The following is a 288,358-nucleotide window of genomic DNA, read 5'->3' on the forward strand; positions in this document are numbered from 1 at the left end:
ATAGGTTGGTTGCTCTAAAATAGGCACAATGGACTTCCTCATCCTTTGGATTTGAGTTGACCCCATGGTTTGCTTTGGCGGATTAGAAGCCCACAGAATGAATCCAAACAGAATTCTAGAAAGTGCTTGTATGTTTATTTTCACTTCTACTGTAGGCCTTTGGTAATTGCCCTTGGGTTTACCTGCGGGAGAAGCTAGATTTTTTCCGAGTTTTCTCAGCACAGGCCAGCAATGGTCAGCAGAAGAGCCCCAGTAATGTGGAGTGAACTCCAGATGCATGAGTGTGGTGAGCCCACGGCAGCTGAGCCCCAAGCTGATGTTCATCACTGTGTGTTCCAAGGTTGCTATGACTGTTATTACGTCACACTGAGGAGACAATGTGACTCACTGGGTTATGAATACAGAGTTGGAGGCTGTAGGAGAGAGCGCCCAGCACTTTCAGTCAGTGTAACGTAAGTTGTGGTCATGGTATCATGGTGTTTTACAGACTCTTGACATCTAGGTGGAGGCAAGGGGTCAACGGTTTGTCTTGATTGCTAACTTGATTGGATTAAAATGATTAGGAGATCAATAAAGCCCAGATCTGGGTGTATCTGTGATGGGGTGTCTAGAGATAATTTGATCAGGAGGGCTCTATCCACGGACAGATTCAAAATTGCCATAGACTACTGGAAGGTAGTGGGAACTGAAAGGTGGAGCCAGGGTAGAGGAAGTAGGTCAATTGACATGTGTCTTTGAAGGGCATGTCCTGCCTTGGCTTCTTGTCTGTCTGTTTGTCTGTCTGTCTGTCTGTCTGTCTGTCTGTCTGTCTGTCTCTATCTCTCTGCTTCTCTCTTCCACCATGTACACATGCTGCCATGATGTTCTGCCCAAAGTACTTGGGGCCAAGCAACCATAGAATAAACCCTCTGAAATCCTGAGGCAAGATACACCTTTCTTCTTTTAGGTCGTTGAAGTCAGGCCTTTTGTCACAAGGAGGGAAAATTTTACACAACAACATGCTTTGTCATAATAACAGTAATGAGAGGTTTAAAATGAATGTAATGAACCAGTGTACTGGCCATATTAATGAATAAATAGAAGGCTACCATTACATACAATAATCATTTATAACATCATGTAATATTTCTCTGCAGATGGGAAAGATGGGGAAAGATGAATCTCCAAGAACTGCAGTGACTCAACTTCAGGCCATTTAGTTGGTAAGTGGCAAATCTTTCACAGGTATATACTGACTTTATCTAACATGAAAAAAAAAAACAACCCCATAATATTTGCATATCTCCTTCTCTGTAAGCTATTGACATTTTAAAAAGTGAATGCACCAAGATTCTGGAAATCTGTCTTGATTTGCAGCTTGAAATGAGGGCAAAATAGAAGATTGCTCATTCATTCATTCATTCATTCAACAGATATTGAGAACCAGCCATACACCAGGCATGGTGTATGGCTTCCTTCCATACCCCTTCCACATGCTTGTTTTCTTTGCTGCCATTGCTTTTCTTCTCCATGCTGCTTTCATTCTTCTTTGAGAACGTGTGTGTGTGTGTGGGGGGGGGTGTATTGTGTGGAGGGTGTTAAAATCTCTGGCATGTGGAGTTGGGTCTTACCCTCAGGCTGATGCTGAAGGTATTAATTCATTTTGGATGGCAGCTGCTGTGGGCACACCTTGACACCCTAGTTTTGTTGTATGTTTGCAAGACTGCCTAATAGAGTGGTAGGAAGCATGCTGAGCAGCCTAAATGCTCCACTGCGACTTGCCCCATTCCCAAAGCTGCTTCTCATCCTCGCCCACTCATCCCTGCATTCCTTTGGTTACTGTTTCATTTGGTACATGCCAGGCTCTGTGTGACCACTCAAAACCCGTGGACAGGCTCCAATCATTCTGGTCTCTTTAGTAAAGATAGGAACACAATGCTATGCAGATTGTTATGGGTCAATCCTCTTCCAAATGCTGGCTATATACTAACTCATTCATGAGCTACGTGTGATTTCTCTTCTGACATACAAGGAAATTGAGGCACGGAAGGGGGTAGAATGGATGCAGGAATGGCGACAGAGCTGGAGTTGGAATTCTCACACCTGGATACAGAGTCTGTCCTGCACACAACCTTGTGAGATCCCCTCTTGGCTGCACCCGGGAGGGCCACGATCTCCTGTGAGCTGGGTGGGAATGCTGTGAGCTTGTGAAGAAGAGCAACTGCTGTGTAAGAAAACCATTCCACTTCGCAGCCTCCCTATCCCAGCGAAACTTGTGGCTTCACGCGTCAGTCCAGGCTCATGTTTCTTCTGATACTGGTCGAGAGCAGAGCCCCAGTTATTGCCCATCTTTGGACTAGACCAGGAGGAAGAAGAGCATTTAAAGGGATTTGTGTAAGCTTCGGTTTCCTCATCTATGCAATGGGAACAGGTGACACGAATGGGAACAGACTTCCACTGAGCACTTCGTGTGTGCAAGCTCTGTGCTAAACGCTTTGCCCCTTGAATGCCGCCATTCTTAAAGCAACAATGGAATTAGGCATGCTCAGAGGAGTTCAGTAACTTGTCCAAAGCGACCCAGCTATTAAGTCAGAGGCAGAGCCAAAGCAGCCTCCAAAGCATATAGAAAACCCTCATTCTATATGACGTCAGTGGTTCTCACACGGGCAAAACCACCCCTGGGACTCTTCCAGAAATTAGTGGGGGGACCCTTCTTATGCTGATGAGAAGGGTGTGGCGTTGAATGACTTACTTTGAGGGAATCAGGATTGCTAGCGGCTCAGCCACGTGTGTGGAAGTCTTGTTTTATCTCCCTCAAGTTCCCAGGATCTTGCTAGATATTCAGGTAGGTGAAAAAATAATCTTGTATCAGTGGAGCCTGATTATGGTAGCTTATTTTCTTAAAAACCTGAGGAGCCATTGGACACATGTTCCAGAAAATTCACATGGCCCCTGGTGATGCTGGCAAGGTCGCGAGCAGAGGGGCCACCTCCACAGAGCACCCTGGCTCAGCGCGCTCATATAGGTAGCTATTTCTTTTTTCCTCTTGAGGTGCCAACATCAGACCCCCTCTCTCTATCTTCTGGCATTTGCATGTGAAATTAATTTGTGAAAATTATGTATGTATGTAGGTTATGTGATCTCCAAATTTCATTTCAGCATACTAAAAGGCACATTACAATATGTTTGTTCCAAAAGGGTGGGTAGGATGCGTCGTTGCCTCCGATTCTTCCTTCTCTCCTTGATGGAATTTGGCACCAGCGTCCTTTGCCATGTGACTTTACAGCGCCTCTCAAGGGGGTAGACCTCACTTCCCAGGAGAATCCTTTTTCCTGGTCCATCCTCCCCAAATAGATAGGTCAGATCTTCCTTTTGCAGAGTCTTGAACAACCTCTGTTTCTCCTTTGCAGTCTCCATCGAAGTTGTCTTTGCTTCTTTGTGCCGTGACTGTGCTAATGCCTCTGATCAGCTAGCTCACCTGTGAACTCCAGCGGAGTTTACTGAGGTGCCTGCGTTGTTCATCTCTGTGTACCCAGTGACTCGCACCACTGCGAGCATCGGACAGATGCTCAAAGTCCATATATGAGGCACTGAACTTTCTGAGTTCATTTATGAGGCCTGTATTCCAGGTCTGTATTCCAGGACCTTGAACAGTGCTTGACACATAAGAGATACTTCGTAAGTGTTTACATAGTGGGTTATGATGGTTCATTTTATGTTTCAACTGTTCTGAACTACAGGCTGCCCAGATAGCTGATTAAACATTCATTCTGGATGTGTCAGGAAAAATGCTTCTGGAAGATATTAGCATTTGGAGGGCAATGATTCCCTGTTTCTGTTGCTTTTGAGCTTGGCCATGAGGCTTGCATAGTCAAAGGGATATGAACAGAATGGAAATGTACTGGTCTTCATCTTGTGCTCAAGAATCATCATGGGTTTCTATTGGTTCTCTTCTGCTCCTCCCGTTTGCTAGGAGGAAGTGGTGTCCTGGGAGGCTGCTGGCCTGAGGAGACTAGAGTGACGCTGGAGATAAACTCACAAGATCCCAGGACCATGGTCCATCACAGAATCAGTGCAGAAATTAGGAATTTATTTGGGATTGATACTGATGAATTTGTTTGGGATTGAAACAGACCGGTACAACAGAATATTGGATGCCATAGGATTGGTAGGCCCTGGGATTCTACTATTCCTCATAAGCAAAGCAATGGACCAATGTCTTGGCCTATGCACTGGGACAACTTTAAGAATAGTTCTTCCTATAGCATCATAGGATGGCCGGGTTATATGCAGACATTGTTTTAAAGAGAAGTGTGGCTCTTGGTTTTCAGATCCTTTGGTTCAAGGGTTCTGTGATTCCCACTGGCTCTTCTAACTACTAGGGTAGGTGCTGATGGTGTCCAAGGGTGTAAATTTATGACAGCCCTTCCCTAAAAGGGGCTTTGGCACCATGGAAACCATGAGCCCATTCAGCTTTGTGACTGTGGACTGTAATTACCAAGTTATTAACTGGAGTGTTAGATGAAAGATTGATAGTTCTTGCTCAATGTAATGTGTCCTTTAAATGCTAAATAATAAACTAAATGCAAGGAATAAATAAGTTCGATGGCTTATTTATGGGGGTAATTATGGGGATATTTTCAGCCCATAAACTAGGGCATCTGTAGACACCCCAGGCTATAGAGGAGAAAGAGCCCTGAATTAGAAATCAGGAGGCCTGAATTTTCTGCCACCTGCCAGCAGGTGACCTTGAACAGGGTATAGCACTGCTCCGAGCCCTAGTTTCTTCATTTGGAAAATTGGAGGTGAGGATAATAAAATATCCATCTCCGAGAGTAGTTGTGAGGAGTCAGAGACATGATTATATATGTGCTAGTGAGCACAGTGCCTCATATATAATAAGCAGTTTCAAAATGTCAACCATCATTAAACCATCATATTTGAAATAAGAGATTTGACCGGGTGAGTAGGAGATTCCTAACTTTACATTTTCAGTCCATAAGTGATTGATGTAATTTGCAGTCGACCATCAATGAATTCTTATGAAGTCTCCTTTCATGATCACTTTATACCTTTTTTGTTTTGGGGCCAGTACTCAGGGTCTGAGCACTAACTCTGAGATCTTTTTTTTTTTTCCCCTCCAGACTGGAGCTATATCACTTCATCCACATTTCTACTTTTGGCTTTTTTTTGGGGGGGGGGGTCCGGTCATGGGCCTGAACTCTGGGCGCTGTCCTTCAACTCTTCAGCTCAAGGCTAGTGCTCTACCACTTGAGCCATAGCACCACTTCTGGCTTTTTTTTTTTTTTCTGGTTATGTGGTGCTGAGGAATCGAACCAAGGGTCTCATGCATGCAAGGCAAGCACTCTACCACTGAGCCACCTTCCCAGCCCAAGATGTATTTGGCCTTTTTTTTTTGGTCGGTCGTGGGGCTTGAACTCTGGACTTGGGCGCTGTCCCTCAGCTCTTCAGCTCAAGGCAAGTGCTCTACCACTTGAGCCACAGTGCCACTTGGCTTTTTTTTTGGTGGTTAAGGGAGATAAGAATCTCATGGATTTTTCCTTCCATGGCTTTGAACCATGATCCTCAGATGTCAGCCTCCTGAATAGCTGGGATTCTAGGCATGAGCCACTGATACCTGGCCACATTCTGCTTTTAAATAAAGGACAAATGAAGAGAGGAAGGGTGGACAAATCCATTCATCATAGCTAATGCAGGTATGGATGTGAAAACAGAAGTAGGAAAATTGAGATGAGTGGAGTTGGGAGAGATGGGAGAAATCATAAAAGGGGCAACATGTTTTTGATGAAGACCCCTGGGCTCAACTTCATAAAGATTAATAATAATAATAATATGGAACTTGTTTCAGTACAGACAAACAGAGAAACAAACTAGGAACATTTTAGTGTAGTCTCCCAGTTTTTCTATTTCAACCCACATAATACAATCATGCTGATTGGCCACCTGCTTCCACGATCCCTCAGGATTCTCCTAACGCAGACTTTTGTTAATGGCCACAGACCAGGGCATTCTTCAGGAACGTTGTCTAAGTGGAAGAGTTATCTGTGGCAGCCCACTTATCCCATTCGGTTAAATTATACTTTTAGGCTTTCTGAATTCTTCATTTTAAATTGGTCTTAAGTGGGCCGGGGCTTGGCTTTAAGATTCCTTTCCACCTCCTCCTTCCTCCTTCGGCTGCCCTCAAGCTTTCTGTCAAGTAGTTAATGATGGTACCAGGAGCTTATTCAGTAGGGGTGCCTTCAGTTTAAAGGGTCTCCATGGTGAGCCGTTTTGTAAAAGGGAAGAATGTCATTCAAATCATCACCCTCTAATTTTTTCTGCTCTGCTGAGCTCTCCCCTCCCTCCCCACCCCCAACTAAATTTAGTTCTTTCTCTAAGTCCATCTAAAAGTAAAAAAAAAAAAAAAAAAAGTCAGTCCCCAGTAGCCTTCTTCAACCACTGTACTTGGGGCCACATAGCAATTTTTCTCTGAAAAAAGAACCACAAGATATACTTCTTCCTGCCCCTTCTGCCACCCATGATTGGGTTGGTTGATTCCCACTGGTAATATCTGAGATGAATTTAAGTCATTTGTACATATCCATTGAAAATTCAGATGCACACTTATTTTAATATGGACGAGAACCACAGCTTGGCATGGTGGTACATGACCATAATCCTAGCCCTGTGGAGAGGCTGAATGAAGGGAGAATCACAGCCAAACCGTCTCAGAACAAACAAAAAACCCAAAGCGGGGAAAACCCACCAAAATCATTCTGTCTGTCTGTCTATGTTTTTCCATCTTGTAAATGAAATGAGATTTAATGGGTATTGTTTGTTGGGGGCACAAAAATCTCTTGTGAAAACAGCCAGGCAAAAAAGGAAGAGGCGCCCTGAGAATGTGGTGGTTGGCAAATGCAGTGATTTCACATCTGCCCCTTGCTAAGTAACCCTGGATCAAAGTTGTGCCTCAAGCTGCCCTCATCCGCCTGGAGTTCTAAAATCCTCTTTTTGCCAAGCCTCTCTGCTTTCCTTTTCCCTCTCCTGTAACCCATCTTCACAGGGCCTCCAAAGTGATTAAAAACATATTCATACTAATAAGTGCAGATTTGAAGGGTTTGCCTCATTTGTACCTGTCAATGCTTTCCTATTGTTCTTAAGGTAAAAAAAATCAGAATCCCTGCCTGATTTCTGTGGTGCTAGTGATGGAGCTTCAGGCCTTGGGTGGGTTGTGTATGGCTGAGCAAGTGATCTAACACTGACATTTGGTTCTAACACAACGGTGGGGTAGGTGCTGACATCCTTACTTTATAGATGAGGAAGCTGAAGTTCAGACAGGCTAAGCGGCTGGTTCAAGATCACACAGCAAATAATAAGCAGAGGAAGAGCTCAAACTGCAGATCCTTCCTTGCTTCTAGGTTTCCATTTATTGTACATAAGCTGTCTCTCCAAATCGTTTCTCGGTGTATGTGACTACAAGATATTCTTTTCTCATACAAGTAGAAAAAACTAAGTAGGTCAATGGCTAGTGGTTGATTGGAAAGCTCAAAGGGGTATCATTAAAGAAGAGACTTTATTGACTCTGGGAAATGGAAAGTCCAGGAATAGGGCAGGTCTCAGGTATGGCTGGATCTAGGGGTTTAAATGGTATCATCATGATGCATTGTCTCCTTATTTCTGTCTCTTTTGTTTTGCCTCTTTTGATGTGAACACATCCACAGAAAAGAGTTTTTCCTTCATGGTCTTAATACAATTTCAGTGATTTCTAGGAATACATCTATTTAGGGCTATGCCCAACAGGAAAAGCAAGATACTCCTCAGCATTCAGACTAAGTTCCCATTGCATTCAGTGCATTGGGAAAGATTGGGTCACATGACTATCCCTGATTCATGTTCTGATTGTCTGGAGCCTGGGTCACACGTTCTGATCCTGGGTTGAGAATGGAGCCTCACCTATATAGCACATTAGCTGAGAGAGGATTGATATTATCTCCCAGAGGAAATTCAGGCTTCCTTGCCAGAGAAGTGACTGGATACAGGTTGGCTAAAACTACAGACATCCAGCACTTTGGATCTAGTAAAGGCCATGAAATTCCACATTAGTGTGGGAACGTTGAAGTCTTGTAGGAAAAAGAACTTGGTAGGAAAGAAGAGAAGTGTGTTTTTTACTCCTGCTCTTCCTCCTCCTTCACCTTCTCCTTCTTTCTTTTACTTATTCGCCTTCTTTTTTTTTTTTTTTCAGATAGGGTATTTTTATAGTGTCTAGTCAGATCTTGAATTCCTGGGCAATTGTACTGCCTAGCTTGGACTATAGGTATGTACCACCACACCTGGCTGCATTTTGTACATTTGGAAGATGGCCACATGGAATAATGATGAGTGACCACTTAAGGTGACTGATGATGCATAGAGGCCGTGCTCTGGGCTCTCAGTTATTTCTGGTTTCTTTGAATCCTCTGTGCTGGTCTGATCACATGTCTCTGTGTTCAGATCAAGTGCAGACAACTGTTTAGACCTAGGTGGACAGACGCTGGCAAGCCAATTTTTATCATATCCTTCTTCAATTTTTTTCTTTAAAATGAATGTTTATTGCTGCTTTTGAATTACAAAACTAAAGCATATAATACAACTAGGGAAGAATGCAAAAAATACATGGTAGGTACATAATAACTGTGAGAATTAAGCACTAAAATTACTCATAATTTTATAACCTAGAGGTAATCCCGTTAGCATTTCATTTTATATCCATTTTGGCTTTTTTTCTTTATACATGAATATATTGGTTGTAAATAATGCACATGCATATTCCCACATTATTAAAACAAAATTTGTGGTCTTATATATACGATTCTCTTCAGAATTTGTTTCCTACCTAACAATATCCCATAAGCTTTTCTCTGCTCATGAAGTACTTTTAGAAAACATTAGTTTTAATGACTTCCTAGCATTTGTTTGTAATGTTTATATGTAATATAATTAACATAACCAACGCCCTGTATCCAATGTACTGGTAGTTTGAGAATTTCCTATGTCATAAATAATTCTGAAACAAATATCCATAAAGAAATACATCTGTATTCATTTATTTCAAGCGTAATGCTAAAGCTCATAATATACATTGTGAATTTACCTTGGGGCTTTTACCTTAAAATGCTTATTTTTATTGCAAAGTATCTATACGTTTCTTTAAAGTATTAAGTAAATAGTGAGAGATCTCAGCCACTCCTCCTTAAGGTAATTTCTGTTAGCGATATTAACATATGCTTTCAGACTCTTTTCTATGTAAGTACATTGCTAAGTGTACATATACCCCCAACATACATATGGATTTAATTTCTTTCCCTCTCTCCCTCCTTCTAGCCCTCTCTCCTTTTCTCAATTTAGAAGATGCTCATATTTTATTTCTTTGAGGATTTTAAATATGATAACTCTATTACCTCATAGCACAAAATACTTTAATGTCTAGTGCTTTTGTGGTCTAGAGCTCTGAATATTATTATCACTTCAACTCTGATAGTTACTTTTTTTTAGCATAGTTTTAATTTAGCTATTCTGGGTTGGTTGTTTTTTTTTTTTTGAATTACAACCTGTCATATTTGTTATTTCCTCATTTGGAATTTGTTCATTAGGGACTTTTATATAACTATTATTCAGCTGCTGTTTTCTTAATTTCTTTGAGTCTCTCTCAGAATATTAGTTTATAGTGTTTCATTTCTCTCCCTTTTCTCTAGGGTTTCTCTGTCTGGCCTGCTTTCATTCTATGTAAATAATCTTTCTTCATTTGTATTTTTGAATGGGGTTTGACCGTGGTGGTGTTTTGTTACTTGTATTTAAACGGAGTGAGTTTTCCAGTCCTTTTCTTTCCCTCTTCTTCCCCTTGCAAAACCATGCTGATGGCCTGTGTCCGCAGTAGCGCTGGGTGGTTTGTCCCCTTCCACTCTTCTCTGAGGGTCTGTGGACTTATCTCACCACTTAGTTTGGTTGTGGATGTTTTTCTTTTCTGGTTTCTCTCTCGGTTTTGTAAGTTGCCTACAAAGTTTACACCATGATGCCCTAGTAACAAGATTCTGTCTCTGTTTTTAATTTTTAATTTTTGCTAGTCTTGAGGCTTGAACTCAGGGCCTGGGCACTGTCCCTTAGCTTCTTTTGCATAAGGCTAGCACTTGACCCAAAGCTGTACTCATGGTTTTTTTGGTAGTTAATTGGAGATAAGCGTCTCTTGTACTTTGCTGTCCTGGACTGGCTCTGAACTGTGATTCTCAGATCTTAGCCTCCTGGGTTGCTAGGATTACGGGAGTGAGACACTGGTGCCCAGCTGTCTGAGTCACAAAGTACATGCAGTATGCATACCCAGTTCCTGAGATGGGCTTGCTTTGAGTTGTTGAGATCAGGTCATTTGTCACAGCGATGAAAATCCAATGAACAAAACTAGGAATTCATTCCTCTGAGCCTACTCCTCTTGGCTATGTGTGGGAGAACACATTCCCCAACAAATACACATCACACAATCCTCATTCTGTCCCCTTCAATCCCTAACTCATCACCATAATCCAGAGATGTGGGATGCCCTAATGCCTGTCAATCAAGTTCTGTTGTTCTTTGAAATGTCCTTCTATGCGTTGGGGTATAAATTAATTTGTGATATAGCGATGTTGTCCCAATGACAAGGAAGAAAAATTGTCCTACTATCCTGCAGAGCTTTTAGCCATTCAATAAGTATTTGTCCAGTAGCTTCTTGTCCAGGATTACAGTCCTGTGGGTTTTTTTTTTTTTTTAATGGAAAGAAGCTAATCTGCTTTATTGTGTTAGACAAATGTTGGATGAGATCTGGGCACTGTCCTAGGATTACCACATTAGGAAACCTCTGGGGACTCAGTCAAGGTCACTGGCCTGCTTTCCTGTTGTACCAAGCTCACTAATTTGGATGGGAAGGAGAGATCAGTTTGCTTCAGCTGCTAGGGTTTCCTGGGAAGAGAAATCAACCCAGCAGTGGTCTACTCTCCTATGTGAGCAGGTAGAGAGCTTTGTAAAGGGACTTGTAGACATCGGGTCCAAAACTTACTGGCAGCTATGAATGAAAAGCAAGTTGGAGAAGAGGACAGTGGATTTTGATAACCCTCGGTTCACCTGAAGCCATTTCCCTCTGGAATAGAGAGCAGAACATCACATAGATACTCATACATTGATCTTTGTAGCAGCATTATTGGCAGCAGTCAGCAGATGGAAACAACCCAAATTCATCAGCAGATGGATAGATAAAGTCCAGCCATCAATGGAATACTATTCAGCTTTTAAAAGGAACTGAACTGTGATATGTGCTATAACTTCAAAGCTAGTGTGCCAAATGGAAGAAGCCAGTTGTAAGGGACAAACATGTACAAGATTCTACTTACATGAAGTGCCTAGACCAGGGAAATTTATAAAAACAGAAACTAGAATAAGTTAGGCACCAGTGGCTCACACCTGTCATTCTAGCTACTCAGGAGGCTGAGATCTGAGCATTATGGTTCAAAGCCAACAACCCAGGCAGAAAAGTCTGTTTTTTTGTTTTTTGTTTTTGTCAGTCATGGGTCTTGAACTCTGGGTCTAACTACTGCCCCTCAGCTCTTCAGCTCAAAGCTAGTGCTCTACCAGTTGAGCCACAGCACCACTTCAAGTTTTCTGGTGGTTTATTGGAGATAAGAGTTTCATCGCCTTTCCTGCCCAGGCTGGCTTTTTGAACCACAATCCTCAGGTGTCAGCCTCTGGAGTAGCTAGGATACAGGTATGAGCCACCAGAACCCTACAGGTCTTAGTTTTTTTGTTTTTGGTCGTGGGGCTTGAACTCTGGGCTTGGGCACTGTCCCTCAGCTCTTCAGCTCAAGGTGAGCGCTCTGCCTCTTGAGCTACAGCGCCACTTCCAGTTTTCTAGTGGTTTATTGGAGATAAGAGTCTCACAGACTTTCCTGCCTGGGCTGGCTTTGAACCATGATCCTCAGATCTCTGCCTCCTGAGTAGCTAGGATGACAGGTGTGAGCCACTGGCGCCCGGCTAAGTCTCAGTTTTTAAGATACATCAGTGTTGTAGATAAAACTAAGAAAGGTAAAGATAAAAAGCTTTTCCAAAGCAGGGTGCCAGAAGCTCACGCCTGTCATACTAGCTACTCCGGAGGCTGAAGATCTGAGGATTGTGGTGTAAAGCCAGCCGGGGCAGAAAACTCCTCGTGAGACTCTTATCTCCAATTAACCACCCACAAACTGGAAGTGGCGCTGTGGCTCAAGTAGTAGAACTCTAGCCTTGAGCAAAAAGAGGCTCAGGGACAACACCCAGCCTTGAGTTCAAATGCTGCAACTGACAAAACAAAGCAAAACAGAAAAACTAGAATAGAGACCACCAGGGGTGGAGTCTGAGAAGGAGAGGAGCCTGTTGGAGGGGATGAGAACATTCTGGGAATAGATGGTGGCAATGGGCGAGTATATAACGCCACTCACATGCTGGTGATGGTAAATTCCATGTTATGTGTCTTTTTAAAATCACAATAAAAAGGTATGTCTGGACCTAGCCACCCTATCACACCTTAGTGTTGTCCTCTAGAAAACTTAGTGTGGGATGAGCTAATTGAAGTAAGAGCCCGGTTGGCCTGTGGGCTGACTTTCCTTCAGTGAAAGTTCATGGCTCTGTCTAGGAGCTAGTCCCCAAAGGTGCCTTAGACCCTCCGTTTTCTCAGGAATGTCAGATTTACCATCAGCCAGCACCCACCCCATTGAGTTGTGGATATCCAACTGGATGCTTCCTTGTACTACTTCATGCCTTTGGGTAATTTGAATAAAATATACAGATGAGAGGAAGTTCCCGTAGGAATATATTGGTTCGTGTGCCTCTCACCGGTGGAAAATCTTGACTATAATTTCTAAGAGAACCGATTAGGCCACCAGAGGGCAATGCTTTACAAAGAGGGATGCCTTAGCATGGGAGGATGACAAAGAGATTGGGGAGATATTGTTTTAGGGTGCGGCTTGCCCTTAAATTGTTTGAATACATTTCACCTGCTCAGTCCTGAACACACAGTGAGTGTTTGCACATGCATGTTTTCAGGACACGAGGAGAAAGCTGGGGAGGAGAGGAAGTAACAGATCAGATGCTTCTGTGCCCTGTCTTTAATAAGGAAGAAGGACCCAGCTGGGACTTTCATGACTGGGTGTCTGTTTGAACTCGCTTGGACAGGAATCATTTTTCAAAGCCCTCTGAGTTGCCTTGTACGCTCTCTCCAGAATAGCAACCACATCAGCGGGAGCTTTTTGCAGGTCAGACCAACTCTGTTTTCCTGACAATAAGATTATCCTAGCTCGACTCAGGTACCGCTTAACCAAGTTAGGTGGAGAATAATTTAAAGCCGCAGCACTCTGGATTTGGAAATCCACCGAAGGAATGACAGGCTAATGGCTGATTTATGCTTTATTTGACTTAGAAGGATAAAAGGAAGAATAATTGAACACATGGGGTTTTTTTGGGGGGGGAAAAATTGGTGGGAAGGCCTCTTGGAGAAGATGGTTATATTTCCCTGAATCTCATAGTGTTACAGGCTCTGCTCTTATTACGTGGGCAGTATTTTTATATCTATTCTGATTACTGTTAACAGAAAATTTTATTGTATGAATATATTGCTCCATTCGAGGGCACTGGATATCATCCACCCATGGTCTGACAAACCTATCCATGGGGCTGGGAAGGTGGCTCAGTGGTAGAGCGCTCGCCTTGTATGCCTGAGGTCCTGGGTTCGATTCCTCAGCACCACATAAGCAAAAAGAAAAAAGCAGGAAGTGGCACTGTGGCTCAAGTGGTAGAGCGCTAGCCTTGAGCTGAAGAGCTGAGGGACAGTGCCCAGGCCCAGAGTTCAGGCCCCACGACCGGACCCCCCCCCAAAAAAAACCTATCCATATATTTATCCACCCACCCATTCATTCATTAGTGCTTTCTCACTCACCTATCCATCCACTTATTCATCTACATACCCATTCACATACCATCCATATATCCATCTATCATCTGTCCATCTACCAACCCACCAACTCACCCACCCATCTACCCGCCCATCTACCCACCAACCCTTATACCCATCTATCCATCCATTGACCCACCCCAGCTCCCATCCATCCACCATCTACCTATCAACCATCCATCCATCCATCCACCACCCATTTACCCACCAACCCTCATACCCATCCATCCATCCATTGACCCACCGAAGCACCCATTCATCCACCATCCATCTATCAACCATCATCGAACCATCTATCCACTCACCTGTTTATCAACCTACGTGTTCTACTTATCCTTATTCTGAAAATCTTTCCAATCCAGCAATTTACCTCCAGCTCAGTTTCTTTTCTACACATTTACAATAGTTTCCTTGCACCTAGATTTTTGCATCTCACATTTTTTTTTTTTTTGGTCTCTACCATGGCTGGAATGATCTTTCTACATGGCAGTGTCTTCATTTGAAATAATCACATGGTGGTAAATTTTGTTTCTCGGGATTATTGTAGATGGGGTCATTATTTATTTGGTTGGACACTACTTAGTGAGCTTTTGGTGGTTCACCATCGGCACGGGCATGCAGTAGTCATCAGCTAGGTGCCTGCCCTCGAGAAGTTTCCATTCTAGCAGGAGAGGCAGGCAATTACCTTACCAGCAAACACATGGTGGGTGTGATTTCAAGTAGTGATACATGCTGAGCAAGAGAAAATGCTGTGCATGAAGTACTTGTGTAATCAAGTGCTGTGGCTGGTACATGTAAGTGCTTAACTCACGGCAGGTGTGTTAGATCAGCAGTTATTAGTATTATCATGTAATTAGCCTCCCCTCAACCTTTCAACAATAATTACAAGCCTTGAGCATTTAGTGAGCACTTAATATGCCCCAGCCACTGTGTTAAGCATTATTATCTCTCCACAGCCCTGTGGGATGAATATGAGTATCTCCCTCATTTTAGGTGTGGACACAGAGGCATCTCTCATCATTTTCAAGGAAGTAGACTTTTGTGATCAGGACCTGCCTTGGGGCTCAGATCTTATGCCCATTTCCCTATCTCACTTTTAAGATTCATTCCAGGTAACACTACCTGCAGAACATTTTCCAGCCCTACGACACTCCCCATTCCTTCCCCACCAGAGACCCACCCCAGAGTGCCATCTACCACCTATCTGCTGCCCGGAACAGGATGCAGCTTTTTCTGAGAATGGGGCTCTGGCCTTCTTTCTCTGCAACCCCAAGAGCCAGCTCAATGCCAGGCGCCCAGAGTAGGTGTTCAATAAGGGAATGCCTGCAGATATTTGCTTTTAATTCATTTGACTCTGCAGGACAAAGGCTCTTTCTCTGGGAGCCTGTGTCAGTGAAAGAAAAATTTCCCTCTGGATTCTGTGGAAGAGGAATTCCAGGAAGAGATCCTAATTCTGACTTGCCCTGGGCTGTGTGGACCCAATTAATTAATCACTCTAACTCCGTGCTTCCGTGGAGGGTACAAATAGCTCAGAGTCCATTTCCAGTGCCTACCTCGGGCCTCCTCCTTTGTCTTCTCATGGATGGATACGACTTGGCTGTACCTCTAGGATTTCTGGAGACTAAGAAATAGCTGATGAGAGCCCCATAGGCAGAGTTTTGCTGTATGAGCTCAGGGCAACATAGATCCAAGGTCGAAAATGGCTCAGGAAGGAGTGTGGATGGGGCTAGAGCTGATGTTTGTACTTCTATTGGTACTGCATTATGATATAGATTATTTCATGTCCAGTGCTTGAACTGTTGAGTTTTTAAGGGCAATCAGATTTCCCCATCAGAGCACAATTTTCTTTTTAAATCGAGACATAATTCATGTGATAAATTTCACTCTTGTTAAACTTCCTATATGTAGGGTTGTGCAGCCACCATCAGTGTCTAGTTCCAGCACATTTCCATCACTCCCTAAAGAAACTCTGTACCTATTTTCAGTCACACCCAGTCTGCCCTCCATGAATGTCGACTTTGTATATCTAGATCTGTCTGGTGTGGATATTTCGTATGAATGGAATTCTTCAATGAGTAGGCTTTTGTTATTGTGTTGTTATATTGTTAGTATATTGTTGTTGTTGTTGTTGGTGGTGGTGGTGTGTGTGTGTGTGTGTGAGCTGAGTTTTTTCAAGGTTCAGTCTTGTGGTAGCCTGGATACTTAATTCCTTTTCATAGGATACAAGGCCATCATAAGGATATAGCCCACTTTTAAACCTGGGCATTAGCTTATCAATACTTAGTTATTGGGTTATTTCTAAAACCATTTCCCTTTGCTCTGTTTTTTGTGTGTGTGTGTGCTGGCTCTGGGGTTTGAACTCAGAGCCTGGGCACTGCCCCTGAGCTTTTTCCACTCAAAGCTGGAGCTCTATCGCTTGAGTCACAGCACCTTCACTTCTCAAAACTGTTTCCCTCCCTTCCCCCTTTTTTTGGTTGGTCATGAGATTTGAATTCTGGGCCTGGGCGCTGTCCCTGAGCTTTTCAGCTCAAGGCAAGTGCTCTACCACTTGAGCCACAGTGCCACTTCCAGTTTTCTGGTTAACTGGAGAGACAAGTCTCACAGGGACTTTCCTGCCCGGGCTGGCTTTGAACCTTGATCCTCAGATCTCAGCCTCTGAGTAGCTAGGATTATAGGTGTGAGCCACCAGTGCCCAGCAAAACTGTTTCCTTTTGAAAGATAAGGAATATGTGCCCAAATTAAATCTCTCCCAGGGATTATTTTTGCCTGAGCCTCACCTCTTGGCCAGGGATGCTGTGTGTTGGGATGGTGATATATGTGACGAGCATAGTGCCTGGAGCAGAGGCTGTCCTAGAAGCAGAGGTGGAATCTTTCAGTGAATGTGTATGATGGACGGTGCCCCCACATGCCAGTTTCTCTTCCAAGCCTTCATGGTGTTTTAAGATCGATAAGATATGGTTAAAGGAAGTGGAGATGTGGCTCAGGTGGTAGAGCTCCAGCCTTGAGCAAAAAAAGAAGCCAAATGAAAATGGAAGGCCCTGAGTTCAAGCCCCAGTAATGGCACAAAAATTTACCAAAATATTATTATTCTTTTGATCCATCTTGATGTGGCTACTAGGCACTTTGAAATTCCCACAGTGGCTCATATTATGTTTCTTGTTTAAGAAACTATATTTTCCCCCTCTCTCCCCACCAAAACATAGTAGGATCATGTTTTCTGAATATATTTCCATGCATGAAGTGTTTGATTTTACTATGATTTTACTCCTAGAAGCATTCTCTCTGCACCAGAGGGTAGGAAGAAGCTGGTTTGTTTAAGTCAGAATCATCATTTGATTAGTCCTCCACTGGCTGTAGTTCAAATAGCTGAGTTCCCCCTTCCAAAGGCCACTGCCATGCAGAGGCTGGAGCTGGGCACTGCCATCCTCCACTCCAGAAGGGCAGTTCTGAAACCCAGATGGTGGCCTCCAGAGGGACACCTCCAGGACAGATCTGCCTCCAGGAGGCGAATGGTTTTGGCTCCAAGAAAGAGAATTTATTCCAGAGGAAGCCAGAGAGAGTAGATTTTGTTCCAGAGAGAGGAGTGTTGCCTCAGGCGTTCTCAGGAAGAAAAAAAAAATATATGGAGAAGCTACAGATGGGGAATATTGGCCGGAACATGATGGTTCTCCTTCAATTAAAATATCAAATAGGGAAGTAATAGAAATAGGGCACTTAGTGGTGGGTTTGTGATAACACAAATCAAGCCGAGTACGCAGGAAGATCAAAGTCACATTATCACAGGTGGAAAAGAAATAGCCATGAATTTTCTCCCACTCCAAAAATCTTTTCCCTGCTCAGTCCTTTTCAAAAGTATTGACTTAATGTCTGACAGGTCTGGTGGCCACTTGTAGTTGCCATTAAAAGGAACTTTTAAAATAACTATACAAAGGCAGGTACTGTTTTCCTGTTTAGATCTCCTCATTTTTAGGTTTTGAATGTCAGGCCTCGAGGGCTGCCCAACTTCCTGTCAAATGGGAATAGATTCCCAGGTGACAAGGATCAAAGAGAGAAGCCTGGGAAAACACTTACCCTGCCCTGGAGAGGTTCAGTAGTAACTCAGTGGGCCTCAGCTTCCACAGAAAACTCAGTTCCAAGGAGTAGAAACCTCTTTGGTCTCTTGAAAGAAAAAGGACTTGTTGAATGGCAGTTGTGAAGTTTCCTAGGGCCTCAGGGCATCTTTGGATTAGATAGTGGTCAAGCAGCCATTCCTCCCCACCCCATGTCCCTCTGGGGTCACATTCTTCCCATGATCCTCTCTGCTTCCTCTCTGGTTAATTCCTACATTGCTTTAGATGGCTGGGGAGTTGACACCAGGCCCGATTCTGTGTGCTCAGGACTCTGCACTTCATGGTAGGAGTTGGATGTGGGGAAGTTAAAATCTTCATGGGAGGTAAAGTGCTTCATACTTTTTTTTTTTTTTTTTTTGTGGTCATAGGGCTTGAACTCTTGGCCTGGGCACTGTCCCTCTGCTCTTCAGCTCAAAGCTAACGCTCTACCACTTGAGCCACAGCGCCACCTCCGGTTTTCCGGTTTTATTGGAGTTGAGTCTCACAGACTTTCTTGCCTGGGCTGGCTTTGAACTGTGATCCTCAGATTTCAGCCTCCTGAGTGGCTAGGATCACAGGCATGAGCCACTGGCACCTGGCATGCTTCATATTTCTTACCAGCTTAAAAATTGCAGGCAGACTTAAGTCCTAGTTTTGATCACACAAGTCTTTGCCCCTGCAAGAGAAATGGGACATGGTATGACCTGCAGGAACAGACTTGTTAAGCATTCATTGTTTTTCGCTTCTTTTCCTAACAGTGTTGTAAGCTAACTTATCAGAGAAGCCATGTTTTGAAGGATGGAATCTTGGAGTCATTCTTATACAGCAGGCTGCAGACAGCCAATTGTTACAAAGACCTGCAGCCTGCAAACACTTAACACAGCAAGGAAACAGGCCAGAGAGGAAAGAAAGAACAAAAGCAACACCAACAAACTAGTTCAGCTCCAATGGAGAGCTGAACTGGGACCCCATGATGACTGAAGAGGAGCCAGGAGCCAGGACACAGGACAGGAACATGGAGACACATGTGGCATGGCATAATGGAGCCTGTGCAGGTCTGGGCCTCAATAGGGTCAGGGCAGGGGGCAGGCCCACAGGAAACTCGAGTCTCAGGCACTGGACTGACAGGTTCAGTAACCTATCAGCCAAGTGCCCACCCCTGCCTCCAGGGATCTGGCATGCCCATCATCTGGGGTAGGGGTTGTTTCCTTCCCCCAGCATAAAGACAAGATGCTAAACCCTACCATCCACCATGTGGCCAATATGGCGCTAGCCAGACCTGACCTCCCTACTTCAACAGAACTTGAGTTTTGTGTACCCATTCTCTCCACCCTCATCTTTAAGGGTAATTCTATTTTAGGGGTGAGGCAGATGGCTTCTGTCACAAGTAGATACAAGGAACCACTCTGCCATGGTAGCATGAAAATGGTGACAGAGGATATGGCGGCAGGAAAGTCTGTGGCTGTATTCCAGTAGCATGCTACAGTCATTGTGTTTCGGTCAGCCATAGGCAGCATGTGTGCATCTACTTATAAGGCCTGGATGTTACAAATGTTCATAGTCATGGAATTTCAAAACTAGTCCTTGTGGTTAAACAATGCAACAGTGGGCTCTGTTTGCCTTTTGGGGCTATAGTTTGCCAATCCTAATCAAAATTCATCAGAAGTCAGATTTCTTAATGCTCCTTAGCATTTTGGACAGTATGATTCTTTGAAAGTAACAACATCCTTTGGTCTACCTGTTAGAGGCCAAGTTATAAGAACCAAACATACTTCCAACATTGCAAACTGCATCAAGAAAGCACTTTCTAGATCACTGGTCCTGGAGTAAGTAGTCACATGACCCAAACCCTGTGTCCTTGTCCTCTTAGACTGAAATAAGAAAGGATTCTTTCTGGTTCTGCTGGCAGTCACATCAAGAGTCATGACAGCAATCAGCTGGTGAATAGATTCTGAACACACACAGTAGGTGGCAGAGTAGAGAGAGAAAGAAAAAGAGGGGAGACAATAAGACCTTGGTTTTCATTGTAAGTCTCAGACTCCAGAGCCTCTGAATCTACCGGACCCAAGCACTTCCTTTCTGTAGCTCCTTACTGGATGAGAGGACCCATTGCCTTGTTTCCGGTGGAGTTTCCTGGGGGCATTCAGGGAGGTGGTTGATCAAGACGCACAGACTGATGTTTTACACCCAGTGTGGCTGAGCGACAGAGGCTACAAGGGAGTCAGGGGCTGTGTTTGGGTGTAGATTCTCTTAGAATCCAGGTGAGGGTGGGAGATGCTGGCTGGTGTCCTAGAACCCTTACATTTCCTACACATGTGCTGTTGACTGGACCAAAGCCCTGTGAAGCCCCTTCCTGCTCCTTGGGCATCTCCTTCCTGCTGTGTGTCAGTGGGCGGGGAAAAAGGTCAGCCTTCTCCTCTTGGGGGAACTACCGTTGGGTTTTAAGCAGAAGTAAGGCACCACCAGATTGGCACAGAATGAGCCAGTGTGGCTGAGGAGTGGGCACAGGGCATGTGGGAGGTCCAGGACCACTCCAGGAAAGAGATGGGGGTGTCAGAGAGCTGCTGGGGTGGGGCTGGGGGAACGAGGAGGGAAGTAACTTGAAGAGCACTTTAAGAGTCAAATGAGATTTAGTGAGGGTCTGCATCTGGTGAAAGTGGCAACATTTTTCCGTTAAAAAAACTCTTCCTTATGCTAAATTAGATGCAGGTGTCCCTGAGACTTGGCAAGTGGGCCTGTGATTTTCCCATGCCCCCCCACTCCCACCCCCAGACTGCCACCCCATCCCCGATAAAGCTCTGTCATATGCTGACGCACTACCCACTCTTCATGGTACCTTCCAGGCTGCTGGGGCCAGCATAAAATAAAATCGCCCCTACTTCCTTCCTTGCCAGCTTGCCTTCTGCCTTGCCCAGCCTGCTGCGCCTAGCAAGGGTTGGCTCCAAGTGCCGGCGTTCTCCACCAGCGATATTGTCAAGGAATGTGAAGCAGTTGGGCCAGGGAGCAAGGGGCGGGGATGAGTGTTCCATTTGCCATCTGTGGCTCGAGCAAGAGCTGCACTGCTGAGAGCCAGACCATCTCTGCGGGATGCAGAGAAATCCATTTCCGCTGAGCTGGCGGTGGGGCAGTCATCCGTAGCTCATGTGGGCTTTCTTCCCATGGAGTCCCTGTCTAGTTTGACAGTAGTGTTGAGGGTGGTGGTGGTGGGGTAAGTCTTGAGATGATGGCTGATCGTAGGGGTCTCCATGTCCAGCTCTTCTACTGAGTCCCACTGGGCCCAGAATGCTGCCAATCTGGGGCCTACAGTTCTCAATCTGCTTCCTCCTTCACTTCTCTCCCTCTGCAGAACATGTATCATCGTGAATTAAATCACACTGGGAACCTCTTTCCACCATTGACATTTTTCGCCTGAGCTTAGATCCTAAGATCATCAGCATTAGAAGGACTCATTCACACGTATTTATGTCTGGAGAATTCCTCGTTTCAATCACCTTCTCTCTAGATCATGAACTCACATTCATGATCCAGGTTGGATCTATTCTATTCCTTGTGGAGGCTTTCCCTGCCTACGCCCTTCTATCATGTCCAGTGAGATGGTCCTGCACTATATTCTCAAAGTCCCTGTTGGAACCACATCACCTACTGGACCCAAGCTCCTTTTTTGCCTTTCCACCTGGGGGCATTGTTTTACCTAAAATCCAAGGGATGAGGGCTGGGAATATGGCCTAGTGGCAGAGTGCTTGCCTAGCATGCATGAAACCCTGGGTTTGATTCCTCAGTACCAGATAAACAGAAAAGGCTGGAAGTGACTCAAGTGGTAGAGTGATGGCCTTGTTCAAAAGAAGCTCAGGGACAGTGTCCAGGCCCTGAGTTCAAGCCCCAGGACTTGCAAGGGATGAATAGGAAGGAAAAGATGTGTTTTGTACCTTTTGTCCAGTGATTGCTGGTGGGATGTAGCTCCACTTGCTCCCTGAATACCTTAACAGTACACACATCCATCTTCTATCACCTCTATATCTTTTCCACTTCTGTGGTGATGTCTCTTCCTCCTCTTCTTCTTCCTCATTTTTTTGGAGGGAGCAAGTTCTTGCTGTATAACTCTTGATTCGCTTGCCTCTACCTACTGTGTGCTAGGATTACAGGAGTGCACCACAACGCCAACTTCTTCCATTTCTGTTTTTTTCTTTTGGGGGGTCTTGGGGTTTGAACTCAGGATCTTGTACTTGCTAGGTAGGGTCTCTACCAGTTGAACCACATCCTCAAATGCCTCCCCTTCTTAAATATCCCAGGTCTACTCATTCCCTCAGCCCAACAAAGTTCTGGCATGCCTGGCTTCACAGGGTTCTGTTTCCTTTTAAACTGTGATGATGGGGGCCTGAATATATCAGTCCACCAAACAAACTCATAAAGCCAATTAGTTATATTGATGAGCAGTGTTTATGGGTTTCTACAGATCAATTCATAAATATTATAAATTGAAACAATTTCTAGATAATGCCCTGTGACTAATGGCTCTGGTTGTAGTGGATTTTACCACTTTGTTGAGTACCTAATTGTCCCCAGCCTGAGTGCTTTCGTGACCTCCACAAACATAGTGGTGACTCACAGCTCAGCAGCCTCAAGGTCAAAGAGCCTGCATTTGTAGCTTCTGTATTGGGTGACAGGGACCCTGGGCTTTTAGTTTTGGCATTAACTAGTGCCCTAATAATTTTTATTTATTTTTGATAGTGAAGATCTGTCCCCACTGACTTAGGAAAATCATGTATTCTGACTTGCTGATCTTCCTGTGGGCTCAGAAGCTCATTCATTCATTCATTCATCCACTCATCCATCCATCCATCCATCTATCCACTCATTCATTCACTCACTCACTTATCCATCCATCCATTCAGTTATCCATTCATCCATTCATTTACTCATTCATTCCTTCATCCATTCACTCATCTATCCATCCATCCTCTCATTCATTCATTCATTTGATAAAGTTTTATGGTTTTGTGTGTGTGCAATACTATAATGGACTGTGGGAGAATAGTGATTTCCTGGTCAAGATAGGTTTGACTGTGTATAGTGATACTAATATATTACTTTGACATGCCAGACACTTAGCACAACAGTTATCTTCTTTCTCCCTCAGGTTGTGCATCCAGCTAGGGTTGACAGAGGGCGCTCTCCATGCAGTCATTTAGGGGATCCAGACTGATGGAACATTGTTTGTCATTGCCTTTGGGGAGGTTGGTAACTAGAGAGTTACCGTGCCCAGGAGTCACATGGATGAGCCTGTGATACAGAATTAGTCACATGACCCCAATTAACTGCCATCCTTAGAGAGCTTGGGTTGCAGTCTGCGTTGTAGGAAAAGTCAGGTATCAAACTAATTATTGCATAAATAATTACTCTATAAGTGGGATTACGGGAACAAAGAGAATTCAGGAGGCTGTAAAACAGGACACCCAAGGCCTTCTAGGTGGTCTCGAATGGTTTCCCTAGGGGGAAGTTTTATCAGAAAGAGACCCGAGGGATAATAGGAACGGATCAGGTACCAAGAGGGAATGAGGGACAGCTCATATGATTTTAGGCTATCAGAGAACTTGTGTTGTAGCTTGAGAAATGTGCAGAAATGATCATCATCCTCTTCATCTTCAACAGCAGCAGCAGTAGCAACAGTAGTGGTTGTTCTGGGTTGTTCCAGGTTGTGCTGCGTTCTTTCTCCCAGTGATTTCACATAAGGTTACCTTGTCACAGGTATAGAAGCACATTGCCCAGCAAATGTCTGGGCAGGACTTGAACTTGTATGTGCTCCTGAAGTTCATGCCCTTGACCACTAGGAGCTACTCTTGGAGTGACTGCTCAGCGCCGGCCTGGCTTAGGTCAGGGGCCCCTTGTTTTAGACCTCTGTCTTGCTAGTGAGCCACGGGCTCCTCTTGACCTCAGCGCATCTTTATTTAGAATGAGAACCTTTGGTGGATCAGAACTTTTCTGAAACTTTAGTGTGGTGCAGAATGTTGTTTAGAAAATGCAATCGATGTATAAAGCAGACAGAGGTGAGATTGCTCATCCCTTTTAGCAGTGCTTGGGGGCACTTTTGGGGAGAGTTTGGTAAGTGCTCAATAATCTATGGTACCAGTTGAGTTTGTGCTGGGACTTACCAGTGCTATGGCTGGCAGTGGCTGTTTGATGATAAGGAAGGACTTCTTCCATAATGCTTCCCCTTAGATGCTCATGTCTTAATTTCTCACACTTGGCCTTAAAAAATAAAAGGGACTTTGTTGATAAGATAAAGTTGTTGATTCTGAGCTGGGAAAATGATCTTGGATTAACTGGATGGGTCAAAGTAATCTCAAAGGTCCTTGGATAGGTCCAGGAGAGAGGGAGCAAGGAAGGGAAAGAATAAGAAGGAAAAGAAGCAAGGGTGGGGGATGGGGGAAGGAGGGGAGGGATATTTGAAGATAACTTCTGTTGGTTTTAAAGATGGAGAAAGAGGCCAGTGGACCAGGAATGTGGGCAGGTGAGAAAATAGATTCTTCCTAATACCTCCAGAAAGAACTGAATTCTGTGGATACCTGGGTTTGAATTCCAGATGACTGACTCACTTTAGACTCCTGATATCCAGAACTGAAATATAAGACATTTCTAGAGTTTTGTTTTTAAGCCTGTGAGTTGTGATTGTTAGGATGGCCTCCTCCATTTTGACTTAACAAAGCCCATCTTAGATCCTCAGCCCTTTCTGGAAGTCAGGTGGCCAGACCAGGCCTGGCCACAATTGTTAACTCCCAAAGACAAGCACCTTTGCTGTGTATGTGACTTGGTGTCCACCTGGTCCTCTGGCCTGGAGCTTTCAGTGATACTTTGTTCCATCAGGAAGGACCCTCTGAGACAAGAATCCACCCCACAGTGTGAATGGATGCTGTCCCCACTTAATGGCCAGCAGCAACAGCAGCATCTCACTGAGAGCCACTGTGAATCAGTGGTTACACTTCACTTTATCTCGTCTCCTTTGATACTTCCATAGTCCTATGGGTAGACACTGTCATAGCCGCTTAGTTAAAATTAGGGAATTGGTCTCTGAAGGGGAGGTCACCAGTTGAAGGTCACATAGACAGGAAGTGTGTGTGGAGGGAGGGTACTGAGGCATGTCCCAGTGTGTGTGTGTGAGGGGAAGAGAGGGAGAAAAAAGAGGGAGCAAAGAAAAGGGAAAGAGAAGAAGAGGGGGAGAGAAGAGAGGGTCTGCAAGGATGGAGAAGAGAAGAGGAAAAAAAAGGGATTTGTGGGTAAGTGGGATTATATAAAGGCAGGAGGTGTGGCCACAGGGGATGTGGAAGTGATCTCAGAGCCTGGGGAACCTCTCACTGTTCAAAGGAGGTGTGACTGGGACAGTTCAGGAAGTGACCTCAGCAGATGAGGAAGTGACCTCAGAACCTGGGGACCTTTGCTGACTCACAGTCAGGTGATCACTGGTTTCAGGCTGGTGATTTCTGATAAGACTAATGCTGTCTTTCATGAAGAAGAAGATGGGGGAGGAGTTGTTCTTCCAGGTAGACCTAACACTTCTGCAAGGTGATACTCCCATCTCTCCTTTCCTGGCACGGATAGGGCTTCTGTGTCCTTTATGGATGCACTGGTGTGTATAGAAGGAGAGTAGAATGCGGTGCCATCTGGGAGGCCTGTTCTTTGGAAGGTAGAGAGGAATATACCTCCCAGCTGCCCTTTCGGTTTCTTCTGGAACATTTACACTGTCAGTTCCATTTGCAGAATGCACAGGCCCGGCTGCTCAGGAAATGCAGTAAACAGATCTGTCCCGTGGGTGGAGGGACCTGCATGTGGATACTCTTGGGGTTCGGAAAAACCAGGAACTGAACGAAACTGTAATTAAAACAACCCCAAATCCCAATGCTACCCTACGGATTTCATATGTGTTTGGCTCATGTCTTGGTAGGTGGGTTCAACATCATTTTAAAAAAATTTAGTTGATTACAACTTCACAGATGCTCCTTTTGGAAATGTTGGGGAAAAATTAGAAGATGATCAAGGACAACAATTACCTTAAGCCCTAACATCCAGACCAAATTATCGTCAATGGTTTAGGATATCTCTTTATTCTATGACTCTTACCTTAGGGAGATTATTCAGATTCGAGTTCATTTTTTTGTTGTTGTTCTTTTATCTTTTTTTTCCACTGAACCTTATGTCATAGATATTTTCCAACGTCATTAAAATTAATTCTAAATCAGAGGTGGGAGCTGAAGTTGTGGATATCTGGGGTCAGCATATGTAGGCTCCTCCCTACCCCTTACTTAGGTGACTGCTAACCCAGTGGTCTGAATTCTTAGGATCCACTGAGGCTAGAACCTACCCCATACCACGGGTCTGCCCTCCAGGGACATTTGGTAATGTCCAGAGATAGATTGGGTTATGATAAACAGAAGTATCTGTTGCTGTCATCTTAAACTTCCTAGAGTACACAGGTCAGTCCCCCAACCCCTCCCAACAAAGAATCACAAATCCAAGGTGAATTGTGACTTCAGAGAAGCTCTGGCTTATTTGTTGAACGGTGATGACTCACCTGTAACCATCCTGGGTTTTAGTGTGTGCTCTGAGCAGCCCCGTTTTCGTGTGTTTTCTCCTCCCTGAGTTCCTACCTTCTCTTTCTCTTGACTAGCCTTCTCTCTGTACCTGCAACTCCCCATGGAGCTGCCAGCCCTCTTGGGATGATACTCTTGTTCATTCAAGAGGAGGGGTGGGTGGGAGAATATCTTAGTAGTTGCTCAAAAGGGGTTGGCTTCCTTGGCTCATGTTCCTCACCTTGGCCCAATCTCCTGTGACTCGGGATTGCTAGATTCAATATGGCTGCCTAGGCTCACCTTCCAAACTATGAATTCATTCTCAGATGATGGATATGGAAGTTGGGGGAGGAAGGAGAGGGTAAGGGGTTAAGAGAAGGCACCCGAAATATGTCTACAACTCCCTGCCCTTAAGAGATTCAGCAGGGTTAGGAGACCTCAGCAGGGGCCACAGGGGGCCCGCTATGGGCAGCGCAGGGCCCCCTAGCATCCTCTGGAGCCCCTGGGTCATTCTTCAGTCAGGATTTTAAGCTTGGAAGGAGCCTCAGTGATCCATCCCTCAGGACAGCCCCTTGGCTGTTGGGGAAACAAGTCCGAGTTAGGAACTGCTTGGTGGCCCATCTTGGAGTGGGCAGCAGGAGTCCTTGAATCTGAATTTACCCAGTCTCCTTCTTTATTCTGATGTTTTTTTTGATAGTTGTTTGCCTCTGAAGAAATCTCCCTGAGATCAGCTTCTACCTTTGGGGGATGGAGGAGGCCTCCAACTACTTTCCATCATATATTGTCAGTTGTGAGGCTTGAACTCAGTGCTTGGGCACTGTCCCTGAGTACTTCAGCTCAAAGGCTAGTGTTCTATCACTTTGAGCCACAGTGCCACTTCTGGGAGGGGGGGGTGTGGTTAACTAGAGATAAGAGGCTCATGGACGTTCCTGTGCCGGCTGACTTTGTACCGCCATCTCCAGATCTCAACCTCCTGAATAGATATCTAGGATTACAGGCATGAGCCACCAACACCCAGGCCTTGAACAATTGGATGTTATGGGTCTTATTCACATGGCTTTTTTCCTCTTTATTTTTTTTCTTCCCTTCCCTTTCCCTTCCCTTTCCCCCCTCTTTTCTCCTTCCCTCCCTCCCTCCTTTCTTCTATCCTTCCCTTTCTCCCTTCTTTCCAATGAGAGCAAACTATAAACTGTATACAGTAGTTTGTACACACTTTTTATTTAACAATACTTTAGAAAACATGCCAGTACATTAGAAACATGCCATTACGTGCCAATAAATATCTATAAGCATCATTTTTAATGACTGTACTTTCTGACATGCTAGATTATGATTTATATGACAAATCACTTGCAGGTGGAGGTTTTGGTGGTTCCCAGTCTTTGGCTATCATTTTAGAAGTGCTTTGAGGAGCATCTTTGCAGCTAATTCATCACCAGGATTCAGTTTTAGAAGACAAATGGTTGCTCCATACTTAGGCTTCCACCTAAACACGTCTCCTAAAATAACTACACTAAGCATGGTGACTTCATTACCTGCAGCCAGGAGATTCAGGGTTTTTGAGTGTAGCTGTTGGCCATTGCTTTGACCACAATGGCCTGCTGTGGTCTTATCTCAAACAGACATGGCCACAAGGGTCATACTCTGACTCCCATCATTACTCTGCCAGGTCTCTGCCAGGCTGGAGGGCAGGTGGATTGAAATTCTTTTTCAATAGACAGCAGCCCAAATCCAATTCTCAGCCTTGGACAATGAATCCCAGAGAGAGAGATGCAGGACCAAGGGAATGGCTTATTTACAGCTCATACTCCTCTCAGCCCCGAGTATATTTTGCAGTTGCCTTTTATCGTCCAGGCACACACCTGGACTCTCGTCCCAGTACTGTCTGAGCCATGAGCAGGAGGCCAGTGCACCGTACTTGATTTCTCTTGGCTTGAGAGGTTTCGTGGACTAGGTTGATTTTTGCGTTTGTTGACATAGGTTTGCTGCTGGGAGGAAAGCTAAAAGCCCATGAGAGGTGAACTGGGAACTTCTCTAGTCCTACTCATGGTAGCAGATTCTGTGTAGTAGTAAGCCTTGAGGTCAGATTTCAGAAGGATGGAGAGGTGCCAAAAGCAAGCAGAAGGGGAACTTCTCTTGTCTTCACGCTATAGATAGAACTAGGAGAGTTTCCACAGAGAGCTCCTCTGTTCCTCAATCAATCAATCATCAATCAGGTGATCAAGTAATTCAACGGCATATATTGGTTGAGTGCTGGTGTGCCACGCATTGCCTAAACACAGACAACACCCTGGTATACACACACATGAAGACTTTAAGGCAGACAACCTGCAGCCTCCCTTGGTTCATTATGTGGGTGGAAGGATGAAAGCAGAACTGGGCAGAGAGCAGGGTCATGAGCAAGGCTGTCTAAATGGAGGATTCTGAAAACCAGCAATCCTTTAGGGCGGTGCCAGTGGAGAATCTGGAGGAGAGAGGTTTTGTTAAACCCTCCAGGAGTGGTCGGCAACCTCAGCTGCTCTGTAGAATTGCCTGGGAGCTTCTAGATTCTGAGCTGGTTGGTCTGAGTTGGAATCCCAGCTAGTAAGTGCTGATTGGACACCATGAGAACCCCTGGAATCCTGGAGTGATGCCCTCGGCTGGGGATTTCCTGCCCAAGATCACACTTAGGTCAGATGCAGGGGGACTGGTCACCGTCCTGAGGCCTTCCCTACACTGTGCTTTTTGTTGACCTCATTCACTTATTCCACAGTGAACTTTGAGATAGATCACAGATGGAGAAACTGGGGCACGGGGAAGTCCTTGCCACCTCCATGAGGTGACAGGACCACCAAGGAATCCCCGCCCTGCACTTGGTCCCCATTTTATAGACAGGGGCTCAGGATTATCCACGACTTCCCCGTGGTCTGTGGCTTCCATCAGGCTGTGTGGGAAGATGAAAAATGTCCCCCAGTAGAGGTTTTGAGGTTCATCAGCTTTGACATGCTTTGGGTCATCAGCAGAACTCAGGCCTCCCAGCCTTTCCCCCTGCTGGAGCAGAGAGCCTGGCCTGGAGTCCTTTTTCTAGGAGGGCTGAGCCGCCTCTGGGTTAGAAAGGCCAAGGTGACTCCAATGTCCACTTAGAACATGGCCATCAGGACTAGCTCCCTCCAAGAACATAAGTTCAGGCACCGCTGGGCTCCAGACTGGCATCTTGCCCTCTGGAGGGATGTGGACAGGGCGGATCAGGCCATTGACATGTCATCTGAGGTGACCAGTCATCCGGGACTTGTTGATAGGCTTGTACGAACTGCGAGAGCTGATGTTCTTGGGATATGAAGGGAGAGAAATAAGGGATCCGAGTGGCCTTGGCTTCTCCACTCAAAGCAGCTTCATTTAAACACTTTTTTTTTTTTTTTTTAGAAGAGAGAGCATCTGGGTGCTTCAAGGTGAGGGGAAAAGAGGAGGTGCCAGGAGTTAGGGAATCCAGAGTGCTGGGATTATAGGTATGTACTACTTTGCTGGGCAAATGCCTGAAACTTTTTGAATGCTGACAGGATGCATCACGGGCTTGGAAAAATCCCACACCTGACCTCAGCATGACAGATTGCTGTCAAAACACAAGGCGCATGGACAGCAGTGCACAGAAATCCCCTTCCTCCTATACGTATAGGCTTTATCGAAACTTGGCACGTAGAGTTGGGTCCCATCCCTGAGCCATCTCACGGTGTCTGTGCAAATATTTCCAAATCTGAAACAAACAAACAAATCCCAACATCTGAAACACTTCTGGTCTCCGGCATTTTGAATAAGAGATGCTCAATTTGTATCAGTTACCTCCTCAGAACAAACCTTGAAAAGTCTCCACTTTACAGGTAGGAAAATCAAGGCCGAAGCAGTGAAACAGTTTGCCCAGGGACAGATCATCACCCTGTTTGGCTGCTTCCTGGAATCTGATGCTTGCAGGGGCTGAAGCCCACATGGGAATCCATGGCAGGTGACACACGTGTCCCAACCTGCCCCAGGCCCACTGTAGCTGCAGCTTGGTGGCAGTGTTGCTGGCTGGTGTCCTCTGTCTCTGGTGTCTGGCCCTCGGGCATCTGCTCAGCACACACTCCTGCTCCTTTTTTAACCTGGCTGATGTTTTCACAAGTTTCCATTTTTAGCCCGTTGGACTGGAACGCAGTGTTCAATGCGCTGTAAACCTCAATGTCAGTTTGATTATAGGAGAGGCGTGTGCGCGCCCCGCTCTCCCCTCTCTGTGTCTAATAATAGCTCTCTGGCTTCGCTCGCCCCTTTCCTTCCAAGGCCCTCCCAGTGCTCCCTGTGCAATGTCCCAGTTAAGCTCCCAGCGCCCCGGGGAGGCCTCTGGCTGGTGGCTGTTATGTGAAAGGGCTTCTGGAAGGATTCAGTTTTGTTAAACCAGGAGGGTTTATTATCCTGTCTGGTTTAGATGCGAAAGAAACTGAGTCACAGGAGTGTACCAAGATATGCTGAAGGGAGCTGGCATGTAACAAAAGCCCACTGTGTGCATCTTCTCTTACAAACCCTGGCTGGACTACCCAAGCATTGGACTCTCTCTCTCTCTCTCTCTCTCTCTCTCTCTCTCTCTCTCTCTGGAGAAGAAGAAAGACTCAGAGAAACGGAGTCACTTGCTTAAGGTCATGTAGCTTACAAGTGATTGACTATGAGTTTGACCCCAGATTTATTTTCAAGGCCTTTAATTTTCCTTTTGTGTCACTAAATAAGATTTTCTAGAAATAGAGACACAGTCAAATCTTAATGTTCTTGGCTCCCAGCCCAAGCCAGCCCCCTGTCTCTGTCTTTTAGGTTTTTACCTGAGGAATTACAGACTGGAAGTTTTATGTCTCATTCATTATGAGCAACTCTTAACCTCTAAAAATGCTGGAAAAAAAAAAGAAAAGAAAAGGAAAAAAGACTTGTATTGGGCGCCAGTGGCTCACACCTGTAATCCTAGCTACCCAGGAGGCTGAGATCTGAGGATCATGGTTTGAAGCCTGTCCTGGCAGGAAAGTCTGTGAGATTCTTATCTCCAATAGACTACTTAGAAAAAGCCAGAAGTGGCACTGTGGCTCAAGTGATAGAATGCTAGCCTTGAACACAAAGAGGTTCAGGGATAGCACGCAGGCCCTGAATGCAAGCCCCAGGACCACTAAAAAATGCACCCCCCCAAAAAAAAAACAGAAAGAAAAGAAAAGAAAACTGAACAACAATAACAACAAAAGCCCAATAAAGATGAGGAAGCCAAACAAATACTCATTTCTGGTGAAGTTCTGGCTTTAGCCTAGTGAGAAAAACTCTTTTCTAACAAAGTGGGTTGCTTAAAAGTTCCTGCTTCAGCCTAAAGGTGAAAGAAGAACTGTCTTTAGGATAAGGAAGGATTTCTGTCATGTAAGGTTTTTGTCTTATCTGTTTGTTCAAACATGGAATTAAGACACACCTGCCTCAGAAGACACACCTCAGCTTGCTTAAGAAATAGCAGATGGTATGGGTATGTGTTCAGATTGCTTGTGTACTGTTGATCTTATTTCAAAGTCTTCTAATGGTCACCTTCTGTGAATACAGCTGACTCTATTCAAACTGGCCAATCAGGAGCAGATTGTGAACCTGAGCTCAGCCAATCCAAGCAGAGTGGGTGGGGCCTGCTGTGTTGGGGATAAATAGGGAGCAGGCAGCCTGCATTGTATGTGTGTGCTTCCTTGCCCGATTTCTGGCTGATGGACCGCCCTTCTGCAGAAGTAAAAACTTGCCTTGCTGAGATAATTCTTTATTTTCCCAACTATCATTGCGATTCCAGCGGTTCTTGGGGAGTATGTTTATAACAGCTTGATCTCATGGGAGTGTGAACCATGCTTCAGGATGCATCCCACTTCTAGGCAGGGGAATTCTGCTGTGTGTGTGTGTGTGTGTGTGTGTGTGTGTGTGTGTGTGTGTGTGTGTGTGTGTGTGTGTGTGTGTGTGTGTGTGTGTGTGTGTATCCCTGGGGACTTTTTTTTGGGCTTCTAAATGAGGGGTGCAGCTCTAGTCTCAAGGCCAATGTTCTGAGGCCTCTCTCAGGGCAAAGTTTCAGTAGCAGAGCTCACACATGAGCAACAGCAGTGCATAGAAGTGTGAAGAGGGCCCCTGGCCATCTGGGAGAGGAGGAGATGCAGGAGGAATATGAGGTGGCAAGAAAGGTGGGGTGGGAAGGAATGGAAATCAGAGAAGAACTGAGCAGAGTTAGATGATCTAAGTCCCTTTCAGAATCATGAAGCAGAAACGCAAGCAAGGCATAGTCCCCAGCCTTCGCCATCCATCAGCCGTTCTGTCACTGTCGAGATCCATCATTGTGGTGCTTCTTACTGACCCTCTCAGTGATGTGCTGAGACTTCGCTGAGTGGAAACAAGCCAGGGCTGATTCAGCAAAGGGCACAGGCTGCAGGGAAGCCAGAAGCAGCTCAGCAGCCCTGCTAGATGGATGAGGTTGGCACGAGGCCATCAGTCCCTGGGAGCCCTGAGAACGTGCTCATGTCAGGGCTGACTCTCCCACAGCTGGGGGCTGAGAAGTGCTTTGGGGTCCCTTGGCCTCTAACTGCATCCTTCCTCCCCACCTCTCATTGCCAATGGCGTGTAGGCCTGCAAAGGACAGCTACCACCTTCCTATGTCAGTTTTCATCTGACTCTGCCTTCTGCAACTCATCTGGCATCTGAGTTTCTGCAGGGGTATTAGAGGGAGAGAGGATGGGAGGGAATGAGAATGAAAATGAGAACGTAGAAAATGCAGTAGATCTACTCCAGAGCTCCACCCTCGGGGTCATGGCCCTTTGCTCTGCTCATTATTTTGAGAGCAATGAGATGGGTCAGGCCAGGGATGACCAAATAAGAGCCCTTGATATGTGCCAGGCTCTGTGTGCTGAATGCTTCACAGACTCCATCTTGTATTGCACCCGATAGTCATTAGAGGTGGTATTTTAGGAACCCTTTGGTTACAAATAATAGAAACCCAAGCCAAGGTAGCTTCAGAGAGAAAAGATTTAGCAGCTCATAAAAGTGCAAGCCCAGAGAAACGAGTCACAGTGGCATCCAAGAGCTTAAATTGTGTCACTTATATCATCTTTTCACCTCCTTACTTTCTTCTGAGTTGGCTTCACTCTCCAGCAATATCTCTCTCTGTCCACCCTCCTTCTGTGATGGCTGCTATTCATAGGGTGCTGTACAGAGGTTAGAGAGCTTCTCTTTCCCAGTGGTCCATACTGGATGTTATGTTGACCTCTGAGCCAATCATTGAGGGCCGAGCAGGCACAGAACACTCTGACTGCCCAATCCCTGGCCATGGTTTGCATCCGGGGATGCATTTAACACCTTCTGAAACACACAATCTGAGAATGGAGAACAAAGGGAAAAAAATATATCCTTAGCAGGTCCTGTGAAGGAGAAATAAAACATGAGAGATCAGTTAGGGACCTGTATAATATTATTATTCATTACTTAGAGAAAAATAAAAACAGGGGTTCACATCGAGATAATAATTTTCACAAGGCCACAGATCAAGTAAGTGACAGGGTAGGATTGGAAATGGTCCAGTCTGGTTGCAGGGTTTGAGCTCTGAGCCTACCACCCCAGCTTGCTGCTTTGATGAAAGAATGTTCTGGAGTGATGGGGTTGTTTCTTAGATCACTAAGCAGTGATCCATTTATTGGATATAAGCCAATGATGGAGTGGAGAACTGAAGACATGAGATCTATTTCAGGACAGACCTTGGAGCTCTGGAGCTCAATGTCCTCAGCTCTATGTAGGCAGCACTTCTGTCTGTCTGTCCACTTCGCAAGGGTAGCTAACTGGATGTGAAGACCTCTCTACCTCTACTGTTCCTTCTGCTTGACATGGCTTTTCCATTTTCCTCCACTGAACAAGGCGTTCCTCCTCTGTGTTTTTACAGCACTACACATCTATTTTCCCTTGAGGGATTGCATTGATTTTAGCCATTCATTCTCTATTTCACTAGAGATTTTGAGTACTTACCAGGTGGTAGACATTGTATTGTGTAGTGTTGGATATGTCTGCTATCTGGCCATTACTAGATAGTGGGTGGATTTTCTTGAAGGTGAACAGTTGAATTGTCCTCCCCACCCAGTGGGGACGTGTTCAGTGAATCTTACCACTTTCAACCAGGGCACTAGGGTTGTAGCTCAGCTTTCGCAGGACAACTGAGAAAAACCACACTGGGTATTTGCAGAAAGTTTGTTAAAAACACCAAGAATGAGAGAGACAGAGTCACCAATGACAAACCACGCTTGAGCAGGAAAGGGTCTGACTTATAGGCTAGCTGTGGGCATTGGTGGCTTGGCTAGCTTTGGAACAGAATCCCTAGGATGTCTGGAGGGGCTCATGTTCTTTCCTTCCTCCACACATCCCTCAGCCAGGATCTAGGACTCTGTAAAATTGTCCTGACTCCAACAAGTGTAGATCTGGGACTTTCATCCACCTCCTGGGGACTGCGGGAAGATCATGTGAGTGAGACAGCATGCACTCTAGAGTCTTGACTCTTCCAATTCTGTATCAAGTGCTTCAGTCTCTCTGAGTCTCAGTTTCTTAATCTGCAATAAAGAGTTAACATGATCACGATGGTGATTTATTCAGTGTTTACTCGGGGCAGGATCCTATGCTCAACTCTTTACCTCTATGGAGTATGTACAGTCCATGGATTATATACAGTCATCAGCCTCATGTTATAGATGAGGCAACTGAGAAAAAGGTCAAATAACCACCCAGAGTCATATGCCTAAGCTCCTAATCACTAAGTTTCATTGCCCGAGTCAAAGCTAGAAAATGTAGTGGGCTTGTTATAGAAGCACACTTTATCTGGATTTGGTATCAGTGCTCTTCCTTTAATTAGGTATTAAAAATTACAATATATTGAAGTTGTAAAGGAGACCAATGTTTTACTTGCCCAACATTCATACCTCCCGGGCCACCCCCACCCCCACCCCCGTCCCGCCACCAGAGTTGTAAAGCCCCTGTTTTCTTCGGATGAACCACCAGTCCTTGGCATTCTGAATGAGTAAACCTCCTATTATCCCAGCCAGATAGAGGAGGGGAGAGAACATAATTCAGGTCTGACCAATTAGAGCACTCCATCCTTCCAGCTGCAGGGGCAGGAGGGATTCCTTGGGAAGTGAAGGTCAGATCCAAGCAGGGCCAATTCATGGGATACTGTAAGGAAGAAGGAACTGCTTTTGCCTGTGAGCCCGTAGAGTGCAAACTGTGGGTTGCTGGTATTATTTCTCACCACACGGGGGAAAGCCTATTCAAGAGTGGAGGGAGATCTATGCTAAGGACCACAAACCTAAGATGTGGAAAGGGACGGAACCTTGGTAGAGTGGATTGAGTTTCCATATCTAGCCACACCAGAAATTGGTTTTTGTGATGGTGATTTTTCTTTTCTCTTGTGTAAGTCAATAAATGCTTTCTTAATTCACTCAGTTCAGGCTGGGTTTTTCTGTCCTTTTTAATGAAATAGGAGGAAAGCATTCTTGGCAGAAGGAAGATCGAGGTGAAGAGACATGACAGATGAAGCAGGAAGTCCTGTCTGGTGTCACGCCCTAGAGGATCTGGTGATGGATGGCAGGGCTCCGGCTTCTGCTGTCAGTTGGGAACTTTCGTCCCATTCATTCACCTGCCCTTTCCTTCCGAGCACCTCCCCACAAATTGAAAATCACTCATGATAGTGAATGCGCCAGTTTTAGCAGCCAATCTTCTGCTAAGCCAAGAGGTAGACAATGGTCAGGCAGTTAAGGGATTGGGTTTGGGGCAGTCAATGGATTTGTTTAGGTTCTAGTCCCAGATCGAACATGAGATGTCTGTATGAATTATTCATACATTCACTCAGCTGACAGGCCAGATGTGGGTCTAGCCAAAGGAGATAATGTTATAAATAAATTGCACACAATTCCTTCCCTGTTGGGGACTTAAACTAAATGAATGAAAGATGGGTTTTGAAGACCCCTTTCCTGGGAACCCAGTGGCCCTAAGGAGGTTTTTAAGTGAGGACTTCAAGGAAATGTTACTACAAGCTAGCTCTGTAATGGTGGAAGCTGATCACCATGATTGTATGGAGTTGTGTGGAAGACAGGATCCATATTGCGTGAAATGGTGGATTTAGTTGAGAGATTTCCCATGAAAAATGCTGAATGTACTAACTTGTTGCTTATAGCTTTACTCGGCAAGATCAAAGATCCAGATAAATGAGTACTAAAAATAAAAGCTTTAATTTTAAGGAAAAAAAGTATAGAAGAAGCACAAAGGAACTAGAGCTGTCTAGGTTTATAGATGACACAAAGGTTTCTGAAATTCAAAAGGGCCTTAGGCTAAAGATGGAATCTGGGCCTGGATTAGGAGATCCTTCGTTGAGGCCTTGGAGAGATGAAGGTACCACTTGAACCGGCTAGAGATCCTTTGGGCTCTTAAGTGAATGTCTGTTAAGATCCATTCTTTTAAACACTAGAGCAAAAAGAAGAGGCACAAGGTATGGGAAGATTTATCTTGAAGATAATTACGCTGGGATTATATTCAATGGAGTGAACCCCAATGAGATGAAGAGGAAACTTGCAAAGTTTTAGAGATAATTATCCTAGTGGAAATGCTACCTCTTTAGATTAAATAGGACAGAGATAATACAAAGATGCACCAAGGGATGGATTTCCTGTAGTATAGGTAGGAAACAGCTAAAAAAAATGACCCAGCTGCCCAAACTGGTCATTTCCTATGGAAATTGGGATGATTTAGAAGGTGGAGAGCCAAGAGCTGTGGAGGACTAAGCCACTACTAAGTATTGACTTACATATGTGTGTGTGTGTGTGTGTGTGTGTGTGTGTGTGTGTGTGTGTGTGTGTGTGTGTGTGTGTGTCCACTTGGAACAGATAGTTTCAAACTCCCTATCTAGCCCAATCCATGATCCTCCTGTCTCAGCCTCCTGAGTTCTTGGATGATAGGTGTGTACCGCCATTGTATCTGGACCTGTGTGCGTGCGTGCGTGCGTGAGTGTGCACACGTGCTGTTACAAGGGCTTGAGTTCAGAGTTTTTGCTCTTGCTTGGCTTTTTCACTCAAGGCTGGTGCTCTACCACTTGAGCTATGCCCCTCTATTTCCAAATTTTTTGCTTGTTAATTGGAGGCAAGAGTCTTGCAGTTTTCTCTACCCAGATTGGCTTCCAATTATGATCCTCATCTCTCAGCCTCCTGAATAGCTAGGATTATAGGCATAAGTGTCTGGCTATATCAGGACCTTTGAACCTGATTTTTCTCCGTTTTTTGTTTTATTTTGTTTATTGATGTGGCATTTTGCCTTGGGTGCTGTCCCTGAGCCTCTCTGTGCTCAAGGCTAGTGCTCTATCACTTGAGCTACAGCACCACATCCAGTTTTTGAGTGGTCAATTGGAGATCAGAGTCTCATGGGGACTTTTCTGCCTGGTCTGGCTTTGATTGTGATCCTCAGATCTGTCTTCTGAGTAGCTAGGATTATAGGCATGAACCACCAATGCCCAGAAAGAGTTACACTTTTGCAAGTTACACTTGCAAAAAATAAAAATAAAAAGGGTCAAAGTTTGATTTAGAAACTTGAATTTTATTTAGGCAGCAGAAACTGGAGCTGAGCTGGTAGTTGTTCTAGCATCAAGAAAATGTTGAGGGTGCTTGGGAATGGGGTGAAGAATTGTTGTCTGCCACCAGTCGAAAAGTATACTACTCTGAAGACCATGTAGAGAGAGAGACCACTTAGAGAAGAAGAGATATCCTAAGAGCCCTTGCTATTCTAATCCTCAGTTGTCCAACGCTTTCCAGCCCAGCTTTTATTCCTGGACACAAGGGACAAACAAGTCTCTGTGTGATGAGCCCAGCCTGGCCCCAATGTCTCTGACAGCACCAGAGAGCCCAAGCTGAGGTTTCCTGCCTGAGTCCAGTCACCCACAAATGAAATTAGGAATGAAATCAATGAGCGCTATTGTTATTTCTAGCCACTGTTAGGGAGTGTTTTTGCTAGGTGGCAGCGGATAGCCAGAGCATGTTATCAAACACGTTGGTGCTGCAGTATTTCTTGAGAGAGGGCCCTATGATTGACTCCAGACCTTGCATTGGTGCCCCCGACATATATTCTGCAGGTTTCATTATTGGAGCTTTCTTAGTTGTGCCAGAAAATATCAAAACGAAGGCCCTACTCAGGCAATAATGGGTGATGTAGGGGTTAGGCAAGGAGTTAGGAAGCCTGATGGTGAAGAATGATAGCTTGGATGCTTATTCACACATATGCACACACACACACACACACACACACACACACACACAAACACACACACACACACACATTCTGGCCTTCTGGCATTCACAGTGGGACATGTGACACAGCAGGGGTTTGCTGACCCCTAAAACCCTGTAGAAAATGAAAAGCCACACTCTGCCCATAGCCAAAGCCAAAAAAATTTCTCCTGCCTGCTGTGTGGGAGGAGTTAATGATGTATAACCCAGGCTCCAGGAGTTAATGACTCGTATCCCTGTTTCCCAAGAACAACCACCCACCGTGTCCACAGACCCCAATCAGAGCTCGGGGCCACTCATTCTTGTCCACCCACTCTCCTGCCCTGAGAATATACTTTTCACTTTGCTTGCCATGAACAAATCTGCTCATTGTGTGGAGCTCTCTTCCTCCTGGGTTTGAATTCTCTTCCTGATGAGACCAAGGACTTTATAGCCCCAACCTGGTGACCTGAATCCCAAGAACTTTAGGACCCACAGTCCTGGTTTATATGTGGTCCTCATAAGATTTGCTCTCAGGCAGTGTTGAGGGGAAGAGGTGGTCTCTTCCAATCACGAGGAAATCCAACCAAGTTTGCCCATTTAGTCTTCATGCCGGTGAAATGACACCGACTCTGCGACCCGTGATGTGACACGGAATGGGTGACCTTAGCTTTCAGATGGGATGGTCATGTTTATCTGAGGTAGGGATGAGGTCCCCTCGCAGCAGCAGACCTGTGATAGACTGGGGTATAGGCAGGACTTCTGGAGCAGAGGCCTATCATGGCAGTGATGGCAGAAGGATGTGGATGCAGGCTAGCGAGTCAGGGATCAGGTGCTGAGGCGGGCCCAAGGAAAGGAAGTGCGGACCGGAGTGGAGAGAGGAGGCCTGAGGAAATAGCAATCCAGGATCCCAGGATGAGCAGTGCATGAGAAACACCTTGGTTACTCCAGTGGGGGGAAAAAATCAAACTAAACTTTGCATCTGGGACCGGGACTGCCCTAGCCAGGGAGAAAGGACTGTCAGTTTCGCTCAGGAAGCCTGCAAGATGAAGCCAGAAGCTGCCAGCAAGGGGAATGTTGTATCTTGGGCTGCGCATTCTCTGGGACGTGGCGTTTGAACATGTGATGACACTTGTCCCTTCTATCTCTGGATGAAGCCTCCTTCTCCTTGAGAAATGACCTTGTCCAGTCCAGAAAAAGCTGGGAGAGATGGAGGGGGTCACAACTACAGGAAAACAGCAGAGAGGGTCTGTGGTCTAAGAAATGGCCCCTCCTCCCAATTTGCAGCCGTAGAATACTTTAATCAAATAACATTTTTTAATTTTAATTTTTGGTGTGTTTATGTGTACGAATACTGGGCTTGAACTCAGTGCTTTGAGCACTTGCTTGGCTTTTTTTGTTGTTGTATGAGGCTGACACTCTACCACGTGAGCTATGCCTCAAGTTCTAGCTCGTTGCTAGCTAATTGGAAATGTGGGTCTTGCAGTTTTGTCCTCTACCCGGGCTGGCTTCAAACTGAGATCCTCCAATCTCAGCCTCCTTAAGCGCTAGTGGTGTGAACCACTAGTCCCTGGCTCAAATGACATTTTCCTACAGACTGCAGGAAAGCACTTTAAAGGGAGTCCTTACTACAGCAACCACTTTGGATAATAGGCCTGCGATACCTAGCACGCAAAAGAATCCTGGGTGCTTTCTATGCTGAGCAATTTGTAGAGAACTTCCTGTCAGTCTTGATGGTCAGATGAAGAATCTGGGTTTCTGATTAAAGTGTAGATTCTGATTAGCAGGTCTGGAATGGAGTCTGACTCCAGACTCTGACTGTCTAGCCAGTTCCTGCGGGACGTAATTGCCGGTCTTCCAATCACACTTTGAACACTAAGGTCCTGGAGGATTGTTTCCTAAGCTCTTTCTTTTAAATTTGGGCTGTGACTGCCAGAAAGATATATAGTGTATATTGCACTTATACACTTACCTATAACTGAAACAAGTATTTTACAAGGCAATAATTAACTGTATGACACACTAGAATATATTAGCTTCTGATTTTTTTTAACAGAATAAAAGCAGTGTGGACCACAAACCTACTAAGATGATTTAATTTTTGTTTAACCTGGTTCTCAATCCACACTTGAGACACAGAACCCTAGAGAGATTTTTCTGCATTGAAGACCTTGAGACATGAAGGCTCATGGATATATTGCTTGTAATAACAACACAGTTTGGAAAAAACCAAACCAATAATACCTACCTATGGGGAAAGGCATATCAATAGATCTGTAATCTATGTGCACAGTAAAACCACAGGGGTCAGCATATATCTCTAAAAACGTTGTGAAAAATACAAGCTGCTAAAGGATCTGTGTTATATACTACTTAGGAACGAGCAAAAGGATTCTGTATGTTACTTAGGAATCTATACATATGTAGCAAGCTCTTAAGGGAATGAGTAGCACCAAATTTAGGAGAGAATTTGCCTGTTGGGAGAGGGAATGAAATAGATAACAGATGGGAGGGTGTGGATTTGATTCTTCGTGTTTGTAAACTTCATTTCCCAAGGCGGGTGAAGAGTTCCTGGTGTTTGCTATATTAATCCCCAAACCTTTCTCACAGGCCCAAGGCATTTCATAAGAATTACATTAGAAAAAGAAATGAGCAAGAGAAAGAAGCAAAAGGATGTTCTCAGGTTGGAATGACTGGAGGGTCATGCGTTAATGGCTTCCTAGCACAGCCATAAGAGATGACGGGAAATGCGGTAGATGAGCCAATGGAAATGTGTCCTCCCCCAGTCCTGACACCCACGAGTAGGAGCTCAGGGGAGTCGGCCGGGCTCGTTTACTATGGAGGCTGTGAAGGCAGATTGGTCCATGCTTTTCCCCAAGCTTCTGGCAGGGGACCCTGGGATGGGGCCTTGTGTGTCTCCAGTACCTTCTCATTCTCACTAACAGGACAGCAGCCCCTGCGTTCAAATCCACTCTCAACTCCAGTGTGAGCTCACCTGGACGTCCTTAATTACACCTCCAGCGACTCCCATTTCCAAATACGTTTACAGTCACAAGTTTTGGTTGTCATGTCTTAAGCATACCTTGATTTTTTGGGGGGCGGGAGGAACCAAATTCAGGCCACCATACCGGTATTGCACCCTTCCCGTGCAACCCTGTCCCTCAACATTATGATCTGTTGTTCACGGAGGGGCTCCTCAACCCCAGTTGGATAATACGTTGTCATAGGGGATGTTCCCAGTCTGGAAGGGGGTTTGGTAATTTCCTTCCCCTCTGCCCATTAGATGCTCCCCTCCCCCCGCCTTCTTCACTAGCAGTATCACCAAAAATGTTTCCAGACATTGCCACGAATCTTCTGGGTAGGGTCTCCAGATCAAATCTAGGACTTCCATTTAAAGATGAATTTTAAGCAATGATTGTTTTTTTTTAGTGCATTGCCATAGGATATGCTTTTATTAAAAATGATATTGCATTGCTTCTATTGGTTATCTTTTTTGCTATTGTTTTTGTTTTCTGGCCAGATATGTCCACCCTACCTCTGGGACACAGAGAACCATTGGTTGGAACCATTGTTGCAAATTCACACTCACCAGGTACATGTTTTGTGTCTCCCCACCATGACAGAGCCTGCCCACAATTCATTGCATTTATGCCTTGCAAGAAACCTGAAGAATAGGTGCTATACTTATTGCCTGTGTCCAGTAAGTAGAGGGGAAAGTGGGAGGGTAGAAGAAGCACTGCTTGCTCAAGAAGAGACACTGCAGATCCTCCTGGGGTACAGAATCATTCTCCAAGCAGAGAGGCAGGTGGATTGAGGGCTGTGGTGGGAAGATGGTAGAGTCTGGGAGGCCTGGGTTGGAATATTGGTCTGGTCACTGGGTGGCTGTAGGGACAGCAATCTCTGACAATTACTGTGTATTTGGTGCACCCTGCATACAGAGTTATATGCTGTATTACCTCATCTAATTCTCAGACGATGCATTGAGGATGGGGGCACTTTACAAAGGAGGGTAAACTGAGGCTTGTGAGAATTTAAGGAATTTGCTCTCTGTGGCCAGATGGTTATCCAGGGGACCAAATCTCCCCCTCCCCACCGTTCCCATTTCACTCAAAGTTCTCAGGAATAACTGCTGGGTGGTAACATTCAGGGAGAGGGAGGAGCTGGCTGGAACAGATAGGGCTCTGTCTAAACTGTTCTAGAAACATCAAGTCATTCATTGCTGTAGCACACTGTGTTCTGTGGGCCTCTGAGATCTAATACCCAGTAAGGCTGGTTCCTGAGATTCTCCCATGCTTTGTTTCCTATGTATCAGATGCTATTATTCCATGTTAGCTCATACACACACAGGTATTGCTGAGACCCGGTCCTGCCTTAGCATCTACTAACCAAGCCTGGGAACCATAATAGGCCCTGTTGAGTGGACACATGAATGGATGCAGAGCTCAGAGGAATCCTGCTTTCCCAGCACACAAGTGAATGAATGCGTCTGCATCCTGATCAAACACAAGCTGCCCACAGTTGTCCGGCATCCTGTTCTGAGAGTCTTAACATGATCAGAGGTAGAAGAAGGATGCTTGGAAGGTCATCAGATCTTCTCTCTGTTTTTAAATCAATTCCTGCATAGGCACCTTTGGTGGTTCAGTGGTCTCCTTTGAGGGATGGGGAGGCTGGGGGGCGGGTCTAAGACAAGGACTAAGATATGGATTCAATCCAGTAACAATGTTTGCAGGGAATTCAGAGATGGCTAAGACAAAGTTCCCATCCTGAGAATTGTGCAGCTAGAGAGAGAGAAGAGGAGAGGAGAGGGAGGAGAGGAGAGAGAGAGAGAAGTTCAGTTCAGGGCAGAAAAACCGGAAGTGGAGATTTGAGATAGACTCACAGAAATTAAGTTTGGGGAAGGAAGAAAGAATGGAAGAGTAGATTTTTGGAGAGCTGTTATGGGAGTGGGCAACATGACCATGGCCTAGAGGCTAGGGATCTGAAAGACTGGGAGAAGAAGTTACTGCAGGGGGTGAAGATGAGGATGTTGGTCAGGAAGTCAGATGCCTTTAGGATCCAAGCAGGGATGAAGCTGCGACTGCATTAGTTAGGATGCTTTAGAGCAATGGTCGGAGAGTGGCTTATGATGTGGCCAGGGAATCCAATATTCACCCCCCTCTCTCCCCTTTATATGTCTACACTGCCATTCTAATGAATGAACTCAAAGCTCTGTTCTCATTGGATGGAAATATTTCCCAGGGGCTCCACCAGCCATCGCCTCTCTGATTCCATTGGTCAGCACTGTAGTCTTCAAGGAATGCTTAAGTAAAACCCTGGGGAGGAAGCAGGGCCTACTACAATTACTAAGGCCCATCAGCATTAGAATCCACAGCCAGGACCTGTTGCAACAATGAGAAGTACAAAATGTCATGTCAAAACCAGCTTTACAATGTCGGTGTGGGGGGGGGGAGGGGGGTATAATTGGGTGGGGGGAGGGGGGTAAAATTGGGTGGGGGGAGGGGGGAGGCGGGGAAGGGAAGTGAAGGGTAAACAAAGGAGGAGGCTGCAATGCTTGGTAAGAAATGTATGCATTATCCTGCCCATGTAATTGTAGCCCCCCTGTACAGTATGTTCTCAAATAAAATAAAATACAATTAAAAAAAAAAAAAAAAAAAAAAAAGAATCCACAGCCAGGGCTGAGGAAGGCACTTGGCTCACACCATGCTCAGGAGATGAAGCGTCGGTCTTGTGGATCAGACTTAGGAGGGCAGGGCAGTAATTCGGTCAGTCACCTTTGCCCACTATGGGGACCTGCAGCCTCTGTTTATTGGTCGTGGGGCTTGAACTCTGGGCCTGGGCACTGTCCCTGAAGTCTTCAGCTTAAGGTGAGCGCTCTATCACAGTACCACTTCTTTTCTGGTGGTTAATTGGAGGTAAAAGTATCACACGTTGTCCTGTCCAGGCTGACTTTGAACCAAGATCCTCAGATCTCAGCCTCCTGAGTATCTAGGAATACAGGTGTGAGCCACCAGTGCCCGGCAGCTATTTTTTTTTTGGGGGGGGGGGTCCGGTCGTGGGCCTGAACTCTGGGCCTGGGCGCTGTCCCTCAGCTCTTCAGCTCAAGGCTAGCGCTCTACCACTTGAGCCACAGCTCCACTTCTGGCTTTTTTTTTTCTGCTTATGTGGTGCTGAGGAATCGAACCCAGACCCTCATGCATGCAAGGCAAGCACTCTACCACTGAGCCACCTTCCCAGCCCCAGCTATTTTTTTGGTACACCTTTAATGAGTTTCTCTCTTTCTTCTTCCTCTCCCCCCATCCACCCATGTTTCTCTCTCCCTCTCTCTCTCTCTCTCTCTCTCTCTCTGAAAGTGTCTCAGATAATGACTTAATTTAAGTTTAACAAGCCAGTTACTACAGGTCAATTAAATGCCATTTTATGATTTAAAACCTATTTATTCAAATGAATAGCCATTAAAGGGCCTTCTTTCACACCTCTTTTTAGTCTAAAAATATTGCTGAAAATACATTGAAAATATACATTTAGAGCCCTATTTTGTACCCAATAATACTTAAACACTTTCAAGTTAAAATATATTTTTTCAACTCCTTGGTTATTTGCAAACTAATTCTTATGGAAGAATTAACATACAAAATCCTTGGAGAGGCAAAAAGCTCCCGCATATGTGAGTAGACAGATAAAGTTGACTGAGCAGTGAGCTCATGTTTGAATGCTATTGCATATTTTAAATAACAGTTTTATTGAGATATAATTCACATGCTATAAAATTTTCCCTTTAAAGTATGCATTTAGCTGGGGGGTTGGGGGGGAGGGAGGAAGGAAGGGCAGTGGATCACACCTATAATCCTAGCTAGTCATTAAGAGGCTGAGATCTGAAGATTGCTATTTGGTTTCACACACACACACACACACACACACACACACACACACACACACACACACACACACACACACACACACAGAGTATTCACTTACATGGTTTCAGTATATTCACAGACCTGTCGAGTGATCACCTTGGTCTACTTTCAGAACATTTCCTTTACTTCCTAATAGGAACCCCCTACCCATTAGTAGCCCATCCCAATTCTCTGCTCCTCACACGGACCACCAATCATCAATTGACTTTCTGTCTCTGTAAGTTGTCTATTCTGTGTGTTTTATGTCAGTGGAATCCTACAAGATGTGTACTTTGGAGACTGGCTCTATTTCCACTTGCCCTGTTTCCAAGGTTCATTCATCCTGCGGGATGGATCCATGCTGCATTCCTTTAGTTGACAGCATCATATCCCAGCATGGGGTGGTAGACGTGGTGACTGTCCACTCATCAACTGGTGAACGTGTGGATCATCAAAAAGAAATGCTGTGAAATTACCCAGTTTGTGACGTCAATCCCCTTCCGTGTGTCTGTGTTACCAATAGTAGGCGCCACTGTTCACTGAGCACTTACTGTGTACCAGGTGTTCAGATACTTTGTGTGTTCAGTTTATTTCCTGATCCCACTATGAGTGAGGTGTGGCTGTTGCCTTCATTATTCTTACAAGGAAATTGGGAAATGGATCAAGCAACCTATTCCAGGATAAATAAAGCTCTGCCAACCCCAGAAATCTGACAGATTGATAACAAAGCCCAAACAACCCATTTTTAAAAAGTATTAATGGGCCAAAAGTTTCAAAAGGCCATTCACAAATTGTATATGTGTGTGTTGGCTTCCTGCATTTATTTAGGTCTTGTATCAGTTAGGGTCCCTGAAGAGACAGAAACTGGTTCCATAATTTTGAACAGGGAAAATTTAATCATTTGTCAACTGGAACCAGGTGTGGTGGTGCATGCATACCTGTAATCCCAGCCATTCAGGAGGTGGAGGTAGCACAATCATGGTCTGTGGTGTGCCCTGGGCAAAAGTACCAATCTGAGTAATCAACTAAGGCTAAAAGAGAAGAACACATGGGTCAAGTAGAAGAGTGCCTTCCTTGTAAGTGGAAGTCCCTGAAATCGGAGGTTGCCAACTAATTGGGACAAAATATTTACCAGCAATATATCAGACAAGGGGTTAATATCCAGTATTTACAGGGAACTCAAGAAACTAATCCCTCCCAAACCTAACAAACCAATTACTAAATGGGCAAAGGAACTAAAGAGAGACTTCTCAGAAGAAGAGATAAAAATGGCAAAGAAACATATGAGGAAATGTTCACCATCCCTGGTTGTGAAGGAAATGCAAATAAAGACAACCCTGAGATACCACCTTACCCCAGTCAGAATGTCCCACATCCTCAAGTCAGCCAACGACAAATACTGGAGGGGATGTGGAGAAAGAGGAACCCTGTTACACTGCTGGTGGGAATGTACACTTATACAACCACTTTGGAAAGCAGTCTGGAGGGTCCTCAGAAAGCTAAATATTGACCTCCCTTATGACCCAGTCATACCACTTCTAGGCATCTATCCTGAACAACAGGAACCAGTATACAAGGATACATGCACCTCTGTGTTTATTGCAGCACTGTTCACAATAGCCAGGATATGGAAACAACCCAGATGTCCCACCATAGATGAATGGATCCAAAAATTGTGGTATCTATACACAATGGAATATTATGCAGCCATTAGAAATGACAAAATAATGGCATTTGCAGGGAAATGGATGGAGCTAGAAGAAATCATGTTGAGCGAGCTAAACCAAGAGCAAAGAGACAAATGGCATATAGTCTCACTGATAAGTGGATGTTAAATCCAAAATGTAAGGTGATACAACAAAATTAACAAGACTTAAGAAACAAAGGACCTCCACTCATCTGGTCGAATCACTACTAAATAACCCCGTGCTGCTGATCACATATATGGTATATATGTGCACACCAGAGGGAAACCAGGACGACGACACAGAACTAGAGGGAACCAGAGAAAAACATACAACAGTGGGACCCATCAGCTGCACTGGACATTGGCCAAAATGAACTAAGCAACTCAATGGCAGCGATGGGAGGCAGGGAATGAGTGGGAAAGAGGGAACAGTTGATGCTATGCAAAACAAAAGAAATGTACATATCACCCAATGTGGAATAACTGTATCGCCAAGCTCATAGAACTCATAAGTGTTATAGACCACGATAGACAATTTGCCCCGTGAAAGTTAGAATGTGTTTGTGGCTTTAAGCATCACTATCCCACAATGCTGTGAAATTTGGGAAATTATGTAACCACTTAATCACAATAAAGAATTTGAAAAAAAAAATCGGAGGTTGCTGGCCACAGCTGATGTGAGTATGCGTACAGAGTGTCTCTCCAGGGACTGGGCCACAGGGCTGGGAGCTAGAACTTCTGATCTGGTCAGTAAAAGGGGTGGTAGGGTACATTCTTAATCCACTAAAGCCCACAGAAAAAATTTTCCGTATATCACCATTGGGAGTGATTGTTTCTGTAGCTTCCCCTCACCAAAACGATTCCTCATCTGCTTGGACATATACATACATATATACAGACAGACAGACAGACAGACAGACAGACAGACAGACAATTTTCAAATTCCTTTCCTCATCTCTTGAGACAGTCCTATTCTCTTTTGTTCTTTATTCCACCCATGGGAGGGAATTGTACTGATTGCTTTTCAAATACGAACCTAACTTTGTACTCTTGGAACAAACCAAACTTGATCGTGACACCGAATAGTTATGTATTGCTGCTTTTAAATCAATATTTTTGCCTAAGCTTTTTTTTAAACATCTGCGTCCATGAGAGAGATTGATTTATAATTTTCTTTTCTTGTATCATTGCCAAGTTTTGCTATCTGTGTGTGTGTATTTGTGTGTGTCTGTCTTCAGTCTGTATGTGTGTGTGTATTGGGGTCATGCTGACTTAAAAAATTAATTGATAAGTTTCACTTTTTTTCTATTTCCTGTGAGGGGTTGGGTAAGGTCAGCATTATTTCTTTTTTAAATAGTTGGAAGAAGTTCACCAGTGAAGTTGTCTGGGGCCAGAGAGTTCTTTGTGGGAAAGTTAATTACATATTCAATTTTAAAAAATAGATGCAGAAGGGGGGACCAAGATGGCGACGGGGCAGTAGGGAAACGCCACAGCTCTCTCCAACCAAAAAGAGAGTTCGAGTTCCAACGCTTAATCTCCCCAAGAGACCGACAACAACAAAAAGACGAACACTCAGAGAAAAACCAGAGGCGGAGAATAACAAAAAAGAAAGAGGAAAAGAATTTCAAAACAGAAAAAAGCGAAGACCCCTCCCCCAACTTTTACTGGCCGCGCGGCAGCGCGCCAAGCCGCCGGCCAGCCGGCCCGGCGGGGGCTGTGGGAGCCCCAGAGAAACAGCAGAGACACAGGGGGCCACTTTCAGAACATCAGGTACTGGTTTGCAGAACAGCAGATCGCCAGGAACAGAGAAACCTACCAGCCGGGAGTCTCCACAAGGATCCCACCCCCACCCCTCACTCTCCACCCGAGCAGAGAGGCTCCATCCCGCCAAAGCCGCTCGGCATCAGCAGAGTGACAAAAGGACCTGCGGCAGACCACCCGGCCCGCCTGATCGCGATCGCAACGATCCAGCACTCTCCACCCGAGCAGAGAGGTTCCATCCCGCCAAAGCGGCTCAGCGCGACAAAGGGTCCTGTCTGCAGACCACCCGCCCGCCCGATCACAATCGCAACAACCCGGCGGGGTCACTTGGGCCCCAGAGGTACCGAGAAGAAGCTGCCTGAGCGTGGACACTCTTGACCCAACAGCTTCGACAGAGGCAGAGACAGAAAAGAATCACACAGAGCCACCACCGCCCAACCCAGCCCGGATTGCAACAACAACTGACGACCTACACCACACAGAAACAACCAGCTCCAGGGTGAGTACCCCACAGGGGAAGTGTATCCCTCAAGGGAGACCAGAGCTGGAGGGAATCCCCAGACCCTGACCTAGACTCCCTACCCCAGCACCCGGACCACAGGACCCACTAAAACTGGGAACTGTTTGAGAGCTCCCCCAGCCCGTGGAGCACACTCAGCTGGCCAGGCTAGAGCAAGAGCACCCCTGGAAGGGAGCTTAAATGCCCAAGCCAGGAACAGCGCCCCTGGGTCAAGACTACCAACAGTAGAAGAAATTTGAACTGTGTCCCCCAGGCTGTATAACCTAGGGGGTATACACATCAGCACAGGCCTAACAAGCGCGCTCCAGGCTGGGGCCGGAACCAAGCCCGGGGATCCGGCGCCTGAACAACACAACCAACTCCTCCCAATTGAAGTAAAAAGCTGAGCATACGCCTCAACAGAGGGGAGAAAACCAGGAAACAACACTCCCCCGGGAAGCACGCCTGTGACAACAAAAGACCTGGAGGCCCAGGACAAGAGAAGCCCAAACCCCACCAAAACTCCACCCATATACCCTAGACTGGGAATTGGGCAACACAGGCTGCCAGCACCTGATAGTAAGCAGGAGCTCAGACTGTTAAGGCGGCTCAGCAATAGAGTGATAGTCTTGGATGTATGAGGCCCTGCATCTGATTCCTCAGCATCACAAAAGCAAAAAGGGTCAGAAGTGGTGCTGTGGCTCAAACGGTAGGGTGCCAGCCTTGAGCTGAAAAAGCTGAGGGACAGCACCCAAACCTAGAGTTCAAGCCCACAACCAGCCCAAAACAAATAAACAAAAACACATCAGGAGCCCATAGCAGACTCCAGCATTTGGGAGAGTGCATCCAGAGCATCTGTTCTTCACAAGAGCACCCGTAGGAGCAAACACAAGCAGTCTAGGCTGCTCAACCCTTCCAAAGGCGGGAACTGTCAGCAATCTACAGCAGAGAGCTGAGAATCCTAAGTAAGTCAGAATAGCAGCTGGAAATAGGCTCCCAACAGAACCCAGATCAGGCACAGACTCTCTCTACCAATACAGAATCAGCAACCAAGCAAAGACAGACACACCAAAACAAAATTGAAGAGCAGTCTCCTGAACCTCCATGCGAAAATCACAGAGAAAAATCACAAGGTTTACTACCACCCAGGACAGCAAGCTCACCCCAAAAGCCAGCAGCCACACAGGGGAGAGCCCCAGTGGGAGCAAAGCAGGAATGGAAGACAAAGGCTACTTCCAAGGGTTGCTGGAGGCAATGACTCAAGAAATAAAGCGAGAAATTTATCAGAAATTGAAAGAGCACAAGGATGAACTATCCAAAGAGATACAGGGTATCAAACAAGAGATGCATGCAAAAATAGAAGCTGCACAAACCTCAATAAGAAGTGAGATAAACGCCAAATTAGAGGTAATGCATACCTCATTGAGAGGTGAGATCAGTACTCTGAGAACCAACATTGAATCCATAAAGGGATCCATTTCCTCCATGCAAACCACAATAGAAGCCACTGTCAACAGAGTGAATGAAATGGAAGGTCGAGTGTCAGATACAGAAGACAGAATACACCAACTGGACCAAAAAGTGACAGATATGGAAAAATTACTCAAATTAAACCAAAGGGATATTCAAGAGCAAGCAGATAATGCTAAAAAATTTAACCTTCGCATAATTGGAGTGGACGAAGGTGAGGAATTCCAGAGCAAGGGAATGCAACACCTATTTAACAAGATAATCAATGAAAATTTTCCCCACCTCAAAAACGACCATCTTAACTACATCACAAAAGCTTATCGAACACCCAACAAGCAAGACCCCAGGAGAAACACTTCTAGACACATTATAGTAAAAATGATAGATCTGAATAATAAGGAAACAATCCTGCATGCAGCAAAAATGAAGAAGGAGCTATACTACAATGGGAAAAAAATAAGAATTACTGCAGATCTCTCCACACAAACAATGAATGCAAGAAAAGCCTGGGAAAGCACCATACGAGCCCTGAGAGCCAATAACTGCCAACCCAGACTGATCTACCCGGCAAAGCTAGCATTCACATTTGATGGAGAACTGAAAACTTTTAATAGCAAAGAAAAACTAAATGAATTCATAAACATTAAGCCAGCATTACAAAGAATTCTAAGAGGGGGGACACAACCTGAAGAAAGCAGCCAGGAACTGGGGCCTGCCCCAAACAGGCATTACTCAAAGTCTAACTGAGCAAGCACAGGAGGAAAGGAAAAAAGAAAAACTTAGGAAAAAGGAATGGCAGGGACAACAATGCATCTCTCTATACTTTCTCTTAATATAAATGGGCTGAATTCGCCAATTAAAAGAAAACGAACTGAGGACTGGATAAGAAAACAAGACCCATCCATCTGTTGCCTTCAGGAGACCCACCTCTCAGCCAAACATACAAACAAACTCAGAGTGAAGGGGTGGAAAAGGATCTACCAATCAAACGCCCCCAGTAAGAAAGCAGGTGTAGCTATCCTGATATCTGACAAAATAAACTTTTCATTAAAATCAGTACAGAAAGACAAGGACGGACACTACATATTAATAAAGGGAACAATCCAAGAGGAGGATATAACCATCATCAACTTATATGCCCCAAATATTGGTGCACCCAGATATGTCAAACAAATGCTCTCAAACTTACAGAATAAAATAGATCCCAATACGATAATACTAGGAGACTTTAACACACCACTCTCACCAAAGGACAGGTCTACCAACCAGATGATTGGCAAAGAAGCTACCGAATTAAGAGAGGCCATACTGCAAGCGGAATTAACTGACATCTACCGAGTATTTCACCCTAAAACAACACAGTACACATTCTTCTCAGCAGCTCATGGAACTTTCTCCAAAATAGACCATATCATAGTTCATGCAAGGAACTTAAGCAAATACAAAGGGATCGACATAATCCCCTGTATCCTATCTGACCACAGTGGAATCAAGCTAGCTCTCAATAACAAAGCATACCGCAGAAATTTCTCCAATACATGGAAATTGAACAGCACACTCCTTAACAATGCCTGGATAACAGAAGAGATCAGAGAAGAAATAAAGCATTTCCTACAACTCAATGAAAATGAAAACACCTCACAAAGAAACTTGTGGGACACAGCAAAAGCAGTCCTGAGGGGCAAATTTATTGCCCTCAGTGCCCACATCAAGAGAATGGAGACAGACCAAGTAAATAATCTCACGTTGCAATTAAAACAGCTAGAAAAACAGGAAAAAATGGAACCTAAAGCTACTAGAAGAAGCCAGATAACCAAATTAAAAGCAGAGATTAACCAATTAGAAAATCAGAAAACCATAACCAAAATAAACCAAACAAAAAGCTGGTTCTTTGAAAAAATAAACAAAATTGATGGCCCATTGGCTAGATTAATTAAAAAAAGAAGAGAGGAAACCCATATTAATAGGATTAGGGATGCCACGGGAAACATCACCACACGTACCCAAGATATCCAAACAATTCTAACAGACTACTTTCAAAAGCTATACTCTCTAAAGGAAGAAAATCGGGCAGAAATGGATGCATTTTTAGAGAAATACAAGTTGCCCAAACTGAGCAAAGAAGAAGTTAACCAATTAAATAAGCCAATATCCTATAATGAGATACAGGAAGCTATCAAAAGTCTCCCAACAAAAAAAAGCCCAGGACCAGATGGATTCACAGCAGAATTCTATAAGACCTTTAAACAAGAACTAATACCCATACTCCTCAAGCTCTTCAGAGAAACAGAGAAGGAAGGAGCTATCCCAAACTCATTCTACGAAGCCAATATCACACTCATCCCCAAACCAGGCAAAGACCCAACCAAAAAGGAGAATTACAGGCCAATCTCCTTGATGAACACAGATGCAAAGATCCTTAACAAGATTCTAGCTAACAGAATCCAGAAACACATAAAAAAAATAATTCACTATGACCAGGTAGGCTTCATCCCAGAGACACAGGGATGGTTTAACATACGTAAGTCAATAAATGTAATCCAACATATCAACAGAGCCAAGGTCAAGAATCACATGATTATCGCTACAGATGCAGAAAAGGCCTCTGACAAAATTCAACATTCATTCATGCTAAAAGCTCTGGAGAAAATAGGAATAGAAGGAACATTTCTAAAAACAATAAAAGCCATTTATGACAGACCAATAGCCAATATTATACTTAATGGGGAAAAGCTACAACCAATTCTCCTAAAATCAGGAACAAGGCAAGGATGCCCACTGTCTCCACTCCTCTTCAATATAGTCCTAGAACCCTTAGCCAGGGCAATAAGGCAAGAAAAAGACATTAAAGGGATCCTCATAGGAAAAGAAGAAGTTAAACTATCCCTTTTTGCAGACGACATGATACTATACCTCCACGATCCCAAAAACTCCATCCCCAAACTCTTAGAAATCATAAATCACTTTGGCAAAATAGCAGGATACAAAATAAACCCACAAAAATCAGTTGCCTTCCTATACACTATGTACAGGAAGAGAGGGAAATAAAGGGAGCAACCCCATTCACAATAACCTCCCGAAAAATAAAATATTTAGGAATTAACCTAACCAAAGATGTAAAAGAACTATTTAATGAGAACTATAAAAAGTTAAAGAAAGAAATTGCAGAAGACACTAGGAAATGGAAAGACCTCCCATGCTCCTGGATAGGCCGACTTAATATAGTAAAGATGGTAATACTTCCAAAACTAATATACAAATTCAATGCAATTCCTATTAAAATCCCAATGACGTACATCACTGAAATACAGAAAACAGTCCAAAAATTCATATGGAACAACAAAAGACCTAGAATAGCCAAAACAATTCTAGGGGATAAAGACAATATGGGAGGGCTATCCATGCCGAACTTCAAACTCTACTACAGAGCTATAATAACAAAGACAGCATGGTACTGGCACAAAAACAGACCCGAAGACCAATGGAACAGAATAGAAGATCCAGAAATAAATCCACAGGCCTACAGCCAGCTAATATTCGACAAAGGAGCCAAAGACATACAATGGAAGAAACACAGCCTCTTCAACCGCTGGTGCTGGGAAAACTGGGCAGCCACATGCAGAAAACTAAAAGTGGACCCCAGCCTATCACCATGCACCAACATCAACTCAAAATGGATTAAAGACCTTAACATTAAACCTGAATCTCTGAAACTACTGCAGGACAGAGTAGGAGAGACACTTGAACTAATAGGCACAGGAAGGAACTTCCTGAACAGAGTCCCAGGGTCACAACAAATTGGAGAGAGACTCGACAAATGGGACTACCTTAAAATAAAAAGCTTCTGCACAGATAAAGCTATCGCAACCAAGCTAGAAAGACAACCAACTAATTGGGAAAAAATATTTACCAGCAATATATCAGACAAGGGGTTAACATCCTGTATATACAGAGAACTCAAGAAACTAATCCCTCCCAAACCCAACACACCAATTACTAAATGGGCAAGGGAACTAAAGAGGGACTTCTCAAATGAAGAAATAAAAATGGCAAAGAAACACATGAGGAAATGTTCATCATCCCTGGTGGTGAAGGAAATGCAAATAAAGACAACCCTGAGATACCACCTTACCCCAGTCAGAATGTCCCACATCCACAAATCAGCCAACGACAAATGCTGGAGGGGATGTGGAGAACGAGGAACGCTATTACACTGCTGGTGGGAATGTACACTCATACAACCACTTTGGAAAGCAGTCTGGAGGGTCCTTAGAAAGCTAAAGATTGACCTCCCTTACGACCCAGTCATACCACTTCTAGGCATCTACCCTGAACAACAGGAACCAATATACAAGGACACATGCACCTCCATGTTTATTGCAGCACTGTTCGCAATAGCTAGGATATGGAAACAACCTAGATGCCCCACCACAGATGAATGGATCCAAAAATTGTGGTATCTATACACAATGGAATATTATGCAGCCATTAGAAATGACAAAATAATGGCATTTGCAGGGAAATGGATGGAGCTAGAAGGAATCATGTTGAGCGAGGTAAGCCAAGAACGAAGAGACAAACAGTACATGGTCTCCCTGATAAGTGGATGATGAATCCAAAATGTTAGGTGATATGACAAAACTAACAGGACTTAAGAAACAAAGAACTCCCACTCATCTGGTTGAACCACTACTAAATATCCCCATGCTGCTGATCACATATATGGTATATAACATATGAGCACCGTTATATATTATAGACTGTGATAGACAATTTGCTCCAGGAAAGTTAGAATGAACTTGTGACTTTAAATGAGCATCATTATTCCACAATACTGTGAATTTCTGGAAATTAAGTAATCACTTAATCACGATCAAAAAAAAAAAAAAAAAAAAAAAAGAACCTTGGGGAAGGGAGGGAGGGAGGGGATGGTAGGGGGAAAACAATGGAGGGGGTAACAATGTTCAAGAGGAAGTGGAAGTGTACTCATTACCTCACTCATGTAACTGTAACCCTCTGTATAGTATCTCTACAATAAAAAAAATTTAAAAAAAAAAAAAAGATAAAAAATAGATGCAGAAGTATTCTGATGTTTTAGTTCCTCTTGTGATAACTTTGTAAAGTAGGCTTTTTGTTTGGATCTTGCCTAGCCTTTATTTATCAATTTTCAAAGAACCAATTTTGGGCTTTGTTGATTTTCTGTATTGTAAGTTTCCTTTCTTTTTTTATTTATTGATTTCTGCTTTTATCTCTATTATTTCCTTCCTCCTACTTTCTTTGATTTGTTCTTTTCCAACTGCTTGAGGTAGCTGTTTATACAATTGATTTTTACTCTTCTTTTCTAATTTATCTGTTGAAAGTGTAAATTTCTGTCTCACCAGAGATTTAGCTACATAGCACAGTTATTTTACATATCCTGATTTTATTATCATTCAGCTCAAAATAGTTCCTAATTTCCTTTGTGATTTCTTATCAATTTCCAAGCAGAAAATTTTCATCCAGTGCTTAGTTATCATTATTTATTTCCAACATAATTGCATTGTTATGAGAATATGTGTTCTGTTTAATAGGAGTCCTTTGAAATTTGTGTAAATTTGCTCTATGACTCAGGTTTGATTAATTAGGTTAATGTTCCATGTGCAATTGAAAAGTGGGTTTTTTTCCCTGTCTTACTGATCATTTTTTTAAAGAAAAAAATATGTGTCCAGTCTCTGTTAGATATCCTACCAGACTTTATTTCAGTGAGTTGTATGGTTTTATTTGTAGGTAGTAGGATTTATACATGGCTCTTTAACACACACACACACACACACACACACACACACACACACACACACACACACACACACACACACACACACACACACACACACACACACACACACACACACACACACACGGCTCTTTAAACACACACACACACACACACACACACACACACACACACACACACACACACACACACACACACACACACACACACACACACACCTTTCCAGCCTATTGTTTTTGGTTTATTTAGTTTAGAATAGATTTCTACTATCTGATAACATTTGTGAGTCAACATTGTGAGTGCTGTTTAGGGCCGGGCATTTTTCTATGTGTTTCTTTTCCTCCTTCTTTCAGTGGTGGTGTTTGAACTCACGGTTTTGTTCTTGCCAGGCAGACACTCCTAACCACTTGAGCCAAAGCCCCAGCCTTACTCCACCTTTTAATGAATTTATTGCCGTATATTTTTGTTCTTGACAGGGTCATCCTTTTATTGATTCCTCCTGTGTAACCGGGTTACAAGTACATGTCACTACACTCAACTTATTGGTTGAGATGAGGGTCTTGTGAACTTTTTGTTTGGAATACTCTCAAACCACCATCTTTCTGACTGTCGCCTCCTGAGTAGCTGATATTATGGGCATGAACCACTGTGCCCAGCCTTTCTACTTGTTTTTTAGTTGCTGAGTAAGGAAGGGCGTTAAAACAGTCAACTATTATGTTATGGATGTATTTTTCTTTGTAGTCAACTTCTTGGCTTACGTGTTTTTGAAAGGTTACTATTATGTGCATGCAAATATACAATGGTTTTATCTTCCTGGTAGATTAACTCTTTTACTGAAAGTTTTCTCAGCCTATCTATTAATCCGTCTTGCTTTCATATTTATGTGCTCTGATAATTCCCATCCCCAGAGTTAAAGAAATCCATCATACAACAGGGTGACTGTGGTTAATGGCAGTGGGTTAGGCACTTGCAGATGGCTGAGAGATTTTCAGTGTTTTACACACACACACACACACACACACACACACACACACACACACACAAAGATACAGATGTAAGGTTGTGAATACATGATGAATACATTAATTAACTCTATTTAGCATTCCAGAAAGCATACATATTCCAAGAAACCATGTCTATACGTCATTATATGCAGCATTTATTTGTCAATTATCTAAGAAGCAAGACTATTGGAGCCTTGTAATGAGAGGAGATGAAATGGAAGGGAGGAGCATGAATTATAGACATTAGGATTGTCTATTTTACCCTCTCATGTTACACTCTGTAAGGTGGTCACAGTGCCATTTTGCACAGAGTGAACCATGGCTCAGAGAAATCATGCTATTTCCCTGATGCTCATGTGGTATGGGATCCAGGTGAAAACCCAGCTGCTTGGTTCAAATGGCAGTTCAACCTATGAAATGTGATCTACTTCTCCATGGATTTTTGTACTTTCCTACTTTCTTCTTGTTGATGTCTGAGCCTTCTTTTGATGCCCCACAGAATGCTGGGTTAACATACTCCCTTCGGGCTGCTGGAACATCATAGCTCATGCATACCGGAAACTTAACTTCTCATGGTTCTGAAGGTTAGTTTGGAAGTGCAAGATCAAAGTGCTGAATGGCTAAAAAAAAAAATTCAGGGTTTGGTGAGGTTTCCTGCTTTATAAATGGCACTGGCTCTCCGTATCCATGTATGGCAGAAGGTTCGAGGCGGAGCTCTGGGTCCCTTTTATAAGGGTGCAATTCCCTTTTGTAGGTAGTTCTGCTTTCATGATGTCATGGTGCTGTGACATCATGGCTGTATCACTTCCCGAAGGCCCTGCCTCCCAACTCCATCCCATTGAGGATTAGCCTTCCCATACAAATATATGGAGAAACCACAGCTTTTAAGGCCATAGTAAGTTTGATCGAGGGATTTCTCAGAAAAGAGGGGAGTGGGAAGAAGAAATAACCAAGGGGAGAAGCTTATTTCTTTCTGTTACTTGAGATATCTTCAATGTGAGGTGAGCTAATGAGATGGCTCAATCTAGATTGTCATCTCCGTGACTTATTTCCCTCAAATGGCTCAGTAGAGGGAGGGAGCGAATTTGTGTTACATACTTGTTAATTTCAAGTTAAAAAATTAGTCATTATTATTTGTGGAGTGCCAGTTGTGCTCGATGCGCTAAACTTTGCCCTTTGTGGCCTGATTACCAATCGCCCTTGAGCAGTAGCTGTGATGAGGTCCATTTTGCAGCTTTGGAAACTGAGATTGGGAGCCATAAATGGCTTGCCTCAGGAAGTTTCAGATGTGGAATTTTGGGACTCCCGTAGAGGTTTACTTATTTCTGCATTCACTGCATGAAACACCAAGCTTGGAACAATGAAGGAACTTAATAAATGTCATTTGCTTTTTTTTTTTTTCAAAGTAGTGATCATGCAGAAAACTCCCTTGGGAAAGAGTTGCAACATGATTGATGAGGCTCATGTCTTGGTAGGAATGTGAACCAGGACCTCCAAAATGACCCGTTGGTGAAGCTCAGAAGTTCTGAGTCACTCTAGCTGGGGTTGGGATTGTGTCAGCCTCATCTGCAGCCTCCATTCTGCTATTTGCTCCAAATATTTCCTGCTTGCAAATGTTCTGGATCTGACAGTTGATTCCTCGCAGCACGAGGCCACATTCGTTCCAAACTGACATGATATGAAGGTCTTCACGCTAAAGAAATTGGCCTTGTGAATGGTTCTCCCCCGGGAAGATCAAGCTGTCCTTACGACCGAACTAATAGGATGAAGAAGTGGAGAATACAATTAGCAGGCTTGGTTGGTGATTTTCCAATCCTCATGCTTGGGGGGGTCTATAATTGGTTTAGCAGTAATTGAGCTGAGATGATCTGAAAATGTCTAAACTGGTGTGAAAGTCACTTGCAGTGTTGGCTCCATGATGATTATTCATGAAGCAGGTGGACTGGTGACATTTGGATGTGCTGGGATGGGGGTGGGAGGGAGGGTGTGTGATGGACTGTCTCTCAGACGGGCTCCACTTGAGGTGGTCAGTTCTGTGCAGTCCGTCCTACCTGCAGGCTCACCCCAGGATTCTCATCTGCAGCCTCCTACGGGAGAGGGCACAGTAGTTACAGGATAGAAAGACAGAGAAGGTTGTGCGCAGCAAATTGGAATCTGTACATATGTTGGATGAATCCTGAAACTTTCGCTTTTCATGCACAGAGCAAATGGGAAACACAGAAAACTAATGTCTCTACAACTTACTTCGACTAGGAGGTGCATATGTTCTTTCAGCATGCTGCAGGGTATTGCCTTTATTTAATCCTGAAAGTGTTTTATGTATCAGTCTGTCTGTCTATCATCTATCTCCAATCTACCTTTTTAATTACGTCTATATATGTATCTCTCTCTGTCTTCTCTCCCTCTCTCTCTCTCTCTTTCTCTCTTTCTCTTACCCCAGGAGTTGGGGAAACTTCTGTACAAGGTCAGATAAAAAATATCTTGGGCTTTGTCAGCTCTCCAGTATCGGCCAGGACAAGGCAGCCCCTATAGGAATGAGCAGGTCATATTGATATATAAACTGTAATGTGTTATACCTTGTTCTATGTTATAATTTTTTAATTTTTACATGCATATTTTTTAGTACAGTGCTGGGGATTGAACCCAGGGCTTCATGCATATTAGGAGTGGGTTCTACCACAGAGCCATATATCCCCAGCTCTTTTTTTTTTTTTTTTTTTTTAGGTCCGGTCGTGGGACCTGAACTCTGGGCCTGGGCGCTGTCCCTCAGCTCTTCAGCTCAAGGCGGGTGCTCTACCACTTGAGCCACAGCGCCATTCCGGCCTTTTTTTCTGCTTATGTGGTGCTGAGGAATCGAACACAGGGCCTCATGCATGCAAGGCAAGCGCTCTACCACTGAGCCACCTTCCCAGCCCCTCCCCAGCTCTTTTAAGCCTAAGATACACATGGATTCCACAACATGAATATAGGTTCATGTAGCAAAGTGGATGAAGAAAACTGTACAAAGAATTTTTCTCTAATTTTTTGTTTCTGCCAGATCCCATTTCCAGTCATATATTCTCTTCATCCTTTGGCATTTCCACTCTAGCTACACTATTGATATTATCGCATATTTTTACTTAGTTTATTTTTTATATAAATGTCTCATTGAACAATAGGTACAATTTTCTTCTAGTTCCTCTCTTTTACTTATCCTCTAGGATAATTTTTTTTAAAAAATTAACCTACTGAAATTTGTAGATAGATTACATGAATTCAGAGTTTACCATAAGCAAACACACGAAACAGGTTGTCAAAATATTCTGCCCTTGTCACTCCTCATCTTCCCCTCCTCCCTGAACCACCATTGGCAGATGCTTCCTTTCTTTGTAAAATTAACATGTGCAGGTCATACAGAAGGCTTCACTGGGGTAAATTCTACAGGTACCTTTAGTGTAGGGCACACGTTCACTCTCAGAACCGAGAGAATGATTTCATTCAGCTTTCTTTACACGCATGCATGATGTGTATTTGTACATAAACAATGATACATAGATAACACGCCTTCCTGCAGTGGACACATTTCTCTCAATGAATACACTTTCTTATTTGCAAAACTTGGTTGAGTGTCTTGGGGTGGGAAAGAGTGCGGTGGAATTTCCTTGCTAGACATGATTAGAATGGGCACTCTCCTTTATCAGCTTCTTGTTGGACGAGGGGCACACTCATCGTCTGGGCAGCTTTTTTGTGTTTCAGAGGGATGCAAGTTAAGTGAGGGAGAGGTGGGCTGGCTACAGGTGGGCGCCACCTCCTACTCTGGTCCCAAGAGGCGTCTATCAGCAGCCAATGCACAATCTGTCCATTCGAGGCTCACATTTCTTCTGATACTCCAAATGGGACAAGACTCAAGGTCACAGCATAATCCTTCCCTTTGGCAAGGGGCTAACACCACCACAGAGAACCATGAGGTGATGTTTTGGGGGGGCTGGGATGCAACCCAGGGCCTCAGGCCTGCCAGGCTCGTGCTCTGCAGCCCGGCCCCTCCTCCAGCCCCGCTACACTTCTTGGAGGGCCCACGACTTCTAGCTTTGAATTCCATTGCTTTTCTCTTTCCAAGAATTAAAAAAAAAAAGTATCTGACTTGTAGCTTGGGAAGGATATGTGTTTAGATGTTAATTAGGGAACGTGCTCAGCCTGCAGAATTCCCAGGTTCATGTTCCAGAGCTGTTTCTGATCTGAGCCATGGTTTGTTTCCCGATTCAAGTTGCTCAGCATGGCAGTACACCAAGTCCTTCCTGCTGTGCTTCAAAATTGGGAACAAGAGATGTCCAGGGACCTGCGGCCATCCCAGCCCTGTCTCCTGAGCTCGAGGATCAGCCCTCTGAGGAAGGTGGGCACTTCCTCCATTGCCTCTCCTGACCTTTCTCCCCAGGCAATCAGCAGGTGCATCTCCACCCCTGGGTGGCCGGCTAGCTGTTGGATCATGAATGAACACTTGTAGCAGAGTAGAAAACTTGTCTGGAATCTTAAAACCAGGGTAACCTGCTTAACCAGGCGGGCTGATAGTTGAATATTTTGTTGGGGGATTGATGCAGGAAAATCTACATTCATTTATGGCCATCACATTTGTGTTTTTTTTCCCCCCAACTGGGTATGACATTTTTGTTGAAGCCATCTGGCAGTCCTGCTTGTAAATCTGGATGGTCTCTGGCCTTCCTCATTTGTTGCAAGGAAGGGCAAATGACCCAAGCTAGTTCAAGCAAAAAAAGAAAGAGAAGAAAAACTTCAAAGGGTTTTGGTACATGATTTTTTTTGTGTTTTTGTTTTATGACTTTAAATTTATTGTCAAGGTGACATACAGAGGGGTTACAGTTACATAAGTAAGGTAGTAAGTACATTTCTTGTCGAACTTATTACCCCCTCCCTCATTTTTCTCCCACTTTCCCTCCCCCTCCCCATCCCCCTCCCCCAAGTTGTGCAGTTACTTTCCACCATATTGTCTTATGAGTATCGCTGTTGCCTTGGTTTGCCTCTAGTCCTTTGTCTCACCATTTTGTTGTTCCTCTTCCCTTCCCTAATTCAGATAAACATACATACAATACCTAGGGCACTGAAATAAAATACAGTGACAACAGGGGATAAACCATAGGAGGGGAAAACATAAAAGAAAAAAGAACTCACATAGTACATTAAAAACCACCACAACAAAGCAAAACCTCTTTTTTCCATGTCTGGGAGTTCATTTCACTTAGCATCATCTTACAGGCATCCTTTGACTGGGAGGCTGTACTGAACAACAGCAGCAGCTGGTAAAGTTATTTTTTTCAATAATTACACAATAGATTTTTTTTTTTTTTGGTGTTGGTCCTGGGACTTGAACTCAGGGTCTCAGTGCTTGATGTCCCTGAGCTTTTTTTTTTTTTCCTCAAGGCTAGTACTCTACCACAACCGTAGTTTGGCTTTTTGATGGTCAATTGTAGATAAGAGTCACGGACTTTCCTGCTCAGGTTGACTTTGAACCATGATCTCAGCTTCCTAGTAGCTAGGATTGTAGGCGTGAACCACCGCTGCCTGGCTTTAGAAATCTTAATGACTTTCCTCACTCAACACTGGCATGAATTCTCTTCTGCCACACCAGCTGTCCTGGGGTAGTGGGTTCCATTTCTCAAGGAATGCCTGGCTTGGGTACCTATCACACGGTCTTGATGGCTTATTGTTGAGGAGATCCTAAGTCTCGCTGCCAGAGCCCAGCGTGTGGATGCACACAGGCATTGTGCCTTAGTGCTCCTCCCTAAGAGGGTTCTGCTTTGGTCTCATTGTGTGTGAATTCCTAGAGACCTTTATAATTGATCAGGTACCAGTGTATGTTAGAGCTAGCTCCTGCATGTGAGAGAAAACATGCGCTGTTTGTCTCTGAGCTTGGCTTAGCTCACTTAACACGATTTGTTCTAGGTCCATCCATTTCCCTGCAAATGACATCTTATGATTCTTTCTAATGGCTGTGTAGAATGCTGTTGTGTATAGGTACCTCGTGTTTTAGATTCCATTCTTCTTGATGGCTGAATGATACTCCATTGTGTATCTGTGTTATATTTTCTCTGTCCATAAGTCTTTTGTCATCTAAGCTGATTGCTTTGGTTATTGTAAACAGTGCCACTGCTAACACGGGTGTGCAGTTGTATCTGGTAAGCTGACTTGCATTGGGCATAAACCCAGAAGTGGTTCTCAATATTCTTTTATTATCCCAAGAAGAGTTAACAGCTGGGGGGAAAAAAAGCAATAAAGAAAATGACACAGTGAGAATACTTCAAAAGGGAAAGATTTCAATATCAAAAAGTTTCGAGAGGACCTCAGGAAAAATCGACAAAACCTTAGAATATATATATTTTTAAAATGACCCTTTTGCTATCATGCTTTGAAAACCAAACCCGCAGTGGAGGATTTTGTCAGAAAAATTACACCCAAAAAAACCTTGCTACTTAATTCGTTTTCTGTTCTTTATCAGCGTTCACGCATGGTGGAAATGGTAACCTACATTTTGTTATTTCTGATAAGCAGTCCTTCCATTCCCCCCCCTCCCCAACATAGCACTCCAAATCAAATCCCACTCTCTCCCACAATTTTCCATGAATATGTGGGCTTGGTATGAAGAGACGCTTTCAATGTCTCCTACGGAGATTGATTTTCTTCTCAGGGGTGGAAATGAGGGAGAGAGAGGGAGAGAGTCCTTCCTTCCTCCTGGGATCACGCCGTGGGCTCCTGTGCTTATTATCACGTGGCTCCATTTCCCCAGTTCTTCACCTCTGCGCCATTTCCTTCTCTCCTGCTGAGCCCAGAAATTCATGTTTTGTACCACATGTTACTTCTCTCCCAACCACAGATTCCCAGATCCTGGGTGTCTGTGTGACCAAGGGCAGCTAGTGCAGAGATGAGATCTGGCAGAGTGGACATGAGCTGGGGCCCACTAGATTCACTCTCCGGAGTCTCTGAGATTGTAATCAGGACCCCTAGCACACCTGTGTTTATCATGCACGATTCACAGCAGCCCAACAGTGGAATCAGCCCACATGCCCATTGGGATGTATGGAAAGAGATAATCTATGCATGGTGGAGTATTACTCAGCCATAAAGAAGAATGGGATTCGATGCTGTGTGCAGGAAAAGGGAGAGGTCTGGAGATCGGAGTAGTAAGTGCTATAACCTGGCCTGAGAGAGACAAATACTGCATGTTCTCTCTTAGGTGTGGAATCTAGGCCTTAAAAAAAAAGTAAAAAAGGAAGACAGGAATGAAAAATGGGCACTGGAGGTGGGGACCAGCACGAATGCAGAAAGGAAAGGTGGAGGGGAGGAACAGAGCAATGAAACTTGCTAAAACTTCCTGAGGAAGGCAGGGGGAAGGGAAATAAAGGTGTGCAAGAGTTACTAGCGGGGTGATGTCTGAGTGGAAGGCGTTATATGCAAGTGCAGACATTGCACAAGGAAACCTCTGTGTACAACCAGCATGCCCGGATAGAAGTGAAAAAGAAAATGGTGGAACGCATCTCTGAGGGGTAGTCAGACTTAGCTCGATACCACAATGACAGCTTGGGAAGCGAGGGGGGGGGCGGGGTGTCCCTGAGGTCATGATTGGTCCAGACCAAGCTCAGGGACAAAACAGAGTAACCTTGTGAGTTCAGGACATTGGCCCAGGCCCTCAGCCCTCACTCAGTGCTCTCTCTCTCTCTCTCTCTGTGTCAATCGCCCTTCTCCTGGTGGCAGTACCCCAGATACTCGCCGTCTCTGCAATGGGAGCAGGATGGAAGCTGTGCTTAGATCTAGGGTGATTGTGTTGCCTGGCCAATCGGCCCGGGCATATGCCCTTGGCTGTTAACGATGAGTGACAGAATAGGTACATCACCTATCTTGGGCCACAACCCACTAGGTGAAAGAGTATTGTTTGCGCTGCTAGGGAAGACAAATCTAGCAGGTTGTGCAGCTGAGGGTCTTGGCAGCTATCCTGGTAAGAAGCAAGGCAACCCTGAGGTCAGAAGTGGGAAGGGGTGGGAAAAGAGATCCTTGCGCCGCTGGATCCCACCGTGCCTGCAACCAGCTGCCTCAGACTTCCTGGTAACATTTCTGTCTTTGCTCCAGCTGATTTGAGCTGCATTTGATGTTGCTTGTTACCAAAAGAGCCACAACATACCCAACACCTGTATTTGGTGATGATAACGATCATCACCCCCGTTAGCCACCCAAAGATGCTCCGGCAGCCCTGTCATCTCCCCTGACCCTCTCTGATTCTCTCATGCACATGGGGGCAGGGTTGTCATCTTCATGAAGGTCGCCCCCAGATCTAGGTGGTGTTTCCTCAACCTCGTAGAAAACACAGGGAACGAAGACAGTCAAATCGTGAAGTCAATACATTATGGATCAAAGCAGAGAGCAATGCAGAGTCACCTTCAAGGTGGCTTCCGGCTGGAAGACAGGTTTGTCATGCCATTGCATGCGTTAGGATATTTAAAGAAAACTGGTTACTCCACCCCCCACACACCATGGAGAGAACTGGAAGGAAAATCTCTGCATGGACAGAAAGTCTCACTTGGGCCTATTTCTTGTTCCAGTGGCAAAGTTAAGTTTAGAAAAAGGCTTTGCTTTCTCTCCCTCCCTCCCTCCCTCCCTCCGTCCGTCCCTCCGTCCCTTCCTTCCTTCCTTCCTTCCTTCCTTCCTTCCTTCCTTCCTCCCTCCCTCCCTCCCTCCCTTCTTTCCTTCCTTCCTTCCTCCCTTCCTTCCTTCCCACACTGCAACTCTGTGGGATGTATGGGGGATGCTGGCGCCCGGTGGCTAGGGTGCGTTGTTCATCTGGGTAGAACATCCTCAGCAGGTGCTCAGGATCGACACCGGCTGTCAGAGACTCAATGAAGGCCAGGCATGGTGGCACAGGCCTGTAGCCTCCTCTAGTCAGGCATTGCAGATAGGGGGATCAAACAAAAACAGGCAAACAGAAAGCATGGATGGAGAAGAGGCAGACAATCGCAGACAGAGGGTGGTCTCCTGAGTGCTGGCTCTTGGTGGGTAGGTGTTCATTAGATGCCTTCCTCGCCTAAGCAGGCTGCCATTCCTGTTTCTTCCTCCGTGTGTGTGACCTTGGACAGCTGGACAAGTTATTCTGTGCCTCAGTTTCCCCACCTGTCAGGAGAGGCTCATTTCCACCCCGGCCTTCAGTATTGGTCCTGTAGGATTTGTGGCTGCTCTGGCGGCTCACCCAACTTCCTGGAGGAGCAGCTGCGTTACTGGGGTGCACGGGGGCGGGGACATGGAGGAGCGGCGGAACTAAGGGGGAGACTGATTGATTGCTCTCCTTTGATGATAAATAAACCTGATGAAGGCAAACCTGGGATCCAGCCGGGCGGGCGAGAGTGGGGGGTGGCGTGGGGGGAGAATCTTCGGTGGGGCCTTATTGCTTTGATAAAAACTGTAATATCTGAAAATTGTCTTGGGTGCCTGAAAAACCTCCTTTTGATGGCTTGCGCGTGCTGGGGATAAATTGCTTTTGCCGGCTTGTTATATATAATTCAGATCCTTGTGGGTGCAGGGTGGGGGGGGGGCGGGGCCCGACCACCGCCTGCAATGATTTATTCATCAGGGATGGGATGGGCAGAGCCCCTTCTGTCTGCCTGCGTGCCAGGCTGGCATGGTGGCGGGGCGGGGGAGGGGAGGCTTCTGCAATTCACCTGGGAGGATGGAGCTGCCCAGACTCCCCCGTGGGCATTTTGGGGTATCTGCAAGGCAGTCACCAGCCAAGCACCTGTTACCCCATTTTGTTGTTATGGGAATGAAGTTCAGAAGTGCCCCAGCCAGGTTCATCCACTGGGAATGGAGGCTGACCTTCGTTCACAGCTGTGTTCTTCCATCCGTTCACTCCCTCTCTTCTCGTGCCTCGATTTCCCCGCTGACCTTACAGGATGGCCTGGGTGGGAGAGGAAAGGCCCAGCCCCGTCTCCGGCTCCAAGAACCACGTGCCGTGAGACTTAGCGGCTCCCACAACTCTTTCAGCTCTCACTTTTTTTTTTTTAATTCTCTGGTCCCACAAATGTTTAAACGTCACCTACTCTGAGCCAGATGCACGCCTCATGGGTAAGATGACATAAGGCGTTTCCCTTGCGAGGGGGCAAGCAAATTCCATTGCCTTGCACATCAACAGTTGTTCATTTGGTCAATGTATTTCTAGTTAAGACCGCATTTCATGGTAGTACATAGTGGGGTAATGCACACCTCTAGTACCAGCCCCAGACCCTGCCTCTAAATGAAAAGAACAAACAGTATATTATGTGTGGTCTAGCTGTCAAATAGCTTTTTTTTTGGTCTGGGGCAAAGAACTGAGGGTTGAACTCAGGACCTGGTGTTTGCTGGGCAAATGCACGTAAGCTGCATCTCCAGCCCTTTTTTGCTTCAGTTTATTTTTCTCAGATACGGTCTCGTGCCTTTTTTTTTTTTTTTCTGTCCAAGCCAGTCTCAGATTGCGATTCTCCTATCTCTGCCTCCCAAATGGCTGGGATTACAGTCCTGCGCCACCATGCCACCCACCCGCCCCCCCCCCCCCCGCTGTTACATACATTTTTGTGAACTAAGCTCCTGAATGGATATGAAGGTGAACAAAGTTATTAAGTGAGAGACAAGCAGGAAGTAATTCTAGCTCACAAGTTTAAAGATGCATGTCTTTTTTTTTTTGTTTTTTGGTTCCACATATAAACGAGTTTGAAATTAGGGTGTGTCTCATAATCGATCGAGGTATAAAATCACTTTATCTTGGCAGATGAAGGATGGTGGTTCTACATCTGAGACTTCCTTTTTTTTTTTTTTTTCCAGCCCTGAGGCTTGAACTCTGGCCCTCCTCTGTCCTTGAGCTTCTGTGGCTCAAGGTGAGCACTCGACCACTCAGCCACAGCTCTACTTCCAGCTCTTCTTGAATTGTTTATTGGAGATAGGAGTCTCACGGTGTTTCCTGCCTGGTGCTGACTTTCAACTGAGATCCTTGGATCTCAGCCTCCTGAGTAGCTAGGATTACAGGCGTGAGCCACCGGTGCCTGGCTCATTTGAGATTTCTTCTGTCCCTGGGGCCCCTGAAGCCATGGAGGACAATGTCCTGCAGTACATCAACAGCCATGACTATGGTTTTAAAAATGACGATGTCAACACAAGAGGTTTTTCTTTTCCTTTGTTGCCATTTTTATTTTCTTTTCCTTTTGTCTTGTTTGTTTATCTGTCTTTGGGGGGGGGCAAAGGAAGGCACAGGAATGGAGGGACAAACTGTGAACAAACTCAGCTGTGGCACTCACTGGACATTATGTTGAAAATGGTAATATACAACTTATGGATGGGGATGGGAAGGGGAAATTGGGAGAGAGTGAGGGAAGAGGGTGACACTGTCCAAAAGGAAATGTACTTTTGCTGGGCGCTGGTGGCTCAGGCCTGTCATCCTAGCTACTCAGGAGGCTGAGATCTGAGGATCGTGGTTCAAAGCCAACCCTGGGCAGGAAAGTTCTTGAGACTCTTATCTCCAATGAACCACCAGAAAAACCCGAAGTGGTGCTGTGGCTCAAAGTGGTAGAGTGCTAGCCTTGAGTGGAAAAGCTCAGGGACAAGTGGAAAAGCTCAATCCCCAGGACAGAAGAGAAAAAAAAGAAATGCACTCTTCACCTGACTTATGTAACTATAACTTCTCTGTACATCTGTTTTACAGAAACAATAAAGACATTTTTTGAAAATGACCATGCCAAGGCTGAAAAGAGTAACTCAGAGATTGTGTCCACTCTCGCATTGCAGATGCTTTTGGAATACCTTCGCCCGTGTATTCTTTACTCCTATCTTTTTTTTCAATGTTGGTGCCGAGTGATAGGCTATATGATAAGAATTGATGTCTAAATAAATCTAAAGGGGCTTCTAAAATAAGGAGAAATAAAAACTCCGCGTGATAAGCAAGCCCGGCAACTGCTAGACACCTCCCCAGGAGAATTGGAAACATATGTCTGTATAAAAGCCTTTACGGTGATATCAGTCATGGAGCCAAAATGCAGAGATAACACCAGGGCTGAGATCCAACGTGCAGAGGATGAAAACATGCTGCGTTCACCGTGGCCTTCTGCCCAGAAGAGGGGGAGCGGGGAAGATGCGGGGCCAACCACCTTGCTGTGGATGAAATCTGAAAACATTGCATGAGGTGCACGAGATCAGAGTTCAGCCACCTAAGTCCTCCTGGAAGTGGATCAGTGATGGAAGGCAGGCAGAAGGGAGCTGACCGTTACTGGACTACTGCTGTATGTGAATATACGTTTCCCTGACACTTGGCTTATTGTTGAGATGACGTCCCCCTAACTTTTATTGTTTATGTTTTGTTTGACCCACTGGACCTCAAACCGTGATCCTCCTGATCCCTGCCTCCTGAATACAGATGGGCTGGCAGAAGTGAACCCTGTGCTCTTGCTTTGATGCGATTCAGTACCTGGTGCAGGTAGAAAGCCTCAGTTCTCGGGGTCCTCCAGTTCTTTCGTGTCTGCTGAGGTGCCTTGCAGGGCTCTCCTGGATGGTGGAGCTCTTCTCCGTGGCCCAGCCCCCTGGCTCAGGGAGTGGTGGTTTGTGGGTCTGCAGGGTCAGCCCCGCTTTGCGGTGACAGCTGTCTCCATGAGGGAACTCGGAAACTCGTGGCTCACTGTCATGACTCCCTGAGACCAGCTTCCCTTCCACAGAGCGCGTGGAGGCCAGGGCTCGGCCTGCAGGATCGTTATCCTCTTCGCTGTTTCCCAGGCTGCCAGCATCATCCAAGCTCATGTTGTCATCATTCATGTTTTCTTTTCTTTTCTTCTTCTTTTTTTTTTTTTTTTATTGGTCATGGGGCTTGAACTCTGGACCTGGGCGCTGTCCCTGAGCTCTTCAGCTCAAGGCGAGTGCTCTACCACTTGAGCCACAGCACCACTTCCAGTTTTCTGGTGATTAATTGGAGATAAGGAGTCTCGTGGACTTTCCTGTCTGGGCAGGCTTTGAACCAGGATCCTCAGATCTCAGCCTCCTGAGTAGCTGGGATGACAGGTGTGAGCGACTGGCGTGGGTACCTGGCTTCTGTCCTCTTCTGAGAGGTAACCATGGCTGTGTGTTTGTGGATTATTTATTTACCTGTGTCTCTCTGGGTTGCCTGACTTTTCTTGGGAATATCATAATTCTTCTACACTTCCTCTTGGTGAGTTCTCTGTCCTCCCCCTGCAGCTACCCTCCCTCTCCAGCTCTCCAGCCCCCCCCCCCCCGATCCTCTGTCATTTCTACCAGACAAGACTCAGCTTTGCATTCTGGGACTGGCAGTGGTGCAGGTGGTGGGGACCTGGAGTCGGCTCAGTGACTTCCTCTTGCCAAGTCTTCTGTTCTCTTTGAAGTTCATAACTGCCCGTCCCCCAGCGCTGTCCCTGCCTGCTTTCCACCAGCCCAGCCCTCAGCTCTCTGCCCATGGTCTCAATCTCCTTCTGGGATACTCAGACCAGCAGGGAGGGAGGAGATCCACCCATGCTTTCCTCCTGGAACAGGTAAGACGTTTTGTTTTGCGGGACTTGTGTTGATGGGAGACTCGCACGAGTGTGTGGTTACCACCACCCATGGAGCACCTGGTCCCTAAGGGACACTGTGTGGGGGACGCCAGGGTCACACAGCAGCGTGGGGAGCCATCTCCCCGTGCTGGAGATTTAGCCTTTCCACTCCACCTCCACCCCCAGCTCCTGTGCTGATGGAATTCAAATGTGGGCCTGGGGGAGGAGAGAGGAGTGGATGGGGGCACGGAGGGAAAAAGCTGGCATCCGATGGCTTTAGCAGAGGAGGAAGGCAACCTCCAGGATGGTGAGCCCCATCAACCTCTTTTCTCTGTAAATGACCTAGCTTCGGGCATTTTGTGATAGCAGCAGAGAAATCAACGAAAGCTGGATTGGAGCTTCAGGACGGTTGTGATCTGGGGCTTCCTGTGAGATCACAGCGGCTTTGTCCTCTCAGCCTCTGCAGCGTGTGGGATGCAGGCAGGGACGTGGGGGACTCTACCGCCTGTAGCTGGGGGAGACATGGTGCATGTGGAGGGGCAGTGGGAAGTTGTCTCACTTCTCCAGCTTCAGACTTGTCCTAGCTGTACGATGGAGCTTCCGTTAGCAGCTAACAGAAGCACTTATAGCGGCAAATAGCCAGGAAACACTGCCCAGATGAGGAAGGGGTGCACTGGCCTCTACAGAGGAAGGGCAGGCTTCTGCACGAATCCCCTCCTTCTCTTCATCCACCCACTCATGAGTGACTTACTCCCTTCTCCCCTTTTTTCTCTTGTGAGTGAAACATGACACAACTAATTTAGAAAAGAAGAAGTCTAGGTATGGTGACTCACGGCTGTAACCTTAGCTGCTGGGGAGGTGGAGATAAGTGGCTTGTAGTTCGAGGCCAGCTTGGGCATAAAAGTTCTTGAGAGGGCATCTCAATCCATAGCTGGATCTGGTGGCTCACACCTGTAATCCCAGCTATTGGGGAAGCACATGGCCAAGTGTGGTGGCAGGTTCCTGTTATTCCCAATAACACAGAGAAGCACAAATAGGAGGATCACAGTTCGGGGCAGCCTGGGCAAAAAGTGAGGCTCTATCTCAAAAATAATCAAGGCTAGCCTGGTGCCTAGGGCTCATGCTTATCATTCTAGCTACTCAGGGGGCTGAGATCTGAGGATCACATTTCAAAGCCAGCCTGGGCAGGGAAGTCTGAGAGACTCTTATTTCCAGTTAACCACCGGAAAATGAAGTGGCGCTGTGGCTCAAGTGGTAGAACACTTGACTTTAGCTGAAGAGCACCCAGGCCCAGAGTTCAAGCCCCACAACCATCACTACCACCACCAACAAAACCAAGGCTAAAAGGGGTTGGGGATGTGTCTCGGGTGGTAGAGTGCCTGCATAACAAATGTGAGGCCCTGAGTACAATTCCCAGTACTGCTGGGGGAGAAAAAGTGCCTTACAGCTGAGAAAAGATCTGTAATACCTCAAGCTAGTTCTAATATGATAAAATATTTATATTAATGTGTCATAAAAATTGATTCTCTCTTCTCCCGCCTCACACCATTAGTGGGTAGATATGTAACGTCTTATTTTCTTGCCTTCTTCTTCTCTCCCCCTCTCCCCCTTTTCTTTCTCACCTTGTCTTCTACAAAGGTGCAGTTTTTGTAGGACCGGGGAGGAACCATTTCTCCTGAGTAACGTTCAGAATAGAAGGTGGTGTTTATCTAGAGTTGTGTGTGTGTGCCCGTCATTCACATAGGCCTGTGCACAGGTGAATTCCGTGAACTTGAACGGCAGCCCGGGAAGGCGGGGGCCATCCATGTGTCCTTATTCCTGGATGGCAGCTGAGGGAGCGGAGGCCACTGTGATGGCTGCCAGCCCCTCCCTTAGCCTTCCCCCCCCCTTTCCCTCCCCTCCCCCCCTCCCCCCGCACTTCCACTTGGCAGCTTTTCAAACTAGGCCCAAGGCCTCTAGGCCTTTTATTGGGGAGACCCCTTCATTTTCTCCATAGCTTCTCCTGCCTGTCCTAAAGAAATAGACCAAGAACTCTGAGAGCATTACATTTTGGGTGGTGGGCTGGAGGTGTAGGTAGTACTCGGCAGTACAGGACCTGTCTAGCATGCACAGGGCCCCGAGTTTGATCCCTAGAACTCTCCCTACCCCCCAAATGTTTGGTGATGATGGAGGTTTTTTAGGCAGGAGTGGGGGATCCAGGAATCAGCCGCAGAGGGTTTTACGTGGTGCCTGTGTGTCAACCATCAGCCATTGATTTGTGGGAGTAAAGGCAGGTGAGGGCCCCACAGGAGGCAGGCCACCGGTCCCTGCTAAACCAGACCCCAGTCCCTCAAGTCTTCCTTCTCTGCCTTGAAGCTTCTGTGTCAGCTCTTCCAAACCACATTGTGCGGACAGCTCCAATGTCAGCAGCAGCGGGCTGGCCCAATCCCCAGCGGCTCTGGGGACCAATGCATAAGCACACACACACACACACACACACAGGCGTGCACACATGCAAACATACACGCATGCACAATCACAAGCACAAATGCACAAACATGCAATGTACAGATAGACATACCATTGTGCACAAACATAAGCACAGATGCACACACAGATACACTCATGCCCAGATACATGCACACACGCACCCATATGCAGATGCATACACACAGATGCCGACATGCATGTGCATACACATAGACACGAGACATAAAGACACTAACACAAAAATGCGGTCACACACACAGGCTCACACACCTGTGCAGACATACAGAGGCACACGGACACATGCACACACACACACAAGAAGATACACATGCAGACATAAACACCTACACACAGGGACACCTTTCATCCCATTTGTCCCACTTACTAAGTAAGTGCCTTAGTGGCTTTGTGGCTCTCCCCTGGTGGGTCCCTGGATTTGCTGGAGTGTGATGCCTTGTCTTGTGTAGAAACCCCTGGGAAGGAGAAATGGAAGGGCCCTGTCTTCACTTCTGACGATGGAGGCCAGTTCCTTAGCATGGCTTGTTGGGTTTCCTGTGGCCTGGGTCCCACCCATATCTGTCCCATTCCCCATGGCCCCAGTGTGTCCAGCTCTGCTCGCGGTGGTGTGTGTGTGTGTGTGTGTGTGTGTGTGTGTGTGTGTGTGTGTGTGTGTGCGCACGCACGCGTGCGCTTGCAGACCTGTACTCTGTCCCTTTGCCTTTTCGTTCAAGGCTGTTGCTGTACCTCTTTGAGCCACAGCTTCACTTTCAGGCTTTTTGGTGGTTACTTGAAGATAAGAGTCTCACAGACTTTCCTGCCTGGGCTGGCTTTGGACTGCGATCCTCAGATCTCAGCCTCCTGAGTAGCTAGGGTGACAGGCATGTGTTTTTTCCCCTCATGGAGTTCCTGGAGGATCTGATTACAGCTGCAGCCTTCTTGTCCAATGCAGAAGTGTCTGGACACCCATGCAGTTCACTTTAGATGTCCTGGGTCTCCCTAAGGCCCATTCATGCTCTACAAGGAAGGCCCAGGACACAGATTATGAGGCCCGTACGGCCTTGGCGGTAGGAGGGTGCAAGGCTGGGAAAACCCAGAGCAGGAGATGACCTGCCGAGGGCCATGCATGACAGGTCCAGGTTTGTGGATCTCATGTGGAGGGCTTTCTTCTCTTCATCATTCTGTACCGATGAACAAGAACCATGTCATCACTTGATACCATGAACAATGAAGTCAGACATTCTCCTCCCCAACCATCAGCACCTCAGCGCTGGCAGCTCGTGGACCAGAGATTCCCGGAGTGCAGTGTCTGTCCTTGTAGCTCTGTAATTCCTGATTATTTTAAATGGCAGCGATTATAGCAGGGCCCTGTTGGCTGGTCCTCTCCTGACTAACAACCAAGAAGGCACACCCTCCAATCAGGAGATCATTCAAAATAAATGAATGCACGGATGGAGGAAGCAAGACACCCATTATATTCAATATACATCATAGAAGAATGGAACCACATAACCAGAAGATAGGGGGATGGGGGGGGAATAATCACAGAGAATGATAGAAAGGGGTACGTTGACCAGAATACATTGTTTTTATTGGCTTACGGGATTGTAACCTCTTTGTACAACTGTTTAATAATAATTTTTTCAAAAGAAAAGGAGAAGAGGAAGGGGGAGAGAAACAAGGAGAAGAGGGAAGAGGAGGAAGAAGAGGAGGAAGGGAGGATGGAGGAGAGGAGGGAAGGGAGAGAGACATAGGGATGGATGGGAGGAGAGGAGAGAAGAAAGATATCCATCCATAGATGCTTCCCCCTATGATGCTTGGATGACTGTTCTCAGGCCCTTTTGGAGAAAAACAATGTTCTTAATAATGGCAGACCACTCTATCCATCTGGTCCCTGCTAACCTCCTGCCTTCTCCCTCTCTTCTCATTCCACACCCTTTTTTTGCTTTCTAACCACAATGCCCTTTAAAGACCTTCACAAACACCAAACTCCTTTTTACCCCAGGGCTTCTGCCTGTGCTGCGTGCTCTGCTTGGCACAGTTTCCAGTCTGGCTTTGTGACGTGGCTCCTAGTCTACCATAAGGTCATCCTTCCAGAATCCTTTTGCCTGCCCGCCTGGGCTAGCTGATGCCCTTGCTTCTTGCCTCGATACCATTCCACATCTAGTTTGAACATCTGCGTAAGGAAGTTGTTGTGTGTCTACCTTCCCACAGGTATATGAACCCCTGTGGGAGAAGATAGAGGCCTCTTCCTTGGTTCATCACCACAAGCCTACCCCAGGGTTTGCTGAATGAATGAATGAATGAACGGCAGGGCATGCAGAGCTCCTGGGACAGGCGTTGATTGGGTGGTGGTGGACAGGCCTTGATTTAGTAAGGGAGGTTCCAGGCCTCCTCCTTCTGTGCAGAGCTTGGTGTGGCAATCTATTCCTGGTCCTGTGAGAAATCACTCCGTGGACTCGGCTGCCCAGGAGAGGACAGAGTGAATAATGGGAGTCAGGCACCGTGTCGCGGACAAAGGCCTCAGCTGACACAGTAACAACAGCCTCCAATGTGGCTGGGCTGGAGCCTGGGCTCTTGGCATGCCTGGGAAGGGGTCCAGGTCATTTTTCTTGTGTGCGGAGGACTGTGAAGAGGCCGGGGAGGGGAGGCCGAGGGCTGGTGCTTCAGCCTGTCTGGCAATGGCTGGTGTTAGGGGCACACAGAAGGCCTGTGACTCGTTGATACGTATGAATATGTTCATGTATATTCCCATATTGAGTGTTCCCCACCTGAAGTACCTGAGACCAGACAAGAAGGGCTCCAGACTCCTGATGTTGTTTCTTCCCTCCCTGGGTATTTCGGAATATTTGCATACATGTAATGAAGTGGCTTGTCTCAACACTTGTGTCAGGTGTGTCACATTCATATTATGTATAAGCCATTTTTATGTGATGTAAATAATTCTGTGCCTAGAAAAAATAAAAAAGGTTTCATGGTCTGAAATCTTTGAGTTAGTAGCATTACATCATTTCGGATTTTTGGAAGATTTCAAATCACTGGCTTTGAGGTTAGGAATGCTTAATTTGTATATATATATATATATATATATATATATATATATATATATATATATAATATTATTACATAGTGGGATTTTTTTGGGAGGGGGGGTCAGTCATAGGGCTTGAACTCTGGGCTTGGATGCTATCCCTGAGCAATTCAACACAAGGTGAGTGCTCTACCACTTGAGCCACAGCACCACTTTCTAGTTTTCTGGTGGTTAATTGGAGATGAGTCTCACGGATTTTCCTGCCTGGGCTGGCTTTGAATCACGATCCTCAGATCTCAGCCTCCTAAGTAGCTAGGATTACAGTCGTGAGCCACCAGCGCCAAGCTTACACAGTGTTTTTATTGCCAGTATTGGAGTTTGAACTCAGGAGGCCCTGTCCCTTAGCTTTTTCACTCAAAGCTGATGCTCTATCTGTAGGGAGGGTTGGCACTGTGATTTCTAATGAGATGAAATGACAGTAAACAGGAGAAACTATTCAGCATGTTAGATTGTTAGTGAGCAGAACTGGGCCATCAGGGGTCTCAATCCCAGAGCAAACCTAATCGAGCAGGTAGCACTTGCGGGAAGATCTGAGGGAGTGACAGGAGGCCAGGCAGGCATCTGTGGGGGAGAACAGGACTCTTCCATTTAGTCTTAAGTACATAGTTTACTTAATTTTTTTTTTAAATCCCAGATGAGACACGAGTTCAAAGTGAGGAGCTTGGAAAGATGAATGGCCAAGAAGTGCTCTGAAATGTATAGGCTGAAAGCGGAGATATTGGCAAAAAGAAAAAAAAAACAGAAAAGGAAAAGCACAAGTGGAGAAGAACGTTGCATTCAGATTCTTCACAGGCGCCTTCCGGAAGCTCCACGCTACAGGAACCAGGGCTGGCCTTCAGAAGTAGTGTCCGATCATTTCGATTAGCGCAAGAAAGACACAAGTGGGCTCCATCAGAGATCTCCCACCACCAGACGAGAAGCCCCCGCATCAAAAGGTGGGGGGACTGAGGACAGGGCTTGTTTTAAGTTAAGTGACACTTCAGGAATGGATGCATGGCACTTTTCTGATGGTTGATTCGGGTCTGATGTTGGGAGCCAGGCCAGTTTGCTGAGTGTTGATGAGTTGAAAGCTCGTTCTCAGAAAATTGATGAATCAAAGTGGCATTCCTCTCCTCATTTAAATCTCACTGCAGCAAATGAGGAGGAGGAGGAGGAGGAGGAGGAGGAGGAGGAGGAGGAGGAGGAGGAGGAGGAGGAGGAGGAGGAGGAGGAGGAGGAGGAGGAGGAGGAGGAGGAGGAGGAGGAGGAGGAGGAGGAGGAGGAGGAGGAGGAGGAGGAGGAGGAGGAGGAGGAGGAGGAGGAGGAGGAGGAGGAGGAGGAGGAGGAGGAGGAGGAGGAGGAGGAGGAAGAGAGAGAGGATGGGAAGTAGCTAAGCCCAGATGAAGAGATCCAGCCCGGGACCAGATCATGACTTCCCATGAGCCCTTGAGTGGCGGCTCCTTCCTCCTCCTTGTTCTCCTCCTCCTTCTCCACCACTACCTCCCTCCTCCTCCTCCTCTTCCACCATCACCTCCCTCCTCCCCCTCTTCCACCATCACCTCCCTCCTCCTCCTCTCCCTCCTCCTCCCCTTCTTCCTCCCTCTTCTTCTTCCTCCTCTTCCTCTTCTTCATTTGATGTCTAGGACAGACATTTCCTTTTGTAAATGACTTTATTGTTATTACAGAGGTGATGTACAGAGGGGTTCCAATTACATGAGTCAGGCAATGAGTCCATTTCCTTTCGTACAGTGTCTTCTGTTCCCTCCTTCGCTCCCATCCCCTCCCTCCACTCTCCACCCAAGAGCTGTACAGTTTACTTTCACCTGTGTCCAGTGTGCTCCACTGCTGCATCCCCCCTTTCCCTCCCCCGCCCTCCTGAAGACGTCCATGTGACTACACCATACATAAGGTAAAGAAGACAGAGGCATCAACAACTGAAGAACAAAAAGTCGCTTGTTTCCATATCCTGGGGCGTGTTTCAGCGCATCTGCTCTTGTGGCATCACGCCTCTGTGTTTCTCTCCTCCAAGGGAGGCCCTCTTTGGCCTCACTGTGGGTGAGGATCTGGAGTCCTGTGTAACTTGTTAGACTTACTTCTTAGCACTCACCCTGCTCATCTGTCACACGTGCCCAGAACCAAAGCCACATGCAGGGATGCGGCAAAGGGTGCGTGGCATCTATTTGCTGGGGGTTGAGAAGAGACTTGGGCTTTCAAATGCAGAAGGACATACAGACACATGAAGCAAGCCCTGCCACTGGCATTTAGAAACCTCTTCTTGTATGTAGGTATGTATCCTCCCTTCCTCCCCCTGCCTCCCTCACCTCCCTCCTTACCTTCCTTTCTTCATTCCTTCCCTCCCTCCCTCTCTGTCCCTCTTCCTCTCCCTCCCTCTCCCCTTTTCTCTTTCTCTCTCTTTCTCTCTTTCCCTCCCTCCCTCCCTCTCTCCCTCCCTCTCTCCCTCCCTCTCTATCTCTTTCTTTCTTTCTTTCTTTTTCTTTTCTTTTCTTTTTCTTTCCTTCCCTCCCTCCCCTCCCCCCCTCTCTCACTCTTTACTTTCTCCTATGGTGCCAGACTGGGGCTTGAATTCAGGGCCTCGGTGTTCTTTACATTTTTTATTTTGCTCAAGGCCAGTACTCTATCACTTGAACCACATCTCCACTTCTGGCTTTTGACTGGTTACTTTCCTGTCTGGATTGGCTTTGAACCTTGATCCTCAGATCTCACCCCTCTTGAGTAGCTAGGATGATAGGCTTGAGCTATCAGGGCCCGACTCATTTTCCTTCTTTAACTTAGTTTGTCTCACTTTATTTTTCCTTCGGCATCCATGTTTGCCCCCTCCCCTTTTCTTCTTCTTCTTCTTCTTCTTCTTCTTCTTCTTCTTCTTCTTCTTCTTCTTCTTCTTCTTCTTCTTCTTCTTCTTCTTCTTCTTCTTCTTCTTCTTCTTCTTCTTCTTCTTCTTCTTCTTCTTCTTCTTCTTCTCCTTCTTCTCCTTCTTCTCCTTCTCCTTCTTCTCCTTCTTCTCCTTCTCCTTCTTCTTCTTCTTCTTCTTCGTCGTCGTCGTCGTCGTCGTCGTCGTCGTCGTCTTCTTCTTCTCCTTCTTCTCCTTCTTCTCCTTCTTCTCCTTCTTCTCCTTCTTCTCCTTCTTCTCCTTCTTCTCCTTCTTCTCCTTCTTCTTCTTCTTTCTTCTTCAAAAAACAGCTATTAACATCCAGAGGAAGAGTATTCTGTGAACGACAGTTTGAGTATTGTAAAGGAGTCATTTTGGCTGTTTAATTTATTTCCCAAACCAGAAGCAGAGAACACATTTCATTGTACATCCCCTGTGCTGGTGAACAGGGTCAGACTTCTCTCTTTATGCAAAGGACGATATAAAATAAGCCGAGGTATGCCCAGCAAAGTCTCCTGGAAAACACGGTTCTAGGGGTCAGCAGCTTGGAATTTCACAAGTGGGGAGGCCCTTGTTGGGCAATAGCAGCACATGATTTACTGATGTACCCTAAATTTTTAGTGTACCCTAAATGGAAAGTTGGCAAAAGAGGAACCTCTAAGAGCCTTGGATGACGCGTGCTTGAGATTGGTTTATGGTGTTTTCATCTCTTCTGCAGACCTACTCCTAGGCAAGTATGTGAATAACATCTTCCTTTTGAAAGCTTTTCATTCTTTTTATCTTTTTTTCCCCTTGGTCCTCAGCAGGATTGCTGAGGGGGCTGGGCTATCATTTCTAATTCACGGACAGTGGGACTATAAAACTATAAGACTCAGGAATAAAGCTCCAGGATCATGCTCCAGAAGGGAGGAGAAGCTCAAGGGAACTCCCCGACCCCCCTTTTTTCTTGTGCTGGTCCTAAGGCTTGAACTCAGGCCTGAATACTGTTCCTTTAGTGTTTGCTTGTTTGTTTGTTTGTTCTAGGCTGGTGCTCTTCCACTTGAGCCATAGCTCTACTTCAGGATTTTTGCTGGTTATTCTTTCCTGCCTGGGCTGGCTTTGAACCTCAATCCTCAAATCTCAGCCTCCTGAGTTTCTAGGATGACAGGCGTGAGAAACTGGTGAGTGGCTCAAGGGAATTCTTACACGCACTCAAAAGGTACAAGCGAAGGGTGGATTGTTGAGAACTAGTATGGTAAGAGTACCAGTCACTCCTGAAACTAGCTTCCTTTCCTCCTGGGTGCATAGATGAACTACATTTCCCAGCCTCTCCTTTGCCATCATGTTACCATGTGACTTGAGTTCCAGCCAATCAAATGTAAGCACACAAAATGGCCACCTTCCTTGGCCCACAGTAACATCTACCCACCATCTTTCTTACCTTTTCCTACACGGGTTTCTTTGGATGGTGATGGGAACTGTGTAGAGTGCTGGATTTGGATATATGGATGAGAAATACATTTCTATTTTGTTGGAGTTCTTTTATCTTTTGGGCTTTGTTGTCATCATGGCTGGCTGGAAGTCCAGACAGGGAGTTTACAATAAGGAGTGTTTAGTTGTAATGCTTTGGGAGAAAGGCCATAGACAGATCGGGGTTAAAATCTCAACTCTGACCTTCACTAGACTCCATGATCTTGGGTAGGTGATGGAATGTCCCTCCTTATTTTTTCCCTTAGGTATTTTTCCCTCTCCCTTAGGGAATGGAAGTAATATTCACCCCGTAGGTTTGCCTTCCGAAAGTTGAAGGACAACACATTTAATGTGTTCGGCATAGTGATCGGAGTGTTACAGATGCACGCTGAAAGGGCCTGGTGGCTGCTGGCTTTTCTGATCTTTTCAAAAAGATCTCCATTCTCTTGTTTGGAGGTGGAGGGGGAAGGGGGAGAGTCTGTGAGTTAAAATAGTAATGTCTTCCGTAAGTTGCCTTCCTCACCTAAAGCAAACCAAATAACAACAGCAACACCACCACCCAGAGAGAGAGGAAGCGTGCCCCTCCTTCCTGCTCACTGTAGCTGTAGTTAGGGGCGTGTGTGATGCTCTCCTCCCTCTCTTTCCTGAACAGGTAGGCACCATGAGGGAGCAAATCAGATCTGTGTTGGTCTTAGGTGTGTATTCAACTTGGTGCGGAGCCTTCCACAAAAGTGGGCGATGAATAAACACTGCATTGACAGCTTGGTGAGGTGGTGCATCTTGCATGTGTAAATTTGCTGCTCTTTCTTCTTTACACTTGGCCAGATAACTGGGCTGATGCTCTATCTCTTGAGCCATACCTCCAGCCCTGTTTTTTGCTTTTTTTTTTTGGAGGGGGGCTGGTTATTTAGATGGAGTCTTCTAGAGTTTCCTGTCTGGAGGAACTCAAGTTCCTCTAGATCTTAGCTTTCTCAGTAGTTAGGATGATAAATGTGAACTGTGGACACCTAACTTTCACATATAAATCCTGACGGGGATCCCCAAACATTGAACACTGGTGCAAATGGAGGAGAGACACTGAGGTGGCTGGCTTAGAGATCCTTTGCCATGGCAAGGAATAATAAAGACCCTTGCCCATGTCTCTTCACCCTCTCTGGTACATTCTTCTTTGGCCCTGCATGGCATGGCATTCCCCCCATTCTCAGTATATATATATATGCCTGGTATATAGTAGGTGCTCAGTTAATACTTGTCCAATGTTGACTGAGTCAGTAGCACTTTCAAGCTGGGGGACACCACAGCCATGACCTGCGAACACCGGATATTGGAAGTGGGAAAACTCCACACAAAGCTGCCAGGCACAAACACCATCTGCTTCACAGTCTGGCCAGGCCCTGCCGTTTCCACGCCACTGTTTTCTAGCACACATATCTTGGCCCTGAAACTTGTGCTTCATCCCTGCCTGGATTTCTAGTCAGTCTCTGACATCCACGCATGCTTAAAAAAAAAAGAAAAATAAAGAGAGCTATTTGTTTACAGATGTTGAACGGCTGGATCCACACCACGCTGGCAGCTGGTGGCTGAGGTCTTTGGTGTTGGAGCGGCCTCCCCACTGCCCCTCCTGGGGACTTGTGTCCCCCTGGTGGAGGTGTGTGGGGGGGAATCACCATGTGATTCTGTGACCCTCAGAGCAACTCCATGCTCCGTTCATAGCGATTTCCCAAGACACAAGAATACAGAGATGGAGGGATGGTGTCCCCCTCCTCTCCATATTCAGTTTTGTCATAAAATGGGTCTTTCTGCAGTGATGTGCGGTAGAGGGTCCTCTCACGGTGCTGCTGGGGGTGACACTTCCTCTTTGCTGAGCCTGTACTCCCTCGGCACCAGTGGCCCTTCTGCCTGATTAATGGTGTTCTCCTTCAGCCCGCCTCTGTTTGCCTTGTGTGTCTCCCCAGGAGCCCGCAGCGCTGCCTGCCCAGCTTCTCAGCACAGTGGCAGCTTGACACGGAGTGGGTTTTGTCGCAGATTTCAAGGTCACTCCCTCTCTGTTACCACCCCTGTCCTGGCGCTCTCTCTCTCTCTCTCTCTCTCTCTCTCTCTCTCTCTCTCTCTCTCTCTCTCTCTCTCTCTCACATACACACACACACAAGCAAGACACACACAGAGGGAGAGAGGGAGAGGAGAATGTAGAATCTAGAAGGAATTTATGTCTAGGTACTCATAGCCTATGTATTTTTTTTGTCAGTCATGGGGCTTGAACTCTGGACCTGGGTGCTGTCCCTCAGCTACCACTTGAGCCACAGTGCCACTTCTGGCTTTTTGCTTATGTGGTGCTGAGGAATTGAACCCAGGGCCTCATGCATGCAAGGCAAGCACTCTACCACTGAGCCACCTTCCCGGCCCGCCTGTGTATTTTTAAGCATGAGTTTTGTCTCCTTGTCTTTTGCAGGATTGGCACAGGCCATGGTTGCACTAAGGAATTCATTTGGAATCCCAGGCTGAAACTCCAGCCCATGATAGGTTGTGTGTGTGTGTGTGTGTGTGTGTGTGTGTGTGTGTGTGGCAGTGGTGTCTGGCGATACCCTTACCATCCAGAGGAGGTGTTAGAGTGTCTCGGATTTCTACCTGGGACTTAGCACCCATAACGTGTGAGGCAGAACAGGCCCTGGGGTTCATCTGAGAGAGCTCCATGCGAAGTACCCCAAGCTTCCAGTTCCCACCCTGTCCCCCTCCTTGTCCTTCTAAGTCTGACTGTGTGGAACTTCAGACAGACGGGATGGGTGGGAGGCAGAAATGGGATGGGTGTAGAATGCTCCCTTTCTTGCCTTTCTTGCTCCCACCTCCCAGGTACATGTCCTGAGGACTGGAGGCTGCCCCCCCCATCTGTGCCCTCGGAGAGTACATAGTCTCCTAGGGGAATCGAATGATCCCCAGCTCATCAAAACACAGTGCCATGACTATTACCGTGGAGGTGAGAAAGGACAGATTCTTCTCCTTCCACTCCCATCTGGTCCATGTTGAGGTTAAAATGAAGGAGACAGAGTTTTAGGTAGATTCTTCATTTTTATTTTTTGCATAATGACCCACGAGGGATGAGCTGGTAGGGGGACCACCATGGCTGAAGGCTGGTTCTGATGACCTGGGAGACCACAGGAGGGAGGAGAGTCTGAGGTCTCATTCTCCCCTCCAAGGCCCAGGGCACCTTCCCCTCCCCACACCCTGGCACCCTAGTGGCTGAGCAGGGAAGAGCCAGCAATGGTTTTTGGATAAGCAGAGGATGCCGAAGGGAGGGGAAGAGGGAAGGAGGAGAGGAACCCAGGTTAGACGGAATCTCATGGAACCTGATTCCTGAGAATCAAGAAGAAAGTTCCTGAGCTGGGTGCTGGTGGCTCATGCCTGTAATCTTAGCTACTCAGGCTGAGATCTGAGGGTTGTGGTTCAAAGCCAGCCTGGGCAGGAAAGTCTTTGAGAATCTTATCTTCAATTAACCACCAGAAAACGAAGTGGCGCTGTGGCTCAAGTGGCAAAGTGCTTGCTATGAGCTGAAGAGCTCAGGGACAGCGCCAGGCCCAGAGTTCAAGACCCACAACTGACAAGAGGAGGAGGAGGAGGAGGAGGAGGAGGAGGAGGAGGAGGAGGAGGAGGAGGAGGAGGAGGAGGAGGAGGAGGAGGAGGAGGAGGAGGAGAGGGAAGGGGAGGGGGAGGAGAAGGAAAGAGAGGAGGAGAGGGAGAGGGAGTGGAAGGAGGAGGGGGAGGAGGAGTAGGGAAGTTCCTATGGCCTAGGGGGTGGCTTGTAGGGTAGGGTTTGAAATATCCCCCTCACATGTCAAGGAAAGGGCTAGTTGTGCAATCTTCTGTGTCCAGTGTAGGAGATGGGCTGGCTGTGCTATTTTGCTTATGGGGTTATGGGGCTGTGGCCACACCCTTCCGGATGAAGGACTTAGGGCTAGGGGTATAGAGCAACCGGTTGTAGTTCCCTATGTAAAGGGCTGCCTATCTGGCGTCATCTACCATGTGTGAGGCGCTGTCCCTGGTGCTGAAGATCCAGTCATGAACATATCTGGCTTCATCTACCGTGTGAGGCGCTGTCCCTGGTGCTGAAGATTGTCATGAACAAAACATGAGTCCCTGCCCTCTTAGAGTTGGTGCTCTTTGTGGAAGACTGTCTTGTGTAACACAGAGAAAGGGATTGATCACTCCTGCCCGAGAGAGGAGAACCTTCACTGGAGCTGGACCTGGGAGGATGGAGAAGACTTGAACTCTTAACCCGTCTGCCTCTAATTTTCTGGGTAGTGGGGATGACAGGCATGCACCACTGTGCTGGGCTGAACATCCTTTTACCTATCTTTCAGTGGACATAGAGGCATACTTTTGCTGACCTAGAGTAGGTCTGCATATGTTCAACTCTAGTCAGTTATGTCAAGTGGTTTTCTAGGTACTTTGGTAAATTTACATTTCCACCCTTTCTGTCTACGCCTTCATCTTGGGTAGGGGACCAGTTGCACCATGGAGAAGGGAGAAAGAGCCAGAGAGACTGATGACAACAAGCTGTTGCAAGATTTTTAAGAAAGGGTGCTATAGCATTGATCTCTTCATTCAGTTTTTTTTTATTTGGTTGGTCATGGGGCTTGAACTCTGGGCTTGGGCGCTGTCCTTGCACTCTTCAGCTCAAGGCGAGCGCTCTACCACTTGAACCCACAGCACCACTTCCAGTTTTCTAGTAGTTTATTGGAGATAAGAGTCTTATGGACTTTTCTGCCCAGGCTGGCGTTGAACCGTGATCCTCAGATTACAGGCGTGAGCCACCGGTGCCCAGCTTATTCATTCAGTTTTTAAGACATGTACATAGTGAGAATTTGAAGGGTAGACCTCACACCACATGAGGAGCTTGTGATCCACTCCCAACAGAATGGACAGAATTCTTGTCCTCATGGAGTTTATACCCTATTGGGATAGAAAGCATTCATTGTCAGAAGAATTGCAGTCCCAGCACCAAACCCTTGTTTTCTGATTTCCATTCCAATCGTAGCCTGCAAATGGATTTCCTTTAGGCCCTGTCCAATTTCTTTGTCTTTTTTTTTCTTCTTCTTTTTTTTTTTTTGGCCACAGTCTGCTGGGCTCCAGCTAATTTGACTGGCTTCCTTGGGGAATATCGATTGCTTGGACATCTGGATGCATTTAGATTCCAAAACTCCAATGTCACTCCTGGAGGTCAATTAGTGTGTGAACTGGATCTTTGCAGATTGATAATGCTTCCAGGTTTCTGATTTATCGTCTTCGTTTCTCTTGCTGAAGCTGGCCATAAAAAGATGAGGTCTGCTCTCAGCCACCGCAGAGTCCTCGTTAAATTCGCACTCCGTCTTACTGAGTCTCCAAGCTATTTTCTTTCTTTATTTCTTTTAAGAAGCACCCATCATTGCTTCCATGATTCTGTTCCACTTGAATCATCATGTTCTTCTTGAGATTCCAAATATCAGACTTCTCAAAAGACCCAGGTGTGAGAGACAATGATCCCACGGGCCGAAGGGTTCGAAACAAGAAGAGCTCCTTTGTGGCTCACTCTGAAGAAATTCTCTATTTTGTGCCAAGAGAATGGTTGGAACTGTACTGGGCTGGGGAAGGTTTAGACTGCCAGAAAAAAGTTCATTCCATTTTGGTCTCATATCCACTCCACAGTCATTTTTGAATTGTGGCTCCAAATTCAACCACATGTATTGAGTAACTGCTATAGCAGAGGCATTTGTGTTAGGCACAAAAACGTATTAGTGGCTGTGTCATGGCTGCTCTCCTTGAAGGGCCCAGAATCTAGTTGGGGAGATCAAGGTATCCACAAAAATACTCTACCTAGGACTGCCCACGGAGCTATGGGCTTGTAAAAGCAAAGCATCTACTCAGTTAAGAGATCAAAGGATTGAGGGAATAAGAATCGCTTCACTGAGACTTAGGGGAGATAGGAGAATATGAGAGAGAGGTGGAAAAGTACTGCAGGCAAGGGAAGAGCAGATGCCAAGGCTGGGAAGAAAGAGGACACAGCAAATCTGAGACGTACAAGTGAGTTGAGTAAAACTGGGTGGGCCGTATGTGGTCAGGAGAGGGAAGATGATGCTTTGGGATGGACCAGGGACCAGCTGAGCTTTTTTAAAGCAGAGTAAGAAACTTGGACTTCTCATACCAATGAGGTAGGCAGGATGAGGCTTTAAGCAGGAGGAGAGACATGATGTGTTCTGTTCTTTGGGATATTTGCCTGTGTTGCAAAAGTCTGGTTCTTTAAATGCTGTGATATTGGTCAATGGGGAGGTCGGAGTTCTCGAGGGTGGCATAAGTTTCCTTTCCTTAACCATTTGGTAGACATTCTTGAGAATCTTGTAACTCACTGTCTGTACACCCTCAACCTAAGATTTTCAACAGCCCATGCCTAAGAGTCTACCATAGTGTCTGGTAGCCGCAGTGAATTTGAACAGGCAGAGATCAGGAGGATTGGAGTTCAAGATCTGGTTGGTCAAAAAATTACAGAGATTTCATCTCAACCAGCATGTTGGGTGTGGTGGCAGGGGCTTGTAATCTCAACTGTATGAAAGGCATTGATAGGAGAATTAGAGTCCAAAGCTGGCCCTGTGGGGGCGGTAGAGGGTGGGGGGAGTGGATAGAAAACATTAGACCTTATAACTAAAGCAAAAAAGGAAAGAAAGGTGGGGACAGGGGTCCTGACTCAAGTGCTAAAGCACTAGCATAGCAAGTACGAACTCTGGAGTTCAAATGCCAGTGATGCTCTTTCTAAAATTTCAGGGCTCTGGGGGTTGTGCTGGGTCATGAATGTGAAGGGGACAAGGGACAGGTTGGGAAGGAGGTCTATGCAGAAGAGTCACTTGCCTTTTCTCCCCCACCCCCACCCCCAGTGCACTTTGCATGGCTGTCTTTTCATTCCACGTCACAAATTTTGGAAAGCCCATCTGCCCGTTTGATTAATGAGCCCTTTCAGCAAAAGCAACAGAGATAAATGTCCTCTAGGAGCCCGGCAAAGAGAAATGAAGAAATAGGCTGGCTAATTTTCAGCCATTACTTTGGAGTCTGAACTTCTTTTCCTTGTATCAATTTAGCTATTATTTCGAAAAAAACTAATTAATCTTCACTCAGGCGGCTCCCAGGGACCCGTGTTTAGATAATTAACAACCCGTGGATTATGAAAAGTCTCACTTGCAAATTTGGCTCTAGCATGTGGGTAGAGGCAGCGTTTCTCGGTATTATTCTGTTTAAACCCTCTTCTGCCCATCCTTCATTTCCTGACAATTAAGAGCAAATAATTAACCATGATGGATTTTTCTTGCTTACTTGCTGTTCAAATACCGTTTCCCTTTGTTCTCATACTACATCCACCAGAGCTTGCTTTCTGACCAGCTTTCTAGATAATTGCTCTGAAACCAGGTAACACAGAGGCTTTATTTGCCACAAACATGTATCAAGAACATTTGGATTTTCTCCCGTGTGAGGAGGGTACATGGGAGGGGGTGGGATTCCAGGGCTGCACAGCAGAAGTGGTTTGTAATTCCTCTATGACTCTCAGACTGTAGCATTCAAGTGTAGCTCTATAAAATAGCTGTCTTCCAAGAGGATGGCGGGATGTTGGCTATACATGGAAGCTGGTTTCATGAGAGGAAGGAGGCCACCCTGGGACAGGCTACCAAAAGAAATGAGAGTTTGTGTAAAAATTCAAGAGCAACCCTGCCCAACCAATTCAGAAATTTCTCCTATTCAACACGCTAGGTGCTACTGTATTCCAAGCACTGTAGACATTTCTAGAAATGGTTCCTTTGGGGGGAACCGTCCCTTTTTGGCTCTGAAATCTATGCTTCAGAAGTGGTCATGTACTTCATGTTCAGCCAATCAGAACCAGTCATCCTTCATCTTCAGTGATTGGTGGGATCATCCAAATGAGGCCAATCAGAACCAGCAAGACAATTCTGAGATCTTCCCTCAAACTCCCCCCCCCCCCCGCCCCAGAATTATGGGATGGGAGGAATTTCGGGTAGGCCCAGAGGTGGTGTTTAGAATCCTCAGTAGCCACGGAGAGGGTTTGAGAAAAAAGCTAAAGACAGGATGGGTTTTAAGTGTTTAGGCCTGGAACAATTCCTTGTAGCAGACTTCCTCTGGTTGGCTCGTCCCTAATGAAGTGTCTGATCAACTGTGACAAAGAGGCGGGAGACACAGAACAAAGTCAGACAAACATAGTTGTCAGGACATTGTTAGCGATGCTAATTACACACTCTCAGGTCTGACCCTATGTGTATTGACGTATATGTTTGTCTTTTAGATCTAGCACCCACATGCTGGCAAACAACCACCTTTGTCCTTCTGAATCTTCCTTACCTTGCTTAACACGATGACCTCTAGTTCTCATTTCGTGTGTGTGTGTGTGTGTGTGTGTGTGTGTGTGTGTGTGTGTGTGTGTGTGTGTGTGTGTGTGTGGTTTGAACTCGGCCTGGGTGCTGTCCCTCAGCTCTTCAACCCAAGACTAGCACTCTACCACTTGAGCCACAGTACCACTTCCAGTTGTCTGAGTGGTTTATTGGAGATCAGAGTCTCACTGTCTTTCTTGCCTGGGCTGGCTTTGAACCGCGATCCTCAGATCTCAGCCTCCCGAGTAGCTAGGATTACAGGCATGAGCCACCGGCACCTGTCTAGTTCTCATTTCTTAAACTGTGTTCATGGTGTACTCATGTCCCAGGAAACATTTGAAACAATTATATGTAGCTGGGGATATGTGAGAAGCACTAGCTTAGTAACAGAATGCAAACTTTTATTGATTAATTAATTAATGGATTTACTTTTTACAAATTCCAAGTCTTGTGGGACCTTTCAGATCTTTCGTATGCTTGTGTGTATTATGGGCTGTCAAAAGAGGGCACGTGAGAGAAAGACCTGTCCTTCTCAAATTTGTGTAACTACCAAACTAAGAATTCCAAAGACCTCCTGGCTCTGAAGTTGACTCTTAGCACTGAACAAATACAGTTGATCAAGTTTAGAACATGGAGAAGATTAGGCATTAGGAGAGCAAAGAGTTTTGAAAAATATATAAAAACCTTAAAATTTCAACCTTTGTGCACTTAGAAAATGAGCCTTGGGACAAAAGTTCAGTTTTCTCTTAGTAGGATACTTAAACACACACACACACACACACACACACACACACACACACACACACACACACACACACATCCAGTTATATGTAACCACCTCCATTAGTATTAAAAATGATATAAGGATAGCTGGGCACAGTGGCTCATGCCTGTTATAACCTGTTATATTAGATACTTGGGAGGAGAGATTGGGGTATTGTGATTCAAGGCCATCCTGGCATAAAAGGACATGAAACTTCATCTAAATCAATTCCATACGTAGGATCACAGTCTAGGCTGATCCAGACATAAAGTGAGATCCTACTTTGAAAAGAAACAGGTCACAAAGAGGCTAGAGTGTGGTTCAAGTGGCAGAATATCTGCCTTGTCAGCCAGATGCCCAGAGTTCAAACCCCAGGACTGTCAAAATGAGACGATAAAATAATATCTTTATTTAGTGCTTACTTTATGCACCACTACTGTGCTTTTCGTCTCTATATAGTTTAATTCTTTCCACACCTGAGGGAGGTAGGTAATACTGTTAGGTTCATTTTGTAATTGAGAAAGAGTGTGGTGAGAGGAGAATGCGAATCTAGACAGTCTGGCTCCAGCATCCATCCTTCTCTTTACTTAAATCTAAACCTAAAATAATTTGCACATGGTATTAGGCAAGTCTCCTTTCCCTCCGAGTCTCTGTTCTTTAGGCTGTCATTTCAAGTCTTCAGAGTAGAGAATTTCAAAACCATTCCTCCCTATCTAGAGCGAGTTAAGGTTCCACGAGTTGCTATCTCTTCCCCTGACCTTGAGCAAAACTGGCCATTGAGAAAATGTTTCCTGGCCAAGATAACTTGAATAAAGATGTGGAGGGGGCGGTGAGCTGGCCATTTCAGACAGAATGCTTGTAGACAGGAGCAGCATTCTCCAAAAGAAGGCCGTACAGCCGCACAATGATGCCCGCCTCCCACCCCCCCTCCCCCGTGTGCTAAGAGGACTTGTCAAACGAAGGCTTTGAAGGAGTCACCGTTGATTGCCCATCTGAATTTAGCTGAGAGACGAGCTGCTCGGCCCGACATCAATGGCTGCTTCAGAGACTCGGGTTGTCTTCCTGGAGTGCAGTACAGCTGGTGGGCGTTCCAGCCGGGCTAGCACTTCACTGGTTTGCCATCCGTCAACCTGAGGAAGGCAAGGCCTCCCGCCATCTCACATTCTCCTAGCTCTGGATTGCTACAGGGGCCAGGATTGATGATGGCTCCTTCCAAAGCCGGAGGGCAGAATGGATGGAGGAGGCCACGATGAGGAAACCCTTGGCCATGCCATGTGTCTCTGGACCACTTTGCATCTTTTGTCTCGTGAGATATTCCCCATCGTGCAGCCAGATGGGGAATTCACAAAATGACTGAAATATAAGAGTATGCCCACCGTCCAGACAGGAGGATAAACGCCTCCACTGTCTTATTTCATCTTATTGTTTTGCTGAGATCCATCAGGGTGACTGAATGGTCTGCTTTACCTGGGACACTCGGGAATGACACCTGCTCTTCTGGCCTTGTTGGTATTAGGATGCCATTTCCTCCTCAGAAGAATGCATTGTCATTTCTATAAGCCCCTTCCTTATGCCTGCAACACCTGGGGTTGAACTCTGGAACATCACATTACATCTTCATGTAATGTGAGTCCAGAAATCTAAGCATTTCTTAGACTAGATTATTTTATGCAAATTGAAGAACTTCATAGTTTCATACGCCAAAACATATGAGTGTAATTCACAGGTCTATGGAGATGACATTATATATAGATATAGATGAAGCTATGTATGTATGTATGTATGTATGTATGTATGTATGTATGTATCTGTCTACCCATCAGTCCATCACTCTCTCCCTCCCTTTCTCCCTCCCTTCCTCCTTCCCTACCTCCCTTCCTCCCTCTCTCTCTTTTTCTCCATCCAGGGTACCTGACATTTAGTAAGTGTTCAGGAAAATGATAAGTTTTACCCCTTTATGTTTTCACTTGTAAAATGACAAAAAACAATATCTCAATGTTGCTGACAACATATGAGCTTCTTAGTGAATGGTGGTTATCATCTTAATTTTGCCAAGTCTAAAAGCCCTGTTTACCAAAGGATCCTCTGAAAACTCTTCCTGTATCTCAGGCAAAATAAGTGGTTGTCTCCTGTATGCAATGCTTTTAATTCATTTGTTGTGGCTAACGATTTCAAGAAGAGACAGTGCCATCCCCTGCATCTTGGAAGAGGTCCTAGAGAAATCGACCTTGCTGTAACCTCTAAAGGCACTCTCCAAGGTCCTGAAGCATCATCATCTCATTTTGTATCCGGAAAGGCATTTTGAGACACTCATTTTTGTAGTAGACAAATAGAGGGTTTGTGTTCAATGAGTATCATGGCCCTGCAATTGAGAGGGAAAAAAAGAGCTGAAATATTAATAGATCTTACCAACTGCTGGGTGATTATAGAGTTGAAAAGGCACAGGAAGCCTTTGAGATAGAATTGCTATGTGCTAGCCCAGAAATGATAGGAGAGAAAAAGCCGAGGGCTGGAAGGGTGGCTGCCCAAATTGAACCAGGTTACTATTTGAGGGCGGAGGCCATATTTTCTTTCTGTTTTTAGGTGAATTGTGCCTTTAGGATTCTCAGTGAGACAGTTCTGTCCATGATGGAGGAATTCACCAAACACTAGGTTGCATTAGATGAGAAAGTGGGAATGGCTTTGTCTAACAGTCTCTTCACCTCAGCCTGCACATAAGCTTCACAACTTAGATACAGGAACACACTCCTGTGTGGCCTTGGGACCTGTTCTCTGGATCTGCCTGCCATAGCTCCTTGTCTTGTGGAGTGAGGGGTACACTGAGCTGCAAGTTAGAGTCCTCTGTAGAGCTGTTAGCAAGCAGACAAGAGGCGTATGATTACTGGTGCAGGGAATGGCTTAGACACATCAGGGCCAAGGCACCTGTTCTCTGCTCAGCCCATCCCTCTTTTTCTCATCTTGTCACCTTGTGTCCATGACATCAGACTTATACTCTGTCATCTCAAGGCAGAAAGAACAGGCAGAGGGGAAAGGCACAGGCACCACTGTGCCCCTCTTTCTGGAAATGAAAATGTATTCTTAACACTACCTTCTTAGTAGATGTACATTCATTGGCTGTACCCAGGTCACATGACCACCCTTAGCTGCAAGAGAAGCTGGTCAGAGAGTACCAGATTATAGTGATCAATTACGATTCCTTTTCTGGATAAAATTTGGTGCTGTTGTTAAGAAAGAGGAGTTGATATCAATGCATCACTTGTCAGTAACTGTCCTTTTCCTTCTTACAATCTGAAGTTGTATTCCTGGGAAAATTTAGTTCTGGAATTATTGTTTGTACTTTGAGAGTTATGAACTATGTGATTGGATGCTTAGGAAATATTGCAATGAATAAACAACTGAGCCAATTTCTGCTGAATTATCCAGTAGACCAAGTAGTAATCTCATCTTCTGTTAATATATCTTGGTTTGGGGCTAGGATTTTTTTGATGCAAATATACTTTAATTTGAATATACTTTAATCTGAGGGCCTGTTTCTAATAATGAGGATTTCAGCTACCAGTAGGTGGGCAAGGGTAAATGTTACTTTTTATAGTATCGGGCTGTGCAGTATCCTTATTGCTTTTCAGTTTTATGGGGGTGAATCCTAGCATATCAACCTTAGGTGAAATCTTTGATTAATGATAACTAACAGGTAGAATTTATTCAACTCTTCCTGAGTAGTAGAACCATTTATCAGTAGTGGGCATTCTACTGGACTTTAAGATGGCCAGTTCTTTCAGTCCTTATGACAAAAGGATGAGGTATGTATTATGATAATTCCCAAGTTCAGAGATGGAAATTAAGATCTAAAACTGTAGAGTAACACATTCAAATTCATGAATATTCAAGTCAAGGCACTTAGATTCACATCCAGACTGCCTGCTTTCAGAGCACACACACTTCTATTCTTAGACAAGATGGCCTCTGTAATAATAATAGCTATTGTTGATTGAGTGTATTTATGCAAAACTAGCACTGTGTAGAATGCCTTTATTGTGTGCATGTTCTTGGCACTTATGTTCGTTTTTCACAGCAACTTTATGAAGTAACTATGATGAATGTCTCCACTCTGCAGCTAGAAATCAAGGCAGAATGCTGGAGGGAACTGCCCCAGATAATACAGAGCTTGTGTAGAGAGAACTCAAGTCTACGTTGGTCCTGAGCTCAAGAACTTTTCTTGTGTCATTCTGCATCACTGAGTTCAGTTCTCTCCAAATGCCTCATTGTAGATGAAGGTCAAAAGGAAGAGGAAGAGAAGAGGCTCACAGGGGTGGATTCCATGTCAGGAAGTTTATGATGCCAAACTCCATCACTCCATTAAAATTATATATTTATATATATATTATATATATATATATATGATGACATGCAAAGGCCCTATAATCAGGAGACCATAGTAGCTTCACCAAGATAAAGCATAGTTCTTTCTTATGTAACTAGAACTATTTTCCATTCATGGATTCAAACCATGTATTCCACTTATAATTTCTTAGCTAGCAGAAAGGAGAAAGGAAATGTAGTGAGAAAGCAACTTGCTTTTAAGGAATATCTCTTTATATCTATATAGATATATATCCATACCTATATCTATCTCTCTAGATCTCTCTATATCTATATATTTATATCTATATCTATCTATAGATAGATTTATCTACACGTACTTGGCCAAAGTGTAATATGGGGCCTTTGAGGCCTTTCCCAGCTACAAAGTAGGCTGGGAAATGCCTAACCACTTGGTCATATGCCTTGGGAAGGGAAGGAGAGGATAGCACTCATTGGTGAATAATCACTAGTCAGGTTGGATAAGGATTTGCTGCACAGTGCAAACTTGGGAAAGGCCAATCTTAAGGAAGGCTAGAAGTATCAGGATGTGGGACCATACACTGACAAGATGAACACTGGTACACAGGAAGCACCCTGAAAAAAATCCTTAGAACTAAAAATATGGGCCCAGTGAAAGAATCAAATACTTAGAACTTTGAGGGAGGGAGCTGGATGGGTGCCCTGTGATAGTTCTGGAATGGACCGTATGGCTGAAGGCAGGGGCAGGGAATAGGAAACGTGAATTTTCAGCGTGCAATGGAGATAGTGCCTGTGCACTTGTGTCTCACGTCGGCTCCGCCATGGCGGCTCCTCTGCCAGACTCCTGCAGCCTGGATTCCTCTGGGCAGAGGAAGCAGAGGTTTATGGGTGGGAGCTTTTGGAATCCATATCTATGGGAGAAGGGAGAGAAAGGGACCAGGATGGAGAAAAGAAAGAAGCCAGCTGTAATATGGTCTCAACGGGAGACATGGCCAATCTTACGGAGGTGGGAGGGGGAGAGGGTGGGTCTGAAGGTGGCCTGATCAGAGTTTGTGTTCCCTCTGACACTCAGTGATTGGCTGGCCAGAGAACGGGGGATGCATTGAGCGTGACCTCAGATGAGGAAGCTCTCTTTAGTGGAGGCAATGAAGGGCTGTTTGCAGGGCTCTGCCTTCCATAAGAACCCCTGCAGATAAGAAAGTAAGTCCTTCATTTCAGAAAAGGGGTCTTGGGGGTCTCCCAGAGCATCCACCTCATCCTCCAACCAACACGCCATCCTCCACATCTCCACCACAGAGTCTCTCCATACTGAGGACTGTGGGCTCTGCCACAGCCTCTTTCTTCTAGTCTCATATTTTGGATTGATTAGATTTCATTATCATTGAATAAACAAGTTTCCTGTCTGTTATCCGCTGCTAGGCATCAGTTGTTGGCTGGAGAGAACCGTCATGGGGTCAAATGGCAAAAGACTGAATGGGACAAGTCAATGGAGACCCACTCAGAAGGAGGAGAAATGAGGAGACAAAATCAAGTTCCTCTTTTCTTCACTTAAAAGGAGACAATTCATCCTGGAGCAGAATGGGGGTGGGGGGAAGGGAAGTTTTAATCTAATTTGTCAACCTCACCATTTTGCCCCACGTTAGCCCTACCTCCAAGATCCCTCTTTCTTTCTGTTGAATTTGCTAATTTTCGATTTACCAAGATGGCTGCCTTTCAGATGAGGGAAAGATCGCAGTTTGATCTGATTTGGAGTTTTGATTGTTGTTGTTGGTTTTTTTTTTTCCTCCACCTCCCCTCCTCCCTCAGCATAACAGCTCACACATCTGAGGACTGGAGCTAAAAAAGTGACTTTTAAAAGACTTCTCATTGGCAAAGAAATCAATGGGAAGAAATTGCTCCCTCCACATCTCTCTCCAGCCTGCCTTTAATTTCTCTCCCTTTCCAATCTCCTGCTAGGGAAGTTTTGTCGGAGGCCATCCAACACATTCTGTCAGAAAGTTGCCTTGTTAAGGGTTTGGGGTCCTGCTGGGTAAGCTAAAGAAGAAGTGAGATATTTTTTCCCCCCACAGTCTTGGCAATTAACTCAGCTCAACCAAGGGGTGGAATCAAAGAATTGTACCAAGGAGACAGAATCCCAAGGCAGTACACCGTGTCATCAACAGCGTTGTGGCTAAAACAAACCTCATGGCAGCCTCCAAGGATCAAGCCTCCAGCAGGGATGGTACTATGTCAAGGCAGAGATCAGAGAGGGATGACCTTTCAAAGGAGATGCAGAAGAAGGGGTCAGGTATGCCGTGTGCCTTCTTCAACATGCTCAGTGTCTCAAGAGCTATGGTCTCTCAGAAAAGCCACTTAAGTGTCTCTGAGCCTTTTTACTCACTGTGGAACAGGTGAATGCAGTCTAGGTGTATGGTGATGTTAGCTAACAAGGTGATAGGTGAGAGGCACAGGCCCTCTGGGTCTCTGGGGCTGGAATGGAAGGTTCTCAGAGCATGAAGCAGTACCAGTGGCTCTCTTGTCACTCTTTGTCTCTGTCTGGGGACAGCTCCATTCTCCTTACAACTTCTTCACTCTCCATTTTTCCAGCTCATTTAAATAGTAGCTTACCTAAGGTTTTTTTTTTTTTAATAGTACTGGGTTTGAGCTTAGGGCCTTGGACTTGATTTACTGCTGAGCCACGCCTCCAGCTCTTTATTGCACTGGTTCATTTTGAGATAAGGTCCCAGGCTCCTACTCTGTTGTAGGCCTGGGCTGTGAGTTCCTGATTTTAGGCTTCCCATCACTGCTAGGATAACAGGCATCTGCACCACCACTCTTCAGTTCTCAGGTGAGAAAGGGATCTCTTGAACTGTTGTGCTCAGCCTAACTCAAACTATAAGCCTCTGCATTTCAGCCTCCCAACTAGCGAGGATTACAGGCATGAGTCACTGGTGCCAGGCTTGCCTTTTAAAGCAGGTCCAACCCTAGTCTACTTTGGGATTGTCCCACTTCCCTTCCACTTAACTACGAAAAAGACCTCCTACTTTTCTTAGTTATAATTCTCAGAGGGAATCTGATTGATCCAACTCATCTTGATATATATATATATATACATAGCCTCTGGATTGGCCATCTTCAGGTCAGGTGATGAAATCCAAGCCAATCAGTGGCCCTTCAAAAGATCACTCCTGTGCATGGTTTGGTTAAGACTGCCCAGTCAGAAGCGATTGGGGCAGGGCAGTTCAAGACCTGCCTACAAGGTACTTAATACATTTGATAAAACACAAACGTTCTATCAAAATTATTTAAGTCCTAGGACTTAAAGTCCTGGCCCCAACCCATTTTATTGGGTTCACTTTTCCTTGGTTTCCATTTTTACCTTCCTGAGCGAAGGGTTGGGCTACAGTTTGCAATACTCCAACCACCCTTCCCAGGACATCCTTTCAGCAAATGGCCCAATGAAATGGTGGGACACAACAAGGGCAGGAGGGAGAGGGGAAGAGAAAGCCCCTGGGGGGAGGAAAGATGGAGAGAGACAGCAGGTGGGTTTGTTGGTGCCAGCACTGGCCATTTCCAAGTGGAGATGTCCTGGAGGGGGAGGGGGTATACAAATGGGATGAAGACAGCCAATCAGAGTGCAGGTGTGTGTGTGGGGGTGGGGTGGGGGGAGGTATGGATGGGCAGAACCTCCGATCTACATCCTGTAGAGTTTCTCTTCTTGCAGCAATATTGTAGAAACGTACAGAGCAAAAGGGAGCACAGTGGAATAAAATACGGTGTAATTCCATTTGTCTTATTTACTGAGAAAATCTGATGATAATTTATCACTAGGAAAGGTTTAGTGAGTTTTGTCATTCTTTTTAATGTGCCCTGAAGGAGAGATTCTACTCTACCATTGAGTAATTAAAAAATAAAAATAAAACAACCACATTAGTCTCGAAGCCACAAGTCGGGTGCACACTTTAGAAGATGAGGACCTGGGAGAAAAGCCATCCAGAAAGAATTTTTATGACAAAAGCCCCATGTCCAAACACAAAAAGAACACACTATGCCACCCATAACATGTATATGTTTCTCTCGATTCAAGATAGCATGAGTGCACATGCGTCGTTCACTCACCTTGTCACACCTAGAGGTGGACACAAAGCCACAAAGACACACGAGCCGAGAATACGTACCAGCACACATACACATAGAGACACACCTACAATCACATGTGCAGACACACTGGCCCACCGACTTCATGACTCACGCATATTCTCACATGCACATCCACGGTGTAACAACAGGCATGCAACCATACCTGTACAGTCTCATCCACACGCTGAGAAGACCACACATGCACACGCGCAGAACCAGGATTCGCCATGTCCTAGGGTTTGTTTTTTCCCCCAGTGATCTTGATTCTAAATCCCTCGTCTCTGTTCTTGACTCTGTACTTTGTCTGCTTCTTTCTCTTGCTGGCTTCCTCTGCTGGGTGGCAAGCTCCCAAGGGGGACTGTGTCCATCTTGTTTGCGCTATCCCTTAGCATCCAGAGCGTAGCCTGGCCCAGAGCTGCTCCTTTGTGGAAGAAAAATGGGTTCATTCTCCTCCCAAGTGTGGGCGATCGTACCCATCTCAGCATTGCCAAACAAAAAAAAACCAAAACAAGGCATGTTTGGGAACAGGGAGTGGAACGTCAGCCGAGTGAGTAGGCTGGGGAAGGAGGCTGAGCAGCGGGTGTGAGAGGCCAACACGTCCACGCAGGACATCTCAGTGGGTGTTCAGGGACAGACCCATGGCAGGAGCTCATGATGAGGTCACTCATGGTGAGGTACCCGGCCAAGATGACCCCAGTCCTCCTCGGCTGCTTGTGTTCATGGCCTGGGGTGGTATCCCGATGTTGAGTGTGGGCTGGGTGGGCTTAATGGCTCTTCCAAGCAGAAGGGACGCAGGGGTGAGGGAGGGAACAGCCAGTGTGTGCTGGAACACACTGAGTCAGGACAGGTGCAGCCTGATGGAGGGCCAGCAGGGCGAAGGGTGGAAGGTGTGAGAACATGGGCTTTGGAATGGAACACACCGCCATCCCTATTCTGTCCCCCCCCCCCCCCCCGTGCCTCTTTCTAGCTGGGCATCCTTAGGCAAGTGGATTCACCCTTCTTGGCTCTGGTTTTGTTAACGATAGAATGAGGATACCAAAGCTCACCTTCCAGGATTGTTGGGAGGATTTTTGGAGAGTACTTAGCAGAGTATCTGTGAGACTCTTTTTTTTTTTTTTTGTTGGTTGTGGGCTTGAACTCTGGGCCTGGGTGCTGTCCCTCAGCTCTTCAGCTCAAGGCGAGCGCTCTACCACTTGAGCTACAGCGCCACTTCCTTAGCAGAGTATCTGGTACTTAGTCATACTCAGTAAATGCTCCTCAAATTAGCAAGAGAACTAGAGCCAACTGTAGAGGGCGATCTGGTGCCTTTTAGGGATGGAGCAGAAGGTCAACACTTGACCAGTTCCATTCCTGGAAAAGCAAAGGAATGTTTGATCGGGGAGACTTGTGGAAAATTCCACCGGATGACTGAACTTCTAGAAAGATGTTTTTTCCCCTTTTAAAACAAGAGATTTGAGCTGAGATCTGGTAGGCCCATGCCTGGAATCCTAGCTACCTAGGAAGCTGAGATCTGAGAATCATGGTTTAAGACCAGCCTAAAGAGACAAATTCAAGAGACTCTGATCCAATTAACCAGCACTGGAGGGATGGCTCAAATGGCAGGGCACCAGCCTCGAGTGAAAAAGCTAAAGGGAGAGCTCGAGACCCTGAGTTCAAACCTCAACACAAGCATACAAGTTGAGAAAATGACTTTTGAATGACCTGAGAAGCTGCTGCTGGCAGTTGTGATGCATGGGGCTGTGAAATCTGTTCTGCCACCCTGAGGAGATGGTCCAGCCTAAGGCTAAAAGGCCAGCAGGAGGACGGTGGAGTGGAAAAGCAGAAATGTCCTTTGTGTCATGGTGAAGCTGCTACCGATGGAGCCATTTTAAAGAACGATGCTATTAAATGCAGCTGAACGCATTGCTAAGGGGACTGTGTCTCTGGAGGAAGATGCAGCCGGGCAGATATCAGGAGGAGGGGGTAGAAGAGACTGTGTAGTGTGGCTGCAGGCAAGGGCGGAAGTTTCCAGAATTCCATCCAGTGCAACTACAACGACAGAGGTGAGAAATGGGGCAAAGTGCTCTCCATTTCCAACCAAGCGATTTCTTGCCATGTTTCCAGACTTCTTGATGCAGAAGCAGAAAGCAGTGAATGACAAGGCAGAACTCAAAGAACTCAGGGCCCCGAGCAAGATGGGGGCCATTGGAAAGGTGCAAAACTCTTGGTATCTCTAGGAGCAGCAAGAGCCCCAGTAAACAGGGCCGGCACCCTTCAGACATTGGGATAAAATTCTCACTCATCCTGGATGAGTGGTCTCCTCCTCCTCCCTCCATCTAGGTCTCAGATTCCGGGATAAATGGGAGGTCTTGCTTGTTATTACTGAGGACATACTGGAGCACGTGTTAATCTTCAGCAATGCAGCATTTCTCATGTACTTCCATTTAGCAGTCTTGTCTCTTATTAAATCTAATTAGTTTCTCCGCCGCGAAGAGATGGAGGAAAGAATTCTCCAAATGAAAATGTGTAGCTGGGGTCAGGATGAGCGGAAGGATCTTGTCCGGCATTTACTGTCACTTCCTGCAGGGGCTCCCAGGGGTGGGTTCCCCAGCTTGGGATCCCCCCACCCCTGGTTCCAGCCATATTGAGGATGACAGCCATTGGCAGAAGGGAAGCAGGATCTTAGAAGGTGTAAGGTGGCTTCTTTACCCAGTTGAGGACACAGAGTCCTGGCGAGGAGGGCGTGACTCAGGTCACAGCCAGCTGGAGACAGAAGTAGGGACACAATGCTGTTCATTACCAGCCACTGGTCTGTTACTTTCTTGGCTGGGTTGAGAATCCCCAGCCGTAGACTTTTCTTTTGTTGGTGGTGGGCCTTGAACTCTGGGTCTGGGCGCTGTCCCTCAGCTCTTCAGTTCAAGGCTAGCACTCTATCACTTGAGTCACAGTGCCACTTCAGGTTTTCTAAGTGGTTTATTGGAGATAAGAGTCACACAGGATTTTGTGCCTGGGCTGGCTTTGAACCGGGATCCTCAGATCTCAGCCTCCTGAGTAGCTAGGATGACACATGTGAGCCACTGGCGCCCCGCCCAGCCATAGACTTTTGATGCCATGGATATATGAGAAAGTTGCTAGTGAATTGTCCACGCTGCCCACTCACCCCTGTGGAAACATGTCTGCCCCTGTTCAACCTTTCGGCATCTCCAGTGCTGGAAGCCTCCAGCAGAGTGAAGGAGTTATGATGCAAACATGGCCGTGAGTCTTGCTTGAGTTGTGAGATGTCATGAGTTTGACGTCAGACTGGGACGATTGGGAACTGCTCAAATCCAGTGCAAAGCCGTGGGCAGCTCGACAGCTCTGGCGGACTTAGGCAAGTACAGATGGGTAAAGGCTGGAGAAATAATCAGAAAAATCCACACAGCTACCCTTGGTGGGAACAGCAGAAGGGAATGCCCAGGACTGTAGAAGAAGGAAAGAGACTCCAGGGAGAATTGATGAAACTCATCTTAATGAACTCACTATAAAAGTTAAATATGAGGTGATACATCTCCACAGTATATGGAGATGTAATTCGGTTTAAAGAATTATACTCTTGTCTCAAATAAATCAATGATACGTTCTTGGACTTAAGAGCATGGAATTATAGCAACTTAATTATAACGCAATTTTTTTTAACCATGACGTATAAACATATTTTCATGATTTTAAATTTAATTTTCAAGATAAAGTCCCAGGCAAAACTTTCTTCCCACCGGGCGCCAGTAGCTCACACCTGTCATCCTAGCTACTAAGGAGAAGAGAGATCTGGAAGATGATCATTTGGAGCCAGCGTCAGAAAAAGCCAGGAGACTCCATCTCCAAAACAACTAGCAAAAAGCTGGTCTGGAAGTGGTGCTCAAGTGGCAGAGCACCAGCCACACAAACCAACCTGGTAAGCATGAGGTCTTGCTGTAATTCACACACCACAGATGAGGAAATGGAGGGTTAGTGGGGTTAAGTGTCTGGAAAGGCATATATTCAGGATTTCAATTCTGATTTGTCTGGACCCATGTTTCGCGTCCTTTTGACTTGTAATGGTGCATGGAAGCCTTTTGCCCACATACTGTGTGTCGGTCAGGCTTGGGGGAGTAGAGATGGAAATCCAAGGCTCCCAAAACATTTGGGACAAGATGAACGATCAGATTCTAATGCCACTATTTGCTCTTTGTGCTTCTGCAATCATATTCCTGAGGAGGAGAGAATAATAGGATAGATAATTGTAAGTGGATTAAAGCCTACAAAGCATTGTCTCTGATATTAGTGTTTGTGTGCATGCATGTGCAGGTGTGTACGTGTGGGAATGTGTGTAGGTATGCAGAGACATGCATTCATATTCTCTCTCTCTCTCTCTCTCTCTCTCTCTCTCTCTCTCTCTCTCTCTCTCTCTCTCTCCCTCTCCCCCTCTCTCTCTCTCCCCCTCCCTCTTTCCGGATTTGTTGGAATATTTTGCCTACATAGAATAAATCTGACACCAAGAGACCAGACTTGGTAATTTATCATCCAAACGGGCAATTTTGCTCAGGACAAACAGGACATCCGTCAGTCATAATGTTGTTGCAAGTGTGGACCGGAACTGTACTAGCAACACTGGGATGAGTCATCCCCAGAATTATCCTGCAGATCAATTATCCTACATCTGTATGCAGCACTGCCTTGGAGTTCATTCCAGAGCTTGAAGATACTGGGGCCTCTCACAGGCCCAGTCCTGATTTGCTTACCACACAGCCCCAAGCCCCGAGACATCCACTCATCCATGTTTCGGGGCTTGGCAAGGCTATCCTCAGGCAGAGGTTCTCTTACCTTGGCTTCCCACCTAGCTGGGATTTCAGGTGTGTACCACCAGGCCCCACCACCCGTTTTTGTATTAACAGGAAAAGAACCTTTGCTATCTCCCGATTCTCCACAGCATCCTTGCGAGCGTAACAGTCTAGACATCAAGGTTCCTGTTTCTTAGGAACCTGGGATCAGAAGCCGAAATACCAATGGCTCTATCCAGTGCAGAGAGAATTTAGGGTTCAGAGTGGGTTAGGAACTTGCCCCTGGTCCCAGAGCTACTAAGTGTCCAAGGCTAGATCTCAGCTCTGTGTAAGTCCAAAGTCTGTTATCAAGGCAGATCTCAAAAGTAGAATCTTTCTTCTGAGGGTCTGGGTATGCAACGGATGTGGGAAACAGAAGATTAAGAACTATAACCAGGAAGTAGGGGGGGGTAGGGGGGAGCATGTCTGCATTTTCCTCTGCTTTGTAATATGGGATAGGGAAACATACTAGAGCAGAGAATGACATTATTTCAAGAGACAAATGGAACCCATTTTAATGTCTTATTATTTTGTTCTAAAGAAATGAAGGAAACTATAGAAGGAAGGAAGGAAGGAAGGAAGGAAGGAAGGAAGGAAGGAAGGAAGGAAGGAAGGAAGGAAGGAAGGGAAAGAAATGTTGCCAGACAATGGAACTTCAACCACAAAGGGATTATTTCTTTTACATATTCTATAACCTATGTCCATACCTTAGAGGGGCCGACTTGTTGACACCATGCGTTCTACCCGTCACTGGCTGAAGGAAGAGGGTAGAGAGAAGTGGAGAAAACCTTACATCCTTTGAATTGTATGCTTAGGGGACCTGCAGTCGCCTGCCACCCACCATGGTTCTCTGCGTCCATGCCCCATTGCCCCATCCATGCCCCATCTCTCCTCTTCCAATTAAGCCTGCTGGGGACGCATTTCCAACAAAGGGCCGCGTGTGAGCGCTTCCTGATGATTCCATTTTCAGCATGTCAGGAGACATCTGGGAGTGGAATGGGGCTCACCGGAAGTGGCCCTGGCTAATTAGCTTTTGGGCTGTCTTCTTCCCCTTCCCCTCTCTTCCCCACCCGCCCCACCACGCCACCCTTTGGCTGGTTGCATTCTACTGGCTGTCTTGGTTCATTGGAAGATCTCAGGCAGAATCACGTGAGGGTCTCCATGTAGTCATGGTTTCTCTGCTGGGGCTGATATGCCAGATATGATTAGCCGGTTCCTCATCTCCTGGGGTAACACCTCACCGGGAGAGCTACAGGGCATGGATGTCCCCCAGGGGCTCCTGTCAATACAGGAGGGCATTTTGAGCTCACTGGAGGAGTCTGCTTGAAGGCACACAAAATGTCATCCTCCTGCAACGTCACCACTACAATCCTGCTGTCTCACTGAACCAGTAGAAACCCAGCAAAACCAGGCACTCGTGGCTTGTGCCTATCATCCTAGCTACTCAGGAGGTTCAGATCTGAGCATCGAGGTTCAAGGCCCAACAGGGCAGACAAACACGAGAGACTTTGATCTCCGATTAACCAGCAAAGAAGACAGAAGTGGAGATAGGGCTCAAGTGGTAGGGTGCTAGCGTTGAGTGAAAAAAGCAAGAGTTATGAGGCCCTGAGTTCAAGCCCCAGTACACACACACACACACACACACACACACACACACACACACACACACACACACACACACACACACACACACACACACACACACACACCTGAAAACCACTGCAAAGTGTAGAAGACAGGGGGCTTTTAACATCATTTTCATCCCTTTTTAGAGGCTTCTGATTTAGACATGGAGATGGGAAAGGGGTTCTCTTCTCTGCCTGAAGATGTTATTTTTTGGGGTGGTGGGGATCGTGGCTCATTCCAGTTTGGCTTTGTGTCTGGGATTTGAGGATGTCCTGCAATGTCAGGCATGCAGAAGATATTCCATTATACTGAACACATTGACCTGTTCATGTGGCTGATATGAACTTGCTTGGGGGTTGGAGGGGCTCCACTTGAAGAAGAGACACATTAAGAAAAGATGCAACCTGAAAGAAGAGAGAGTAAGAGATAGACAGAGACAGAGAGACAGGACAGACAGAGTCAGAGACAGAGATAATAGCAGAGCACATGCAAAGGCCAGAAGGTGGAGGATGCTGATTGTGAAGGAAACAGAGCATGAGCTCCTGTGAGTAGGGAGCGGTCTGTAGGGTGTCTGTCCCTGGTTCAGGGTCCCAATCCTATCTCCTTCCTACGGTGTCAGCTCCAGGACAGATGCTGAACCCTTGTGCACAGGAACTCCACCTCCATCCCTCTGCCATGGGGATCTGTAGCAGCCGCTGCTGCTCCCAGGGCTGCCGCCGTCTGCTGCTGCCATCCCTGCATCCATAAAGAACTTTCTGCATGCGGCTGCCGCTCTCAACTTACCTCCTCTTTGCTAAACTCAGAGCCACTTGTCGATGATCAATTCAACCTCACTTGTAGGAGAAACTGCAAGTCATACTCTCCTTGAAACTTCATTTCTCATCTCTCCGGGGGAAAGCCAGGCAAGACATGCTAGCACCCAGCCAAGGGTTCCGACGAGAAGAGGGCCAAGGGCACAGAAGCTTTCCAGAAAGGAACTGGCCAAGATAAATCAAAAATCCCCCTGTGTGTGTGGACCTACGCTCAGTCTTATAATCTCACTTCTGAGAACCTATCCTAAGGAGAGTAGAGCCAGGCATCTCTGTGGGTCCTGCTAGACACACACGGGAAATAGTTGAAGGAAAATGAATCTGTACTGAACACGTGCCGGTGGTTTCCTTGTCATCATTCTCTAAACAATGGGATGATACTGATCCTCGTTACACTTACGTGGTACTAGGTTTAAGAATTAATAACCTTGAGGTGGTCTGAAGCAGCCGGAGGAGTGTGGAGGCTGCAGGCGGGTGCAAGGCTGGTTTATGTACAGGACTGGGTAGCTTTGGAGTTTGGAATCCACTGTTCCCAGATACCAAGGGACAGTTGAGTCACCGTGTGCACCGTAGTAGGGCGGTGGAGATGTCCACAGCACATCTTTGAATCATTCCTAGTCAGGCACATGATCAAAAACTGGAGGCTTCAGATGAGAAGCCCTGAAGCCACAAGCCACACACATCTGTCCTCCTTTAAGCTGATTTTCTTGGGCGCTTCGTCACAGTGATGGACAGCTGACCGACATCTTCTACAGCGTGTAGACTCATGACAGAAGAGGATGTACTATTTTGTAAAAGGTAAAAAAGCCAATGGGGTGGATGGCAGGCTTTGTGGAGAGGTCCTCTGGGTCACCATGGTTCACTGGCTGGAGAGAGCTTAGACAGAAAAGCCATGTGTGGTGGTATGACCAGGTACATGAAAGAGAGAGAGAGAGAGAGAGAGAGAGAGAGAGAGAGAGAGAGAGAGAGAGAGAGAGAGAGAGAGACAGACAGACAGACAGACAGACAGACAGACAGACAGACAGACAGAGACAGACAGACAGACACAGAAACCGAGACACAGAGAGCGACAGAGAGTCAGAGACAGACAATGACAGTGTCCAATGTCCAGTGACAATGGATCTCATGGCCCTTGGGCCCTAAGTAGGACTCGGAGGCTGGACGAGGCAGTAAGATAGGCATTCTGCAAGTCCTGCCTTGGCCTGGACACAGGTATTATGTCAGTGGATGTGAGGTGTGGAGCGGGCATGTGTCACCCCACACATCCGCTGGGACACAGGGTTTCTCCCCAGTGCAGGATGTATCTGAGTGAGCCATGGGAGAAGATGAGGAGGGATGGATGGGGCTCAGTCTGCCCACCTTCCCGCGTTGATGGCACATCTCCCACACCCCGAGTCCTCAGCCGCTTTCCCACAGAGAGGCACAGCATGGAAAAAAAAACTAACAATCTAAAAAAAAAAATCAGTGAGAAAAAGAACCCCCACAGACGTGATCGAGTTTGCCCGGAAGTGACCAGATGTATTCTAGTTCAGAGGATCTGGAGGAACTTAAAGATAGGAAATAAATACAGACGTGGGAGCCGGGCTTCGCAACACACACCTGTCATCCCAGCACCTGGGAGGCTGAAGGATTGCAAGTGTGAGACTAACTTGTGCTGCGTAGCTCCTGTCTCAGTTAAACCGAGAAATAAAATAATAAGGAAAATAAGTACCTAAATAGGAAAAAGCAAATTCAGAGGGAATATACACGTACAGAGAGAAAGACACACACACACAGAGAAGTGAACCGTATTCACCACTGAGAAGACATGAGGAAATTTTGTTACTATGTTTCAAAGAGGCTGGCACAGGGCAATGCTTCATAAATGGGGCAGAAATACACACGACATAATAATACTACTAAAATCTCAATCTGCGCATGGCAATGGCTGGTGCTTGAAGCCGACCGGAGGGATGGGAGCCGAGAACCAGTCGGGGCTGGCTTCTCTTCCTCCTTCCTCTTGCGTGAATTCCCTTTATGGAATATTGCCTCTCGTTGCCAGGTCTTGAGAGCAGATCCCAGCGAAAGTCAGCGCGGGCTCCCAGTGCGTGTGATGCCATAAATACTTGCAGCGAGAAGGGAGATTTATGGGGTCGTAAATGCCAGCGGCAGGCCCCGTTTGTGTTAATAGTCTTATTAGTTACATTGCTGTAAAGTCCAGCTCTCCATGCTGTTTAACAGCTAGGGCTCTGCTCCAACAGCATTCATTCAATAAACGGAGGTCCCCTTGACATGGATCTTAAAGCCGCTGGAACATGATTAGGAAGTCCTGCCTGATGGCTTCGAGGTGGTCAGCGGGAGGGAGGCCAGTGAACTTTGAGAGGGAACAAGAAATCCCACAATGCAGCTGTCTGTGGCCATCTCACTGGGTCATTTCCTACCTGTAATCTCCAATTAGCTCAACCCTGCCCTCCAACGAGGAGGACCGAGATGGCTGATGACGAAGAGGGAGCGAAGTCCGAGTCTCCCCACGATGCCATTACTGCAGATTAGAAAGAGTTAGGCCCTTCCAGGTCAGGGTAGCTCCACAGGGACCTGGGCTGGTTGGAGAATGGCACTTTAAGCTTGTTAAGAAAAGATAGAGAAGCTACAGGCTGAGTCTCAGACCCCCCCAAAAAAATGCATCCTCGTCTGGGAAGGCTAGGTAACTCATTGCCTTGACGGCAAGGCAGTGGCCTGGATACACTTAAAATCCAGGCTGGGAATGTGGCTTAGAGGTAGCATATTTGCCTAGCATGCATTAAGCCCTGGGTTCGATTCCTCAGAACCACATAAACAGAAAAAGCCAGAAGTAGTGCTGTGGCTCAAGTAGTAGAGCACTAGCCCTGAGCACAAAGAAGCTCAGGGACAGAGCTCAGACCTTGATTTGAAACCCCAGGACTGGCAAAAAAAAATGCAACTAGAGCGAGAGAAATGAAAACCTAAGAGTTGAAAGACCTGTAAATTATAAAGCCTAAAACAAACAACATAAAACAGTTTGGGTCTATATCTATCTATCTATCTATCTATCTATCTATCTATCTATCTATCTATCTATCTATCTATCTATCTATCTATCATGCAAGCATTTATAAATATATGTTTATACATAAGCAGTTTAGGTATCTTTATCTAAATGCAAGCACTTATAAGTATATGTATATACATAAATATACATAAATACATATACATATTATATACATCCTTTTTTCATATATATATATATATATATAAACAATGAAGAACAAAAGCAATAGCATGATCGCTTTTGGTTATGTTGAAGGGAGTTGAAATAAAGATGACTACATGCACATGCTAGAATTATTGCCAACGTTCAGTTTCTTTGAGCAGTGGACTCGTGGTTTTCATTATGTTATTTTTCAAGGTGGTAAAGAAAATAAATGGGCTAATCATTGGCTAATGATGATCAATCCAGTTCTGGGGACAAGGAGCAGCGGCAGGAAGAAGCCAGGGAAGATATTTCTGTTCTCACTCTCCTCTCTCTCTTTCCTCTCCTTATTCCACACGTACTGAGGCAGGCCTCCTCCTCCCCCCACCCCATCTTATACCCCTTGGTCCATTTAATTCTTAGTCTCATCCTCTGAACTATCACAGGAAGAGCTGGGGTTGAATCTTGGCTCAAACACGAACAGTGTGATTTTTGGGGTGAGAGTTAGTTAATTGCTTTGTGCTTTCCTTTTCCTCTTCTGTGAAATGTGGTTTAAAAAGTATATAGCAAAGATCAACAACACACCACAGCTAGAGTGAGCTGGGGGGAGGGGCTTAAAATGTTCATCAGCAGTAAATGAATAAAATGTGGGCAGAAACAGCTGCGGTTGTATGAGGAAGTAGGAGGCACTGGACAGAGCACGTACTAAGTGTGTGATAAACCTGAGTTGTCATTTCATAACTGGGCCCGTCAAGTGTTAAGGCACCTGCTCAAGACTCCACAGTTAGCACCAAAGGGCTGTTCACTCTTCCCTGCTTTTATCTAGCCTCTTCTTTCCTCTCTTTCTAGCACATATAGAATTAATATTAGCGGAGATGTGTGCTAGGGTGTGAGGTGCCAAAATGAAGGATAATTCATACAGTCCTTACTTTGAGGATCCCATGGGCTTTGAGGGCTGTTTTTTTCTGGTTGTGGAGCTTGAACTCAGGGCTTGGGTACTGTCCCTGTGCTCTTCTTCCACTCAAGGCGAGCACTCTACCACTTTGAGCCATGGCTCCAAGAGTCTCATGGGGACTTTCCTGCCTGGCTGGCTTCGAGCCGCGATCCTCAGATCTCAGCCTCCCGAGTAGCTAAGATTACAGCCCCTGTGCTGCATGTAACATTGATGGAGAGCCTGGATGCTTTTCCTCCTGAGGGGAAACTGAGGAGGCTTTGCAGCCGGCTGAGGCCAGAGCACATGTCTGCCTCGTCCTCCTGCCCAAGTCAAGGAGCCTGGACTCCCTCTCGAGGTGAGGAGAGCTGGGGTGGTATGCATCTTGAGATGGAGAGAATGTGGGTATCATTTGCTGATCATCCACCATGGGTACCTGCTGGGTCCTGGTCAGGGAAGGCTTCCTGGAATAGGCGACATCTTAAGGTGAAGTCTGTCATTTATAAAGGGGTCATTGAGAGAGTGTGGAATGTCAAGCCCAGAGAAACAGCTTAGGCGAAGGCCTAGAGACAAAAGGGACATGGAACGCCAGGAGACTTGAAGGGCATTCAGCACGGAGGGATTAGTGACTGCTGAGGAGTAGGGCTTGGGGTGCAGAAGGTATGGGGTGCAGAACTGAGGGCCTGAGGGGCAGCGTGGGGGTGGGTGTTAAGAAAATCCCTCTGGCTATTCTAATGAGCCAGCTGGGATGGCTTGCCATCAGTAAGGCTGCCGGGGTTATCCGAACAGGAGATGGCTGTGGGGACGGACAGGAGAGGTGGAGACACGAGGAAACGGGAAGATTATTTCTGGAGGTCAGTGGGAGGCAGAGGTTGGGATGGGAGGCAGCCAGAGCACCCCCCCCCCCGTGACCTCGGCCTGAAATGAGTCCACTTACCTCCCTCCACTCAGGTCCACAGTGCCTGCAGGTGCACCCAAACCTCTTCTTCCTTCCCTCCCTCCCTTTCTTCTCCATGGCAACCCCCCCCTCCACTCCCTCCCCATCTCATGCCTGGGTAGCTCCCATAATCTGCTAATTAGTCTCCCTGTCTTCTGGGTGTCCCGTTTCCAATCCATCTCACAGGCTGTCAGGGCCGTGCGGATTCTAAAATACAGCTTTACATCATGTCAGTTTTCTGTGGCAAACAATCAGACCCTACCGGCACTCCCCCATCCACACAGGGGAAAAGGGAAACTTGCCTGTATGGCCTGAAATTTCAGGTATTCCTTGGCCTGGTTTTTTAAAAGAGCCAACCCTGACGATTGTCTGACAGGATTCTTCCTGCCAGGTATGAACACAGTAGCAGTATTCAAGGAATCCTTGAAGGACAGCAGCTACAGTGATTTGGGCATTGTACAGCCATCTCTATCAAAATTGATTAAAAATCCCCTTCGAGTCAGGTGCCGGTGGCTCACGCCTGTCATCCTAGCTACTCAGGAGGCTTGGATTTGAGGATCACGGTTCCAAGCCAGCCCAGGCAGGAAACTCTGTGAGACGCTTATCTCCAATAAACCACCAGAAAACCGGAAGTGGCTCTGTGGCTCAAGTGGTAGAACGCTAGCCTTGAGCTAAAGAGTTAAAGCCCCATGACTGACAAACAAAAACAAATAAAACTTCCCTTTGACTTGGCAAGGCACAGGAGAAATGAGCCTCCCAGAGTCTCCTTCCAGCTGCCCAGCTGTGGCTAGCCCCTGGCCTCCTGCTACCAGCCTCTTAGCCACAGATTGCTGCCTCCAGCAGTTCAATCCCTTCTCGGGCATTTGGCGTCCAGTCACTGCGTGAGATGGGATAAAGAGTTGGCTCTTCTGGCTCTGCTTGATTGGCTGGCTTTGCTGGATTTTGTCGTCCTTGTTTTTATTGCTGACTTCTCTCTGTCCGATCTTGCTTTCTCCCTCTTCCCGTCAACGTTTGTGTCAGATTGGCTGTATTGAAAGAATTTTATACAGTGTGGTGTCTCCCCTTGGTAGTGTGACATCAAATAGTTGTTGGTATCCTAGAGTTTGTAGGACTTGCTTCACAATCCTGCTTCTTTTATGCTCACACCCATTCACATTCATTCTTTACCTGCCTCCCAACTCATCTGCAAAGATTTGCCTGTTATTCGGGGCAGAATGTGTGTGTGTGTGTGTGTGTGTGTGTGTGTGTGTGTGTGTGTGTGTGTGTGTGTGTGTGTGTGTGTGTGTGTGTGTGTGCAGGTCCCAGAAATTGCTCCTTACCATTCCTAACTTCTACCCTGGCTGGTTTAGGGACCCAGTGTTTGTATGAGATGCTCACACAGGTCTGTGACCTCCTGAGTTGATTCTCTGAGCGTCTGAGGGTGCCACAACATTTCAGGGTGACCCTGACAAAGTGGAAGTGGATCCCCTCCCAGACCCTTGCAAGATTTGGCCATCACTATGGCAGATTTCAGGCCGAACCTTTCAGAAATGCTCACCATCAACTTTATCCAAGCGATTTGGCAGGCGTGGAGCTGTGTCTCGCAGGCACGGGCAGCCCCACGGGGAAATAAAATGTGATGGGGGCATGAAGAGTCTTGTGTCCTTGGGAGAAAAGTCAGCGCATAACAGTACTAGACAAAGCCTTGTGGTGGGAGAGAGTGACTGGAATATTTTAGAATGAGGTCATGGGCCTGACCTGTTGTCAAGATTTATAAGAGAGGAGGAGGGGGTGTCTCCGTGACATTTGCTTCCGATGATAACCCTGGAAATGATGGATCAGAAATGTCATGGCCCAGTGCCATCTTCCACACAACTCCACGATTGTGGCCTCTTATTGAGATTACAATTCTCACACTGAATTGTTCTGTATTTTTAAGACATGACTGAGCCCAGACAGATGGAAATCCACAGGTTAAGCTGGGAAGATACTCGTGGGCTTCACAACCTAAAAAAAGTTTTTTTGAAGGGATACATTTATTAAATGTTGAAACATAATTAGGGCCAGGTATGGTGTGGTGTGCCTGGAATCCCAGCTACTCAGGAGGTGAAGGTAGGAGGACTTTTGTCCCACGCTGAGTAGGGAAAAACTATGAGACCCTTTCTAAACAAAGGGGCTGGAGGAACGGCTCTCGCTGAGCACAAGGCCTTGCATTTAGACGCCAGTACTGCCCAAATTCAAAACAATAACCACAAGACGCTCTCCCCCCCCCATAATGGAAGAGCACAGGAGACAGCAGCTGGGGGGCAGAGTTTTCAGCTCAAGTCCTGAGTTCAGTGCTGGGGGAGGGGGAGTGGCTTCATTTAGTCTCTTCTGCTCATAATTCTTCCGGAGAAGAGGCGAGGCACACCCCCAGCTTCGGGGTGAAGCCTCCACACCTCTTCACAGTGGGGGACCCACGTCCTGGAGGCCAGATGCCCCATGCACCCCGTCTTGTTGCAAGGCCTCTCCCCGCCTCAGTCTCCCTCACGGTGGATGGACTCAATGATCCACTCCCTGCCCAATGCTTCCAAGCAGCCCTGCTCTAGCTCTTTGTTTTCTTCTCCCATTGGTTGTGGGGATTGAACTCAGGGCTTAGGCACTGTCCATGAGCAATTTTTGCGCAAGGCTCTACCACTTGAGCCACAGCACCACTTCCGGGATTCTGGTGGTTCATTGGAGACAAGAGTCTCACGGACTTTCCTGCCTGGGCTGGCTTCGAACCACGATCCTTAGACCTCAGCCTCCTGGTAGCTAGGATGACAGGCGTGAGCCACCAGCGCCCATCTCTACCCACATTCTTCCTCTGTCTCCCAGCTGTCTCCCACAGTGGCACCAGCCCAGTTCCTCTTTTCACTTATGTGTTCATTTATTTTCACTTACTTATATTAAATATGAGTTTCTGTTATTATAAAGGTGATGTACAGAAGGATTACAATTACGAGTTCGGTAACGTCTAACTCCATTTCCTTTTGTACAGTGTCTTCTGTTCCCTCCCTCCCTCCCGTCTTCACCCACGTGTTACACAGTCTACTTTCTTTTGTGTCCAGTGAGCTCCACTGCTGCATTCTATCACCCTTTCCCCCTTCAAGTTCTGGACCCCCTTCCCTTTCTCATTTATTTTTGGTGCTGGTACTGCGGTTTGAACTTGGCAATCGGGCTCTGTACCTTTGCTTAAGGCTGGTGCTACCACTGGAGACACAGCTCCATGCCTGATTTTTGGTGGTTAGTTAGAGATCAGAATTGCACAGACTTTCCAGCCTGGGCTGGCTTCAAACTGTGATCCTCAGATCTCAGCTTCCTGAGTAGCTAGGGTTACAGGCATGTACCACCCGGCATTTATACTTGCTGTTGACATGACAGATCTGGGCTAAGTGTTTTTCTTGCTTTATCTCATTCCACCCTTGTAACAGCATCATTACAATTCAGGAAGGGATGCCCCTCCCTCTCTCCATCCCTCCCTCTGAATTCCTCTTTCCTTATTAAAATCAACTTTGCTATTGAATTGTTCTTATGACTCCAGATTTTTTCCCCTGTGCAATTATATACTCACTAAGAAGAGTTTTGTATTTTGCATACTAAGTACATCATACGAGGCACACACCGCTCTTCAATGTGCTTTTCCCCTCCCTCTCTTCCTAATTTGTCTTGGAGACTTTTTTTTTTGTTTTCTGTGCCAGTTCCAACAGATCTATCTTGAGATTCTCAATGGTGTAGAAAGTAAGGAAAACCCTTTCTGGAGATAAGGGCAGCTCAAAGGTAAAACTAACTGCTGAGGAGTTAATGGTCTCCTTGTCTGTGGAAGAGCTAGAAGTTTGACAATGGACACTTGGACAGGGGGTTATGGTGGTTCTTTTTGTTTGTCAGTCATGGGACTTGAACTCAGGGACTGGGGTCTGTCCCTGAGCTTTTTCCGCTGAAGACTCGCACTCTACTTTGAGCCACTGCTCCACTTCCGGTTTTCTGGTGGTTTATTGGAGATAAGAGTCTCACAGACTTTCCTGCCTGGGCTGGCTTTGAACCATGATCCTCAGATCTCAGCCACCTGAACAGCTAGGATGACAGGCGTGAGCCATCGGCGCTTGGTGGCTACAGTGGTCTTTAAGGGCCACACGTAGTCTGATAATCCTGAGGTCCTCTTGCTTGAGAAGTTGCAAATTATTGGGTGTACAGTTGCTTGTTTATTTGACAGTGGTTGACTGAGCTGTGTTTAAAAATCACAGTCAAGCCAGTGATGGTGAGCCATGGCTGACTGACCATGCTGGCCGATAATTCTGTAGACTTCTTCCTGATGGATCTGGGTTGGCTTCCTTGGACGACTACAGTCAGGACAAGACCCATTGCTCCAGGAGCCTGAAGGCTTGGGGTCTGAGTCTTTGGCAAGGGCTAGCGCAGCCTCCCTGGTGAGAAAGTGGATGTGGCTGGTCCAGGAATGGTTAGCCCCAATAGATGTCCATATCCTGGGCTGGGGACATGCAAAGGCTTTGCGTCTGACCTCCAGCACTACAAAAAAAAGAAATGAAGCAAGCCAGAGAAGTCACATGCTAACTCACAGAACCCAGAACTGTGTGACCACACAGGGTCCTGGAGAAATGGAAGGAGAAGTTAGAACTGGCTTGGGAAGCAGGTGATCTTAGGAGAAGGAGCTTAGCCTGGATTTTTTCCAGGTGGGCATAATATAGGCACAACCATCCTTAACTCTGCCTCTATCTGGCTGCAAGACTTGGGCTGGTGTTGCCAGAGGTTTCGCTGTGAGCCTGGACACCGTTGTCTGTAAAGTGAAAGACAAAAATAGACCTCAGCATCTAGTGATTGCAACCAAGGTGTGAAATCAACTGAAGTGCCCATCTGTGGAGGAATTGGTGGAGGAAAAAAAAATGACATGCATGCACACAATGGAATATTACTCAGTCATAAAAAGGGTGCCATTTGTACAACATGGATGAGTCTGGAAGACATTATGTTAAGTGACATGTCATATATAGGAAGACAATAAATACCGTGCATTCTCATTTGTACATGGAAGCTAAAGAAGTTGATTGAATAGAAATAAAAGGCAGAATAGTTACCAGATGCTGGGAAGGCGGGGAGTGGAGGAGAAGAGGTTGCTAATGGGCACATAATTACAGTCAGAGCTGAGGAATGCTTGCTGTATAGCATTGTGGGGTGTCTATACCTACTTAGTTCTTGTATATTTCAAAGCACTTAGAAGATAGGATGTTTAATGCTCTCAACAAAAGAAATAAGTATTTCAGGTGATGGGTACACTACCCCAAGTTTAATCATTGCTCGTGGTATATAGGTACCATTGTAAATAGAGACTGTGCAAGTGTTACATGTATCCTTCTGTTATTACTATAATTTGTACAGTTATGTATCAGTTGTCGGTGGGCGCCAGGACTGGGGCTTGAACTCCGGGCCTCACATTCTTGCTTGTTTTTTTTTTTGCTCAAGGCTGGCCCTCTTACCACTTCAGCCAAGGTTTTGTTGGTAGAGATGAGTCTCACAGACTTTTTACTGTCCAGGCTGGCTTTGAATGCGCTCCTCGGATCTCAGCTTCCTGAGTAGTTGCTGGGATTACAGGGGTGAGCCACCTGAGTCAGTTATAGCGACTGATGAGAGAATACGGGTGATGTGTGGTGTGTCCAGGAAGCAGGGAGAACAGAAATTCCCCTGGCACAGTCATGAGGGGCTGGCGTATGACTCCAGAGCCAGCTGGCGGACAGGCTGCCTTCAGCAAACAGGTGCAGTTCAGCTCCCCAAGCCTGGGGACTCTGTGTACTTTGACGGTCCTCGGGAAATGAAGTGTGATTCCTGTGTGCAAAAGTCCACACTGTACCTGTGTGATCCGTGGGGACCTGAAATCGTATAATGGAGCGGCGAGGTTCACGCACCTTGCCTGGCTTCTATGTCCAACCCCTAGAGTGAGGTTTGCTTGTGTTTTGGCAGTGCCAGGAATGGAACTCAGGGGGCGAAGCTCGCGTAGGCAAGGGCCGGGTCACGTAGCCACACACTCAAGTGGACGTTCCCAAGTTTCAAAGCCAACATGGTGGTCTGGCTACCAGTTAGTCAGAAGATGTGATTCCACCTTCTGAATAATTACACACACACACATACACACACACACACACACACACACACACACACACACACACACATATGTATTTCCGGAACACATTCCACAGGTAACATCATCTAGATGCTCACACCGCTTCCCAAATCAACAGCATGGCAGGGGAAGCAGACGATCCCAGGATTCCATTTGCAGAGGAGAAAGCCGAGGCTCAGGGTTGCACAGGTGGCAGAGATGCTGTGCTGTCTTGTCACATGACCTAAGTCCATCTCCGTTCAGTGAAGCACCTGGCCTAGCACCCGGCCCACTCACTCACCCAATGGGACGGGGCTTCCTACTGTCTGTCTATTCTCAGCCAGAGAGAGAAGGGAAAGGCTAGCGGGACGAGCCCTGGGCTTTGTGATGCCTGGCACACCTCTGGAAATGGCTCAGCCCCTCACGAAAAGGCATTTGACAAACATCTTTATCACTCACCTGAAAGGGAAGCCAGGAGACCAGGGCTCTGAGCCTGTCTTTCCAGATGTCTCTGCCGGTGGCCTGGAGCAGGGAAATTTAACCCTTTCCTTCCAGACACTTCTGAAATCCTTTCCATTGCACTCATCAGTCCAGAATCTACTTGTCCAGTGGGTCTTGCAGGAACGGCATGGGGCAGGGCTGGTGTCACAGAGGACCTGAGAGGAGTTGGGGAGTGGCTCCTGCCTCTCCCCCACTCCCCACAGGACATCTCAGGGGTACAGAGTGGGCTGGCGATTTGGGTAAATCTAATTTGAGGCCCAGCTTCACCACTTCCCAGCAAAGTGGCTTCAGACAGAGCATTCCTGTTGTGAGACCTCAGTTTCCCCATTTGTAAAACAGATACCATAACAGTACTGGGATAATCCAATCTGAGATTGTCTCTGACGATTCATAATAAATGTTAACCATCAGGCTGCTGCTGCTGCTAATGGGTGGTGATGGGGGTGGTGATGATGATGATGATGATGATGATGATGATGATGATGATGATGATGATGACGATGACGGTGGTGGTGATGATGGTGATGGTGGTGATGATAATGGTGGTGATATTGGTTATGGTGATGATGATGATGATGATGGTGATGATAATGACAGTGGTGATGATGGTGATGGTGGTGATGATGATAATGGTGACAATGGTGGTGATATTGGTTATGGTAATGATGATGATGATGGTGGTGATGATAATGACAGTGGTGATGATGGTGATGGTGATGATGGTGGTGATATTGGTTATGGTGATGATGATGATGATGATGATACTGCAAAGACACTCAGGTTAAGACCCAATGTATAAATACCAGATTATGAAGTATATGCCTATGGATTCAGGCAGACTGAGTTTCAAACCCGAGCCCCTCTGTGTTTGTGGTCAAGTGATCTTGGGTGAGGCCCTTGAGCATTCTGAGCTTTAAGCGTGACGTGTATAAAATGGTAAGACTGTCCATAATTGTATGTAGTTGTTTCACATCTAGTTTGTGATGTGGGAGAGAGTGCAGCGGGGAGACCATGCCCAATAGTGCTTGCTACCATTGCTGTGATGATGGTGATGATGGTGGTGATGGTGGAGACGGTGATGGAAACCATGGAGATGGTGATGGTGATGGTCATGGCCCTCACCGGAGCTCCCATGGTTCCTAATGCTGCAGTCCTGGGAGGTGTTGGGGTCATGGTGAGCATGGATGAATGTCTCGCTTGCAGGGATGGATCAGTGACCCCAGTTGTTTGGCTCCCTTATCTCTTGTACCCAGCCCCTCCTTATGCTCTGCCTCATGAGCTATAGCACCCAGGTCCTCCGCAGATGCAGCCCTCTGCTCTAGAATGTTCCAGCCTGTAGAACTGTGAACCGAGACTTTTATTCTTGCAGCAGCTAAGGACTCAGTGGTCAACAAACGTCATGATTATTGTGCCTTTCCTTCCCTTCCTCCTAGAATCCTTCATTAAATTCAAAAGACTGAAGAGACTCTCTCTCTCGTTCCTCTTCCTCCTTCTCCCCTCCCTTCTTCCTTTTCTCCCTCCTTCCTCTCCTTCTCTCCCCTAGGTCTCTCCATCTCTCAGTAGACTCTGACTCTTTTAGTCCCACCCCAGATTCTTGGGTGGAAGAATCTGATTGGTCCAGCCTGTGGGTTTGTCATCTTCTGCTGTCCAACTACAATTGGCTGAGACTGTGAGGATGGAGGGCTTCAGAGTCTATATATGCATTGCCCAGGGCTTTGCTGCGGGGTGGAGCTAGCAATGTTTTTCAAGGGGGAGAGAGGTGGAGGAGGGGGTGGCTTCGCATAGCTAGGGGAGGTTCTGCTGCACGTGGCTCAAGCCAGGCAAATGCTCATGTGTTTATAATTAAAAAGGGAAACTCTGGGCAGCCTTAGGGAAAACATGCCTTTTTCATGCCAATGAAACAGGTTTAGTACAGTCGAGACTTTTTGGTAAACTTTGTTTAAAGCAACTTGGTCAGGCTCTTGGTCCCAAGGGCTCCATACCACCCCTCAGTATGGAAACAATGATTTGATTTTATGCACATCAAACCAGTAGGGAATGAAGTAAGGATACTGGGTCTAACCGGCACCATCTTGGCCATGTGGGAGATGATAGGAAATTGGGTTTAACGGGGGCCCTCTTGTCTTTATGGTAGAGGCAAAGAAGTTGCTCCCCCAGGTGATGGGCCTGCCTGGATTCCTAAAGGCAGGGATAGGAAGTTGGACAACAGGTTACTGGACCTGCCAATCCAGTGCTGTAAACTCCTGAGACTCTCTGAGCTCCCTGTGACCCTTCCCCATGACCAGGACCCTAGTTAGGCCTGGACCAGCTCAGGCACTATTATGCTATGCCTCATGATTGCTGGTTCTCCTCTGATCACCATGGGGTCCCACTTCAGCTGTCCATTGGAGTTGATCTGGTTTGTCAGCAGTGTTTTTCTGCTCCTCTTTTGCTTTACTACTGTCATGGCTTGGTTTTCTAACAGTGCGAAGTGCATTCAAGGCTGCTGCACATTTTCTGGGGCATGTGTCCGCCTGCAGTCGCTGGCTTTCTAATAAAGATTTCCAATTTGACCTCTCAAGATGTGGCTTTTCTGATTCTCACTGACCGAGTTCCTGTGTAACAATCATAATTTAGTCTTTCCAATTGTCAGGTGAATGAGGTCTGCTTGCATCTGCATTTCAAAAAATGAGTAAACCAAAGCTCATCTCAGCATAGCAGTGTGCCCCAAATCATACAAGTAGAGACCCCAGAGCCTTCTCCCAGACTCCTCCCTACTCCTTGCTGTAGGAGGAACGGGCCCCAGGCCAGTGCACTATTGTTCCTTGGATCTCACAGGACACAGAAGCTTCCATGTCTTGGTGACTGCTCTGCAGTTGAAGTCCCTGAGTTTTGATCACTTAGCATTAGTTATGCTGGTCATAGCCTAGATTCCAGGACTGCGTTGAGAAATGTAATTTGTGGCATCCCAGGTGGAAAATTTCTGATTCTCTCTGACGGAGGATGCCAAGGCGAATTGGTCTCTATCCTGGTGGAAACATAAACATCAATTCTGAGAGTAAAGGAAGAGGGGGCTGTTGTGGGGTGGGGGGTGGAACGAGGTTCTGGAAATTGATGGGAAGCCGGTCGTTTGTCATTCTTGAGATTAACAGGGTTTTCCCCGTTGCTGCCTTCTTGGGCTCTGCCGATGGGTTCTCTGAGATATATTCTTAAAAATCCTCTTGTCATTTTATCTGACCTGGAAAAAGAATACAGATTGGAAGGTGCTCAGGCTCTAGAATTTACGCAGAGGGAGAGTTGACCTGTTGGGGGGGGGGAGATGAGGTACCTCTTCTCTCACCAACCACACAGCTCTAATGTGCAGTTGATGGACGGGTGGGAGACATGGGCGGGGACTTCCCTCCCTCATGCTGACTTTGGGAGGTCACAGGTCAGGACTTCCAGCCAGCAGAGGGCGCTAAGAACAGGATGGGTGCAAACCGGAGACAGGTCCTTCCAGGAAGCAAGGAAGTCTTCCTGGAAAACCGACCCTATGTGGCAAGAAGAGAAAAAAGCATCCCTCTGGGTTTTCAGCAACCAGACACCCCTTAAGCGCTCAACTCTGGGTCGATGTAATAAGCCACAGTATTATTAAAACAGATCCTTGGATTTTACAGGGTTAAGGAGACAAAGGCAATAAAAGCTATAGCGTAATAATTGCCATTTGCTAAGCAATTACTTAGCGCTACACGCGTTTCCTGTGTTACCTCCCATGAGCCACTGGGCCATCCCATCAACGAGCTAGAAGATGGGATTGAGGCTCATCAAAAGGGGTGAAGCCAATATATGTTTTTGTGTGGTAGAATGGGAATATAAACCCTGGTAGGAATGGCTTCAGAGCCAGTGGATTTAATAGCAAGTTGTAGTGTTTCTGACAAGTCATTTAGGCAATTGGGAATGGTGACTCTGCGTGTTTGATGAGAAAAATTATTCTCTCATCCTGACGGCTCAAGTGCCCATGAACACCTGGTATTCAGGGGGGTCTGTGGGCTTTTTGCTAAGCTCTTGGGGCTGACCTCAGGTCTCCTGCAGTGGGTGTGGCACAGAGGAGCAACCCAGCCCATCTCCCTCCCCCACCCCCCCACCCCCGTACAAACCAGACTGGTTTCTTAGGACCCTCCGAGGAAGAGGAATGAGGTTGGGTGTCTAGAATGAGAGCAATATGGCGTGATCGCATTCTCCCTCCGGTCGACAAAGCCTGCTCTACCCCCACCCCAACATTTGTGCATGATTTTGATGGTTAAAGAGCTCAAATAATCTTCACACTCATCAGGGTATTCGCTATCTGTGTATTTAGAATGAACTAACTCCACAACATATTCAGGGTGGCTTAGAAGCACGCACGAGACTCAGCGGAGGAAAATAAACAAAGTCAAATGAGACAAAGGAGGAAAACAACAGAGTGAAACAAGACGGGCTCAAAAGAGAAAAAAAAAGATTAATACATGGATTATGTAGCAAATAGGACCCCAGTGGCCTGTAAGCTGTGAGCAATCAGGGATGCATAGATAAAGACTGTGTAGACAGCCAGGCACAATGGCCTATGCCTGTAACCCCAGCTATTTAGGGGATTAAAATAAAGGATGATAGTTCGAGGCCAGTCTGAGCAATGAGTTAGTTTAAGATCTTGACCACCAAGCCTAGTACGTGGAGACCGAGGTAGGAGGATCATGGTGAGAGGTTGGCTTTAAAGCACAAAGCACAAGTCCCTGACAGAAAAACAACTAAAGTATAGAGCATTGGGAGCATGGCACAAGTGATAGGGTAGCAAAGTTGAGGGCCTGAGTTCAAACCCCTGTGCTGCTATCCCCCAGGAAGACACACAGCTCACAAGCACCAAAATATGGTGGCTTGGGAGAGACACAAATGTTGATTCCAAGAGCAGGAAGGCATTTATCATCCTTTCTGGCTTCATTGAGAAGACACGGTGTCAGCTCACAAACAATGTTCTCAATGGTGTCTTTTGGTTTGGTTTGGTTTTGGTACCAGTGCTGGGGCTTGAACTCACAGTCTGGGTGCTGTCCGTCCCTGAGGTATTTTTTTGCTCAAGGCTGGCATTCTACCACTTGATCCACAGCTCCGCTTCTGGCTTTTTGCTGGTTAACTGGAGATAAGAATCTCAGGGGGCCTTTCCTGCCCGGACTGGCTTTGAACCTCAATCCTCAGATCTCAGCCTCCTGAGTAGCTAGGATGACAGGCGTGAGTGGTTGGCACTGTGTTCTTAAACACAGACTGTGTGGGGCTGTTTTGTGCTATGGCCCCACCAAAGCACAAGTCAGAAAAGGAAGAGAGGAGGCAGCGTCCAGTGCAGGTTGTCTGCCACATGCAGACATGCACCCGTCTTCAAACCACTGTGTTTGGGACATGAAGAGGAGCAAGCGAAGAGACTGTTCTCACAGATACATTATACGCACGCGTGAGATATAGCACTGTGAAATCCCTTTGTGCGATGAACATAGGCCAAGAAAATATGGACATTAGAACCCTTAAAAAAAACCCTGACTTGAGAAAAGGTGATAGCTTAAAAGTAATATATAAATATCACTGAGCCACTTATCCCAGCAATAAAAATGACTTCAGGAGACAGAGAAAAAAATAAGTAAGAAAGGGCATATGCAGCTCACACGAGCCAGGAAAGCTTCCTGGAGGAGGCTGAAGTAACCTAGAGCTGGAAATGAGAGGCAGGGATGGCGGGAAATTATGGCAGAGAGCACTCCGAGGCTACCACGAAGAGACCCTCCTGCTCCAGTTGGACACAGAGGCTCAGGGAAGTCTACCCTACTGCCAGCTCCCCACTCCGGAGCCCTCTACAGGCTCTTCTCAGCCAGTCAGCTAACTTCAGACCTTTTAAACCCACCCTCTGGTCTTGTGGGGGGGGGCATTGGAGAGCTAGTCCAGGAGCCACAAAGCTCAGTATCCCTCTTTTGAAATCATCGGCACCCTGACACTCCAGTGCAGGGCCAAGAAGCCTTCCTCCAAATCCCTGCCTGCTCTAGGCCCAGATGCATGATTTGCATTGTAACCACCATTAGGATTTACTGAGCACCTGTTGTGTGCATATTGTCTCTGCTCCTTACAAGAACTCTGGAGGTCTCCTATGTACACTGCTCACAGCATACATCCTTCCTTAGACTTCTAGCCCCCCTGCACGATGCTGAAGAGGACGCCGAGTCTATCTGAGCCGCTACTCTTCTATCTCCCTTGGCAACACCCAGGTCCTTGTTCTTCGAGGATGGAAAGATCCATTTCCTTTGACGCCGAGTTGAGGCTCAGCGGTGACGGCACACAGAGCTCTCAAAGGGACTCATGGACCTTGTTGTTTCTCCCTGTCTGTGGCCTCATTCCGGCAGGCATCGTGGGTGTTCATGTATCTTTTTAAAGGTCATTAATTTGCATCTGCTTATCAGGAGCTGGTTATTCCAAATCCCTTAAAAGGATTATTTGCAAGAGCTGTTTTTATTGGTGGTTGTTGATTTTTTTTTCCCCCCATCAGTGTGCTGGATTTCAGTTTTCTGTTACACAATGTGCAGGTGGAAGGGGTGGGGGAAGAGGAGTTTAGAGCCTAAGAGGAAAAATACACTCATCAAGGAAATCAAGTAAGGGAACGAAAGAGGCTGCCTGGAATGCCTTTCGGGAAGATTCTAGTACCTGGCAGGAAGGAATAGTTGGTTGTCTTGTTTTCGAGAGGAGGTGGGGGAGAAGATTAGCAGGCTGGATTTCTCCCAGGGGGGCTGTGCAGACTTGGGGCTGGAGCTGAGTTCTCTGTGCAGAAGAGGATGCAGGGGTTTAGACAAGGTTTGACAGCTGAGTTCACGCACTTATCTATCCATCGCTGAAATCCACCGGTCAATTACAGGTTTGATGAATAAGTTACCTGGCGCCTAGCTGGGGCCATATCTACTTGAGATCCTGTGGTCATAACAGACAAGGCTCCTACCTCTCAGGACTAATCTCGTGGGGTGGGGTAGAGGGCGTATAAGTAAATGAATGGAAGGACAATGGCATGGCGTACTTAGAGATGGACTGCTGGATGCCCTATGAGTTGACCTTTACAGTCTATGGAGACTTCGTTCCCACAGGGGTAAAGGATCTCTTGGGAAATAATCTAGAGAAATGGGCAGAGTGAGTCAGGTCCTAGATGTACGAGAAATAAGATTCCATCTCTCTTTCTCATTAGTCTGCCATGTCCCATGAATATAAAGACTTTTCCTCTTTGAAAATACCGAGGAAGGCACCAGTCCATCCTCCAACTCTTTCTCATTCTACTCAACAGGGACCTATAACAGACAAGCTGTTGGTGAAGTTGGGGGCCCTGCCCGAGTGTCGATGGCTCTATCTATCTATCTATCTATCTATCTATCTATCTATCTATCTATCTATCTAGCTAGCTAGCTAGCTAGCTAGCTAGCTATCTAGCTAGCTATCTAGCTATCTATCCATCTAATCTATCTGTCTATGCGTCTGTCTGTCTGTAAATGACACAATGTTATTCTTTTTCCTGGTTGAGTAAAATTCCAAAGCATATACAGAGCATACTTTCTTGGTCCACTCATCTACTGTCAGGTACCTGGCAGGAGTTCAGTCTCTTCCTTCTGGGTTGTCCTGTTCGGATGGCCATTTTGGGCTTTGCTTCTACATCATGAGATGACCTGTTCTTTGTACCGTTTAGGTCTCTTCTCGGGGAGCAAGAGCAGGGCAGGCAGGGAGGATGGGGAGTCCTACTTTATTTTTGTCCAGGTAAATGCCAAGATCAGATTTGGAAGGACGTCGAGCAGCACGCGGCTCATTCGTAGCTCTGTGCTGTGTTTTCCTGGGCAGGTTCATCCCCGCCTGACTCCCGTGATTCTTCTCCAAAGGGTGGGAGAGCAGCGTGTGATTGCGGACTCAGAGACTTCCAGAGAATGAGAAAACCATTCAAAGAAAGGAGTGAGGGCAGAGGGTGGGGAGAGAGACAGAGGGAGATGGAGGAAGGGAGAGAAGGACAAAAAGAGGGAGAGAGAGAGAGATGGCAGGAGAGATGGGGGAAGAAGGAGGGAGAAAGAGGGAAAAGGGGAAAAGGAGAGGAAAGGGTGAGAAGGATAAAGAGAGAGGGAGAGCGAGAGCAAGAGGGATGAGTTGTCTTAGAAATCGCTCTCTACAGGAGACACAAGACCTCCTGGAAGCTCTAAAAGCTGTAATGTGGCTACTAGATTCGCTCTCCAGGTCTGAGCTACTCTCCCCCTCCTGCCCCCCTCCCGCCCCAGGGCTGGCCTACATTTCCTACATTTCCCCAGACATGCAAGTCCCCGTTCCTGCAGCTCCAGCCTTGCCACAGGCGTCCTCGTGTGAGCTCGAGTGGACCCTTGCTTGTGTGCAGTGAGAAGCCTTCGTAGAAAGCCCCCCTCCATCCCCAGAGACTATATGCTCTGGCCAGCAAGCATTTACGTGAAGCCCTCATCTGAGTCACGTCCTTTTCCAGACCTTGAGCAAAGCAAGCACTATTATTTGTAGTGTTTTTTCCCCCCTGTCTACCAGGCACGTTTCCATACTCCTCTGAGCATGCCTCATCCTCAAAAGGTGTATGTACTTCCATCAGTAAGATGATCCCCAAGGAGGAATCAGGAAACTGAGGCACAGAGCCTTGAACTGACATCCTGCGGCACTCTTCTGCAAGGAGGAGGAGTTACAAGCCCTTCATCTGGAATTTGTTGCCCTGGAGAGAAGGATGTGGGGCGAGTAGGGGAATGAACCAGAGAAAGAGGGAGGAAGGGAGCTAGGAGAGAAAAAGCAGCTACTCAAAGATTTGATATTCACTGGGTGCATTATAGGCAGATACACCTGTCATCCTACTACTCAGGAGGCTGAGATTTGCGGATCACGGTTCAAAACCAGCCCAGACAGGAAAGTCCACGAGACTCTTATTTCCAATGAACCACCAGAAAACTGGAAGTGGTACTGTGGCTCAAGTGATAGAGTGCTCGTTTTGAGCTGAAGAGCTCAGGGACAGCACCCAGAGTTCAAGCCCCATGACTGACAAAAGACAACCAAAAAGCAACCAAAAACTCCCCCAACGAGTCGATATGCAGCCCCAAGACCAACACACACACACACACACACACACACACACACACACACACACACAAGCTATTCTCAGGGTGTGTCAGGGAAGTTTGAGAAGCTCATTCTACTTTCTTGCCATCTTCTGTGACCTGTCACACCTATATCCTTTTTGGCCTAGAATTTCCACAACACAACAAGACAAGTCGATTTCACTTCAGAGATATTTACTACGCTAGGGGACAGGAAATCCAGTTATCTCGACAGTACCCAGGACTCAGTACCTCTGTTGAGGTGGGGAAGGGGGGTGGGAAGCAGGAAGACATCAAGACATCATGTGGAGTCCTCCTCCCATCTTCCAACTTTCTCCCCCCCCCCAACATGCCTTCCGGGAAGATGCTCATGAGATCATCAAGATGACAAAACACCGGCCTATTCTCCACGCACGGAGGGACCGGGAAGGCAATTAGAATCAGCTATTCTGCAATCTGTCCAGAATCTTCTATCGCAACAAATGATGCTCCTCCTCATGTAATAAGTGAGGTTTAATAGGATGCACTCGGGTGGCACCGGTGGAAATCTGTCAAGGAAAAGATGAGGGTTTCATTGTTGTTGTTTTTCCCTATCACCTGATTTCTTAGGATGTCCATGCCCTCCCCCGCCCCTCCCCTTGTCCCTCCTCCTTGGGCTTTGGAGTGGGGAGAACCCCTGGAGGGTGATGGCTGGCTCGCCTCCATCACCTGCAGCAGGGAGGGAGCAGGGAGGGGCTGGCGGCCTAGGCCTCACCCCTGCAGGGAACAGAGTTGCAACCCTTCCCTGGGTGACCGCGCTGGGCGCTTCTATTACAGGCACAGATGCTCTGGCCGCTGCCCAGAGCTGGAGGGGACCGGGGAGGTCACCCCAGCCATAGACGGCCTCCTGCTTTGTGCTAGGAACCATGGGTGGTGTTTAATCAACAGGATGGCCCTATGAGGTAAATCAGCTTCTCATCACCTGTTACTTGGAAAGGACATGGAGGCTCAGAGAGGCTCTGCAACTTCCTCAAGACACACAGCACCAAGCAGGGAGGATTCCAACCAAAGCCTGTCCGTTCTCCGCTCTCTCAGAGACACCAAGGCTCAGGAGAGGGAAGCACAGATCCTAGTTAAAAGTCTGTGTTGGTGGCTCTCACCTGTCATCCTAGCTACTCGGGAGGTTGAGATCTGAGGGTCATAGTTTGAAGGCAACCGGCGCATAAAAGTCTGTGAAACTCTTATCTTCAATCAATCACCGCCCCCACCCCCCAAAGCCAGAAATGGAGCTGTGGCTCAAGTGTTAGCCTTTAGTAAAAAAAAAATGCTCAGGGACAGTGCCCAAGCCCTGAGTTCAAGTCCCAGGATTGGCGTGCACGCACGCACGCACGCGCGCACACACACACACACACACACACACGTCTGAGTTCTGGAGGTCAAATTCAAAGCCAAGGGTTTAGCTCTGACCTACAGGGTGTGTCTGGCACGTGCAAAGCCCCTGGTTTGATCCACAGCTCTCTGCTCAGGCGTCGGGTCTTTGTGTGCAGAGTTAACACAGAGAGAGGCCTCAGCAAAGAAACTCCAGGCTGATTTACAGTGGAGGAAAGACCAGGAGATGGGCAGGCTCAGCCCTGGGGCCTGGGGACAGAGGGAGAGGGATGGAGGTTCTAAGTCTCAGCAGCACCAGCTGGACTGGTTTGTCTTCGCAGATCCGGCTGTCCGCTCCTCTGCCATCTTCCTGCAAGATGTCCCTCCTCCAGAAGAGACCCGCCGTCTCTCACCAGGTTGTAGCTGCTTAGAATAGGAGACACGAAGGGAGGGAAATTCAATTAAAATGACAACAACAACAAAATGTGTCTGTAACTGATTTATGAATAGCCCGCAATGCTTGGTAATAGGCGATCTATAAGTCTGTTCACAAGAATTGATAGGGCAAATATTCCACAACTATATTAAAGACACCACTCATGCCTGCCCGCCGTCTTCAATCTGTTGACTTCGCTGGTCCCGGAATATCATTTATCTACAGGAAAATAAACAGATCCAGCCGCAACCCCAGCTCCCAAGCCCTCAGGGGCTCCAAGAGTGCCCCCCAAAAGTAAGCAAATTGTATATTATATGCAGGCTAAAATGTCAAGTGCATAGACACCAGACACTAGCTTTCTTAATATTTGTCTGTGTGTTGTAGGGAGTGACTGACCTTAGTGGGTAAAGCAGTGGTCGGGTGGGCAAAATGACTTTCCTGGGGAGGGAGGATTGGGATTGGAGAAGGGCGGAGGTGAACAATCAGGCTTGCCATTAAGATCTTCCCCTTGTCCTTTATTAGCCAGTATCTTAAATAATTCTGAATTGGAAACCCAGCATGCTTCTAGCCAGTTGCTAGTGGCTCATGCCTGTAATCTCAATTACAAAGGAGGCTGAGTTCTACAGATTGTAGTTCAAAGCCAATCCTGGGCAGGAAAGTCTATAAGACTCTTATCTTCCAGCAAAAAGCTGGAAGTGGCGGGTGTTAGTGGCTCACACCTATAATCCTAGCTACTTAGGAGGCTGAGAGCTAAAGATCAAGGCTCAAAGCCAGCTCAGGCAGGAAAGTCCATGAGACTCTTATCTCTAAGAACCAAAAAGGCCAGAAATGGAACTATGGCTCAAGTGGCAGGAAGGAAGGCTTGAGAAAAAAAAAAAAAGCTCAAGGTCAGAGCTCAAGCCCTGAGTTCAAGCCACACACACACACACACACACACACACACACACACACACACACACACAGCTGTAGCTCAAGTGTAGAGCACCAACCTCGAGTAAAACGGTTATTGGATAGTGCCCAAGCCCTGAGTTAAAGCCCCAACACTGGCAAAAAATAAAATGAGTACTAGGAAGGAAAATATGAGGAGTCCATAATTTGTTTTGCCAGTTCTGAGACTTGAACTCAGTGCCTCACATTCATTCTCAGCTTGCTTTCTCATAAATGACACTCTACCAATTAAACCACACTACCAGCCCAACTTTTTTTTGCTGATTAATTGGAAATGGAGTCTCCTGGACTTTTCTATCCAGGCTGGTTTTGAACTACTCTCCTTCAAGCTCAGCCTCCCGAATAGCTAGGATTACAGGCATGAACCACAGTGCCTGGCAAGAGTACATGCTTTTAAATAGATGGTTGGGAATATTCAGTGGAAGGGACACTGGAGCACAGCTAGGTGTGTGCATCCATTGGTATTGGGGCATTAATTAGGAGGGTATGCTAGAGAGAGCTATGGAGGCTAAGAGGAGGGTCTCCAAAGACTGAATCAGAAGAGTAGAAATCAGTGTAGAACCCAATAAATCTGTCCCTCTCCCCCTGTCTGTGCGCTTGCTTGGTTTTTGTGACAGACTTTCTCTGCACTGTCTACCTGGAGGGTAAAAAGTAGCTGCTCACCAAGTTCATGCATTGCAGGAATAATGGCTCAGGGAGAGGGAGAGAATTTGGTTGGCTAAGCTTGGATGAGGCCTAATCATCCATGGTCCAATCAGCAGCCAGAATAGATACATTATGCAAATGAGGCTACTGGGAGGCTGCTGAAGTGCACCATGGGTAGAAGGATGGTTCTAAGACTCTTTCAACCACTGATAATGTGGAAATCTCATTTCAGGAGCGCCAGGTTGGCCTTGGGATGGGGGGAAACCTCACTTGGTGAACAGGGAGCTGCTGCATGGCAGAAGTAATGGGAACACAGCAGTGAAAGCCTTCGGAAGACCTGGATTGTAGGAAATGGGTCTTGAGTGAGGGTCTCTAAATTAGCCAGACGCGAGCAAACCTAGGATTAAAACGACCCAAGGAAGACCTTTTCTGCAAGTTTGGGACTCTTTGAGGTGGCCTCTGAGGTCCCCAGCCTGAGGGAGACTGGGCACACATGGGTCACAGACATTTATTTAGACAATAGTCACTTTCTGCAGGATCACTGAACTGCAGGTTCACTCAAGGATGAGGTTGGTGGACAGTAGCAGGTGCCATTGTGTGTGTGTGTATGTGTGTGTGTGTGTATGTGTGCATACACACGCATGTGCAAGGAGACAAGATGTCATCTGTATTAGGGACACAACAGTGGACCATGATTCCAGGGGGGGAGACAGCTGTGCATCATTGCTTGTCGCTCCCCATTCTGATGTTCCTGGAGGGGCTTGAGCCAAGAACCCCCTAGCCACAGCCTCCACAGGAATGGAGGGCCCAGCCGGACAAGGTTTTCCACGTGGATGGGCTGCTCATGCACTGACGACTCACACCTTTCTCCTGATGGGTCCTAATGTTCATTTCCTGAGCAGCTACCACAGGTAGGCATTGTTAGGTACTTTGTGTCTGCTGTCTTACTCAATCAAACCCTGGAGGAAGGATTTTATGTCTCCATTTAGAGACATGGTAGCTGAAGCTCAGAGAGTTTGCATAATCCAATCTAAAATCATCCAGCCAGGAAAGGGGCAAACGCCAAAAACACTCGGGCAATGTTCCCCCGCCTTTGTGTCTGTACCCCCTCATCTCTCTTTGCTAGACAGACTAGAACAATCAGTTTCTTTTATTTGCCAACGCTCTTGGGATAAAGTGTTAAAAAAACTCTTCAGAAAAAGCTTAGTGCAGCAAAATGGCATCCTGGAATGGAGCAGAAAGGGGGAAAAGATTTCAAAAGAACCTAACAAGGTTTAAAAAAAACCCACAAAAACAAAAAACAAAAACTGTCTCTTTTCATTGTTTTTTCCTCTTTCCTCATTATGAAAGCAATGCATGCTCATTGTGGACATTTGGAAAATCCAGAAAAGTATAAAGGAGGAAATAAAAATCACCCCAATCCTACTACGCAAAGAAAATTGCTGTTAACATTTGTTTTGTATCTTTCACGTCTTTTTTTATGTGCCTCAATGTACACAAACATATATATGAACATAATTGGGCTTGTCCTGCCAAATTACTTTTCCAGAAAGGTTGAACTAATTTACATTCCCACCAGCAGTGTTGCAAAGTGCATCCTTCACTTTGGCCTGCATAAAAGATTTATTTCTTGTTTTTTTTTCCCCCCTAGTTGAACAAGTTTAAAGCCTGTATCTTTTTGTGTTCACTTGCATTTTTTTTGCTTGCTGGAAAGGCTGAGTTTAGTCCCATGGGTTTATTCTACTGAAACTTGTTTATGCTTTTTGTCGGTTTGCTTTTATTAGTCTAATTATTGATTAGTGGTAGCTCTTTATATATGAAGGCTTTCCTTTGGTTGGTTTGGGCAATTAAGGATGTACACTTTTCTCTCTGTCTTTTCATACTTGTTATCATTTCTTTTAAAGAAGTGGCCTGTTTGGCTTTCTAGCTTAGCCTATGATTTGCTGGGGAAAGCAAAAAGAGTTAAGTATGTTTTATTCTTGATTAAAAATATTGATATTCTTATTTCTTCATTAAAAATACTTTGTGGTGCTGGGATTGTACGCAGGGCCTCATGCTTGGTAGGCCAGGTATTTTTTTCCGCCCGGTCGTGGGGCTTGAACTCTGGGTCTGGGCGCTGTCCCTGTGCTCTTCAGCTCAAGGTGAGCACTCTACCGCTTGAGACACAGCACCACTTCCAGTTTTCTAGTGGAGATAAGAGTCTCTCAGACTTTCCTGCGGAGCCTGACTTTGAACCCTGATCCTCAGATCTCAGCCTCCTGAGTAGCTAGGATTACAGGTGTGAGCTACTGGTGCCTGGCACTGGTAGGCAGGTATTTTATTACTTGAACCATGATTCTGAGCCTTTCCTTTTTTGGAGTGCTATTTTCTTTTCTTCAGTTGGAGCCTTGTGCTAACTTTTGCCTGGGCTGGGCTGCAGCCATGATCTTCCTACCTCTGCTTCCTGAGTAGCGAGGATGACAGGCATATACCACACCACTCCTAACTTGATTGAATTTTCTTTATAGCCAAGTTTGAAAAATACAGACTTTACCTCCCACTCTAGAGCATCCAGGACTTAACCAGTGTCCCTCAGGTTTCGTTTTTGTTCTTAAGCTCAACCCAATCTCCAATTCCTCAGCCATACCTCAGACTAATTAAACCTAGAGTCTCCTCAGAGAGCGGGGTCTACCTCTGCGCATCGATATTTAAAAATATTCCCAGGTGGCTACGAAGGGGAGCCACGAAACCGTCGAGAACCCCAACACGAGGCACGGGTCCTCTCCTGAGGGCCGGCACACACCGGTAGTAATGCAGTGGCTCACCACCTCCTCCTCCATGAGCCAGGAACACCAGCTGGAGCTCTTGGAACCAGAGAGAAGACGCAGGGAAGCTGGGAAGATCTTGGGGTGGGAAGGAGCCCATGTGGTTGGAAGTGAAGACGTGCTCTTCAGAACAGGACAGTGAAGTGAATGGAGCAAAGCCATCTGAAGAAGCAAAGGGAAGAAGAAGGGGGGGAGAAGGAGGAGGAGGAGGAGGAGGAGGAGGAGGAGGAGGAAGGAGAAGAGGAGGAGGAGGAAGGTGGTAGTGGCAAGATTCTAGTTTTAGTATCTCCATTTTACTGAGGTAGAAACTGAGGGCCAGAGAAGTTGAACAGGTTCCCCAAGGTCACACAGCAATTTGGCAGACCAGGTCTGTGACGTTCTAACTTTGAGAGAGGACAGGGAGATGGTGGCTGGGTATTGTGCCATCCACCTGTCCTCGAGGCCACCCTGCTCGGTGATGGTCTTTCCTCCCTGAGGTCTTACCTCCCTTATGACCAATTGAGAAAGCCAGGCGAGAGCACCATCTTCTTTCTGATTTGGTATGAAAACAGCCGAAACCAGGTTGGCTACGACAGGCTTTCTTCAGCCTTCATAACACCCCTTCCCATGTTGCAGATAAGGAAACTGAGGTGCATTGTGGGGGGCCACAAAGCTCAAGGCTTGCCTTTGTTACTACATGAGGGAAAGAAAATGCTGGCACAGGATGGGGCCATCTCTCTGGCCCAGGCCGCAGTGAATGCTCCCCAATTGCAACCCCTGGCCGCTCTCAGACCCTTCCTTCCCACCTCCACTAGGGGGCTCTGTCGCCTCCTCCTCCTCCTCCTTCTCCTCCTCCTCCTCCTCCTCCTCCTCCTCTTCCTCCTCCTCCTCCTCTTCCTCCTCCCCCCTCCCTCCTCCTCCCCCCTCCTCCTCCTCCTCCTCCTCCTCCTCCTCCTCCTCCTCCTCCTCTCAGCGTATAATTACTAATCAGCTGTAGGCAATCAAGCTGCACTTCCTTCCCCCCACTTTCCTCCCGTCAAGGGGTACGTTTCTGGGGGGGGAAGGTGACTCCTGTTGTCAACCAGATGGGAGGGGAGAGGAGGGGCTGGTGAAGGCAGGCATCAAACTTGTATGCAAATTACAAGGCGTCTGCTGCTGCGCTGCTGGCTTGCTCTCTGCTATTTTAAGGGTCCTCATTTAGCATAATATTTGCAACATTTGTGTCTTAGCTGATAATTAGTAGAAGAGACAGATTCTTCTTGTTCCCAGACTCAGGGCATCGGGATAGAGAATCAAGGAAGTTCTGGAGGCTTCTCAGGCCTCGCAGGGGTGACTCCCTCCTCCAGCCCCCTCCCCTCTTCCTCTTTTGCTGAAAGTCCCCCCCCACACACACCTAGCACCAAGAATTCTGGACTGGAGTCATTGGGTCATTGGTTTGCTCCAGGGAGGCTGTGACCTCCCGGAGGACCTCAGCAGTATTTCATGGTTATGGAAGTGTTCATATCCACCACCACCACCACCACCACCACCACCACCACCACCACCCCCATCGGGGGAGAAAGGTTCGTGGCTTGTTTTCATCAGCCTCAGAAATCTGTAGCTCTCCGGTTAAGAGGGATGTTCAGAGAGGTTCGTTGTGTCATCTCTAGACACAGATGCGAGGTTATCTCAGTGTGGCTCACCCTTGAGCATTCTCCCCGTTCCTCCCTCCTCCCAGTCCTCTCAAGCAATGCTGCCTTGATAACCATCCATGTGTGGTTGTACTACATTCATGCTTCAGGCCTCTCTTCCATGCAGAAAAGCAGCTGACTTTGCTTAACAGGATGAGCTCCAGTTCCACCTGGTTACCTAAGCTATGTGATTTCATTCTTCTTTATGGCTGAATAATACTCCATTGTGTATGTGTGTGTGTATCACATTTTATTGATCCATTATTTCTTTATGGCTGAATAATACTCGTGTGTGTGTGTGTGTGTGTGTGTGTGTGTGTGTGTGTGTGTGTGTGTATCACATCTTCTGGATCCGTCGTCAATGCTGGGGTGTCTGGGCTGTGTCCATAGCTTGGCTATGGTGCACACAGCATCCATGAGCGAATGCTCAGGCCTCTGTTACATCTCCGCTTCTTTTCCTTTGTGTATCTTCTTGAGTGCTCTCACACAGGGAAACACATGGGAAGTTAGTGAGTACTGATAGGGAATGGGAAGATGCAGGAAAGGGAGCCACTAAGCCAGGGGTCAGGCTGACTGACCCCTGCACTGTGTATTCCCGTGTGAAGTAGCGTGTGTCATGAAGCAGTGAACACACATGTAAATGACAACAGGAATGTAAAACAGAGCCTGTCCGGACCATGGGTACTAAGGGAAGGGGAGAAAATGCAGAGGGAGAGTGTGGTCAATACACAAATGACAATGGAACAGGTGCGGCTTGTTGAGACTGGTTGGAGAAGGGAAGGGATGGTGGTGAGTGACGGAGGGTTGGGCGTGAGTCTGATCCAGATGCGTTGTGTGTAGACAGACACCCCCTAAAACAGACCCCACCCACTGCCACACACGGATGCTAATGAAAATGTAGAAAATCAGCAAACTCCAGCATGGCAGGCGTTGGACATTTCTGTTTTGTGTTCTGAGTATCCTCTTCCTCTTCTCCATCTTGCTTTGTCTCTGGGGAAACCAACCTTCCCCTCCTCTCAGGGCACGTTCGCGCTGGCCGGTGGAACTTCCTAGGATGATACAGATATGGGACACAAATCCCCCACTCCCACCCTACCGCCCCAAAGATGGGTAAAGGGCCACCTTGCTGGATGTGGCAGCCACCAGGGCCTGGGCTGCTCCCTATTTTAGCTGTGTTTCTCCTCATATTCATTCTCCCTCTTCTCCTTTACTTGTCTCCATTTTTCCTTGTCTTCTCTCCTGGAGAAGCCAGTGGCTGAGCATAATGAAATACAAAACAGCATTTTCCTTCATTAAAAGGCCTGCTGCCACGAGCCTCTGAGGAAGAGCGCGATTATGCTATTAAGAGCCTCTTGACACGTCACCTGTCTTCCTGGGCCTCCTGCTTCCCTCTTGAGAAGGTCCTCTGACACAGATGCTTATGCTGATGAGGGCCAGGACCATCCTAGATTGAGTTTCTGTCTCTGCTGTGGTTGGGATCTGGAATGATCCAGAGAGCTCGTGAATTTAAAGCTCGATTCCCAACTAGTAGAGTCGTCGGGAAGTGGTGGAACCTTTTTGGGGGATGGGCTTAGTGGGAGGCAGTCAGGCCATTGGGCTCCTGTCCTGGAAGAGGACATTGGGACCACAGCCCCTTCCTCTCTCTCCATTTCCATTTCCTGGTGGGCAAGGAGGGGGCAGTTTTGCCAACCACACCTTCCCAGCCGTGATGTTTTGCCTGGAAACAATGGAGCCCAAGAGATCGTAGTTGGGAGGAGAGATGACAGATGAGTCAGTCATCCAGCACATTAGAAGATGGTGAATGCAGTAGGTTGATTGGTAGTGTGGGTCACAATTTAAACTGTACAGGTCAGGAGCTGTGGGAATGAGGTTACATGTCTCCTGGAGGGAGGGTGTTGCAGTTCGAGAGTCTAGGTAGCGTGAGCAAGATGGTTAGTACACACTGGGTGGGGAGCTCAGGGAGCGGGAAGAGAACCAGTATGGCTGGGCAGAAACACATGAGGGCAGAGGTACAGGCAGAAAGATAGAAGGAGGCAGAGATAGAGGTGGAAAGGCAGAGGCACAGGTAGTGGAGTATTCAGAGAAGCAAGTAGAGCTAGACATATGGCCATTGTAGAGTCTTTGGTTTATTCCTGAGTGCTGGGATGGATCATGGGAGGCCTTTGAGAAGAAGAGAGAGCAGAGTCCTTTGAAATTTCAAAAAGAAACACCATACCACATCGGTGTGGGGTTGAGAATGGGCAACAGAAAAAGAACCGGGTAGGCTGGTGAGGTGACTATCTTGGTGATCCAGCTAAGAGATAGTGGGGGTGGGGCAGGGACTGGTCCAGGTAGAGAAAGCAGGAAATGGCCATAATCTGGATATGGACATGTAGGATCTCCAGCAGGCATGAGCTTGGGGTTCATGGCTCCACCTCTCATAACTGTCCAGGCAATGGGGTGCTGGATTCAACAAGGCTGCACACATCAGAAATGTCAGCATCCAGGAGTTATGGCTGCCAACCTCTTTAGTATCCTTGGCAGGGAGATCACAGGAGCTTTGATCTTAATTGAGTTCCATGGGGCACCATCACCATCCATCTCCTCCAATCACCTTGAAGGGGAAGAATCCGAGGTGATGGTGTGAAGGAAATGGCCCTGAGCTGATAAATACCAGTCAGAGCAAGCTGCTGGAAGTCCCTGGGGACTTGTCAGAAAGAGGAGGGAGGGGAAAGGGACTTGTCAGAGATGAGAGTTTAAAAGGCTGGCTCCTGTGGGGGCTAGACCGCGCCTCCTGAGCCTAACTGTGTGGGAGCATGCCACCTCTCCACCCCAGAACTTGGAGCCACCCAGAAGGTTGGGATTCGGGGATCGATTGATGTCCGCAGCAGAGTGGCTTGTGTCGATGCCGTGGTATGCCTTCCTAGATTCATGAGCTAGAAAGAAAGGAGAAGGGAAGGAAGAGAGGAGAAGAGGAAGGGATGGAGGGGAGGAAGAGAGAAGGAAAGACAGATGGGAAGAAAGAGGAAATGAAGTAGGGAGGGAAAATGGAAGGAGGGAAGGAAGGAGGGAGGGCTGGGAGGAGATTGAATAAAGGAAGAAAGGAAAGGAAGGGATGAGGGGTGGAGGGAGGGAGGAGAGGGAAGTAAAACCAAGGAAGTGAAGGCTTCTGTTGTTATTTTTACATAACTGTACAAAGGGGTTTCAGTTCAACATGTCAGTTTATGAGTACCATGCCTCTTGGACATCATCCATCTCTCTCAATCCCTCTATTTTCCAAGTTACTTGGATTCATTTTCACATATGAACATTAGTATTATGATTTATTGGCCCAACCTTCCTCTCTGTTTGTCCCCTTCCCCTGGACACCTCCCCACACACTATAGCATGGACAACTCCTTTAGACTCATGTTCAACTGTTGTTCATAGGAGTTACACCATTGCAATCCTCCCCTGTGTAAGCCATACTTTAGCCAATTTTATACACACACAAGGCCCTGTCTATGTTTTTTTAATATATGTTTGTAATTTAGATCTGACCTCTTATTTCAGATCCATTGGATTGCAGTCCATTACCGTTGGGCAAGCCAGGGCTACAACTTCCCGCATAGGGGCTGCATGTCTCTGTCCAAGGTGCTGAATGCCTGAGCGTTCTCTTTCCCGGATGAGCCCTTGCTTTATGCTTTCTACTTTCAATTTTCACTCAGGATGTATTGAGTATCTGTCAGATCTCAAGACACCCAGGTCCTGTTATATACTCTGGCAACCCAGCAATGAGAATAGTTGACAAAATGAATCAATCAATCGATAAACCACTCTATCTATCTATCTATCTATCTATCTATCTATCTATCTATCTATCTATCTATCTATCTATCTATCTATCTATCTATCTATCTATCTATCTATCTATCTATCTATCCATCCATCCATCCATCTACCCATCTACCCATCCATCCATCTATCTATCCATCCATCCATCCATCCATCCATCCGTCTGTCTGCCTGCCTGCCTGCCTATCTCTACTCTAAGCTATGTGTGTAGAATGGAATAGAGCCTGGCACCCAGTGAGTCTCCCTTGATCTAAACAACCTGTGTGTGTGTGTGTGTGTGTGAGAGAGAGAGAGAGAGAGAGAGAGAGAGAGAGAGAGAGAGAGAGAGAGAGAGAGAGAGAGAGAGAGAGAGAGAGAGAGAGAGAGAGAAACGCTTGCTGCAGAGGACTCCTGGTCTGGTCTGGCAGCCATGCTTTGCGCTGTGTACACAGCTGTTCTGAAGACATGAACCCCAGAGAGAGAGAGTGAACTCAGATGAGCCTCTGGCGCTTGCCCTGGTGCTGCTACTGCTGGTAGCAAAGTCACATGCTCTCTGTTCTTTAAAGAATTCCTCTGGCAGATGTGCACACAGCTGTTCTGCTGTCTTCCTGCAGGCAGGGAGCAGGCAGCCTCTGACAAGGGTTCAGGAAACCTTTCTGTCACCAACTCATGCAAATAAGGCCCACAGTGGCTGCCCCGATCACTGCATCACTATGTTCCCCCCCGTTTTCTTCATGGAGGTTTTGGGGCGAAAGACATCTTTTCATTTCTAGTTGTCTTTAGAAGAGGGTTCTTCCTGATAATCTTGCCTGAGAGCATTGTGGAAGAGTCAGAGATGAAGTATATGTCAGGTATCCCCCCTCAATACCTGGTGCATAATAGGTGCTCAGTGAACAAATATTAGTGCTTTTCCACGTTCCAGTATCAGGGAAAGGCAGCCTTGTTTTTTTTTTTTTTTTTTTTTTTTTTACCACTTACCTGAAGGTTTTTTTTTTAAAGATAAGGTTCAAGCTCTGCAAATTCCCATCATCAGGTCTGCCAGGAAGACACAGTTGAAGGACACAGAAAGATTTGTCCCGTGGCAGCCACATGAAGATGCCACTTTGGGCCATCTTCAGCCATCTGCAGCTGTCTTCAGGGCTCAGACATGAACTATGGGTTTAAGTAGACAGGACACTGGGTGCAGGAGGAGAAGTCTGCCTACTGGAAGCCCTGGTCTGTGTGTGGCCTGGTCAGACATGCTCTGAGATTCTGGAGTTGTTGTGGCTGCTGTCCATCACTGGTCAGGATAAACCGTCATGGTTTCCTGGTGGGTGGCTTGTCCTGAGGAAGCGCTCTTGTTCTTTAGGGGCAGTTTGGGGTTTCTATAAAAGATGTTATTGATCAGCGAGAGGCCAGTCCTGTCCTTCCTGCACTCCAAGGTGACTGCAAAGGCTGGCAGTCGGGCACTTCCACTTTTGGTTAATTCACAGGTCCAGTGAAAGCATGAAGGCATGCCTGGAACACTTGAACATTGCCACGGTGCTGCAGTGGTGGGGCATGGTGGTGGGCGAATCCTCGCGGCATGTCTCCACCTCTGGCTTGGGATTCTTTTTCCATCCTGGGGCCGGCCCTGAGCCAGGCAGGCCAGGTGGATCCCAAACTCTCCACCCCCTCCAAAGGCCCTGCTACTTCTGGAGGATGCCAGGACAGCCCTGGTTACCAAGCCCCGCCCTCCCATGACCTCACAAAGAGAAGGGCCAATCACCGGAAGCTCCTTTAAACTCCTCCCACTGGCAGATCACCTGAGTAGCAGGGCCAGGACAACGCTGCTTCTTGAGGCTGTGTCATTAACAAACTGCTGTTCCACCTTGCCTCAGCTCAGAGCCCCCGAGGACAGTGAAAGCCAGAGGGGGGGGGTCTGACATTTTAGTGATCATTTAATGAATTCACAGAGGAGGGGGGGGTGGGCAAGATTAGGAGGAGCCAGGGGGTGGTGTCAAGGCGTCTAGAGACAAGCACAAGTTGGGAATGGGCTCTGATCTATGTAGAGAACTCTGGGCTTGCTGGAGGCTGGGGTGAAGTCATGAGGGACTGTCCTTACAGAGGGACAGGTGGAGCCACAGCACCCACTTGGCAGTGGGGATGAGGGAAGACATACTTAATACTCTGGTCCAGCTCTAGTCTCTGCTGGTAGACACAGGACAGAGAGTGATAGTGGATCTCTCTCTCTCTCTCTCTCTCTCTCTCTCTCTCTCTCTCTCTCTCTCTCTCTCTCTCTCTCTCTCTCTCTCTCTCTCTCTCTCTCTCTCTGTGAAACAGAATAACCCTGCCCACACCCAAATGCCCCTTCTCATTTCCCCCCCAGTAGACTCCAGAACTCTCCACCAAACCTACATTCTTTGTTTTATTTTTATTTTTGGAGTTGTTTGCACAGTGGCATTGCCTCCCTGGGAGAGTCTCTCCCGGGGGGCCCCCACCTCCACCGGAGACAGCTCTCCTAGACAAGCCAGAATGTTTAACCACCGCACGTGGGAAGAGCTGGAGACTGGTTGTTTCGGTCCTGGGCTGGACTGTACGCACTCCTTTCCCAGGTTTGCCTTTGAGTTCTTTCCTCTGGGCAGCCAGGGAGATATTTGTGATATTTGTGACCACAGCACAATGATCAGGAGCCTGGCTCTGGAGTCAGGCAGGCCTGGCTGAGAACAACTGGGCATATCGAGTAACCTGTCTGAGCTTGGCTTGTCCCCTCTGGCACAGTTGGAAGGATCAGTGGACTCCATTGAGTTGTTAAAGCATGTTTAATCAGAAGTGGGAAACAAAGGATCTGGCCACCCAGCAGGCAGCCCGGGGAACTGAGAGCTAAAAGATGGCACTATGACTGGCATATGCCCTTCCCTGGTGGGGCAGGCCTGGCTGGAGCCACAGGCTCCTCTCAAGCTGCATCTCCAAATCCTTGCTTCTGTCAGATGCATGCTGCTGGCCCCGTAACCCCCGCCCGCCCCCCACCCCCCCCAGACAACTGCTTGTCTGGCTCAGCCTGCAGAGCCCTGGGCAGGAGCCGCTGAGAGAATGCTAATGCGGCCTTATCTGAGTGTTTGCAGCTGCTTGCTTCCTTGAGTCCATCTGTAGGAAGGAGGGCAGGCTCTGGGCCTCCCAGGGCTGTCTCAAAGCCTTTTCAGGTCTTGATGAGTCTATATTATAAGCAACAATAATAATACCCAGCCATACCTTGGGCTTTTATGTGTGTGTGTGTGTGTGTGTGTGTGTGTGTGTGTGCATGTGTGTGTGTGTGTGCATGCGCGCACACTCTGATGTTCATCCTCTCTTTGTAGCCTTACCCTGGATTATCCTTGCTGACTGTATTGTACAGGTGGGGAAAACCGAAGCCATAGAGGTCAAAGGATTTGCCCAAGGTCACAAGGCACTGAAGCAGGAATTAGGACTCTTGCTTATTATTAGTGTTCTTTTTATTAGCGTGTAAGGAGCATTGTGTTTGTGTGGTTGCTTCTGGCTTCAAGGAATAGAAAGGAAAATAAATCTTGATTCAGCGTACCTGAGAGAGGCGGTCTGGAGGTTATTTTGGTGCTGTAGATCCTCAGCATTTAGGTGCTGGCGTCTGACTTGTGCCCTTAACCTGGTTCCTCTCAAGGTCTTGAGATTGCTTCTGTGGTTGTCGGGGGGGGGGGGCATCCGGGGAACCTGAGCCGCTCCCTCTGGATTGTGTGTGTCCCTTTAAGAGCCCGGAAACAGTTGCCAGAAGCCATTGGTCAGAAACTTAAGTTCTGCATTGAAAGCTGCGGTTGCTGATGAGCCCTGGCTCCTTCCTTCTTGGATCCACAAGGTGCTCAAAGCAGGACAGAGGCTTAGCATCCCTGGTCCCCCCCACCCCACCCCACCCCCTTTCGCTTTGCTTTGAGCCTTTCTCCCTGCAATTGCTTTGCAATCTCTGACAGGATAGATCAGTGGCTGGTTTACACCCAGAGGGAGAAAACTCTCCCCAAAGGAAGGGAACAGAAGAGCTTTCCCCCACCTCTCTCTCCCCCACCCAACCAGCAACAGCAACTCTAGGACCCTCTCCCCAAACAAGGGTCAGTGGCCACACCTTAACAGCATCGGTCCATCATTACGTGCACATCTCTCCCTGTGCCACCAACAGTTGGCCTCTTACAATCGATGGCCAGGCCTGGGCCCAGAAGAAGACTAAAGACAAAGTGCTATCTCCCCATGCATTCCTGTGCAGCATCACGGACCCCCTTTCTCTGCCTTTCATCATGTTGCTGTTTGGCATATGGGGGAGGGGAGGAGTGGTTTGATTTGATGTGTTGAAGCTTAGGAATTGGGGGCCTGGGGCCTATACCCCCTTGCAAGGGATTGGGGCTGCTCGGGACCCTTAGATCTTCCTTCTGGGTGGAGAGAAGCCGAAACAAGCACAAGGGACAGTGAACTTCCTTCTGCCTCCGTTCTGGCTTATTTTCTGGGCCTGTCACTCATCCTCTGCCTCCGACCATGATTGGCTACGAAGCCTGCCACAGGACAGAGAAGATGGCCAATCAGGTGTTAGGATGATGGACCTATAGCTTGTCATTGGCTTAAGATATAACAGGGACAAGAAAACCTGTCTATGGACAGTGTACTTCGTAGCAGGTGGGCTGTTCCACTCCGGGGATCAGGAAGATTGGGTTCTAAGTTCTAGCTGTGTGACCTCGATCAACCCTTCCTGAACTCCACTCCTCTTCATCAAGTGGAGGGGGGCTATTCGTGGGCCTATGTCTCCAGACTGTGGTGAAGGAGAAAATGAGGCAGAGGCACCCAGCCACTGGGTTCCATGCCTGGCTGGAATGGATAAATAACAGCTAGTATTACTCGACGTGGTCTGTTTTCTCCTTTAGAGACTTAGAAGAGTTTGTATTAGGGATTTTTAAAAAGAAAAACCCATACATGTTCTTGGGCTAAGTGTCCTTTTCTGAAGATATGCATAGATACACATATATTTCATTTTTATTAGTGAAAACTGTGCAAAAGAATGTTATTGTGATAATACAACCACATGATGCATTTGGATCAGAAGGCCTGTCTCCATTTCACCCTATTTTTCTGTTTCTTAACCTCCCCCCCTTTTCCCTAATCCTTTTTCTGTAATAGGTTTCATGATACTATCTTCATACCTATATAGGATATATTTCTATCATACTCACCCATTTCACCCTCTCATGTTTTCTTTTTCAAACACAAATTTATGAGAGAAAACACACGCTATTTGTCTTTTCGACTCTGGCTTATTTTTGCTTCATGCAATAACCATCCTGTAGATGACATGACTTCATCCTCCTTAATGGCTGGAAAAATAAAAATTAAAAACAATCTTCCCTCTTCCTTCCACTGTCCTTCCCCTGTCACCCCAGTTGGTTCCGGTTTTACAATCATGTCAATAAAATAACTTACTTCCAAATTGGGGGGGGGGAAGCTAAGATTCAATTCAGCCTCCTTCATTGGGAGGTTGTAAAGGGCTAAGTGTGCGTTGGTGTGTTAAATACTAATTATGTTAACAAGGGACACAGGTCATTCTTGACTGGGTAGCTTGGCCTTTCAGGGAAAGTTTCTTTGGGTGGGAAAAAATATTCTACAGAAAAGAAAAAATAATGAAATAGGGCTCACTGTCATCCCCAAGAGCTTTGCCTGAATCCCAGCATCAAAGAAACTTGGAGGGAAACAGAAATTCTCTTTTTGTTAAGATGGTTTATTCGATGTGTACGTGCTGATGTGACAACAAAGCTGGGCAGGTAGAAACACCTGGGTCAGACGTGTGATGGTCTTAAAAAAATTGCAACATAAATGAGCAGGAAAAGGAAAAATAAATTCAGTAAGAAAATGCCGGGGACAGAGAAGTTCAGGTGTTTAACACCTCAGATCCACAGATGCTGACATTTGTGCAGCTAGGGATTTGAATTAGCTATTGAGTGCTTACAATGTGACAAGCACTTGGCATTTGGCATTTATTTTATTTTTATTGGCATATATATATATATATATATATATATAGATATAGATCTACTTTTACTTTCATGTCTTTTTTGTTGTTGTTGTTGGTCGTGGGGCCTGAACTCTGGGCCTGGGCACTGTCCCTCAGCTCTTCAGCTCAAGGCTAGCGCTCTACCACTGGAGCCACAGCACTACTTCTGGCTTTTTTGCTTATGTGGTGCTGAGGAATCAAACCCAGGGCCTCATGTATGCAAGGCAAGCACTCTATTACTGAGCCACCTTCCCAGCCCCTCTTTTTTTAATCTAGATTTCTCATATTTGAGAAAACACCTGCTATTTGTCTTTCTGAATCACTTAACATGGCAGTTCCGCCTACATTCCTGCAAGTGACTTGTTTTGATCCTTCTGTATGGCTGAGTAATACTCCATTGTGTATATAGGCCATCTTTTCTTTACCTATGCATCCAGTGCCCAGGATTGATTCCAGAAGTTGGCTATGGAAATCAGTGTGGAGGTTCTTAAAAAAAAAAACAAAACAAAAACAAAAAACAGAAGCTGGGAAGGTGGCTCAGTGGTAGAGCGCTTGCCTTGCATGCTTGAGGCCCTGGGTTCAATTCGTCAGCACCACATAAGCAGAAAAAAAAGCCGGAAGTGGCACTGTGGCTCAAGTGGTAGAGTGCTAGCCTTGAGCTGAAGAGCTGAGGGACAGCGCCCAGGCCCAGAGTTCAGACCCCACGACCGGACCCAAAAAACAAACAACCCCCCCCCCAAACCCCAAACTCCCAACCAAAAACATCACCATGTGATCCAGCTATAACTATTCCTGGGTTATATCATAAGGAATCAAAGTCAACACACAATGGAAATAGCTGCATACCACGTTGATTGTTTATTACTCACATTAGCCAGGGTATGAACACTATTTCATGTTGAACAGCTTTAGAGATGAAGGACTGGAGGTTTGAAGAGGTGAAATGCAGTGCTGGTGTTTGAACCTAGGTCTGGTCGATTTTAAGCCTCATATGCTAAAATTGCCTTGAAGATCTCTAGCTCTGGGCCTCCTGACCCAGCCGTCTAACTAACTTGACAAGGCAGAAACTTAGTCATTGGAGTTAAAGGTCATCAAGGACCTAAAAAAAATCCTTTTTCCCCCCACTCGAAGCAGAGGCCCTCAGCTGCTCAGCCTGAGCAAACAACTCCGGTCATCTCTGTCCATCTGGGTCAGGATGCTCAGGATCTGAGCTTTTGCCAGGAACGATTGATATTCCTCCCTGGGCTCAGCTGCTCTTCATCCATGTCAAATCTGATGCTTGCTTGCTTTGTGCTCAGCAATCTGGGTTGACTCAGGTGCTGTATTTGACCTAAGCCAGGGTGGGTTTCTGAGGGGCAGGGATGGGGGGCCTTGAGTATTTAGGGAGAAGCAACTTCAGCCCCTACTGCCCTTGTAAAGGAAATAGAGACCATGTTGCTATGGTGATCACAGGGACTGTGGCTTGGGTGTGGCGTCCGGCAGTAGACTTTTGGAAGCTCCCAGGAGATTTTAATGCGCTGAGAAGCGTGGGCCAGGGGTGGTGACCTCGGGGGGATCAGTGTCCCCCTGATGGCAGCCATTTGCTCAGTGTTTACTATGCCCCACGCAGCAAGGAGCCATGGCTGTGACTCAGTTGCTCAGACAAAGAAATCCTGGGTTAGCAGCTGTTATCAGCGCCCCTTCCAGAATACAATGACCAGATGTCAGGGAGGGTAAGGAATCTGCCCAAAGGCACACAGCTGCTAGAGAGGGGTGAAAGAATCAAAAGTTGTCCTTCATTCATTCGTTCCCTCGTTCCTTCCTTCCTTTCTTCCCTTCCTTCCTTCCTTCCTCCCTTCCTTCCTTTTCCCTCCCTCCCTCCCTTCCTTCTTCCTTCCTCCCGCCCTTTCTTCCTCCTTCCTACCTTCCTTCTTTCCTTCCTTCTTCCCTCCCTTTCTCTTTCTTTCCTTCCTCCCTTCCTCCCTCCCTCCCTTCTTCCTTCCTTCCTCCCGCCCTTCCTTCCTCCTTCCTACCTACCTTCCTTCCTTCTTCCCTCCCTTTCTCTTTCTTTCCTTCCTCCCTTCCTCCCTCCCTCCCTCCCTCCCTTCTTCCTTCCTTCCTTCCTTCCTTCCTTCCTTCCTTCCTTCTTCCCTCCTTTCATTTCTTCTCTTTCTTTCTTTTTTCTTTCCTTCCTTCCTTCCTTTCTTCCTTCCTTCCTTCCTCCTTTCTTTCTTTCTTTCTGCCCTCCCTTTCTTCCTACCTTTTCCCCACTCTCTTCCTTTTCTCCATTATGTTTTCTGTTCCCCCTCCATTTTCTGCACCGTCTGCCGTTCTCATCTTCCTTTTCACTTCCTTTCTTTCCTGTCCTCTTTCTTCTTTCCAGCATGTGCGTGAATGGCCAGTCAGTGGGAAACGCGAGCGTGTATGTGCTATAAGGCCCACCCACTCAGCTTTCTCTTGTTTTTGTTTTATGGCAGAATTGAGGAGTGCGCTCAGGGCCTCCAGCTTGCTTGTCGCGTGCTCTGCTGTTGGAGCCATCTCCCGTTCTTCTGCTCTTGGTTTGTTCTCACATGGGCTCTTGTGCTTTTTCCTGGGCTGACCCTGGAGCTCTACCCTCCTGACTCCACCTTCTTCATTGCTGGGACCACAGTTGTGTTTTAAGATAGGATCTCACTAACATTTTCCCCAGGCTGGCCTCAAATGGAAATCCTCATACTTCTGCCTCCTGTGTGGCTGGATTTCACCTCCTGTTTTTTGTTGTTAGTGGTCACAGGGCTTGAACTCAGGGCCTGGGCACTGTCCCTGAGCTTTTATTGCTCAAGACAAGTGCTCTACTACTTTGAGCCACAGAGCCACTTCTGGTTTTCTGGGTTCATTGGAAATAAGAGTCTCACAGACTTTCCTACCTGGGCTGGCTTTGAACTGTGATTCTTAGATCTCAGCCTCCTGAGTAGCTAGGAGTACAGGTGTGAGCCACCAGTGCCTGGCATTTCTGGTGTTGTTTTTAATCTTACTGCAAAGGATCATGTGTGTGACCATGTTCATGATGGAATATGTGGAAGAGAGTGTTTCTTTGTGTGTGATTCTGAGATGAATTTGTGGTAGGGGTTTAAGGAGCAGGAGTCACATGTTTGCATGTGTGCAAAAGCTTGTGGAGGTGTTTGTCTGTGTGTGTGTCCATGTATATGTATGGCCATGAAGTTGCCTCTGGGTGCATGTGTGACGGAGTCCATGTATTGGTGAGTGTGTGTGTGTGTGTGTGTGTGCAAAATGGGTTGTGCATGGTAGATATCCGGGCTATGGGGATGTCTGGGTTGTGTGTGTGTGTGTGTGTGTGTGTGTGTGTGTTGAGGTTGAGCACATGCTCAGGATTACACATGCACACACTGGTGGGGGGGATAGGAGGCGGAGAGTGGGAGGAAGAGGACGCGCGCGTGCATGCGTGCACACACACACACACACACACACACACGTGCACACACCCTTTCGCTGGCACAGTCCCCAAACCACTCCAAGTCTTGCAACGTGAGTTCTTTGTAAGCCAAGATTAATTTTGTTATTTAGCGTTTATGTGGCGCTTTGGCTCTGCGAAGTGCTTCACAATCAGTTTTATGACTTGTGCTTGTGTGTTATATATAGCAGCAACCTCAGCTGCACCCAGCCTCTTCTCCAGAGACGAGAGCCAAACCAGGCAAGCATCCCTCTCTTCCCGCAACTTCTCTCATTTCCTGAGCTGTGAATTTGTATGGAGGGGGGAGGTGGGTGGGTGAGTGGGTAAAACGTGGGCATTTCTTGGTAGCTGTTAACGTGGGTTGATGGGGTGATAATACCGATGTGAGCTGAGCTGCTATTCCCAGCCCCAAGTCCTTCTCTTGCCCAATAAGAAATCAGTGATTCAGGCACAGAATTAACCACATGGCCCAGTTCTTCCCTTGGTTGGACAGGTAGTCGGGGGAGGCGGGGACTCTGTCTTCTGCTCCTGGTCAGCCCTCTTGTTTTATCTATTGGTCCCGACTTCTGCTCTTGCGATGCGGTTCCTTGACCTCCTCCAGGGTAAGCACCTTGATCAGATTGGAGAAACATCTGAGGTGAGGGGACAGACACATAAGTGTCCCAGATGAGCAGCTCTGCAGAGGGCGGTGATGTACGTACGGCGGCTCCAGTGGGTCACAGTTATATGGGGCAGGGATTCATCGCCTCTGCTACATACTCCTGCATCCCAGTGAAACCTTGGTCCAGGATCACGAATGACCTTCAAGGTCATGACTTCCATGAACAAGTTCTTACTTTCAGTGTTGTTGTTTTTTTTTCCTTTTTGTGGGCACTAGATTTTGCAGTGAGGCCTTCTGTTTGCTAGGCAATGGCTTTTTACTGCAGAGTCACATCTCCAGCCTTGTTTTTCACTGGTTATTTTCAGGATAGGGTCTTGCTTCTTGCCATTGCATGCACTTGAACCCCAGTCGGTCTCCTTCAGGCTTCCTGTAGTTGTTAGGATCCAAGACTGCATCCAGATTCCATTGTTTCAGAAGGAGTCTTGCAACCTTTTCTGCCCAGGCTGGCCTCAAACCATGATCCTCCCAACGTCAGCCTCCTAAGTAGCTAGGATTACAGGTACCATCCACTGATGCCCAGCTTGTTAACGAGGTCCTGGCTTATTATTATGAGCAGCCATTACCTGCTTTGTGACTCCAAGAGTTCCTGGCAAATTCACCTCATCATCTTCCACCTCTTGCTCAAATCAGCCACAACCTTGGCTCTTTTCAGAATGCTCTAGAATCAGATGTCTTAGCATCACCAGGGAGCTTGTGGATGCAGAATCTCAGGCCCTGACACCAGACAACGAGATGTGTTTTTTGTTGTTGCTTTTTAAAAAATAAATCCACAGGTGAGTTATGCGTGCGTGTTCATAGTTGGTTAGCAACGACCTACGCTCTCCATTCTCAGTGTTTAGTTAATGGCATTGGTTTTGCCAACACTTCCCCTCTGAAGACAGCCATGGCTGCCGTTTTCTGTGAGTTACTACACATTGGTCAATTGGTAAACTAGGATTTTGTTGAACCTTAAGTCTCTGTTAAACAATATGTTTTAGTACATTTAATCCCCAAACGCGTGTCCACCTGCAACCTCAGAATGGGAGTTGGAACTGGGACGGGAGCCGGTAGGAGTTTCGTGTGCAAAGAGAGGAGGGAAGATCTGGACTAGAGGGCCCCACACCTGTGAACTCTAGCTAGCGAGACCTCGCCATGGAAGCGTGGACAGGCCAGAGTCTGGAAGAGCTCTCAGCCTGTAGAGACCTCGCCTTCACGGATGAAGTAGCTTCTACACTCCTGCTGCTGGCCTGGAGTTGCTCTTCTGAGGGGAGCTGTTGGGTCCGAATGTCTGTCCATCCGCGCCTCTCTCTCCTAGCCACCACCTGCCATTTTGGGGGTGGGTGGGAGAGGTGTTTCAGCAGGAGCTTGGCGATCGAGTTGTCCTTGAGCTCTGGATGGGTCTGGGGGTGGGGGGGCTGGTGAGGACAAACCCAGAGGAAGCACAAAGAAGCTTTGTGTGGCAGCCTCCAGCAGCTACTCCTGGGAGAGAGCCCGGCTGGATGTGAATGGGCTGAGGACAAAGGCACTGCCGCCTGAGTACCTGTAATTGGAGAGTCCACGTGCGCAGGGTGAGGCCGCAGCCATGCAAGGGACAAAAGGGAGATGAATGGCCGCCTCTCCCTGCTGCCTGTTGCTATGGTTTCTGTGGGGCTGGTGGGGAGCGTGGTTGCCAGGCAACGGGAGAGGGACCAAGACAAAGGAAGCGGGTCTGGAGCAGGTGGAAGTGTGTGTGGGGTGAAGTGGGAAAGGGGACAGAGAGGATGAGGGACAGACAGACTCAGGGAGAAGCAGGGAGACAGGAGAGAAGACCAACACAAAGAAGGAAGAGAGGACGAGAGGAAGACAAGACAATGGAGAAGGGAGAAGCAGAAGCAGACATAGCACAGAGAAAAAGGGAGGCAGAGGGAGAAATAAAAAGGGATACCCGGCGGCACGTGTACGTAGACATAACAAAACCAGGGACACACTCATCTGCTTACTACTGGCGGGCTGTGGTACCCCGTGGAGTTGGACATGTAGCAAGACAGAACTCTGTCTGTCTGTCTGTCTGTCTGTCTGTCTCTCCAAGTTGGTGACTCCTGGAAGCTTCTGGAAGCTTCTGGAAGCTGGTGACTTCTGGGTAGGGCATACCAAATGCCTCCTCCCATTGTCAAGCAGTATTCTTGGGTTGTTCTAGTCTGAAGAAAGAGGTGTTGGTGCAGAGCGAGTCCTGGCCTCCTTCTGTGATCCTCCTTGGCTGTCCTCTCTCTCTCTCCTCGATTGTCCCCTCTGATGCTGTCAATCCTAGGGAGAGCTTTTAGACCAATGCTTTTGAAACCAGGTGTTCGGAGCCCAGGCCCCGAGTCCATGAGTTCCATGTCATCCATGTCAGGTCTGGCTGTACTCTCTCACATGCCCAAGAAAGAGACGCGGTAAAGGGCAGAGAAAGGAGATGTATCGTATAGCAGCCACGGGAAGACAGCCCTTCAGGATGGCTTCAGATGTTTTCTGGGCCTTGGCCTTGCATTAAATGGGGGAGAACTGGAGGCAGAGAGTGAGAAAAGATCTTCCAGGGGTCAAAACAATCCCATGCCACAGGTGTGGCCTGGTGGACCATGGGCTCTGTCTTCATTGTCGAATCCTGCTGGGATTATAGTTGGATGTCACCACACGTGGCCCCTAGAAACATTTTTTTTTGTGGGTCACAGGTCTTGAACTCTGGGCCTGGGCGCTGTCCCTCAGCTCTTCAGCTCAAGGCTAGTGCTCTACCACTTGAGCCACAGCCCCACTTCTGGTTTTCTGGACTGTCTTTGAACCGTGATCCTCAGATCTCAGCCTCCTAAGTAGCTAGCATTACAGGCATGAGCCAATGGCATTTGGTGATTTTTTTAACAGAAGGTTGTCTTCTAGAAAGATCACTTTGGCTACAGTCTGGTGTAGGCTGAATGAAGGAGATGGAAAAGAAGAGACCAATGAAGGTCTTTCTAGCATTTTCCTCCACTGAGAGCTCTGGGTCAAATCCAGGGCTTCATGCGCACCAGACAACAACTCTACCCCTGACTTAAGTCCCTCTCCTAAAGAAGGTCTTTCCTAATGAAGAAGAGGACAGGGCTAGGGTAGCACCTCTGACATTCTAAGGTGTAGCACCCTCCCCAGGAAATTCATCTAAAAGGACTGGTTACAGGGGTCTGCTCACCAGAAATTAATTCAGCAGGCCAGAAACAGCATTAAAAAAAAAAACCCCACTTACCAAACTGATGCATTAAAAAGGTTCCCTGGCTGCTCTTTCAGAAACTTTGGTCTGAGAAGTCGGGAGGTCTGGGGTGTGAATCAGGAAGAGCTGTAGAAACAGCAAGCAGGAAAACCACAGGCCATCTTGTGGCCCTTGTGGATTTTTCACTGGAGTGGTTAGAATTGGTTCATCACGATCACTACAGAGGTACATCATGCTGCACATCCACATCTGTTGCTTGTAGCTAGGGAGTAATAGACAATGGGGTAGAACTTTATAGTTCCTCCTTCTCCCTATTTGTTATGTGTTGTCCTTCTTGGTGTGTGTGTGGTGTGTGTGCACGCTCGCATGCACATACACACACACAAGAAACATTAAACCTTATTAAATGCTTTCTGCAAGGTATTTTTCAGTCAACAGATATGGTTTGGAATTTCAGCTCCCCCATGTATAAGCTGTGTGAATTGGGGGTGAGCAACTTCACCTTTCCACGTCTCATTCTGTTTGTTTTAATTTTTCACTCAGACGTAAGCTAATTGGAACATGGTGTGTAACGCTGAGGTGAAGAGTTAATGAAACAAATGGATTTAGGCGTTCTTTATATACACACTGTTGTGAATTCCTGGGTCCTTAGCGTATCTGCGGTGCTTAACTTCACTGCCTTAATATTCGTTTGGATGCGCGAATGATCCTATCCTCAGCTGCTGGGTGGGGATGAAAGAAGGCTCTTGTGTCTTTTGTGAGTGATCGTCAGCACATGAGTGGTTTTTCCCATTCCTCGGGTTCCCTCACAGTTTTGGACTCCTCTTGGACATTTTCTGCTCAATGTAAAAGTGGTTTCCGCCAAGGAGCTCCAATTCCTCTGCAGAACAACGGCAAGCAAGACCACAGTCTAAATGCTGGGAGGTCTTTGTGCCTGGGTTGCTTGATGGCCTTTGTCTCTGTCCAGGGATCCCTCATCTTGACAATGGGGACAGGAATAGCACCCACCTCCCAAATAACCTTGTTGTGACAATTCATTAGAAGCGAAGCTCTCAGAATAGTGTTTGGCACTCTTAAGGTATGAGAATCATTATTCTCTCTAGTAAGAAAAGTTGGTGGTGTTTATTCAGAGCTTCCGGTGTTCCATGATTTAGCCTTGTGAGCTCACCATTCTCATTGATTCCACCATACTGAACACCACGGAGAGGTTCAAAGGCTCAAGGCCACCCTGCCTATCAGCTACTCTCCCTCCCCCTCTCCCCCTCCTTCCCCTTCCCCTTCTTCCCTCCCTCCTTTTTCCTCTCCCTCTTACTTGGTCAGGATCTGTGGGAACAGCAACCAGAACCTTGTGGTCCTGACTTCAAAGGCTCCCTGGGGGGTGGGGTGGGGTGGGGTGGGGACTGGGTGAACCCAGCTGGGGAGATGGATGAGCAGTGACAGTCCATGCTGTAGGGGGAAATAAAGGGGGAGCGAGGCCCCACCCATTCATTTTACCCCCAAAGCCCATCCTGCCAACTTAATCTTCTGCCCTGAGCTCCTGCTGCCTTCCGAATGCCTCTGCATCATGCAGACTTCACAAAACAAGTGCTCTGGAGATTAAAGACTACTCTCTTCAGGTAAAGACCTTTCTCCCCACCCTCAACCCCCCACCCCCTCAATGGGGGTTCTCTCCCCCCCCCCGTTCCTTTTGCTTTTGAAACCTATTTTAGAGCCATTCAGGGGAGCCCTTTTTCTCTTCCTGTTCTCAAAAACTCAACATATGATGTCATCCCTTGGTGCTAGGCTCTGTCAATGAAAAGCACTCTGGGGGGATCCTACTGGGAGGGTGGGGCATCTGGGAATTTCTCTAAAGCAAGTTTAGTGGATTAAGACTCAGCTTGTCTATATCTGATCGTATGGGTCCAATGAATGGTATGGTGGGAAACTTGCTTTGAAAAATACCCTAAATTATTGCACTTGCTAATTTCTGCAGTGTAAATGCTCACACCACAGCCAACTGCAAGCTGCCAATACAACATCACTAGACATAAACTTAAGAGGCTACACCTATACTAGTTACCCATGAGTTGGTGTATGTATGCTGTGTGTGTCTTTGTTTGATAAACATTATCAAACATATATATATATATATATCTTTATTTGATGAGATTTGATCAACTGACATATCTGTACTTCTTTATCACAGTTTCCTTTCTTAATGCAAAATTGTTATGATGATTTTGAAGTCTTTACCCCATATCTGACACCTGGCTAATTATTATAGTGCTTTGCCTGCAAGCTATTCTTTCCTGAGTTTGCATGTTTCCTTCCTTTTTTTGTTTTGTTTTATCTTGTCAGTTGTGGGGCTTGAACTCAGGGCCTAGTTGCTGTCCTTTAGAGCTTTTTTGCTCAAGGCTGGCACTCTACCACCTGAGCTACAGCACAACTTCCAGCTTTCTGTGATTCAGTGGAGATGCTGTTCTGGGGTACAGTTGGGGTGTCCCCATAGTCATCTTAGGATGTCATGCTGACACCTGCCCCTCTCAGGGCAGAGGCCTCCACTGGGAACTAGGAGCTGATTTGGCTCAGATATCAAAATCTTCTCTCTTTTATTTTTCTGGCCAAATTTTCGTAGCATTTCTTCTTAGCATTATTTCTTGAAGACATATTTCTTCACTTGGCATATGTCTATAATGCCATTTATGAAGAAGTTAAATTGTTGCTTGTATTTTTAAAAAGGATAATAATCTTTACTAAGCTTACTCTCTTTTTCAGAGAAATAGGCTCAAGGAGCTCCTCAAACTGTCCTTGGAGCCCTCTGGGTTTAATTTAAATGCACTTAATTTTGCCCAGAGTTCCTTCTTTCCCAACCAATGACAAAATACTCATCTTTCTTTAAGATGGAGACATTTCCTTTTCTCTGCCATTTTCTCCTTCTGGGCAGAGGGTCTTATCATTCCTCTTGTCCTGTTATTATCAGACAGATTCCAGCTAGACTTGATGTTAGCTGCTACCTTCACATTGTGTGTGTGTGTGTGTGTGTGTGTGTATGTGTGTGCGTGTGTATCTAATCCATGAGGGCTGAGTCGCTTACAAAAATAGCTATAATTTATACATCGCAGGCATTTTCTTCCCTCGGCCTTTTTACATATATTAATGCATAATGTAATCTTCATGGCAACCCTGTTTTGCATCATTTCATGTGTTTTCACCTTATGATTCCTAACTGGCAATGAGGAAACTAAGATGTAGGGATTTCAGGTGAGTGGCCTCCAGTGATGTGCTAGAAGCTAGAGGTCCAGCGTGAGAGCCAAGACAAGTGAGTTCCCTGGCTGCTCTGGTGCCTAGCAAGTTAGCCGACAGGGCTTTTAGCGTTTTATTTGTTTGTTTGTTTTGCTGTTTCATGAGACTCTTAATGCCACTTTCCCCAGTCTGGGATTTCGATTTAGGTTATAATCAGTTTGGGGAGAATGACTATCTTTCTTAACAACGCCGAATCTTCTTATTCATGGACATAGTATAACATTCCACGGATATACCTGTCTTCTTTTGTTTCAGTCTTCTTTAATTTTTAGCATGATAGGTATTCCACATGTTCCATTAAACTTATTCTTTCTTGGTTATTCTGTCTTGGAGGAGGCTTCAGGAAATTTGATTCTTTCTTTCTAGCTTTGTTTACACATATGTTTTGGTTGTTGTCGCTAATGGGAATGAAGGGTAATTTTATATTGAAGGACATGGACACGGACCTCATGACCTTGCTACCGTCATTTAACCTAGGAGTAGTTCATTTATGGATCTGTTAGAATTTTCTGCCTATGGAATCTGTCACATCTCTAATTTGTGTTAAGATAATTTGTTGTAGGACCTCACAGAGGTACAATCCGTGACCTTTGACAGGCATCTAATTAGCGAGAGAGGGAATTTGTTGCTGGGACTGGACTTAGAGATTGCTTTCACATCTAAGAGCTATGAACAGAACACTACACCTCTCTGTGCCTTAGTTCCTTTATAGAGTAGAATAATATGCTCCTGTCATAAAGTAGTTAGCAAAAAAAAATCGTGCTTCCATAAATAAAGGCAGGTTGAGTTAGGGAAATTTTGTAAGGCTCAGTCCTAGTACCTATTGTACCTATTATATCAGAACAGTATTATCAGGTATGTTGATGTGTGTGTGTGTGCATACACACAAGCTCATGTATGCATGTGTGTGTGTGTGTTTCTCTAAAGCCAACATGATAGGAAAGTGGTTCTAGGAGTTATTTCTGTGAGTTCTTCCCTGTATTTCTCTTGTCTTGTAAACCTACCTCCTCACGGTGCACCTTTGGGTGTGCACGTGTGTGTGTGTGTGTGTGTGTGCACGTGCGTGCACATGTGTGTCTTTCCATGGTCTAACTCCAGTCCTTTTCCTTTTCTCCCTTGTATAACCCCAGCCCTCCCCTCTCCCCTCACAGTTCTGCAGCTTCTCTGTGAAAAACAAGAAGCCTCTGCTGAGCAGAAGCCTCACACATCGGGCACTGGACCCCTGCAAACCTCCAAGTGTTTCCCTTTAATCAGGAGCCCCATTAGGGCCTTCCTCACCCTCCCGTGCATCTTATCTGGGGTGTTCAGCCTCTCATGCTGGCAGAGATAAGGTGCGTGGACTGTCAGGTTGACTTGGGTCTAACCTTCAAAAGCCTAGATAAGAAGTGCAGGCCTGTGGGCCCCTGGGGGGACCCCCCTCCCCGTGAGCACTGACCATCCCATCATAGCCCCTGAGTAGCCAGGAGTATGTGGATTAATGCTTTTTTTTTCTTTCATAGTGTGAATTCATCATTAATGAAATCATTCATTTGTGCAATATTTATTTTTCTTTCTTCATTTTTTTTAAATTGTGAAAATATCGTACAGAGGGGTTACAATTACATGGGCAAGGTAATGAGTCCATTTCTTATCAAGCATTGTTGCCTCCTCCTTTGTTTCCTCTTCCCATCCCTTCCCATCCTCCCCCTCCCCACCCCCCTTTACCTATCCCCCCCCCAAAGTGGTAAAGTTCGTTTTTCGACATAACGTCTTGTACATCTCATTGTTGAACAGAACTCTGTCCCCAATTTTGTATGGAGAATAAAGCGGCAAAGATCACTTGTGCAAGCTGGTCCATTGTAGTGCTCATAATAACTACTGTGCGGTGGCCCTGCATGCCTACTGTGTGCAAGGAGCTTGATTTACATGCATAAGGGACTTCCTGTCAGAGTTTCTTATGGGGGAGAATTACCCCTTTTCTGGGAATTATGAGATATTTATTTATGAATTATAAGTATTACCAAGCTGAACCCTACTGCCATTGACCCGTAAGTGCATTTACTCCATTTCTCAGCAAAGCCTGTCCTTTCATTCATCTATACATTCATGCATGCATCCATCCAAGCAGTCATTCATTGATCATTTTTTTCTAGCCTATTATTAGTGTTCTGCTCTACAGTAAGCACAGAGTTAGGGATTGAGGGTGGAGATCTAATTAAGTAGGCACCATAAGGAGAGAAAGATCTTGGCTGAGTTCATGGAACTTGGGGGAGTCTGAATTGGTCAGGAAATTAGAAGAAGCTTTCTGAGGCAGGGATCTTAACACTGAGGCCTAAACAAGGGAGAGGGTGCAATTAGATCAGTGCCATTGCTACTTTTGTATGGTCTATAGGACAGAGTGATATTCTAAGAAACATACCAGGGCATTACCCAGTTAATGGATACAACGTGCTGAGTGTCTGGACGCTAGTTCTTAGGAAGCCACTGTGAAGAAACAGTGGCACTTCTTGTGTCAGGATATGTATTCCCAATATGGCCAACAGACACAGGCCATTTTCTCACTCAGAATCTCTAATGTTCAGGCTTTCCACAAGTTCTTCTCTCCTCCTTATTTTTCCAGACCGAGAAGACAAAGTTGAGTACACAGAACTAAGTCTAGGAGGTAGAAGAGTCTTGTGTTCTCAAACCCAAGCCTGGAGAGGACCATGGCTGTCCGTGTTTCCAGTTCTTGTCATCTCAGAAGACACCAGGAATCCGAGTGCCCATCAAACCTACTGAAATGCGCATTGGAATCTGATTTAAGTTGTGTTTTGTTTTTTCTTTCTGTCATTACCAACCACAAACTGAGTAACCGTGGGCTGTTATTTTGGACCCGCATTTCATATTTGGAAAGCTGGATCTCTGAACGGGAAAGAAATGAGAAGGAACTCATGAATGCAGCCGAGTGGCTCTGAACAAATGCACTTGGTGCGTCATGGACCTTCATCATGAATATTCATGACATGAATATCCCCATTATCTCATTTAAATACTTGCCACAACCTCGCCTTCCCTTTTGTGGAATTAAAGCCACGTGGACCCAGCATTCGCCACAGGATGCTTCAACCTCCAGCGGCATTGGGAGCAGATGAGGGAAGAACAGAATGGCTTCCAGGGAGAAGCCTGATTTTATGTAAGGCTCTCAAGTGGCCAGCCACTGGAATCACCAGCTAATTGTCAAGAAAGGAGCCTTTTGTTGATTGGGTGTCTCCATGAACTGTAACTTCCTTGATCAGATAATTTTCACATCTCAGGAGAAGAATGTGGCGACTTACCCAGTGGGCCATGATTAATAATTACTCATGTCTGTGGTGTTTGTAATGTTATCCCATCCGCCCCCCCCCCCCACCACCTGCACTAAACTCACTCTTTTGCCTTTGATTTCTGGCCTCGTGAAACCTCTGGAAGAGTTAAATCCTCTTATCTGTCTATGGGAGTCAGTAACGTCTTGGAAAAGAAAATCAAAAAATAATTCCCCTCTACTTCCTTGGTGGCCATTAATGGAGAGTCCCTATCTTTAGTGAGGATCTCAGCTGCGGAGGCTGGAGACTTCTAAGCATCTTCAATGGGGATTTTTTTTTAACGAAGTTGGGGATTTTCCAACCCTACCTGTGGAGTTGTTGTCTGCCCTAAGAGATGAGCCCCCTGGACCATCAGATAAAAGAGCTTTACCATCTCAGAGATTTGGGGGAAGTTCAGAAGCAAGTGCAGAGCTCAGCAGAGTCTTCGATTCTGATCTTCCATTCCAGTGTGCATTATAATGGCCACCGGATCACATGTGCTTGGTTCCCGTTCCTGGAGATTCCGATTTCCTGCGGGTTATTTGTTAAAGCTGAAGGCTAAGCTACAGGAGCAAGAGTTTACTAATGATGTGGCTTAGAGAAGAAAGCTATTTCTTCTACCTACACAATCCTTGAGCGGCCTCTTCCTGGTGGGTGTGTTGGTGTTGTCTGCTGACTTTGGGCTGGAGCACAGGTATGTGCAGAATTGTCCAGAATGTTCCCTGAAGGGGTCTGAGTGTGCAGTAACAGGCAGGAGTTTTGGTGGTCAGGCAGATCTCAATTCAAAATGGAACTCTGCCATTTGTCAGTTGGGTGACACCTGCGACTTTCCATTTCATTGTGTGCCTAAAAGTGAAAAACACAACAACACAACAGCATTTCCTACTTCTGAAGACAGTGGTGCTGCCGACATGATACTGGCCTGAGAAAAGTGCCGACACCAAAATTGGACCCTCCCCAGCCAAAAAAAAAAAGAATAAAATAAAGACACTTTGTTTATAACTAATGAAGCAAGTATTCCACACGTGTGTGTGTGTGTGTGTGTGTGTGTGTGTGTGTGTGTGTGTGTGTGTGTGTGTGTGTGTACCTGCTGGTACTGAAGCTTGAATTCAGGACCTGGGCACTGTCTCTTGGCCTTGTCATGCAAGGCCGCTTGAGCTACACAGCTCCCACGTCTGGCTTTTTGCTGGTTAGTTAGAGATAAGAGTCTCATAGTCTTTCCTGCCTCAGCTTGTTTTGAACCATGACCCTTAGATTTCAGCCTCCTGAGTAGCTAGGCTTGGTGTGAGCCACTGGTGCCCTACTGCTATCTTAAAAACAAACAAAAAACACCGCATCAATGTGGTCAGTTGTTGTGCCTAAAATACTCCTTCTTACTCTTACATCCACTCTAGCCTTATCCCTGGCTTATAAAAATGGAGATCCAGAAACGTTAAGTAAGTAGATCAAAAACCATTCTGTGGGTCAGATCTGTTGTCAGAAATTTGAGCTAAGATCATCTGTTTCTGGTGGTGTGGTTAGAGCCATGTTGATCTAACACATTCAAGACACTGGGTTCATTCCAACACCACAAAACAAGAAGAGCTGTATTTCAAAAAGAAAGCAGAGGAACTGTTGGTGGTTTGGGGAAGTAGAATGGGACAGATGAGAATTGTGTGGTGGAGAAGATGACCCCGTGCTTGTCACTCTGTGATGTGAGAAATGAAAGATGCTAAAAGCACAGGTTTCGAATTGAGGGGAGAGGATCCTGAACTAGACTAATGGACGAGAAGATACCCCTGCGGATACTTACCCAAAGGAGATGAGCAAATGAAAACAGAAACTCCACGTCTCTGAAAAACTGGCTGACCAACTTTTATTAGGTCCAAATTGGTTCTGGACCTTAATAGACCATTTTATTTTGCATGTGTGTGACACAGTTTACCCATTTGGGAAATGAGAATTGCACACCCGGGATGGTTCATTTGTAGTGATTGTGTAAGGGAATGCACAGGCAAACTTTTTTTTTAGAAGTTAGAATCCATTCATCCCATATCAGAGCTTGTTCACGAAGCAAAACCAGACAGCAGGGAAGCACTCCTTGAAATTTCAATCTCATGATTGAGTCTTTGGGTCTTAATTTTGTAAATTAAAAAAAAAATTCAGATATTAAAGGAAAAAGGTAGCGGGGAGAGATGAAAAGATAGATTTTTTTTCCCCTTCCTCTCATCTGGTGGTTTCCATGGTGACCGACTTGCAGGCATCAGCCCCTGGCTGAGATGCAGATAAATAAGAAAATGATGGCCAACTGCCTTGCACAGACCGGGGGCCCAGAGAGAGCGATTGAGGTATGTGTAATCAGTCACTGCCTGTGGAACAGCGGCCTGGACGGCCGGGCTGCTCCCGCAAAGCATCGTGGGAAAGTCCCTTTTCCTCTGGAATGTGGCCACCCGAATGCCTTGAGAAAGGGATGGGGGTCTAGTCAAGGACTTGGGTTTGCAATTCCCTCTTCGTGTTCTGAGCAGCTGCACAAGTGGACCCTCCATCCGTCCTCCTTCCCTTGTGTCTCATTGAAGACAAATTTTGCTTACCTCAAGTACAGGATAGTTTCCCATGTTTTCTCTTCCTAAACTTGAATCCTTTAGTTCTAGAATCTACCTGAATTTGACTTTGGGGAGTAGACTATGAAGTAGGGAGTCACAGGCTCAGTTTTTTTTTTTCTTCTTCATATGGATAGTTGACTGAAGGCCATTTCTCTGTGGGGGATGACTTTGGGTTTTCTCTGCTGATCTTCTAGTCTGTTTATCTTTTCTGTACTGGAGCTTGTCCCATTAATTATTCTGGCCTTATAAATAACTCCTGATATCCAATCATGCAAACCACCTGACTCTGTTTTCCTTCGTGATAGTCTTGGCTCTGATTTTTCTACAGATACTTTTAAAATTACTTTGTGAATTTCCACCCAGACAAACATTTCTTGGGGTCTGATTGTGATGACAGAATCCAGATAAATTGTTCAGGGGATTGGGGGATGGGGTGGGGGGGAACAAATACCATTGTGATATTGATTGGGGATTTTTACAGCAACCTTACTTAAAACACAGGTTCTGAGCTCATGCTTGTAATCTAGCTACACTGGAGGCTGAGGTCTGAGACTCTCAGTTCAAAGCTAGCCCAGTCAGGAAAATCTATGAGACTCATCTCCAATGAACCACCAGAAAACCAGAAATGGTGCTGTGAGTCAAGTGGCAGAGTGGTAGTGTGAAGCACAAAGAGACTCAGGGACAGCACCCAGGCCCTGAGTTCAAGTCCAGGACTGGCAAAACAAAACAAACCAACAAACAGAAAAAAACCCTGTACAGATAAGCTACACTCCTCACCCTCAAATTCAAGTTCAAATACATCCATTTGTTTACAAACAACAACAACAGAGGGGGTAAATACGATCAAAGTACATTATGTGTGTGCGTAGAAACCCCTCACTTTTGTATCATTCGCAGATGCTTAAAAAAAATAGAATAAGGAAATAAAAATGGCCCAAACCTGTGGCTATCGACCATGTGGAGTTCATTCTAAGAGACTGCAGGTCTCACCCATGGATACAATGAGCCCATGTGGTTACCACAGCTGTCTTCTGGCGCTGTCCCTCACAGCCCTCGCCCCTACTGAGCTGCCTCAGCTGGGTTGGGAGACCCCGGGTCATCCACCTCTCTGGGGGGGAGGCAGCCCTAGGCAGTGGAGATCTGGGGATCTTGTGAGATGAGGGAGGCACTGTCATGTAGCTCTGCTCCAGTATGGCTCTATCATGCGGGCTCTCCCTTCCTGCCTGTCTTTCCTCTGCTCCCCTGCAAAGGGATATTGAACACACTTCGGCAGAAGTGTGTATAACCGAGTGGGAATAGTGGTTGTCTTTGCCACACTGCTTGGGTTTTACCCCTGGCCAACACCGTGTCCACTACAAGTCTTTGACCCACAGGGAGGTTCCATAAACTTCTTGACCTCATCAAAAACTTTTTACTGTGTCTGTCTGTCTGTCTGTCTGTCTGTCTCACTTTGGTGTTGGTCCTAGGGCTTGAACTTCAGGCTTGAGTGCTGTTGCTCAGCTTTTTTGTTGTTGTTGTTGTTCAAAGCAAGTTCTCTACCTCTTGAACCATAACTCTACTTTTATGGCTTTTCACCAAAACTGGAGAGAAGAGTCTCACAGGCTTTCCTGCCCTGGCTGGCTTCAAACCATGATCCTCAGACCTCAGCCTCCTGAGGCAGTCACTAGGATGACAGGCATAAGCCACCATTGCCTGGCTACCTTTAAAACAACAAAACTTAACCTTGGCAGAGGTGCTTAGATTATTAGCAACTGAGGCCCTGAATGAGTAGTTACTATCTTTATCAGCCAAGTCTTCCTGTCTAGTTTGTGCTTTTCTTGGTGGGGGTACCATCTTTCTGTACTATATGCTAGCTCAGACTTCCAGAATACTAACTCTTGCTCAGCTGATTCAGGCCAGACACTTGCTACTTCAGAGCTAAGCATTAGACAAATGCCAATTAAGGCTCCATTGTCAAACTGGAGATTGGGGAATGGTGTCTCAGCTTGGAGGGGTCTTGTGTCAGGGATGACACCAAGTGCTCAGGTCTCCTCCTGCTCCCTGTATTTGATGAACACTCAATGGAATCATGTAGAAGGAACCAATAAATCAGCCGATGGTCACGGGCAAGCAGTGCGCCCTTCTCTGGAAAGGCTTTTTGTGTGTGCATGTGTGTGCAAGGTACCGTTATTATGGCTGCAAATATCATCATAAAAGAAATGTAACAAGAAGATCACATAGGGGCAACACCACTGCCTACTGCATTTTTAATTTTCTTGAGGATGCCAGAGGCAATCTTGAGCCCATTACATCTAAATGAGGCAGATTATAAAAAAAGCCTGCAAGGTCCGGACTGCTTCTACAGTCATTAATTAGCCAGGCTGGTAATAGGCTGGTAAAATTAGGCTTAGGATCTAGTCTCTGGTCTCTAGAACAGAGGAAGAGTTGTTTGGAGAAGTCTGGTCTGTTGTTTGGTCATTATTTCTCTCTCGTCTCTCTTTGAATCAGATGTGGCTTTTGTCAGGACACGCAAGAATCCTGAGGCTGAAACTGGACGGGCAGATTTGGGGAAGACATCAATGTCATTGGAAAGAAGAAAGAAAGAGGTAGAAGTAGAAGTGAGAAGGCTAAACAGGACAGATCAAGAATAAGAGGACCATGGCGGGCAAGGTAAGGATCTAGGTTCCCTCTGGGTATAATGGGAGTTTCAGAATTATACCTGTGTTTGAACAGAATCTCTCTGAATTTTGTAGAGTGTAGTGTACAATCATTCAAATCATCCTCTTTTTTTTTTCTTCTTGTCCATCACGGGGCTTGAACTCAGGATCTGGGTGCTGTCCCTGAGCTTTGTCCACTCAAGGCTAGCCCTCTCCTACTTTGAGCCACAGCTCTACTTGTAGTTTTCCAATGGTTAGAGATCAGAGTGGCATAGACTTTGCTACCTGAGCTTCAAACCACGATCCTCCAATTTCAGCCTCTTGAATAGTTAGGATGGCAGGTGTGAGCTGCCGGTGGCCAGTGATTCATGGCTTTTTTTTTTTAATTGCATTTTTTAAAATGTTCGCATTTCTCTTAATCTCTCCATGGAAACAGCCAAAGCATGTGGTGACTATACCCTCATGGCCTGGGCTTTGCCCACCGTCAAGTCCTGGCTTGGAGGAATTTGTAGCTGTATCAACGGCACTCCCAAGATGGCTCTCAAGAGCTCCGACTCGGGGTCAGCCTGAGAGGCCTCTGAAAAGACCACTGTGCAACAGTGCCCTCCCTGCCCTCACTGGTCAGGTGGAGAAGAGGAGGGCTGAGTGACAAGGTCACCCTGAAGGTCAAGCTGGATGAGACAGGGGCCAACAATTCTGATCTAGGTTTGCCTTGTATGCAGGAGTCACTACATATTTCCCGCCTGGCTTCATTCTCATATCTCCTCAACTAAATTCAGAGAGTCTGTTCAGAATGAATGCAGTTCTTTAACTGGTTATTTCTGAGTCGATAAGTTAAGGCAGGGCCAGAGTCTCCCTTGGGCGGGGGGGGGGGGGAATAAAAATAAAGGAAATGTTAGGAATCAAGCAGAAACCTCTTTCGAGCACCCCTTCCCTCTCTAACCTTTTCTTCCCTTCTTTTTCTGGAGTCTGTGTCTCTCTATCTTTCTCGGTGCCATGGTAGAACATGCCCACAGGAAACACGCATCAGTATTTCTGATGTGTGCCTGTGTGTGAACACAAACGTGAATCTACCATATTGTCTGTGCCATCTTGCAACTTGCTTTCTTTTGAATTCAAAGAGAGAAGTGTATCGCTATCATCCTAAAGGAGCGCTATAGCTTTTTTGTTTGTTTGTTTTTGTGTTTTTGGTGGTGGGAGCTGGTTGGTTTGGGTTTGAATGTCCCGTGTACTCTCCTGATTCCTGGAAACCAGGGGTTTGGCGTCTTGGTGCTTTGATTGCTTTGTGTGCATGATTTAAGAACCTGTTGTGATGGCTAAAAGGGGTTCCTGTGTGTAGGCATTTAGGTGAGTTACTAGAACCTTCTAGACAAGAATGTATGTGTGGTATTTTCCATCCAACTGAAGGCACACCCTTGTTCTTGCTGCATACTATTCCCCTGTGTGTGTATTTTCTCTCCATGAGTATTAGATCATTCCCCACGTTTTGGCTACCACAAGGCACTGTGGAAAATCTCTGTGACATTCCTCATTGTGCACATCCACCTGACTATTGTATTTTTTAAAATTATTCCTCTAGTTTGGTTGCCAGGAAGAGAAATCTCTGTATCCCAGGGCACATGTATTTATTCATCTAGTTGTTTTAGTTTTAATAAATATAGCCACATTCCCAAGGAGTTAAGCCAAGGCGCAAGCAACCTGGTCAGAATGACGGTGTGGTGTTCAGATGTTGACATGGTTGAGCATGCCTGCTGCCATGGTGAATAAACCTCTCCAGTGCCCTTCATGAAGCCACATCTATTTTCAGAGCTCAATGGGCATCACCGCCTGCTCCCCCCTTCTTCCTCCTCCCTCCTGGCTTCACTGTTCTATGCTATTGTTTTTCTTCCCGAATCTTATTGACTGTAGCCCAGCACCCTTGGAATGCTGGGTAATGGTGGCAGACAATGCCCGCAGAATGGAATGTGAATTACAGGTGCTGAATGTTGCTTTCTTCGTCAGGGGTCTTTGGCATGATTTTGGCTGAAATGGGGCAATTGCAACCTGGGCCTAAATTGCCTCAATTGCACCCAGGTGGTGTAGGCAGGCAGAATGTCGCTCAGGAAAAGGACGGGGCTGGATGCCTTCCCCAGCCTTGGAAGTGGGACACGGGCCTGGGGGAGGGGGGAGGGGGGAAGCAAAACTCAGCTTGTGCATCTGAAACTCCATTTGCTTTCTAGTCCTGTGACTGTCGGCCAGAGAGGCCTATTCACGGTGACCTGAAAGGTGACCATTCTTCAAGAGGGAAAGGGACATTTAGTCATTTCCCTCCTGAATGGACGGTCATAAAATCTACTTTATTTATGATGATGATGATGGTGATTTCGGTATTCTGGGGATATATACTATTTGAAAAACAGAACTTAAGCGATTCTCTAGAAAATTCAAATAAACACCTCAACAGGAACTCCTCAGAGGAGAGGAGCAGATAGATTCAAAGCCTTCATGTATTTTTTCCCACCTGCAGCTCTCCCCTCCCCCACCTCTCCTCCTGATGGTGGCGTCCAGGCAAATACTGGCTCCAGTAACTATTTTGTGCTATTTTCTTTCTCTGCTGGGGTGGGGGGGGTGTTGAAAAGAATAAAAGCTTGGGCATAAATTTCTAGAATGGCATCCCATACACAAAAGTGGATGGGATCTTGAGACAAACCCTGGGCTGCTGAATGCCTATATTAAAATGGAAATATGTAATCGATATTTCCAATAGGCTAGCCCATTTCCCTTTTAAACAATATGCTTGAGGAGACTGAAAACAAAACAGATCACTATCTTTAAGTGATACTTGTGACTCGAGTCACAGCTCGAGGCCGGTGTGGGGATGATAACACAATAATGCAGCAGTGACACCACAGAACACCATCAGCCTCACGGGGATACAAGAGGAGGTGTGATTCCTTAGCCCGGCGTGGAATTATTATCATGTTAGGTCCCTGCACTAATCTGTGTTTTGTGGCAGACACTAATGCCTGGGACATCAACCTGAGAGGAAGAAGGGTTTATGGTCACTCACGAGTTGAGAGGTTTTAGTTGGTGGTGCTGGGGGTGGTGAGAGAGAAAGGGATGTGGGAGAGGAAGAGAGAGAGAGAGACACACACACACACACACAGACACAGAGAAACCAACAGAGACAAGGAGACAGAGACCCAGAGACAGAGAGAAACACTTAGAGACAGGGAGAGGAAACAGAGAGACAGATACAGAGATGTATATACAGAAAGAGACAGAGTCACAGAGACAAGCAAAGAAAGAAAGAGACAGACAGAGATGCAAAGACAGAAACAGAGAGACAGAGACACAGAAGAGACAGAATCAGAGACACAGAGACATAGGAAGAGAAATACAGAGACAGAGAGACAGACAGAAGCAGAGATATAGTGACAGAGACAAGGATAGAAAGAACAGAAACAGAGAAGAGGCAGAGAGCACTAGACACCCATACACAGAGAAACAGAAAAATAGAGACACAGAGACAGAGAGACAGAGAAACAGAGACAGAGAGACAGACAGAGATAGAGAGGAAGAGGGACAGGAAGAGGGGTGGACCCATGGGGCTAACAGGACACAATCCAGCCCCCCACTTCCTCAGCAAGGCTCTACCTCCCCTTCCCCAGGTCTTGTGGGAAGTTTCCCATTGAAATCCTGAGCATACTCAGGAATCACACTATTTCCTGAGTAAAACGTTGCCTTCTCTTTTCTGGATGAAGTTTTTTTTTTTTTTTAAGTGGCTCTTTCAAAATGAATATCATTGAAGTTCTGTGAGCTGATTTGACAGGTGCTTGATGAGCTTTGAAAAAAGAAGCAGATTTAACACTACCGTTCTTAGAATTGCGGACTGGACCCCTTGAGCTGCCATTTCCCGGTTGTATAGTTTAGCACCCTTTCGAGCCTCTGTTTCCACATGTGAAGAAATCTTTCCCTGGGCTGGGGTTCCCAGACAATATGGAGAAGAGATCTCACTGACCATAATAATTTCAAATCCCTCCTTATTCTGGCTCCATTATAATATTGATAATAGCATCAATATTTATCTAGCACTGGTTACACTCAAGGCCCTACTGAGGAGCTTTAGTTACATTACCTAATGTAATTTGCCTAAAGACTATATTAAGTAGCTGCTGTAATGAGGCAGGTACAATTATTATGCCAGTTCGAAAGATATTAGTTAACTTATTTAGCAAATATTTATTGAGTGTGTGTGTGTGTGTGTGTGTGTGTGTGTGTGTGTGTGTGTGTGTTTGTGCATTTCTTGGTAAAGCGGGGTGAGTTGAGTTATTCGTCCATGTATTTATTGAATATCTATTATGTACCGGGCAATGTTGCCAAATTCTGGAGCTAGACTGGTGTACAAAGGTAGATGGGTAGAAATTGGGGTCGGGGTGCAAAAGCAGACCTTGAGAACATCCTTTTGAAAAATAGATAAATTGTTACTGAGCCAAGGAGATGTGAAGGAGGGTTATTTAGGAATCTAACAATGGCTTCTACTCTGCCCTGGGGGAGGGGCTTGGGCACTGAGCTCGAAATGGAGAGAGTCAAATTAATGGAGGCACAGGGGAGGTAGAGTGTGTTTCAGGCAAAAGGGCCGCCCCTTTTTTGCAAAGGTGCAGTCATGGAAGGGTCTTCGCAGGTAGGGAAACGCTCTCCCCACTCTTCAACCATTTTCTTGTCTGTCTGTCGGGATGTTGAAAGCGATGAGAGTTGGAGTGTTTTCCCCAGCACTTTAATTGAGATGATCTCTTCTCTGTATGCCATTGAGGGGCACAATCACCATCAGGAAACCTCCTTCTTCTGTGGGGATCCCAGCCATCTCTTTATGGACAGCTAAAAGCTGCAAGACTCAGAGTCAAAGACAAGTAATAGTCATTGATGAGGAAAGCCCAAAACACCAAGATGGCAGCCCCCAGGGGACAATTACTGGCTGGGGAAATCCTGAGGAGACTTCATGGTGACTTCTAGAGACACGGGTGTGTCATAGGTGCAGAGTGAGCGCAGCTGAAGTCCTGGGGTCTTACTGTGCCAGGTCCTATGTGGGCAAAGGCATCTAGAAGTGTTGATTCCACTCAGGGCCAGTGAGCACGTGGACACACACACACACACACACACACACACACACACGAGTAAAAGCATACTGGGTATATTAAACCTCCTGGAGTGAAATTCAACACAAATGAGTGATATTTTTTTCCCCATTGACATTGCTATGAATATTTTGCTTCTCCCAAGAGCCAGAAAACATTCTGAGTACAATGCTTACTGATCTGTCGACAGGGCCGGCCATGTGCATTGAGATGACTCCAGCCACAGGGCCCTGTCTCAGTTGTCCGTGGGTCTAGGCCACTCAGGCTTCTAGATAAGCATTAGATACAGAGGCAAGGGAAGGCTCTTTTTTGGGGGGGGTCTTATTTGTAAAAAGTATCTGAGAAGTTACCATTAGAGCCTGCTGTCATTGACACATCTCCTGTGGCCGAGATTCAAACATGAAATTGTTTTAGTTTTTCCCCACAGTAGTACAGCTGTGAGGACAACCATTCTCCATCTTCATTTCCCCACCTTGCTACTTTTTCAGTCAGTTAGATTCTGTAACTTTTCAATCTCTTTAGGGTTTCTTCAAATAGCCCTGTCAGCAGTTTAGGGCTTTCTAATATATCCATATATATTTTTTTCTTTACCTTTAGAGTGACAAAGTGCAAATAGAATAAAATTTACTATCCTTACCCTTTGAATTGAACCGTTGGTGATACGAATTTCGTTCGTGGTTTTGTATAACCATCGCCACCCATCTATTGTAAACCTGACTCTCTCTGCCTATTAAACACTAAACCCTCAAAAAAAGAAAAGACAAAAAAAAAACACAGTCAAACATGAATCCCCCATTCTATGGCCTGCCACCTCCACTACACGTCCTGATTCTATGATTTTTATTACTCCACATTGTGGACTTGTTCCTGTTGCTCATCCTTCTGTGATTGACTTGTTGCATTTAGCACCAAAGATCCTCTGGTTTCATCCGGGTTGTATGAGTCAGAATTCCTTTCCTTTTCAAGGCTGAGTAATATTTCACTGTGTGAGCAGAACACATGTTGTTCCCTCCTCCAGTCATTGATGGACACGTGGTTTGCTCCTGGGAATAACCTACTGTAAATAGGGGTGCACCAATATCTCCTTCAAAATTTGGGCAACTATTCCCCCCAGAGCGGAATAGCGATCATTAACGGTGAACCTATTTGCAGTTGTTTGAGGAACCACCATACCATTTTTCTGACCACAGCAGATGTTCTATTCTACATTCTCACCAGTGGTACACATTAAAAAAAAAAAAAAAAAACTCCAATCTTATATCAGCTTCCAAGTTCCCTCTTCTGTTTCTTTGGTGCTAGCTGTTGGACTTAATGGGCCTGTCCTTTTCCTCTCTCTCTGCCCTCCAAGAACTTGGCTGCTGTGTTAAGGCAGAAGGAGAAAGGAACAGAGAACAGTTCCTCAGGACACCGGACCCGCATGCACTGCTTGTGCGGACATACCTCTGTGGGCACACGGGGCTGGCTTCTGTCTGCAGGGCCCTGGGCCAGCACTGGGCTCATTGCCCCCATATAGCTGGGGCCTGGTCGCCCTTTTGTGGGAGTTACAGGAAAAGACACACATGCACACCCCTCACCGCCAAGTGGAAAACTCCCAAGCCGAAGCCCTTTGACCCATCTGAATTTCCCTTGATCTTTAGACACTTCGTAGCGCCAGCTGACAGCCTCTTCCTTCGTGTCCTTGCTCCTCCTCGGCCTGAGAACTTTCTTCTGCTTCATAAGAACGAATCTGGCTGGAGACATCCAGAAGCATGAACCACCCTCAGCCATCCACGGAGGGAAGGATGGGAGCTGGGTGAGAGGAACACCCCATCCTTTGTGGGATAATTTTGAAGAGGTCCTGGCAAGATGAGTTTTCGCTGCCCATGGTACTACTTGCTCACTTTGTATCTTTTCCTGTCTTTGCCCCCTTCCTGACCTTACTTCACCTGCCTCGTTTCTTGGCTTTCTGAAATCACCTCCTTAGTAAGCTATCTGAACCCCAACTGTTGTGTCAGGGTCCTGGTTGGGAGGAACCTCCCCCCCACTAAAAAAAATACAACCCACCAAGAACCCAGAGAGAGGGCCGAGTTGGCAGCTCATTTGGGCTGATAGAAAGTTGTCTGTTCTCTTGGAAAGGTTCTATTTTATGTGGAAGTCACACACACACACACACACACACACACACACACACACACACACACACACACACAAGAAAGCAATGGTTGAGGGAAAGGAGAAAGAAAGACAGGGAGCAGGCAGGCCTGTGAGGCTACATTCGGTCTGGATTCTTTCATGACCACACAGGAGTATCTTCGTAACGTCTTAAGCAGGGCACTGATGTGGTCAGACGTGAGGGATGCATCTCATGGAGAAAGACCTCTCCCCCAGCAGTGTTTTGTGTCAGTCCTGTGTCCTCAACTCCCCCTGGGCCACTCTGAGCCTGCCTTCTTGTCCATCTCCATTAGCTCCACTCCCGACCCCATGTCACATCTAAATAGGTCGGGCCAGCAAGAGAGATCCCTGGAGGACATTGTCTTTGAATGGCCTGTCCTGAAGTCAGCAGGCATAAAGCTGCCTGGACAGCCTGGCTTCCCCTCTACTGAAAATGAGGAAGCCAAGAGGAGAGGGGAGCGGCGGGTACCTCCCAGGACAACTCACCAGGACAAGCTTCTCTTTCATGCTTTAAAAAAAAAAGCTTTGAGTTTAATAGGTTAAGAATAATAAAGCCCGGGCTCCAGGGTGGAGCCTTTGCCTTCAATAACTCTTTCTTTCCGTCACCAGCTTGAGCTAAAGGAGGACAGCGTGTGGGCATTTTAGAATGGACGCACGTGTCCTGTCTGGTGAGATCAGAGAAGATGTTGCTATGGTGTTGGGATGTGGCAGATTCAGAGCAGAAGCTGAGTTCTTAGATTTGACCCCTCCCCCCATTTGTTGGCTGTGTGGCCCTGGGGTACATAAATAAATGGTCCTAGCCAGGCTTGGCTTCTTTGTCTTTTGAAGGAATGAGTGAAGGGCTGGGAAGGTGGCTCAGTGGTAGAGCGCTCGCCTTGCGTGCTTGAGGCCCTGGGTTCGATTCCTCAGCACCACATAAGCAGGAAAAAAAAGCCGGAAGTGGCTGTGGCTCAAGTGGTAGAGTGCTAGCCTTGAGCTGAAGAGCTGAGGGACAGCGCCCAGGCCAAGAGTTCGGGCCCCATGACTGGACCCCCCAAAAAAAAACCAGGTTCTTTTCCTTTTGGGGTGTGTGTGTGTGTGTGTGTGTGTGTATGTGTGAGAGAGAGAGAGAGAGAGAGAGAGAGAGAGAGAGAGAGAGAGAGAGAGAGAGATGCCAGCCAGAGAGGAGAGGATCAATAAAGGGGGCAAATATGGTTGAAGTGTTTTATATGCATACATAAAAACAAAGCAGTGGAACTTGTTGAAATTGTTTTAAGAATGAGGATGGGTGAGGAAGAGAGAGAGAAGGGGGTGAGCCCGCTCAGGGTACATTGTCTAAGTGAGTTGACGTGTCACGATGAAATGCACACTGCACACTACAACTAAAATACGTTAACAAAACATCTTAAAGAAATGGAAGCCCTGATTTTAAGCCTGTAACCATACCTCCCCTTCCTCACCAGTCTTAAGCCCATTTTACCAAAGAGTGAAGGCAAATAGGACACAACACAACACACACTATGGCACAATCTCAGAAGACTAAAAAAGAGAATTGTGGGGCTGGGAAGGTGGCTCAGTGGTAGAGCGCTTGCCTTGCATGCATGAGGACCTGGGTTCAATTCCTCAGCACCACATTAAGCAGAAAAAGCCGGAAGTGGCACTGTCCCTCAAGTGGTAGAGAGCTAGCCTTCAGCTGAAGACCTGAGGGACAGCGCCCAGGCCCAGGCCCGGGCCCACAACCAACAAAATAAAAAGAGAGAGAGAGAGAGAATTGCATCTGTTATTAGACTGGCCTAACACCAGGAAAAACTTGATGAGGGTATTGTTTTTTTGAAAAGTAAATAATAAACCAATATCTCTCAGTGGCATAGACTTAAAATTCCTTAATGAAACATTGCTCAGTAGAATTTACCAATCCATAATGATGAGAAATGCAGTGTGATCATTGGGTAATTGCCTTCCATTCTCCCATATCAAGCCATTGACAGACATCACTAATCGACTGCTTTTTCCCCCCTGGCTGAACCATTCTCAGCCTAAGTCTCCAGGCAGCCATGATTATCAATCAATTAAAGTTGTCATGTGAGAGGAAATCTATTTGATATCGTTGAACTAAATGGTTTCTACCCATATAAGGCCGAGATCGTATAATTCTATTATCCTGTTAATAAAAATCTGCAGGTCATTTTACAAGCAAGCATTTCCCTTCTGTGTGGGGTGAATTACTTCAGATTAAACACAGAAGAGTAAAAGCCAGTGGTTTTGAGCAGTTCACACAAAGGAAGAGGCCGTACAATATTAAGTGCCTTAAAGGACTGTAATCTTGTTTGTTTTCATTCACTGCTGTCGAGCTAGTCCCCAAGGACAAAGCAAACGCTCAGGACTGTTGAACGAACGAATGAATGGATTTGAAGAAAGCAGACAGGTGATTCTAGCTTCAACCTGTTGCTATGGATACAGCCACAGAGTCAAGGAAAACCAGCCATGAAGGATGAGACCTAGGGATCGGGGTGTAACCTAAAGGCTTCTATGGACGGTTCCAGCATCTATACAGTGATTATTCTTCCGTGAGTGACTTTAGGCTTTGTCTTCCCTCAGGGTTGTGGGCCGGAGTGCTTTTAGTTTTTGATGTTTTCATCTGGCTGCTTCAAGCACTGCTTAACTTTCTCTTCTCTCATCAACTATATTGTCTTTCTGGTCTTCTATCCACACCCCTGGGCCTGCTCCAGGGTTTTGGGCCGCAGTGGTACCCACAGCCATCTGTCCAGTTTTACGGGCCAGGGGCTTGTTTAGAACATAGCCCAAGTACCTCTCTCTGTCACTACCCACATCTTAATTCCCTTCCCAGCCAGCACTCAGCCCTGAGCCCTCCCACTCACCCTCACTTTGAAGATGGCGACAGCCCAGCTGTGAATTGTCCCGTCAGCTACTCCTTCCCTTCCAAAGCTACTCCTTCCCTTCCACACCATGCTCCACCTTGACGCCTTGGGAAATCTCTCCAGATCACACCCTGCTGGACACCTGCTGGTGGCAGATTCTCCCCGAGATTTGGGATTTTTGCCTTCCCACAACGTGGTAGGCCTCTTTCCTTGCTAATACGATGGGCGATGGAAATGAACACACATCCAATGTCTCTAACTAGAGCACCTCCATCTTTCCAATGGCGTTAGAGACCTAGAGGAGGCAAGAAAGGAATTATATTATAAATGGATCAAATAAAGTACATGCCTCTGTGACCACCCACTGCATTTCTCGTAAGGAGTCCCACAGGTGGAGAGAGAGCAGATCTAATGAAGGCACAAATGTCTGGGAAGAGGAGCGGTTAGCATACACTAGCCAAAGGATGGAAATCTAGCCCTCTACCTGTTTGGGTAACTCTTTATTGGAACACAGACACATGCACTCATTTATGTCTTGTCTCTGTCTGCTTTTACACTACAAGGACAGAAGTGTGTGGTTGCCACAGAAACTGGGAAAAACCAACAACATTTCCTAGGTGTGCTTCTCCATGGGGAACGTTTGCCAACTCTTGTTCAGAACTCTTCCATCCCCAAGCTGTGTGACATTGAGGAAGTCTGGCCACTTCTCTGGGCTTTCCTGTTCTCATCAATTAAAGAGAATGATCAGACCTATTTCAAAGGATTATGTAAGGATTGAGTGAACCCAAATGCTTTGTTCCTTTATCCAGCACATAAAGTATGCTTAGAAAATGATGCCTATTATGATCATAGACATCCAATGAATTATTAATTGCTTTGTCCACTCGACAAATACACTCCAGACACTCACTATGTTGTCCAATGACCATACAGACAATGCAGATACCAGCATGGAGCAGTGCTAAAATCGCTCGTAAGACCCCAAGTTTGCTTTTGACTACAGAACACAGATGATCAAAGATGACAGCGATGATTACGTTAATACTGGAAACGATTGCTCATCACAACAATCAAACTGAAATTCTGTTTGGATCTTTAAGCAGAAGTAGATACTTCCTCTGCACCTAGCAGTGACTTTTTCTTCCTTAGTCACAGACCCTGTGGTTGCCTGGAAAGAAATGTTCTATCTCGGAAGCAACTGGCAGAGGGTGGCATGCATGGGGCTGAGCTGGTGGAAAGAACCCCCTTTGCTCAAATGCAGCTTTCCATTCAAAATTATTCCGAGGGAAATGTTATCAAGTGAGCCTTCTAGCTCAGTGTCATCCATCATCCGTGGTAATTCAATAGCCCTTGGTAGCTGCTGATTTATGCATACAGTGGCCGTGAGGACGTTGCTCTTTGTATTATAGCCCGTATTTTATCAGCGACTAGCAACCTGCAGATGGAAGCGGGAAGCAACAGGCTCTTCCGTTTCATCTTGTTAACCCAGGCCTAGCTTGTAGCCACAACTCCGGGCCAGTGGAAGACCGCTGGCCACTTGGACAGAGGAAAGCTTCTGATGGTTCTAAGTTGGAAGCTCTGGTGGTGAAGAGCAGAGTTTCAGCATGGTTGTGCACTAGAGTTATTCTAATCCTCTGGGAAGCTACATTAGGCCTAGAGACCTCAATGTGAGTACTACTGCAGGTCTGGGAGGAGAAGCTGACTGTCTTTATAGAAAAGAAGTCAAAGCTACCTCATGCCTGGGTAAAGAAAATTGAAGGAAGTGTATGGGGCCCTTGTCCCACCTTCTTCCAAGCCATGATCCATATTTTTTTCTTTTTTCCTTTTGGTTGTGGGACTTGAACTCAGGGCCTGGGTGCTGTCTCTGAGCTCTTTTGCTAGTACTTTACCATTTTGAGCCACAGCGCCAGTTTTTGAATATTTTTATTAGAGATAAGAGTCTCACAAGGACTTTTTTGCCTGGGCTGGCTTTGAACCATGATCCTCAGAGCTCAGCCTCTTGAGTAGCCTGGATGACAGACATGAGCCACTAGCACCTGGCAAGACCCACCTTTCTTACACTGATTTTTTTTTTCTGTCTCTGTCCTCCCCTAAACTGTGAACTGTTTGAGGTAGGCACTTTGACTCTTTAATCCCACTCTGTCTTTGATGCTAAGAATGGCCATTTTGCACACCGTAGGAGATTAGCAATTAGCCACTAAGTTGAAGGAATGAGCGAATGATTGAATGAATGAGTTAATTCTCATAACAACTCTTCACGTAGTTTCTTCTTTTTTTTTTTTTGTGGGTCGTGGGGCCTGAACTCTGGGCCTGGGCGCTGTCCCTCGGCTCTTCAGCTCCAGGCTAGCACTCTATCACCTGAGCCACAGTGCCACTTTCAGCTTTTTCTGCTTATGTGGTGCTGAGGAATTGAACCCAGGGCCTCATGCATGCAAGGCAAGCACTCTACCACTGAGCCACCTTCCCAGCCCTTCACATAGTTTCTTGTATCTCCGTTTTGCTTATGAGAAAATAGAGAATCCAGGAGTGGGAATAAATCTTCCCATAGCACATGGGTAGTAGGTGTTAGAGCAGGGCTTGAGCCCTCCTCCTGACTCTATTTCTCCTTACATTACTGAGGTTTGAATTCAGGGCTTCGGTGCTGTTCCTTAGCTCCCCCGCCCCCCTCCCAACCACTTGATCCAGAGCTCCACTTCAGGTGTTTTGATTCTTGATTGGAGATAAGAGTGTCACAGAATTTCCTGCCGGGGCTGACTTCTAACTATGATCCTCCGATCTCAGCCTCCTGAGTAGCTGGGATGACCAGTGTGAGCCACCAGGGTGCAGCTCCGTCTTCATATTTATTCTAGCAACATTATCACTTAATCTTCATTTCAAAGACTCATCGGTACCGATGGGGACTTAGAAAAACCACACAGATTATTCCTATTCAATCCAGCCCCACTGCAAAGCCAGGCAGCTGAAAACCAACCATGTCCCTCCACTCAGCATGGATTAATATGTTGTTGACACATCTAATGGTTTATTTAATTGATGGCTTCTGCCTTTATTAAGAGAGAGCTTAAGGGCATTTTTTATGATTATAAGACTCATATCAATTAGTCTTGAACACAAGAGTATAAATATAAATGCGATTTGCCCCATTGCCAAGTAACACAAATACCTTACACACATAGCCAAAGCCTTAAGAATGTACCCAGCAAAACATCCGTGCATGTATACCGGGAGGTCCCTGTCTCCAGGGATCTTGCAATGTACTTAAGCAAAAGAGATATGTTAATTAGCAACCGGAGGCTGTCTGGAGTAAACAGCAAATTAGTGGAATGGACAATGGGGACAGAGTGCTCGTGGGAATTCCAAGGAAAGAGCGTTGATGATCGTAGTCATTTTACTGAGCACTGGCCAAGAGTACTATATATCTATATCTATATCTATATCTATATCTATATCTATATCTATATCTATATCTATATCTATATCTTTGAAACTGAGGTTCAGAGAAGCTGGAGGCCTTGTATAAGGTCACACAGAAAAGAAGGAAGGAAGGATTTGATCTTGAGTGATTTCACAGGATTTGATCCTGAGTTGCTAGCAGGGAGCTGCATTCCCAAAGTGAGTTGTTGCATTCCATAGTGCCCCAGACAGCCGTGGCTGCCCTGGAACACTAAGGAAACTCTCAAGAGTTCTCTTGAAGATGATGATATTTAAATGATATTTAAATATTTAGAGTTTTGAATGAGTAAGAGTTCAATAATTGGAGCCAGAGAAAAGCTGTTGTGGGCAGAAGGCCATGCCGCACAGCCTATGTAAATCCTGTAGGTTTGTTCCTTAATTTTCCCCCTCTGTGTCCTTTATTGGTATCTACCACCTACTCCTTCTTTCTGTTTTTCTGCCGCTAGAGGAGTTTGAACTCAGGGTCCTGTGCTTGTTGGCTCTGGCATGATACTATTTGAGCCACGCCTCCAGCATGCCTTTTTTGCTTCCACTGGAACCATGCCTCAATCCTGAATGAATAGCAGATGTCTAGACATTTAAAAAGCAGCACTTGCTTTGCAGTACTCTGGCAGCCCTCTAGGAGGCGGTGGCTCCCTGGTTGGAAGCTGCCGCTCTGATGAAACTAGTTCTTGGCTGTTTATGAGGGTGTCTGGGGCTAGAGTTCTGTTCTCACCCCCATGCTTGTGTTCTGGCTTAGCTCTCCACTTTCAATGTCCTTTCCAATTCACCTTGATCGCCATGTATACCGAGCCCATCCATCTTTAAAGTCTCAAACCCAAATGTCAACAGTGGTGAGGTCTTTTCTGATTTTTCTCAAGTGGGAAGACATCTTGCTTTCCTGGCTGAGCTGCCATGAACTTTGTCAGCTCTGTCCTTAGTTAAACCCATGGCTGCTTTAATTTGAAGATTTCGTGGATGAGTGACATTAACAGAAAGAAGGAAAGCTGAAAAGAAGGAAAACAAGTAGGAAGGAAGGGAGAGAGGGAGGAGAGAAGGAAGGAAGGAAGGAAGGAAGAAGGAAAGAGGGAAGGGGAAGGAGGGAGAGAGGAAGGAAGGAAGGAAAGAGGAAGAAAGGAAGGAAGGAATAAGGGAAAGGAGGGAGAGAGGGAGGAAGGAAGGGAGAGAAGAAGGAAAGTAGGAAGGGTGGGAGGGAGGGAGGGCAGAGAAGTCTTATTCTACACTTGTAACTTTGTTTTGCTGAAAATCCTTTGAAAACAACAAGTCTCTCCACTACTATCAATTCATGAAAGAAATTTATTTACAACTGCAAAAGAAAAGGATAAGGAAGGGCATCATTTCAAAATCATTTGAGTAGTGAAATAAATTTAGGTCTACGAAAAATTCAAGAGTTGTTTGTATGTGTGTTAGCCCCCTCCCCTAAAAACCCATCACAGGTAAGCTCTGGTCCAGAAATCTTTGTCTTCTAATTGTTATTATTTTCTCTTCTGCAGTACCAGGGGATTGAAATTGCTGGGCAAGCACTCTACCCCTTGAGCTACACTCCCAGTGCTTGTGCTTTGATTTTGTTTTGTGTTTTCACTCACTTCGCTTACCTACACCTCCAGAGTAGCTGGGATTACAGCCATGCACCACCACACCCAGCCATCTTCTGATTGTGATTATCCCCATTCCATTATTGCTTCTATCCTGAGCCTGGGCCTCAACTGGCACCACTTCCCCCTCCCAACACATCTTGGGTCATGGGGAGCAATGTGGAGCTACTCATTGGGTGAAGCATCATGGAGGGCAGAGACTTGGCCCTTTCTGTGGAATAGTTTGCGCCCCGCTTCTCCGGTCTGTACCAATACTAGGGAGAAATTCCGTAACAGCGCCTTACTTTTTCTGGAGGGTCAGGGAATCATGGAGCCTCTTGTCTTTTTCCCTATTCAACTAGCACCCAAGGAAATTATTGTGCTTTTTGGGAAGACATTCTCTACCCCACGAGGACAGAAGGAGATACGACGCCCTTGATCCACAATATCCTTAATAGGTGCTCAACGAACATTTGCCACATCTTTATCACTCTGGGCTGTTAGCTCTTGTCTTTCCGTCCTTTCTAGAGCTTTCTTGGTGAAACGTGGCCCTGCCCACACTTACTACCCTGGACCAGAGTTCAGCTGTCCCTTTAAACAATGACAAAGACTCAGTGGAGGTCGAAGACGCAGCTGGATGGACCCTTGTCAGTCATGGAGCTTCTGTGTCTTACCTTGAGCTGCTTCTGCTGTTTTGTTTTGTGTTTTAGATCCTGGAAGGGACCCTGGCCAGAGGCATGGCTGGCCTTGTCCTGGGCGAAGTCACCAAACCCAGGCTCCCAGGATTGGAGGAGGTACAAGTGTCCCATGAGGCCTGTGTGCCTCGTGCTCTAACCCCCTGTCCGAGGATAGTAAATTCCTCTCTGATCATCCTCTGTGTAAATCACTGACAACACTGGAGAGTTAATCATGCATAGGAAATGAATCCACACTCGGCGTTAAAGAGCACAGAGCAGAGAGCAGCATCTGTTGACTTCTCCTCCTTCCCACTACCTCCACCCCCCGTCCACCAGCCACCTTCTAATCTCTGGCAGCTTGAACAATTAATTGTACTCAATGATTTCTCTTTGGTTTCGGGCATTGAGGGTGGGGAGAATTCTGCTCCCCACCCCCAACCATGGAACGGAAGTCTCTCCTCAGCTTCTTTATCTACTTAAAAAAAATGTTCTAAGAATTGAAGAGGGTCTGTATGGCGCTGGGGGTGGGGAGAGAAGAGAGAACCAGAAGGAGAGCAAAAACTGTGTCTTTCATTTTTATGCATGATGACCTTGTGGATGAGAGAGGGTACTACCCACCCCACTCTCGGATCCTGTCTCATGATGGTGGTACAAATACAGAGATGCCATTATTCCCTGGGATGCCGAGATTCAGAGAGGTGGAACCCTTTGCCCAAGCCGTTGATCTCAAATGTGGCTGGGGTGAGGGGTGGGACTGGAGCTTAGGTTATTCTGAACCGAAGGCTCAGAGTCTTGGCTGGTCTATTGAACCCCATTCACTTTTCAAGTCCTTCTCCCCATATCCCTTCCCTGATGACCCTTGCACAGCCCTTGGCCAGTGGCCGGTGGTTCATCGCATCTTACCACTTAGTAGCATGGAGCTGGGCTCCTTACTTCTCTCACCTTCAACCTCCTCATTTACCAGCCGGGAGCCATCACAGCACCTCTGTATGTGTTGTAAGAAGGATTAGTCTTCTATAAGTGGGAGTGTTGCATGCTATATGAAGCATGTGTGACAGATCAGCCCCTTTGCTAAGCATTTCCTGCACGGCGTGCAACTCTCAGTCTCTCAAGGGCTCTAAAAGTAGATCTGAATCAGCCAATAACCAATCAATCCTTCAGCAGATATTTACCGATCAGCCTGCTGTGTGTAAGGCAGGCATGTTGCTAGGGCTGGAGTCTAGGTGGGATGGTAGACAATCAATAGGATAATGTAATTAAACGATGGTAAGGGTTACAGAGGGCTCGGAGAGCAGGTAGCAAGGGAATGGGGGAGCTGACCTGCTTGGGGGAAAGGGGATCTCAAGGTCATCTTTTGGGAGAAAAGGACATTTCATCTGAGCCTAGAAAAGTGAAGTAGGAGGTAGTTGGACAAAGAAAAATGAGTAAGAACACTGGGAGCAGAGAACAAGGCTATTCTAGTCTCTTATTTAGGCAGAATCTTTCATTATTTTAATCTAAAGGTGTAAGCGATGGAGAGCTGCATTAGGGTGTGTGGTAGAGTGTTGAGCAATGCCAGAGTCCTGTCCTATTCCAATCTCTCCCCCCACCCCACCCTGTACTATTTCCATGAACGGATTGATAACATCCCCATTCAATTTTGCACAATGAGTTAATCGTCACTGGGTAATCTTAGAAAGTCAACATCAGAAGGAAAGTGATATTATCCAAGGTCAAACACTGCAGAGATTACGGTTGTGTGTCATCTGTGGTTGACTGGTACTGTCTACCTCTAGCTATCTATCTGGGAAGAGACCATGTTAGTAGCAAGGAGTGGTGAGGTTGATTAATGATGTCTGGTTATGGCATAGACTGAGGGATTGGTGGTAGGTACATGAGTAGAGATTAGGTTAACAGCATTGCATGTTATGTGTGTTTCTGGTGCTAAAAGATGGGGTCTATAGCACATAAGCTCTAAGAAAACAGCCAAGAAAACCAAAAGGCATGTTATTCTGCATGACTGATATGAACTCAAGGTTCTGATAAGGAGGGGAGGAAGGGAAAAGAACCTGGCAGGGTGAGCAGAGGCGGGGCCGCCTGACGTGTAGCAGAACCTCAGGGAGGAGAGGATTTCAATGATTGCCACCAGCACCAACCATGTTCATTGCTGCACTGTTCACCAGAGCCAAGGTCTGGAAACAGCCCGCATGCCCCTCAGTGGACAAATGGATCAAGAAAACATGGTGTATTATAGACACACCATGGAAGTTTACTCACCCCTTAGGAAGCATGATATGAGATCATCTGCCAAGAGATGGACAGATCTAGGGAAAAAATGATGTGATGGAGAAGTTAGATTCAGAGAAACAAAGGACCCATGTTTTCTGTCATTTGAGGATGCTAGATCTGATTTATACAGATTCAAGCAAACACATAAAGGGTTGGATGCACTTATGTGCAAACACATGAGCCAAAGTACAGTATATGCAGGGGAGATGGCCAATGGTGTGATTCCTTTGTGGGACTCACAGTCCAACAAAATGAATACCACGAAATCGGCTCTTGAGAGATGCCTGGGGGGAGGTCAGGGTATGGGAAGGGAGTTAGGTGAATGAAGAGAGGAAGAAGGGGAGAAATGCAGCTGTAATAATTAATGCATCTTCCGTGGAAGTAGGAAAATGCTGGGAGTGCACCGGAGAAGGGTTGGCATCGTCCAAAAAGAAATGGGCTCATGACCTGACTGACGTAGCTGTAACTCCGTCTGTATATCACCTTTATCATAACAATAAAGAAAGTTAAAAGGAGAAAGTAGGAAAATGTGGGGGGGGTACATTGGGAGGAATGTGGGGGGATAGAGTGATAAAAGGGACAACACTCATCAGGATGCATTGTACTCAGAAGCTCCTTTGTTGAATGGCAACCCCTCTGTACAACTACTTAAAGATAACAGTGATAAGATGAAGAAAAGCACACCTCATTTCCGACTGGGATGTAGCTCAGTGGCAAAGCACTTCCCTAGCAGGTGCAACTTCCTAGGGTTTGATTCCCAGTACCAAAAAAGAGAAAAGACCAAAAACAAAAAAGTAACAGTTTAAAAATAAAAACCCAAACGAAAAGCTACCTTGTTTCCAATCTGAGCTGTCCTGACTGCGGTTCCTTGACCCAAACGGATGATGAAAAGGACTCTTCCTCTCCCGAGACTTGTGTTGACTTGGCACTGGGCCGGGCAAAGGCATGGAGCAGAGCCTCGTCCGAGAGGACATCGTGCAGGAGAAAGAGAAGAACACACAGGAGGCGAAAGTGATGATCCGCAAGTGGAGTCAACCCAACAGAGACCCGAGAGGCGGAGAAATCCCAGCTCCACCCCCACACTCCCCTCTCCCCCACACCCAAGTCCCTGGACCCATGAGAAAGAGCCTGGCACTTCTGCTCCACCTGCGATGAAGACCTGGGCTCCTTTCTTTTGTGTTTTCAAGACAGTATCTGCCAGATCTATGCCCCTCGGCCTCCATGTTCTAGCCTCTTCTGACTTTACAGATGGGGAAACGGAGGCCTGTGCAGGTGGGAAGAATCTAGTGGAGGTCTCACCCAGTGATGGTCGGATGAGCCTCGTTTTCTGGGCCTGAGGCTGACCTCAGTCTCCCGCACTCAGCTCAGCAGGGGCCAACGCATCCCAGACTCAGCTGGGCCTGTGCCGTCTTTTTTAAAGGGACATCATCAACACATCCCTGGAGTTTGTTTTGTCATGTGCATGTGTGTGTATATGTAGGGGTGTTTGAATGGGTCCTGGGGAGCATCAGAGCAGGTCTAGATGCAATCTAGAGGGAAAGAAAAGGAGGAAGAAGGTGAATTTTCTACCTGGTTCTGTCTTGAGGGAATGCTGCATACTGCTTCCCGAGATGGCTTCTTCCAACATGGTACCTGCAGACATTGGGTTTGGCAAGGAAACAGTGGGTGATCACTTGGCTCCTGGTGATGGATGTGGATGGCCCCTCGGGCTCCCCAGTGAAGCAGCTCCCCCCCAACTTTCCCACATCTCTTGGGCCTTCGCTTTTCTACCGTCAGCCATCTGACATCCCAGAGATGGACGGCTTTGCTGAGAAGGAAACAGACTCCACCCCAGCCACCCATGCCCTCCACAGAATACACCAGGCAGACTGAGCTGCTTGCAAAATACCTGCATATGGATATGATTCTTTGTGTGTGTGTGGATGTAGGGCTTGAACTCAGGGCATGGGCGCTGTCCCTGAGCTCTTCTGCTCAAGGCTAGTGCTCGACCACTTTGAGCCACAGTGCCACTTCCAGTGTTTGAGTGGTTCATCGGAGATAAGAGTCTCATGGGGACTTTTCTGCCTGGGCTGACTTTGAATCATGATCCTCATATCTCAGCCATCCGAGTAGCTAAGATTACAGGCATGAGCCAACCAGCGCCCAGCTTGATTCTTGACATGATTCTTTAAGCCCCTACATTACTCTGTATCAAGACAGTTCCACTCCAGATTCGCATAGGAGGGAAGGGAACCTCTGTCTCGGAATAGAGTGAACTTCCTTGTGTCATTCACTGTGCTCGAGGTCTAAGGAATAGAGAGGAGAATTCAGATCTCAGTACGCTGACCTTGAGGAGGATTCGAAGATGAATTGCTTTACCTCCAAGCAGACAGTCACAATTTCTTTTTTCTGCTTGTAGTTTGTACAAGTAATACATTGTCACCATGTGCACGCCTAAGAACGCAATGTCATGGTTACTGATAGCATGGCGTTCAATGGAGTTCGTGTGTGTGTGTGTGTGTGTGTGTGTGTTTCTCTTGCACCTTGGTGATAACTGGGTAATTTCTAGACATTGTCGGTTAATATGAATCCCCGAAGTTCCCTGCTCGCACCCTCTCCCTCTGCCTGTCTCCTCCTACTCTTGCCAGTGTTAGTTAGCTCATTTGCCTGTTTCCATTGTTGCTGGTGTGCAGGAAACTGGTGCACAAGTTCCTAAATTCTCTGAGTCCCTGCGATTTGGAAGCTTATGGTTTGAGAACCAGGGAGGGACAGTGGTGCATGGAGCCCCGTGCTGGGAAGGACCAGAGGCCATTGGAGCACAAGGATCCGGCTATCATTGACTCTTCCTTCTTCCTCCTTGGTGCCCAGAGAGAGTCTCTTTAGGATTGTGACGCTGGCCCTGCCGGAGGAGGGGTGGGGAGTGTGGGAAAGGAGAGCGTGTGCGTGCGTGCAGAGCTGAGGCGTGACTCTCAGGACTGGCATGGTCAGGTTATTCCCACCGGGAATTCAGGCTCCGGCTCTGCCTTCTCCTTTGCTCTCCGCTTTCCTCTGACAAGCATCTGGTGCAGTTTCTCCCCTCCTCCCTCACCCCCAGGTGCCAGGCAGTGTGCTGGGATGGGGTTGGGGGTGGGGAAGGGGGTCGGGGGACATGAGGCTCTCCTTGCTTCTTGGCCCTGCGGCGTTTCTCAGCTTGGCACTGGGAAACTTCATCTTCCTCCTTGTTCCACCTTGGGGGTAATCCCCGGAGGATGGGAGAGGGAAGAATGTGCCCATCAGCAAATCATTGGCTGGGTGAAGGAGTCTGGGGTTGGCCTCCTCCCCCCTCCCCCAGAAGTGTGAACTCCCATACTCCTCTGCTCCAGCAGCGCTCTTGGATCTCTTGGATCAAGCACAGAGAGCTTGAAGCAAGGTGCCACGCATTACACCTGCAAGCAGACCAGGGCTGCGGACACAGAATGGTGTCCTGGGGAGACCAGAGATGGAGCAATGGCACCTGGCCTAGCACAGGAGGGATGGAGAGACAGTCTGTAAAAGGAGGGCAGACATCATTCCTCTCTCCAGTACCTGTTCAAGATAGATAGATAGACAGACAGACAGACAGACAGACAGACAGACAGACAGACAGACAGACAGACAGACAGACAGATAGATGGATGAATGGGAAATGATCAAAGATGCTGCTAGAGAGAAGCAAGGTTTGAAGACTCCCTTCTGTGTGAGGACTGAACCTGGGCCGGGAACGTCTCTCGGTTCCATTTGCTGCTGAGGATCTGGGCGGTACTGTGGACGGCCGCCTTGGTACCCCGTGTCAGAAGCTTTGGGCCACGTTGGGCTTTTCTGTCTGCCATAGCCTTCTGCAAGTTATACGGAGACTACGCCAAACACCAGCTCTCCTGAACACGTTTGATCTCTATCCTCGGTGTGGAACTCAGTGCTGTGGAAGCCCAGGAGGCTCACACCTGAAGCACTCTCTATTTTTCCCTTTACTCTGAGTGCGGCTGCAACCCGAGGGAGCCATCCCAGTGGCCGTCACAGAGTCTTTCAAGCTAGGAAGGGATGGGATAAAGATCGGAGAGAAACCACAGCCGAAGCCAGCCAGGGTCGACTCCAGACAGATAAACCTGAATCAATAGAGCCTTTTAGGGCTGTCATTATCCCACAAGGAAAAAAAAACACCTTTTTTTTCCTCAAAAATAAATAGAGGTATGTCATAAATCAGATTAAACAGATAACGGGTTTTGCTGACTCTGAGGCTATGTAAGGGTCAGGCATTGGAGGGAAAGAACTAGTGGATTTAACCAGCTCCTTTTTCTCGTCCTTCCTTCACCAGAACTCACTGGCTGGAAGGAGGAGAAGGTAGGGTGGTGATCGGAGGGGCGCGATGGAAACCGAGGCCCACTTTCCGAGGCCCAGAGTTTTCCCCAAAGCCAACACTCCACCCCCACCCCACGCCCCTGCCCCAGCTCTGCAGTGTCGGTCCGCTCACCATGGCTGGTAGGTTTTAGATTTCAGCGTGAATAGCTTCGCCTTAGCTTTGAAGTGAGGGGCCTTGTTAAGCAACTGCCACCTCCCTGTGACACGGGTCACACGAGTTCATTCGTCCACGCACCTCGCTTGCCTGATCTTGCTTGCGCTGCCCGCTGGCGGGGTTTCACTCGGTGAGAAAGCTCGCTATGATGTCAGGAGAGCCATGTCCGGCAGGAACGCGTCTCCAGGGTAAGCCACGGGCCAGCAGGCCACGGGCCAGCAGGCCACAGACGTAGCAAGGGGGCATCTGAGGAGGGTGCACACTGCCCCCCCCAAGTCAGACACGTAGAAACAGGAAAGCTGGGGTGTGTATGTATGCAGGGGCTTAAGCAACCCTTCTGGGCTTCCAGCTCTTGCTATTTTAGAGAAAGCATGGAGGCAGAGAAGCGCAGGGACTGGGTTCTGGGCAGACGCGTCCTGTGGGGGGCAGTATCAGCGTGAGGGTGTAGAAAAAGGGGAAAGCGAGGACTTGGGGGGTCAGAAGGTGCCACCTGGTCAGGAGGGGACACAAATCAGCCTCGAACTAGGTGCCGGTGGCTCACGCCTGTAATCCTAGCTACTCAAGAGGCTGAGATCTGAGGATCACAGTTCAAAACCAGCCTGGGCAGGAAAGTCTGTGAGACTCTTATCTCTAATAAACCACTAGAAAACCAGAAGTGGCGCTGTGGCTCAAGCGGTAGAGCGCTCGCCTTGAGCTGAAGAGCTGAGGGACAGCGCCCCGGCCCAGAGTTCAAGCCCCACGACCGACAAAATTAAAAAAAACAAAACAAACGAACAAAAAAAAAACAGCTGAGGGCCCTTTACGTAAAAGCCAAAAATAAATAGTTCTGGAAGCTTCTAATGTGAAAGACCCATTACAATACGTGTGCACACATAGATGCCTGTACACAGAGATGTTGCACACACACACACACACACACACACACACACACACACACACACACCCCGCCCCATCCCTTTGCTTCCTGCATTCCGTTCTTCAGCCGCTCTGTGGGAGGAGACGATTCGCAAGCTTTCTGAGCAGCTCTGGCCAGCAGCCCAAGTGAAGGCTCCCGAAGAACCTTCCAGACCTGAAAACAAAAGGAGCACCTCCTGTGGAAGATGATAGGAAGGCCGGTATGTGCTCATTAAAGTCACGGAGCCTTCAGCATCTTGGGGGAGGACTGCAGTGAGCAAGGGAGGGTCAGGCAGCCTTTGTGGGAACCGGCCATGGGCCCTGCTCTGAGCAGTTTAACTGAATTCTCTCCCCCCTCCCCTTTTCCTCACCCTTGCCAGGTTCATACGCTTGTTTCTTTCTCTGAGTTCTGTGACACGTCGAATGACCTCTCCTGGTCTCGGCTCTGAACCTGGTGCTTGATGATGCTAGAAAAGCACTGAGAGAAACAGGAAAGTCAGGAGCGCCAAGCATTCGAGTCCCAACGCCATGCCCATTGGAGCGTCTGAGTGGGTACTGATGGCGATCATGTGATACCCACGATCAACAGCATAAAGGACAGCTCTCCACATGGCTGATGTGAGGCCCTGGAAGAAAAAATAAAATAATTTAGCCAGAACCCCGATCAGGTATGTACAGCCAGGCACAGAGAAAGCCACCAGGAGCGCGGCGGCTAGCATGGGGGTCTGTCTGAAGTCTGCGTTCAGTGGCTAAGCGAGGTCAGCTGGGTGACTTGGCCTCACCAGACATCAGTGTTTCTGACTGTACAACGGGAATGATGGCAGCGCTTGTGGATGAGTTGTTGGAAGGATTTGAGAAGATTGTACAGTTTGAGAGAAAGTCATATGGTAATGGTGATGATGGTGGTGGTGATGATGGCGATGATAATGCTGGTAATGATGGTGATCACGCTGATAGCGATGATCATGTTGACAATGGTGATGATTGTGATGATGAGGATGGTGGTGGTGGTGGTGATGATGCTGGTAATGATGATGATCATGATGATAGTGGTGATGTTGACAAGAGTAATAATGGTGATGATGATGATGATGATAATAGTGATGATGATGATGGTGGTCATGATAACCAACCAGCCAAACCTGGGTACCTGACCACTGAGAGTTTAGTGACCTCCCCGTCCTCATTGCTGATAACTGTTTCTTGTACATGCCAGTGCTTCCTTGATGCACTGTTGCTCTCTGGGACGGGGGAAGATGTTGGGGTACAGAGACAGCATTTTCCAGGCCCCCCCCTGGGGGGTTGTTGAAGAGATTGCCTACTGACTTGAACAGCTAGCCTCTGCCTTGCTTGGGACAAAGGTTTAATCAGAATTTCCCCCTTCTCTCCCTCCCTCTCCCTCTCCCTCTCCCTCTCCTTCTCCCTCTCCCTCTCCCTCTCTCTCTCCTTCTGCCTCTCCCTCTCCCCCTCCCTCTCCCTCCCCCCCCTCCCCCCTCTCCTTCTCCCATCAACCCTTCCCCGTGGGCTCCATTTGACCTTTAATAAACGCTGCTTGCACGCCGGGCTGTTTGTGAGTTATTGTCGCCTCACAAGTCTCCCGGGCCGGCTACGTTCCCAGCTCCTGGCCTCGCGGCGGCTTGTATGGGGAAAATTGCATTTTGATCTACATTCGCCATTTCCATTTCCTGCCACCTGGTTCGGGAGACAGAAAAGAGTGTTTTCTGGTCTTCTCTCTTTCTTTTTTTTTTTTCTCTCTCTCTCTTCCCCTGCAGTATATCAGTGTCCGCTCTCGGTCTCCCTCTCGCTCTGTTCTGTCAGGCAGGTGGGTTGAGGAGGTGAAAGGACCAGGCTGGGCTTCATCATCACCCCAGGTAAGGTGAGCCTCTCCCGAACACCCAGAGGTCAGGACGAGACAACCCCAGATGTCAGCAGATGAACCCTAGGCAGCGCACATGGCCTCGGGCCTTTTGTGTTTGTTTGAATTGAGGAAGAACTCACAGAACACTAAATTTGGCCTTCTAAAGCTGGGTGCTGGTGGCTCACACCTGTCATCTTAGCTACTCAGGAGGCTGGGATCTGAGGATCACGGTTCAAAGCCAGCCTAGGCAGGAAAGTCCGTGAGACTTATCTCCAATAAGCCACCAGAAAACCGGAAGTGGTGCTGCGGCTCAAGTGGTAGAGTGCTAGCCTTGAGCTGAAGAGCTGAAGGACAGCACCCAGGCCCAAAATTCAAGCCCCATGACTGACTAAAAAAAAAAAAATAGAATTCAGCCTTCTAACACCATGCCAGTGGTGTTCAGTAGATTTGGGGGATGGGAGGGGCACATGAAGCCAACTCTAGAATACTTTCATCACCACCCTCCAACAGGAAACTCTATATGCTCATATTAAGCAGCCTTTCCTAGATGCCTCTCCCTCAGCCTCTGGCATCATTAATTCACTTCATTTGTACAGATTTACCTATTCTGCATATATCACATAAAAGTGGCTTCTTACGTCCAGATGTTTTCATTTAACAAAATTCTATCAAGGTTTAGCCATGTTTTATGTATCAACTGCTTTTTTAATTGTTTGTTTTACTTTATTTTTTTTATGTGGTGCCGAGGAATCAAACCCAGGGCCTCATGCATGCTGGACAAGCGCTCTACCACTGAGCTACATTCCCAGCTCCACGTATCAATAATTTTCCTCTATTTTTTTTCTTTTTTGCTGGTATTAGAGCTTGAACTCAGGGAACCACACTTGCACACATGGCTGGTGCTCTACCATTTGAATTATGCTTTTGTTTGCTGGTTCATTAGAGATAAGAGTTCGTTGGCTCTGTCTGTCTGAGCAGGCTTTGAACCATGATTCTCACATCTTAGCCCTGTGAGTTGTTAGGATTATAGGCACAAGCCACCAGATGCTTTCGGCCTGGCTTACATTATTTTTTGGTGACTGCTTGATATTTGATGGTGTGGAAGCGTTACAGTTTGTGCTATCCATTGACCCATGGCTGGGCATCTGGTGGTTTTTATTTTTGTAGCTGTCATGGGTCATGCTATTGTGAAAATTTGTGTACAAACTTTTTTTGTCAGTCATGGGGCTTGAACTCTGGGCCTGGATGCTGTCCCTTAGCTCTTCAGCTCAAGGCGAACACTCTACCACTTGAACCATAGCACCACTTCTGGTTTTCTCGTGGTTTATTGGAGATAAGAGTCTCACAGACTTTTCCTGCCTAGGCTGGCTTTGAACTGTGATCCTCAGCCCCCTGAGTGGCTAGGATTACAAGCGTGAGTCACTGGTGCCAGGCTGTTTACAAACTTTTGTTTGAGGATATATTTGAAATTTTACAGGGCATATAGTTAGAAATGACACTGCTGTGCATATGGTAGTTCTATTTAATGTCGTGTGTGTGTGTGTATGTGTGTGTGTGTGTGTGTGTGTGTGTGTGTGTGTGTGTGTGTGTGTGTGTGTTGTTGGTCCTGGGGCTTGAACTCATAGCCTAGGAGCTGTCGTTGAGCTTTTATTGCTCAATGCTAGCACTTTATCCCCTGAGCCACAGAACCACGTCCAGCTTTTTTGGTAGTTAATTGGAGATAAGAGTCTCGTGGATTTTCCTGCCTAGGCTGGCTTCAAACAGTGGTCCTCAGATCTCTGCCTCTTTAACAGCTAGTGATTAGTGAGTGGTAGGTATGAGAAGCCAGTGCGCAGCCAATTGAACATCTTATCTGAAGAAATGTCTATTGAACTATCTTCCTCATTTTGAAATTGGGCTGGATGTTTGCCTGTTGTTGAGTTGGAAGACATTAGATTCTTACCAGATGCATGACTGGAAACTAGTTTGTGCAATTCCAGGAGTTGTTTTTTTCACTTTCTTAATAATATCTTCTGAACATAAAAGTTTAAAATAAACTTCCCTTTTGCTTTAATTTTTGAGACAAGGTCTTTGCTGTATTATCCAGATCGGCTTCAAATTCACCAGTCTCCTTCCTCAGCTTACCACCTGTAATCGCAGCCAAAGATCTTTGTTTGATGAAAGCCGATTGATGTTTTCTGTTGCTTGTGTTTTTGTTTTCATATTTAAAGAAATACAAGTCACGAAGATTGACACAGATGTTCCCTTTTATGAGTTATCAAGTTGTTGAAATTCTATAAACACTTGAGAGAGAGAGAGAGAGAGAGAGAGAGAGAGAGAGAGAGAGAGAGAGAGAGAGAGAGAGAGAGAGAGAGAGAGAGGAAGAAGAAGAATAAAAAAAATTCTTGAGGCGGCGCCTTGGGCACAGACTGATTCTTTTTTTTTGTCATCAAGAAATAAATCTTCCTCATTGATCCATGTATCAAGATGGACAAGCATGGAAATTAATGATCATGCATTGCCATTTTCAGAAGTTTAGAGGGTGCCATTGGCTGGTAGTAGGGCTTACTCAATGGTAAAGAACCTAGATTTATGTCATCCACAGAAAGAGAAGGCTATTGGGGGTGGGGAAGAGGAGTCACCAGTATGGACTCATGTGGTCAGAGTCAAGTGAGAGATCAGATAGCTGGAGGGAATGAGGTCAGGGATCTGACTTCAATTGTTTGGATGCTAGGAATTTTAATCTGCATGGCTCTTCACAGGGAAAAAGATGGATGCTAACTTTTGCTAACCCTCTAGGGCTCAGGCTAAGTGTCACTTCCTCCAGGAAGTCCTTTCTGAACCCATTCATCACATGTTCTGCAGCTGTCTGTTGTAATGCGTTGTGAAGGCAAGAATAGGTCTGATTCATTTCCTGGCAGTGTTTTCTTCAGTACCAGGGACAGCTCCAGGCTGCTGGTAGGGACCTAGTAAACCCTTGCTGAAAGAGAAGGGAGAAATGAGCTTATTGGTAGAAGTTACCCGTGAAACAGAAGGCCAGGCACCAGTAGCTCACGCCTGTCATCCTAGCTACTCAGGAGGCTGAGATCTAATGATCGCCATATGAGGCCAGCCAGGTCAGGAAAGTCCATGAGACTCTTATCTCCAATTAGTCACCCCAAAGCTGAAAGCAGAGCTGGGACTCAAGTGGTAGAGCACTAGCCTTGAGCACAAAAGCTTAGGCACAGCGCCCAGGCTCTGAGTTCAAGCCCAGGACTGGCACAAAAATGATTTTATTTTAAATGGGGAACGTACACGGTGCTATTAGAGCCCTCCAAAATACTGAAGCACGTCCCCCAGTGCCATGGGCTGCTTCACGGTAAGGCTGGAAAAGAGTTAGCAAACAAGTCTTTTTCCTGTCTGCCTCTGTGGATTTCAACTATGCCGGGGCTTTCTTGATTCTGTGGCGTCCACCCTCCCGCATTCCTCTCGCATTTCTCCGTATCTTCCTCCACCAAGAGGACTCCCAAGGAGACATCTTGAGGTGGAATTAATTTTTCCGTCTGCAAGGACAACAAATACTAGTCAGAACATTTGGAAACAATCCAGAAGTTCTTTCAAAGAATGCAGGCATTCTCAGACGTATACTAGTTATTGCAAATAAGCGAAACCATGGGACCTATGTTTCTTTGGGCCTGGCTTACTTCATATAATTTTTTCCAAGTCTTTCCATTTCCTAACAAATGGGGCAATGTCATTCTTTCTGATGGAGGCATAGAATTCCATTGTGTATATATACCACATTTTCTTGATCCATTCATCTACTGAGGGGCATCTGGGTTGGTTCCATATCTTAGCTATGGTAAATAAGGCTGCAATAAACATAGTCATGCTGGTAGCTTTAGTGTGGTCTTGTTTGTGATCATTTGGGTAAATGCTCAAAAGTAGGATTGCTGGGTCATAGGGGAGCTTGTATATGTCTGAGACAAGCAGAAAAGGTCAGATAAGTTGATGTTAGGTGAAATGAACCCCAAGATAAATATTCAAATGTTTTTGCTTTCATGCAATTGTTTCTAACATATTTATAAGATGATTTCTTTGTTGCTTTGTATGTCCCTCCCCCATGGTATAACCCCTGCTTTCACTGTATTTGATGTTGGTATAATTTGTAGAGGGGAAGGGAAAAAACAAACCGTTTAAATAGGGATACAGGTGAACCCATTGCAACAATGAGATGTACAAATCGTTATGTTGAAAAACAAACTTTACAACTTTGGCGGGGGGTGGGGGTTGGGGTGGGGGGGCGGATGGAGGTAGGGGGGGTTGGAGGGGGGAGATGAGAAGGGATGGGAAGGGGAAACAAAGGAGGAGGCAGCAAGGCTTGATAAGAAATGTACTAATTATCTTGCCCATGTAATTGTAACCCCTCTGTACGGTATTTTCACAATAAAAAAAAAAAGAATGCAGGCATTCTTTAAACGCATCATTTATGGAGCCTAACAATATTTTTAATTTTTCAAATTTTATTTTCTTGTAAAGCTGCTATACAGAGAGGTTATAGTTACATCAGTAAGGTAGTGAGTACATTTCTCGCCAGACATTGTTACCCCCTCCTTTGTTTTTCTCCTACTATCCCTTCCCTCCCCATTCCTCCTCCCCCCAAAGTTATAAGGTTCGTTTCCAATATAGCGTCTGTGAATATCATTGTTGCAATGGTCTTAACAATTTTTTTGTTGGTTGTGGGGCCTGAACTCTGGGCCTGGGTGCTGTCCTCAGGTCTTCAGCTCAAGGCTAGCGCTCTACCACTTAAGCCACTTAACAATTTTTTTAAGGAACAAAATTTCAGGTGCAAGATTCACACATGAAGTCCTAGCTACTCAAGAGGCTAAAATGGGGAAGTTTGTGTTTAAGGCCAACCCAGGCAAAAGGTTAGGTAGATTATATCAGCCAATAAAAGCTGGCCATGGTGGTATATGCCTTTCATCCCAGCAACATGGAATGCACCAATAGAAAATTTGTAGCTGGGATCTGATGTCTCATGCCTGTAATCCTAGCTACTCAGGAGTCTGAGATCTAAGGATCGTGTGTCAAAGCCAGTCTGGGCAGGAAAGTCTGCAAGATTCTTATTGCCAATTAACCAACCAAAAATCTAGAAGTGGATCAGTGGCTCCAGTGATAGAGCACCAGCCTTGAGTGAAAAAGCTCAGGGACAGTGCCCAGGCCTTGAGTTCAAGCCCCAGGACCAATGCAAAAGCAAAAGATGATGCCAGGGAGAAGTAAGTGCTGGTATGATGCCAATGTTATGTATGTATGTATTATATTGCTAATAATGGCAGCTACTTGTTATTTATTTATGTATCTGTGCCAGTTGGTCCTGGAGCTTGAACTCAGGGCCTGGGCACTGTCCCAGAGCTTTGGGTTTTCTTTTGGTGGTCAATTGAAGATCAGAACCTTACAAATTTGTCTGCTCTGTTCTGGCTTTGAGTCAGGATCCCCAGATCTCAGCCTCCTGAGTAGCTGGGATTACAGGTGTGAGCCACCAGCACCTTGCATGGCAGCTCACTCAAAGTCTACCGGACACTGGTCTGCATGTCCTTCTCTCCGTAGATACTTGACTTTATAAAGAGAGACCGATTCCACTCCCATCCCTGGTTTGTAGATGAGGTATTTAAGGCTTATACAGGCTGCCAAAAGTTGCTTCATTTGTGCAAGTTGCAGGTCCAGCCATCCGTGGTCTGCTGGAGTCAAACGGGATTGCCTTGTTTAATGAGGAAGCCTGGTGTGGAAAAAAAAAGAAAACAGCTTCCAGCCTGTCTTCCTTCCCACTCTCCAAAAGGATAGGAAGCTAAATGTTAGAAGTTGCTAGCTCTGGGTGGTTAATTATGGAAGACTTCTTTTTTACTTCGCATGTGTTTATGATTTTGGTAATTAGAGTTAAACAAAAGCAATAAAAGGTCTCCGTGAGTTTATCTTCCCCTTCCTCGGCCCCCCCCCTCTTCCCCAGTGGCCTCCAGGTCAGCTGGAGGGCTTCGCTATGAATATAACACTCGCATGGCCTCCTCTCCTTGGCCTGGCTTTGCAATTTCAGCACAATTCTCCAGATTGCTTCCATTTTCGCTAGCATCAAGATGCTGAGTTCATTGCAGAAAAAAAAAAAAAGTCTTTACCTCCAGGAACAGAAAGATGGCTTCTTAAGAGCTTGAATAATGCATTTGCGAAAGAGTCCAAGTGTTTGTCATTCCGGGTCTGGGTGGTGACCTCAGCCCCAGGGAAAGGTCAGGGGTCTTTGCCGTTAAGGAAAAAAATAATAATAAACTCGGTCTGTTCAGTGAGAGTGGAGACCTGGAGGGGAAAAACAAAGATGAGGAGGGGCCACACGTGCCGGCTCTGAGATCTGAACTCTCGCCTTCCCCCCCACACCCGAGAGAGGGGAATCTGCATTTATGTGGTGTTTGAAGATAATTTCTGTGTGCAGTAACCCTGGGCTCGGCTGTGGGTACACACATTTATTCACAAAGGCGAGAGTTGCAGGATGATGACTGTCTCCAGCACTGGGCTAAATTCTTGGAAATCAGCAGTCAGACCCATCTGAGCCCCCCAACCTCCACAAATTGGATCTGAGGGGAAGACAAATGAGGGAACTCATGTTCACATGTAACAGGAAGTGGAGGTGGAGGAGGCACCACAGATGCCAGGCTGGCCGTACAACTCCACCTGGAACAGAAGGATGCCCAGGGGTGAACCAGGGAAAGAGCAAAAAAGCAGGGCATCTCAGGGTCTCTCAGGCTGAGAGGAGGCCTGTGGGACAGCCTGAGGTGGGCTTGGGAAGTGTGCACCATTGCTCAGCTGGAAGATTGTCTAACAAGTCTGATAAAGCACATGCTTAACTTTACATGAGGCCAGGAGTAACAAGAAGAAAGTTATTGCAAGATCTAACCAGGAAAAAAAAAGATTCTTTCTGTGTTTCTTTGAAAGGCTTATACACTTTTTTTTTCAGAAGAAAGAGGCTTGATATCTCCAAACAGAAAGTAATAAGGGAATAAAATATACTACTAACTCGTTTGCTCGCTGTCCCTGGTGTAAGGTGTGCTGGAATGGCACACAGGACCCTGGGATTGTACACGATTGCATGTTAACGAGACACTGAAAAAAAAAAGAGTTTTATTTTAAAATAACATCCCTATGCAAAGGCCATGAGAATTGAGGGTGAAGTTACTTTGATGACTTAAAAGATGCTTTTGTACTTAACAGATTTGGGGGGAGGGGTATCCATTAAATATTTGTGCAAAAATTATAATTGTACAGGCTCAATGTACTGGGAGAACAGTGGCAAGCAATAGCAAAGTAAGTACTAGCAAAAGCAAGTAATAGCAAAGCAAATAAATAGACAATCCAATATTGGAAATCACTGAGTCCCAAAGAGAGGGAAAGGGGGGTGAGGAGGACATAGAAATCCAGGGAGATGCTGGGCACCAGTGACTCACGCCTGCCAGTCTAGCTACTCCGGAGGCTGAGATCTGGGGATCGTGGTTCAAAGCCAGCCCAGGAAGGAAAGTCTGTGAGACTCTTTTCTCCAATTAAATGACAGAAAAAGACAGAAATGGCGCTGTGAGGTCCAGTGGTAGAGTGTTAGCCTTGTGGAAAAGGAGCTCAGGAACAGCACCCAGGCCCTGAGTTCAAGCCTCTCAGTACTGGCAAAAACCAAAACCAAAACCAAAATGCAGAAATGAACCTGATGAATGGTAGGAGAGAACCAACCCCGCTGGCCAAGCACATTTTGGCAATGGATTACAGAGATGGAAATCGCGGAGCAATGCGACGGTCATTAGGCAGGTGGAACTGAGCCTTGGCTATGAATCGGGATCTCCTGATAAAGCCCACGGCAGCTGGGGCAGTGTGTTCTTTCTTTCTCTTTATAGATATAAAACAGCATCATTGCCTTTATCGATCTCTTCTGCTATTACTACCCGAACGTACTTTCCCAAAGTCACTTCCTCCTCGGTCCTTTCAATCTGTCCTTTAACTGTGAATCCCCAAGAGGAGTGGCTGGGGGCTGGGGGGGGGAGGGGGGAGTGTTTAGTGGTTGAATCACAGTTGTTTGATTTACAGGTTGGGGTGGCCCTAGACAAGATGCCCCAACTTTTCTGAGCCATCACACGGGGATAGTCATGACCACCCCTCTTCCCTGAATACTTGGAAGGACTAAATTGAGGAGTGAGCTTCCACACATTCTGGAAGGGGGTCTCCAGCATGCAGCATGTGTAAGAACGAATGTCTTCATCTTTTAGAATGTATGATGCATGTGTTCCATCCACAGAGGGGTTTTTTTTTTAATCAGTCGTGGGTCTTGAACTCAGGGCCTGGGTGCTGTCCCTGAGCGTTTTTGCTCAAGGCTAGTGCTCTACCACTTGAACCACAGCCCCACTTCTGGTTTTATGGTGATTGATTGCAGAGAAGAGTTGCATGCACTGTCTTTCCTGCCCTGGCTGGCTTCGAACCCTGATCCTCAGATCTCAGACTCCTGACTAGCTAGGATGACAAGTGTGAACCACTGGTACCTGGCCATTCACAGAGATTTTGACTCACTAAGTTAGCATTGAATATTCCCGGGGAGTTTTATGCCATGGTTTTTTTTGGGGGGGGGAATACATATATTACACTATCCTTCTGAGAAGCAAATTTTCTCCACCTCTACCCTAGCCCAGGTTTTGCCATGCTTAACTCTGCCTTCACTCTGAGATCTATCTTAAATGTTTCCTCTTCCACGTGGTTCCCAGCTCCTTAGGTTTGAAAACCTCCTCCTTCTTCCCTCTCTTCCTGCCTTTCTTCTTCCCTCTCCCTTTCTCCCTCTCCTTCCTTCTTCTTTGGCTGCACTGGGATCTGACCTCAGGAACTCATGCACGTTGAGGCTGGAGCTCTACCACTTGAGCCATACCTCCAGTTCTGCATTTTGCTGGTTCTTTGTGGGATAAAGTCTTGGGAATTGGGATCCTTCCACTCTTGGCCTTCCAAGTAGCAAGCCATTACAGATGGGAGCCACAGGTGCCTGGTAAAACCATCATTCTTATGACTATCAACAACAGGAGTCTCTCTCTCTTGTATTATGAGACCTTTTTAAAAAATAGGGCACAGGATAACTGTTATGGGCCAAAAGGTATCTGTTAAGGTCAAGAGAACAATAATCCAGTCCATGTCTGTGGCCAATTGTCAAACGCAGCTTGAAATTCACTGAGGTCTCTTGGAAGCTTTATTTATTTTATTTATTTTATTTTTTTAGCAGCCAAGCCATATCCTCACACCCAGCTCTGCACATTTGTTATATTTGTGGCAGCTGGACTAATGAATATTTTGGGTTTTTTTGCCACAAATCCATCATCTTCTGGCTTAAGTTCTTCAGATTTCAGTGTGTGTGTGTGTTAGAAAATTCCATTTCTAAGAAAGAAGCAATCTTTTGGGTTCCTTGTTGATTTCGCAGACCCGATTAAATAATTACTGAATTGACGTACAGACTAAATGAATGAGTGTCTTCGTCCATTCATCTATCCACTAGCTTGACGAGAATTTATTCTGTGCTCATCTGTGTGCCCAGCACAGTGCTCCCCAATTCTGCTCCCTCCTCTCCCTCCTCCTGCAGGAGGAACTGATGCAGTGTTGGGAAAAGTGCTGTGTGTGTCTAGCTTTGGGGATTCCTGCCGTCTGTACCAGGCAGCAGGTGTGCATGTATTGTTGACCTAGTTGTTTCTGTCATCCAAATCGATGGGGGCAGTGGCCAGCTTCGACACAAACTATGAGGGCCTTAAGGCTTCTTGTGCACCAGGGGCCAGTGCGGGAGAGCAGTGCACTCAGGGGCTACCCGGGAAAGCGAGGAATGCAGATGTGTACAAGCGCAATAAAACTCCCATCAATCATGCCTCCGAGACGCAGAGCAACTGAACTAATATCTGAGCTGTAAGATTGCATTTCCTCCGACTTCCCTGTCACTGAGAAATGTTGGTATGTACGGAATCATTGGCTACTGCAAACACTCAAACACAAGCAAGAAGTCACCATAAAAGAGCCAGAAAAGCAAAGCAGTCTGCCCACTGCCCACAGTACTCTAGTTACCTTGACACCTGTGGTGGGTAACAGATATATATTGAGATCCTATACATTACTTACCCCACCTTGAATTCTACCCAGCCAATTAATACAGCCCACAGGTAGAACGGGGAGTGTCACTGAGGATATCATAATTGGTCATCATCATCACCACCACCACTACCACCACCATCATCATCATCATAGCAGATACTCACATGCGCCAAGATGACTGGGTATGCTGTTCTTAATTACATGGAGGCAGTATAGCCACTGTCCCTGTGTGACTGATGAAGGGACAGAGACACAGAGCAGGACAGGGACTTTTCCAAGCACCTGTCAGAGGCTGAGGTGAGGTCTCTGTTCTATTCTTGCACACCTGAGCTAGGTGAACGGCTAGGATTGGATCTCCTCACCAGAATATTGGAGAGCCTTTTGCTTTAGCCAACCAAGTTGGTAAGACAAAAGCCAGGCTGTGTTCTGCTAAAAGAGCAGATGAATCCTGCTCACCAATCTCCATTTCTGATTTCTGAGTTCTGAGTCCCTGTGGAGAGCCTCCCTTTGTCTACTTGAGGACAGAACAGTGAGATTTGACCTCTGAGCCTTGTTCTAGTTCTCTTTTAGATTCCAAGGGGGTGGGGAAAATGGCTCCTCTACAGAGGAGTGGGCAAGAAACAAAGGATAAGAGGAGGGAGGAAGAAGAAGAAAAGGAGGAGGAGATAGAAGAGAAGGAGAAGGCAGGGGCTGGAGGCAGAGGCAGGATCTCAAGTTTCAGGCCAACCCAGGCAAAGTTAGTGAAGACCTTCTCTCAAAAACAGCTTTTCTGAGCGTGCCAGTATGGGGGCTTGAACTCAGGACCAGGGTGCTGTCCTTTAGGGTTATTTTTTCTTCTCAAGGCTGCCACTCTACCACCTGAGCCACAGCTCCATTTCCAGAATTATGATGGTTAATTGGAGACAAGAGTCTTGCTTTTTTTTTTTTTTGCCAGGGCTGGTTTCAGTTAGCAGTTTTAGATCTCCGCCTCTTGAGAAGCTAGGATGATTATGGCGTGAGCCACCCCTACCTACCTGCTACAATTTTCTTCCTTCTTTTTTTTTTAAGAGAAAAAAATTCAGATTCAAGACTCACACCTAAAATCTTAGCAGTCACTCAGTAGGCTGAGATAGGGAAGCCTGTGTGGTTCAAGGTCAGCCTAGGCCAAAAAAGTTAAGTGGACTTCTCTCAACCAATAAACACCGAGCAAAGCAGTATAACCCTATCATCCCAGCTGTGCAGAAAGTAGAGAAACATTTTGGCACATGGCCGTCAGGTAATAAGCCTGAGACTATTAAAAAAAAAGTGAAATGAAAGAGTTTAGGGCATGGGCTTTCAAAGTGCAAGCCCTTGATTTTACCCAGAATTGACATCATCGTCATCATCATCATCATCATCATCATCATCATCATCATCATCATCATCATCATCATCATCATCATCATCATCAAGCATAGCTGAAGAGGAAGAGGACTTGCTCAGCAAGCAAGAAGGAAGGATGGGTGGCTTTCATTAGCTCTTTCTGGGAGACCCTTGAGTAACAGAATACTTTAGCCTCTTTGAGAAGCAATTGCTTTAGCCTGAGCTCTCGGGGTGGGCTTTTCACATTAACCAAGGCTCTTAGAAGATTCGTTTACAAAGCTGAAAAAAAATGGAAGAGGAAGCCACTGCATATGTATTTTTTTCTTTGTCAGTTTCACCGCAAAACAGCTCCAGGATAAGTTTGAACCTGGGAGCATAATACTGCTTACTTCTCAATAGCGAACTGGGCAGTTCCACTGGTCCAGAACAGAAGGGCGGGAGGCTGTCTGCGGGGCCTTCTCATGAGCCTCTGGAGGAAGGGCAATGTGCTGCAGGCTTGCTAGACCATGAAGGGACCTCATTCCTAGGCCTAGAAGTGAGCTGGCTACTGGGGTCTGCTAACAGGTGGTTGCTGGGCTTTGTATCTCCTCAACAACAAGAGCAGCCAAAGCTCGCTCAGATCCGAGAGAAGGGAAATACATTCAAGCTTGACCTCTGGTCCCCTGGCCTTGGGGACCAAGTACACATTCGTGCCTGCCATGTTCTTTTGGTCAACAAACCAGTTGTGAAACGGGTCTGGATCAAGGGCAGCCGGAAAGAAGTCTGTGGAACTGCAAGGTCAGATTGACGAGAGGTGCAGATCCGGGGTGGGCTGGAAAATTGTGGATTTGCAATTGATCTGCCCCAGACCTGAAGAAAGCAAAACTTTCCGGCGCGATATAAAAGGTGTGAAGTGAGTTTCATAACCTGTATGCCTTACTTCATGAATTTTTGACAGACTTAGCACATTCGTGGAAGCTATTTTATATATATATATATATATATATATATATATATATATATATATATATATATATCCCCCTCTGTGGGAAGACAGAATAGGTTAGTAGACAGCTCTTCCCTCCTCCTCTTCCCTCCCAATCCTCCTCTTACCTTTCCGGAGCTCTGCTGACAAGACCCTGAAATCTCACACACCCTTCAATACGTGTTAAACTGGCAGTGCCAGCTTCCTTCTCTGCTTCCTGTCTCTGCCAGCTGCCCCTGCCCCTCCAGATGGATGTATCCAAGTCCTTCTAGAGAGCTCTGCTCAGCCCCGACATGGTCTCTGCAGATATTTAACACGGAAACGTTTTAATCAAGTTTGTTTTCCCCCATGTTTCTTCCTAACAACAGATCTTTTTTTTCCCCCTTTCCTTCTTTAAATGGGTCCCTAAGGGGTAGGGGGAAATTATGTAGCAAATCTTGGCTGATGCTTTTATCACTGGTCTTAGATCTTGGGTCCACAGGCTGCTGTGTTCTACCCAATTGCGAATTATCCCAATGGAACAAGATACATGAGAGATGGAGAGAGGAGCCAAGCTAAGATTCTCCTGGAAGTCCTGTGGCCATCTTGCTTCTTATCTGACAACCAGCTCTCTAATGAGAATGTGACAAGACCGCTCCCATGTTCTCAGTGTGGGCACAGTTTAATCACTTCTACATTCGGTCAGGGGAGAATTGCTCTCCTTTTCCATGTCATGAGAATCAACATCTGAGGCCTCCCACGCTGTGTCCAAATTCAGTTAGGGTATGTTGTAGAGAAAGGTATAAGCTCATATGACATGGCACCTTGCCACCCCTTTCTCCTTTGTGTCAGTCCTGGGGCTTGATCCTGGTCCCTGAACTCTTTTGTTCAAAGTGAGCACTCTACCACTTTAAGCCACAATATCACTTCTTGTTTTCTGGTGGTTCATTGTAGATAAAAGTCTCACAGACTTTCCTGCCTGGGCTGGCTTTGAACTGCTACCCTCAGATCTCAGCCGCCTGTGTGGCTAGGATTACAGGTGTGAGCCACTGGCGTCCAGGCATGCTGGCCCTGTTTATAGACAACACTGAAAATCTTCTGATGGCTACCATTTCCCTTAGAGAAGTTTAATTTCCTCCAGTGTGGCCATCTATACAGACAGGGTCACCTCACATGTGTAAATATCCAGCCCATTCAAGGGCACAAGCATGAACCCTGGTGGGTCAAAATAAGAAGCCATTTTCTTGACAACACATCCAGACTTCCTCATTGGTATCACAGACCTTTGGTGAGCCCTGACCTTCCGTAAATATGGCCAAATCCTACAGTCTCAGACTCTTCCCTAAGCCCATGCCTGTATCACTTGCAGTTCCTTGATCTTTGCTGTAGAAAAGTGATTTTTAGGACACTAAGTTGTTACATGATGATGAATCATATAGCTTATTTTACTTTCCATTACACTTCTCTCTTCACCTATGCAACTAGTTTACCACACCTCTTTACTACATCTACTTTACTGTATGTTGAAAGGCAACTCTACTCAGGAGGCTGAGATCCGAGGACCAAGGTTCAAAACCAGCCTGGGCAGAGAATCCCATGAGACTCTTATCTCCAATTAACTACCCCCCAAAAAGCCAGAAATGGAGCTGTGGCTCAAGTGGTAGAGCACTAGCCATGAGCAAAAATGCTCAGGAACAGGGCTCAGGCCCTAAGTTCAAGTCCCAGAGCTAGTACCCAAAATTTTAAAAAAAGCAAACAACTTCAAGACATAATAATGTTTTCCCATTTTCCTCAAAAAAATTTTTAAAACGTGCATGAATATCTTCAACAGGTAAGGAATTTTTGAGTAAAACACGTTCAAAAATCATGTAGCTTATTGTATCCTTCGTTTATTCACTTGTAAAATGTCACACAATACCGAGAAAGTTCATTGAATAGACATAAGTGGGAAGCTGTTACCAAAATGTGGGAGAGTCAGGGAATAGTTCTGCATAAACCCAGAGACAAGACTATAAAGAAAAAGGGGGGCGGTAACAAAAGCGGAAATAGATATGGAGGTTCCTAAGAAAATTGAACAATAAAGCTACTGCATGCTTCAGCGGTACTATTCTCACTCATCTACCTGAAGGAAGTCCTACAACTGAATGGGTCAGGAAAATGTGGTACCTACACACAATGGAATATTAACCAGCTATAAAGAAGAATGGAATTACGCGGTTTGCAGAGCACTGGATGGAACTGGAGATCATCATGTTAAGTGAAGTAAGCCAGGTTAGGAAGGACAAAGTTCAAGCTTCAGCCATCACCAACTCCCAGGCCCTCTTCCTTGCTTCCTATGTCCCTTTTACAGCATAGAATGTTCTTTTGCTGTTCCTTGTAGAGGGACAATTTTGCACTGGTTGCCCAGTTTGGGGCTACCATCCCTCTCTTTTATTATTATATATTTTTAAAATAATGAATCTGCTCTATCGTTATTCTAGAGGTGATGAACAGAGGGATTACAATTACACCAGTCAGGTAACGAGTCCCTTTGTTTTCCTACAGTGTCTTCTCTTCCCTCTCTCTCTCCTCCATTATTCCCACAAGCTTCACAAAAGCAGAAACAGCGTCTGCTTTTCCCTTCCGTGACCCACCATGATTCTTGAACCTAGCCTTTGGCCTGACATAAATAGACACTCAATCGGTGCTTTATGGGTATCTAAATGAATACATAGACATTAGAACTCCTTGATGAAAAACCAGAGAGCCGGAAGCAAATCTTGCAGGGATGTTGACTCCTTCCTGCCTAGAGTGGCCGTGAGTGACTTTTGGCCCCAAATGTGTCCACCTGATGATCTGTATGCTTTCATACAGAGATGGGAATTTCCCCCATGCCCGTTGGTGTGCGTGAGTCCATACCACCCCAGCCCCAGACCATGCATCATTTAGCCAAGAGAAAGAAGGCCTGCTCTCCTCAACCCCATCCCTGCAGATAGGGGGGAAGGCCCCCCTTTATGGCTTTAGCAGATGAGTTTATTGAGTAAGGTGCAGATTAAACTCAATCATATGGCACAATTTCCATCCCCCATGGAAATGGAACGTGTCTGGGCCACGTGCTGGCTTTTATTGCCTTCCACTTAGACACTGCGATTGGAGGGCAGCCATGCTCAGATGGGGTGGCCAGGTCGTAAATCAAATTAATATTTCTGTGTAATCCATCATGCAGAGTAGGAAGGGAGAAGGGTTAGGAGCGTTTGAGGGAGGGAGGGGGGATCTCATGAGCCAGGTGGTCGGGCTGCATGACGTGTCAGGGCTCCGAAGTGGAGAGAGAGGTTCTGTGTCCAGTCCTCTTTATCTCTCCACCGGGCACCAGTGGCAGTTGTTTTTTTTTTTTTAATATATATTTATTTATAGCTTTATTTTTTAAAAATTATCTTTAAGTAGTTGTACCAAGGGGTTTTCATTCAACAGGTGGGCTGATGAGTACAGCACATCTTTCTAGTTTTATGTATTTATCCACTTTTCTGTATTGACTTACGTTACCTTGAAGTAGTTGCACAAAAGGTGTTTCAGTTCCACTTATCAGTTTGTGAGTACGGTGCATCTTTTTTTTTTTTACAGTGCATCTTTTTCTGTTGTTTTTATTCATTCACTTATTCATTTCTTTCCTCCCATCATCTTCCAGCAGGCGTACAAGGGCTTTGCATTCAACTCACCGGTTTATGGGTGCCGAGCATCTTGCTAAGTGTCACTTCTGCCAGTCATTCTCCCCATTTCTCCCAGACCCTCCCCTCCCCTTGCTTCCTGCCTCCATCTTTATCTGTGCACTCTGAATATTCTGCCTCTCTCCTCTGCTCTGCCCTCTGCTTCCTGGTATTCATTTAGTGGAGCTGTAAGGGAGAAGAGTCATCCCCTTTGTAATCTTCCTGGCAGGTGTTTGTAGAAGCAGAAGGGAACGCTCCTCAGACAGGCTTTCAAGAATCCTTGCTACTGCAGAAGTTCCTCGTGAGGCCGATTAGTGCAGGCCACGCCACGCGTGTGTTTGTGAATCCCTAGAGGCAGCAGATAAAGCGCAAGGAGATTAGAATGGAGATGGAACAAGAAGAAGCTTTGATAAGTTCAGTGAGGATCGCTGTAATGATACTTGCCCCCCCAATGTGGATGTCTATAGTCTCCCAAGCGCAGAACCCCTCAGACCCGCAATTCATGGCTGTAGATTTCCCCCTAAATGGCCTATTTGGGGGAGACAGAAGTATCCATGAAGCTGTTCTGGGTATCAGGCTGGTATGAGATGAAAGATAAAGATGCTAAGCCAGCTTTCCCGCTCCAAAGGGAAGATAAATACCTACTATGTGCCATCACTGTGTTGCAATCAGACCTAGGGCTGGGGATGCCGAAGCTCTTGTCTATTTGGGGGATGGGGAAGAGGTGACAAATGCAGGCAGGGCCACACAGCGAGGAGGGTAAGTAGTAGCTCTAATTGACATCCAGAGATCGACCTGGCATGTCTGCATCTCTGACCTCGGCCCCTACCCCCACACCCCTTTGGAAATCCCGTTCTGAGATCTGTAATGCACCATGTTAATTATCTCCCCTCTGCTGGGCTATAGGATGCCCCATGTATTCCTCCCATCCAACTGTCACATGGGACCCATTGAAAGATTGGGGTCTGTCTCTCTCCACAGCACTCTTCATCTCCAGCTACCGTGATTTTTTTTTTTTTTTGGTCAGTCATGGGGCTTGAACTCTGGGTCTGGGTGCTGTCCCTCAGCTCTTCAGCTCAAGGCTAGCACTCTACCACTTGAGCCACAGTGCCACTTCTGCTTTTTGTGTTTATGTGGTGCTGAGGAATCGAACCCAGGGCCTCCTGCATGCGAGACAAGCACTCTACCACTGAGCCATCTAGCCAGCCGCTACCATGATTTAACCAGAATTATGATGACTTACACAAAGAGGTTTTCAACACCACATGACAGTGTGTGAGCACAATGCATCTTGACCAAGGGGCCACCCCTCTCATGGATCTCCCTCAGTCTCTCCCAACCCCACCCATGCCCTCAGTTTACCTAGATCCATTTTCACCTAGTCACCACCGTTTCTATACTGAGTATAAAGAAAGCTCACCTTATTCGTGGATTTATTTATTACATGCAGACTGGACCGAGCATGGACTGGACTAGTATAATAATAAGTAAGAAAAAAATCAAAGGACATTTCCCAAACCACAGAGTGAAGGGCTGCTATTTTGCCTTCTCTTCTCCACTTGTATTTAGGGACTGTGGGATCTGCTAAGTGGTTTTTCTGCCCTTTTGTGAATCTCTGCTTCTCTGAAAACAAAGCGTGCCCGTGGCGCAAGGTAAAAGAGAATGTGCGTAATTGAAATAAGTGAGAAAGGGGGAAAAAAATCTGGATTTGCAGAAAGGCAGTGGGAGGGAGTTGGAGTGGCATTATGGGAAAAGTAAACAAATCAAGCCTCCGCAGTCTTACGATGAAAGGGCATGAAATAGGATGGAGTCATGGGAGCAGTATGGATGTTTACAGCAGTGACAATCCTGGGCCTGTGGTGTGGTCTACTTTGTGCGGTTTCCAGTCATGTATGTTTACATCTACTGTGTGTACAGTATACTAACCTCAGATAATTTTAGAGCACAGGACTCTGAATCCTGACTAATTGTGGTTTTTCCTTAACAGAACCACGTACCTGTGAATACCAAATGGCTACTGGACTTTTTTTTTCTTTGTCAGTCATGGGGCTTGAACTTATTCCAGAGCTTGTTCCAGAGATTTTTTTTTTGCTCAAGGCTAATACGCTAATCATTTGAGCCATGATACCACTTCTGGCTTGTCTGGTGGTTGATGGGAGGTAAGAGTCTCAGGACTTTCTTGCCCAGGCTGGCTTTGAACCATGATCTTTAGATCTCAGCTTCCTGAGTAGCTAGGATGACAGGCATGAGCCACCAGCATCTGGCTTCGTCTGGACTTTTTAAAGCCTGCTTCCTTCTGTCTCTTTTGATGGCCAGAGCTATGGCAGGGACAAATAACGTTCCTGGTGTGCCTTGGGAAAAATAGTCAATGCCCTTCTGTGACCTTCAGCCGTGTTCAGATGTCAGGACCTGGGGTTTCTCTGGGCTGGTACTGTGAGGAAGGTTGCTGTACATTGCTCATCCGTGGTGTAGCGATGGGAGGAATGGAAGAGGTCTGACATGACCTTGGCCCTTGGGGCCTGCCCTTTTGGCTCCCTAATTGTAGGCATCTCCATGATAGAATAATGCCAACATCGTTCTCGGGAGACTTGACATTCAGACAGAGCTGGAAGGCTTCCTGCCCAAAGCGGAGACATGGGAAATGTATGCAGGCTCACTCATGATCCATCTCACCAGGAACTTCCACAAAGTTGAATTCGTCAAGTGTACCTAATGGGCTTCGTCTTAGCTTTTCTCAGCTATTTTTTTTCTTGTTAGTATATCTCTCACATTAAATTCTCCCCTGCCCCCACCCCATCCAGTTTTCTCCAAATTATATGTGTGTATGTATGTATATATGTATAATGTGTGTATACACACATTCTAAATAATGTAAGATTATTGACGTATGACTAATGGGCTTTGGGAAAATACAAATACATTTGCAACATTATGAGAATCTAATGTTAAAACTTATATCTAAACAAGTCAACACCACCTCCCCCCCATCCCCGCCACTATACACTATGTTATTGCTTTTTTCATTAGATGGTGTGGGTTGTTATGGTGATGGGCACCCAGACTATTGAGAGGCTCTCGGAGAAAGCCAAGGATCTCTGTGGAACGGTTTGTTCTTCAGGTGGGTGGGGACTGGCAGGTAGTGTGTTCCTGTGTCTCACTCAGTCCAGTATCATCAGGTTAATAAAATATCTAGCCTGGCACCGGTGGCTCATGCCTGTAATCCTAGCTACTCAAGAGTCTGAGAGCTGAGGTCATGGTCTGAAGCCAGCCTGGGCAGGAAAGTTCTTGAGACTCTTTTTTCCAATAAAATGACTCAGAAAAAACAAACAGAAGTGCTGCTGTGGCTCAAGTGGTAGCGTGCTAGCCTGGAGCAAAAGAAGCTCAAGGACAGCAACCAGTCTCTGAGTTCAAGTCCCAAGACTGGCAAAAAACACATACATATTATATATAAAATATCTTATATATTGCATATAATATATGATATATTATATATGATATAGCTAAATGTTACCTGATTTTTATCTGCTTTTGTCTTCTTTAAACCTAAAAGAGGTGAGGGGAAGGTCCCAAGGAACACAAGGGTTGAGTAAGGATTAGCAGATTACAACCAACTGCAGCCTACAACTGTGTTGTAAGTAAAGTTTTATTGGGACACAGCTGTGTCCACTTGCTTGCATGTGGAGATTGCTTTTCCCTCTGACTGCAGCGCTGATCCACCATAACAGAGATTATACGCTCAGCGAAGTCCAAGTATTTACTAACCAGCTCTTTGCATGTTCCCAACCTCCTACGGGGTCACAAAGTACAGAGAAACAGGGGTTCGGTTACAATGGTGTCTAGAGTATGAATTTGGGAGACCTCAATGGATAACTCTTCTCCTTGATTAATGAGTTGAACCAACAGATCACATCGGTTTTATACCCTCTTGTTCTATCCTCTCATTCGTAAAATGCAGAGATGTATCTGTAGTTTGTCCCCCTTCCTTTAGCAGGGATGTGGTGCAATCATTCTTTAACTTGTACTCCCTCTGTTTGCTCCTGGAAGGGTGCTGTTGCTTTACAGAGCATGAGTTAAACAGGTGTGTGTTGAATGAATATGTGACCAATCTGATCTCACAGAGTTTCCTTAGGCTCAAAGGAATGGACTGACCTGAGTTTGGTCATTTGAGAGGAGGGTGAGGGGGTGAAGGGGGAGACTTTTTCTTGGTTCTTTCTGTTAGAAATAGACCCCACAAAGGAAGTTCACTTTGGATAACTGGGGACTGTCCTCCAAACAGGAAGTTGCCAGTCCCAGGGGCTCCTCTATCCTTTCTCTTCGTCTCTCCTTCTAATGATTTTTTGAGTTCTCCTCTCTCCCTGGGGGCTTCGTTCCTCACAGTCTTCATCTTTTCTGTTCTCAGAGTAGTTGGGTGTACAGCCATGGTTTGTCTACTGTGTTACAAAGCAGGGTTTTTGTCCTCTAGCTCCTATGTGATCTCAGTTTCCCAAATTTAAAAACTTCTCAACACCTTGGGGGAATGGGAGGGGTCAAATACATCTATTCTGTCATTCCTGATCCCATGGGTCAGGTGATCTGGTTTGGATCCACCATTCCTTGTAGCCTTCCTGTAGTCAGACTGTTGAATGGACCAAACCAGCCAGCGGGATGAGAGGCCCTTGCAGGAGCATTGGGCCAAATGGGTGAAATTTCCTTAAATGGGTGATGAGAGGCAGGCGCTGAGCGATCTTCTTAATGCAATTCTCTCTTTGCTTCTTCCTGTCCCTTGTACAGACTCTGCCTGATTCCTGATTCAGAACTAGAGCCTCCCATCGCCTGTGTTGTCAGTTAACTAGCAGACCAATTTCTCCAGGCTTTGGTGCGATCCCTGGCTTGTGGGTCATGCCTCAGACAAGGCTCCCTCATCTTTGAGGTTTCTGCTCTGTGCAGATCTCCTGGGCCAGAGGAGCACCTGAACCGCTAGGGAAATGAGACAGAGAAACTGGGTTCAAGAAGGACTTACAGGGCCAGAGGTTGTGGAGCAGGCCTGTAATCCCAGCTACTCAGGAGGCAGAAAGACAGATCTTGGTCACACGCTGCTAAGCAATAACAAGAGGCATCGCTTGACCAACTAAAAACAACCACAACAAAAGACTTACATTTGGAAAGCTCTTGAACCCTACTAGGCACACAGAACCCCTTCTAGAGAGTAAAAGGATTCATATCTGCTCATTTAATTGAGGCTGAAGCCAAGTGAAAAAGGCCAAGAACTTGGTTTCCTTTGGCAGGTCTCTTGTGTTGGCCTGTCACCATCAGTGGAGCCGGTCATTTTCATGATTCTCCGCTCATTTTCATAACATCCTTTGCTCATTTGCTATTAAATTCAGTTGGCTTCTTTTCCTTGGAAGAGGAGAACAAGTGTGATAAATTACTTGTGACTTTGGGGGGACCATGTCAAAGCTCAGGTGGTGCCACCCCCCCACCCAGGCCCCTTCAACTGGAGATTTTTGGATGGTAAACTGCAGGCCCTGATTTGGACTAATTTAGGTAGAAGATGAATTTATTTAGCAGGACATGAAGTCACAGGCTCCATGAACAGGCTGGAAGCCTGGCTCAGAGGAGGAAAGCAAGAACGCCTTGGTGTCTGGGTACTGTGAAATGGCTGGGGTGCTTGCTAAGAGGACATTAGAGAAAATGTGGCATCCCCCTCTGCCTCCCTTTAATGGTATCCTACTGACGAGTCACAAACGTCCTGGCACGAAAGGACTAGCCAGCCACGTTCAGGTCAAACCCTCTTGCACTGAAGAGATGTAGATTGCCTTGACTTTGGGTATCCCTATGTTTATGTAGATTGCAAGAGAGAAAACTCTCCAAAATAAAGGCAACAAAGTGGCCATGATCAAAATTCGAGGTAGCGCCAGTGCTAGGCTATCAAAAGCCAGGAAATGTCCTCTGATCCAAAACAGTAAAAAAAAAAAAAAAGCAGCAGGGAAGATGAGAGTCTCGTGATCAGGAGGCTCCTTGGCCAGACCCCATCTTGTCAGGATCAGGGAGCATTTTTGTCCCATCCCTCATACAGTTCCGGCCCACTGAACCAGGCCAGCGTGCAAGCAGAGCCTCTCCCAACTCCATCCCTTGGCCTGTGGCTGCTTCTCGATGCCGTGGACCCCTCATAACGTGGCTGTCTTCAAATCCTCATGTCCAAAGGGCACCTTGCAGCACCCTGCAGCCTCAGCCTCTAAGGCTGATCCAAGTCTTAACCCAGGTGCAGTTAATCAAGAGAACCAACCTTCATCACTTCCAGTAGGCTGGACACACCCTGACGTGCTGGTGTATACTGAATGGAAACAAGACGGGTCCCAAACTCAGGGACCTGGCAGGCTGGCAGGAAGGAAAGTTCTATCAACATGGAGTGACAGCCCAGAGCTTTGGGAGCCACAGGAACCTGAGGCAGGGGAGGAGGAGATGGGCATAAGACAGAGAGAGGGCTTGGAGGAAGAGGAGCGTTAATCAGTGTGTGTGTGTGTGTGTGTGTGTGTGTGTGTGTGTGTGTGTGTGTAAAGGTGATGGACAGAGGGGTTACAGTTACATAAGTAAGGAAATGACTACAATTCCTATCCAACATTGTTACCCCCTCCCTCATTTTCCCCCACTTTCCCTCTCCCTGACCTACTGCCCCCCAAATTATAAAGTTCGTTTCCAACCTAGTGTCTTGGAAGTATCACTATTGCATTTGTCCACCCTTTGTCCTTTGTCTCACCATTTCAGTGATTCCCCTTCCCTTCCCCAAATCAGATAAACTTATTATATACAAGACCAAGGGTACTGAAATCAAAATCAGTGACAACCGAGGATAAACCAAAGGGAGAAAAAAAGGAATAACTGCAACTAGTACACTAAAACAAACAAAAAAATCCAATGATGGGAATGTGGCTTAGTGATAGAGTGCTTGCCTAGCATGCATGAAGCCCTGGGTTCGATTCCTCAGTGCCACATACACAGAAAAAGCCAGAAGTGGCGCTGTAGCTCAAGTGGTAGAGTGCTAGCCTTGAGCAAAAGAAGCTCAGGGACAGTGCCCAGACCCAGAGTGCCAGACCCAGGACTGGCAAAAAAAAGAACAGCTATTGTTTCCATATCTTGGTGTACATTTCAATTAGCAACATTTTATATGGTCATATGTACATAGCGTTAATGAATCTTGAGGCTGAGCAGTGCTGTCCAGGGTGCTGAATAATCTCATTTGGGCTGCTGGTTTAAGGATGCCTATGTGAGCAACTGAACAGAGACCTTCAATCGGCACTTTGGCTGATCTCTTTGTTGGAAAGCAAATAAAAAAGAAAAAGAAAACTTAGTTCCACCCCAGCCTACCAATCATATAGAGTAAAATGACCCAGACTCTTCCCCAGCTGTTTATATTTTGCAACCAAATATTACTTTGGTATTATTTTTCTTCCTACCAGATCATTAATTCTCATTATCTAGGCATATAAACATTTTCACATGAATAGTGGGCAACTGGTCTTCAGACTGTCTTCTGAGAGTGAATCTGTCAGGGTTGTGATATATAAGCTTAAATATTGTCTTGCCTGTATTTTTTCTTTTTTATTGTAAGGAGTTTGTTTCCCCTTTTCATACTGTGCTAATGTGGTTCCAATAACAGAATTAGCTAATCACTTACTGTTAATTTAATTTTTAATTGTCCATTAAATCAGGCGCTGGGCTGTTTATATTTTACTTTTTAACGTCAGGGTTTTAAATTGCTTTCCAAATGAAGGTTAACGAGGAAGGGCTTGTTCTGACTCTGGAAATGAGTGCAAACACACACACAAAAGTGTGCTGCCATTTTCTGTGGCTGGGATGGGGGTGTAGGAAATTCACAAGGAATTGAACAATCCTAAGTATGCATCCAGTTGTCACTGCGTAATGGCCCCTCCGCTATGTACCCTAGCTGTGTTACCTCTGTGTTATCTCCTCAGCCTACAAGACATAGCTTCTTTTCTTATGGCCATTATGCTTGCGTGAGAACGGGAGTTCTCTGTAGGACAGGAATGACAGCAGCAGATGGCCCAGCTGGTTCTGTAAGCAGTGCAATGCATGTGTGCACATGTGCAGACACACAGGTGAATGTTCAGTGGCAAATAAGATCCGGGAAGCCAAGGTGAAAACATTCAAAAGATCTAGAAGAGGGGGAAAAAAACCTACATCAGCCTCTCAAATTGTTTTTCCATTTGGAGTGTCTCCATAGAAGCTTTCTAGAACATTCCCTAAACCTGCACAGATGGATCGATACATCTCATCTTGAACAGCTGACTGGGGATGATGGCTAGAATGTCTCCTTCCTTTCTTTCTCCTTCCTTCTCCCTCTCCCTTTCTTCTCCATCAATCGGTCCTTCCTCCCCTCCATCCTTCTAATTTTCATGCTTCCTTCCTTCTCACAAATGTTTGGTCAGTACCATGGAGAGCGGACTGTGCCGCTCCTGCATGCTGGGTGGGTAGGATGGAGGAGGGGAACAGGCTGCAATTTTTCCAGAACTGTAACTATGAGGGAAGTACCTGCTGTTCAACCTTCATCTCAGAAGGCTGCCATCTTCATTCTCTCGTCCTGGCTGGAATCACAGTGAAAAGAGCAAGAGCAGGCCCGTCATCCTAGCTACTCAGAAAGCTGAGACCTGAGGATCAGTCCAAAGCCAGTCTGGGCAGGAGAGTCCATGAGACTTTTGTCTCCAATTTTAAATGCTAAAAAACCAGAAATGGAGCCATGCCTCAAGTGGTAGAGCCCTAGCCTTGAGCATAAAAAGCTCAAGTCCTTGAGTTCAAGCCTCACAACTGGCACAAAAAAAGGAAGGAAGGAAGAAGGAAAGAAGGAAGGAAGGAAGAAAGGAAGGAAGGAAGGAAGGAAGGAAGGAAGGAAGGAAGGAAGGAAGGAAGGAAGGAAGGAAGGAAGGAAGGAAGGAAGGAAGGGAAAGGAAGAGAAGGAAAAAGAAAAAAGAAAGCCATGGTCAAGGCTTTGCCCGGATTTGATTCTTTCCTGGTACATTTGGAGCTTTGTGGCATAGATATAAAGACAAAGGACTCTGGTTGCCGACCACTGGGGTCTAATTTCGCTTTCTCTCTTTCTAGCTCTTAAACTCTGGGCAAGCTACTTAACCTCTCTGTGCTTCCGTTTTCTTGTTGGCTATATAAGGAGAGTCTCTACCTCCTGTGATTGTTGCCAACATGAAATAAGTCAATATTTACAGAGAGCTCAGCAAAGTGTCTGACACATACAAAATGCTAGACAAATGCTTGTTAAATAGATAAGACTTCCTTTGCCCACCCCCATGTAGCTTGTGGATGAAATGGTCGGCCCTGCTTGGGGAGCGCTGCATACTTGTACATTTTTGAACATGTTTATGGGGGAGGGAGAGGAGGCCCAATAGGAAGGCGGTGGAACACACATGCCAGCTCTCCGCCCCCCAGCCCCCCCACACCCACCCTCCCCAACCCCCCACCTCCAGCAGACTGGAGCTACAATCAGCCTTACTCTGTACCCGAAACGCACAAGGACATTTTGTTTGCAGAATTCTCAGGTGCATTTCTGCACAGTCAGGTTGCCTGAGTGACAAGGAGCACTTATTTTCCTTATGGTCTTTGATATCTGTGGCACAGATTCTTATCTCCAGGGATTAAATGTGTACACTCTGAACTGGGCCCCCAAATGAAGAAGGCATGTATGTATTTAGATATGCCAGTTCAAGAATATTAGCCTGGTACAGGGTGCTGGTGGCCCATAACTATCATTCTAACTACTCAGAAGGAGATCTGAGGATTGCAGTTCAAAGCCAGCCCGGGCAGGAAAGTCCATGAGACTCATCTCCAATTAACCACCAGAAAACCAGAAGTGGCACTGTGGCTTACATGGTAGGGCATTACCCTTGAGCTGAAGGACAGCACCCAGGACCAGAGTTCAAGCCCCAAAAGACAAAAAAAGAATATTAGCCTGGTGTAGAGACTGAATGGGACCTAGAGGCTCTTTCTCTGAAGAAGAAGATCAGGGAAACATTAAAAGAGCAAAGAGCCTAGATAAAGTCAACATTCTGGCCCTGTCTCTCTTCAGAGCAATTCCAGGACCCTCCAAGAGTTCCTGAGCCCTAAAGGGAAACAAGAGGAGCAAGTCAGTAAGACTTGATGATATTGGATAAATTCCCACTGTGATTACATTTCATATTTTGCCCTGGGCTGGGCTGGTTTCCAGAGAGACCAGTTTGCTGAAAACAACTCTCTTGAGCCAAGTCTATTTTCCTAAATAACTGTGAAAATCCAAGTCCTTTCCTCAGTTGGCAGGTACTCAGAGAGGGGGAAAAGGGCTTTGAGTAACAAAAGACTCCAGCTTGGACTCTAATACCACCCAATTTCCCAGACTACTGAAGGATACATGCAGACAAAAAAGATGATAATATTAATAAGACACCTACTTCCATCAGAATGATCTTGTAGAATAAATAAGTTTTGGGGCTGAGCCATCCTGAGTTCAAGTCCTGACCCTGCCCGTTCCTGGCAAGAGCTCTGAAGAAACTCACTGGCCGCAAGCCTTAGATTCCTCATCTGTCAAGTGGGTGTATTCGTCAGCTGGTTCTGCTGTGGTAACAAACAGCCCCTTACACCTCACTCAGGAGGAGTCAGCCCTCTGCTACAGTCTTGTGCCTTCTCCATTCATGAGTTCAAGATAAAAGGACACCTACTTGCTATGATTGGTTTCAGGCAGCAGCAGAGTCTTGGAGTGTCTTTAGCCTTTTCTCCATAATAAATAAATAAATAAAGTTATCTATAATCTCTTCTGCTTACATTCCATTTTCCTTTAAAACAGAGATGTTGTGCTTTCCCCACAGAGAGAACAGTGCCGGCCACCTGGAAGACAGCAAGGCATCGAGCCTGCTTACACAAAGACAAACACATAATTTAGACCCATAGGGCTGTCAAGGGGACAGGACAGCTGTGAACCCCAGGGGAAACAATAAATGCACAGGAGAGTTTGTTCCAAAGGTCTCTGTGTATGCCACTTACCCCCCTCCACTCCGGCTTTTTCCTGGGATCTCGTGGAGACTGATTTTGTGCATTTCTCTATTTGTATGGAAATCTTTCTGCACATGCACTCCCACATTTATGGGATTCCAGAATTCAAAGGGCTTAGCGACCTTGCTTTCTGATGAAGGAGAAGACGCTTATTTTCAAAATCTCACCAGGGCTTTGTGCCACAAAGAATGGAGAGTCTTCCTGAAAAAGAACTGGGTTTTGCCAGTTGGAATTCAAACTCTTCATTGTCCATTGCTCATTGATTGACTCTTTGCTCTTATTCCTGGAAAAGTCACATTATGGGCTGGCAAACAACAACAACAAAACCCCATACACAGTTCAATAGAAAATGGGAGACTTGGAAACTTGAAAAGGAAATTGAGAAAAACAATACCAGGAAAACCTTATTTAGACTTAGCTTGATTAATCTGCTCAATAAATTATGTTGAATGAGTGTCTACTATGTATACTAAGCAGTTGCTAACTTAATTTTCTAAGGTATTCCTTCATTCATTTGGCAAATCTTTCTCTTTTGTTTCTTTTTCTTTTTTCTTTTTGCAAGTCCTGGGGCTTGAACTCAAGTCTGGGCACTGAGCTTCTTTTGCTCAAGACTAGCACTCTGCCACTTGAGCCACAGCACCACCTCCATCTAAGGAACTGAACCCAGGGCTTCATGCATCCTAGCTAAGCACTCTACCACTCAGCCACATTCCCAGCCCAAATTCAGCCAGTCTTTCTTGGACATCTAACCATGTGCCAGGCACTGTTTTAGCCACTGGAAATACATCCATGAAAAGGACAGTCAAAATTCTTGCCGGTAGGGGGAGCTGATCTTCAATCAGTGAATGGAGAAGAGATGCAATGAATAAAATATGTAGTCCAGTGTAACCAAAGTCAGAGGCTGAGAAAAGAGGATAGAAAAGATTTAAAGAAGAGACTGACCCTGGGCTGAGTGTGACATTTGAGAAAAGATCTGGAAGAGGAGGTGCTGATATTTGAGTTCTGTCACAATCTCCACTCTGCTCTGTTTTATTTAATGTCACCTGACTCGTCAGCATTCTCTCTCTCTCTCTCTCTCTCTCTGTGTGTATGTGTGTGTGTGTGTGTGTGTGTGTATTGTAAACTTGAAACTACCATGAAGCAATGTGGCTGTGAAATGCAAAAGCCTAATGACAAAGTCAAACAGAGGTGTGGGGGAAAGATCTAGCAGAGGAGCCAGGAAGGGAAAAGGAGGGAGAGAGGAAGGAAAAGGAAGGAGAGAGGAAGGAAAATGAGGGTAGGAAAGAAAGGTGGGGAGCACAGATCAGATAGCATTAAATCAAACCCTTGAATTGAGTTAACCTGAAAAACATACAATCCCAGGACCTAGAGTAACACAAACCATTCCTTTTTTTTTTTTTTTTGCTTCAGCTGGCTCCTGCCTTTTTGCCACTGACATGTCTTAATCAGCACATAATCATACCTCCTCTTAGACATGCACAGCTCTCGTGGCAATAGAAAAGGCTCTGACAAGTCCTGAAGAAAGAGAATTGATTTCGCTTTGTTTTGGTTCGACATCTCCCACACTTAAAGAGATTCCCAAATTTCTTCCTCTTGTAAATAAGGATTCACACCTGAAATTCCACCATTCTTACACGTTATGAATACCAGTTAGAATCCTTCCTAAGAGAGGATTACAACTGCAAGGTAAAATAAAGTCAGTTCTTGTACATGGATGTTTAATGTGTGACTTAGGTCAGCTTTATTGGAAAAATGAATGCTCTGAATCAAGAAATCCTCCAGCCCCAGAAGCCATTGCAACACTGAAGTTTATCCTCCGACACTAGTAACACAGTCATGGTAGAATCGTCACTGATCATTACTACTAGGAATAAGAACTGTGGGTAGAAGTTGGAACACTAAGCCCTTCGCATCCATTAGCACTGGCCATACTTATCCATAAGGCCAGCATCATTGTGTTTTACAGGTGACACACATCAGAAGGCCAGGGAATTCGTATGACTCAACCAGGAAAACTAGGCCAACCTAGAAAGGGACCAATATTTGAACTCAGATGAAAGCAATATAGGTACCTCTGTTCTCTGACATGACAAACTCACCTCTGAGATCTCAGAGATGAGCTAGGTATCTGTGAAAACTACCAATTCACCAATAGGCCTTTCCAGCAAACAATCCAATTGACATCAGAAGCTCCCCTTTTACCAGGCACATTGTCCCCTTGTCCCTGCCCAAGGCAACATAGGCATATTATAAATATAGTCTGTTACTGTTGTACAGCAAGTAGAATTGGTATTTGTCTGGCTCTTCTTCTTCTTTTTTTATTGGTGCCATTCCTGGGGCTTTTGAACTCAAGGCTGTCCCTGAGCTTCTTTGCTCAGGGCTAATGCTCTACCACTTGAGCCACAGCTCCACTTCTGACTTAATTTTTTTTTATCTTCAAGTAGTTGTACAAAGGAGTTGCCACATTTACCAAAGCAGTTAATGCATCTTGGTCAATGTCACTCTTTTAATATTCTCACCCATCTCTCCCAACCCATCCCTTTCCTCAATGTCCTTAACTTTGTAGGACATATATTGAATTATTGCCTGCATTCTCCTCCCAAACCCACTTCTGTTAATTTCATCTATCACACTTCTTCTGACATTTGTTTTATGTTTTTTGTTTTTGTTTTTGTTTTTTTATACCAGTTCTGGGGCTTGGACTCAGGGCCTGGGCACTGTCTCTGAGCTTTTTTGCTCAGAGCTAGTGCTCTACTACTTGAGCCAAAGCTCCATTTTTAGCTTTTTTGGGGGTGGGTAGTTTAGTGGAGATAAGAGTCTCACAGGCTTTCCTGCCCAGGCTGGCTTTAAACTGTGATCCTCACATCTCAACCTCCTGAATAGCTAGCATTACAGATGTGAGCCACCAGCACCCAGCTTCTACTGACTTTTTAAAAATTCATTGGAGGGCTGGGAAGGTGGCTCAGTAATGGAGTGCTTGCCTTGCATGCATGAGGCCCTGGGTTTGATTCCTCAGCACCCCTTAAGCAGAAAAAGCCAGAAGTGGCACTGTGTGGCTCAAGTGGTAGTGTGCTAGCCTTGAGTTGAAGAGCTGAGGGACAGTGCCCAGGCCCAGAGTTCAGGCCCCACAACTGACAAATAAATAAATAAATAAATAATAAAGTTCAATGGAGATAAGAATCTCATGGACCTTCCTGCCCGGGCTGGCTTTGAACCATGATCCTCAGATTTCAGCCTCCTGTGTAGCTAGGATTATAAGCATGAGCTACTCTTCTTTTAATAGACCCAGGATCAGAAGTTTTACCAAGATGTGGGGCACAGCCAGAGTTTTCAATCAACAAGCCCTGCTCCCCTAGGAACGCTGTGATATAGTATGACAGAGGAAGGGACTTGGGGTGATTTCTGGTCTGCAGATGGAAGCTGATTGGCTAACAGCACAGCACTGTCTTGTGCGGCATTCAAGGAAAGAGTCCTGGTATTGGCTGTGCAGGGAGCAACCCCTGCTCAACTTTGACCTTCCGAATGACCTTCAGAACTTGGGTTGATTGCTTTCTGGGATGAGAAAGTCAGTACTTCATGCCACCCATCAGCAACCACTGCCCCCCTACACATAGTGAGAGGCCATGGAACCCAACAGATCTGCTAAGCACTAGAGATGCAGCAGTAATGGTAAAAAGAGAAAAATGGAACTTGGAATCTAGGCTCTGTCACCTGGGAATCGGGTGCACTTTCTTGAGGAATCGCCGAAGCTCTCTGGGTGCGGGTTTTTGCTGTGGAATTGTGGACAGAAAGCTTGCCTTTCCTATCTACCAAGGTGCTTGCGGTGAGAGTGATAAAAATAATTATGTTCTGTGAAAGTACTTTTCCAACGCTAACGTGCTCATAAAATACAAAGCGGGCCTGTACTGGGTTATTGATGCTGGGTCTATGGAATAAGGGCAAGGAGGAGTGAAAAGGTGTTAAGAATATTTTTTAAGAGAGTAAAGAAGGATGTGATAAGGTTTTTAAAGTTGGCTATAAAATCTGCATTACAATATACTGTTTACATAAAATATCCATATATATGTTTATGCATAGAAAAGTACACGAGATGTTTTTCTGAATTGCTAGCACTTATAGGTGACATTTTTTTTACCTCTTTTCCATTTACTTTTTTATGTTGTTGAGGTTTTTATAATGGGTATAGATTATTTATATAGCTGGGGGGAGGATGAAAACGAATTCCTCTTTCATTTGGGAATTATAGAGTACACAGATAAATTCAAAATCTCCCTTCAAAAGAAGACTCCCTTCCCAGAGGTAAGTAGACTGATACACTATAGGGTGATTCTCTAGTAAATAACAAATACTCTCCCATGATTAACCCCTCCAGATTTTCAAAAAGGTTTGTTTCCTTTTTTGCTGTTGGTGGTGGCCCTTGAACTCAGAGACTAGGCACTGTCCCTGAGCTATTTTTGCTCAAGGCTACCACTCTACCACTTTGAACGACAGTGCCACTTCTGGTTTTCTGGTGATTAATTGGAGATTAGAGTCTCATAGACTTTCCTGCCCAGGCTGGCTTTGAATCGTGATCCTCAGATCTCTGCCTCCTGAGTAGATAGGATTACAGGTGTGAGCCATCAGCCCCCGGTAAAGGTTTGTTTCTTGAACAACAGATAATAAATAACAATTACTTGCCTGGCACAATTTTTGATCTGTGTAAACACATTACAGAAAGATTAAATCAAGATAACTGACAAGCTATCATCTCATCCACTTTTTCCCAGTGTATAACGAAAACATTAAAAATCTATTCTCAGCTCATTTCCTTTTGAATGCCCAAAACCTAACTTGAAGACAAAATATGTATTATCTCTACCTGAAAATTACACCCAAAATCAATGGATAGATTTGGAGTCCAACATAAAAATAATTATCGTTTAGTCTTTCCCTCCAACCAGCCTCATTTCTTCCCGAACTTGGCTTCCTTCTAGGGTAGGAGAAAGATTGAGATGACTTGCCTAAAGGTATTTGATCCACTTAGTAAAAACCCCAGAGTCAAATTTCATTGGCTCAGACTAAGTCTTGTGCCCATCTCTCAGCCAATCATAGTCATCGGAGGAAATACATTGGCCACACATAGGTTTTGCTCTTCCTTTGGAAGGCAGAGACTATCAATTTCACCAGTAGCACACCCTGAAGATCTGAAAGGAAATGGATTACCAAGGAAATACTTGATAACTCTTACTGCAAGAAGAAGCAGCTGTGTGTGTGTATATGTGCCTTGAAAATGTCATTAAAGTATTACATTCTTTTTTAAATAGAGGGACAAGGACACAGACTCCTGCAGCTCACAGCTGTAATCCTAGCTACCCAGGAGGCTAAGATCTGAGGATTATGGTTCTAAGACAGTTCAGTTCCTACCCATGAAACTCTTTATCCACAATGAACCAGAAAAATAATCCAGAAGTGGAGCTGTGGCTCAAGTGGTAGAATGCTAGTCTTAAAAAAAAAATTAATGTGGTACTGAGGAATCGAACCCAGGGCCTCATGCATGCTAGGCAAGTACTCTACCACTGAGCCACCTTCCCAGACCAGAAGGTTAGTTTTGAGTGATGAAAAAAAAAAAAAGCTAAGAGACAGCACCCACTGAGTTCAAGCCCCAGTTCTGGCATGCATGCACACACACACACACACACACACACACACACACACACACACACACACACACACACACACACACACACACACACACACACACACACACACACACACACACAGAATAATAGAGGGGCAGGCAGCCCTATCAATGTTTTTCTGGGTACTTTGTTTCCTGCCTGGCTTATCTAAAAGTAATAAATGAGGGACATAAAATGCTTCCTCTCACCCCAGGTAGAGAAAGGATAGCTGACTCTGACAGCAGGATGTTAATAGGATTCATTGGAAGAGGGTTTCTGTGATCCAAGTTTGGGAACCCTGAACGCTACAAAGTTCGGTGGGTTTCTTTCCCACAGGACTTCTCAGAGCCATGGAGGAGACTAACATCAGCTCTAGTTTGTTTCCCCAGCGCTGAGCCCTTTGTCAGCAGAAGGCTGTACAGGCCAAGTACTGGGAAGAAGACCTTGTGAGTTCGCCCTGCAGCCTCTCCTCTTTCAAAATCTTTCAAAATTCTCACTTGGGAATTTCGTGGTTACATAGTCAGTGTGCCTAAACTGCACCCGACTCATGTATTTTTCATTTAGCAGACCATTGAACAAACATAGGCTATTGAATGCAGCTATTAAACAGCATCTTTATTTTACAAGGAATATTCTGTTGGGATTACCTGGGCAGAAACATAATTTGGGAAACTGGCAGATCCCCTCCCTCTCCAGATTCTGTATCTAGGAATGTGACATTGTGGTACATCAGTGGCAGTAAGTTCTCACCTCCCCTAGATTCTCCTAACAGCTACATATCCATTTATTATTATTATTGTTGTTGTTGTTATTTTGCTCAGTCATGGGGCTTGAACTCAGGGCCTGGGTTTCTGCACTCAAGTCTAGTGCTCCACTACTTTGAGCCACAACTCTACTTCAGGTTTTCTGATGGTTAATTGGAAATAAGAGTTTCATGGACTTTCCTGCCAGGGCTGGCTTCAGACTGTGATCCTCAGATCTCAGCCTCCTGAGTAGCTAGGATTACAGTCATGAGCCACCAGCGCCAGGCAACACATGCCTTTTTGGTTTGTTTGTTTGTTTGTTTGTTTCATTTTCTGTGCCTTTTCTGTGTCTCAGAACTTTGGTTCCCTCAGTCTCCTCCGACCTAAAGTGCTTCTCTCTTCAGCCTCTTAGATTGGATCAAATTCTTACGGTCCTCCCTTTCCTCTCTCTGGATTCCGTTTGCTAGATTTTGGTTTGTATTGGGGGAAAACAAAGCATGGGGGAAGGGGGTTTGTTGTGTGGGGTGTCAGAAAGAATAATGTGAGAAAACATCCAGCAGTAGAACGCCTCTGTTCTTACCATCATGCCATTTTCGTGGATCCAGAGCGACATTAAACGTCCCTGGAAAGCAATGAGCAGGAAGGGGGTACGAGCAAGGGCGCTGTAAAACAGTTGTTCCTTTGCTTCCCCTTCCTGGCTGTGTGATATCAGGTGAACTGCTTTCCTCTCCACGCCTCAGTTTCTCTCCCAGCAAAATACAGTGATTTCCTGTATCTAGCAGATTGACTGCAACGTTGGTTTCAAAAACTAAGGTTTTCGGTGCTTCTGTGCCCACATACAGTCTGAAACTCATCCAGGGGCAGAAAACAGGGAGCTGGGGTGATTTCTAAGCTCTTCCCTTTACAGGAAACATTGGCAAATATGGCAATATTCTCTGAGGTGTAGAGGTGTCTCTTCACACCCACCCAGCTACTATGGTCCTCATGGAACTGTCAATCACAGAATTTTATGCATGATCCAAGTCTGTCCAATCACAAGACTGCTACACTCCTTGGACCACTAAGTCATGTGGACAAGGCAAACCAATCAGAGCTCTTCCCTGGGACTTTGGAGAGTAGACTGTCCTCTAGGGTGAAAGCATTGGAAGGCCTGCTCTTCTCCAGAGCTCACAGGTCCCCTAGGCTGAAAAGCAGCTGCCTATGGCATCTGAGTCACAGAGCGACAGCGAGATGGGTCAACACAGGCAATCCCCGCAGCCTCCAGTGAATTCTATCCTCAGAGCTTTCCTGATCACTGTGGTCTGTTCCAGGGCTGTCTTGAGGGCACTGCAAACACCCCTATTTGTTTGTCCTAGTGGAAGGTGGGTCTCTGCCATTTCCACCCGCAGGATTCAAATCTGGGTCCGACTCCAGAGCTTGTGTTTCGCGTTTGACTTCTTCAAAGTGATCAAACATAGTTTTGTTTGTCCCCCCCCCTTCTTTTTTCCCTGCGGAAATGTCCTACCCCCACAGCCACCTCCAATGATTTGTAAAGCCTCAACCTTCTTATGTGAATATTATTGTTTTCTTGCCCTCCCCATTTCTTGCACATATGTTCCTGCTTGCATAACTCATTTGCTGAGGCTCATTTACTGCTATCGACTATCATTCCTTTTACATTATGCATATTAAACCTTTTGTAATATGCTCTGTGTCTTCGCTGCATTTATTCAGTGTCCTCAGCCTATAAACTTATAGAGGGCAGAAAACATGAGTAATGTGTTTTGTTTTGTTTTGTTTTCTGCTGGTTCTGGGGTTTGAACTTGTGGCCTGTATTCTGTCCCTGAGCTTTTGTGCTCAGGGTGAGCACTCTACTATTTAAGCCACGGCTTTTAGGTGGTTCATTGGAGATAAGAGTTATGGACTTTCCTGTCTGGGCTGGCTTTGAACCGCAGTCCTCAGATCTCAGCCTCCTGAGTAGCTAGGATAGCAGGCGTGAGCCACCAGCAACTGGCATGAGTTAACGTTTTTATCGAACAGATTCTTTATTATTTGGGGCAGAGGGATGATCGGGAAGTCTGTTGAATCCTAAGATAGAAGGGTCTGGATTCCAACCACAGCTTTGCCCGTGGGTGAATGGGAAGCCCAGGTCACACCAGAACACACGTGCTGTCATGTGGTACACCACCCCATGTAAAGCCAAAGAGGAGATGGACAGAGGTCATCCAAGGAGAGCGCTCCCAGACACATCTGCCGGCTCACCGGGGACAATTCAGAGGAAGTCACCTCCCCTCTGCCAAAGCAACCCCGTTTTTCCAGCAGCAGTTAGGCAGGATTCCCAAAGGGCCCCGGCCCTCATTTATAAACCAGGCAGACAAGATGTAAGTGGAAGTCATTAACCCCGATTCCCTCATCTCCTCTCCCTGCTACGCCCAGAATGCTGCAAGCAGCCCTCCCATGCTCCAGAGCTCCATCCCCAGATGACACCAGGCCCACGGCTGTCCCCAGCCACCTCCCTGAGCACTTACCCCCAAAAGGGCTGCACCTCGTACCCCAGGAGTCAGAAACAGAGCCCCAGTGCAACAAACCAGGGACGTGGTCCCTGCCCTCAGCAAGGCTCGAATCCATTTGAGCATCCAGCTCACATCTGCACAGGAAGACCACTTTGGAATATTTATGAGGCCACCAGGGACCCCGGGTAAACAAACACAGTGCATGCTGGGTACTGACAGACAACCAGTCTTCCAGCAGGAAGGGACCTTGTCAAGCAACTAGTGTAAGGACCGCTGGGCTGAATCTGATCTGAAACTGTGTCATTGATTCACATAGTTCGTTCTTTCTTCTTTCTTTCTTTCTTTCTTCCTTTCTTCCTTTCTTTCTTTCATCCTTTCTTTCTTTCTTTGTCTCTCTGTCTTTTTTTCTTTGTCTCTCTTTGCCTTTCTTTGCCTCTTTGTCTCTTTCTTTCTTTCTTTTTTTCTATCTTTCTTTCTTCTCTCTTCTCCTCGTCTTCCTCTTCCTCTTCATCCTCCTCCTCCTCCTTCCATTTATTTATTTGGATTTTCCTTAAGCCTACTTTTAAACTTGGGAAGAATTCATGTTAAACACTAGCTGGGATTCTACTGCCTCAGAAAATGCAAGAGAATCTGGCAGGAGTGTAAGAGCTAAGCTATGCTCTTAGGAAAGGACTCTTGTCCTGCAGTTCGCCCGGGTCTTTCCCAGTCCCCCTTAGCTGTGTGACCCGCCTACCACCAGCATCATTGGCTGTATGTCACTGAATATCTAAGGTCATTTTGCTTATAACAACTCTCTGTACTCATTTTTTTTATTTCAAAAAGAAGAAAACCTCACGTTCATCAAGAGAATTGTGTTTGGCCTTCTGGTCTCACTTAAACAGCTTTGTGCATTAAGCTTCTGGAAAAAACAAACAAGATGTATTGTACTTATCAACTGATATGTTGAATTGAGAACCCCTTTAGACTACTCCTTAAAGATCATATAAATAAACAGGTTTGGGTTTTTTAAAAAGACACTGTCGTGTCATAAAATTGCATCTGGAGTCAGGCAGCCCGGATGACAACTTATCATATGGGAGAAAAAGAAAAAGAAAACAAGACTCAGAGATGCTGGAGTTCCTTGTCTAGCTGGGAAAGACAGAGCTGAGGGATTTTAAAACTCAAATCCTTTCTTTAAAATCCTGCCGCTCCTCTCTCCTGTAACCATTTCCCCCCATGGCTGGGGCAGCAATTTGTCAATCACTGAATGCCTTCCCTGGGGAGGTAATTGGCTTTTGTGGTCTGAGATCCAGCTGGAAGACAGGAAGAGCTGGGCCTCTGGGCTCCTGGACTGGGGACCGCTAAAATCAGAGCTGTGGTCTTCTCTTGAGCTCATTCTCACACAAACAACCGGGTGGGTTTGGCCTGTGCCGCTGGGGTCATGGCCTAGCCTGGAAATACCAAGAAAGACATGTATCGCGCCAACTTCTCTTGTCAAATATTTCCTTATGCCAACTGAGCCAAGCATTAAAAAAAAATACAAATCTCTGAGGTATTGGGAGCTGCTTTTGTTTAATTTCGGGTGGTGAAAGGTAGGATTCTTGTGGGTCTGGGCGTGGGGCTTGGGATCTGGCGGTCCCTCTTTCTCTCCATGGCTCTCCTGGCCGCACTGGTATTTTTCCACCCGCAGAGGCTTCTTGCTGGGAAAAGTGACACTTTAATTCAGACCAAGTGAAAGCAGGGTACATCCAACTTAATGAGAAGCGACCAGGGAACACGCCAGATTAACCAGGGAAGATTGTAAAGTGCTGTGTAAATATCAACTGCAGGACGGCTGGGGAGGGAGGAGGGGGGGGTGGGGGAGGCAGGGGGGAAGCAGGGGGTGGGGCATTTGAGCCAGTCTGCAGGCAGCCCTGACTGAGCTCCTGAGGTGGGTCTGAGTTAGTTGCTGAGATCAGAGATGTGCTGGGTACTGAGACAGACAGGCTAGCTCCAGAAAGAGCTTCTAAGACTTTCGAAGTCTTAGAAGGAGCCCTGGTTTACAGGAGTGAGACCTTTATCAAGAGAGGGAAGAAATGCCGGTAGTGGTTCATGCCTGTAAGCCTAGCTACTCAGGAAGTTGAGATCTGAGGCTTGAGGTTTAAAGCCACCCTGGGTAGAAAGTCTGTAAGATGCTCATCTCCAATGAACTATTCAGAAAAAGCCAGAAGTGGTGCTGTGGTTCAGGTGGTAGAGTGTTAGCCTTGGGCAGAAGAAGCTCAGGGACAGAGCCCAGGTCCTGAGTTCAAGTGTCAGGGCCAGCCAAAAAGAAAAGAAGGAAGGAAGGAAGGAAGGAAGGAAGGAAGGAAGGAAGGAAGGAAGGAAGGAAGGAAGGAAGGAAGGGCGGGAGGGAGGAAAAGAAGGGGGAGGGAGGGAGGGAAAGAAGGAGAGAAGGAGGGAAAGAAGGAAGGAGGGAGGGAAAGAAGGAAGGAGGGAGGGAAAGAAGGAAGGAAGGAAGGAAGGAAGGAAGGAAGGAAGGAAGGAAGGAAGGAAGGCAGCAGACAAACGTATTTGAGGAGAATTATCAAGAGCCAGCTTGTGTGCTGTCTGCACTTGCATGAATCACCAAGAACATAGGAGCGGCAGGTGCTGTCCTGGAGCCCTGCCTCTGTCTGGCTGAACGTGGGCTTCCCAGCTGACCTCTCTGAGTGTCAAGGTCATCGCGTATAAAATGACTGCAGGCTGCCTGCCTTCTGGGTTTGTTGAGAGAACGAGGAGCGGCATGGTCTCTGTAGTAGCGACTCGAGAGAGGCCATGTTAACAGATCGGGACGAGTCCAAAGTCACATCCACAAAGAAATCTCTAGAACCTCTCAACTCAGAGGAGCAGGCTACCTACAGTGGCTCTCCTGGGGGTGGAGACACCTAGTCCTCGTTGTCCTGGCTGTCCAAGTCCATAGGCCCTTAGCTGCTGTAATGATTCTGCTCTTACCTGCCCCCCTACCCCACCCATCTACACACTGAATTTTCCATCTGCTTGGCTTGTTTCACCTAGACTGGAGACCTTCAGGCTACAAAGGGGTCATGAAAACGGGTCCACTGGAACAATGCACCAACCACATCCCATCTGCCTAAAGGATTCTTCCCAGGGGATTCCCCAACAAACAGACCCCCCACTCTATCCTTTGCCAATGGGAAAAGCAGCGAGAGCAATCACTGCCCTCATTCTCCTAAGGGTGGTTAACGGGTTACCATCAGGGAACACGGAATGAGGGCGTGATGCCGCCTCTGTTAGGAAGAGAGAGAAAATGACAAGGAAGGTGCCTGTAGCTCAATGCCTATCAGCCTCGCTACTCAGGAAGCTGGGATCTGAGGATCACGGTTCCAAGCCAGCCTGGGCAGGAAAAGTCCATGAGACGCTTATCTCCAATGAACCACCAGAAAACCAGAAGTGGTGCTGTGGCTTAAAGTGGTAGAACGCTAGCCTGGAGCAGAAGAAGCTCAGGGACAGTGCCCAGCCGCAGAGTTCAAGCCCCAGGACCAACAAGAAATGAAACGAAAAGAAAAGAAAAGACAAAACAAGGTGGCAGACATGTGTCATCACAGTATTGCTTCTTCCCATAATGCCCTGGGTTCTCACTCAACCCAGCCAAAGAGCCAGGGTGGTGTATACACATGCCATCAGCACAAAGCCCGGGGAAGGATGCATGGGGGTGCGTCCCCACTCCTCCTCCTTCTTTGGAAGAGACAATCATGGCAGATTGGAGCTCAGGGTTCTCTGTGGCGGGGTTTGCCCTGGGATGTGGGATTCTGAGCAGCATCTCCGGCTTCTTCTTCCTCCGGCCGGTGGTACCTCTTGCTACCGCCTGAACCATCCTCAGTCATGGCCAAATGTCCTCTGCAGTGGGAAATTGCCCCTCCCTGGTGAAGAAACATACTGTAAACTATCGATGCATGCAACGGTATAGGCCTGGAGAAGGAAGACACCTTGGCAGGTGTTTGGAGGCCATTGATAGAGATGGCTTCATCTGCAGGGATCCCAAGGCCTTCAAGCGAGGTCTGGGACAAGCAGCCCTCAGTTTCCTCATCTGTATGTTGGGGTAAAAATAACCTACACCTTCCAGGCTGGTGAAGATAGTGTAACAGACGAGCACATGGTACATCCTGAAAGAATCACAACCTTTTTTCTTTTTTTGCTGCTCCTGGGGCTTGAACTCAGGGCCTGGTCACTGTCCCCAAGCTTTTACAGCGCCACTTCTGGCCTTGTTTGAGTAGTTTATAGGAGATGAGAGGCTCACAAACTTTCCTGCCCAGGCTGCTTAGCCCCGTGATCCTCAGATCTCAGCCTCCTGAGCAGCTAGAATTTCAGGTGTGAGCTCCTGGCACCTGGCTCCATTTGTTTTTGTTATCATTTTGAGGACAGAATAAGTAACTCTTTGGTCCCTGGAATCTCAGGCTCCTTTTTAGCCCTCCAAACAAAGATTGGTAACTGGAAAGAATGGATTGGAATTCACATGGACTGGATTCGACCTTCGGAATGCTTTGTTGGGGTTTCCGTGCAATTATAAAACATTTAATTCACAGCTTATGTTGAACTGGGGGAGGGGGGATTTAGGCTAGAATTCCAGATCTGGAAGTTTTCCCTGGAAAACTACGGAACTGGCTGGTGTTGAAGTGTCTGGGCCACCCAGCGACAAGCCATCAGCTGGAGCAGATCGCTGCCACCCATCCACCCAGCATACACTCTCCTGCTACTCCAAAGCTTCAAGTCCATTTCAAGTTCACTGAGTGGCACCTTTTCCCCCTTGGTCCTTATAAGGTCTTGGAATCTACAACTCTTATGTCTGAAGTTCCTTTTCAAGACCCCAGACTTGGTTATTTGTATCCAGATTTCTCAACCTCTCCCTTAAAGTTGTTCTCCTTTACCTCTGCAGACAAATCCCCACCCCTAACTTCAACATCCCCAGGACTCTCAGCCGTGAAAGACCATCTCCAAACTTCCAATACAGTCTGGGGGTGCTGGACAGATCTGAGGGCACCCCCATCCCGTTCTCTATCTGCATTCTCCTAACTCACACCCTCCCCCAATCCAGTCTCCACCTCCCACCCCACCCCCCCAGCCAAACCAGAGCTGGCAGATTCTCAGCAACCGTTTATCAGACACAAGGAAATAACAGCTTTTAACCACGGCTCTCCTGCTTGAAGACTGTGATCAGATTCTGAACCATTTCCAGAAATGCCCCTTGGGGGCCTCGGGGAGACGTGGTTTCCATAATAATGACTCCTTACTGACTCCTGTCTCTGGGAAGGGAAAGTGGATCTTGTTACCCAATGGTGCTAGAGGAAATTTAGCTACAAAACAGTATGACAGGCACAGAGACAGCCGTAACCACTCAGATGAGGACCTGTAAGCAAATGGGTTGTGTGGTTGGTAAGTGTATCTAGTACCTAGGTGCTTGCTCCCCCCACCCATTTCTTCCAGGCTTACCACGGGATAGATGGCGGGAAGGCGGAATGAATGGGAGGAACACACACAGCAGCTTCCAGGCTCCCCTTCAAATGCTCTTCAGTACTTTCCCTAAAGTGATTAAACTTAAATAAACAAGGGCTAGAAAAATGAGGGAGAGAAGTATGTGTATGGGGAGGGGGTAAGAACACAGTCAAGAATGTGGTGTAGGGGCTAGGAAGGTGGCTCATGGTAGAGCGCTTGCCTTGCATGCCTGAGGCCCTGGGTTCGATTCCTCAGCACCACATAAGCAAGAAGAAAAAAGCCGGAAGTGGCACTGTGGCTCAAGTGGTAGAGTGCTAGCCTTGAGCTGAAGAGCTGAGGGACAGCGCCCAGGCCCAGAGTTCAGGCCCCATGACCGGACCCCAAAAAAATTGTTTTTAATTTAAATGCCATGTCCTACAGATACCAATCCATTCGAAATTTCAACAGTAAAGTTGATCAACATACAACACAACTTGGGCTGGGACAGAGCAAGGAAAAGGGGAACATTGTCCAAAAGGAAATGTGCTCATAGCCAGGTGCTGGTGGCTCACGTCTGTCATCCTAACCACTCAGGAGGCTGAGATCTGAGGATCCAGGTTCAAAGCCAGCCTGCGCAGGAAAGTCTGTGATACTCTTATCTCCAATGAACCACCATAAAACCAGAAGTAAAACTGTGTCTCAAAGTAGTAGAGTGCTTGCCTTGAACAAAAGAGCTCAGGGACAGCTCCCAGGCCCTGAGTTCAAGGTCCCTGGCCAAACAAACAAACGAAATATACTCATTACCTGACTTACATAATTGTAACTCCTCTGTACATCTCCTTTATAATAACAATTTTAAAAAGGGAGAAAACCCTTTAGTCTATCCCTTGTGGTCACTGGTTTTGATTTTGGTACCCTGTGTTTCTCTGATTTGAAGAAGGGAAGAAGAATGACAAAACAGTGAGACCAAGGACAAAAGGTGGGGGGGGGGAGTGAGAGAAAACAAGGGAGGGTAACAACGTTTGACAAGAAATGTACTTATTAACTTACTAATGTAACTATAACCCCTCTGACATCCATCTCCCTTACAATGACATTAAATTAAATTTTGAAAAATAAGGGGACAAAACCCCACAACTTGGCCAGTAGATTTGTGACAAAGGATTTTTTAAAAAAGATCATTGTGTTTCAAAAATATGCTTTACACAGTAAAATTGTAATGAGGTAGTATTGCATGTACAACTAAGAATGTGTTTATCCCAATGTCTAAAAAGAATACTCTCCTACTTGTGTTGTTTTTAGTGTACTTAATTCACGCAGATTTTTTGTTTTAATAAAAAATTAAAAGTAGAGTAGACAAAAAAGAAAAGGAAGAGAAGAAAAAAACAGGACAAGAAGAAGGAGGAAGAGGAAAAGAAGGAGGAGGAGAACCAGCAGCCAGGAATGGCCAGGTAGGAAAAAAATGCTTTCTAGATGTAAAAAGTTGATGTGTGCAAATTACTTATAGATCCCTGGTATTCGGATAGCACTCTGTATTAGTGATAGCATTTATCATGATTATCTGATCGGCTCCACTTTGGAGGTTGCGGGGTGAGCGTTAGGAGTAGCGGCTGAGCGCGGCTGCTGATGTGTGGTCTTGACCAGCCTCAATTCTCACAGCTATTTTACCCAAAGATGGAGGTTGCCATTTTTGGAGAAGTTGAAGTTTAAACTGGCTACATAGTTTGCCTCTGATTGTGAAATCCCTCAGGGGAATAACTTGAATTCATACCCAGGTCACTGGGCTCCACTTGTGAGAGACCCAGGGGAAATGTAACTTATCCCTATTTAATCAGCATACCCTACCTGTAGGGTTTGAAAAGCAACACCACATCTTATTCATAGGTGTATGTGGATTAAAAACAAAACTGCATTTATAAAAGTTCTGATTATATCTATTATACTTTTTTAAGGCCTACAAAAGGAGGGTTAAGTATTTAAAGAAGAGTCTAGCTGGGTGCCGGTGGATCATGCTTGTCATCCTAGCTACTCAAGAGGCTGAGATCTGAGGATCACTGTTCAAAGCCAACCCAGGCAAGAAAATCTGTGAGACTCAATTTCAGTGAACCACCAGAAAACCAGAAGTGGGGCTGTGGCTCAAAGTGGTAGAGCACTAGCCTTGAGCAAAAGAACTCAGAGACAGTACCCAGGCCCTGAGTTCAAGCCCCATGACTCTCTCTCTCTCTCTCTCTCTCTCTCTCTCTCTCTCTCTCTGTGTCTCTCTCTCTGTCTCTGTCTGTCTGTCTGTCTGTCTCTCTCTCTCTCTCACTCACTCACTCACACACACACACACACACACACATACACACACACACACACACACACACACACACACACGCACGCACACAAAGAGTCTAAAGCCTGTGAACTTACAATGGGTCTATCTATCTTTTTATTCCTTGGTCCTACAATAGAATAGTAAGTTGATCAATGACCCTGGTTGGATTCATGCATATGCAACATTGAATTCAAGTGGAGTCGTCTCCATTGAAGGACTCCAGAGAAAGATGCAGAGCTGTGTGCGAATTCTGATTCTCCGCTGGCTTTGCTTCCTCTGCCTCTGCATCCTGAGCACCTGTTTAGCGTCGGTACTAATTTGCATCAACACTGGCTGCCATAGCCAGATACAGACTTGCAGGGGTGAGGGTGGGAGGGGTGGCTGATTTGTTTTCACAGTTCCAGGGCTGAAGGTCCAAGGCCAAGGAGCTGGCAGGTCTCACCTCTTCTGAGGCCTTTTTCCGACAGCATCTTCTCACGGTGTATTCACTCGGTCATTGTTCAGCGAATGCCTATGTCTGTTTCCTCTCTCTGCATCCCTTCTTACAAGGCAACTGTTCACATTGGGCAGAGCCCCGGATCACGTGAGGTAAGTTCATGACCTCTCTGAGGCCCCTGTCTCCAAATAGCATCACATTCGATAGACGGATTGGCACCGTGTTTTATGGGATTCTTATATTGATGTCACAAAAGATCACAGTCTGGGCCATGTATAAAGAAAGGACCTTGATGGAGCTCATAGTTCTGGAGGCTGGGGAACTCAGAGCGTGGTGCTGGCATCGGCCGGGCATCTGGTGAGCTATAACATTTCAAGGGCATTGGACCACAAGGGCAAAGCAGCTATCCAACAGGGCTCCTCTTCTTCCTCTTATAAAGCTACAGGTACAGCAGGACTCCTGCTCTGAGAACGACGGCAGGCCATAATGAACCTCCTGCCGCCTCCCGCTGCCGCCAGCCTGTGTCTGTGGGTATTAAGTTCCAGCACTAGTTTTGGAGGTGACAGGTACCTGGATCATGACAAGATGCCACATAATGAACCCGTAACCATGTCTTTCTTGTTCGTTTTTGTATCCCCGGCATTTCCCAGAAGGCCTGGCTATATAGATTTGATTTAAAAACCAACCAACCAACAAACAAAAACCAAAGGAAAGACTAGAAGATAGAAGTACCAATGGGTAGTTGGGCAGATGGATAGGCAATCATTTGGATAGACTCTGATTCAAGTTGCAGTAACTTTCTGCTTCCCCAGAGGTGGGCTGTGTGCACGTGGGTGAGTATGCGTCCCTAGCACCATCATGCTTGGCAAAAGCAGTGGCAATAAGTAAAATGCTGATTTCCTAGCCCCAAGACTGGATCTAAGAATCCTAGTGCAGAACTCCAGACATCCCTTGCCTATCATCTTCTTAATTAATACTACATCTCTCTCTCTCTCTCTCTCTCTCTCTCTCTCTCTCTCTCTCTCTCTTTCTCTCTCTCTCCATCCATCCATCATCTTCTCTATTTCTGCAAACTACCCTCTGGTAACTTTCTCTCCACTCAGCTCAAGAGTTTAATTTCTTCAGAACAACTTGCATGAGTTAATGCCACACAGAAACTCTCTCTGATTGTTGATGCTGGACTTGGGGAAAGTTGAGCCTCCGACAAGATCTGTGAAGCTCCAGAGCTTAGTTTCCATAGTGAGGTCCCCAAGTGCTTCTAAGAAGTGGGCAGGAGAATTGATGCTCAGGGCAAAGGTCGTAGATCCGAGGGCAAAGGTCTGGGGTCAGCTTGATTTATTGCCTTAGTTTTGTTCAGCCAACCCCTCTCCCTCCTCTTCCTGCCCGTAAGCTCCCAATGTGGGTGGTTGCTATATAGGCATGAAACCAAAGGAGGTAGAAGGGGTTAGGGAATCTTTTATTGAGGAAGGTATGTGTTCATTGTTTGATTTAGATATGACATGGGATTCTTATTCCCCTCAAGGTGAGCACTCTACCAGTGCCACTTCTGGTTTTCTGATGGTTCATTGGAGATAAGAGTCTCGTGAACTTTCCTGCCTGGGCTGGCTTGAGATCCTCAGATCTCAGCCTCCTGAGTAGCTAGGATTCCAGGCATGAGCCACCAGTGCCTGGCTCACGTTCTGTCTTGTAAAGGCCCCCACATACTTCTACCTCACCATGTCAGAGACCAAGAGCACTGTTGAATAGAGGAGCCATTCATCACATGTGGTTGTTTATATTTAACTTAATTAAGATAAAATCAAATGGGAGGAGAAGGGAAGGATCAGCACCTGGGTCATATCAACAATAGTGCATCTGGTTGGTAGTTAAAATATGAAACAGGGTAGCCAGGGTATATTTCGATCAACACTGAATTGTCCTACTAGAAAGTTCTAAGGAGAGCCAGATTTAGGAGCTGCCTCTTTTGTGTCCCACTCTCACACTGCCCATTTCCCATGAGACACCTTTCTGGGTACCGCTTTCCAAGGAAAATCTTTGTTCACGGTGAATTCATTCATCTAACTATGTGAGAAAATAAATGGATGTTTTATATGTTAGCGAGAGGAAGCCTGTGGATCATTTCATGTCTCTCTTTTGGTAAGCATCTACATCATTACTGGAGGTGCTGTGGACCGCTGATCTGTCCAGCAAATCCACTCTTGGATGATAGTTCAGGACAGACAAGAGGACCAGCAAGCACGGGAAGAGTGTTGTGCGGGATCATGAAGCCAGGCCTCTGCCCTCTGTACCTGTTCTATTCTCCAGTACCTTAGTCCAAGTTAGTCCTCAGCTCAGTAATGGGAAAGAAAACTCAGCAAGGATTTTCCAACCATGTCAAGGAGGAAAGAATGCTCCAAGGGAAATCAACACCACGAATATAAAGAGACAAAAGTTGACACTAATAATGACTCAAAAATTCCAGAGTTAGTAACCCCATTTTATTTTTTTTAAAGCATTTGATGAGAAAGAGAAAGGGTAGAAATTGGATCATTCACCAGACATGGAGGAATTGCAAGAGTTTTTACCAGCCAAGAAGTAATTAGAAAAGCCTTGGATGTGCCGGGGCGTCTCAATGTTGGCAGGGGGGAAGGCATCAGTACAGAAGTGAATCTGCCAATTTGTGCTCTGTGAATCAGGACAGGAGCAGGTAGAGGAGCCAGAATCTCAGGGGGAGAAAAACAGAGCCAAGGGAAGATCCATCTTTGCAGAAAGTTTTGCTTAGGATAGCCATCTAAAAATGTGACAGGAAGACTTCATAAAGAATTGGAATGAGCAGCTGAGAAAGAGAAAAGGGAGCCTTTTCCGGGGTGATAGGAAAACGAACTGCAAATGGAACACAAGAGTCAGTCCATGTCAGCTTTATCACTGATAAAAAAGCCCTTCTGGAGGGCACAGCGTGTTCATACACTTGAGGATTGAATGCATCTTCCACTCCAGCTTCAGGCAGAAGGAGGAACGAAGCCCAGAATGTGCATGCTTCCCGCCCCCCTCTCCACAGGCAGACAGATCTCAAGGGCAGGTGAAAAGTGGCACCAAATATGTGCAGTTCCCTTTTTCCAGCTGCACCTGTAAGGTGAGAGCAAGAGGCCAGGAGTGTTACTGAACTAGAGGTCCCCCTATAGGGAAACGTGAGAAGTGCAGAAGAAGTGTTCCTCTCAGTTCCATCCACACTGCCCTCCATCAGCAATCTCAGACTGTCTCAAGAAAATGGTATGTTTTAAGAATATGAAGAATTTGGAACTGTTGCCCAGTAGACTTCAAGGACAATTTTAAGAGGCTTATGGATCTCTCTCTCCCTCTCTCTCTCTCTCTCTCTCTCTCTCTCTCTCTCTCTCTCTCTCTCTCTCTCTCTCTCTCTCTCTCTCTCTATTCATTACTAGGTTTTCATGTGTATGGACCCTCACTGCTTCTGTTTATCATTGTCACTTTGGCTCTTCAATTATGTATAATTTTATTAATGTAAAAGTTGATATATGCACCAGGTGCCAATGGCTTGTGCCTATAATCCTAACTACTCAGGAGGCTGAGATCTGAGGATCACAGTTTGAAGCCAGCCTGGGCAGAAAAGTTCATGAGACTCTTACCTCCAACAAACTACATAGAAAAAGCCAGAAGTGGTGCTATGGATCAACTGGTAGACTGCTAGCCTTGAGCACCAAGAGGCTCAGGGTCAGCTCCCAGGCTCTGAGTTCAAGCCCCAGGACTAGCAAAAAATAATAATAATATGTAAAAATGAGATATTCAGCCTAGTGCCAGTGGTTGGCATCTGCCTATAATCCTAGTTACTCAGGAGGCTGAGATGTGTGAGGATTGTGTTTTGAAGCCAGCCCCAACAGAAAAGTCCCTGTGAGACTCTTATCTCTAATTAACCATCCAGAAACTGAAAGTGGAGCTGTGGCTCAAAGTGGTAGAGCACTAACCTTGAGCAAAGAGCTCAGGGACAATGCCCAGACCCCCAAGTTCAAGTCCCACAACCAACAACAAGAAAAATTGAGCTATTCAGTGCCCAAAGTCCTTTAGTTAGAGGGATTTGGGATGGGCTTATACCACTGCCCTAGGATGGACAGAGAACCTGACTTTCTCAGACCTTTTCTTTTTGTCTTCTCATGCCAGACCCTGAGAGAAGAGTTGGGTGCTAGGGCCAGATTGGTCCAGTCTGTTGGACACTGAAAGGCTTTCTCTGAGAGAGTTTCCAGTTCCAGCCTGCCCACAGGCGCTCATGATGGAGACAGCAGCTCAAAGGTCAGATGACTCTGTATTTACATCCCAGCTTCTACTCTGGGAGCTGCAGTGTCCTTGTTTATCCGTATGGAGATGCTCTGCTTCACAAGAATGCTGTAAGAACGCAGTGAACTTCTGACCATAATGAACTTAGAATACATGTATCCTGTCCTTTCGGAGGGAGGCACAGTAGGAAATCTTGAATTTTTCGTGGTCTATCCAGTTCTGGTAAACCTCTTCATACTGCTGTGTCTCTCTCTGCTCACGGTGCTCATTTTGCCTAGAATGTTCTTTCTCCCCTATCTAACTTTTTCGTTCTGCTGGTCTCTCTCAGGTCCTCTTAAGACCCAACTCAATACTGACCCTCTGGAAGCCTTCTTCCATTCTCACAAGCTACTTATACACATCTCTACCAGTTATTTCTTCCTTTTCCTATTAGAGTCCTTAAAATATATTCCAATGTCCAGGCACTGGTGACTCACGCCTATAATCCTAGCTACACAGGTGGCTGAGATCTGAGGATCATGGTTCGAAGCCAATCCAGACAAGAATATCTGTGAGACACTTACCTCCAATTAATCACCAGAAAACTGGAAGTAGGGCTGTGGCTCAAATGGTGGAGCACAAGCTGAAGAGATGAGGGACCATGCCCAGGCCCCGGGTCCAAGCCCCATAACTGACAAACAAACAAAAACAAACAAGCAAACAAATACTGTGGTAGAGTGCTAGCCATGAGCAGAAGAGCTCAGGGACAGTGCCCTGGCTCCAAGTTCAAGTCCCACAACTGACAAAAAAAGAAAAAGAGTGAGGAGTCTGAGATCTGAGGATCTTAGTTTGAGACTGGCATGCGCGCGCGCATACACACACACACACACACACACACACACACACACACACACACACACACACACACACACACACACACACACACACACACACACACACACACAGAGCCAAACCTGCTGTAGAAGATTCTGGACGTTGGTGGAGGACAGGGTGGTGGAAGAAGATGGAGTCCAGGTGTGGGAGAATCTTGAGTGTTCATGAGACAATTGTGAATTCTACCTGGTAAACAGCCAGCCTACTTTAAAGGTGGTTGAAGGATAGCAAGAGGGAGAATACTTAAGCAGAGATTTTTGGAACTAGGAATCCTGGCTGTCCAGTTCCCAGCTCAGTGACTTAACAACAGTTAGAAGCTCCACAAAGTGATTTGATTTCTCTAAGCCTCAGTTTCCTCACCTGGAACATGCTAGTGTCTCCCCATTGGGCTTGTTGTAAGTATTCAATGAAATAAAGGACCTAAAATGCTTCATTTAGCACCTGTCACACAATAACCTCTCAGAATTAATATTTCTGTGGCTGGGAATAATGTGGCTTAGTGGTAGAGTGCTTGCCTAGCATGCACGAGGTCCTGGGTTCGGTTCCTGGGTACCACATAAACAAACAAATAAAATTTAAAAAATAATACTTCTAAGAGGTTTTTTTTCTTTTCTTTTTCTGTTGGTACTGGAGTGTTGAACTCAGAGATTCATACTTGCTAGGCTGAGATACACCTCCAGGCCTCAAAATATTTCTTATTACTCTCTCTCTCTCTCTCTCTTCTTGTTTTTTCTTGTTATGTTTCTGAGTCAAGATGAGAGGTATAATGACACTCCAAGAGACTGAAGACTTTAGAAATGTCTAACCTTTCTCTGGGTGGCCTCTTCCTTTGTCTCTTCGTGACTGTGGACCATAACAGATGACCAGTGGGGATGTACAAGAGACAGATGTGTCCAGCCTGCTAAAGGAGGACACAGTGGGGCGGGGCTGTGGGAGGTGAAGATCTGATGGGACAATGGCTAGAGTCCTGCTCAATGGAGCAGCTGAGCATTAAGGAACTGTCTTCGCAGCTCTGTTGTTCTGAATGAATGCAGCCAAGGCCTGAGCTAGTTCCTAGAATCTGCTTGGGGGTGGGAGGGGCGGGGTAGAAGAGGGCACATTTCATTCAGGGGGAGGAGTCAGACATGGAGTCTAAAGGCAAGAGTGACCTTGGAAGTCAGTGGCTGGCCTGAGTGGGGGGGGGGGGGGAAGGGACAGTTGGAAGGGTCTTCAGCCCCCAACAAATTAAGATCCTAAGCAGCAATTGTGAGGTTATGTCTTAGGTCAGGTGAGAAGCAGAGAAAGTTTGCTTGCTTAAAAAAATCTTTTGTTTTGTTCCCTCAACCCCCACTTTGACTTTTATTTTTTTCTGTTGTTCAACTGCAATGTCTTTCCTAGGCCTGTGTCATAGCCTTGTTCTCTGTCTACCTCTTCTCAGGCTAGTACTGGCTTTAGATTATCTCCGATGCTGCTTTTTTGTGCTCTCTCTCTCTTTTTTCTTATAAAGCAGCGATTTCACACCTTTGAATTTCTAGTACTTCTGCAATTTCCCACCTTGAGATTTCCATGTCAAGAGCTTGGTAGAGACACAGATGTAGAAATTTGAGGTTATTTCAACACAGGGGTGGCTGATGGACTCTCCCTTTTTGGCTTGCTTTGGTTTGAGGGGGGATTGGGAGTTTGTTTTTACATTTCCTTTAAATTAAAAAGCCAGTAGCTGACACCTATAATCCCAACTACTCAGGAGGCTGAGATTCAAAGCTGTGATTCAAAGCCAGCCTGGGCAGGAAAGTCCATGAGATTCTTATCTCCAGTTAACCACCAAAAAAAACCTCCAAAGTGGTAGAACTTAGTTTTCAGCAGAAATGGCTCAGCATTCAGGCCTTGAATTCAAGTCTCAGGACCAGCAACACACACACACACACACACACACACACACACACACACACACACACACACACACACACACACACACACCTTTTAAAATTACTCTGTAAATGACATGATTTTTTTTTGTAATTTTTGGTCTTTTCTTTTTGGTCCTGAGGATTGAAATCAGGAAGGCAAGCACTTTGCCACTGAGCTACATCCCAACCTTTTATTTTATTTTTTCACATAAAGAAGAAATGATAGTCTCAAGTAAAAGGCCATGTTTTAAGTAGGTTAGGTTTAGCTTAATAGGAAACTCATCTCTGATGGCCTTAGTTTGTTTGGTTTACTGATGCCCATTTTAATGAAGTGTGCCAGGCTTGGTAGTGAATGGCTGGTAACATATTCATCAAGGAAATATTAGGCTCCTCCTGTTTATCAAGCTCTGTGACACACGCCAAACCTATGAAGATGAAGATCAGCTGGTGTCTGATGTAAAAAAATTCACATGGTAGTTGGGAAAATATTTGTAAACCATGATACAAGTACAGAACTCCAGAGAGTTGTGAAGGTTTAGGGGTTCAAGTCAATGCATGGTCAAGAGAAGGAGGAGAAAGCTTTTCAAGTAGAGAGAATGGAGGGCAGAAGAGCCTAGGGGTGGGAGAGATGTAAAGATTTACCCAGGCCCGACAATGTGCTAGGTGTTCTCCTGGCATTGTATGCCATCTCTACAAACACACCATCATGTGAACATTAAGATCCCCACTGTAGCCGGGCACTGGTGGCTCATGCCTGTCATCCTAGCTACTCAGGAGGCTGAGATCAGAGGATCACAGTTCAAAGCCAGCCTGGGCAGGAAAGTTCATGAGACTTATCTCCAATGAATCACCAGAAAACTGGAAGTGGCACTGTGGCTAAAGTGGTAGAACACTCCCCTTGAGCTAAAGAGCTGAGGGACAATGCCCAAGCCCAGAGTTCAAGCCCCATGACCAACCAAAAAAGCAGAAAAAGATCTCCACTTTACCCTAAAGAAAGCAGGATCAGGGGAAGGAATCATTTGCAAGAGAGCCTTGTATGAAGCAGGCCTGTGGTTTCGATCTAGTCCAGCCTAGATGCTCAGGTTCTTCCTCAGAAAGCCTATAATGGCTCTCTTCCCTTCCCATTCTCCTCCACATCATTTTCTATAAGCAAATGAGACAGGAAATGCAAGCTGAGGTTAAAGAGTCCCTAGGTAAGGTACAAGGCACCTTGTTAAATTTGAATTTCAGAGACACAACGAATCACTTTTTCAGTATATGCTAGGCCCTATGCAATACTTTACCTATGTTAAAGAAATAATTTCTTTAAAGAAAAACCCATAAAACCTAACCGTTGTGGCTCATCTGACATTCAAATTCAACTGAGTGTTCTATATTTTTATTTGCTACACCTGTCTACCTTTCCAACAAGCCAACCTATTCACATGTACATTCCAAGGAGAATTTCCAGCACTTAAGAACGTTTGGGATTAAAAAAAGGATTTTTGTTTGTTTGTTTTGTTTTAATCTGCCAAGAAAATCTATTTCAGTGGCACGAGATGGATTTAGGTTAGCACTCTCCCCCGATCTTCCTGAACACTCTATTTGCTTTGTTCAGAAATATGACTTCTTCTCTGGAGAATGTCATGCGGGCGTCTGGTTTCAAATGTCCTCATGTCCCTGGTGTGGGGATGTGGTGGGGTGAGGGAGGTCCAGATGGTCCCAGTGGAAGATTCTGAAATCCCTGCGTGAACTTTACCAGCCCTCCCTCGGGCCTCTCCTCACTAAGTCTCCCTTTGGGGTAAGGAGACCCAACGGTGACTCCTGTCTTGGTCACCCCTCGGCCAGGTGCTGCCGAGCCTCACCCAGGACGAGCTGGGAGCAGATACACTTTTACAGCTCTCCATCGAGACAAGAGCTTTCTGCTCCCCCCCTCTCCCCCCCCCCCCCCGTCCTTTATTCCTCTGGCATTTGACAAATCAGAGAGTTGTTTAATCACAGAGAACACCCTGAAGTAGGCCTTTTACCCAGTATCGTTCACTAAATGGATCAAATTGGAGTTGACTTTGAAGAAATGAAGAAGTGACTTTTACACATACCCACTCCCCCATCCTTTTTGTTTTCATTCCAGCAGCTTAAACCAAGAAATGACAGTTAGAAGGAGAAATGCATGGGGGGGGCAAACATTAGGTTCCCTGTTGATTCAACATGCGTAATTCAACCTTTTGGGTGAACGAAGCCTTTAGCTTTGCTTTCCCCCCCCCCTCTTTGGCGCTACTATTTTTCTATGAATTGTCTGCTGCGCAATTTTACATTTTTGCCCTGTGTCTTGTTGGGATTTCCTGGCCATGTATGCTAATTTTGAGGTTTGCTGAGATGTGTGGAATGAGGAGTGGAGGATGGGGTAGAGAATTGTTGCTCGCAGTCTCTCACCTCACCCTTTCATTAAATTCTCCTGGTAATCACTGTCCTCTCCATCTTACAACTCAGAAAGCTGAAGCTCATGGAAATTTGAGCCAGATACGGTGAGATGAAGGTTGGTGGGGAGCTGTGGGCCTTTGGAAGGAGGGAGAATGAGAAGGAGTTTGACACCCCCTGAGAGACTTTGCTTACAAGGATTGCTCTTCCTTACTCTAATATCAAACCCAACACTGCCATTGTAAGATGGATCTTCTTCTTCTTCTTCTTCTTCCTTTCTCTTCTTTGCAGGATGATCTAGAACAAATGAAAACTGACCCAGGTAACATGCTCATCAGAAAATATGTACGAGGTTATTAATTAATTCATTTAGTCTTGGCAAGGCAAATTTTACTTCTGAAGAAGAGCGGGCCATCAGCCAGAAATCTGGCAAGCAGGCGCACAGTTGCAGGCTGCTGCTCCCTTTTATCCCTAACACAGCAGCCCCCACCCACTCTGCTCGGATTGGCTGAGCTCAGGTTCACAATCTGCTCCTGATTGGCCAGTTTGAATAGGGTCAGCTGTATTCACATAAGGTGACCATTAGAAGACTTGGAGGTAAGATCAACAGTGCACAAGCAATCTCTACATGTACCCAACACCCTCTGTTATTTCTTGAACAAGCTGAGGTATGTCTTCTGTGGTGTCTTAATTCTATCTCGGAACAACTGCTCCAGACAAAACTTTACATTTCAAGAATCCTTCTTTGGGCTGGAAATGTGGCTGAGTGGTAGAGTGCCTGTCTAGCATGCATGAAGCCCCAGGCTCCATTCCTCAGCACCACATACACAGAAAAAGCCAGAAGTGGTGTGTGGCTCATGTGGTAGAGTGCTAGCCTTGAGCAAAAGAAGCTCAGGGACAGTGCTCAGGCCCTGAGTTCAAGCCCCAAAACTGTCCAAAAAGAAAGAATTCTTCCTTATCCCCAAAGAGTTCCTCTTTTCCTTTCTGTTGGATGATCTTTGTCTTAACAGAATAATTAACAAGAGCCAAGCCACCAGCCAAAGCAGGAACTTTCCAACAACTTCACTTTGATAGAAAAGACAGGTTTTCCTACAGTTTTCCCCTCTTTTTTAGTTTCTATTTTAATGTTAGTCTTTGTATTTATCTGAAAGACAGCAGACATGGTGTGTGTGTGTGTGTGTGTGTGTGTGTGTGTGTGTGTGTGTGTGTGTGTGTGTGTGTGTGTACTGGGCTTGTGGAGCTTGAACTCAGGGTCTCAAACTCTGGTTTGATTTCTTATCCACAGTTCATGCTCTACCACTTGAGCCATGCCTCCAGTCTGTTCTCTGACCACTTGAAAAGCTTCTACAATTCTAGCATGTAGAATAACCGAGAAACAGACAGCTTTGTAAAGCAGCAGGGTACAGTTAATTCCCGCTGAGACTCTTTTCATTTACATAATGGCAATGCAATCTTTGAAGGTGATTGCCTCTAATACAAGTAAATGAAACACTGGATGGGGTGGGACACTGGTAGATCACTCCGTCATCCTCACTACTCAGGAGGCTGAGATCTGAGGATCCAGGGTTAAAGCCTGGGCAGGAAAGTTCTGAAAGTTATCTCCAATTAACATCTCCCCCCACCAAAAAAAAAGCCAGAAATAAAAGCCAGAAACAGAGCTGTGGCTCAAGTAGTAGAGTGCTAGCCTTGGACCAAAAGCTTAGAAACAGAGCCCAGGTCCTGAGTTCAAGCCCCAAGACTGACAAAAATAAAACACCACCACCAAAAACTGGATAGGTGTCATGATTTAGAAGAGGATAATTCAGGTGACAAGAATCAATGATGTAAACCATCCATCAATTCACTCCAATATTGACGTAATACTTCAATAATTATATTTAGTGAGTTCCCCACTATGCCTTTGGACCTATCTGTGGACCAGATACGTCCCTGAGGACAGATGCTTATTTTAGTATCATTCTTGGAAGCATCTTTAAGTCGTTGTGCAGAGGAGCAGCCTCTGAGTACAATATCTCTTGACCAACGTCACCCCTTAATGTTGTCAGATATACATGTCAGATTCTTGACTGTATGCTCCCCTCGCCCCTTCTCTCCATTTGTCCACTCCTTTCCCCTTGACTCCACCCCACCCCATTCCAGTACACGCCGAACTCTCAGTATTTTGCTGAACTCTGACTTTGCCTTTGCTAAGGAGGATTGCTTCTTTTAGTACCTGGGAGGGGCAATGCTAGAGAGCTTTGGGGGGTGGATGACGTCACTCATTACATAATGGCGACCGTGGCAGTGGATCTGGAGCAGCCAAGGGGTAGGAGTAGGAGGGATGTGGAGGGACTGTGGAGGTATGCCAGGCTGTGCTTCCAAAAGTGTGTTGGATCCAGGATAGAACTCTGAAGGCTGAGTAAGAATTAATTCGGTGATGTGTGGGTGGTACCGTGAGTGAGAAAGCATGTTCTAGGTAGAAAGCTCAGATGTACCTTCCTCCAAGCACCTGAGCGGAACAAGATATTTTTGTTTTATTCCTGTTCTATCCTGTACTTTCTTCTCCCATCCTTCTTCTGCTCAACCAGCCTCTGTGGCTTCAAAAGTGGTAGACTTGATCCGGGCACCAGTGGCTCACCCCTGTAATCCTAGCTACTCAGGAGGCTGAGATCTGAGGATCACAGTTCAAAACTAGCCCAGGCAGGAAAGGCCCCATGAGGCACTATTTATCCCCAAGGAGCCACTCAAACACCCGAAGTAATCTGTGGCTCAAGTGGTAGAGCCCTCGCCTTGAGCACAAAGAGGCTCAGGGACAGTGCTCAGGCCCTGAGTTCAAGCCCTACAACCGACCCCCCCCCCCCAAAAAAAATAACCCATACAGAAAACACAGATGTTCATTCTTTAAGAAGGTCCTTAGAAATCCTCAGAGCTGGAAGTTGTAATAGACAGAGCTGAAGGGAGAAATACATAGATGCCTGTGGAAACTTGGATATGGTGCTGTTAGGAGTGACAGGGGCTGTGTGGGGTGAAAAAGAACATTTCCTAACATGTAGGCATTCAGATTCTCTATTTGTAGCCACTCAGCTGTACAGATCTGCAGACATCTTTCATCCTGTTGTCTGCCAGTCTGAGAGTTCTAAGAGTCCAACTCTTATCTTGAATTAGGCCTATGAAGTGGCTCAAGGTCAATGAAGAGAAGAATCCTTTCCTGCATTGTCCAACTCATCAAATGCTCTCCTGGAGGGAGAGAGGGTGTGAGGCAGTAAGCTCGTTTTGTTCAAATGCTGGAATAACAGACCTAGGGAATTCTCTCCAAAAAGTCTAAGAAGAAGCTTTAAAAGTAGCTTTGGTCTACTGGAAGCAAATAGCTCACACCTAGCTACTCAGGAGGCTGAGAGCTGAGGATCCCGGCTCCAAGCCAGTTCAGGTAGGAAAGTCCGTGAGACTTCTATGATCTCCAACTAGCCACCAAAAAGCTGGGGGTGGAGGTTGTGGCTCCAGCGGTAGAGTACAAGCCTTGAGTGCAAAAGCTAAGGAACAACTCTCAGACCCTGAGTTCAAGCTCCAGTACACACACACACACACACACACACACACACACACACACACACACACACACACACACACACACACACACACACACACACACACACACCTCCCACAAATAGCTTTTCAATTATGATAACCCTCTATGCTGCCAAAGGAAAGGGGTTCGGCAGGCACACCACAGTCATTGCGACCCTCTGACCTCCAACAAATCCCTCCCCTTTTTACAAACCTGCTTCAAAGGGGATGCTCTAAGAAATTAAACACAAATCTTTTTTTTTAATCACATGTTCCTACAGAAAGGAATGATTAAATGTTCCGCACGTTATTGTAAGCTTTTGAGTTGTCAGGGAGCCTGCATAGAACCTGCCCTACCTGTAAGGAAAACTAAGTTTCCAAGAGGAAAAAATAATGCATTAACAACTGTGGTCACATCGCAACACGGACGATCGATTTGTTTGGTAATTATTTCTGCCATACCCAATGTAGACCCAAGGCGGTGGGGAGGGCTCTGCTGCCGAGAGCTGGCCCCCCAGAGCTGAGGAACGAGCAGGGTATCAACGCTGTCTCCTCTCTCACCCTCCACCCAGCCCATCTGTTATACAAACAGCTTTCGTTTCTTAGTTTTCTCTTCCTTGTCTTCTTTTCTTTCTCCATACCAAAGGTCAGTTGCCTTTGTCTTCTGCTTCAAAGCCTTCTGGGAGAGAATTCTGTACTCTTTTCGGTAGGAAAGAAATAATAGACAAGACAAAGCGAGCCACATTCAGAGTCACTGCCCAGCTTTAAAAGCAGGCCACACTTGAAGCAGTATATAGTACATAAACACACACAATACACAAACACACACACACCCAAGGAAGTGAGCCGTGACAGAAGAGAAGCTTTTAGATGTTAAAAAAAACACACAACTAGGACCTTTTAGGCAAGTTCATCTTCCTGTTTATAGGAATGCAGATCTGTATTAAACAAATAGCACAATAGATAACAAATTTGTGACAATAGGTAAGTGTCTGACTACTGTGGCAGAGATTCCTACCATGATGACTATAGACCAAACACATATTGTTTATAGCCAAGGTATCTTGGCTGCGTACGTGTGTTCAAAGGGACTATTGGGTCAGATGACAAGAATACTATTTCTATCCTTGGAAAAGACAGACAATCAGACAGACAGATACATAGACACACAAACACACAGACAGGAGTATTATTCTGCCATAAAGAATGAAAGTATATTATTTGCAGGATAATGGATAGAACTAAAGAGCTAACCTCATGGCAAACAAAATAAGCCAGAATGGGAAAGTCAACATTCTCATTTTCTTCCTCATATGTAGTCTAGTCCTTAAGAAAAGAACGGTAAGAGCCAGGTGCTGGGTGCTCACACACACCTATAATCTTAGTTACTCAGGAGACTGAGATCTGAGGATCATGGTAGAAAGCCAGCCAGGGCTGAGTTCAAGCCCCAATAAACTACTCAGAAAAAGCTGTAAGTAGTGCTGCAGCTCAAGTGGTAGAGCACTAGCTTTGAGTAAAAGAAGACTAGGGACAGTGTTTAGGCCCTGAGTTCAAGCCCTTGCACACACACACACACACACACACACACACACACACACACACACACACACACACACAAGGATAGGAACATAAAATGGGTTTTGTGTGATGATGGATACCAGTGGGAAGAAGGAGGTGAAATGAGAGGGTATGAAGAGGGGAATATGACAGATACTTCCACACATGTATGAACATTGAGCAAAACCTGCTGAATTTGAAGAGGTGAGGGGATAGGGGAGATAGATCGGCCAAAGTACATTGTGTGCATCTACAAAGACATCCTAATCACCCTTCTTCATACAACTAGCATATGCTACTGAAAATGGAATAAGTGAATGGAAAATATTATTTTCACTGGGAAAATAAATCCTGACGATAGATAGATAGATAGATAGATAGATAGATAGATAGATAGATAGATAGATAGATAGATAGATAGATAGATAGATAGATAGATAGATAGATAGATAGATAGATGGATGGATGGATAGATAGATAGATAGATAGATAGATAGATAGATAGATAGATAGATAGATAGATAGATGGATGGATGAATGTATAGATAGATAGATAGATAGATAGATAGATAGATAGATAGATAGATAGATAGATAGATAGATAGATAGATAGATACCTTTGAAGAAGGAAGGGATAAAGTCAAACAGGATTCTGTCATTGTCTGGATTTTCTTTTCTTTTAAATTGTCACTTTAGAGCCATGTAAAATATTTTACATAGCTGAGAATAAAATTATATGAAGAGGTAATCCCTAAAAATCAAAAGCCAAAGCAGAAATCTCAAGATGATTCCACTTTAAAACACAGTAATTTACATACATAGCCCAGCGAGCGGCAAACATAAACAAATAAATACATGCGCAGATCTTAAATAAATACATGCACAGATCTTTCTCATCTTGGTGATCCTAGTGTAGACTGATATGTTAGCATCTTTATTCTGGAAATGGGTGAGCAGTGAAAGCAAGACCAAGAAAATAAGTAACTATGTTAGAATCACTAATGGTGGCTTTGTAATACGTGAGAAACAAACACAAGTCTGAGACACAGGGTGGTTTGAAGAACTTCCTAGAAGCCTTTATTGGAACTAGAAATACAAAACCCACGGTCTGGTTTTGGTCTTCAAATACGATTTCCTTGGTCCAAACATGAAAATGTCCTGGTAGCACTGACTAACGAATCTAGCAATAGCTGCTAAAGAGTGCTCAGGGTTAGATACAGAAATGGTTGGTTTCCCATCTGAGCCAGGAAATTTATACGATTGACTTGGGACCTCTGGATACAGCAGCAAGTGAGAAAGCCATTGGTGGGCTCACCGGGGAAAGTTCTCTTGACTAAAAGGTAAAGTATCCTCAGCATTGATCAGAATAAACTCAGTGCACCCGTGATGGTGGCTCACACCTGTAATCCCAGCTACTCAGGAGGCTGAGATCTGAGGATCACGGTTGGAAGCCAGCAGCCTGGGTAAACAAATATAGGAAATTCATCTCCAGTGAGTCAGCAGGGCACTGGCAGGGAGGGCATAGCTCAAGCAGTAGAACACAAACCTTAAATGGGAAATGCCAAGGGAGAGACTGAGGCCCTAAGTTCAAGCCCCAGTACTGGCATAAAATAAAATTAAATAAACAACACAACGACTCCTTAAGGCTCAAGAGACATATTGCAAGTCGTGATCACTCCTAACAATAAACAGATAAGTACCTTTCAGGATATCTGTATGACCAACTCATTCACCCAGGAAATAAAGCAGGCAGATCTGAGAATTCCTTTTGTCTTTTCCAGCCTAAAGGTGATCTGAATTTGCCCACCATCTTCATCGCAAGGCAAGCGAAAGGCATACATTAGTTACCTTCTCCTGAAATGTCTTTTGAACCTATACTCCACAAGGCTCAGTCCATACTAGGACTAGCACTGGGAACCCAATGGGGGCCGGAGATGATTGTCTCATCGATGTGTTCCACTGTCAGAGGTATGTCTGCCTGGGTCTACACTGGAACCAGCTCGTTGTCCAGCTTTATGTCACTTCTCATAGGAAGAAGGGTTGTTTCCTGCATTCCCCTCCTTTCTCACAACTGGAGTCTCAGCTCCCGGGAGCAAGGCCTCCTGTGTGAATACCCCTGTGTGAATACTCTGCCTAATCCACACTCACACTCCAGTGGATGCCATTTGTTTTTTCTTAGAACCTAAGGACCCATGGCTGGGAATCTGACAGACTGGGTTTCAATGCTCAGTCTGCCTTCTCTGAGCTGTGTGTCCTGGGACTCAAGTTAACTTTCTGTGTTTCCCTTTTCATTTCAGGTAAAAATGAGGCTAATAGCAGGACTGAAGCTGGAGTGATTTTTTTTTTTTGGTGATCATATAGTAAGTTAACTTGTCTAAAATGTGTGTTGTTTGCAAAGGATATTACAGTGGCAATCATGACCAGACTTCTATGTAGTGTGATATCACATGCATAGTGTGATGTCACACTAATGTGCACAGGGTATACCTAAACTCTCATCAGAGGGCATCTCAATGAATATGCACCATACCTGTAAACACGGTGTGAGTGTCATACTGTCACTTCTCATCAGTCATCCTGCTTTGCCTTACAGGCTAGTGTTACCCAGTGTATGCTACAGATAAAACCTATTCCTTACACTAGTGCTTATACAACCTCTACATTGTTCCATTCCTGCACCAGACACCCATGACCCAGATAAGAAACAGACATTCGGAGCTGTATAACCAGAGAAGGAAAACTCCTGGTTTATGCATATTATCCAGGGACATTTAGAATTCCAGGACAGAAACACACAACTAAAACAGCAGACGTAGAGTTCAGGTAGGACTTCAAGGTAGGACTTCTTAAAAGTGATGATTGCTAAGCTTTGAGCCAGGACAGAGAAATAAAGAATCTTATCACTTGAATAGTTTAGTCTGGTCCCCTCAAAGGCACAAAGACAGGTCTCATGATCACATATCCTATTTCCTATTATCTCAGTAATTATCTGAATCTTCCACTGCTCACTGGACTTGTGGAAATGGGTATGAACTGTCAAATTCCCTGCATGTGGGTTGGTAGTGGTCAACTCTTACTGTACCCAGGACAGCCCTGGAAGCAGAGAGACTCAGGGATTTGCCCAAGGACACACAGTAATGTGAGTGAGGTGGAGTCTGGGCTTTGCCTGGAAATCTCTGTGCTTATTTCTCTGAGCTGGCACCATGTCCTCTTGGGATCACAGAAGACAGAATGAGCCAGGCACTGGTGGCTCACACCTGTCATCCTAGCTACTCAGGAAGCTGAGATCTTAGGATCATGGTTCAAAGCCAAACCCAGTAGGAAAGTCCATGAGACTCTTATCTCCAGTAAACTACCAGAAAACCAGAAGTGGTGCTGTGGATAGAAGTGGCAGAACATTAACTTTGAGCGAAAAGAGCTCAGGGACAGTGCCCAGGCCCTGAGTTCAAGTCCCACAACTGACCAAAAAAAGAAGAGGACAAGAATCCCTTTACTACTCTGGAATAATGTTGTAAATGCTACATCAACTTCTCCCATCTCTCCTCCCTACCTTCTTTCCCCCCCAAAGGGAAGAATGACAACCAGGTAAAGAAGCAACCTGTAGACTCTGGTGGCAAATGTATTTATTTATTTTTTAATAGAATGGCGACTCCAACTGCTATTAGGGAGGGCCCTCTCTCTCCCTCCTTCTGTCCCACCCTCCCTTTCTCTCCCCACCCTCTCTCTGTGTGACGAAGGATTCTGAATTCATTCACTTGACACATTGCGAGTCATCACACACAGGATGTTCTGGCTTATACCCGAGGCAATAGAACAACACCGGGAGGGAATGACACACACAGACCATTCTATGTTGTGGTTAATTTAAAAAAAAAAAAAGATGGTGCAATTAGCTCTATTGACATTGGAAAAGGCAGGACTGAAGGTTAAGGCACTATGACAAGGTGACAAAGGAGGCGGGGAGGGGTAAACATTGGGAACCCAGAAGGTGAAGAATACTGGGAACTCCCTTGGGGGAAGGGACCTGGTCTTATTTATCCTTGGACCCTTCCTACCTGACTAAGACCCAGTACTCATCATCCATGGGTGATTATTGAATGAACATGGTCTGGCTTAAGATGCGCCAACAGATGGTGATGCAAATAGCATCAGCTGTAATGGCTCCCATTGACTAGAACCTTGCAACAACCTGAGCTAAATCCTTCCTAAGTACTATTTACTCAGTCCTCTCAACAATCTCATGATGTGTGTGTGTGTGTATCCTTGTGTCTCTTTTGTGGGTTGGGAAAGTGAGGCGGGCATTAGTGACTAGCTGTGTCTCTGTACCCTACAACTGTCCTCTGAGCTACTTGAATAATAAGTGATATCCTAGCTGGGTGCCAATGCCTAGCTTCTCAGGAAGCTGAGATCTGAGGATTGCAGTTTGAAGCCAACCTGGGCAGGAAAGTCCATGAGACTCTTATCTCCAATGAACCACCAGAAAACTGGAAGTGGTGCTCAGGGTCAAGTGGCAGCCTTGAACAAAAGAGCTCAGGGACAGCACCCAGGCCCAGAGTTCAAGCCCCCAGGACCAGCAAAAATAAATAAATAAAATTGATACCTTTTGGTAAACTATGTTCCTGACACTGCTAGGTAATGGTAACTGGTGCATCTGTTAATCCTTTTCATCCTTGAGGTGGTCTGTTTTTATTTTTATTTTATTGTAAATGTGATGTACAGAGGGTTATAGTTACATAAGTAAGGTAGAGCACATTTCTTTTTGAACAATGTTACCCCTCCTCCATTTTCTCCCTCCCCCTCTGACTCTTCTCCTCTCTAAGTTGTAAAGTTCATTTCCAACATTGTGTCTATGGCTCACCATTTGTCCCACCATTTCTGTGAGTTCCCTTCCCTTCCCCAAATCAGATAAACTTATATATAAGACAGGGAAGAAAACAAAGGGAAAGCCAGCAAGCAAGCAAGCAAGCCAGCAAGAGAGAGAGAGAGAGAGAGAGAGAGAGAGAGAGAGAGAGAGAGAGAGAGAGAGAGAGAGAGAGAGAGAGAGAGAGAGAGAGAGAGAGAGAGAGAGAGAAGAAAAGAAAAAGAACTTCAAATAGTACACAAAGAAAACCTATTGCTTCCATTTCTTGGAGTTCATTGCAATAAGCATCATTTTATACAGTCATATGCACATGGCTATTGTGATCCTCTACTAAGAATATCCTAGACATACTCTGGTTATTACAAATGAGGGAAACAAGGCAACCTATGTTTCTTTGGGTCTAGATTACTTCACTTAATATACTTTTTTTCCAAATCTTTCCCTTTCCTTATGAATGGAGCAATGTCATTCTTTCTGATGGAGGCATAGAATACCATTGTGTATACATACCACATTTACTTGATCCATTCATCCACTGAGGGGTTGGTTGGTTCCATATCCATGGTAAATAATCCTGCAATGAACATGGCTGTGCTGGTAGCTTTGGTGTGGCCATATTTTTTTGGTCATTTGGATCAATGTCCAGGACTGGGATTGCTGGGTCACAGGGGAGCTGTATGTTTAGTTTTTTTGAGGAACCTCCATACTGCTTTCCCAGCTCATCTATTTAAGCACATGATATTTCATCTTTGCATCAGTTTTACATAAGTGATGGACAAATGGAAACATAGGCCGAGGGAAATCACTTCTCCAAGATTACATAGCTTAAAAAGGCAGGGTTTGCACCCAGGCAGTCTAGCTCTCAAGCTGTGAATTTATGAGAGAAAGCTCTCAACTAAAAAAGAAAAACCTCACTTCTAAGCACACACAGTGGCTCCCCAGTTTCTGAGGGATAGCGCCCAGGCCAACTGGGGCTGGAGTGGCTGTCTGCAGGGTGCCCACCATCCCCCAAACCCACACCAGATTCCTCTATCCGTCCTCCCACTCCACACAGAATCACCTGCAGCCAGACTTTAATCCTCCTCAGCAGGAAGTAAGGACAGCTGCCTTTTCCTGCCTCCCCTGGCTGCTATGGGGTGTGGGAAAGGTCATGTTGGTCTAGAAGTTAAGATCAGAATTGCAGCTTGGGATGTGTGTGGAGGGTGTGGGTAGGGGGAGATGTTGCTTGACCTGGCGGCGGGGTGGAGCACTGCACCCCATCTTCCTCCCGGTGAGTCAGTTCACACTCAATACCCTAGCCTACTTAAGGAGCCCACTCCCCCCTGCATTTAAAAGTGACGCTCACGCAGGGTGGTGAGGGGGACTAGACCCTGAGAGCAGGGGTACCTGGGGGTGTGCGCGGCGGTGGTGGGGTTCTGCACGGGCTCCACACGGGTGGGAAGGACTTTGTCCTTCTCCAAGAATCCCAGCTCTGACCCAACCCAGGCTCCCGGCTGGGGGCTTTGCCCTTCAGAAGCCAACAGGCGCCGCTCTCGCCCTCCGCCAGGAGGGGTCGCTGCGGAGCGCGCGGCGCTCTGCGGAGCTCAGCCGGGCGCGCGGGGCGCCGCTCTTCCCGACCGAGGCCTGCCTTCCCCGGGCTCCTGCCTTCTCCGAGCCGGGTCTCTTCCTCTTCCTCTCGCTTGCAGAGACTCCCTGAAGCTCCCTTTGGGATCCCACGGCCGCCACGAAGCGATCAGCCCAGGGCTGGCGGTGGGGTGGGTGGGGAGGGGGGCGCGGTGGGAGCGCTGGTGGCGAAGGCGAGGCCTGGAGCCCGGACCCCAGCACTTGCCTCCCCTCCTGTAAATAATCCGCACGCCTCTGTGGCACGCCCTCCCCTCCAGACCTTTCCCTCCCCCTCCCCCCCCTCCCGGCCCCCCACCCTGGCCCGCCCAGGCCCTCTCCTCCCCGCAGCCCCGGGGCGCAGGAGCGGGGCGCAGACCCGGGGTGGAAAGGCTCCCGGGGATCCCCGCGAAGATCTGTTCGTGAAAACCCGCGGGGAAAGCAGGAGCCGCCGTCCCCGGACCCTGCAGCCGTCTGGAGTTTATTTGGATGAGAAACTTTCCCTAGAATGAAGTTGGGGGGGTGGGAAGGGAGACGGGGCGGGAAGAGGAGAAAGTTACTCTCCTCCCCTCAAACCTCAGCTTCCCCCCCCGAAAAAATCCCCCCCCAAATCCCCAAACATCTTAACATTTTCTTTTCCAAAAGAAAGAGGGAGGAGAAGCCACCAACCCCCCCCCCCATCCCCTCCTGGTGTTGGGGACGCGGCTGCGGCGGGGGAGGGGCTCTCTTTCTCCCCCCCCCTCCTCCCCAGCTTGGGGGGGGCGGGGGTTCGCCGGGCAGGCACAAAGGAGGTGTCCCTGGGAGCGCCGGGCGCAGATGTAGCGCCGCGCCCCTCTGCGGGTGCCGGCCGGCTCGGCAGATGGCGAGGTGCGGACGGATTGTCCATCCAATCGCGTGTTCTGGGTGCGGGGTTGGAGGGAGGGGGGAAGCAAGGGGGAGGGCCCGGGCGTAAAGAACAAGGCAGGGGACCCCGACCTCCCCAACCCGGCTTTGCAGGCCTCCCCGGGTCCCTCCCTCCCCGAAGTGGGGAGGAGCCAATACGTTTAAGTTTGTTGTACTTGCGCCCCCCCTCCTCCCCCTCCCCCACCCGCTCCCCGGGAGCAGATCCCGCGGGGGTGGGGTGAGAAGGAAGGTGGCGTGGCCCGGATGGGGTACGCTGGGGGTGGGGGGGAGCGGGGTTGGGGGTCCGGAGTGTGGGGGGGGGACGCCCCGCCTGGCTCCTCCCCAGACCTGCGGGCTTTTGTTATGCAGATGGAGGCAGGAGGCTGAGCCAGGGGAGGGAGGAGGGGTTGATGGAGGAGGAGAGACGCCGAGGAGGAGGAGGAGGAGGAGGGGGAGGGAGGAGAGGGCAGCTCGCGCGACCCACGTCACATTGCTGGAGAGACAAAACCCGGGCGCGCCGGGGCGCACACGCGCTCGCACCGCGGACGATCGGGGCTCTTTCTCTCCCCGGGCGCGGGGTGGGGGTGGGGGACAGAGACGCCGGCTTCCCCTTCTCCTCCCCGCCACCCCGGGGCGCATCCCCTGGCGCCTCCACCCCATCCCGGAGCGCCGCAGCTCGGAGAGCCACCGAGGGAAGGGAAAGAGGCAAAGAAAGCCGGGGTGGACCCGTCCTCCTCCCTCGGCTGTCTGTCCAGACCCAGGCCCTGCCCTGGCCACCGTCTCCTCCCGCCCGCCCCAGTCCGTGCCTAGGGGCGCACGTCCACCTCCTCCTCCACCACCCCTGGACCCCAGCCTCGCCTCTATTCGGAGCTGCACGTTTTCAGCACTTCGGACAGCGCCCGGAACGCGCTGGGGTGGGGGGGTCCCCGGCGGGGCGGGCGTGGGGTTGACAAATGGCCAGCGTTCAGCAGGGCGAGAAGCAGCTCTTTGAGAAGTTCTGGCGGGGAACCTTCAAAGCCGTGGCCACCCCGCGCCCGGAGAGCATCATCGTCGCCAGCATCACAGCCCGCAAGCCTCCACCGAGGTAAGGACCGCTCTCTTCGGAGGGGAAGAGGCTTGGGAACGGGTCCGTCCCCCCCCTACGCCCTTACCCCTTCCCTACCCCCTGTCCCCCCCTTGTTTGGCCTGTGTCCTCCACCCTGGGGGGCTGGATGCCAGCAGCTGGGCCAGGGCGCGCCTGTCGTTCGGTGTCACTCTTCCCTATCTCCTGCTGGCACCCGGGAACTAATTTGCTTTTGTAAGAAAAGAAGCTGATTATATTATTTGGGTTGGAGGCGGGGCAAATCTCTAGGAACAACCCCCCCCCAATAATTGTCTAGGCAAGCTTTGTGGGGGGGGGAGGGGGGAGTACGACTTGGCTGAAAAAGTTTTCATTTCTTTTTGTTCCTTCCCCTCCCCTCCATCCCCCAGAACTCAGAGGGCCAGAGGGGCAGAGGGAAGGTAGGGCTGGAGATGGCTTTGGAGGGTTGTTGGACAAGAAAAAGATGGAAACACCTCTCAGGCAGTGTTCAGAAATAGCAGCAGCACATGCCTATCCTCAGCTCAGAAACCGAGAGCTTGGATCACTAAGACAAAAAAAAAAAAAGACAAAAAATATGCCCATATGGTGTTCCTTCAAATACACCCCAATCCACTGGCTCCTTCAGGGATTCTGCTTGCTGCCCTGAATTTTCTACCTCTCCACCATCCAAAACACAAGTCTCAAAGTCAGGGGACAAAATCTAAGACTGAGAACGTGGTCTTGGAAGAGTTTGATGTGGTTTCTTAAACGCACGCACGCGTGCGCTCACACACACACACACACACACACACACACACACAAATCAATCTGGTTGCTTTGAACTTAGGGATAAAAACAGATCCTGGGGTGGAAGCTAATTTAAAAAAAAGGCAGGAGGGTAGAAGATAAGGGAGGAAAGGAAAGGAAGAAGCAGGAAATGTAGCGGGATATGGGGAGGGAGAAAAAAAAAGAGGTTGAGGAAAGAGGAAGTGTTCTCAGACAAGAGAAAACCCAATTCTTTTCATACATCATTTAATGAGGAAGAGTTTGAGAATGGAAGCGAGAAGGTTTCCCCTTCTGTCAAAGGCAGGGGTGGGGGGGAATCAAAGCAGGATGAAAACTCATCTTTTGCTGGTGTTGCCTTAGCAGTTCTCGAGGGCTTGGTGGGGGAGTAAAAAAAGAAGAAGGAGTAAGATGGGGAATTCTCAGACTTCCCTAATGCAGGCTGCATTAGGGAATAGATGGAAAACATGTCTGCAGAAGTGCTTTGGACGGGAGACCGGGCATGGTTACAGCTGCGTGTAAACTTTCCAGGAGCTGTGTGTGGGTTGGAACCTTCCTGCGATTCCAACTGAGACATCAAAGCCATCCTGGACAACTTCTTTTCCCCATGTACAGAGAAGATCTTTAGAACAAATGGGTGCCCCGTGTTCGGCATGGATAGACAAGAAACACAATCGGGTGGCCCAGTGGGGTCTAAGAGGCTGCTTTCCTCCTTGTTTTACTAGTGGAGAAGGGGGAAGGACGGCCACTGTTGGGGGGGGAGGACAATGACACCAAGAGCCATTAAAAGTGACTGCTTCTCTGCTTGAGGAGTTTGATGCCCAGAGTTTTGACGTCAGCAGGTCTATCTTCCTGATTCTCCACGAACCCAGTGTTGCCAGATCAAATGCTGTATTGGCCAGAGAAAATGCCCTTGTCTGAGAGCCAAGGGGAGGTTTTATTCAAAACTTGGAGTGTGGCATTCAATCTGGGGTCTTTGATCTATTTCGGGGGTGGTGGGGGTGGCCGTGTGGAGGGGAAGGGTGGGAAAGGCAGCTACCTGGTGGTGTTTGCATTGGAAAACTATTCTCTCCCGTCTGTTTCATTGGCAACTTTTCTGTGTTGATTTACGGGGGTGGGGGTGGGGGTCTGTCTGGGGTTGGCATGCCCCTTTGCTTGGTGATTGCCTTGATCGCATGCGTGATATCCAAGTCCCCCCACCCTTGTTCTCTATAGCTGTGTGCTCATTCTAGCTTAATCCGTCTTCAGATTCTTACACTATGCACCCCCCCTGCCCAGCCCTGGTATCATTTCACTTGTGGTATCTTTTAAGGTTCTAGTTCTGTCTGTGTGTTTGTCTGTCTGTCTGTCTCGGTCTGTCTGTCTGTCTGTCTGTCTCTCTTTCTCCCTCTGTCCCCTGCCCCCCGGAAACCAGCCTGAAGCTGGAGTCTGGAAGCCTTTGGTTTATGTCAGGCTGTTGTTGAATACTTCTGTAGCGGGTGTGGCTGTAGAACACGATCCCACTTCTATAAATGTTTCTCTCGGTTTGGAGTAAATCGTGAGCAGGGCATATGCATGTGCGTATTCAAGTCCTCAGGAAATGCAGGCTTGAGTTTCCATCTGCCTAGAGATCCAGAACCTGCTCTCAAGCAAATCTAGTCAGCTGAATCTAGTGATGGTTGGAAGCAGAGTTCTTGGGGGGACGTGCAAGACGTCTGGGGGAGGGTGGAGCAGGGGAAGGGGGTGAGAAGGGGAGAGATACTGAACATGACATCAGCCGACCTCTGGTGACCTCCCTCAGAGGCAATCTGGGGACCAGGTCTCATTAGAAATGTCTAGTTTCCTAAGTCAAGCCGGGCTCACATTCAGTGGGTCAGCACAAATAGCCATCTGCAGGAAGAGGGAGGGAGGAGGGGCGGATGAATCACCAGCAATTCTGCCAGAGACCTGCTTGCTTGGAGAGGAGGGCACCTCCCTGTTCGGAAGCTTTCCCAGGATAGTCTAAGTTTATCTCCGAGGACAGTTCAGCACCCGGACAGAAGCATGCATGCATCCCATTTGCGGGCTTCCCAGAGACATGCACCATCCAACTGCACTCCAAGCACAATCCCGCCTGGCCTCTCCCTTCTTCCTCTCCCTGCCACCCCACCCCCTACCCCATCCTAGATGAAGCAGGAGCTTCAGTATGGAGTTGCAAGCAGATGTCTGCTGGTGATGTCAGAATAGCACAGCGGAGTGGAGGACCGTAGATCACCATAGCCCAGTGCGGATGTGAGCGGCCAGAGAACCTGGGAATTTCACCCTGGTCCCTTGGTTGCCTGTGCCTCCTTGGATAAGTGGCTTTGTCCTTGTTCCATCTGTTTGGTTAGTTTGAACATAGAAGTAATGAGAAGAGGGTGGGTCGTATGGACAGAGTCCTGCAGAACTCCGTCCACACGAGGCTTGGGCGCACCCAAATTTAACCAGAGCATGCTCCATCACAAAGCTAATGGCTAAAAGGAAGCCAGTGAACCTTTATTTTCTGTACCTACCCATTTCTCTCTCTCTCTCTCTCTCTCTCTCTCTCTCTCTCTCTCTCTCTCTCTCTCTCTCTCTCAACACTGCCAATCACAGTTTGGAGATTTCAACTCCTGAATGAGAACGCAATGGGAGGGGCGTGTCCCCGTCAGTCTGCTTCCTCCCCTCGAAGGGCAGTGTGGTTGGGCTCACCATCACCTGGTGCAATGTCTTAGGGAGTCCCGTGTGGGCTTTGAGAAGGAAGAGAAGGTTTTGTACCAGTCTGAAACAAAAGCACAAACTCCTTGTGGGGGAAATCACAATTGTATTCTCTGAGTTGATCAAAGGGACAGTGATTCTCTACTGGGCAGTTCATAGCAAGAAGTGTTTATAGGGGTGATGTCTGTCATTATTCTAGAATGGAAGGAAAAATGTCACCGGGATACCCTTGGGCCATCAAGGGTGAAATTCTACCATAGCCAAATCTCATTCTATTCTACCTGGAAGGAAGCTAATTAATATGACTCAAAAAGATGTCTGAAGGAGAGAGAGAGAGAGAGAGAGACAGAGAGAGAGACAGAGACAGAGACAGAGACAGAGACAGAGACAGAGACAGACAGACAGAGAGAGAGAGAGAGAGAGAGAGAGAGAGAGAGAGAGAGAGAGAGAGAGAGAGAGAGAGAGAGAGAGAGAGAGACCCCCTTTAACCCCTGCCAAGAAAGTGTGGTCATGTTACCTAGTATTAACTTAATTCCTCTTTTGAATGCTTTAGTAGACAAAAGTTTAGAGCTATGAAGCGCGGGCTCTGTGGAGACTTCGTGTTTGAAGCCAGCTTCAGCCGCAGGAATCATATTGATACGTGGTTGTATCTGGGGACTTAATGGACGTTTTTTTACAAAAATCATTTGAAATTAGCATACGAATTGTTTGTGGATGTGTGAGTGTCCATGGGTAGAACACGTGTTCCCTTTACCATTCATCGGGCAAGCTATTCGTTTTCTTCCAAGATCCTTTCTCTGCAGAATACTCTAGAAGCAGACTTCAACTCCTGGGTCCTTGTCTGAGGATCAAACATCCCAAACTATAGGAGATTTCAAATTGGTCAGGTGGGGGGCAGGGGAGGGACACCAAAAACATAGCTTTAAACCATTTTCTCTCCCAGGCTCCCTTTGGTATGGAGAGGTGAAATGGGTGCATTTGTGCTGACTGGGTGGGGCACGGGACCCCGTGGGGCAGCGTGGAGAGGTGATTTTCTGAGGGTCTGTGGTTGAGGCAGTGGCTGGAGGGGCACATTGAACATCGGCTGCATGGATGGATCACACAAGGCCCTAATCTGGTCAAACAGCTTAGCTCTCTCCCATCAGTCAGTCCTACCTCTGTCTTGATCCACGTCTCCCCCCCGAATCCCCAGGAATTCTAATCAACGCCACTGAATGGCACAGAGGCTGCCAATGAAGCTGCCATCAGAAAGAGGCTTCCTAGATAAAGACATCTGGCTGGCTGGGTGAGGAGACAGGTTAGCTGGTAGAGGGACAGGAGATGGCATTAAATGCGACCCTAAAAGTGCTTCCCGATGCTGGCGAATCCCCGGGACCTCCACCCCCTTCCCTCAGGCCACCCCAAAGCAAGACAGACCATCATCCCTCAAGTCTTAACTCCTATAACGAGGATGTCAGCCTGGTCCTTCATCCTCATAAGGCAGGTTGCGGGTCATCGTCAACTTTTATTTAGAAATCTGAGGCTGGAAGTGTGTGTGTGTGTGTGTGTGTGTGTGTGTGTGTGTGTGTGTGTGTGTGTGTGTGTGTGTGTGTGTGGTGTGTGTGTGTGTGTGGTGTGTGTGTGTGTGTGGTGTGTGTGTGTGTTTGTGTATTGGGCCTGGGCACTATACCACAGCTCTTTTGCTCAAAGCCAGCATTCTGCCACTTTGAGCCATAGCTCCACTAACAGTTTTCTAGTGGTTCACTGGAGATAAGAGTCTCACGGACTTTCTTGCCTGCGCTGGCTTTGAACTATAATTCTCAGATCTCAGCCTCCTGAGTAGCTAGGGTTGCAGGTGTGAGCCACAGACACCTGACTTGGATTTTTTTTTTCCTTCCTGCAAGGTTAGAGAAGTTTTGGAGGTTAATGAAAATGGGAGTTCTCTAATGGCCTGCTGCAGACTTGTTCTGAGATGTGGCAGGGAGGACATACCAGTTGTGGAGCTTGAACTCAGGACCTGGGTGCTGTCCTTGAGCTCTTTTGCTCAAGGCTTGGGCTCTACCACGTTGAGCCACAGTTCCACTTCTAGTTTTCTGTTGGTTCATTGGAGATAAGAGTCTTATGGACTTCTGCCTGCCCAGGCTGGCTTTGAACTGTGATCCTTACATACTCATCCTGAGTAGCTAGAATTACAGGCATGAGCCACCGGCGCCCGGCTGGACAGGAAGGCAATCTCTAAGAGAGAACTGATCATGAGTGAAGTATTTCTCAGGGATGGTAGTGAGAAATAGTTCATTTAAAGAACACAGTCCCAGTGCCTAACCCAGAATAAGGCCTTGTTCAAGCAAACACACCGAGTGGGCTGTTGGTGGCTCTGACACAGGCTCCTGGAGTGCATTCCCAGCCCTCAGCCCTCGGGCTGGTGCTGCTTGCGGGCAGCGCTCAGTCCCTGGCTTTGCCTGGCAGCCCTTCCAATGCTCTGTACCCGTTCTTTGTGCTTCTGTACTTCCCTCAAGAGCCTGTGAGATCTGGGGGGTTGAATAACAAACAAACAAGCAATCTGGTAGTAGAGCTCTACAGCAAATCTAAAGACGCATTTCCTGGTACTGTTTGTAGAACCCTCCTGGGCCATGAGACTTTGAGCAAATCACTGGACCTCAGACTCAACCTCTCCATCTATAAAATGGAACGAATAATAAATAGCCTGTACCTCCGAGCGCCGTGGCAAAGGCAGAAAGAGCTAACTTTCAGGAAGTGCTGGCTGGCAGGCAGGAAGGGAGAGCCCCGTCACCGCTAGCTGCTGTTGTTATTAATAGTAAGTTATGGTTGCATTGCTGGGACATTGGCAGACGCACAGGGGAAGAGAAAGATGAATGAAACACAGTCTCTCCCTTAGAGGGCCCCAGAGTTTAAGCAGCTAAGAGAAACACGGCTATGTGAATCGACGTGAGATTTCTGTCCTTATCCATGAGGAGATAAAGAGACAAATTTGGAAACACAGAGAGAAGAGAAAGACTCTTGGGGGAGACAGCCCTGTTTTCTGTAAAATGGGTATGGTTCTTTTATTTCACTATGTGTGCTCTACCAATTCAAGGACGGAGTCCAGAATAGAGTCTCAAAGACCCTGTCTTCTCCCAGAAGGAGAAATAAGTCAATCAAAGAAAATGCGTATGCGATCTGAACGGAGCTTCGCTGACAGAGAGCGGTGGGAGGCATTGATGTGTCATATCACATTCCCGACTTCCCTCTTGTCCTTGGGTTTTGTTTTTTCTCTCGGTTACTGTTCAAGCCCAATCTGCTCTCTTTGAGCAACCAGTGACAGCTGCTCAAATGAACCACAGAGAAGGTAGATGCACAACAAGGGAAGGGGAGTGGCACTGGGGCTCAGTGGTTCAGGCTGTGTTTCCATGTGTTTGCTCCTTTGACCCTTTTAGTGAGATGCTACTCAACACGGCGGCCAACGACCCACTGGGAAATTCTTGCTTTCTGTGGAAGAATGATACAATACACGAACCACATAGATAAATAATAGAAAGTCTGGTGGGGGACTTTCACGAAGAAGGAAGGAAGGGGAAAGAACATGGGGTGAAGGAAGGGGCTGCCTTCTCGGATACAGAACCTGGATAAAGGAGGAAAGAGAAAGAGAGAGAGTCAGTATTGAGGATAAGTGCGGGGAAGGTGTTGAGACAGAGGACTCAGCCAGTGTAAAGGTCCTGAGGTAGACTCATGCTTTGGGGTTTTGGGGGGTAGTGCAGCTGGAGCAGCGTGAGTGAGAGGGAAAGGAATGGCAGAAGTTCAAGTGGGGCCTGGATGGCTGATTAAGGACCCGCCAGGTCCTCACTTCCAGGAAGCCCTTGTCATTCCGCTCCATGCCCTGATGCCTTGCTGCTCCTCTTCCACGTCTCCGACTCCGGTGGCAGCCGGGGACGGCGCTGAGCAGTCTCGACAGAAGCTTGGCTCCGAGCCTCTGTGTGTTATAGACAGGCATGAAATTTACAATCTCTCTGATTGCGATCCATCAGATCAGGAAATTGAAAAGGACACTGTTTAGACTTCCAAATCGCGGTGGTAAATTTTGCTCCCGTGCCGGCAGTTAAGAGTCTTGTCTGTCTCTTGCATTCCTGCCTGCAAACCTAGCCATTTCCACCACCCCCCCCTGGACCCAGAAGCCACCCTGGCCTGCACAGCCTGAGCAAGAGCTGCAGTGTGCGTCTGCTCCCTCACACGCCCCTCCCTAGTCTCTCTCTCTCCTTTCCCTCATACTACCCCCCGCCCCCCTATAAAATTTTGCCAACGGAGCGCCCCTATGCCAATAGCCAGGGTGCAGAGCTCCGTGAAATAAAACACGGAATTAAGATGTCACAGAGACAAAAGCCAAACCAAACACAGGAACAATGCACAGCCCTAAAATAGTGATTAAGCAATTCATGTCTACATGTGTCTGCTCAAAGCAAATATGAATTCCATCCCCGGGATGCGATATGCTTCCCAGAGAATCCTCTGGCTGCTGGGCCCCCAGGACTTTGATCCCGCCGATGGCTTCACTGAGCAGAAACACCAATGGTTGGTGTTTCTCCCACTTCGTTAGGAAGTTCCGCCTGGGCAAGGGGGAGATGGCATCTGACAGAAGAGTTAGACTCCTTGGGAAGGAGGCCAGAATTCTCATGACCCTCTTCTCATGTCACGATTCGTGTTCATTTGTGAAGCATCATCGGTCTCTCCCGACAGACTAAAGGTTCCTTCGTCCGTGTGCTCGGTGTGAGATTTCTCTCACCTGCTAGCACCACACAGGGCCAGGCAACCGGTGGCTGAATGTATCACACGGTAGCATTTCTCATCTGGTCACTTCCCTGCATCCTAATCGTCTGAACCTTTTGGAATCGCCGTGATATTCTGACTCTTCAGTGTCCCCCTAAGTCCAGCAAGGTGCTTTGGGGATCTGGTAGGACCTTTAAGAGGTGGTGCCAGCCGGGAGGTCTTTAGGCCTTTGGGGGCGTGGCCTGGAAGGGAATGGTGGATCTCCAGTCTTCTCCTCCTCTATACTTCCTAGTCATGTGATGGCCACATGCTTTCCCCACCAAGCATCGTCATCATAGACCCAATCAATCATGGGTCCAAATCAACCTCCGGTTATTTTTGAGTTCTTTGTGACAAAATTGCAAAACCGATGGACACAAATCGCCAGCCTTTAAAATTAGCCACTGAGCCTGGGACTGTGTCTCAAGCTTTGTAGCATGCCAGCACCTCCCACACAGGGCGCAGGGTTGGTGATTAAACGTCTGTTGACTGAATAACAAGCAAAAACAAGACAATCAAGTGACCATGAAGAAACTCAGAGACCCCCCCCCCATCCCCCAGAACACCAGCATCAAGACCATGGAGCTAAGACTTTGCTAGTCTTCTAATTTCTTATCTTATATGTAGAGGACCGGATAAGGCATGTAATGTATTGGAACAACTCTGTGTGTGTGTGTGTGTGTGTGTGTGTGTGTGTGTGTGTGTGTGTGTGTGTGTGTGAAATGCCAAATGAGCACACAGCACACACTGGCATTTCAGATTTTCTTAATAAGAAGGATGAGCGATAAGCAAGAACAAAAGCGAAAACCTTTGGGGTCCAGTGATCTAACCCAGCAGCTCTCTTGTGCAGACTGAACTCCACAAGGGGAAGAGAGAGAGATCTGCGCAGAATCTACAGCTGAGTCCATCTCGGGGGCAAGCCCTCAGCTCTGTTCAGTGGTATCTTGGCTTCTGTCGGGACTTCATAGCCACGGTCCTGTGGTCACATTACCTTGTCGTATGCCCCAGCCCACGGTGAAATGTGGCCTCCTGCCCCTTTAGGGCCTTTTGTGGCCTCAGCTGGTGTGTGAGTCCCTGGAGGAGAAGCCAGTCTGCATCCAGCCTGCCCCTGCCTGGCACAGCAGGTGAGCCACCCTGGCTATTTCTGGGATCAGGTTTCAGAGCTTCTAGAAGATAAGAGGCTTTTGTTTGGCTAATCTCCCTTCTTTGGTCTCTTTTCCCTGGACAGGTGGCAGGTGACACTGGGACTCAGACCACTGAGAGAGAGAGAGAGAGAGAGAGAGAGAGAGAGAGAGAGAGAGAGAGAGGGCTAGAAGGGCCTGGCCAGCAGGAGCCAGAGTTTAGTCGCAGGGCATTTTCGGACTTGTTCTGTTCAAACCCTGCCCCCCCCCCCCCCCCCCCGCCTCCTTCCCGGGTTCCTTTCTAGGTGGAGGACAAGCATGTAATCCACCCATGACTCTGGCGTATTCTGTGTCTTATTCCTTGCCTTGACTGTTGTTGTGCATGGGAGCGTGTGTACATGTGTGTGTGTGCTTTTTATTTTCTGTTTCTGGTTTCCCTTTATCTTCTACAAATGAGAGAGCATGCGCCATACTTGACATTGCAGCTGGATTCCCGAGAATGGCCTAACGTCATCTTCTCCCTGGCTGAGTAGAACTGCCTTGTGTATGGCCCACTATTTCTAGCCCGAGCCCTGTGTGTGTGGCTATCTTTACCCCTGTCCATGCCAGCCACAGAAGAAGGTGACCTTTCAAGGCCAGGAGACAAGAGATGTTAGTCAGCAGCCATGTGAGTTCCTGACCAGAACTAAACTCCAAGATGGCAGCCCACAGGGACACCTGAGGCCCTGGAAGGGTCGACATTTGTGAAGCCCTAGGGTCTACTAGCCACATCCATACCCCGAATGAGTGAAAGCGTGACTTGTACTGGCAAGAGAAGACTCAAGCCCAGAGAGGTTATTTCATTTGCCCAAGGCTGCCCAGCTTAACAAAGCGTTCCATACTGGCTATCAGTCCACATCCATATGTCACCATGGAGAGATGTCATCATTCCTGCCCAAGGGATACCGGTCTGCTATTGTGAGGTGCACACCTCTCCCTTGCCTCCCCTCTCCCCTCCTCCCTCCTCTTCTCCCTCTCTCCTTCCTCCCCCTCCCTTTCCCCTTCCCTTCTCCTCCCATTCCCTTCTCTCTCTCCTCTTTCTCTCTCCTCTCTCTCTCTCCCTCCTCTCTCTCTCTCTCTCTCTCTCTCTCTCTCTCTCTCTCTCTCTCTCTCTCTCTCTCTCTCTCTCCCTCCCTCCCTCTCTCCCTCCCTCCCTCCTTCCAAGACAGGAGGAAGCAATCTCTCTCTACTAAGAGGAATCCTTCTTCTTTTGTTCAGCTTCAAAACTCTCTCCCAAGTCCATAAATTTCCTTCCCCTCAGGCTTTTAACTTTCCTGGAAAGTAAACACTAAAACATTAAAACATTCTCATTTTCTTCCTATTTTCCGTGAAGACACCAGCCTCCCTGAGGCGGGGGGGGGGGGGGGGGGGAGTAAGAACCCACCACCCGCTTAAATGATTTTTTTAATGCAAACATTCATAGAGGAAAAAGTATTGCCCAGTCATCGGTGGCCAGGCCCCCTCCCTGGGGAGCCCCGAGGGCTTGTGGGAAGGAAGGCTGGTGGCCCTGGGGAAGTGCACAGAGGGACACGTGACTCCCCCAAGGACACACAGCTCCCAAGCAGAGCTGGGATTCAACCCTGAGCTTGTAAGACAAGCAGCCCGGCTTTCTGTGAGCATGCTCTGCTGCATGCTACCTCTAAGGAGCGTGCACATGCACGTGTGCGCGTGCACGCACAGACAGACAGACAGACAGACACACACACACACACACACACACACACACACACACACACACACACACACACACACACACACACACACACACACACACACGGTCTCCAGAGAAAATCTGACTTGCAGCCTGCTGCGGAGAGCGCATTCATTGGTTCCTGCACGTCAGTGGCGGCTCCTGAATGTATCCCAGCCTCAGACAGGTGCAGTCCTGTGTCTGGGGAGGAGACACTCCACATCCAAGACAAACCTTCGGAGAACAGAGAGGAATATCTCCCTCCCTTAGAGTGCCAGCCAAGCTACCGAGCTCTGCGCCCAACCAAGCTGGTAACAAGCAGGATGGCAAAGCTCCACTGTATGTCAACAACGTAATCAATCAGTTGTGGCTGCTAGAAGGCCTGTGATGAGATGGATTCTGGGGCCGGATCTGAGATCAGAAAAACAGAGTGCTTTGATTGATTAGTGATGCCTGCCACCGGTGTAGAACTGGAAGCAGAAGAATGTGTGCTATGTGTTTATACTATGACTTACTGGATCAAGCACTTAACTGCTGTGGGTGCTGTGCCTTCCCTTTTTTAAATTTAACTTTCATACCTCCTCCCCTTCCAGACACACATATTTACAGGTAGGAAGAAAGACAAAAACCAAAACCAGAGTTTCAGCAAGGCCATGTGACTTGCTGGAGGGTAAAGAAGCTAACTAGATGCTAACCAGCTCTGCTAATTACTGTTTTTTTAAAAAAAAAAAAAAAAAAAAAAACATAAACCATCAGGGATGATGAATAGAAATGTCCATAGAGAAACCATCCTGGAACCTGTTAATTAGTGTGTGGATGTATGTATTTGGCCAGGGGGCTTTTTCTTACTTATCTTCAGACTCCTTTTGGATCCCATGGGGCTCAGGACCCCATGGATGCTCAAGGCATGAGTCCTGCTTACAGTTGCTAACAGGCATTGTGCCAGACGCCCTGAAGTGTGGTTCAGAGTGAAGAGATTTGGGCATGCAGCTAATGAGAAGTATCTAACTAGAGGTCTGGCATAAACTAAGCACAGGACAAGTATTTGTTGAATCAGTGAGTCCTGGAGTTATATGGATTGCTGGGAGGCATAAGGAAGATAAAAGAGAGACTCTGTAGTGACAGGATATTCTGTGTGTGTGTGTGTGTGTGTGTGTGTGTGTGTGTGTGTGTGTGTGTGTGTGTGTGTGTGTGTGTGTGCACGTGTGCCAGTCCTGGGGCTTGAACTGAGGGCCTGGGCACTGTCCCTGAGCTCTTGTGCTCAAGGCTACAAGCCACAGCTCGATTTCAAGGTTTTGGGTGTTAAATTAGAGATGAGAATCTCATGGACTCCCCTCCCCTGGGCTGGCTTCAAGCTGCAATCCTCAGATCTCAGCCTCCTGAGTAGCTAGGATGACAGGTATGGAGTGACCCACAGGTGCTGGGCTACAACTCTTTTCCTTAAAGAGAGCTTGTAAATTCATCTACACTTCAGGCTTCTTACGCATCTGACTCTGCTTCTGATGCAAAGATCCTGAGACTGTAAGATTGTGCATGTTTTATAATCCAGGAAGCTGGGTTTTGCCACCAACTGAGACTTTTGGTGGTGGTGGTGGTGGTGGTGGTGGTGGTGGTGGTGGTGGTGGTGGTGGTGGTGGTGTGTGTGTGTGTGTGTGTGTGTGTGTGTGTGTGTGTGTGTGTGTGTGTGATCTCTTCCCACCGGTTGGATTTCACTTGCTGGGAGCTTTGTCCATTGGGACACAGATGCCTAGGCTTTCCAGTCCCAGACATGCCCAAGCCACTGGTGGAGCAGGTTTGAGGACGCCAGGAAATATCTGAGAGACCCTAGCAAGTTTGTATTTTTAGCCAAAATACGTCACTTCTAAGAAGTCGTGAGAGGGCCTGGATTTCTTCTGATCTGTTTTAAAATTGTGCCCTAGGGCCAGGGCAGCAAGAGGCTTACACCTGTCATCCAGCTATTCAGGATGCTGAGATCTGAGGATCAGGGTTAGAAGCCAGCCCGGGCAGGAAAGTCCATGAGACTCATCTCCAATGAACCACCACAAAACTGGAAGTGGTTCTGTGGTTCAAAGTGGTAGAGCGCTAGCCTTGAGCAAAAGAGCTCAGGACAGCGTCCAGGCCCTAAGTTCAAGCCCCACGACCAACAAAATTAAAAAAAAATAGATAGATAAATAGGTAGGTAGGTAGATAGATATACAGATACATAGATGATAGATAGATGATAGGTAGATGATAGATTGATAGATTATAGATAGATAGATGATAGATAGATAGATGATAGATAGATAGCTAGTTGATAGATGATAGGTAGATAGATGATAGATGATAGATGATAGATAGGTAGGTAGATAGGTAGATAGACAGACAGACAGACAGACAGACAGACAGACAGACAGACAGACAGACAGATAGATAGATAGATAGATAGATAGATAGATAGATAGATAGATAGATAGATAGAATTGTGTCCTTGGGCCAGGGAATTCAGTTGTTGAAGCCTCAGTCTCCTCCATCTGTAAAATGGAGCTAATGGTAATCTCTCCTTTGCACAGGGCATATGGGATTCAATGAGATAATACATAATCAAATCCTTAAAGTGGTAAGTGACCAATGCATAGTGGCTTCGTTTTTATCATGTTTATTGATCATTAACGTACATCATTTCAAGATCCCAAGCCATGGGAGATCAACTTCCAAGTATATCAGTGGTTGAACCAGGATTTAAGAGAGCTGAATCTCCTGTTTGACCATGCTGGTAGCCAGTGTGACCTTGGGCAGTCTCCTAACCTCTCTGAGCTCCGTTGCTTTCCTCTTTCATTGCCAGCTGGGTGTCAGCCCCTGGCTGATTGTAGTCCAGGGGACGTCTGAGATTCCAATAAGATCATGGCTTTGAGTGAGCTTAGGAGCCAGGCACGCACCAGAGGAATCTGAGATATTATGATTATGACGGCCGCCCCCTCCGCTCGGTGCCTGGGCTGGCCCATCTGTTCTGGGAGCTCCGCGACCCATTCTCTCTCTGCCGCCTTTGGCCGCCAGTCCTGAGCCGCCGGGCCTGACATTTGGGCTGTTTCCAGGGAGGTTTCTCTCCTCTTCCATCTGTGCCTCAACTTAACTCTTTTCTGGCCTCCTTTCTGGTCTCTCCAGGATCTGAGGCAGGCGGGGGAGATCTGCTGAGGGAGGAGACACTCAGAAAAACCTCTGCGCTCGGCAGGGCACCTGCTGCTCACGCCTGCCATCCGGGCTACTCTGGAGGCTGAGATCTGGGGATCACGGTTCAAAGCCAGCCCGGGGCTGCGGGGTGGGGGTGGGGTGGGGAATCTGTGAGACTCTTATCTCCAATGAACCACCAAGAACCAAAGCGGCGGCTCAAATGCTAGAACGCTAGCCTTGAGTAAAAACAAAACTGCGCCCAGGCCCTGAGTTCAAGCCTCACAGCTCCCTTCCAGTTCTTGATCTGTCTGTGGGAGAACATGACTGGGGGGGGGGGGGGTCACTGTTACCCTCAGGAGCATGGGTTGTCTCCCAAAGGGAATTACCCTAATTCCCTTTGGGTGGCCGAACCTTCTAGATTGTCCAGGTTTCCTCAACATCCATCCACCATCCCCTCTCTGGACCAAAGGAGTTGGCAATGTGCATGATTCCCACCCCCCTGTCCCAGCTAGGATGGCCAGGTTGATCATTTTGTCAGCCCCTCCTCCACCCCCACCCCCTCCACCCCACGGCTGGAGAAGGCCGGGCTGGGCATCTGGCTGTGTGGGCTGGACAAAGCGGGGAGGGCGCTGTGTGTGGGGCTGGCAGCTGCAGGCCTGCTGGCAGATGGCTTTCTAAGTGGGCCACCCCAGGGTCAGCTGCACGGCTCTGCGCCTTAACCCTTCCCTCCCCGCCAGCCCCTTTGCTGCTGGTTAAACCACCCTGGCCAGAAGCCTGGGCATCTTGCTGGGGCCCTATCGGAGCTGGAGGCTGGATCTCTGGGTCACAGCAGGGTGGGATTTGGGACGACGTATTCGTATTCAGTGTCATTTTCCATTTCATGATTCTGGCTGCCTCCCCCCCACACACCCCAAAAAAGCTTTCTCTTCTTCCTTCCTCTTTCTGTCTCTCATTTTCTTCTTTCACGCCTCTTCCCGTGTGTCTTTGTCAGTGTGGTATCATAGAAAACAAATTGTTAAAAACTTTCTTTTTTTTTTTTTTTGGTCAGTTGTGGGACTTGAACTCAGAGCCTAGGCGCTGTCCCTGAGCTCTTTTGCTCATGGCAAGCACTCTCCCACTTTGAGCCACAACCCCACTTCCAGTTTTCTGGGGGTTTATTGGAGATAAGAGTCCCATGGACTTTTCTTCTCAGGCTGATTTGAACTGCGATCCTCAGATCTCAGCCTCCTGAGTAGCTAGGATTATAAATGTGAGCCACCAGCCACCTGGCTTGAGAATTTCAAACTTTTTAATCCCTCTTTAGTCAATAACTATCCATTTCATCATTTTTATTGCTCATATAGTATTCCATGAAAACGATGTATAGTAAAGATATTTTGCCCATCTACCACTGTTGGAAAATGTCGTGTAAGGAGCAACTTCAGAGAGGCTCAGTGACTGACCCAAAGCCACAAAGCTCAGAGATATAACACTGGGACTTAACATTTTGGTCTTGGTGTTGAAGTCTGCTTTACAACAAAGGGTAAGGGTTTCAAAGCTTTGTTCCTTTAAGCCGGCTTGGACCCTATCGTGTATAGGAAGGGAGTGAAGAGAAGCTTTGCTGTTCCTGAGTTTAGTTGGCTGTTCCTGATATCAGCCCCATTTCGTGTGTGTTTGTTTGTTTGATTGATTGTTTTTGGCTGTGTGACTTTGGGCCACCTGGCTGCTGTCTCTGGGGCTCCTGTTCCTTCATGAAACAGAAAGACAAGGGTGGAAATTGTTGAAGCGAACAGAAGCCTGGTGCATGTTCAACACACCCATTGTGCTGGAAAGGATGGTCTTCATAGTTCAGCAATAGGGAGAACACCACTATTAGTAGTATTGATTAGCGTGCTGTGATGAATGTCGAATTAGAGCTTGAGCTCTAAAAGTAGTTTCAGCACCCGTCCAGGGTGCTTCTCCTGGCCCAACCCCCAGGCTCAGTTCACCCCTCTCAGAAGGGCAGGTGAAGCCCTGGATTACTTGAAGAGTGAGTGTGTGTCAACAAGCAGAAGCTGTCACTGCCCTTCCCCCCTCCCCTCCCCTCCCTCCCCTATGTGCTCCCCTCCCCCACGTGCTCTAGGCCTTTGACACTAATTGCTAGGAGTTCCCCCCCTCTAATCCCGGCTCTGCCTCAGGCCCTTGTTCTGAGGGGCATCTGCTTGAGGAGGAGGAGGCAGGGCTGACTGACAGCCACCCGCCTGTCTGCCATCTGGTCCCGTCCCCTCCCTCCTCTCTCACAGGGGAACCCAGAGAAAGCGCTCCCCAAACCCAGGCTTCTACCCAAGGGGGCAGAGTGAGGCTGGGCCCATGCTGGCCAGGGGTGCACACGCACACACACACACATGCACACACACACATGCATGCATACACACAAGCACGCACACATGTGTTTGCACACACACTCTCCGATCCCAGAGCTTTTGTGCATCCTGCCCGGACCTGGCCTGCATCAGGCGCCCTGAGGCTGAGGGGAGGAGGGGCTTCCATTATCCTCCACCCCGCCCCCACCTCCTAGACTGAGCATGGCTGGACACTGGATGGGATGGGTAGGAGGGCAGCAGGTGGGGGGGGGAGGAGACAGACAATCTGGAACCGCATGGGATGGGAGGCTGGAGGGTGACCGAGTTGTGGGGGGGGAGGCTCAGAGGAGCTGACCCCTCTAAGCCCCAGGGCTGCAGAGACTTGGGGGGAAAGTTCCCATTTTCCTCCCCTTCTCTCCAGCTGCTCCGCCCGGAGCTTTGGCTAATGTCATTAAGACATTAGAGCTGACTGCTCCGTACTGATGTCAAGGGCCCGACTTGGAACTGTGTAGACCTGGTGTGTGTGTGTGTGTGTGTGTGTGTGTGTGTGTGTGTGTGTGTGTGTGTGTGTGTGTGTGTGTGTGTGTGTGTGTGTCTTTGGGGAACAACTTCTTCCCAGAGTCCTGGGTAAGAGGAAGAAGGCAGCAGTGAGGGCAAGTCAGAGAGCATCATTCATTCACTCCAAGGTGGGAGGTTTACTGAGCACCTACCGCATGCCTGTCCTGCGGGTCAGGAGGAGGAGAGAGTCGGAGCCCGGCTCTTTTCTTGACTCCGGAGCAGGCGCTGGTCACCAGCAAGGCCACGGACTCCAATGCTCTGCCACAGTTGCGTGTTTGTTGGTGGAAGCAGATTTTCTCTGTGTAGGAACTGCTTAGAGCTCTGTGCCCTGGCACAAAGTAGGTACTCAAGAAATTGTTTTCTCAGCTGAATGGCCCCTAGATCAAACAGTCAGAGGAAAAAGGTACCAACCCACTGGGTGCTGGTGGCTCAGGCCTGTCATCCCAGCTACTCAGAAGGCTGAGATCTGAGGATTGTGGTTTGAAGCCAGCCCCGGCAGGAAAGCCCGTGAGACTCTTTTATCTCCAGTGAACCACCAGAAAACCAGAAGTGGAGCTGTGGCTCAAAGTGGTCGGGTACTTACCTTGACTTCAAGCTCCGTGACTAACAGTTTTCATTGTTCTACTTTCATAAACATAGAAAAGTACTTCACCCATGCTCACCTTCTCTACCTCTCCCTGCCACTAATTTCCACCTCCTGAGCAAGACCTGTTTTACATTCCTGACATTCTATTAAGAAAAAAAAAGTATGTAAAATAAAGTCAGGCAGTGTCTCACGCCTGTAACCCTAGCTACTCAAGAGGCTAAGATCTGAGGATTGTGGTTCAAAGCCAGCCTGGGTAGAAAAGCTCATGGGACTCTTATCTCCAAGTAACCACAAAAAGTGAAAAGTGGCACTGTGGCTCAAGTGGTAGAGCTCTAGCCTTGAGCTAAAGCGCTCAGGGATAATACCCAGGCCCCAAGTTCAAACCCCAATGACCAACAAAAAAAGAAGTATAAATCCCTTTTCCCTTTAAGATGTTTATTTATGACAGATAATTCTGTTCCAGAGACCAGAAAAGTAACTAACATACCACCTCATAGGGTAGATGTTGAGGCTGTGTGAAATCTAGTTACGTGGTTTCCATGACAAATTTGGTGGTGACCTTTGTCATGTGTGCACTACCAATTCCTAACCGAAGCCAGTGAGATTTCCATGGTTGAAAAGGGTCAGGACTCTGTGTGTGTGTGTGTGTGTGTGTGTGTGTGTGTGTGTGTGTGTGTGTGTGTGTGTTGTTTTCCTTCTTTAAGTCATGGCCTGGGGACACCATTTGTATTCCCCTTAAACAGGCCTCATTCATTCACTCACTCATTCATTCATTCATTTTTTAATACTCACTTTAAAATATATTTCCTTAAGAAAAAGATGTAGCCAGGCACTGGTGGCTCACACCTGTAATCTTAGCTATTCAGGAGGCTGTGATCTGAGGATCACAGTTCAAAGCCAGCCCAGGCAGGAGAGACCATGAGACTCTTATCACCAGTTAACCACCAGAAAACAGGAAGTGGTATCTTGGTTTACAGATTAGAACGCTCACCGTGAGCTGAAGAGCTGAGGGACAATGACAGGCCCAGAGTTCAAGCCCCATCACACACACACACACACACACACACACACACACACGCGCTAAGGACGCACCAGAGTCCCCAGTGGGGGCTCCAGCTCCCCCATCAGAGCTGTGGCGTCAGGCTGGCGCGGGCCTGCATGTTTTTTGTCACCCAGGTTCCCATGATGTAATTCCCAGGAGGATGTCCCCCGTCTTGGCAACGTTCCTCAGAGACACAGCTTCTCCTCAGAGACAAAGCTTCTCACAGATTTACTTTCCTGCCCACCATTCCCTGTCTCCACCCTTGCTCAGTCTTTCCTTTTTGACTTCGTGATAGGGAAAGTGGAGAGCAATTCTGTTTTTCCCATTCTTTTTTTTTTGGGGGGGGGGTCCAGTCATGGGGCCTGAACTCTGGGCCTGGGCGCTGTCCCTCAGCTCTTCAGCTCAAGGCTAGTGCTCTACCAGTTGAGCCACAGCGCCACTTCCAGCTTTTTTCTTTTTTGCTTATGTGGTGCTGAGGAATCGAACCCAGGGCCTCAGGCATGCAAGGCAAGCACTCTACCACTGAGCCACCTTCCCAGCCCTGTTTTTCCCATTCTTTAACAGGCCTGTCTCAGACCTCTCCCCCCATCACCAGCCCCCCAACAAAAGATGATCTTGGTCTGATTCTTTTTTTATTCCATGGTGTACCTGTTTGTAATGGGCCAACTTCTGCTTGGCCTTTTTTCTTTTTCTTTTTCTTTTCTTTTTTTGTCAGTCACTGGGCTTGAACTGCAAGCCTGAGCACTGTCCCTGAGCTCTTCAGCTCAAGGCGAGCACTCTACCACTTAAGCCACAGTGTCACTTCTTGTTTTCTGGTGGTTAATTTGAGATAAGAGTCTCACGGCCTTTCCTGCACAGCTGACTTTGAACATAATCCTGAGTAGCTAGGATTACAGATGTGAGCTATTGGCACCCAGCTTGGCTTATTATTATTATTATTATTAATCCTTCCTTCCATTCATCCAACAATCTATCCATTCATCTGTCCATCCATCCAACCATTCATCCATCCATCCATCCATCCATCCATCCAACCATCTATCCATCATGGAGTCCATCCTTCTTCCTTATCCATGATTCTCTGACAGTTCTCTTCAAAGTTTCTTCACTCTTTTTGCTTGTTTGTTTTTTCTTTTTGGGGGCAGGGGGTCAGTTATTTCTCACCTGAACATTTCTATTGCTGATAATTACTATTTAGGGATTCCCTCTGTTTACATGACATTTATCAAGTCTCTGTTGATGCCACTCAGAAAGAAGGACCTAGTTACCGTCTGAACTTTCTAGGAGTCTAGTGAGAGACAGCTCACTAGGCATTTCATATCCATCTGAGAGGTAATTCTATTTGTTCCCAGCATGCACTAGGCCACAGGAAAAATTGCCAGGATGTAATTGGTGGAAAATCGTGTCACCTCAAGCATCTCCAGATGTGCCTTCTTAGTGAGGATCAGGCCATCTTGTTTACTTAATTAAAACAAGAGACTTGAGCTCTGAGCTCAGGCCCATGTTTGCTCCTGTGGTAACAAACAAGAATTTTGGAGCCAAACAGGTTTCTCACTCTTTATGGTAGTCATTTACCTTCTAGCAAATAACACCAACAACAATGACAACAGAATCTGTAGCATCTCTAGTCCACTGGGTAATCCACCCAGTGTAACACACTCATAAAGAGAACATGAGCTGGTGAAGCCCCTAAACTTCCCGGATTATAATGTTTTATTCTATTTTTTATACCCAGCTCCTATAACAGGCATATGGCAGCCAGTTGGACAAATTTCCGTTAAATGAGTGGGTGAAATCCAGCTCTTCCATGCATCAGGTGCAGTGCTAGTGGGGATCCCCTCTCTCATCTTGAAAGGGCAACACCTTCCACCTCCCTGCTGTGGCAGGGAGGACATCACCCAGTTTCCTGGGGCTGTTTTCCCTGAAGGAGAAGCAAGGGGACCAGGGTGGGTGGGGCTGGGAGGGGAGTAAGGGAGGGGTGGGCATGGCTATGTAAATGACATAGAGAGATGAGAATCTTGCAGGCTGGGAAATTCTTTCAGGTCACAATGGAGTGGGGTCCATGGTAGGGGAAATTGAGTGAAGGTTCCCAGCATCCTTTGGGAGAGGATCTCTTTCTCTCTCTCCCTTACTCTAGCCAAAGCCCTCCTTCAGACAGACTCCCCTTCTCCACTCCCAACAGGCTCCATCAAGTCACAGCAATTCCATTCTGCCTCACTTCCCTCTCTTCCTGTCCTTCTGCTCTCTCCTCCCCAAAGACTGGCAATTCTGCTCTGGCCTGTCTGGATTCAGATGGAGCGGGATTTATATCCCATCTCTGCTAGCTTGGCTACCTTCTGACTGTGGGTGGGGTTACTTCCAATCAGAACCCCCAGTTTCCTCCTCATTAACCCAGAAGGGAGAGGATTGCTGTCTGTAAGACACAGAGACAACCCGACACAGAGACAACTCAATACATAACAGCAAGTGCAGTTATCATGAGAGGGAGGAGAGAGAGAGAGAGGAGAGAGGAAAGAGAGAGATGAGACTAAGAAATACATTTATTCAGTCACTTGAAGAATAAGAACCAGAATGAATGGATCTGAAGGCCTGGGAAAGAAGCCTATGATGGAAATGCTAAGAGTCACAGAAAGAACTACCCCCACCTTCTTTTCCCTTGCCTTAAATTGGACATTTCATACCCTAGATTTATTAAAAATGGGCCATGCTTTCTCCCAAATACCCTAAGAATTTATGATGATACCACTGGAGATTCTAGAAACCAGTTCTCCCCACACACATCCCCACCATCATCACCCAGGTATGCGTGTCTCTCTTAGGATGGGTTGGTTGCAAGAATCTAACAAGTTTCTCTGTGCAGCTTGTGCAGAAAGAAAGGGATTGAGCACAAGGAACACCACCCCCCCCAGAACCTACCTGTTCCCCCAAATGAGAGATCAGTTCCCAATTCTCCTTCAGATCCTGCCTGATCTGCTCCTCACAGCTGGTAGACCGATCACCCAGCCCCCTATTTCACATTTCCTGCAGAGAGCATCTGATTGGCAAAGGTGGTGTGTAAATCAATTTGACATAAATCAAATCCTAATTTAAATGCTCTATGCAACCCCCCCTCCACTACTTAAATATTTGATGGAGGCTTTAAGAAAGCGGAGCACAAAACCCTTCGTTCAATGGGAGCGATCAACTCCTAATCAAAGCCACATTGCCTATCTTGGCTTGAAATAATGGGTGTTCTGAAATTCTGAATGAGGATGGGGGGGTGGGTTAGGGGGTTGGAGTATCAATAAACATTTCTTCTAGTCAACATGGGTTTAAAAAAGTGGAAACCTAAGCAAGATGTTGAAGTTTCCCTGATGTTTGAGTTCCCTGAGCACTTCCCCCACCCACCCACCCACCCACCTCAGCTGCATCTGTGTTCATGTCTGGCTTTGAGCCTGAAACCGCAAATAACAGCAACTTCTGGCGATCGCTCGCTTTCCCCATGACCTCCTCTAAATAACACATTTTCCTTCCTATCCCCACACTTCGTCAGTGTGCCATTCTCTGCTCATGAGCACTTGGCCTCGGGGTCACACTGCTGTGCTGAGAAGTGACACCTTGGCCTGACATCTCATGCCTGTTTTATTTGAGGAGTGGGGCTCTGCGGCTATCCATAATTTCAGAGGTAGGAAAAGGGGACTTTGAAGGTGAAATAGTGACAAAACTTATAAGGGTAGGAAAGCCAGGGGCCCAAGAAACCTTGTGAATGAGTGGCTTTTTATTTGTTTGTTTTTGAATCCTGGAAGACTCAGCTGTGTGAAGAAATCTGGACAATTTTCCCAGAAAAATAATGCACATGCAATGATGCCAGGGTTGCAGTTTACCCACCTAGCTGTGTGAGCTAGGGAAGGGAGCCTCTTCTCTGAGGACACAGCTTGGTAAGTGGAAGCAGGCTGGAGTCTAGTCTTCACTTCATCCCCCATAGGGCCTGTGTGTGAGCCAGCTTTCAGTGGCTGTGGCAAAATACCTGAGACCCTCAGCTTAAAAGGAGGAAAGGGTGCTCTGTGCTCTTGGTTTCAGTTTATGGATGCCCGGCCTTGTGGCTTTGGATCTTTGGTGACACAGAACATGAGGGTGGGAACATGGAGTAAAGAAGGTTTGTTGATATCATAGCTACCAGAAAGGAAGGAGGGGAGAGGGAAATAAGAGGGGGCAAGAGCTGGGGTCTCAACATTCCCTTCAAGACTATACTCCCAATGAGCTCACTTCCTCCCACTAGTCCCCACCCCAATGACCTCACTTCCTCCTATTAGGCTCCACCCCATGACCTCACTTCCTCCTCCTATCAATGACCTCACTAACTCCCACGAAGCTCCACCCTCTTAAAGGATGCACCTCCTCCCAATAGTGCCACAGGCTGAGGGTGGCCAAGCCTTTCACAGACAGATTCTCCAGTCTCTTCGTGCAGGTTGCACCTTGCACACAAGTCTCGAGGGAGGGACTTCCGTGCACTCTGCGCACAAGCTTTCCCCTGTGCAGATTTAATGCCTTCCCTTCATTTCACTGCTGGAGCCCTGTAGCTTAAGGTAGGGAAGTGCCTTTCTCAAGATCATATAGTGAGCCCTGTTCCTGCACTGAGCATCTTGACTCTAGGACACTGCTGTTGTTGGGCTTTTGTTTTAATCTCCCACACACCCTAGGCCCTGACCCCTCTCCAGATTAAATAGCCTACAGGTTACGCTTGCTCACAGACAGTTCCACCAGCATGCTAGATACAAATCTCTTGTCTACATATCTAAATTAAATCCTTGTCAAAGATGCTCACCTCCAAGTGTGGGTAAACCCAGTGGCCCCAGGCACGCAAGAGCTGTTTCTCTTATCAGTCCTGTCTGCGTTGAATGATCTATTTCCAGCAGCACAAGGAATTATATCTCAGAGAGGGTACGTGTCCCCAGTGGAGGCATAGTGAATCAGGAGCTGGTGGCCTTGAAAAAGCGCAACTCAGAGGGGACAGGCTGTCCTGAAGGGAGAGGGTCAATCAGGTGCATTAAAGACAGCCCCGGTGTGAAAGCGTAAATGAATCGCCCCGAAATAGATGAGATTTCTCTCTGCGGTAATTGCCAGTGGAGCTGGTGAAAGGTTTTTGTATCGCCAGCACAGGAAGGAAAAGAGCTGGAAAAATAAAAGAGGATTTTATTTTGGAACCAAGAGTGACAAAGCGCTTTAGGGCTGGGGTGGGAATGGAAGAGGGGAGTTGCTTTCAGATAGAAAATGGCCCTGCAGGGGGTAGAGAGGGGAAAGGGAGATGCTGGTTGGCCCATAGAGGGCGCTGCAGACACAGCAGGAACTCAGGTAGTCAATGGGTGGGCTCCTGGTGTTGTCTGGGCCTTGTGATGCCTCTCTCTGAGCCTGAGTTTCTCCCTTTGTTGAAAGAGAATGGCCACTCCTTTGCACACAAGTGCTGGATCCCTCAAACTGTGGTGTTGAGGCAAAGAAAAACCCCAAGAGAGTACCTAATATACAACCCCATCCTCCTCATCCCTCCAAAACAGACCAAACTCCAAAGTCAGGAAAGTCAAGAAAGAGAGACAGGAACACACAACCACCAGAAGTGAGCTTCTGGCCTTTGGGGTAACACTGCTGCTTCCGTGAGTAGAACTGTATTGAGTTCTACCTTGATAGTTTGGGCATTCTTTTGAAGGAAGGCAACTGTTTGTTGAGATGCAATAGTTTGTTTAAAAGTTGGGTTAAGAAGGTCCCTCAAAGCAGTAGATATAGAAGGTAGATGCCAAGCAGGACTTTCTGACAGCAATGTTAGCTAGGTGTCTACGTAGGAAGGGAGCTTTACTACACAGAATAGAGCACCTGCCAAGTGTGCATAAGGCCTAGTCTAATCCCAAATACCCAAAGCTTCTCAGAAGATGATGATGATGATGATGATGATGATGATGATGATGATGATGTGTGTGTGTGTGTGTGTGTGTGTGTGTGTACTGGTCATGGGACTTGAAGCACTCTAAAACTTAGCCAGGGTGCCACCTCTGGCTTCTTGGTGGTTAATTAGAGATAAGAGTCTCACAGGCTTTCCTGCCCGAGCTGCCTTTGAACCTCGATCCTCAGATCTCAGCCTCCTGAGTTGCTGGGATGACAGCTGTGAGCCCCCAGCGCCAAGCTGAGGAGCTTTTGCTCAGCATTCTTCACCATGTGTACGGCCTGGCAAAAAATGAGTCACACTACGCTGCTGCCTCCTCCAGGCTCTTCCCCTAGAGTCCCATCCCTCCTCCTGGCTCCATTAAAGGTGGTCTCTGCATTGTTGGTCTGTATCTGGCCCTCACAGCCTCTTCACATCCCCTAGGCTGGGGCCCCATCCCCCCCCCCGCCCCTTTTTGGTAATCCATTGACTGCCCATGAGCAGGAACCCTGCCTCCTATCAGCCTCTCTCTGTGGGCGTTCAACCCCAAACATCTCTTCTCTGCCCTGCCTCTCTCCTCCCGGACCACTTGTCAGCTTTGATCTTTTAATCCAGGATCTGCCAAAGTATGATTGACGTGCATTTCAGCTGAGCCTCCCTGGGGCCTGAGACCTGCTGCTGTTTAAAACCAGGGACAGACAAGCCAGCCGGGTCTCTAAGCTTGATCTGGAAGGCCTCAAGGTCTTTTCCAAATCCTCTCCCTCCAAGCTGGGCTGAGGGTGGGGAGGCCATAATGAGAGTGACTTTCAGGGTCACCAGGTACTCTTTGTGTCTCTCCAGACACAGCAGGGGAAGGAGGATCCGTGGGGCAGACACAGGAAACGGGAAGACATGGGTTTGCCCGACGTGGAGTTTACAAAGCACCCGTCAAACACTGTAACACAGGCTGAGTGCTTTGTTGGGGTGGGTCTGGGAGAATATGGTGGGCTATGGTGAAGAGACACTACCACCTGTGTACGTGTGCGTGCGTGTGCGTGTGTGCACGCACAGGTATGTAGAGGGAGAGAGAATAAAACAAATACTCCTGGAGAAACGACAGCTACACGTAGACTCCGAAATGGCAGGGGCGTGTTGGAGCACAGGAGTGAAAGGTGCCAGGGCCAGGAAGAAAGAGGAAGTGGGGTGTTTGGGGCATTGAAGGTGAGGGGTAAATATTGGGGATGAGGCTGGACAGGCAGGCGGGTCCAGGGCACAGAGGTGTGTTAGTTCTGGTCCTTGCGGACATGGATGCTTAGACGGAATTGTACACATAGTCTTGCACCCACAAATGACACAGATGTGGTCTCAGAAACGCCTCTGTAAGCAATCTGTCCTTGTGTAAGCGTTGTCCAGCTGGTGTACACGAGCATCGGTGACATAGGCCGATCGTTTGGTATGGTCTCTTCTCTTCGTGTCATGGAAGACAGGGTCTTGCTACCGTTGCCCAAGATGGCCTTGAAATTCCTGGAGTCCAGCCTTCCCCAGCTCAGCCTCCCCAGAGTCGCGATTGCAGATGCTTGCCAAGCACTGCTGCCATCTTTCTCTTTGGCATTTCTTTGGTGGTGCTTGGGGTTGAACTCCAGGCCTTCTGGAGGCAGGGGCACCATCACTAAGCGGTACCTCCAGCCCTGACATGACTTCTTGCTTGCAAAGTGAATATAAGGAGTAGGACATCTCTGTCCTAACATCTCAGTGTAACATGGCATACTGCTTTGCAGTCAGCTTTTCTTTTGTTTTTTAATAAGTCTGAAGGATAGGTATCAAAGTAACACATGCATAGCTAAATACATATACCACCAACACAATCATTTACTATCATTACCATGTCTTACACACTGTACATAATAGGATGTATTATAACTTAAATGAACTGTAGTAGGTTTGTTTTTTGTTTTCTTTTTTTTTTGGTCAGTCATGGGGCTTGAACTCGGGGCCCGAGTGCTGTCCCTGAGCTTCTTTTGCTCAAGGCTAGCTCTCTAACACTTTGAGCCACAGTTCCACTTCCAGTTTTCTAGTGGCTCATTGGAGATGAGTCTCACAGACTTTCCTACCTGGGCTGGCTTCGAACCTTGATCCTTAGATCTCCACCTCCTGAGTAGTGAGGATCCCAGGCCTGAAGCTTACTAAGTTTGTTTTAGCACCCTTGGACACACAGTAGCATTGTGCTAACCTTCCACATTTGACAGTAATGACTTCCTGGAAGATATACATTTCTCCACTCCACTGTTATCTTATGGGACTGTTGCTGTACACGTGGTCTGTTGTTGACAGGCAACTCATGAGTGCACCAGGATTTTCACTAGAAGAATTACCCAGACACAGGAGGTGGAGAGGGGGGCAGCAAAACCTTTATCTCAGCATGCTGTGCAGTCAAAGGTAGGTTTCTGCAGGGCTCTGGGCAAGATCTGGGACTAAAGACGTCTATCAGACAAGCCTGGCGTGTCCCTGCCTTAGTACTCTAGTCACCTGCCCATTGGCTGACAGCCACCCATGACCACGTGACCTTCCACAAGGTCAAGATGCCACCGTGGAGATTCTCCAGCAGTGGTTTGTTACCTGAGGTTGAAGCTCTCGGACCGCCGTGCTTGTCTAGCCCACCACAGCTGGGTTTGAGTTTATTCTGGAGAGAGAATTGGGAAGCCAAGCCCACGGAGGGTGTTGAAGTGATTTCTGTGATTAAAACTCAAAAAAAAGGAATCTTACACTGGTGGCGATGGAGGAGATGGGCAAGAGTAGAGCCATAATAAAGGACATCAAAGACAAAATTGTCGGGGAGGAAGCGTGGCAGCAAAGAGAGGGCATTGGCCAGGGTCTGGAGGGGTCATAGGGAGAGGTGGACAAATGAAAGCTCCATTAGTGAGGCAACATGCCTGAGAGAGAGAGAGAGAGAGAGAGAGAGAGAGAGAGAGAGAGAGAGAGAGAGAGAGAGAGGACTCAGAGAAGGGAAGGCCGGTGCGCCAGCACCAGGTCTACATGCATCATTGTGTGACAGGCAGCGTGCACCCATCTGACAGGCTCACTGCAGTCATAGTGGGCTCAGGGAAAGTTGTTTCCTCCATTACTGGTAGATTGTCTCCTTCTCTCAAAACTCTGTGGACATTCCAGTGTCTGGAGGGGATGGAGAGGACTGTGTGCTGTGCCATTTTGGAACGGTGAGAGGATCAGCCCGACAGTCCATCCCTCCCCACATGGATGGAAGAGTTAACTCCTGTGTACCAAGTAAAACAAAGCTGGATGCTGGTGGCTCCTGCCTGTCATCCTCGCTACTCAGGAGGCTGAGAGCTGAGGATGGTGGTTTGAAGCCAGCCCAGGCAAGGCAAAGCCTGTGAGACTCTTTGTCTCCAATCAGCTACTCAGAAAAAACCAACAGTGGTGGTATGGATCAAGGGGCAGAGTACTTGAGCCTTCAGCAGAAAGAGGCTCAGGGACAGTGCCTGGGCCCAGAGTTCTAGCCCCAGGACTAGCCATCTCTCCCTCCCCCCCAGCAAAAAAGACTTTAAGCCACTGAAGATAAACCAGTGGGAGGGGGAGGGAGAAGGAAAAGGTAACGGAAGTAGTGTGGCTGAGGTGAGTGTGTGCATCACACACACACACACACACACACACACACACACACACACACGCATATGAAGGCAGACAGAACCTTCCTGATGACATGGCCTTCCTGATGACATGGAAGTTCTGCCACCCAGTACTGGGTCACAGGACGGCTCAGGCTTGAAATCCAACATGTCTGCCTGGTTTGTAGCCATCAGAGTCCGCATTCTGTTTCTAGACTCATGCTGAGTGTCCCATCTGTTTTGTTGGGGCTCCTCTGTCAGATCTGGGATGCAGAGTAGGTGGGTGGGGTGTTGGTCTGTGGGATGGCTGTGGGGTCCCGTTTGGGGAATACAGCCCAGGATAGATCTGTGAAGGAGAGCTTGGTGGGAAAGGGCTGACCAAGGGCTGCGCCTCAGCCAGGACCTGGCCACAAGGGACAGCAGGAGCCACGGGTGGCCGCTGGTTCAGCCAGGCCGGGCACATCCTTGAACCCACAACGCCATGTTCTGTGCTCTATCCATTGAACCGGGCTGACCCAGGTTAGAAACGCACCACACATCTAAGACGAGGTGAGACCAAGTGCTCAGGGAGGGCTTCCTGGAGGAAGAGGAGGTGATAAAAACGCAGGAATTGGCTGTCCCAGGCCACAGGTATAACTGGAAAAACATTGGCCTCACCGTGCAGGGCATGGCTGTGCAGATGTTTGTGCTAATATGGTGAAGAGCTCACAAAGACAGCTCTGCTCCTCTACAGGAAGGTGATGTGCAGAATGTGGATCCTGGAGTAGTGTGTGTGTGTGTGTGTGTGTGTGTGTGTGTGTGTGTGTGTGTGTGTGTGTGTGTGTGTGTGTGTGTGTGTGAGTGCCAGTCCTAGGGCTTGAGCTCAGGGCCTGACTGCTGACCCTGAGCTTCTTTTTTGCTCAGGGCTCTAGTACCCTACTGCTTGAGCCACACTCCACTTTTGTGGGGAAGTTTAGTGGAGAAAAGAGTCTCACAGACTTTCCTACACAGGCTAGTTTCAAGCCACAAATCCTCAGATCTCAACCACCTGAGTAGCTAGGACTACAGGTGTTGGCCCCCTGTGCCCACCAGCTGGAAGTAAGGCATGTTCAGGGCTGTCAGAGGCAGGAAGGCGTTGACTGAGGAGGAGGGAAAGCACTGTGTTGGGAACACACAGATGAAGAACAATGCTCAACGTCCATTCACGCGCGGGAAGGGGCAGGGTTGACACGACTGTACTTGTCCTGTTGGCACGTGTGAGCAAAAAGGAATGAGGGCTCCATGTACTCCCTCCAGAACCTGCTCCCTCATTCCCACCCTCATTTCCTCCATCAAAGCAAAGGATGGAGACTGCAGTGCCTTATTGGTTGTGTGGTGAAAACTGTTATTCTTCTAAGATGGATTGGAGGCACTGGGAAAGCCTGGAGCAAGACTTCCAGGAGGACAGAAAGTCACAGGCATTGGGGGGAAAACACCACCAGGTCCCAAGGTGGAGGAGGGAAGGCTTACTCTGGCTGCTTTTCAAGATTGGACCAGTGAGTAAGAATTCCACACTTCAGAAAGACGGTGACCATCCTTTCTCATGACTTCTAGTCATCCGGTTACTGTTGAATCATTTAACAACCAGTTTCCAAGAGTCTCTTGGGTGCCAAGTATGTGCAGAGGAACTTGGTGAGTCAAAACTAAATGCCTTTTTTTGTTTTGTTTTTGGTCATCAGGCTGGTCTGTAGTTTCAGCGTAGGCTGAGTTTGAAGTTCAGCATGATTTAAAGGGTTTACTCAGAGAGAGAGAAAATGTGGATCGTCGCCCACCAGCCCTCGTTCACCTTCAACCCTGTGCTGTTGTGACTGTTGCTTTTTGATTGTGACATCATTCATGGCCTGTGGTAATAGCATGAGGCTCTGACAGAGAGAGAGCTCTGGATTAAAGGCAGGTGTGACAAGGCTGGGGGGTCACTGAGCGGGTGAGTAGGGTTCTCATCCTGACATGGAGTGCCAGAGTTTCTTTCTCCGCGAGAACAATGGTTTATCCCTTGGGGATTCACACACTCATCCCGAGGTATGAAAGAGGGGGGACCCAAAATAAATAAATAAAACCCATCAACCCTTCTGGAGCTGGGAGCCTTTCAGCTTTCTTACCGGGCCATGAGCTGAGTCACAGATGAAACGGAGCAGCTAGGAAAGGCAGAGGTATTGGAAAGAGGAGGTGACACATGGTGTTTCTACATTTCCCTCCGAATCCTCTCAGGCTTCCCGGTACCATGAGACGTCACAGGCTGAGTGATTTGTAGAGAACAACTCAACAGAGCCCCAGTAATGCCACGAGACGGGAAGAATGAGTGATTTCCAGGATGCAGAGATGGCCAAGCCTGCAGGACTCTCAATGATCGAACAGGGCTTTTCTCAGCATATTCTCCACCCAACCCTGTAATCCCTGGAACTGGGGCAGAAAGGCTGGGGAGAAAGGAAGGACAGCATTCTATGTAGACAGTTCAGTGCTGGCTTAGGAATTCATCCCATTGTTGACTTACTAGTACTAAACCCTGCTTACTGAGGACAAGAAAAAATTAATGTACAAGAAGCGTCTATTAATGAGTACAGGGATAAAATGAGAGAGAGAGAGAGAGAAAGAGAGAGAGAGAGAGAGAGAGAGAGAGAGAGAGAGAGAGAGAGAAGCAGGCTCAGGTAGTTCACGCCTGTCATCTTAGCTAGGAGGCTGAGATCCAAGGATCATGGTTTGAAGCCAGACCTGGCAGGAAAATCTGTGAGATTCTTATCTTTACGTAACTACTCAAAAAAAAAAAAAAATAGAGCTGTGGCTCAAGCAGTAGAGTGGTAGCCTTGAGCAAAAAAGGTCAAGGACGCACCAAAGTTCAAGTCCCAGGATCTGCACAGAAAGAGAGTGAGTGAGCGAGAGAGAGACAGAGAGACAGAGAGATCACCCAAATCCAATAATTTGAAGATAAATGCTCAATATTTTACAAGAAAACCCAGTCTTATTCCCCCTATACACATTTTACATGTCTCTTACAAAATTAAAATCAGAGCTGGGAAGGTGGCTCAGTAGTAGAGCGCTTGCCTTGCATGCTCGAGGCCCTGGGTTCGATTCCTCAGCACCACATAAGCAAAAAGAAAAAAGCCGGAAGTGGCGCTGTGGCTCAAGTGGTGGAGCGCTAGCCTTGAGCTGAAGAGCTGAGGGACAGTGTCCAGGCCCAGAGTTCAGGCCCCACGACTGGACCAAAAAAACAACAACAACAAAAAAAAAACAAAAAAACAAAATTAAAATCATATTTTTATACTCATTATTATTATACTCTTATTATTTATTAACATGTCATGAAGTTTTCATGACATTTCTCTTCCCACCCCCTCAAAATGTTTCTCGGGGATGACCCTTTAATGTGGTGAATGCATGGGGTGGAGCCATCAAATTAGCAATGTTCAATCCTTCTGGACCTATGAAAATAATCCCATATGCTTCGTTTGCATTAGAATTGATTTCTCTGGCATTTAAACTGACATTTAAACTGACTCTGATGTTCTATAATAATAATAATAATAATAATGTGTATAATAATATTGTGTATCATCTTTATATTACCAAAAATCTAACATATATTTTGTTCAAAAATTACTTACTTTTCCCACCCTTTGTTGAAAAAAAACTTATAAAGATAACTCTAATAAGAATATATGTTTTGACTGGCTTGTATGTGCTGAGTTTTGACTTATTCTTATTAAAATTTTTTTTTTCTGTGGGTCCTGAGGCTTGAACTCTGGGCCTGGGTCTGTCACTGAGCTTCTTTGGCTCAAGAGTAGCACTTGATCCATAGCACCACTTCCAGCTTTTTCTGAGTAGTTTATTGGCGATAAGAGGTCTCATGAACTTTCCTGCCTGGACTAGCTTCAAACTGCAATCATCAGAGCTCAGCCATCTGAGTGTAAGGTCTGCTCCAAGCCGTGTGGGCCCTGTGCAGACACTTCCCTACCTCTTGGCTAGATTTCCACCCAGTATCTGTGTTACCTAGGTAACTGGCACACCTAGAAGC

At 46.8% G+C, this 288,358-nt stretch overlaps 1 long non-coding RNA gene across 1 annotated transcript; it reads left to right on the forward strand.

Annotated features, from left to right (window-relative positions):
- Positions 1-398: 398 nt before the first annotated feature.
- On the forward strand, positions 399-103,528 carry LOC138807787 (uncharacterized). Its single transcript, XR_011366280.1, has 5 exons — positions 399-452; positions 1,137-1,202; positions 77,680-77,980; positions 102,678-102,886; positions 103,453-103,528. It is a non-coding gene; the product is annotated as an uncharacterized lncRNA (long non-coding RNA).
- Positions 103,529-288,358: the final 184,830 nt, after the last annotated feature.

Source organism: Dipodomys merriami, unplaced genomic scaffold (assembly GCF_024711535.1).
Source record: "Dipodomys merriami isolate MVZ:Mamm:240054 unplaced genomic scaffold, mDipMer1.0.p SCAF_433, whole genome shotgun sequence".
Classification (NCBI taxonomy): Eukaryota; Metazoa; Chordata; class Mammalia; order Rodentia; family Heteromyidae; genus Dipodomys; species Dipodomys merriami.